The sequence below is a fragment of the Neofelis nebulosa genome, chromosome 16, assembly GCF_028018385.1.
Source record: "Neofelis nebulosa isolate mNeoNeb1 chromosome 16, mNeoNeb1.pri, whole genome shotgun sequence".
Taxonomy (NCBI): domain Eukaryota; kingdom Metazoa; phylum Chordata; class Mammalia; order Carnivora; family Felidae; genus Neofelis; species Neofelis nebulosa.
The window spans coordinates 4,710,052-4,970,235 of record NC_080797.1 but is presented as its reverse complement, the minus strand read 5'-3'; the positions used below and the strand labels follow the sequence as shown (position 1 = coordinate 4,970,235).

At 43.7% G+C, this 260,184-nt stretch overlaps 5 protein-coding genes and 2 long non-coding RNA genes across 8 annotated transcripts; 5 read left to right on the top strand and 2 right to left on the bottom strand.

Annotated features, from left to right (window-relative positions):
* The first annotated feature begins 13,428 nt into the window (after positions 1 to 13,428).
* On the top strand, positions 13,429 to 35,785 carry LOC131497290 (myosin-3). The gene is made up of 40 exons (XM_058703475.1): positions 13,429 to 13,513; positions 14,120 to 14,330; positions 15,402 to 15,545; positions 15,996 to 16,152; positions 16,591 to 16,618; positions 17,196 to 17,304; positions 18,427 to 18,519; positions 19,300 to 19,363; positions 19,442 to 19,540; positions 20,347 to 20,450; positions 20,537 to 20,675; positions 21,328 to 21,446; positions 21,530 to 21,679; positions 22,425 to 22,595; positions 22,698 to 23,004; positions 23,120 to 23,190; positions 23,792 to 23,879; positions 23,964 to 24,081; positions 24,481 to 24,604; positions 24,694 to 24,830; positions 24,927 to 25,182; positions 25,383 to 25,625; positions 25,717 to 25,893; positions 26,003 to 26,148; positions 26,229 to 26,319; positions 26,747 to 27,136; positions 27,239 to 27,365; positions 28,739 to 28,857; positions 29,016 to 29,212; positions 29,831 to 30,014; positions 30,690 to 30,855; positions 31,128 to 31,252; positions 32,454 to 32,762; positions 32,883 to 33,086; positions 33,169 to 33,294; positions 34,168 to 34,338; positions 34,426 to 34,530; positions 34,699 to 34,794; positions 34,905 to 35,042; positions 35,631 to 35,785. The coding sequence occupies exons 2-40, from the start codon at positions 14,127 to 14,129 to the stop codon at positions 35,655 to 35,657; spliced, it is 5,823 nt and encodes a 1,940-aa protein (XP_058559458.1). The 5' UTR covers positions 13,429 to 13,513; positions 14,120 to 14,126; the 3' UTR covers positions 35,658 to 35,785.
* Positions 35,786 to 110,291: 74,506 nt separating this feature from the next.
* On the top strand, positions 110,292 to 135,772 carry LOC131498440 (myosin-2). Its single transcript, XM_058705732.1, has 40 exons — positions 110,292 to 110,348; positions 110,497 to 110,537; positions 112,069 to 112,292; positions 112,384 to 112,527; positions 114,242 to 114,398; positions 115,452 to 115,479; positions 115,563 to 115,671; positions 115,755 to 115,847; positions 116,377 to 116,440; positions 116,567 to 116,665; positions 117,308 to 117,411; positions 117,907 to 118,045; positions 118,404 to 118,522; positions 118,611 to 118,760; positions 118,877 to 119,047; positions 119,150 to 119,459; positions 120,090 to 120,163; positions 121,004 to 121,091; positions 121,184 to 121,301; positions 122,235 to 122,358; positions 122,450 to 122,586; positions 124,292 to 124,547; positions 126,116 to 126,358; positions 126,452 to 126,628; positions 126,711 to 126,856; positions 126,940 to 127,030; positions 127,116 to 127,505; positions 128,436 to 128,562; positions 129,494 to 129,612; positions 129,755 to 129,951; positions 130,660 to 130,843; positions 130,921 to 131,086; positions 131,188 to 131,312; positions 131,485 to 131,793; positions 131,881 to 132,084; positions 132,407 to 132,532; positions 132,620 to 132,790; positions 132,874 to 132,978; positions 133,098 to 133,193; positions 135,486 to 135,772. The coding sequence occupies exons 3-40, from the start codon at positions 112,089 to 112,091 to the stop codon at positions 135,636 to 135,638; spliced, it is 5,817 nt and encodes a 1,938-aa protein (XP_058561715.1). The 5' UTR covers positions 110,292 to 110,348; positions 110,497 to 110,537; positions 112,069 to 112,088; the 3' UTR covers positions 135,639 to 135,772.
* LOC131498441 (uncharacterized) lies at positions 124,371 to 137,525 on the bottom strand. The gene is made up of 2 exons (XR_009255427.1): positions 137,323 to 137,525; positions 124,371 to 124,689 (listed from the first exon to the last, which is right to left on the bottom strand). It is a non-coding gene; the product is annotated as an uncharacterized LOC131498441 (long non-coding RNA).
* Positions 137,526 to 138,896: 1,371 nt separating this feature from the next.
* On the top strand, positions 138,897 to 163,704 carry LOC131498439 (myosin-1). 2 transcript variants are annotated; one of them, XM_058705731.1, is made up of 39 exons: positions 138,897 to 138,933; positions 140,483 to 140,726; positions 140,821 to 140,964; positions 141,083 to 141,239; positions 142,701 to 142,728; positions 143,456 to 143,570; positions 143,654 to 143,746; positions 143,881 to 143,944; positions 144,576 to 144,674; positions 144,766 to 144,869; positions 145,033 to 145,171; positions 145,352 to 145,470; positions 145,561 to 145,710; positions 145,827 to 145,997; positions 146,763 to 147,072; positions 147,170 to 147,240; positions 148,397 to 148,484; positions 148,567 to 148,684; positions 149,004 to 149,127; positions 149,227 to 149,363; positions 149,462 to 149,717; positions 151,804 to 152,046; positions 152,140 to 152,316; positions 153,144 to 153,289; positions 153,366 to 153,456; positions 153,543 to 153,932; positions 154,760 to 154,886; positions 156,461 to 156,579; positions 156,734 to 156,930; positions 158,447 to 158,630; positions 158,915 to 159,080; positions 159,170 to 159,294; positions 159,699 to 160,007; positions 160,095 to 160,298; positions 160,621 to 160,746; positions 160,834 to 161,004; positions 161,266 to 161,370; positions 161,493 to 161,588; positions 163,443 to 163,704. In XM_058705731.1, exons 2-39 carry the CDS (start codon positions 140,523 to 140,525, stop codon positions 163,593 to 163,595), a joined length of 5,820 nt encoding a protein of 1,939 aa, XP_058561714.1. In that variant the 5' UTR covers positions 138,897 to 138,933; positions 140,483 to 140,522; the 3' UTR covers positions 163,596 to 163,704. The 2 variants fall into 2 exon arrangements, with proteins under 2 accessions (XP_058561714.1, XP_058561713.1); XM_058705730.1 differs by having other exon boundaries at positions 145,352 to 145,710.
* A 12,988-nt stretch (positions 163,705 to 176,692) lies between these two features.
* On the bottom strand, positions 176,693 to 256,308 carry LOC131498415 (uncharacterized). The gene is made up of 3 exons (XR_009255421.1): positions 256,228 to 256,308; positions 232,244 to 232,345; positions 176,693 to 177,044 (listed from the first exon to the last, which is right to left on the bottom strand). It is a non-coding gene; the product is annotated as an uncharacterized LOC131498415 (long non-coding RNA).
* Positions 179,192 to 201,446, top strand: LOC131498414 (myosin-4). Its single transcript, XM_058705690.1, has 38 exons — positions 179,192 to 179,433; positions 179,519 to 179,662; positions 179,995 to 180,151; positions 180,900 to 180,927; positions 181,017 to 181,131; positions 181,550 to 181,642; positions 181,797 to 181,860; positions 182,003 to 182,101; positions 182,223 to 182,326; positions 183,992 to 184,130; positions 184,766 to 184,884; positions 184,975 to 185,124; positions 185,241 to 185,411; positions 187,173 to 187,482; positions 188,317 to 188,387; positions 188,786 to 188,873; positions 188,989 to 189,106; positions 189,640 to 189,763; positions 189,855 to 189,991; positions 190,107 to 190,362; positions 191,054 to 191,296; positions 191,599 to 191,775; positions 191,980 to 192,125; positions 192,401 to 192,491; positions 192,577 to 192,966; positions 193,439 to 193,565; positions 194,132 to 194,250; positions 194,378 to 194,574; positions 195,800 to 195,983; positions 196,063 to 196,228; positions 196,330 to 196,454; positions 197,105 to 197,413; positions 197,967 to 198,170; positions 199,530 to 199,655; positions 199,743 to 199,913; positions 200,000 to 200,104; positions 200,209 to 200,304; positions 201,279 to 201,446. The coding sequence occupies exons 1-38, from the start codon at positions 179,230 to 179,232 to the stop codon at positions 201,429 to 201,431; spliced, it is 5,820 nt and encodes a 1,939-aa protein (XP_058561673.1). The 5' UTR covers positions 179,192 to 179,229; the 3' UTR covers positions 201,432 to 201,446.
* MYH8 (myosin heavy chain 8) lies at positions 218,210 to 247,564 on the top strand. The gene is made up of 39 exons (XM_058705689.1): positions 218,210 to 218,235; positions 219,712 to 219,951; positions 221,166 to 221,309; positions 221,395 to 221,551; positions 224,520 to 224,547; positions 224,649 to 224,757; positions 224,841 to 224,933; positions 225,066 to 225,129; positions 225,784 to 225,882; positions 225,974 to 226,077; positions 226,266 to 226,404; positions 227,576 to 227,694; positions 227,785 to 227,934; positions 228,051 to 228,221; positions 229,108 to 229,417; positions 229,528 to 229,595; positions 231,429 to 231,516; positions 231,600 to 231,717; positions 232,097 to 232,220; positions 232,316 to 232,452; positions 234,364 to 234,619; positions 236,501 to 236,743; positions 236,837 to 237,013; positions 237,094 to 237,239; positions 237,323 to 237,413; positions 237,502 to 237,891; positions 238,546 to 238,672; positions 239,248 to 239,366; positions 239,494 to 239,690; positions 240,789 to 240,972; positions 241,057 to 241,222; positions 241,320 to 241,444; positions 242,764 to 243,072; positions 243,793 to 243,996; positions 245,056 to 245,181; positions 245,269 to 245,439; positions 245,622 to 245,726; positions 246,296 to 246,391; positions 247,284 to 247,564. The coding sequence occupies exons 2-39, from the start codon at positions 219,742 to 219,744 to the stop codon at positions 247,431 to 247,433; spliced, it is 5,814 nt and encodes a 1,937-aa protein (XP_058561672.1). The 5' UTR covers positions 218,210 to 218,235; positions 219,712 to 219,741; the 3' UTR covers positions 247,434 to 247,564.
* Positions 256,309 to 260,184: the final 3,876 nt, after the last annotated feature.

The window sequence follows — 260,184 nt, the reverse complement described above, 5'->3', positions numbered from 1 at the left end:
AAGACATGTTTACAAACCTGTTAGGCAATAGAAGATAAACACCCACCGAAAAGCTGAGCAAAGGATATAAAGAGGCAGCTCAGAAAAGCGGAATATCAAATAGTTAACAGCCATTTAAGAAAAGAAAAGCATCACTAGTGATCAAACAATGAAAATTTAACAAGAAGAATTTTTGACAGATTTGACAATTTTGACAAAATGCTAAAAAGAACGTTACTCACTGCGCGTGAGGGAGAAGTGGACTGTCTCATGGAACTGGTGGGTTATAAAAGTGTGGCAGTCTCTCCGGATGGCAATTTGTCATTCTGATAATATTTTTTAATGTTTATTTATTTTTGAGAGAGAAGGAGACAGAGTGCAAGCGGGGAAGGGGCAGAGAGAGAGAGAGAGAGAGAGGGAGACACAGAATCCCAAACAGGTTCCAGGCTCCGAGCTGTCAGCACAGAGCCAGAGGCGGGGCTTGAACTCACAAACCACAAGATGATGACCTGAGCCGAAGTAGGATGCTTAACCGACTGAGCCACCCAGGCGCCCCCAGCAATTTGTCATTCTAAAGCAAGCCTGCAATTTCATCTTTATGCATTTACCCACGAAAAGAACCATAGACATGTGCAAAGATCTGTTCATTGCAACATTTTTGTAACAGCAGATAATAGAAATTGTAAACCACAAAAAGCAACCTAGGTGACCCAGCCTAGGGGGAATCCGTAAGGTACCCAGCTACAGGGGATAAACCATCGTACATTCTTAAGGGGAGCACCATGGACCCTTGAAAGGGAATGGTTGACTAATGTTTAATGATATGAAAGATATCCAATATATACTTCACGCGGGTAAGTAAGGGGCAAAAGTTTGATCTCATTTTTTATATAAACCCCCCAAATACATACGAAAGTGATATTAACAATGATGATATGTTTATGGACTTTTTTTTAAATTTTCTTACTTTTGAGGATCTATTTCCTAAACCCACCTAAACGAACATGTTTTAATTTTGTGATGCCTAGGTGGCTCAGTCGGTTGAGTGACTTCAGCTCAAGTCATGATCTCACAGTCCATGGGTTTGAGCCCTGTGTCAGGCTCCAGGCTAACAGCTCAGATCCTGGAGCCTGCTTTGGATTCTGTGTCTCCCTCTCTCTCTGCCCCGCCCCCACCCCCCCACTCACACTCTGTCTCTCAAAAATAAACAAAAAAAAATTACAAAAAAAGAGAAAGAGATCTTTAGGAAAAACACCCTAGTATCAGGAAGACAACTAGTTCATCCCTGTGTCAATTTTAAGCAAATAGTTGCTGCTTCCTGTAAGACAATTCTAAGGATTACGAAGCTGTGACCTGGCTCAGATAGTGTGTGTTGATCCACTGATGATGTATGCTGGGATCATGAGAAGAGGAAGTAGCTACCTTGACCTAGTACCCTCCCGCCATGACACAGAAATGCTGGAGTTTATCAATGCTGTCGTCTGTTTTTGAATTGCTTTCGACTGGGGAGAGACAGGGCCAGAGTCACGTTCCCACTTCCAGCCCCGGGAAAGGTCCAGGAAGGAAACGCTCTTGGTAACACACCGTCACAGACACTCACCCTGCACTTCGTACGTGGAGAAAGACAACCCAGCTGCCTCCCACATGCCACACACGATTTGAGGATGCAGACAACGCCTTTCGTCCCAGTGGATCTCTCCTGTGCTCTGAATCACAGAACCGAAAGAGAGCAGAGCTAAAGGGAATGTAAGGGATCATTTGATCCAACTCCATGTTTTTCTTTTTACAGAAGAGGAAACTGAGGACCATATGTTTAAGACATTTTGACATGTCGAGGATAAACGTTACTTGCCATCAGGACCCTGTCGGAGCAGTAGGACAGCTGGGTGCACCACACTCCGAGCAAGGAAACCCAAACGTGGCCACCGACTCATAGTTTCCACGATTAAGTGGGGATAATTCCACCTGCTCTGGGATTACTGGGAGGCTCAGATGAGATAAGAAGCAAATGAGGAAGTTACTGGTAATATACACAAGAGATTACCAAAATCCTTGACATATGAAAGTTCTTAAAATAAAAGAATATTAGCATCTACAGAGAAAAAAGACACAGGGCATGAAAACTATTTATAGTAGAATTACAAATGACCAGAAGTAGAGGAGGTTCAGCCTCACTCATAACAGAGGAAAAACAAGGGAAAACCTCAGGAAGTTACATTTTTCACCTGTAAACCTGGCACAAACTGGGGGCACTTGGGAGGCTCAGTCAGTTGAAAGTCCGACTCTTGATTTCGGCTTAGGTCATGATCCCGGGGTCATGGGATCGAGCCCCAAGTCTGGCTCTGAGCTGAGCGTGGAGCTTGCTTAGGACTCTCCCTCCCCCCACCCCCACCTCCACTCTCTCTCTCTCTCTCTCCCTCCCTTTCTCTTTCTCTCTTTCTCTCCGTCTGCCCCTCTGCCACTCATTCTTTTAAAAAAATATTTTATATATATATAAACTGGCACAAATTAGAGTGATGATACCCAGAGTTGGCAAAATGTGGGGAAATAACCCTTACACAGGGAGGAAGGCAGGGGTGCATGTGGGGGCGGGGGTTGTGAATGGATGTCATCCTTTGGGAGACTTGTATAGTGGCATGGTTATATGAACCAAAAGCAATACATTTCAGTAATCCTACTTCTAGAAATGTATCCTACAGCAATCGATAAATGCTCAAAGATAAAGGATATTTGTCACTATATTTGTTAAAACGGGATTTACTACATTAACTATGGTACATCTACATAGTGGAATTGCATGGCACAATTAAAAATGATGATGCAAAGTTTCTGACATCGTGGGGTGCCTGGGTGGCTCAGCTGGTTAAGCATCCAACTTGCAATTTCAGCTCAGGTCATGATCTCACGGTTCATGGGTTTGAGTCCTGCGTTGGGTTTTGTGCTGACAGTGCAGAGCCTGCTTGGGATTCTTTCTCTCCCTCTCTCTCTGCCCCTCCCCTACTCACTCTTTCTCTCAAAATAAATAAATAAACTAAAAAAATATATATTATTATATATAATATTATACATATATATAATATTTAATGTATACATTAAAGTTTCTGACATTGGGGCGCCTGGGTGGCTCAGTTGGTTGAACATTGGACTCTTGATTTCGGCTCAGGTCATGATCTCACGGTTTGTGAGATTGAGCTCTGTGGTGGGCTCCATACTGAGGGTGCAGCCTGCATGGGATTCTGTCCCTCCCTCTCCCTCTGCCCCTCCCTCACGTTCATGTGCTGTCTCTCAAAAAATAAAAATAAATTTTAAAAAATTAAACTTCCTGACCTGGAAGGATGTCCACAATAACATCATGTAAATGCAAAGTTGATTACAAATACATTTTTGCACAGTATCATTTGATTTTTCAGTAAGTATGTGCTGCTTTAGTAGAAAATATGTACAATCTCCCCTTTTTATTTTGAAAAGACAAATATGGATAGGCATATAAAAATACTTGGAAGTAATATATAATACTAGCAGTTATTAGTCTCAGTGGGGGAAATTATGATTTATCTTCATTATCTTATATTTTCTTATAAAATAAAGATTTTTATATGAATGTTAATTTTATTATCAGAAAAAAAATATTGACGAAAGGAACATTTTCCCACAAGGTCTGGTTGCTACATCATTTCTAAATGTACTCTTCACTCATTATAACTCTGTTTCCTGAGAACCCCTGAATCTGCTTTTCTAGAATGAAGTATTTCACTGGAGAGATGGTCTGTATCCCAGAGGACTCATGTTTCTGGCTGGAGCCTTTTATAGAAGGACAATCCCATTTTTACACCTAAGAAAATTCACAATAATTCCTATCTAATAGCCAGTTGAGCTCAGATTTCCTCAGCTTGTCCCCAAATGCCATTTCAAATTGTTCCAGACTGTTCTTTCTTCCCTCTCTCCCCACCTTCATTTCTTTGTTTCAGTCTAGGATCCCACCAAGGTTCATGTATTGGATCTGGTTCTATCTCTGTGGTCTCTTTTAACCTCAAGCAGATTTTTTTTTATTATTTATTTATTTTTTTTAAATTTTTTTTTTCAACATTTTTTATTTATTTTTGGGACAGAGAGAGACAGAGCATGAACAGGGGAGGGGCAGAGAGAGAGGGAGACACAGAATCAGAAACAGGCTCCAGGCTCCGAGCCATCAGCCCAGAGCCTGACGCGGGGCTCGAACTCACAGACCGCGAGATCGTGACCTGGCTGAAGTCGGATGCTTAACCGACTGCGCCACCCAGGCGCCCCGCAGATTTTTTTTTTTAAATAACAATTATAGACTTGGGACGTGCCTGGGTGGCTCAGTTGGTTGAGTGCCAGACTCTTGATTTCAGCTCAGGTCATGATCCCAGGGTGGTGGGATTGAGGCCCATGTCAGGCTCCAAGCTGATTGTGCAGACCCTGCTGGGGATTCTCTCTCTCTGCCCCTCCCATGTTGGCTCTCTCTCTCTCTCTCTCTCTCTCTCTCAAAATGAATAAATAAACTTTTAAAAAAGTAATGACACATTTTGAAGTCTTGGCCAGTTTTTTTCTTGTGGAATGTCCCACATTCTGGATTTGACTGGTGATTTCTTCTTCATGGGGTCACTCCTCTGTTCCTCGCTCTACTTTCTGAAGGCATGACGCTGTGTCCAGAGGCCTGGTCAGGTTCAGGTTAGACATCCCGGCAGGGCTGTCTCAAGGAGGATATCCTGCACCACCCGTGGGAGGATGTCAGGTTGTGGTGCCCCGTTTCATCACCCAGTTAGGGTGGTAAATATCCTTCTCCCTAACGCTTTGACCCAGTGGTTTTAGTGTCATTAATGATCCCTGCTCTGACCAATTACAACGGAGGTAGCAAAATGATACTGCTCATTTTCTCATTCTGTCTGGTCTGCTAGTGGCATTCTTCTGGGAAGAAGAATCCCCTCACTCCTCAACCTGGTCTTATCTTACTTCAGGACTCACTGACTATCTCCTATACAATCTGTTGATATTCAAACGCAGTCAGTACTCTTCCAGACACTCCAACTGATTCACACTAACAGGTCCAATTCAAATGAACATTCCTGGGTTCTTCTCGCCTTCTTTTTATTTTACACTTGTACCATTTTTCTCATAGAGAGTGAAATCTTGGTTCCCCATGCAATGCTTGTTTTTTATGAAAATTTTGTTATTTGCATTATCCAAAAACATCTAAAATTGTTCCATATTCTAACCCGGTGTTACAACTTGCAATAAACCTATAGAGAAGCCTGTTGATTGTTTTTATGCTTTGAACACATCTCCCTAAGAATATCCAGAGTATTTTTCAGAATTGACAGGAATGAAGTCTTTTCTGTGTGTGGGTATATTACGAATTTGATATACTTTAGGTTTATTCGTTTTGTTCGTGTTCAATTTTGGGAATGGTTTTTTTTTCCTTCCTTTTTAAAAAAAATATTTTTTTCTGAATACATAAACCACTGACATGGTTCAAGAGTCAAAAACCACATTACAAGGCAAAGCTCTCATGACCCTATTCCCCCTCAAAAGTAGCCATTTTTATTGGTTCCTGGTGGATCCTCTTTTTTTTTTTTTTTTTTTTTTTTTTTTTTTTTTTTTTTTGCGTAATCAGCATCTTTGTGATGTTGAATCATCCTCCTCGATAACCATCCCATAGATAAATCCTTGGTCTACTTTCAATCTTTTACTGTTATCAACAGTTCACAATAAATAATCTGATGCTTACGATGGTTTGCTATTTGTGGACTCCTATCTTCGGGGTGGATTCTTAGCTGTGGTTCTGCTGGGCCAAAGAGAAACTGCATATTCAATGCAGTGAATGTGTAAAAATTCTCCTCCATAGCAAGTGCACGCTTTTTCACCCTCCAGAAAAGCACGAGAGTGCGTGTTTTATCACAGCTTCTCAAGAGACTCTGTTGTCCAGCATTTGGCTTTTCTCCACTCCCACTGATGAGAAAGTGAAATTTCAATATAGGCTTCTCTTAAAATAAGGATGGGCGTTTTTTTCCTATCTTTAAATGCCACCTGTGTATCTTTCTCTGTGCATTGTCCCCTTGTTTGTTTGTTATTTGTTTCTGAGGGTTTTGTTTTTCTTCTCAACCTGAAGAAATTTTTGATATATTAAGGAGGTTATAGCTCTTTGCCATTTAAATTGCAAATATTTTCTTACAGTTTGTCACTTTCTCCTTTTAAAAAAAATGTTCATTATTGAGAGAGAGAGAGAGAGAGACAGAGAGACAGAGAGACAGAGAGACAGAGCACGAGCTGTCAGCACAGAGCCCGACATTGGGCTTGAATCCATGAACTGTGAGGTCAAAACCTAAGCCAAAGTCAGATGCTGAACCAACTGAGCCACCCAGGCGCCCCTATTTTTCCTTTTTTTTTTTTTTTTATTGTTTATTTGTCATTTGTCTTTTGACTCTGCTAACTTTTTGTCTTTTGACTTGTGAGGTGTTTTGTTTTTTTGGTTTTTTTCAAGAAGGCCCCATGCCCAGCATGGAGCCCAATGTGGGGCTTAAACTTACGACCATAAGATCAAGACCTGAGCTTAGATCAAGAGTTAGACACTCAACTGACTGAGCCACCCAGATGCTCTTTGACTTGTGAAGTTTTAATTATTATGATGCTGAATTTCTGGTTGTTGGTTTGGTTTTTTTTTCTATTTTACCACTCTGAATTTTAAGGCATGGTAGGCCTTCCCCATTCCCAGAGTATAAAGGATTCCACTCATGTTTTCTTAGTGCTTGCTTCATTTCTTTACATGTGGATCTGATACATTTGTTATTTTATCTGGTGTGTGCTATGGGGTATGGATCCAAATTTATCTTTTCCCAAATGGCCATCCAGTTGTCCCTCCAACACTCATTAGAGAGACTCTATCTTTGCTCCACTGACTTGAAATGTCGCCTTCATCCGAAACCACATTTTCATATATATGTGGGCCTTTCTCTGGCCTTTCTACTATGTTTCTGTGGTCTGTCTGCCTCTTCAGGCACCAGGAAACAGTTTTCTATTTTTTTTTAAGTTTATTTTTATTTATTTTGAAAGAGAGAGAGCGTGAGCAGGGGAGGGGCAGAAAGAGAGGGAGACAGAATCCCAAGCAGGCTCCACAATGTAGGTACAGACAGAGCCTGCTGTGGGGCTCAAACCCACGAACCGCACCATCATGACCTGAGCCGAAATCAAGAGTCAGATGCTTAACCAGCTGAGCCACCCAGACACCACAGGAAGACACTTTTCTTTTTCTTTCTTTCTTTTTTTTTTAAGTTTATTTATTTTCAGACAGACAGAGACAGTGTGAGTGGGAGAGGGGCAGAGAGAGAGACAGAGAGAGAGAGAGAGAGAGAGAGAGAGAGAATCCCAAGAGGTTCCCCACTGCCAACACAGAGCCTGATGTGGGGCTTGAACTCACGAACGGTTAGATTATGACTTGAGCCCAAATCAAGAGTCAGATGTTTAACTGGCTGAGCCGCCCAGGCACCCCAGAATGACACTTTTCAATATGTAGACTTTATGGTGTCTGTTTTGGTTTCTGGGGGAATGTCCTGCCTGTGGCTTCTTTTCTCAGGGTTTTCTCTACTGTGCATATAAGGAATCTAGAATTAACTATCCTGCTCCAGAAAAGAAAAAAATGTTGCTATTTTTATTGGGATGGCAATGAACTTCTATAATAACTTGGCCATAATCAGCATCTTTGTGATGTTGCATCATCCTATCCGGTAGCAAGGAAAATCCATTTGTGTGTCTTTCACTACTATGGTGAGGCTTTGGCGCATATCGCATTAAGTTTACGCGTTAGCGTTTTCTTTTCTCTTTTGCCACAGAGCCTTTTCTGCAATATGAGGTCAGGTCTTCCAATTGCTTATGGCAAGGTTTTGTTTTTCTTTTTTTTTTTTTTTTTTTTTTTTTTTTTTAATTTTTTTTTTTCAACGTTTTTTATTTTTTATTTTTGGGACAGAGAGAGACAGAGCATGAACGGGGGAGGGGCAGAGAGAGAGGGAGACACAGAATCGGAAACAGGCTCCAGGCTCCGAGCCATCAGCCCAGAGCCTGACGCGGGGCTCGAACTCACGGACCGGACCGCGAGATCGTGACCTGGCTGAAGTCGGACGCTTAACCGACTGCGCCACCCAGGCGCCCCTCTTTTTTTTTTTTTTTAAACAGCTCCCCAGGTGACTCTAAGGTACGGCTAAACTTGAAAACCACAATTTAAAGTGAAAAAATTCAGTGTTATCCTTCGATTTAAAGGCTATGCCTTAAATCTTCACCAACTGCCGCTGCCCAAACCAGCCACCACTTTTTCTCCCTGGCATCCCATCGGTAGGCTCTGGGTGGTCTTTGAATTTTGCCTTCCACGCCTGACATGCAGCCCGTGGCCGAGTTGACTTGCTTCCCTCTCTACGGCATTGTTCTGACCCCTGCATTACTCTCTATTCCTATCCCCAAATCCCCTGGCAAGGCGCTGGGCCATGCCTGTGCCTTCCGCTGGAATGCCCATCTTCTCCCCATCAGCTCAAGACATTCTTCCCGGCTTCAGTCATGCTCCGTGCTCCCAACCACAAGGGCCCATCAATCACCTGAATCTAGAGCACGCTTGTGACAGCAGCACAGCAGGTATGGGGCTCATCATCCCCTCTTGGCCGGCCGGGCCACTTCCAATCCTGCCCTGGCTGGCTTGCTTGCTCATCTCTGTGCTCTGTGGGTTTTCCTTATGCTTTCCGGGGTGGGAGTTATCTCCTGATCTGCTCACATTTTAACACCTCCCGCCCTTCACTTATAGATTCAGGTTTGACCTTTTCAAGCAGTTTGCTCTGGTTCACTTCACAACCTCCTCCTGGCTCAGGTCCTAACTCCCCAACCATCCATGTCCCTGAACTCCTCCCACGTGCACAGTGAGGCAGTTCGGAGCGCGGATTTGGCTTCAAACCCAGCAGCATTATAGTCCCGGGTGTTCATTTACGAGGCTTTGAACTTGGCTGTACATTTGGAGATTTTCCTACCAGAAAGCTAGGAAGAGTGGGTGTTGGCCGAATTAGATTTAAGAACAGTTATGGGCCCCCCGCTCCCCCACTTGAATTTTAACTTGGGGCTCTGGGCATGGGCTCAGGACCCCCATCCTTCCCTCCAAGTGCCAGGACCGGCCTTGGCTCAGCATGACCGAGTGCCTTGCTTGAAGTGACACCTAATCCCCACCACAGCGGGACACGGAGAAAGCACTTGATCTAGGAGGCATCTGCTCTAAACGCTGACTTCATGCTCTGGCAGAGAGTGGCCTCGACGGCACTGCACCGTGAAGCTAGAGCCCCAGGTCCCCTTGCACGGCGGGCATCAAACAGCAGCAGAAGACAAGGGTTCGGGAGGAGACGGCCAGGCTCGGGGAAGGGGAGTCCAGCCGCCCTCATTACTGCCTCCCAAGCATTCTTGAGACACAATGCACTTGGTTTCTAACTCATCCAGGAATAAATGTGGCTCTCTGCCCTGGCTGAGGGGATTAGCTCTAGCCGAGTGAGTGCTGAAGGAACAAGGGTTCCTCCTGTTCCCAAAAAGCCGGCTAATAATATACTAATGAGTCATCTGATTCCCCCCTTCCCCGATCAGAGGAGAGACTCCATGCCTGCAGACCATTAGCTTAGCCCCTGAAAGCCGTTCCCTTCATGCGGGGAGAGGTTCTCCCCTTTAAGATTTCTCTCTCTTTGGATGGACATCTTTCAAGAGAATATTCATATTATATATGTCCTTTTCCCCCTCATCTCAATAAACAAATGTTCAATATGATCTACTCAGGGTCTTCAAGAAAACCAGCCTTGCTGTACTAACTACTTGGAAGCCTTCAGATACAGGGGAGAGTGTAAATGTCTACCATGTGCCAACACATGGCACGGCCTGCCTGATAGTTTGAGATCCTACTGAATGGACACACGTAGTCTGTGAGGCAGCTGCCTCATCCCCATTTTACAGATGAGGACACAGAGGCTCAGAGAAGTGAGGCCCAAGGCCTGCACTTTACAAGGTGACCTGTTACGACCGTAGCCTGCCGACGTCACATATGCACACACGTGGCTCTTCCCTCTCCTAAAGACGCTTTTCCAGAGTGCCAGATCTTTTAATTCTTAATGTCTAGAGTTTTTCATAATTTTTTTTATTTAAACAGATTTTATTTTCATTTTATTTATTTTTAGAGAAAGAGCACAAGTGGGAGAGAGGGGCAGAGGGAGAGAGAGAGAATCCCAAGCAGGCTCCATGCCTAGCATAGGCTGGGACCATGACCTGAGCCAAAATCAAGTCAGACGCTCAACCGACTGAGCCACCCGGGTGCCTCTCTAATGTCTAATTTTTAACCTGTTTTCTGCACTGGCACTGTTTTCTGTGCTGTCACTTCTGCCTTCCTGGGAGCTCCTCCTGGAGAGCTGAGTCCATCCTGGACTCGAGTCCTCTTCCTTATGGCCTTGGGCAAGCCCCCCACCCCCTCATTCCATGTCCTCACATGCAGAGGGGCTTGTTTAGCAAATGGTCTGTCCAGTCTTTCAGCTGACGCTTCAGATCCTATGACCACAAACGTGATGGGGAGAAGGGAGAAAGGCTGGGTGATTCTGGAAAAGCTGGGGTTGGCGGCCACTGACATTTCAGAGCGGGTGCTGAGCTTGGCCACGTGACAGGCACTCGAAGGAATCCTGCACAGAACATGGCCCCTCGGTTTCCAGAGGTGGGTACGGACATGGTCGGACAGAGAGATGAGTACATGGGTGGCTACAAAAAGGAAACCCTGAAGTCCCATGAAGTCCCTCCCAGGTACCGTGGGTGCTTGAGAAGGAATAGCATGGCCCACCCTGCCCGCCCACCACCCAGAGGCGCCAGGCCCCTGTCACAGGTGCTCAGCACCCCCGAGCTTCCTAACATCCCTGGTCTCACAGGGGATGGTCCTAATCCTAATCTGGCCTCCCGAGATGCCCAGCAGATATCAAAGGGTGTCACCGAATAGGCAGGATGAGCCCCAAGAAGACCACAGACCTTCGGGGCACGCCCAGAGACTGGGAGGCCAGTGTTCTCTCCCCGGAGGAAGTGGGGCTCTAGGGACGGGGGTCCCAGTCCAAACTGGAGGAGAAGGGGCAGTGAAACCCAGCTGTCCCAGCTGGCTGGTGCAGCAGGCAGGGGGGTTAGCAGCTCTCTGGTGTGGCAGCCATTTTCAAATGTATTGCTATGATCTGAAATTGCCCAAATCTTGAAAACAACGACTCACCATGTAGAATAGAAACCACTCAGCGTAAGCCTGCGTTTGCCATTTCCTCTGAATCTTCCTGATGTGACCCATACAGGGACCAGCATACAGTGGGTGTTTAATTATTGTCCCTTCATCACGGGGACTGTGGCCCAGCTCCCCCTTCCCTACTGCATGCCTCTCTGCACAGCCTCTTGTCTGGGCTCAGGATGGGAGGGTCGTTAGGTGGCAGTTCCTGTTCTCAAGTGGGAACACCCAGTTCTGGCCACAATTAACCACAGGATGCCCACCTGGCCACCCTCCCAAGGGTTTGGCCAGGGGGGAAAAAAGTGGGTGGGGTGAAGGAACAAACAAACAAAAATAGAAGGAGAATGGGTAAAAGTTTCAAATATACCCTTACTCTTTTTTTCTTTTAAAGTTTATTTATTTTGAGGTGGGGGGGGGGGGGGGACGGTCAGAGAGAGAATCCCAAGAAGGCTTCTTACTGTCAGCACAGAGCCCAACGTGGGGCTCAAACTCACAAACCATGAGATCAGGACCTGAGCCAAAGTCAAGAGTCGGACGCTCAACCAACTGAGCCATCCAGGTGCCCCAAATACACCCTTACTCTTGTCCCGAGGTTTTATTTTTCCAATCTCAATTTGGAAACACCCGCATGTGTCAGACAGCCCCCTGCGCCCCCCCTCTCTGCAGGCCCCACTGCTCCCCCATACCCCCACCCAGGCCAGCAGCTGGTCCTCCCCGATTAGTAATATATCTTAATAACAGCGGGTCCTTAAGCAGCTGTTGCTGAGAATACTGGGGCCAGAATAGCTCCCTGGAATTCATGTACTTGGTGGTCCTACTGGGGTTTCAAAAAGGATTAAGTTAAAAATGATCCTAATAAGGCAGAAAGCTACACGGTGAAAGCAGCAGGGGGGAGGTGACGGAGGAGTTACTATTATGGGTGTTGTTGTTGGTATTGTTCCCGGCACAAACTCTACCGTCGCACAGCCTTGTCCCAGCCCTGTGTTGTGACAAAAGTCTTGCTCACAATTCCCAGAGGATTTAAGTTTTCGTCCCCTTTGCCACACGGCGGGATGGGCTGCACTCTGGCCTCAGGGCCCGGCTCGCCCTGACCGCCAAGCGCCAGCCGCCTGTGGACTGGGCCCTCTGCAGCCAGACGGCCACTTACATCCCCACGGGTGAGGCCGTGCCAGCCCCAAGCTCAGAGAAAGGCATCTCAAACTTCCAACCTCCACAGCTGGAAAATGGTGACGGATCCCGCTCATTTCTATATATACCTGTCCCTTGGCAACGACCAAAAAAAACGTGAGGAAGGAGCTGGTTCTCGGCCTGTGGTGTCGGTCATTCTCTTTCCAAATATAGAGAAGGGCTGAGCCGTGGGCTTGGCGGGGGGCCTATAAAAGCCCAGGAGGCAGCAGCCCCTCTGTAGCTCCCTCTCTCCCCGGGCGGAGGTAAGTCACAGCGCCCCTCTTGGGGGCCCTTTTCAACTCTGCGTCCCCGGGGGACACCGACTCCGAGTGGCTGGGCGCTGGTGCGGGCCCTGCCTGGCTTTGGTAAGAAATCAGTTAGATGTGGAGCTGGATCTCTCTGGGCCAAGTGGCCATCCGCCTCTGCCTCCAGCAAGCCACCGAAGCAGGGGGCCTTCAGGCCCTCCTTCCACCTCCGCTCTCTCCCCTTGACCTCGTCGTCGAGCGCCCTCTTGGGCAGGAACCCGCTGCACACGCCGTGGACCGTGGCCTGTCCGTCATGGCTCGCTGTGCTCCCCTGGCGCCTCTGATCCGCGCAGACCGGATCCGGCGGGACGCAGCGCCTTCCCTGCCCTCACCTGGCCCACCTGGGCTGTGTGTCTGTCCGGTGCCCTGTCCCCTCAAGCCCACGCCGGCTGTGCGGCCGGGAGCCAATGTCAGGGAATCTTCTCTGCTCATCGAAGTCTAGGAGACCTGCCCCTGCGGGAACCAGAAGCTTCCTAACAGGGATTACGACCTTCCTGCCCAGTTCTGAATGGCAGGCCCTGCTGATAGCAGCCAGATTTGGGGGCAGCCTGGGTTTTTACTGCCTTAATGGCTTGCTTGTGGGTCACGTCCCACCTGCTCCTCCAGCTGCCTCTGGGCCAAGGCCCTTCCTAAGTCATTTGTCTGTTCGTCTTACTTAGTTATCCCACAGAGAGCCGTTTCAAAGCTGAACCGGATGCTCCCACGTGCCCTGACTTTGCCTTTTGCGTATTTATGGCAGGTCAGGTTTTCCACGGCTGCTGCTTCCTGCTGCCTTCCTGTGGGTGTGACTCTCCAGGTAAGAAAGGTCCAGTCCCTCTGCGGTTGGAAGGCTCCAGGTACTTCAAGGTTACCAGTTTCTCCTGCCTCCCAGTGGCCTTGAGGGCTCAGAGCCAAGACGGCTCAGACAAGCACAACTTAGGCTGGAGAGGAAACTTCCAGACGGATGCTGGCATCTGACGCCACTTGTAGTCTTAGCAACCGAAGGAAGCAGAGGCTTCCTTGTGTGAGGAGAGAGCACCTTGAATCCAAACGGCCCCCAAATTCCTTAGCGATCTGCCACTCAGCACCCTGCCTTTGAAGAATGGCGTTTATTTGTCAAGTTTCCCTCGGCACCACCTGGGCTTCGCAGAAGAGGAAAGTGAGGTGCAGAGAGAGCTGCACTCGGCCCTGGGGCCCCTTCCCATCCAAGCCTCAACGAGTCAGGAGCCCGGATTTCCTGTGCTCTGTGCATTTTGTGCAGAGAACCCACTGGGCAAATATGTGCACATTTGATTTTCGCAGCCCTGGGGTCCCGTGGGTGGAGCCCCGGGGAGTGAAGGGCGGCTCAGGTAGAGCCGCAGGGACTCGGGCCTGGAACGGGGTGGGGTCCCCTCCAGGGCTCACCTGCTGGTCCGCCTTCCAGTGACACCATGAGTAGTGACACTGAGATGGAAGTGTTCGGCATCGCCGCTCCTTTCCTCCGGAAGTCGGAAAAGGAGAGGATCGAGGCTCAGAACCAGCCCTTTGATGCCAAAACCTACTGCTTTGTGGTCGACTCAAAGGAGGAATACGCCAAGGGGAGAATTAAGAGTACTCAGGATGGGAAGGTCACGGTGGAAACCGAAGACAACCGGGTAAGCCTTGCGCACGCCCCCTGCAGGCCACTGGGCCCTCTGTCCCTCCCTGGGGTCCCAGCGTCTGTGCGTGCCCCTGCCCGCGCCCACACGGCTTCCCTGGTGTCCTCGGGGAAAGCCTAGTAACGCTGGCCTCAGACCGCAGGGTGGGCGAAGATCCCAGTTGTGGCTGGTTAAAGCGATTCGCGTTCAGGAGCCTTTGCTGATGTTCACAGCACTCTAGGGGCAACGCAGGGGTGTGGGGTTGGGAGTCCAACTGCGAGAAGATCTCCTTTAGTAAAACACTCTCGCTTGGTAGCCTGGGTTTCCCTATTTCCTTCTAGTGGTAGCCATCTGAGGAAGCATGGAAAGTATGAAGTATGGGAAACGGGTAGGGGGTCCTAGTGGACCACACAGGCGCCATGTGAAAAGGCAGCCTCCCTCTATGTGGCCTATTACATTCCGGCCCAGAACACTGTGGGGGTGCTTGGAGAAATTCTGGACTTCACTACTCTCTGGAATCGAGACCAGAAGAATCTGGAAATGTTCCGAGAAAAGTTTAAAAGAAAATTAAAAGAAGAACAAGAAAATCTGAAAGAGAAGAGGAAATGGTGTCAGTGGGTCGGGGTGAAGAAAACAGGCAGTGAGAATCGCCCTTCGATGCCACCATGCACCGGCGCTCCGGGAGGGTGGCTGTTGGGATGTGGCAGGTGGCGAAGCTGAGAGTGGGTCTGCGAGGCAGCAGGGAAGGGGAAAGCCAGACATAACCAAGATGGTCTGGACCTGTCCCAAGGAGGGCTAGTTGCATGGGGTTGTTTAAGTAGATCCCTGCTTGAGGCCAGGAGAAGGCAGGTTGCCCGCCCGCCAGCCTTGCCCAGAGATGGGACCATTGCAGAGAGCAAAAGGCACAATCCCGGAGTGACAGAAACAATCACGTGCTGTCACTGCCCCATCTTCTCCCGCTGTCAGAGGGGCCTTTTCCCCAGGACTTGCCCCTTGGGATCCAGGCTCTTTGTGGGATCCAGACAGATACCTGCAGGGGGAAACACACACAGCGGACCCCAGGTAGTCCTTGTACCTCTTCCCACGCAGACCCTGGTGGTCAAACCCGAGGACGTGTATGCAATGAACCCCCCCAAGTTCGACCGGATCGAGGACATGGCCATGCTGACGCACCTGAACGAGCCAGCCGTGCTGTACAACCTCAAGGACCGGTACACCTCCTGGATGATCTATGTGAGTGCCCACACTTCCTGGGGCATCTGATGGTGCTGGGGGGTGGGGGCAGGTGGGGACATTTGTGTGGGTAACAGCATCAGAAAGCCTAGTGTTCGACTCAGCTGTCCAACAAAAGAGGGGAAATGGGAGGAGAGGATGAGGGAAGGGGTTAGAGACAGACAGCAGGTGACAGAGGAAGAGGGGACTGGGAAGAGAGGCTGGAAGCAGGGAGGGAAGGCAGGGGCAGGAAAGCCAGGCTGAGCTCCAGGTCTGGGCAGGGTCATTTGCCGAAGGGCCAGCGGCTCCCCTCTGTCAGTCATCTGCCCCATTGCTGAAGAGAAATCAATCTCTCCTGTACAAGTTTAGCGTAAGGAAAGTGAGATAATAATAAAAGCAAAGGCTTTCACGCACACACGCACACACACACACACACGCACACACACACACCCCGTTTTTACACTCCCACAGACCTACTCGGGCCTCTTCTGCGTCACCGTCAACCCCTACAAGTGGCTGCCGGTGTACAACCCCGAGGTGGTGGAGGGCTACCGAGGCAAGAAGCGCCAGGAGGCCCCGCCCCACATCTTCTCCATCTCCGACAACGCCTATCAGTTCATGCTGACGGGTGCGTCTCCAGAGGGGGGGATGGGGGTGGCGCCGGAATGGAGGGCCAGCCTGTACCCTCCAGCACGAAGAGAGGAGGGTAGAGGGACTTAGGCTGAAAGGGTCCAGATCTTTTAGGGCCTTGCAGGGGCCCTGCTAGAGAGTTTGGGTTGAATGCAAGCATTGCGTAAAGCCTATGAAACCGACATGTTTACGGGGTGAAAATAAAGATTGCCAATGTCATGTGGTCCAGGCTGGTTAGATGAGAAGTCACTGGCTGGTTTGAAGCAGAGCCTTACCCTCTGAGTCTTACTGCCAAAGAGGAGGCTCTTGGAGCCACCCCTGGGGCCACACAGAATGCTACAGGCAAGAGGACCGGCGTAGTGAACCTGGACCGCCTGACAAAATGGGGAAGTTCTTTCTGCCGCCATCAACTCTATTTTATTTTCTCCTCCTGCAGACCGTGAAAACCAGTCCATTCTGATCACGTAAGTGTCATAGCTGTGGCTCTTTGTCTCCAATGCAGGAGGCAAAGGTGCTGTTTGCTCTGTGGATTAGAAAGGGGGCTCTTGGGTGGCTCAGTCGGTTAAGCGTCTGACTCTTGATTTCAGCTCAGGTCATGATCTCACGGTTCATGGGTTTGAGCCCTGCGTCGGGCTCTGCGCTGACAGTGCAGAGCCTGCTTGGGATTTTGTCTCTCCCTCTCCCTATGTCCCCTCCCTGCACATTCTGTCTCTCTCAAAATAAGTAAAGAAGCCTAAACAAATTTTTTTTAATAGAAAGTACCTAAAGCGGAGTCTGTGATAAAAAGATGGAGACGGTGATGGGCAAGAGGGTATGTGCAAGGTCTCAGGAAACTGGGATCGCCCACCTCTGGGGCAGCTCAGAAGTGATGAGGCTTCCCTGCGGCCTCTGCCTTTCTGAGTACTTTCTCACACTGGTCTAGTAGGGGTGTGTCCGCTGTGGCTCAGGGGTATGTCCAGGCCTCTGTGTGACATCTTGGGGAGGCAGTTTATACCTACAGGACGTGTTTCTTTCTCTCTCTCTTTCGGTCACAACAAATAGCGGAGAATCCGGGGCAGGGAAGACTGTGAACACCAAAAGGGTCATCCAGTACTTTGCAACAATCGCGGCTACTGGAGACCTGGCCAAGAAGAAGGACTCCAAGATGAAGGTACAGGGAAGGGGAGGGGTTTGCCCTGCTTCTGCTTGTGACCGTGGTCTCAGCCTCACAGCGAGGGGTGTGAGGAGGCCACACTCCGCTCTCTTCAAGGCAAGGAGGGCAGGCTCAGACTTGAAGTCCTCAGAGAGCCCGTGGCTGCAGACAACCCAGTGTGGGGTCCAGCTTACACGACCAGATCCTGTGATTTCCTACGAAACAGGGATGTAAGGCTAAGGAAGGTCATTTGGGGAGCAGCTCAGAGAGCTTTTTCTTTTTTTCTTTTTTGATCTTTTAAATGCTTATTTCTTTTTGAGAGAGAGAGAGAGAGAGAGAGAGAGAGCATAAGCGTGGGAGGACAGAGAGAGAGGGAGACACAGAATCCAAAGCAGGCTCCAGGCTCTGAGGTGTCAGCACAGAGCCCAACGAGGGGCTTGAATTCACAGACCGCGAACTCACAGACCGAGAGATCATGACCTGAGCCAAAGTAGGTTTAACTGACTGAGCCACCCAGGTGCCCGGAGAGCTTTTTTCTTTTTATGGCAGAATCACATGCACCAGTTTAGGAAAACCGTAGCCACATGTGCTTTTCCAAACAAACAGATGACAACAGTACAAAGTGAATACAGATGATCCAACTAACTGAAGAACCGAGGGACTGAATGAAGCATTATGGGAATTTTACATCAAGACACCTAAGTGTACCCAAGGACAGTAAAACCTTGGTTTGCGAGCAGAGTTCATTGGAGAAACAGGCTCGAAATCCAAAGCACTCATGTTCTCAAAGTGAGTTTCGAGAACCATTGGCTCAGTTGGGATCATGTGACATTGAGCATCATGTACTACTTGTATTGCAAGACACTGCTCATTTATCAAGTTAAAATGTATTAGAAGTGTTTGCTTGTCTTTTGGAACACTCACAAAACAAGTTAGTCACAATCCAAGGTTTCACTGTATTACAAAACAGCAAGACGGTGTGAAGTGGGCCATGTTGAGGATTTGTCGGTACTTGAACTGGAAAAGTCAAGGAGGGATGGGCTCTGCCCTGGACAGCAAGGGTGGGTGGGAGTGACAGGGCCAGGGAGTGGTTTCCCCTGTCCCTTGCGGCTTCTTCCTCCCCGCGATTCCTTGCATTAGGGGACGCTGGAAGACCAAATCATCAGCGCCAACCCATTGCTGGAGGCTTTTGGGAATGCCAAAACCGTGAGGAATGACAACTCATCTCGCTTTGTGAGTCTGAGTTCAGTTCAGCTGGGGTTTTCTCTGGGGCCCTCAGGACAGGCAATCTTCCTGTCCTCTCGGAGGCAACAGGCTGTGTGTGTGTGTGTGGGGGGGGGGGGTGGTGGAGACAGGCAACGATGGAATGGAACACAGCAACCAGACCATTTTAGATAATGATGCCTTCATGAAAAGCTCCACAAATGGGGTGTGTGATGGAGTGACTGGGGGCAGGATCTCCTTAAGACAGGAATGGTAGAAAAGGGATCTGGGGGGCGGGTACTGGCCCATGAACCCCAAGATCTGCAGGATGAGGAAGGACAAAGGGAAAAGCAAGCACACTCTGGGGCGGGGGGAGACCTTATGTAGTCAAGGGACCCGAGAGAGTTCTCATGGTGGCAGCAAGGTGGGCAGGAGGTAGGTCCCAAGAGGTGGGGGAAGAGGAAGACAGAGGTCTGGTCATGTGGAGGCCACAAGAAGGGGTTTGGATTTTATTCAGGAAGCTACTGAGGGATTCTGTAAGCAGGGAAGTGATATGGTTTGATTTGCATCTTGAAAAAAAAAAATCACTCTGTTACCTTATGACTGGATGGGGTGGGGGCCGTTTGGAGGAAATGTGGAGCAAAGGGCATGGAAGAAAGGGGGCCCTCAAAATGGACAGAGAAGGGCGAAGGAGACATACTTAATTTTAGGTAGGGAAATAAAGCTCCTGTTCACACTGCCCAAGAGACTAGCGGGAACATTTGCAACCGCTTAGACATTGGTGTCTCTTCCTCGCCCCACCTCCCATAGGGCAAGTTCATCCGAATCCATTTTGGAACCACCGGGAAGCTGGCCTCTGCAGATATTGAAACTTGTAAGTAGATTACGGACAGGATGGCGGCTCGGGGTGGTGGGGCCGGTTTGGAAAACAGTGCCATGTTTGTGTTCATAGATCTGCTGGAAAAATCAAGAGTGACCTTCCAGCTGAAGGCTGAGAGAAGCTACCACATCTTCTATCAGATTCTTTCAAACAAGAAGCCTGAGCTCATAGGTGAGGCGTCCGGGCTCTGGCGTCACCGGACCAAGGAAAGTTGCACCTGTATATAGGGGACTAGGTAGCCAACGGAAGAAGTTTGTTTTAGGCATAGATGAGGCTATTTTGACAGTGATGTGTCAATTTGGAAAAAAACAAAAAACGAAAAACCAGAATCCAGTGGACAGGAACAAGATGAAACCATGACTGGATTTAGCACTGGTTCCAAAAACACCTTCTCAACAACTAGGCATTTAATTGTCCTTCCGCGCCCCCTAGTGTCCTGACGTAGGACCCAACCTCTCCCCAAATACCGCGAGGCACCAGGACAGGATTTTCACCTGGCCCCTTTTTCCACACCCAACAGAGGCTTAGGTGAGCAGGGTCTTTGCTCATTGGCTGTACTTGGCCCGCCTTCTGGTCCCAAGCCTGGAAACACGCTGCAGCCTTTCAAGGGGTTTGGAAAACCACCTGTGCTTCCCCTCCATGGGGGCTCCTCTCCTGACCCCCACTAAGCCAGTTTTCTGTATTAAATTTTCCCAACCTACACTGATATGCACCATTCATGTGCAAGGCAAGAGAACTCTAATGCTCTCTCGGGCTCCTAATCTACATTGCCTGGGCAGGCTGCAAAGTCTTCCCTGGACTTTAAATGGTCAGCCACAGCCTGAGTAGTGGGAAGCTGTTGAAGAGATTTCTAACTCTAAGCTCAATTTGGGCTCCAGCAGTGAGAACCTCAGCCCAGAATCCAGGAGATCAAATCCACTGGGTGGATGTTTTCTTTGCACCTGGGGGACCTCTTGATTTTGAATCTGTCATTTCAGAGCTGCTCCTTATTACAACCAACCCTTATGACTACCCGTTCATCAGCCAGGGTGAAATCCTGGTGGCCAGCATTGATGACGCAGAGGAGCTGTTGGCTACCGACGTAAGTAAAACAGAGGCAATACGTGCGGGGTGCCCCTCCTCCATCACGAGGGTCCGCGGACTAACATGCTGTTCTTTGAATGCCAGAGCGCCATCGACATCCTGGGCTTCACCCCAGAAGAGAAGTCTGGACTCTACAAGCTGACGGGTGCCGTGATGCACTATGGGAACATGAAGTTCAAGCAAAAGCAGCGGGAAGAGCAGGCAGAGCCTGACGGCACCGAAGGTACAAAATCACCACAACAGGACATAAGCCCGAGCTGGGGGGGGGGGGGGGGGGGGGGGGTCCGTGGAGATCATTTGGTGCCTCGTTTGAAAGCAATTAATCCTTCTTCCACCTGGAGAGGTGGACCTCTCTGGGGCTCTGATGCCTAGTGTTACCATCCCCATTTGCTGAATCACTGGAATGGGCTTGTTTCCGAGGCAATGAGACATGACCGGGGCTTTCCGGAAGCCCAGTCCTACCTTTTCATAAAAGCTATCATATCCTCTGAGTGACTTGGCTTCCGTTGGCCACATACCAGCAGTTTAAAGATATGGAACATGGGTGCCTGGGTGGCTCAGTTGTTTGAGCATCCGACTTTGGCTCGGGTCATGATCTCATAGTATGTGGGTTTGAGCCCCATATCGGGCTCTGTGCTGACAGCTCAGAGCCTGGAGCCTGCTCGGATTCTGTGTGCATGTCTTTCTCTCTCTGCCCCTCCCCCACTCATGCTCTGTCTCTCAAAAATAAATAAACGTTTTTTAAAAATATAAAGATATGGAACATAAAACAAGACAACCTTCACCAAGCTTTGAAACATCTGGATGATTTTCAGAGTGGTTCCTCTACTTTGCCAAGCCTGACGGGTGTCCCTCTGTCTTTCTTTTCCTGGCAGTGGCCGACAAAACAGCCTATCTGATGGGCCTGAACTCTTCGGACCTCCTGAAGGCTTTGTGCTTCCCCAGAGTGAAAGTTGGGAATGAGTACGTTACCAAAGGTCAAACCGTGGATCAGGTAAGTGGCTGCTTAGAGGCTGGGAGAGACACAGGCACCCGACGGCCATCACCTTCCAACCCCAGTGACCTTTCCTCTAACAGGTCCACCATGCTGTGAATGCCCTTTCCAAGTCAGTTTATGAAAAGCTGTTCTTGTGGATGGTCACTCGCATCAACCAACAACTGGACACAAAGCTGCCAAGACAACACTTCATTGGTGTTTTGGACATTGCGGGCTTTGAGATCTTTGAGGTTTGTGTTCCCAGTGCTCATGTCTTCACATGGCTGTGTGTGGAGGGACTGGTCATGATGATCCTAGAGGGAACAGGTTGAGGTGAGCAACCTGTCAGAGCAGCACACCCTGTAGGGCACCGTAGGGTGGATCAGGTAGAAGAGAAGTACTTTGTGGGGTGGGGGGCTGTATAATTTCAAGAGAGGAGGAGATGTGTGGTAAGTGGAATTTTATAAAAGACATTGTGAAGTGGATAAAAGAAAGAACTCAAATGCAATTATTGGCATAGGAGGAGCCAGCCACATAGAGAAGTTGATAAGCCAGTCACGGGATTTTCACATAAATACCCTGCTGTTCTCGGTTCTCATATAGCCATCCGTGAGAGCATATATTTTGTGTCTACAAGAGACACAAGGCATGCTGGCGAATGAAAGATGAGCTTGTAGTTTGTAGAGGAAAACAGAAGGTATGTACTGTGCACCTAAGAGTAACTACAAAATAAGCAGACCGTGCTTGGTGCACAGGAGAGATCCCGACCATGGGGACTCGGGGGACAGAGAAACACCTTCTAGCTGGAAGTTAAGAGAAGTCTCCAAGGAGGAGATGTGATCTGGGCTAGACCCTGAAGAACATGCCCGTGTTGGGGGGGGGGGGGGGGAGGGAAATGAATGAGTTAGCAGAGCCTGAGGCAGTGAAGAGGGAGGCTGATGGGTCTTTGGTTTTCAACGTCTAACTCTGCATGTGAACTCTGTATTTTGGCATCAGTACAACAGCCTGGAGCAGCTGTGCATCAACTTCACCAACGAGAAGCTGCAACAGTTCTTCAACCACCACATGTTCGTGCTGGAGCAGGAGGAGTACAAGAAGGAAGGCATCGAGTGGACGTTCATCGACTTCGGGATGGACCTGGCTGCCTGCATCGAGCTCATCGAGAAGGTGTCCTGATCTGTCCACTCAGTAACCTCGTCTTGTCTACTCTGCGGCTCACTGCTGCAGCTCACGTGTACCTTACACGCATTTTGCTTTGCTTTAATCCAGCCTATGGGCATCTTCTCCATCCTGGAGGAGGAGTGCATGTTCCCCAAGGCCACAGACACCTCTTTCAAGAACAAGCTGTACGACCAGCACCTGGGCAAGTCCAGCAACTTCCAGAAGCCCAAGGTGGTCAAGGGCAGGGCTGAGGCGCACTTCTCGCTGATCCACTATGCAGGCACTGTGGACTACAGTGTCTCGGGCTGGCTGGAGAAGAACAAGGACCCGCTGAACGAGACCGTGGTCGGCTTATACCAGAAGTCCTCCAACAGGCTCCTGGCACACCTCTACGCCACCTTTGCTACGGCAGATGGTAAGAGACTCCACAGAGCGCCTTGTGTCCGTGCTGTCTCCTGTGCCTCAGTTCACAGGCCCAAAAGATCCCTGTAGATCTGATAAGAGTGTGCGCCATCTTTTATGTCTTTCAGCTGACAGTGGAAAGAAGAAAGTTGCCAAGAAGAAGGGTTCTTCTTTCCAAACTGTGTCTGCCCTCTTCAGGGTAAGAAAAATACAAGTTTATTTGCTTGCAGTTGGTTTAAGCGATTGCAAAATGAGCAATGGAGACAACCTTGGTTTATTCAAGAATAGTAGTAATGTGGTCTCTGATTGCTGTTACTCGGGGAGCTGAGTGGCAGTTTGATAAAATATGAACCTATAATAATATAATAATTATATAAATATACAAATATGTAAATGAGGTGTAACAAATGTGGGTCCAGAATTTCATTATCACTTTGTACAGCAAGGAGTTGGGCTAGATGGCCTAGGGGGTGAGTCCTCAGCACAAACCTTCCAAGTTGCCAAAAGGACACAGGCAATAGCATCCCAAGCTCCCTGTGGAGCCAGACGCATTTCTGGAATTGACTTCAGAGAGCATTTTGTACATGGTTAGTCTCCAGCTCACTGTGAAGCAAAAGGCTATTGTTATCGGTTACTTGCCTGCACCTCTAGCCATTGGGGTATTCAAAGAAAGAGTTAAAAGATTTCGTTCTTTACAATTCATGGTAAGTTCAAAATAGATGCCTCATTTTTCATTACGATATATCTCTGTCTCTGTAAAAGCCTACAGCAGCCTGTCAAATGTAGTCTTTTTCTTTTAGGAAAACCTCAACAAGTTGATGTCAAATTTAAGAACGACTCATCCTCACTTTGTGCGCTGTATAATTCCCAATGAAACCAAAACTCCAGGTAAGACACCTGCTGGTGCTGTACATGGTGCCCAGTTTCCAGGAGATCCTGCGTGAAGCTGATGTTTCTCACCTCTCTTCTCAGGGGCCATGGAACACAGCCTTGTCCTGCACCAGCTGCGGTGTAATGGTGTCCTGGAGGGCATCCGCATTTGCAGGAAGGGATTCCCAAATAGGATTCTGTATGGAGATTTTAAGCAAAGGTGTGTGATAAAATGTCATATACGCTTCTTGCTGAGGTGTGTAGAGGCTGGGATTTGAGAGGGAGAAATACTGGTATGAAAAGGCCCGTTTCAACAGAGCAGGTACAGAGTTTCAGGTAAAATGATTGACGTACCTCCTGGCCAAGTATGTATGCACTTCTTTCTTCCATGTTTTCTCAAGAGCTTGTCTGATATCCAATATGGCAGAAAAAGACCTTCCCTGAGAATCAGGAGGCTTGGATTAAAGGCCATCACCCAGCAGTGTGACTGTGTGCGAGTTTCTTTCCCTCTCTGGACCTTGGCCTTCTTGCCTATTAGGAGAGAGGCCCAAACTAGTTGGTCTCCAAGGTTTACGTCTTTGCTGATGGTCTATGATTGTCCCTGTATCTACAATGGCAGATACCGAGTGCTGAATGCCAGCGCAATCCCTGAGGGACAATTCATCGACAGCAAGAAGGCTTGTGAGAAGCTGCTGGCGTCCATCGATATTGACCACACTCAGTACAAATTTGGGCATACCAAGGTAATGCCTTGGTTCTGACAGATGCTGGCCCATAGTCCCTTTTAGACTTCTCCAGCACACAGACTCATATCATCCTTCTCCCCCGGAAGGTGTTCTTCAAGGCTGGCTTGCTGGGAACGCTGGAAGAAATGCGGGATGACCGCCTGGCCAAACTGATCACCCGGACACAAGCGGTGTGCAGGGGGTTTCTCATGCGTGTGGAATTCCAGAAGATGGTGCAGAGAAGGTCGAGGAGGGTCTCTGTTCAAGCATGAGCCCTTTGGGGAAGGCAGCGGTGGGCGGGGGGGCTCTCTCCTGGAAATAATCGATGTTTTCTTTTCAGGGAGTCCATCTTCTGTATCCAGTACAACGTCCGCGCCTTCATGAACGTCAAGCACTGGCCCTGGATGAAACTCTTCTTCAAGATCAAGCCCCTCCTCAAGAGCGCGGAGACCGAGAAGGAGATGGCCACCATGAAGGAGGAGTTTCAGAAAACCAAAGACGAACTCGCCAAGTCAGAGGCGAAGAGGAAGGAACTGGAGGAAAAATTGGTGACTCTAGTACAAGAGAAGAATGACCTACAGCTCCAAGTGCAAGCTGTGCGTGTCTAGAATTTTTTTTTTTTAACTTTTCTTGTAGATTTGATTATTTAGAAAAACTGGACTTGGGGTGGGATTTTTGATTTTTAGTTGGGGTGCTTCATAAAGGACTTCATGTATACCAAGGTGCTGGAAATGTCACAAACCTTATCTCATCAAAGGAAGTCATGATTCTTTTCTTTTTTTTTTTTTTTTTTAAGGAAAGTGAAAACTTGTTGGATGCAGAGGAAAGGTGTGACCAGCTGATCAAAGCCAAATTCCAGCTGGAGGCCAAGATCAAGGAGGTGACTGAGAGAGCTGAGGATGAGGAGGAGATCAATGCCGAGCTGACGGCCAAGAAGAGGAAACTGGAGGACGAGTGTTCAGAGCTCAAGAAAGACATCGATGACCTTGAGCTGACCCTGGCCAAGGTTGAAAAGGAGAAGCATGCCACAGAGAACAAGGTACTCTCTCTCCGTGGGTCTTTCCAGCTTCGTGTAGTCCTTGCGAACCAGACTTTATTTCTTCTTCTAATTGCTTGTGGCCTCTTCTTAGGTTAAAAACCTTACTGAAGAACTTGCTGGGTTGGATGAAACCATTGCAAAGCTGACCAGGGAGAAGAAGGCCCTCCAAGAGGCCCACCAGCAGACCCTGGATGACCTCCAAGCCGAAGAGGACAAAGTCAACTCTCTGAGCAAAATCAAGAGCAAATTGGAGCAGCAAGTCGATGATGTAAGGGAATAGTACTAATTGGGAGTCCCAGAATTTCAGGGTTGGAAGAACCCCCCAAATCCTCTGGTGCAGAGCATTTGTTTTCAAAAGGATATGGTGTCCTTTTCAGCTGGAAAGCTCCCTAGAACAAGAAAAGAAGCTCCGTGTAGATCTGGAAAGGAACAAAAGGAAGCTGGAGGGAGACTTGAAGCTTGCCCAAGAGTCCATATTAGATCTGGAGAGTGATAAGCAGCAGCTGGATGAAAGGCTCAAGAAGTAGGTCCTAAAACCACTGCTTTCAGTCTTCCAAGCCTCTGGCTGTTCTGTCTTCACGCATTCTACATTTCCCTCCACAGGAAGGATTTCGAATACAGTCAGCTGCAGAGCAAAATGGAAGATGAGCAGACTCTGGGCCTCCAGTTTCAGAAGAAGATCAAAGAGCTACAGGTAGGAGGAATCCTGGACTTTTCTTTCACATGAAGGTCGCCCACCGTAGGCTGGGTGCTGCCTGCTGTAAGCCATTGCGAGCAGGTGGGCAGGACCACGGGAATGCCCGCCTCATTGGTTGCCTTTCTGCTAGGCTGACCCAGCAGCGATGAGCAATTTTTCCACGGTTTAAAATAAAATACATAACAAAGGTGTTTGGGGTCAACATGTAGTTGAAGGGACAATATCCTGGGTTGGTCACTGCAGAGGTAATGACCACGCTGGGGCAGGAAAAACTTGTATTAAAGGAAATGAGCAACGTTTCCTCCTATAGGAGAAGCTTAAACTTTGGTTTATCTAATGAGAATGGAAACTAGCCCATGCTTGACATGCAGGGTGAGTCACTCTAGGGACCGACTGCCCATGGGTGAATGGCTGCCCTCCACAGGCTCGGATTGAGGAACTGGAAGAAGAGATTGAGGCAGAGCGGGCAACCCGTGCAAAGACAGAGAAGCAGCGCAGCGACTACGCCCGGGAACTGGAGGAGCTGAGCGAGAGGCTGGAGGAGGCGGGAGGCGTCACCTCCACCCAGATCGAGCTGAACAAGAAGCGGGAGGCCGAGTTCCAGAAGATGCGCAGGGACCTGGAGGAGGCCACCCTGCAGCACGAAGCCACGGCGGCCACCCTGAGGAAGAAGCACGCGGACAGCGTGGCCGAGCTGGGGGAGCAGATAGACAACCTACAGAGGGTCAAGCAGAAGCTGGAGAAGGAGAAGAGCGAGTTGAAGATGGAGATCGACGACCTGGCCAGCAATGTGGAGAGCGTGTCTAAATCGAAGGTGCTCTGGCAGGACGGGGCCCAGTGCTTTTGCGGAGAGCCGCCTCTGGGTCTTTGCGGTCTGAATACGGACTTGGTTCTCTCCCCCTTCTCAATCCTTTAGGCCAATCTAGATAAAATATGCCGAACTCTGGAGGATCAGTTAAGCGAGGCCAGGGGCAAGAACGAGGAAATTCAAAGGAGCATGAGCGAGCTGGCCACACAGAAGTCCCGTCTGCAGACGGAGGCTGGTGAGCGATGGGATGGGAGGGGCCATGCCTTCTGGTCGCCTATGGTGGGGGGGCGACTGGTTGACAGGAAAGGGCAGCACTGTGTGGGGAGAACCTCTAGGAAAGCATATTATCAGAGAAAATCCATTAGAATAACAAAAAAGGGATCATTCAAAATATCATGAAGGGGGGGCACCATTCAGAGTTCAGTAAAAACAGGGGTGAAGAGAAGCAGACCAGAATGAGAAGGGATCCAGAACATCACCTGGTTCAAGCTCTTTCAACACCAATAATACCTTGCATCAAGAAGGATCTAAATGTCAGAAACAGGACTAGAAATAAGGCTCTTGGCTCTTCCATATCTTGCCACGCACGAATTCAGATATGTGGTGTGGAGTCAAGTGTTTCAGACAATAGATCAAGAAACACGGCCGGTTTGGATAGGCTCCTGCTGGGTAGTAGTGGAAATACAGGGAAACATTATCTGGGGCTTTCACCTAGGAAATGTGCCCTGCCCCCAGCCCTGCTCTTCCAGCCCATCATCCCAGTGAATCAGTCAACCCTTTGCTAGCAGCCACGACCAACACAGGGAAGAAGAGAGGCTCAGTTGCCACATTCTATAATAACCTTGGGAATTTCTTGGGAATTCACCTCTGGAGTCATAAGGCCTCTCCCCGACCCCCCCCCCTCCCCTCTTCCCTCCGCAGAAGCATATAAACTTCAACCTACCACCTTTACCCAAGAGTCTAACCTCAAATTACTAGCTGTAAAGTCCTAAGAAAGCATTAGTTCTCTTTCATGGCAAACCAATAAACAGCTGGAAACACCAGCCACTGGAAGGTCTGATGGGCATTTTTAGGTGGTAATGGTTGTTTTTTTTTTTTAATGTTTTATTTATCTTTGAGAGAGAGAGAGAGGGAGAGAGTGCAAGTTGGGGCGGGGGGGGGGGGCGGGCAGAGAGAGAGGGAGACACAGAATTCTAAGCAGGCTCCAGACTCTGCTGTCAGCACAGAGCCTGATGTGGGGCTTGAACCCACGAACTGTGAGATCATGACCAGAGCCGAAGTTGGATGCTTAACTGACTGAGCCACACAGGTGCCCCTAGGTGGTAATGTTTAAATTTACAATCGTTCTCAATGGGTTTTATTGGCAAAAGTCACTCCAAGCTTCTAGGAGTTTATAACAATATCTTATCAGTTGTGTCTTTGGTTTCCTTTTCATGGACACCTCTCTTCTCCCCCAAGAAAGGACCACACCTGCTCATTTAGTCTCTCCCCAGATCTTAGCACAGTGCCTTACACATAGCAGGAACTTGATGAATGAATGAATGAATGAATGAATGAATGAATGAATGAAAAAGTGAATAAAATGAAAATATCTCCTTCTGGACACAGGTGAGCTGAGTCGTCAACTGGAAGAAAAGGAAAGCATAGTGTCCCAACTTTCCAGGAGCAAGCAAGCATTCACCCAGCAAATAGAGGAGCTCAAGAGGCAGTTAGAGGAAGAAAGTAAGGTAGGAAATCCAAAGGAGTGCTTCCTTGATCTCCTCTTCCATTACCACCTGTGGGAAAACACGGCAACTTGACTCAGGAGGCGATGGTAGCAGGGTCACGGTGCAAGACACCAAAATGCTAATCCACTGGGGGCTCTCCTCTTCCTTGACTCTTGCAGGCCAAGAACGCGCTGGCCCACGCCCTGCAGTCCTCCCGCCACGACTGTGACCTGCTGCGGGAACAGTACGAGGAGGAGCAGGAGGGCAAGGCCGAGCTGCAGAGGGCGCTGTCCAAGGCCAACAGCGAGGTGGCCCAGTGGAGGACCAAATACGAGACGGACGCCATCCAGCGCACAGAGGAGCTGGAGGAGGCCAAGTACGCAACTCCATTTGCCTTTAGAGGAATGAGAACTCTCAAATGATACTGACAGAGGGCACTGACTTTTGAACTATGTACTTGGGAATGGTTTTGTTGCATTACTAGGTGTTCCCTCACCTCTTTTTTCTTTTGTATGTTTATTTTTGAGAGAGAGAGAAACAGAATGCAAGCAGGGGAGGGGCAGAGAGAGAGAGGGAGGGAGACACAGAATCCGAAGCAGGCTCCAGGCTCTGGAGCTGTCAGCACGGAGCCCGTCGCGGGGCTCGAACTCCCAGCCCGCGAGATCATGAGCTGAGCCGAAGTCAGACGCTCAACCGACTGAGCTACCCAGGCGCCCCTTCCCTCACCTCTCTTAACATCTTTTAACGTGGCACTGCGTGTGCCATTGGAGGGACCTGGCAGCAGCACATTTCATGAAGACAAACAACGTTGATCTTGGTTAGACACAAGGCAGGTTACTGATCACTGTGCTTTAGCAGACAGGAAATTCTCCTGGGCTTATGAAAACAGGCGGCTGTTTCAGTCACACAGATGAGTGCTTCCGACTTGATGAATAGTGCTGTTCAGGAGGATTGAGATTTAAATAGCATCTGCTTCTCTTTCGTATTCTTTAAGGAAAAAACTTGCTCAGCGCCTTCAAGACTCTGAGGAACAGGTTGAGGCAGTGAATGCTAAGTGCGCCTCCTTGGAGAAGACCAAGCAGAGGCTGCAGGGAGAGGTCGAGGACCTGATGGTCGACGTTGAAAGGGCCAACTCCATGGCCGCCGCTCTGGACAAGAAGCAGAGGAACTTTGACAAGGTGTGGGGTCAGCGCCATGCAAGCTGCACGCTTGGTGTTGGGAACTCCCTTGCGGTCCTGGGAGGAGGAGGCTGGGTCCCAGTCCTGATCGGCCCGACCAACAGCGCGACCTTGGGCAAGTCCTGAACTTCACCGGGCTGGCTTTTCCTCCTGTGTAAAATGAAACGGGCATGGGTTGGGGGTGGAGGCCCCTCTCAAACATTGTCGGGGGAGACAAACCAGTTGCTACAGTGTTGTTCCGTTCCATACGTCTCCGCTCCCCACACTGCTGGTGTGTCTGGGGGGGCTGACACGAGGGAATCTAACTCGGGTCCCTTCGGGAGGCTCTCTGGAAGCCTCTCTTTTAGTAGGACACGAAGGTTGACTTGAACCGAAGTTTTAAGGAAATCTTTAGAAGTTCAGGGCCATTCTCATATTAAGAAAAGGGCAGAGAATTCCTTCTCAAAGGATGCATGGGCTTTTTAGACATGGCAACCGTTGCTGATATGTTACTGATCTCGGGTATATTTGTGGGAGGAAATCTCCATCAGTCAGATAATCAGGAACAAGGAACTAAGGCAAGGGATGGTATTGAGTGAAGCCGCACTTTTAGGCTTAGCTACCTGCACGCTTCTGTTTAGTTCGGGGCTTGGAGAAGAGCTGAGGAAGGGGACCCCTTCCATGCCTGCGTTCCAGGTGCTAGCCGAATGGAAAACCAAGTGCGAGGAGAGCCAGACAGAGCTGGAGGCATCTCTGAAGGAGTCCCGGTCCTTGAGCACCGAGCTCTTCAAACTGAAAAATGCCTACGAGGAAGCCTTGGATCAACTGGAAACCGTGAGGCGAGAGAACAAGAATTTGGAGCGTAAGCAGCTCTAGACAGCCTGCCGTCTGCCTTGGTGCTGTCACCGGGGCGGGCATGGCTTCGGGACGCAAATCCCTGCTCGCGCGTCCTTCTGAGCGTGTCCAGAAAGCGCTCGTCACCCGCTGGGGTGACTGAGGAGCTCCTGTCTGTCTGTCCGCTGTCTTGTCTCTGGGAAACAGCCACCTTAGAACCAGGACGGGCTGGTTACAGGGCCTCCCGCAGGTGCTTGTGGGGAGGCGCTCACGTGCAAACCCAAACTGATTTCTTTGCAGAGGAGATAGCAGATCTCACGGAGCAAATCGCTGAAAATGGGAAGACCATCCACGAACTGGAGAAATCAAGGAAGCAGATCGAACTGGAAAAGGCAGACATCCAGCTGGCTCTTGAGGAAGCGGAGGTGAGCAGACACCGGGCAGGCAGCCGTGGGGACAGCTCCCACCAGGGATGCCCGCTGGCCTCGCCCCGTGTCACCCTTCCCATCTCTGCCAAGCCACCTTCCTGATGCCGGCTCCTTTCCTGTCTGCCGGCATGAAACAACCCCTGTGGACTATCTTGGATTTATTGCGGAAAAATCATTACATTAAGATAGGTCTAAAAGTGAGATCTTGCAGAATCTTAGATGAATTTAAAGCATCCATAAGGCGCTTTATGCTCCTAAGGGATAGGCTGATTTAAATGCTATTACTGTTTGATCAGATAATAAAAAACAAACGGCAGTGAAACAGATATGATTTCTGCACTGAAGTTAAAAAGGAAATTTTTAATTTATTTTTAAATTTATTTTTAATATAATTTATGGTCAAATTGGCTAACATACCATGTGCTTTTGGTTTTGAGGGTAGATTCCTGTGGTTCATCACTTACATACAACACCCAGTGTTCATCTCAACGAGTGCCCTCCTCAATGCCCATCACCCCCTTTCCCCTCTCCCCCACCCTCCCATCAACGCCCAGTTTGTTCTCTGTATTTAAGAGTCTCTTAGGGTTTGCCTCCCTCCCTCTCTGTCTGTAACTATTTTCCCCCTCCCTTCCCCCATGGACTTCTGTTAAGTTTCTCAAGATCCACATATGCATGAAAACGTTCGATATCTGTCCTTGTCTGACTGACTTATTTCACTCAGCATAATACCCTCCAGTTCCATCCACGTTGTTGCAAACGGCAAGGTTTCATTCTTTCTCATTGCCAAGTAGTATTACATTGTATATAGAAACCACATCTTTTTCATCCATTCACCAGCTCTTTAAAAAGGGAATTTTTTTTTCAACGTTTTTTTTTTATTTTTGGGACAGAGAGAGACAGAGCATGAACGGGGGAGGGGCAGAGAGAGAGGGAGACACAGAATCAGAAACAGGCTCCAGGCTCCGAGCCGTCGGCCCAGAGCCCGACGCGGGGCTCGAACTCACGGACCGCGAGATCGTGACCTGGCTGAAGTCGGACGCTTAACCGACTGCACCACCCAGGCGCCCCTAAAAAGGGAATTTTTTAAAAGATAGTTTTGAATGCTGTTGAGTTACGGTTATGAAATGCCCCCACAAAGGGTGATGTAGCAGGCTCTGTTCCTTCACGGGCACTGTTCCTGTGTTTTTCTTCTCCCAAGGCCGCCCTCGAGCATGAAGAGGCCAAAATCCTCCGAATCCAGCTTGAACTGACACAGGTGAAATCAGAAATCGACAGAAAGATCGCCGAGAAAGACGAAGAGATTGAGCAGCTGAAGAGAAACTACCAGAGGACAGTGGAGACCATGCAGAGCGCCCTGGACGCCGAAGTGCGCAGCAGGAACGAGGCCATCAGGATCAAGAAGAAGATGGAGGGGGACCTGAATGAAATCGAGGTCCAGCTGAGCCACGCCAACCGCCAGGCTGCGGAGACCCTCAAGCACCTCCGGAGCGTCCAGGGGCAGCTGAAGGTTTGGGACGGCTCGTTGGCGGGAAAGCCTCTCCCGTCCGCAAGCGCTCAAAGACGTCGACTAGACTCGTGGCCCTCATGCCTCGACGCCAACGAGACCTTTCCTTGACTCTCCGCCTAGGACACCCAGCTGCACCTGGACGACGCGCTCCGGGGCCAGGAGGACCTGAAGGAGCAGCTGGCCATGGTGGAGCGCAGGGCCAACCTGCTGCAGGCTGAGGTCGAGGAGCTGCGGGCGACCCTGGAGCAGACGGAGAGGGCTCGGAAGCTGGCCGAGCAGGAGCTCCTGGACGCCAACGAGAGGGTGCAGCTGCTTCACACCCAGGTGAGGGCCGGGCGGGCCGGTGGAGGGGGAGAGACCCGGGCCTGACCCGCGCCGGGTGACACGGCCCTCCTCCCCGCCCTAGAATACCAGCCTCATCCACACCAAGAAGAAGCTGGAGACAGACCTCACGCAGCTCCAGAGCGAGGTTGAAGATGCCAGCAGGGACGCCAGGAATGCGGAAGAGAAGGCCAAGAAGGCCATCACAGACGTAAGGCTCTCCCGTGCTGTCCCTGTGTGGCGGCCAAATCTGCGTTTCCTTAAAGCCCCTCCTTCTCCCAAGCCTGAGACAGTTCCCACCAGACAGCTGGGGGCCCCTCTGGGGGGAACACGTGGGGTGCATTCTGCTCCCAAATTGCAATCTGCCTCCCCTCCATCCGACTCAGCACATCCCCTCCGCACATTTAAAAGGCCAATGCGATAAGTAATGGGGCAAAGAAAAGAAAAAAAAAAGACTGGAAAGGATTACAGTCTATTTCTAAGGCCCACAGACAGGTATGCTGTTCTCTCCTTCAACATCTCACTTGTTGCAGACATGAAAATGAAACTCTGAGATGTCACTATCTCACCAAATGTCACCTGGCCTGGCCTGAAGCCGCCTGGGCCTGAGCGGGCTTGTCCCCACCAGACACAGCTCTCATAGTGCCACCTGATGCTTGTGGGGACCACCGCAGCCCTTCTGCTCGCCCACGCCTCTATTCCCTACCCACCTTCCCTTCGGCTCGCTATCCCCAAACCTGCACTGTGGGTGCCGACCCGGTCTTCTGCAGGTCTCAGATTCCTTTGAAGACACACGCTGGTGATAATGAAGCAAAGAATTTCCTGGGGCTGTGAGGAAGGTCCCAGGGAGGCCAGTGTCAGAAAGGGAAGAGCCCATTTTCCATCCAGTCCCCGGAGGTTGTGTTAGTCGGGTTACTTTCTGTACTTGGTGTAGCTCTTCTCATGCTCCATTGTGGAAGAGTGGACTCAGGGACCGCCTTGTCCCTCGTCCTTTTTCCCTAGCACGACTCTGGTCCTTGGGTAGCTCCAGGGCACCTGACCTCTGTATGCATCTTGGTGGGTTTGTGGTGTGATGCAATTGCAGGCGGCCATGATGGCCGAGGAGCTGAAGAAGGAGCAGGACACCAGCGCCCACCTGGAGCGGATGAAGAAGAACCTGGAGCAGACGGTGAAGGACCTTCAGCACCGTCTGGATGAGGCTGAGCAGCTGGCCCTGAAGGGCGGGAAGAAGCAGATCCAGAAACTGGAGACGCGGGTACCTGTGGGAGGAAGCCCTGGTTGAGCCTCTGGCCTCAACCGCTCGTTCTCCAGCCCCAGACTAACTTCCCACCCGTTTCTGCAGATCCGGGAGCTGGAGTTTGAGCTCGAAGGGGAGCAGAAGAAGAACACAGAGTCCGTCAAGGGCCTGAGGAAATATGAGCGGCGGGTCAAAGAGTTAACCTACCAGGTAAGTGAAAGAAAGCATTTCTGCAAAGCGTTTTCTCTGCAAAGCGCAAACACCGCCCTGGGTTCCCGCTCCAGAATACAGGAAGCAACCCAGTGCCCCAGAGAAAGTGGCCAGACCTCGTGCAACTCTGCCCCCTCCTCTAGCCGCACGCTGTGTCCTTGCTTCTAGAGTGAAGAGGACAGGAAGAACGTGCTGAGGTTGCAGGATCTGGTGGATAAACTTCAAGTGAAAGTCAAATCCTACAAGAGGCAGGCCGAGGAGGCTGTAAGTCAGACACACACTGTGATTTTCCAACAGCAGCCTGGCCTGTCCCTCGCAGGGAGCTCTGAGACAGGCGCGCGCTCACCTTCCCTGCCTGGGCTCTTTGGTTTTAGGATGAACAAGCCAATGCGCATCTCACCAAATTCCGCAAAGCTCAGCACGAGCTCGAGGAGGCGGAGGAACGTGCTGATATTGCAGAATCTCAAGTCAACAAGCTTCGCGCCAAGACCCGCGACTTCACCTCCAGCAGGGTGAGTGGTCCCCATGGGCACTAGACGGAGAGCGGCAGGTGTGGGCGAGGGTTGTGGCTCCGGGGCACCTGGGAAGAACCCACAGTGATGGGTTCTTTGGAGCTGGAAGCACTTTGGACTCAGACACTTTGGAGCTGGAAGCAACCTTGGAGGAGCCTTTACTTTAGAACTGGTCAGTCTCAGGCACAGGAAAGCAAGGGGTCTGCTTGAAGTCATTTAGCTAAGAAGAGTCTCATTGGAACACAAGTTTGCACTAAAACACCATCCTGAAAAGGAAGGAGCGTTTTCCTGCTGAGATCTTTCAGACGCCCTCTGCTGGCGCTGGTCTTCATTCACTGCACCTGTAGGCAAATAACCACGGGCACCAGGTCCCTGAGGATGGGGCTTGTCCCCTGGGGGCCAGTTTCTCAGGCTATGGGGTGACTGCCTCCATGGATGCAGTCGTGTATTCTCCTGAGGTCCAAAAAATATCCTGTGTCCTCCTGAAAAACCCAAGCAAGCAACTCCCTGGTGCTTGTGGGGAGAGGGGTCAGGAGGAAATGTGTCTCTGCCGTCTGACGCAACTCAAAGTGCCCACTCTCTTTCCAGATGGTGGTCCATGAGAGTGAAGAGTGAGCAGCTCTCTTCTGGAACAGGGCAGAAAATATGCAAAATGTGTATTTTCATGGTTCCTGGCCATTACAGTTAATTCCCATGTGGCTGCTTCTTCTCATGCATTAAACTTTGCTTCCTTTTCAACTTAAGGCTGTAGCATTGTGTTTGTTTTCTCTTCCCTGTGTGGAAATGGTTCATTGCTTGGGGATTTCTATGCCTAATGTTGAAATCTCCGTAGGCAGATGGCTTGACAAACTCCTCTGGTGTGTGTATTTGGGAACAGAGGAAGATTGTTTTTTTAAAATAATTAATTAATTTATTTATTTATCTATCTATTAAAAAATTTTTTTTAATGTTTATTTTTGAGGGAGAGAGAGAAAGAGAGAGAGAGTACAAGCAGGGGAGAGGCAGAGGGGGCGGGGAGACCCAGAATCGGAAGCAGGCTCCAGGCTCCGAGCTGTCAGCACAGAGCCCCACGTGGGGCTCGAACCCACAAATCGCGACATCGTGACCTGAGCAGACGTCGGCCGCTTAACCAACTGAGCCACCCAGGTGCCCCAAGACTGCTTTTAAATATGAGATTGGATCATAAGGAAAAGATACTCCTAGATTAACCACTGCTTCGGCAGGGGGAGCAAAATGGGGGAGTTTGTTAAAAGAGTTGCCCCTCAATATGACATGAGGGAGACACAAAGGTTCAGGTTGGGGAAAATCCTGTCTCCTGTTGAATAGGGTTACAGGGCAAGGGGCAGAGTCCCCTGTCTACAGCCTACCAGGAAGACCCCCTGGAGTCTAGCAAAGCACTGTGCCAACTATCAGGGACACACAAATGAAGGAGCTGGTGTTGGGCCTGTCCAAGAGCTCAGTCTGAATCTACCACTGAGTCCCTGGCTCCGTCTGCACTATTTCAAAGCCTCACAACGGAAAATCTTACCCTTTACCCAGGGTGAACCTGCCTTTGCCTTAAGAGAGAGGAAAATGGCAGGAAGTCACTATTACTCTCTGGCTGAGCTGCTGCTGGCAATAGCTCCTTCCAACCCGGAATCATCTGTTTCTTGTCATAATGAAACTTATCAGAAAGAGTTGCCAAGTTCCCTTCTCTGTCCAATTCTAGAAGAGGAGAGACTCCGTGGGCATCAAAGGCCCAGCGGGGAGTTCCCTTCAGCACCCAGCATGGAGTTTAGCACCTCCTCGATCCGTCACTAGAAAGAAGGCCAATATCAATGTCAGACTTCACGTGTCAGTGGTTTCAGAGAATTTTGTCTCAAAGACCGTGTCTCTTTGACTTGCTTTCAATACTTTCTGGGAACACTGAGACTACAAAGTGACATGGCTCTCTGGGGCGGCGGCTGCTGGGAGGAAGTCACAGTGGGAACAAGTCCCATGGGGACCCAGGCCCGAGGCTGGCCCAAAAGGCTGGCGGTGGCTCAGAGCCGCTCAGAAGTGATAAGGACTGCTTACAGGTGGCCTTCCATGGGAGGTGGGTGCCCCGGGAAGCAGACAGTCTCTCGTTGTCAAACGGGTAAATACAGAAGTCGCAAAAACTGGAACGTCACAATTGTGATATGTATCATGAGCTCCTGATGGACTGTGGCTACTGGTGTCGCAAAAACACAGACAACCGGATATTACATTATGCACCTCCTGATGGAAGCGCACAGTAGGCGACAGGGACCCGAGATCCAATAAACTCCGGGATGTGGGGAACTCAACTGAAAAAAAAATCCAGTTTTCTCAATCAATAAATTACAAGGAAAAATACATAAAAGAAATGGAGGGAGAACTATAGATTAAAAGATATTTAACAGACCTGTCCACCGAGTGCTCAGCACGGCCTTGTGAGGGACATACACACAACACACACACATACACACACACACACACACACACACACACACGCGCCTCCCCATTGGTGAAATTTGAATATTGACTGGATATTTGATAGTGCCACGGGGTTCTTGTTCATTTTCAAGGTATAATGTGATGTTATGATTATGTTTTCTGAAATAGTCTTTGAAAAAATACATACTAAAATACAAGAAAGGAAGAGAGAAGGAAGGAATGAAGGAAGGGAGGAAGGAGGGAAGGAAAAGAGGGAGGGAGGAAGGGAAGGAATGAAGGAAGGGCCATGTTTGAAGTAAACTTATTCTGTAGAACTTCAGACTTCATAAATTGATAGACAAGGCCCCGATGCATTCTACACAGAACTGGGGCCACAAATTTCAAAACCTCTGGGGCTGTAGGACCCCATATGTCCTCTTATCAGCAAAGCACCGTATTTCCCACAAAGGAGAAGGTGATGAACAGTTGGTTCTGGAAGAGATCCATGACTATCTCTAGTAGGCTTTAATTTTGTGAAGGGTAAAACGGAAAAAGCAAATTTCCTAAGAGTTCCTGTTACGAACAACTTTGCCAGTGCATTTGCTCTGTAAAACAAGGGAACGTAAGTCATAATGTCATGATTGCAGAAAATACAGGCCTTGTTATTGCAGAGGGGAAATGAAACCACGATCCCCTTCCAAATAGGGACTCAGCAGGCCACACAGCAGGAGAGAGGAAGCCTTGCCTGGGAGCGGAGGGGAGGATGATGATCTCAGGCACTATTTATTGAACCCTTACTGTGGGCTCCCAGCACACACTGCCTCACGTCTTCCGTGGAACACTGAAATAGAATAACTTGCTCAAGGTCAAAATGGCAGAGCTGGGAATCTCTCTAGACCCCAAAACGCAAAGAGCAGCGGGCAAAACCGACTTGAGAAACACTGGGGAGATGGGGGCATCGGCACAGGTGTGTTAGGACGGGGCTGACAAAACCCAGAGTGTGAATTTTTTTCTAACTACTGACTCTCTGTGTTGATTTCCTCCAGGGATTCCACCGCAACCCTCTCTTGCCCACCCACTCAGCCCACCCCTTCTTCAGACAGTCTTCCCTCCTTTGGGCCAGATGACCGTTTGGTAGGAACGTGGGTGATCTTTCGCCCATTTGCAGTACCCACTGGTTCTGCTGCACGTGAGCCCCAAAACAGGATGACAAAAGAGGGTGCAGGGTCCCTCCGCTTCTGGCTAACTTCTTTAGGTAGAACCCCACTACCTCCAAATTAAGGGCCACTTCAGATTACTTTTCCTTTTTCTAAACAGCCTCCCTTTTCTCTTTTATTTTTTTTCCCCTGAGGTTTGAGCATGGAAGTTATTTATTTCCTCTCCCTGTGACTCTTATGCTGTCCAGAAACCTCTGACTTTCTGGATTCTTTATGGAGCCTCAAGTCTCTTAGCAGATTTCTATTTTTTATTACCTTTTATGATTTTTAATTACACAAGAAATACATGCTGGAGCACACGATTAAAAAAAAAATTCGTCAGCTATAAAGGGATTGCCGACTAAGATGGCCAACTTCTTCTGTATTTGGAACAGACGAGATCTTGATTTATGATTGGCAGATGGCTCCCTTCTTAAGGACATAAGAGGGACACAGCTTCTAATAAGAGTAACATGTCCTTATGGGGGCAAACTGGCTGGTTTGCAGCCCGCCAACAGCTGTTGAGGGCTGTCTCTCCTTTCTCCACGCTTGGATCACGGGGACAGCTGAGAGCTTTAATAAAGCAAAGTGTGCCTAGGAATGTGGGCTGAGGAAGCCACCAGGACACGGAGCTCTATTTCTGCCCCTACCAATAATCCCACTGTGAAAAACAGCTGAGGTTCAGAGGTTCTGAGGCCGCCTGCTGGAGCTGAGCAGTGATCTGGTTTACCCTGAGCAATGCCGAGACATTCCCGAGGCTCTCATGCGTCCGGAGGCAGGCCATTAGGGCACTGATTATTTTTAGCTAAGATGTTTCAGGCTTTCCATGGCAGTGAGGAGCCGGGAGCCCCCACCACCCGGGCATTTGTGGGCCTTCTGAGCATTTTATCAAAGTACACATGACCCTCGCTCAGGAGCCCTGAGGAGATTTAGGGGAGCAGGTGATATACACTCTTAGACCACCTTCATCAAGAAACCTGACACCAGCTTGCTGAGAGAAAGGGCAGCTTAGATTGGAAGAAAAAAAAAAGGGGGACAGTTATCATCAACACAGGGGTACCCAGTGACTCAAGCATAAAAAATCAAAGTAAGCCAGAACCTCGGACCTCCAGGACAGTAAGGGAAACACAAGCACTCAAGTAATAATGATGAAAAACAAAACACAGAGGTAATGGGAAACAGAGGAAGGTGACAGGGTGACACGCTTTTTTAAGAGCATAAGAAAGTCAATCCCTTTAGCAGTGATCCAGGTGCTCTGTGAACAGCAGGGGCTCAGTGCTTTAGGCCAAACGGAATTCCTGGCAAGAAAAGTACAGTGGTGGAGATTGTGTGCCCTTGGGGAAAACCCTGTGGTCTTCTTTGTTCTTTCTGTACTGACTGCCTCCTAGGATCCCGAGCAAAGTCACAATACCCCAGCAGGGGTCTCTACAAATCTGTGAGCCATCCTAACCCCCAACTTGATTTTCTTGGCTTTCTGAAACAATGGGTGTTTGCAATTCACACCAGCTCAGGAGCCTGAAGGGAGAATCAAGTGTCGGAGAGGAGGCCCGTGGGGGTGAGGTGTCAAGGCTGGAGGCTGGCAGCTCGTGAGCCCCAGGGCCAGAGCCTCCCCCAAGCTTGGCTGCTAGAAGATTCAGGCCTGTGTTTCTTTCGATGCTCCTTCATTCATCTGTCATTTACCCGCTGCTTACTAGGGGCCCAGGCACAGGGAATGAGAGAAGAGGTCCCCAAGAAAGCTAGAGCAGGACAGGGAGGGAGGACCCAGGTCTTGAGGCCTCAAAGCTCAGAGTGGGGAGGGCGGGGAAGGACGGGGGTGGGGGGACATACGTTTCCAAATACGGCTCGGCCTCAGCTCTGGGTGAGATGAGCCTCCGTAGCAGCTGCACCTATTTTGGGCCTGGGGTCTGTCCCATGGGCAACGGGTGTGAAGGCCTGAAGAACAAGGCATACCCCGTGAGCGCCCGTTTTGAGGGCATCTCGGTACCACTGCAGGGGCAAAAGCCAGCTTTTCTGAGAAGTCTCCTCAAGCTAGAAACTTAAGATCTCCTCCTGTTTTGTGTCCCTGGTTGCGCCCACCAGCTTATGGCCGTCTGAGCCGGTCACATCTCCACCTGCACCGCGGAAAGGCCTGCAGGTCTCTGGGAGGAGGGCGGGTTTGGGATGTGAGCCCCTCCCTGGGCTGCATAGGGTGGTGTACATGCTCTCCTCACATGCACAGCCCGTCCAGGCAGGAGGCAGAGAGAAGTCAGCGCCCCTCTGCCTACCAGCAACCCTCCCCCCCCCCCCCTCCCGCCAGGCCGAGGCCTGGCCGTGCTGATGCTGATGAGGGAATGACAAGGGCGGCCTTACAGGAGACCCTGACCTCGGCTGCCAGATGCAGGTTAGGCACTCTCCCCACATCCTCTATCAGGCTCATTCCCGCCACCGCCTGGGGACGCAGCACAGACAGTGACCCTTCAGACACGGTGACCACTTGTCCGAAGGTTAAAAGGACACGACTTTTTACCTTGTAAGTGACTTGCTTTCAGTCCTTACAGTAAATCCGGACCCTCACAGGGTCTTTGGTGTCAGGAGCGATCAATAAGTAAAGGTACCTGATAAAACCTGCAGCCGAAAATAATCTCCCCGCGGCCAAAAGGGCACAGCCCCGTGGGCCACGTTGTCACCTTCCGGGAGGCTCCGTGGGACAGGGCACAAGAAGGCCATTTCCCGTGGGAAGCGCAGCTCAGCTGCGACCTTAGCAGGTTGTTGGCGCTCGGAGGGAGCCTTAAATAGAGAGTCTCCTGCCGCCTCTCTCTTCCCCCTTCGTCTGAGCCTCCTTGGGGAGAGCTCAGAGTGGTGACACCAGCTGGGTTGCCCTCAAGCGGGAGTCAGTCCTGTCAGCCATGAGGGACCCCAGACAGCCCCCCAGGCGGGGATCCAAATTCCGCACTGTGATCTCTGGGCCGCTTCTGAGGCCTGAGGGGCCCGTTGCTGGGCACACGGTTCAGCGCCCACCGGGTCCGGGTCGCGCCCACCTTTCTCCCTCGCAGCTCTGAGCAATCCACTGCCTCTGATCCACTGCTTGAAATTCAGGGCTGAAGACACACACAGGCTTTTTTTTTTTTTTTTTTTTTTTTTTTTTGTGGCTCTAGCCATTTCTGTAAGGAACTACTAATAGTTCTGTGTTTTAAATCACTCTGAGCTCCGGAGATAAAGATGGTTTGACCATCAATCATTGCTCCACAGCAAAAGGAAGAAGCAAATTTGACAGTCTCCTCCTGCCTTCCACAGGTTGACTGAAACCACTTTTTGGACTTCAGCAGTTAGTGATTTGAAGACGTGGGGATCTGAGCTACACGTGGGTCACAAGCCATTTGGCCAAAAAGTGATCAGGGTTCGAGGCGACCAATGTCACAGACCAGTCCGTTCACACTGGCTCAGACGGCATGGTCCTCCTTAGTCAAGCCTGTTGGAAACACAGCTCTGAGCTGTCACTGCTCTGCCCAGACATCATCAAGGGCCCCCTCTGCCTATGAGCTGAGCACACAGGTCCCAGACTGACACCCACCCGACATTCCGCACGCCTGCGGGTACGGCCGCCCTTCCTCCTCCCGCCCGGTCACCTCCATCTGTTGAAATCCTAACACATCTGGAGTTCTCTCCGTCCCCCACATCCACCGATGGTCACCCCCTGATCCTTCGTACACATTTCTGGGGACATGTTTTTATTCCCTGGATCCTAAGTGGGATCTGTGACTTACTGCTTCACTTACCTTTGTACTACAGTTCCTACCCCAACACCCTGCGTTTTCAAATTTACACACACACACGTATGCACACGCATGTACACACACGCATGTGTGCACACGTGCATGCACACAGGTATGCACGTGTGCTCACATGCGCACACATACAATGCACACACGTATGCGCGTATGCACATGCACACACAATGCACACACATGCACGCATGCACATACACACATGCAGAGTTTAGTCACTCTAGACACCGACCCAGCGGTGAGCACATCTGAGTTCTGGTCTGAACTTTGCTTCCAGTTCTTTCATGGTCGTAGGCAGCCCCCTCTTCCACGTCCTTAGCTAAACAGTGAGGGTAAGTGACTGCTTCGAGGTTACCCCACTGGTTCTGGCCCTGCTGACTGTGTCACGGGAACTTTCTGCCCCGGGGGGGGGTGTACCCAGCCTGCAGGAACTACAGGAGTCCCAGCGACACTACCTCACGCTTCCCTATCTCCTGGCCCACCTGTGCACACAGGCCCTGCTGCCCTGCCTCAGCCCCCCCCCCCCCCCCCCCAACAAGGCCCCAGGTAGTGTCTACCAGGTGAGGTGCGGGACAAGCTGCCCCGGGATGGCTGCTGGGCATCTCCTTTCACACATAGAGGCTCCACTAGGTGGCAGCACTGCTCTGCCAGCCGCCCCTGTCCCCACGTTCTGTGGATGCCACTCAGCAGAGGGTGGCTCTGGCGAAGTGCGGGCAACAGAGGGGAGAAGACGCCCCTCTGTCCTTTGCCTGGATTTTTCTGGAGACGTCCAGAGCAGGGCTGTGCTGCATATCAAAGCCGAGGCAAAAGGAGGACACACAAATACCCGTCCAGCCTTAATTTAAACTGTCAATATTTGGGGCGCGCCTCAGTGGCGCAGTCGGTTGAGCGTCAGACTTGGCTCAGGTCATGATCTCACGGTCTGCGATCATGATCTCACAGCTCCTGAGTTCAAGCCCAGCATCAGGCTCTGTGCCGACAGCTCGGAGCCTGGAGCCTGCTTCAGATTCTGTGTCTCCCTCTCTCTCTGCCCCTCCCCTGCTCCTGCTGTGTCTCCCTCTGTTTCAAAAATAAACAAACATTGAAAAAAAATTTTAATAAAAAATAAAATGTTCATCATGGGTTCTTTTGCATTGATTTTGATTGGAAAAAAAAATCACATTGAAACATCATTAGTTCGGGGCGCCTGGGTGGCGCAGTCGGTTAAGCGTCCGACTTCAGCCAGGTCACGATCTCACGGTCCGTGAGTTCGAGCCCCGCGTCGGGCTCTGGGCTGATGGCTCGGAGCCTGGAGCCTGTTTCCGATTCTGTGTCTCCCTCTCTCTCTGCCCCTCCCCCGTTCATGCTCTGTCTCTCTCTGTCCCAAAAATAAATAAAAAATGTTGAAAAAAAAAATTAAAAAAAAAAAAAATCATTAGTTCTCATAATTACCAAGTGCTTCACTTGGCCTCACCCGGGTCCCAGCCCGCCACAGCAACGTGGTTTGTGCCCCAGTGTCACAGGCCTGTGGAAACAGCTGTTTCTGCTGTTATGAACAGCATCCCACTGTATCACCCTGCCTTCTAGAATATTCCTCTGCCGCCCTGCATGGCTTCGTGTAATTTGTTTCCCGAGGGAATCGACTGCCTACCACTGCTTCAAGTGCCCCGGGTGGGCTCTTGTTTCTTCTTTCCCTCTCGTTTTGGGAGGGCCCTATTTTCTTTCCTCTCCCCAAGTGAGCCGGTGATCTTTACAGCGCTGGGGGTGGGGGTGGGGGACGGAGGTGGGGAGGGGCATCCCCGGGTTCCCCCTGCAGGGTTCCGTGAAAGAAAAGAAAGCGAAACAGGCTGTCCACTAAGCCAACAGAAATGCCAGCGTCAGCCACTCCCTCTACAAGCACTTGGGAGCTCTAAAAATCCCAAGGCCCGGGCCACACCCAAGACCAGAGAAGTCAGGATCTCTGGGGGTGCACTCCTTCCCCCTCCCCTCGGCCATGGGCAGTCTGTTAAGTCCCCTCAGGTGGATAGAGAACTGAGACCCCTGGTCAACCGTGGGATCCCAGGCACGAAACTGAGCCGTGGCTGCCACCTGCAGGCGAGAGCGGGCACTGCCGTCCGCTGGTAGCGTCACAGACTGGGGAACAGAGGACTTAGCACACATCTTCCACCCAGCAATGGTTCTCCTGTACAGACTTCCCAGCGACCTCCAGTCTAAGCTCTTCCAAAGATGCCGCACGTCCACGTGCCACCATTTTCCATTTTCCCCGGTGGGGCAGCCCCTAGTGGCTAGCAAAAAGCTTCGACCTGGGGCGGAAATCGGCCTTGAGAAATGCGCTCTGCTGGCCCTGGGTCTGCGCGCGCAGAGGAACAGACAGAATAAAGCTGCTCTCCTGACTCTTCAGGGGGTCAAAAAAAGAGCGACCCTATTCCTATAAAACCACGTCTCCCAATACGCATCATTAAAATATACTTGTAAAACAGAAGATAAAATACAAGCGCCCCTGCCCCCTCCATTCCCGTCATTCCCACTGTCCGGGGTGGGGGCGGGGGCAGGATACCGCGGTTAACAGGTAGAGTGCACCGGAGGCAAACGTCCCGGTCTTGCAGCAGGAGTGAAACTTGCTCTCTGAGCCTGATGTTTCCTCTGTAACGTGAGTAATCACAGCACCTCTCCTGGAGATTAGTTCTAGGACGCGAGTAAAGGGCCGAGCACAATGCCGGTCCCATGCGGTGTTACTAATGGTAGTTTTTAAAGGCTAACTGAATTGTCTGGAACCAGAGGCGCGGAGTACATTTCTTCTCCCTGCTTATTGTACTCATATCACAGCAGGAGTGGGTTCATGTAGATTAGTTAAATTAGCCCCAAAGCCCAAATGCTGAGGGCATCTGCTAGGAAGCTGTAAACAAACGAGGCTCCCCCGGGAATCCTTCTAAGCCAGTGAGCAGCTCATGGGCTTGGCCACCAGAGGGCAGTGCTGGGCCACGTATGGAGAGTTGCTTCCTGGTGGGGCCAATGCGGGCCCAGGGCACAGCGGCTGTGCAGGCCGCCGGGATTCTGGCTACCTCCCCTGGGGCGAGCGTATCCTGTCTGCTAGTCTGCCCGGATCTGAGCTCAGCGAGCCCCCTGGTTACCAGGTCACCCAGAGCTGGATGTACCCAAACTCTTCTCTGGTGCCCAACTCCAAGGCCACCTTGGGGCCACCTCCACGTCTTCAAGCTCAGACTCTGTTCTCACCTCCCACGGTGACTCGCCGTACATTCTGCTTCTCTCCAGTCACTCCCCTGCACCTGCGGCAGATCGAGCCTAAGTCACGGCATCTCCCGCCAAGCCTACGGTGTGAAGATCTTCCTCAGCATCTGGTGTCAGTTCCTACCAACTGCTCAGACTCAACACGTGAGATCTGGTCACTTGGTAGGGAGTTACTAGAGTCTGCTGTGCGCCAGGCACTTTGCTACTCACCACCCTTCTCCGCCCAAGGCAGGCCAACAAGGGGTGGTTTCCCCGACACAGACTGAATTTTCTCGGGTCTCCAGATTCACGTCTCAGAGCCGCTCTCGGCAATGGGTGCCCCAAACTTCTGGGCTTATCCTGATACTGAGCATGAGAGAAGCCCTGGAATCTCAAATTCCCACGACACACTCCCGGTTAGACCCTGCCATGTCCTCCAGCTAAATTCAGAATGGCGACAATCCCCTCCCTGCCAGATGGACTCAAACTGCAAACAGCCCCTGTGAGAGTCGGACCCAGGCCCGCGGCTCTTCCCCACTTTGCTCCATTCCTACCAAAAGGTAAAGGGAGTACTTGCAGAGACTCTGCTTTTTAGGATAGTTCAGATGTCAGATAGCCTCTCTCTGAGCCAAACATTCAAATGCTCTTAGACTTGGCAAACACTTGCCCTGCCGATTTAGGGGCTGCCCGGCCCCACCCTGCCTGGAGGTTTGCATTCGAGAATGTTTTGATTATGCATGCTCTTCGAGGGAAATAAGGGAACCTGTTCTTTCACAATTATACAATTTTAGAGAAAGGGAAGTCAATGAAATCCTTGACACAAACTACAGACTATTTTAAGAAAGGGGAGAGGAAGGATATAAGGAATCAAAGGGTTTAGCGCTGCTTAAACCAGAGAGATCATAAAATACTTGTGCGGGATTTATCTCCAAGATGGAATTTAGCTGACTGAATGATACGAGTTGCTCAAGATAGCAACAAGAGAAGGGAAGGTTTCAGCTTTTTTAATCACTCCAGGAGGAGAAATGCATCAAAGAGGTTTACAGTTGAGTTACATTATGAGCCTAGGTCAAGACAAGACATGTGGACCTCCGGTCGGATCCAGTTTATGCACTAATGGAGAACTAATTTGCAAAAGTGGGACAATCAGAAAGGAAATGATTGTTAAAATGAGAGTCCAAGGTCATAAGACAAGGTATTCCAGAGGTCGCCTGACGGCCTGGGCAGCAGAGAGCTGACCGAGTCCCCTGCATGGTAATGGGCCATGGAATCAAGAGGCCAACAGCCTCCCTGCCTCCGTAGTCTTGAGGTTCTCGTGAGCACCGTGTCAATGATAAGAAGCTTATACTATCAAGAAATGGTAAAATACTATTTACTCTGTTTAAGAGGATAGAAACCAAAGACCACATGTGAGATGATTCCATCTGTGTGAAATATCCAGAATAGGCAAATCCATAAGGACATAAATAGTTTAGTGGGAGTGACAGATTAATGGGATGGAGTTTCTTTTGGGGGTGTTGAAATGTTCTAATATTAGAGCATGGTGATGTTTGTACATCCCTGTGGATATACTAAATGCCTCTGAACTTTGGATAGGTGAATGTTGTGATATGTGAACTATACGTACCTCAGTATAGCTGCAGAGAAACAGGGAAGATGGGAAGGTATGTCATACGATTTATAGATATTCCATCAGAAGTTATTCCAAAGTTCAGCAGTGTAAAGGGATTAGACTCATTTACCTAGAGAATTCACAGCATGGAAAATTTCATTCTCCGGCAATGGTGGGAAAAGGAGGTGTTTCTAAAATAATCAGCAGAGTTGAATTCCATTAAAAAGGTTGGAGAAAGAAATACAAAATGTACCCCTCCATTCAAGAGAATTACAGACTCTCAGAAAAGGGGCTCAGAAGACCATCTGATCCTTCAGATAGAATCTCTTATTTAATGGACGAGGAAGTGGTCTAAAACAGCACAAAAGGTTCTTAAATTAAAAAAATTAAGGCCTCTTTCCTACCCCAGTTCATCAAGTCACATTCCCTAAAATAATCACTGCTTCCAGTTTCTTGTATGTCCTTCCATAAATGTTGTATCGATGTGCAAGGACATACATATACCTCCCCTGGTGCAATTAGGCGAAATGGAGGGAAAATGTACATTAACTTTAAGGAAGAGTTTCCTTATATAAGAGCAAGTCCTCAGCGTTCCTCTAACATTTCTATACGGAAGAAGGACCTCCCTCGATTCGAGCACACTGGAAAGCAGGGCGGCAAGTGCTGGAGCCTAGCAGATGCACGCGTGGACTCGGACTGTTGGCAGCTGAATGACGCTGGGTGGCACTCACACAGCTCACTGGCATTGAAGGCGGGCAGAGGTGGAGGAACATACCCACCGTTCAGCGTGGAACCACAGCGGCACACTCCATGCTTTTCCTTAGACAAACACCAGCACACACACGACACCAGCACGCCTCTGTTCCTCTGGTCTTAGGTCTCCGTGGGAGTGCTCCGATTAGACCACCGGACCCGGAGATGGTGGTGGCACGTAGGGGATTATGGCTGCCACAGAAGGATGGAAGTTCACACGGGCCGGAGAAAAGTGAAGCATTGGCATGATGCATGGGGAAGGTGGCTAATTCTGTATGCTGAGGCTAAGTGGTCATAGTGCCATCAGGAAAATCACAGGCAACGTGGCTGTTGGGTGCGTTCGCAGGGAAAAGGCAACATAATCACAAGGCTCAGCATAAAGATCTGCTTCTAATCAACCATGACACAAAACACTGGTCTAGCAGGTAACATGCAGCTCAGTACAATGAAAAGGCTACCGCCTTGAAATATGGTAGCAAAATACAAGGAATACAGTCCTGGCTGCAAAGTCCCCTTGAAGTTTCTTCACCCTCCCAAGTATTTTTAGTTGTGGTAACTGTAGACGGTGGACAAACGCTACTGCCCTCAAAATAAGGTGGCTCCCAAAAAGAAAGGTCAGCAGATGCCGTCTCTGTAAGTCAAGCCCTCAAGAAGGATGGGATTAGCTGTCTACAGGACAGCTTTCCAGAAGTAACCCATCTTGCAGAGTGCTTTGGAGTGACCTTACCGAGATTAAAGTGCCTGCCTTGAGTATGTCATTAACAAGCAGCCAAACTCCACGTGAACCTGTCCAGCACTTAAGAAACTGTTGTGGTAACGACTGTGCACGGCAGGGTGGTGGTCTGCATGAATATTTGAAAAGGGAAAGTGGGACGATGAGCATCTGTCATTCATCATCTGGCTCTGCATGATTGATCCTGACCCTGTACGTTAAAATAGCCTTGAAGAAATGGAGACCGGGCCATCCGATCACCAGAACTTGATAACAATAGCACATAAGAAGATCCAACTTCTGCTCTGTGCTCTCCAAGTAACCTTTGGATCCCCTTCGCCAGGAAGAGACTGCATTGGGACAAAGACTGGTTCCACTTCCTGAACCCTGAGAGCTCCTTTTAGGAACAAATAACCTGGAAATTAGGCATAAAAACCAGTCTCTTGTGAGTTTGGTTACAAATTTCTGATGATTAATCCTACATATCCTAATAAAACATGTTCATCCAACATTTATTAAGCACCTACTCTATACCATGCACCATGGTACCAACAGGTAAGATCCACATAAAGGACATAGTCCCTGCCCTCAGGAGGATTATAGACCTGTGCTGACCGGGCTTGCCCAGTGGTTAAATATCACGCTGGTTATGGCCAAGCCTGAAGAGGGTGATGACCCTCCCCCACTGTTACTGAAACAGTATTTTATAGTCTACCCAAGGGGCCAGAAAATTAGTTTATCCTAGGAAGTTCAGATATCATTATATCCACTGGTTCTCAATCCTGCCTGTATGTAATCACCTGAAGAAGCTTTTAAAATCTACTGATGTCTGGGGGAGTCTGGGTGGCTCAGTTGACTGGGTGTCTGACTCTTGATTTCGGCTCAGGTTGTGATCTCATGGTTCGTGAGATTAAGGCCCACATTGGGCTCTGCACTGGCAGCATAAAGACTGCTTGGAATTCTCTCTCCCTCTCTCTCTGCCCCTCCCCTGCTCACATGTGCACATGTTCTCTCTCTCTCAAAAAATAAATAAATAAACAAATAAACAAACAAACATTAAAAAAAAATATTGATGTTTGGCCGAACCCCAGAGATGATCATGGAGTTGGTCTGCAGAGAATGACAGGCATCAGTATTTTAAAATTTTTCCCAGGTGATTCAAAGGTGAGGGCAGGGCCGAGAACCACTGACCTACTCCAACCCTTGTATTTTCCAGGTGGGTAAGCTCAGACTCAACTGAACTGAAGAGATGTACCCAAAGCAACACTCACTAGGTGTAATGCTCAGATGAGCTGTGACTTCTCGCACACTGAGCCAGACTATGTTTTGGCTCAGGCAACGTCTCCTCAATGTAGCCATTTGCACAATACCTTCATGATGTTTGCCATAGACACATGCGTCTTCATGTTTTTAATATTTTTCTTTAAAACCAATGACTTAATGATTGAACTTCAATGCAATACAAGTTGTGAAAGACTCCTAAAAATCAACAACCGTTAAAATGCAACAGATTTAGCGGCAGGCCACCTTAGTTCACAATGCGTATCATGCCTGGTGCCTGTGGCACACTTTGGAACCCAAAGGGCTGGGGGGTCCTCCTGATGGCAGCGGGAAGCTTGGGAAGGTCTGGGGCACATGTTGCACACCTCTGGAGCAGGTGCTCACATGTGGGGCTGAGGAATCCTCAGGTGACCACAGGTACCAGGCAGCACAGGCATCATCTGATCCTCACAGGGTCTGTCAGTCCTGAGAAGCACTCAGGTTGGGAGGACTGATTTATGACAAGGCTGGCATGAGGCAGGAGGGGGCAACATCAGGAGGATTTATTTTACCTCTCCTGGAAAGGCCACAGGTCACCACTGTGACCAACAGACTCTTAAAATGAAGCTGCCTATCCATCACCTGGGAATTTGCTGATGGGAACACGCTGAAATTGATCTAGAAGGAGGGGAAAAATACCATTCCAGCATTCTGTCAAGTAACAGCCCAGGGACATCCTTCAGTCCAGCTCATAGCCATTCAGGGTCTTGAATTTACCCTCCCAGTTAGCAAGACATTTTCTTTCTTGAATAAGCTCATTGGCCTTGATATTTTATTTAACGTGTTCTGAATCACCATGCAATAGAAACAGAAAAGAAAGGAAAAAATAACAACTTTCATGAGTTCTGCTTCAGGATGAGTTAGTTCTTTGAGTTCAGACCAACAAATTCTCTGCAACCTGGATTCTAAGGAGGAAGGCTCCCAGGTTTCCAATGTGAGAGAAAAGTAATGAAAAGAAGTGGGGAATTCACCCTTGGGGGCAATGAAATGACCCAGAGTCCTTACTAAACCTGCTTCCTGAAGAAGACCAAGACTTTGGGTGTGTGTCTCCCTCTCTCTTAAATGTTAGAAGATGTTTCAGTGACCCAGTGGTTTCCCTGCAAGGACCATCCCTAGGATGGGCTCTTGAATGTTAGAAGATGTTTCAGTGACCCAGTGGTTTCCCTGCAAGGACCATCCCTAGGATGGGCTCCGGTTCAAGTGCACAAGACCACAGAGACAAAGATGTTCAATGCAGCCGTTATTATAATGGGGAAAACCCAGAGATGTCTTGCGTGTCTATGAGTAAGAGAATGGATAAAAAAATTGCAGATGACCTATACAACGAGATGTGTACAGACGAACTGGGGCTACATGTATCAATCTGGATAAACCTCAAGAAAAAAAGTTGATGAAAATAGCAAAAATTAATTACATAGGCAGCACCATACTACTTTGGTTTAGTATGGTAAAATATAAAATAATGGTGCATATCGTTTATGGATGCACCCACAAAATGAAAGCGTAAAACACTGGACAGTAAGATGCATACCAGCTTCGGGGACACATTTACTACTGGAATAAAGGCAGGAGATAAATACCTAGTATGTTTATTATTATTATTATTATTATTATTATTATTATTATTAAATTGCAATGGTTTTTAAAGATCTAAAGCAAGTATGGGAAAATGACATTCGTTAAACCAAGACGGTGAGTCATGGATATTTGTTAAATGATTTCCCAGACTTTTTTTGTCAGCTCAAACAAAACTTCAGAGTTGAAAAAATGTCATTTGACTACCGAAGCTCTGAATTAAAGGCGCATGTTGAATCCATTTGGTGGAAACAGTTGCTTGTGACAGAAAGGCCCGTGTGGTCCATATTGAGGGACAAATGCAAAACTTTTGCCAGGTGGGCTGAAACATGTAAAATTGGCAGAAAGGATCTGCTAAAGAGTGAAGAAAATAACATTCAGTTCACAACATTTTGTACAATTTCAAAAAGTGAATTAAAAGTTTCACTTAATGAAACAGATTTGCTTTTGAAAAACACATGGCAAAAAACATTTTTTTAAATTTTCCTTTCTTTCCTGAATTTCCTTAAAAAATGGCAAAAGGAACATACACTCATTTGAATGATGTAAGCGATATAGAGACAGTTTAAGGCTGACAAGGCCCTACCCCCACCTCTTGTTCCAGCTCCATCCCACAGGTTAAACAAGGCCGACAATATGTATCCCTTTATCCTATCCTCTGTAAAACTAAAAAAAAAAAAAAAAAAAATTGTTTTGTAATTTTTTTTCAAACTGATTCAATTTTGACAGCTGGAAATAATTTATCTTTATCATCGCCAGCACAACTCATCCGTATTTTAGAAAAATACAGGACATGCAAATGAACAAAAACAAGGTAAAATGAAAACATTTAAATGGGTGTGCATTTTAATTTTCTGTTTGAAAAAAAACTTAACACACATGCAAATCCTGAATCGAAGGTCTAGGACAGACTCCATTTGCCAGCTTGCAGGCAGCTAACTTCGTTTGCCACAGTCACTCGCCACGAGAGGACATTCACGACCCCGGGAGTCACCCAGAATGGTTTCCACCTCAGGCAGGGCGTATTCGGGGTTGGTAAATCACTGATCACACCCTGAGGTTCAAGGTGGGAGGCATCCCTGTCCCCCAAAGTATGGCAAGGGGTATGGTCAGCGACAGGACTCTGCTCCCTCCCCCAGGCTGCTTGACTGTGGCCCACTGTGTCCTGCTTCACTCCCCCCACAACCTTGTCCTTCCTTTCTCCTCTGTCCTTCCCTCCAGCACCTCCCTCGCCCCACTCCTTTCCTGTCTACAACTGGCAAAGTGTCCACGTCACTCACCTCTTGGGTAACTGGAGCCCTTCAGCTGTTTGGGTCCCTGTTTGGAAGGACGTCTCAGCACTGCCCAGGGCTCCCGGAGCAGCCAACTTCACACAAGCATATTCACCCGTCAGAGCAAGATGCTGACTCAGATTTCCTTACAAGAACTTTGCCAGAGCAGTTAAAATAAGTTGTCTTAGGGGCTGAAAGAAATCTCTCCAGAATTGCCCCCGTCCCTTTCTGAGACATCTGGTTCAAAACACTTTCCCCTATCACAGTTTGGAGGGGCCCATCATGTAGCCCTGGAAAATATGTGTGTGGGGGGGAAAGGCTGCAAGGAAAAGCCTCAAAGGCAGGAGTTATCTCCACAGGAAGAGGAAGGCCCAGAGACAGGTGCAGGACAGTAGAAGCAGAGTCCAGAAACAGGAGAAGAATATGGACATTTTAGGCAAGAACTATCACTAACCTTTACTAAGAGCTTCAGAGATTGGGGATGAGACTTGTCTGGGTGAGCAGATGGCCCTTTGTCTCCTCTCCTTCCTTTCTTCATGCCTTTCTTACTTTTTTGTTTGTTTGTTTGTTTTTGTAGTTCAACGCAATCTTAAACGTTGCTGGCATAAAAAGTTAACAACTCCCACAGAAGGTACAGCACCAAGACTGAACGCTCATGTAAATTATGGAATTGGGGTGAAGATGACGTGTCCACATAGGTTCATCGAATGTAATAGATGTGCCATTTCTCTGGGGGTGCTGATGTTTGGGGAGGGTGTGGGTGGCTGGGCAGGGAGGCAGGGAACATGGAAGCTCTATTACTTTCTGTTCAGTGTTGCTGTGAACCTAATACTGCTCTTAAAAAATCAAGTCTAGTAAAAAAAATCTCTTTTCAAGGCAACAACCACTCCCAGGAAGTAGAAACACACCCTGTATCCACCTGTACAAGGCAGCTGTTAAACACACAAAAGACAAAAGGGGAAAGAAACAAGGACTTTACAGATAGTCCCTAGGGTCTAATATCAGCAGGCACCTAGTAATCATGTGGGGACAAGGAGCCTTGGATGGGGGACATATTCCTGTGCTTGGGGCCAGGAACCTTTGGCATTATCATTTTACACAGGGAGCTGCAAGAATGTCTTCATAATCCAAGGCTTGGGCTCCCTCTCCTTGATCCCTGGCAGGGGGGATGGGGGTAAGAAATCTGAGGACAGATGAGCCTGCTGGGCATGTCCTCCCCACACTATAAATCTGGCTGAGACATGGGGCCCAAGCTGTAAATCCCACCAGGGCTGTTCTCAGAAACCGAGTGATGGGGTTATCTGACCTCACTTGATCTACCTGACCCTGGGCTTCTCTACTGACCCTGACCAAGGAAACGTCATTATCAATCATATGTTATTCGCCGGATATTATGAATCGTGTTATTATGAACTCAGAATTTGTTGAGCACCTCCTGGATATGAGCCAACATTTGTTGAGCACCTCCTGTGTACCGGCCAACATTTGTTGAGCACCTCCTGTGTACCGGCCAGTCATGTACATTCTCTCACTTGTTCCTCATGTTCATAGTTAAGAAGGATGGACTACTCCTAGCCCTATTTTACTGGTAATATGGCTGAGGTTTAGGAGGAGCTAATAATTTTCCAAACCCACAATTACAGCAAGATCTGTGGCCAAGAAACATACTCAAGTCTGTTGCACAACAGAGCACACGCTCTTGCCTCCTAAGTCCTGCTCCTTGGGCCTCAGTAATATCACAGCATGAACAAAGGAGCCCTTTGGGTTTTGTTAGTGGTTGCAGCTGATTCATGGTGCCCGGACCTGAACTGACTGAAGCCCCATTGTGTTTCACCGCTACAGGGCTCTCCAGGTTCTTCTGTGTTCGTGTGTGCCCTGCCACACCTCAGACAGTAGCTGCCTGGACAGTTACTTTTCTCAGACGTATCAGGCTCCCCTACGTCTCCATGTGGGGTGTGCTGCTAATGTGGTTCCACCCGCTGGGAATGCGCTTCCTCTATTCTCTGTCTGGCAAAGCCTCCTTTCAACAGTGAATGCCAGTGTTGTCCCCTCCTCAGCGAAAACAAATTCCTGGTCTTGCAAGAACTCCTTGTCCTCTCCCCACTGTGCTCTCCACGTTGTGTCACCCTCAAATCCAGCTTCCCACAGATGGCTCTTCACCATTGGTGTGCGTCACTGTCTTTTCCACTAGACTCTGTGCAAAAGGCAAAAGCTGTTCATCTCCTGCCTCGTCTTCCTCATCTTTATAGTGACTTAGTACTAGTAATGGGCCAAAGGCATGCTGGGTGTCTCTTAGAGTGAGTCAGCTGGGTGCCTGAAATACCTGTAGTGCAAGTGAATGCATCAAGTGAGTTAAACTGGGTGGAGAAAGCTAGTGTAATTGGAAAACACAATTAGGACTTTGGAAACCGCTGTTTTTTTCCATTTGCATGCCGAGGCTCACAGTTATTGAGTCGAAGTCATATTACCCAGATCACCAAAGAATTGAAGGCAGAAGCTAAATCAGAAGCAGTGTCAGTCCACTGAGCAGACCCTCAGTCTCGGCTGATAGCCTCCTAGTTGTAAATGTGGGGTTTTGGTTTTTTTCTTTTGTAAATTTTCTTTTTATGAAAAGTGGTCCAAGATGGAAAGTATGTTCTGAAAACTGGGCTTACTTGATGACACATAAGGATCTAATGGGAAGATTTTTCCTGAGAACGAGTCAAGATTTTCCTCATCTATTGAGTTCTAAGAGTCAAGCATCCTTGAGAACTCCCCAGAAAGAAGGGAAATTGCTTCTTCTGGAAATAAGTAGACACCAGTTAGAAAACAAGTTTTATTGTAACTGTGTGGCAAATAATAATCCTTCATGATGTGCCCCCATGCTGTTCAGAAGGACTTTCCAGTTCATTCCAACCTGGGTTCAACATCAGTCAGAGAGACCACGAGTGTGCTTACACCAGGCCATATTGGTTGCCTTCTAGTGAGGCCCTCTAATGTTGCAGGCTGGACAATGCTTTGGAGATATAACGGTGCAGCAGGAAATACTTAGGGAGTACAGCTGCCGAACTGGTCCCCAACTTAATTAATTCAATCAATCAATTAATCAGCCAGTCAAGTGATTAGCACCAGCACTAACATTTGTCGGTGTCTAAGCTCAAACTGCATCACAGGCATTGCTCTTTCAGAGAGTAACTGTGAAGTGGTCAAAAGGGGGCTAAACCAGGAGTATGGACACTACCACTTCATCCTCTGTCTCTTCTTCCCACCCTCATCAGCTACACATTATTACTACATACACGATAGTAAACTCTGGCCACTACACCGGGTCACTGGTGAACTTGACATTTTAAGTTGAGTGGTGAAAACAACTAGGTAGTGTGCTAAGAAATACTCAGTCCATTATCAAACTCAACACCCAAAAAACAAATACTCCAGTGAAGAAATGGGCAAAAGACATGAACAGACGCCTCTCCAAAGAAGACATCCAGATGGCCAACCGACACATGAAAAAATGCTCAACTTCACTCATCATCAGGGAAATACGAATCAAAACCACAGTGAGATACCACCTCACACCTGTCAGAATGGCTAGCATTAACAACTCAGGCAACAACAGATGTTGGCAAGGATGCGGAGAAAGAGACTCTCTTTTGCACTGCTGGTGGGAATGCAAACTGGTGTGGCCACTCTGGAAAACAGTATGGAGGTTCCTCAAAAAATTAAAAATAGAAATACCCTAAGACCCAGCAATTGCACTACTAGGTATTTATCCAAGGGATACAGGTGTTCTCTTTCAAAGGGGCACATGCACCCCAATGTTTATAGCAGCACTGTCAACAATAGCCAAAGTATGGAAAGAGTCCAAATATCCATTGATGGATGAGTGGATAAAGAAGATGTGGTCTATATATACAATGGAGTATTCCTTGTCAATCTAAAAGAAGCAAATCTTGCCATTTGCAACTACGTGGATGGAACCGGAGGGTATTATGCTAAGTGAAATTAGTCAGAAAAAGACAAATATCATATGACTTCACTCATAGGAGGACTTTAAGACACAGAAAAGATGAGCACAAGGGAAGGGAAGCAAAAATAATATAAAAACAGGGAGAGGGGCAAAAATAAGAGACTCTTAAATATGGAGAAAAGCAGAGGGTTACTGGAGGGGTTGTGGGAGGGGGGATGGGCTAAATGGGGAAGGGGCATTAAGGAATCTACTCCTGAAATCATTGTTGCACTAACTAACTTGGATGTCAATTAAAAAAAATAAAATTTTTAAAAAAGAAGAAAAAAAAAGAAATACTCAGCCCAGGTTCTCTGTTGCTGTGCAACACTAAAGCTTAGCTATGAGGTCAGCTTGGCTCAGGAGTCGCACGAGAGATTGTTAGCATATGGGTGTTCTCTGCACCTGTGCTCAGGTCCGGCCTGCCGTCAGCAGTGGTAATAGCAGCAGCGTGGGTTTGGAAGTAGGTGTGGGCTGAGAATTCTTTCTAGGAAATATCACTGCGAAAGCACTTGCTTTTTGTTGTTTAGGGAAAAAATGGACCCCTTGATGGAGTGAACTGGGGTGTCTCTTAGCTTCACGGGAGGAAGGGCATCAAAGTGTTTCATCCACTTCCCCGTCTGAGCCAGTAGCCACTGTCTCTACCGTTTTGTAATCCTAACTAGGAATACTGGACAGAGGTGGGACACGGAAAGAGTAAATTATTCTCAGCCATTTCAAAGATGTTCACAGTCATTTATGCTGCTTCTACTTCCACTGAAAGCCGCAGTGAGTCTGGTTTCAACTAGTGCTGTGTGAAGGTTCATTATTGAATGCAAGTTCATTATTTTAACAGAGCTCTTGATTACATTCTTTACTGGACCTGATGCTCCTGAAAACTGATCTTACTACATTATTGCTTCTACTGTGAATGGACAGGCTCCTCGATTCGCTAAAGACACCACTCCACTAGGGATCACTTTTGAATGACTGTAGCACAGCCTTCTCCATGAGAGAATGCAAGAGGAGGGCCAGACGGGTGCCCTGGGATTACTACAACAATCAGCTCAGCAGCGGGGAAGGTAAAATAGTGTCCTGCTAACATGATGGAATGCTTTATCCACATTCCGAAAGCTTAAAAGCGGTGCCAGCTTTGGAATCCTACAGCAGTAAGGGCAGGGACTGGTCACACTGCACTCCTACTGCTGCTTGAGTAAAATTTAATATACAGTGACTTCTGGCTTCCCACCTGCTAAGCCATGCTGTAGGAATTGCCTGAATTCATTGAGCAGCTTCCAAAAGTTCCAAACATTTCATATATGAGATCTCTCATGAGTACAGTGTTCCTCTGAAAAGGGAGTTCAGTGCCTTGTCTGACTTCACTGAGTGAATAGTAAGGGAGATTTGAAGAGAGCTGGCTAAGCAAGGACTAACATTTAGGAAAAGAAGGAGTTCTTTTGTCCATTCTGGCTCTGCTGCAAAGTTTCTGTCAGACCAGATGGAAGGCATTCAGTTACTCAATGAGCATTCATCCTTCATTCATTCATCAATTTGAATGTCTAGTATGTGACAGTCACTGTGCTACTAGTCATGGGAAGTGGGATAGACATGGAATCTACCTTCATGGAGAGAACAGTCTAGGAGCTGATTGCCTTATTATGGGCTAGATGCTGCAAAGGAAATACAGTCATCTTATAAAATCTCTTTATTTCAAGGAAACCCATGGCCACCCACATGCCAAGCTCCTTCCTGCCTCAGGGCCTTTGTATGTGCCCTTTCTGTCTGCCTAATGCTCTTTTTCTGACCGTAGAGATTTCAACTCAAATGCTTTCTCCTCACAGAAACCTTTCCTAAGCATCTTATCTAATGTTATCTTTCTTGTTCACTTTATTATATCATTGCTTTCTTTTCTTCACTCTGAAATTAGTGCATTTATCTGTGTGCCTGTTCATTCTATTTCACACACTTGAACATAGCTCCATGGGAACAGAATCTCATTTGTATCCCCAGAACCCGAAGAGCGCCCAGAATACAGTGAGTGTTCAACCACATTTGTTGAGGTAAAGGTGAGGAGTACCTTATGAGTAGAAGAGATAAAGTTTTGTAAACACTCAAAGCAAAATGAGTATGGTCAACTGCGTTGATCAGCAAATGCTATCTGAAAATTTTATACTGGAATCTAGATCATGATGAACAAAGAAAATATGAATGTGGCTGGGGCCATGACAGGGTGGGCCAGAAGGGCATGGGCAAAGGACTTGGAAGCAGGAAGGGGTCTTTAGAGTGGCTGAAACCAAGAGTTCACGGATGCAAGCAGCGAGCCTGAAAAAGCAGGCTGGACCGGCCCACAGACAGGCTTCAATGCCCAGGGCAGAAAATATTCTCCAAGAGGAGAAAGGACTCAGGAATACTCATTTTCATCCTTACTGAATAAAGGCCAGAGTTTGTTGTTGTTTTGAAGGTATGACCATCCACATTTCTTAGAAAATGCCATACGGTGTTTCTTTCAAGTTTTTATTTTAATTCCTGTTAGTCAACGGACAGTGTTACAGGAGTTTCAGGTGTGCAGCCTAGTGATTCAACACTTCCATACATCATCCTATTCTCAAATCCACAAGTGCACCCCTTCATCCCCATCCCTCCACCCCCTCCCCTCTGGTAACCATCAGTTTTGTCTTATAATTAAGAGTCTGTGTCTTGCTTTGTCTGTCTATTTTTTTCCCTTTACTTCTTTATTTCTTAAATTCCACAAGAGTGAAATCACATGGAATTTGTCTTTCTCTGACTTATCTCAGCATAATACCCCCTAGCTCCATCCATCCTGCTGCAAATGATAAGATTTTCTTCTTTTTTTTGTGGCTGAATGATATTCCATTATATTTGCAACTTCATCATCCATTCATCAGCTGATGTACACTTGGGCTGCTTCATATCTCGGCTCTTGTAGATAAAGCTGCAATAAACATTGGGGTGCATGTATCCCTTTAGAATTAGTATTCTTGTATCCTTTGGGTAAATACCCAGCAGTGTGATTGCTGGGTCATAAGGTAGTTCTATTTTTAACCTTTTTGAGGAGCCTCCATACTGTTTTCCACAGTGGCTGCACCAGTTTGATCCCATCCAGTACTCTGACCTCTCGTCTCCTACTCAGAATGTAACCAAGTCAAGGAGAAGCCAGAAGAAGGATAAATAGATCCATTCATAACCAACCTCTCCAGGTCTCTCCCAAACCTGCCATGGTGTGAAAAGCAACGAGGAACTGAGGTGGGCACAGTAAGAGGGTTGAAAGTGCTTCCCCGGGAGACTGGATGGAAGGCATTCACGCACACTGAAGATGAGACTCAGTGCTTGAGGGCCATAAATCCACCGGCAGCTCAGGAACTTAGTAAGAAGTAGGTTACCAACGAGCTTCACTTTTATGAGGACCAACTTTGCCCTTCAAGACGGTTTAAAGTAGACTCAAAAAGAACACATAAAAGCCTTCATTTCATAAGACCATTTGGGGATAGCAAAAGGGAAATTGATTAAAATTTTTACAAGTGAAAAGATACTGTTTTCCTGCCCCCTTTCTTCTTTGAAAACATAAAAGAAAAGACCCTTTGGCTCTTCTTATAGCCAAAGGGTCTGGAAAGGGGTCCGTGCGCATGTGAAGGCAGAATGACACTGCAAAACTTAAAAAAAGAACCTGATGATGTCTCAAAGCAAATGCATAACACTTGGAGCTTCCTTGACACAGATCAGCTTCTGTTTGCGGCTCGGCAAACCATATGCTATATTCACTCACTCCTCAAGGATCATCCGCTCCTTTCCAAGTATTAAGATGTCAGCGAAAATCTACCTTCTGGGGAAATTTAATCTGCTGGAGAAGAGCTGCTGACGCTCATAAAAATAGCTGTCAGACATTATGACTCCTCCGGGACACATACGGTGAAGACGGGGTCATAGAACCCAAGGTGGAAAAGCAAAGCTGTTCAGGATCCTCAAAGATCAGGCAGGCCAGCAACTCTCGACCCAGGACACAGAAGCCCTAAGAGGCATCAGGGTATCTAGAAACTCCCTGAAATTAAACAAAAAGTTTCATGCCTTTGTGGAATTTGGGGCTGAGGGAGGGTGTGTGTGTGTGTGTGTGGAATTTTCATCAAATTCCCAGAAGTCATGACCAAAAAATGATTAAGAATCATCAAGTTAGTAGAACATTTCCATGGGTGTTTTTTGTGTTCTCAAAAATTGTTTTTCATTGCTCAAGAAATACTTCATTACATAAACGTTACAAGAAACTTAAAAATTATAGGTAAGTCTGAAGTCTCTTTCACACCTGCATTCTATCTGTTCCCCTTACTGTTGTCCCCTACAGAGGTGAGAGCTGGTCTATGCATTTTCATAAGCTTGCACTCACAGAGAACATTTAGAGCACTTGCATGTGATTTTCCTAGCTTAAATGGTGCCATATTTTATATCTATTTCTGCAACCTGCCTCTGCATGCCACATTGTCTCAGGGAGAGTTCCACACTTAGAGCCACATCTTCCTTTTTCCCCTGCTGCCTAGTATCCCATAGGAAGGCTGTGCTCTCAGGCTATCTAGCCGTCTGTCTATCCGTGAGTATTTAGGTTGTTTCCAGTTTCCCCTCATCGCCAACGACAGCACGATGAATATCTTCGTATGCGTGTGTTTATGCGCTGGGGCAAGGGTTTCTGTAGCAGAGAGGCTAAGAAAGGAAACGGCCTGGTCATGAGATAAGCTTATTTAAATTTTTAAATTAATCTGCCAAACTCTGCTCCAGAGATGTTGCATTGGTTTCCCTGCCACTAGTCCTATCTGAGAGTATGTGTTTCCTGTATCCGACTGCCACACTACATACTATCAATCCTTCACATTTTTACCAATCTGAAAGACTAAAAGTGTACTTCCTTGTTATTGTCATTTGTATTTTCCTGGACATTTTTCCATATGTTTACTGACTATCTGTATTCCCTTTTCAGTGAATTGCCTGCTTGAAGAGCTGGGCTTCTTACATGTTACCACACATCAGAATCATCCTAAAATGATTCTAAAACCTAAAATACGATTGCAGCCCCCCCAACCCCCCACCCCAGAGTTTCTGATTCAGTGATTGAATGTGAAAGTCCATTTCTGACATGGTCTCAGGTGATGCAAATGCTGCTGGTCTGGGGACCAGATTTTAAAGCCGCTACGCTAGAGAAATGCCTTGGTCCTTGCACCTCTCTATTGTTCCATCCCGGTGGTTCTCAATCCTGGCTGCACAGTGGAATCCTCTGGAGAGAGCTTTATGAAATAACTGGGGCCTGAGTCCCTCCCCCAAAAATTAGGTCAGAATGCCTTCCCTATCTGTACTTCATATTTTTATTTTTTTCTTACTTGTATTTTTTAAAGTCCCCAGGTGTGTCTATTGTAGTTCATCCAGGATCGAGAACTTTTGCCGGCTGATAGCAGCACTTTGAAGGAGGGCAAAGCCCCTCATTCTATTTCCTCGCTTAGAGCACATATCATAGTTATCCAGTGCCTTGCCTGGGACCATCTCAAATGTTCTTGCCCTGTGTTTTACCCAAAGGCACAAGACTGTGAATTTACAGCCAAAATGGTACTTTCACTCCTATCTGTTCAAAATGCTTATTGTTTGTTCTGTATGGGGGCAAGCCAGCGTGGTAGACTTTCAGACCCGAGTTCTTAGCTCAGTTCTGGTTTCTCAGCTACATTATGCTTAGATTACTAGTGAAGCTTCCGTTTGTTCATTGATGAAACAGGCTTCGTTATAGCTACCTGACAGGCTTTCGTAGATCAGTGAGTTACATTAGGTGCCAGAGACAGTGGTCAGCACTATAACAACTCAGCAAAACTAAGCTCAGATCCCTTCCCACTTTGTGACTTATTTGAGATAAAAATCTGGTTTCTAGATTCTCTGCTCACAGATGGAATAACCTACTTCCATCTCGTAGAATAGTTACAAGTCATTCCCAGAGCTCCAAACAAAATCCTCATGCTACTCTTAAAGCATAATCACCTAGGCTTCAGTTTTACACAACTGGATAGGAATTTACTTAGAAATAAAGGCTTCAATAAAAATGCTTTTGGTACTGAATGATAAAGGACAATCAATCAATCAATCAATCAATCAATATTACTGTCTGTTACATGCCAGGCACTGAAGGAGTTCAAAGGGGAGGAAGACCCCCATCTCATCCTCAAGAACTGGTAACACGTTTGGAGAGACTTGAAACTTAAAGCCAACCGACAACATCAGGAGGGGATGTTGAGTGACAGTGAGCTGTAAGTAGTTCCAACAGAGAAAGGAAAAAGTGGTCAGGAAACCTTTCCAGGACTTTGATGGAAAAGTAGACTGTAGGGATAGAGGATAGCAGTGTTTCTCATGAGGAAGGGATACCCGAATCATTCACAAAGGGGTGGGGAGAAGCAGGGCTGAGAAGGCAGAGAGAGCATGGGGGAGCTGGTGTAGGACATTAAAGATCAGGGAGCAAGTCAAGTGTCACCTGATAGACCAGATGTTTAGCAGTAGTTGCTTTGTTTCCCTGACACTGAAGAGAAATAACGCTAAATGGTGTTTTTTCACTTTATGATTTGCTTTTAAATGACTACATTTAATTTTTTGATGGGTATGTTTGCATGGCACAAAATACAAAAGGCAGTATCATAAAAAGTCTCTTCCCACCCCGTCGCTCAGCCACCTAGTTTTGCTCTCTGGAGCAATCAGTGTCATCAGCTTTTTGTAGACCCTTCAAGGGAGCACCTGCATATGTAATCATATATAATTAATTATAAATTAGTGCACATTGAGTGATTGCTACTAGGGGAGACACAGGGTTCAGTTCCTGTGAGCCTCTGGTCACAACAATCGCACCAGGGGATCAACACATAGTCTTGTGTTATGTGTCATCCCGTTTAAAAGCACCTTATTTAATATATATTGTTGGTCCATTAGCGTTGAATGTCCCACCAAAAGCACACCTCCTGCCTGAACGAAACTTACGGAACACGAGTTTCTTCTCCGTAAGGCACACCATTGGCCTTCTTGCACTTTGGAACACTGAACAATGGCTAGCACCACACTTGGGTTTGCAACAATGAAATCACCAACGAAAGGCACAAAAATGCAAAAAAAAAAAAAAAAAAGTGGCAGCTAATGGGAGGAAAAGGGCGTTGTTGACAGTACGAGCGCTGAAACAAAGGGCAGTTGTGTCACCTTCTTGTCCCTCAGCCAGGAACACAAGTGTTTCATCATATGTTGAGCATGTCCATGATGAGCACCCAAGTTCACGAGGACTGATTTGGGGGTTACAAGTCAATTTTAGCAACTAGGCAAGTTAGCAAATATGGAACCTCTAAATAACGAGGATCGACTGTACACCCCAGACATTGGAAGATACAGTGTCCCCCTATTTCCACACAAATGATGAAAGCCATGATGGGTAAGATGGGTAAGTGCTGTGGGGGTGCAGAGATTCAGTGAGGAGCAGGCCCCACCCCCACCCTTGAGGCGCAGAACTCCGGAAAGGGGGTCAACGACATCAGTGTCCATAGCTGCACCATCAGGATGGGAGGACAGGGCAGTGGCGGTCATAGTGTCTCCTTCCACCCAGGGAGCTTGGGAAGGAGTAGGACTGAGATGGAAACAGGTGAGCAGTCTGGCAAATGAAGACCAGGACTGCCCTTGGGCAGATGGTGGGCCAGGAGCAGAAGCAGCAGCCGGGAAGTACAGTGGGGGGAACTGTGAACTCGGAAGGACTGGAAGGGTCTATGGTGCAGCAAAGGGATTAGAGGGATGATCTTAGTGATCCAACTAGTGTCTTTAAAGAAACTTGAAGCTTAGACATTATCTCTCATGCAAAAGCCCAGACCGGTAAGAGGACAACGGGAGAAACTATCTCTGAGCTGATGCCCCTGAGTTCTGAGGGCCACGGGAGCCATGTTTTAAGAAGGGCAAACTTCCTAGAGGTCACTTTAGGGGCTGTTGCTATTTTCAGTCATCCCTAGCTCTGTAGAGGAGAGGACATTTGGATTGGAAGTAAACTCTTAGAGCCAGGAGCATTATAGAATAATGCCTGGATCTAATCGAATACAATCCTCTTCCTGGAGCCCGTGATAGGAAGGCTTTGCTTAAACACAGCTGGGAGGAGTTAGCTCTCTGACTCTCTCTCCCTGCTACACACAAAATGTGTAGGTCTCCTGAGATTCTCATGTTGAAACCCACCCACAACATGATGGTATTTGGAGAAGGAGCCTTCGAATAGTGAGTAGGTCATGAGGGTGGAGTCCTCGCAAATGAGATCAGTGTCCTTACAGAAGAACTCCCACAGAGGTTCCTTGCCTCTTCCACCGTGAGGGCACAGCGAAAAGATGGCTGTCTATGACATAGGAAGCAGGCTCTCCCCAGACACTGAACCTACCAATGCCTTAATCTTGGACTTCCCAGCTGCCAGAACTGTGAGAAATTTCTGTTTTCTGCCTGTCTACGGTATTTTGTTATGGCAGCCTGAACTGACGATCCTTTAAGGGTCCCTGGGAGTCCAGGGCTATGGTCAAGGAGAATAAGGAGTCACCATGAGTGTAAAACTCTGAAAAAGTCATCTTCTTGTTCTTGAGAACTGGTTGCTCTGCGTATCCAAACAGTGCTCTGTCCTGGTTCATGACTGCATTTCACAGGATTTCCTAATTCCAAAGGCAGGAGAAGCTACCACAGTCCTTCTGCAAGAAACCGCTATATCAGCCATAACTGAATGTCAGTGGTAGACTGCTGACATTAGAAGACACCAAGCTTATTAACTAAGTGACCTCATCCTCACAATTCAACCTTCTAGATATTTCCAGCCACTGTGCAGAAACTTCATTGTCTGATACACTGTGGCTATGATCTCAGCATATTGCCAAGGAACACACATTTTTCTGGGTGTGAATGTTGGCATAGGACAGTGGTTCTCAACCAGGGGCTATTTTGCCCCTCAGGGCAACATTTGGCAATGTCTAAGGGTACTTTTTTAAAAGTTTATTTATTTATTTTGAGAGAGAGAGAGAAAGAGAGAGAGCACAGGGGGCGGGAGTGGACTTAGAAAGGGAGAGAGAGAATCCCAAGCAGGCTCCGCACAGGCAGCAGGGAGCCCCATTTGGGGCTCGAACCCCCAAACCAGGAGATCATGACCTGAGTGGAAACCAAGAGTTGGACAATTAGCCGACTCAGCCCCAGGCACCCCAGGACATTTTTGATTATCACATCTCAGGGGAGGGAACATGCTACTGGCCTCTATTGGGAAAAGGCCAAGGATGCTGCTAAACACCACACAATGGAGATGCTTACTTCCACCACAAGGAATTACCCTGTCAGTGCGGGACACGGAGATCAAAGCTGTTTGTTTATCCTGCTGTGGCATCTTGTTCAAAATATATTTAAAATATATTGAAATGTATTTCAATTGTTACTTCAAGCCAATCTGCCGACAGGCCATTATCCATCAAATTAGCAATTTACAGCTCAGGGTTTGACATATAACTGGCAATCAAAAACCCAGACATAGGGATTAATTTGAGACCCATACTTTGTTACACTACAGCATTTCATTTTTGAGACTTGCATTGCTGACTCAATAGATTTCCATATGTTATCACTGCGTCTCAAAACTGTCATTTAACAATGACACCGAATGAAGTTGACTTGAGCTCATTTGGGGTATCTGCAATTTCATAGGCTACTGATCCCTCCTGATCCTACAGAGGTGAGAGACAGGACCGGATCCTGTTCTTAGGCATTTAGCTTAGGACAGCTCCCTGTGGTAAATAAAAGGTTGTTAAGGGTATACAGACAGATATCTTGACTGTTTGTTTTCAGGGATACGTTAATTGTGTGTATATGAGAAATAGTATGTTAGGAGATAAAGACAGTCTAGAAAACTCTATTTTTCCTTCCTTATGGGACTCTAGAATTTGGAAAATGATTTTCTGTGTTCTAAATGTGAGCTGTGTGAACATTTAACTATGTATGCATCCTGGAGCCCAGACTAGGAAGTACGCACATGAATGACCTGGGAATCTCAGTAAATGCAGATTCTGATTCAGCATCTTGTGGCAGAACCAGTGACTCTGGATTTCTAACAAGCTCCTAGGTGATGTGGATGCTGCTGGCCTGTGGACCACTTTGAGTAGCACCAGGATGTAAGGGATACTAAGTATCCCTTTGTTAGAATCTGTCCCTATTTTAAAAGCCATAATATCTAGTATTTAGAAATCACTGCTATTCCCTCACTTCCTTCATTATATAATGAGATAGAAATCTTTGGGCCTTTCCTCCACTGAAGGTCTAGAGAAAAATAACGTTTGTATCAATCAAAAAGTAATAGAGAATGGAGGTAACAATCATTAGGCATCTAGTTTGACTTAAAAGATGATCCGTGTTCAAAATGAATATCAAGTATTTGATTTTAAAGATATGGTAGCATTTTATAACTGAACAATGAAAAGTCCACTAGATCAAGGATCAGTAGAACCAGTTACCAGAACCAGTGACCCTGCCACTGCGTCACCTTGGACAGCCAGGAAGCCTCTGTAGCCCCAGTGTGAACTGTATGAGGTCCCTTTACATTCTGAAAGATCATGACTGTAAGATAGGAAAATTTTTACTATTTTTTTAAAACCATACATACATCTTAGATATGCCGTTTTGTAGGTATATTTCACAATACTAACATTTATTTATTTATTTATTTATTTATTTATTCATTCATTCATTCATTTATTGCAAGCAGGGGAGGGGCAGAGGGAGAGGGAGAGAGACAGAATCTTAAGCAGACTCCGTGCCCGGCACCGAGCCCCACACAGGGCTGCATCTCACAACTGTGAGATCATGACCTGAGCCAAAAATCAAGAGTCAGACACTTAACCGACTGAGGCGCCCCATTAATTATTATTTAAAAAGTTAAATGGTGTCATTGTCAGGAAGTTAGAGACTGATGTTCTGTTTTTAGGCTAATTTATTTGTAGAGAAGTGGTAGCATGAATGGGTAACGCACAGGAGATTTTGAGGCCAGTAAAACCATTCTGTATGATATTCCAACGGTTAGATAAATGACATTATGCCTTTGTAAAAATCCATAGAGCAAAGGGTGAACTTTAATGTATGAAAATTTTAAAAAACTAAATGATTAATTCAATCCAATGATTAGATTAAAAAAATCTAAATGGAGGCCAGGGGATCCCGATAAGGAATGCAGACCATGAGAAGGGAATATAACTATATTACAAAGGTATGAAACAGTAATGATGAAGGGGGGAGGGGAGGGAGAAAAGGTGGTGACCTAATAACTTTAGGGGTGAATAGAGTCTGTAACATTAAAAACAAAAGGGCCTAGCATATGCTCTGTACTCTAGTTGATGAAGTTGTTTCCCGTGGGGGTATAGGGTAGTAAGTCTGATGCTGCTATACATATGCACTGATATTGAACAATTAAGCGCATGGCCAATGTTGGGATCCAGGTTCCTCACTCTTGGGAGTGGGAGTTTACAGATAAGCAAAGGAAGGAGGCTAGAATGATCCATGTGGAACAGACCAAGGTTCACCAGGATTAACTCCTGTTTAGCTTAATAGACAGATGGTTATATGTTGCTATGTACATATACACAGGTTAGGATTCACACCTATGTTTCTTTGCTCTGTCAGCTGGAAAGGCCTAAAAGTAATGACCCCATTAGCAGCAAGCACACTTCAAGCTTAGATATTGGTTTCTAATACCATTCCCCAGTAAAAGGAAGCGGAGTTCCTTGAAGAAATAGCTGAAGGAAGGATTAGAGAGGGAAGTATAGAAGATGAGCCCAGAGCATCTTATAGTGCCAGGCACTGCTGACCCAAAACAAACAAAATCCTACCTCCCCCCACCGCTCCCCCCCCTCAAGAAACACACATGGGAGTAGGTCAAAGGGACACAGGAGCCAATCGAAACAGCTCCCAATGGCCAAAACTGGAACAATTTGAGACAAAAGGAAATAAAGCAGTATTGGATTATAACTCAAAGTATAAAATAAATATCCATACTGACACCAATAGTTGGTTAAATGAATAAATGGGGGATGGGGCGCCTGGGTGGCTCAGTCGGTTAAGCGTCCGACTTCGGCTTAGGTCACGATCTCACGGTCCGTGAGCTCGAGCCCCGCGTCGGGCTCTGGGCTGATGGCTCAGAGCCTGGAGCCTGTTTCCGATTCTGTGTCTCCCTCTCTCTCTGCCCCTCCCCCGTTCACGCTCTGTCTCTCTCTGTCCCAAAAATAAATAAACGTTAAAAAAAAATTAAATGAATAAATGGGGAAGAAGAGGTGAATTACTCATGCAGAAGAATTCCAAGTAATTGATGTAGACACTCTGCTCTCGAGGAGGGAGGACACAACTCCCCACTCCTTGCGTGTAATACCATGGTCCTGAAAGCCATATAGCTGTCCATCAGAAGCTATACTAAGTTTCTGACGGTCCGAGAGTCATACAAGTTTCAGTGCCTACAAACAGGCTGCCAAGACCTGGCTTATCTACCACAAACGCGGGTGCCGAGAGAGTGGAGTTGTAAATCCAGCACCCAGCATCTCAGCAACTTTTACGATGATGTCGAGTTTCCATATTTTCAGCAGAGTTCTTTTGAAACAAATCTTTAAATAATCTTGTAAACACGAAAAGGAAAACGAGCAGCAGTTTTATTTTCTGTAACGTGTATCACTAACCAACAGGTGTGGTTATATTTATTAGGCTTTATGATCTCTTCTATAAAAGACTGGGGATGCGAAGACTAGGACGTGTTCCTTTAAGAGCACATCCCCAAGTGTTTTACTGAAATGGACAGAATGGAAAACAAACAAACAAACAAACAAACATGAGGTAAAGAAATAAAATAGCTAAGGAGAACTGAAATCCCAGCCTATCAAAACAGCGGTAACCATTAGGTTAACGTTAGGATTTTTGTCTCTTACATTATCATTTCAGGAAAAGAACATTTTAAAAATTACTCTCGTCTCACTAAGTATATATCTTCAAACTCCTTCATATGAAAAAGTCTAACTCCATCACACTCATTGCAAACATACATTCTTTTGAAATATTTCGTCTCATTTAAGGAGTAAACTTTGCTGAGCTAAAGAATTTGTGGTAAAAACTAACAAGGAATCACGGAAAATGTTTTCAGATGGAGCAGCTGGCAATTTCTTTCCTATTCAGGTTTCAAGCACAGTTGGAGCTGCCTGCAGCCATGAGCTTGGTTTGTGCAGTGCTCTGACTGGGGGACAGTGCTTGTGGCGTTTTCCCCACCTCCACCCCTAAAACCCAGGAATGTCACCTGGATTTGGGATAAAGCCTTATCACTTCTAAACAAACTATCTACCCTTTAAGGGCAGAGTGGTACAAAATATTCATATCTCCTGCAAATGCAACTGGGAATGGCCAAGGATCCAATTATGAAATGCCCTGGGTAATACACAGTGCTTTGGGGACATTTATAATAGGCATCTTTAAACTCACTTTTAAGACTCATTCATCATGAATCTTTGCTCACTTAAAAGATTTATTCGCACCTATTATGTTCCAGGTACTGTTTTAAGTGCTGGAGGGGAAAAAAAAAAGACAAATATATATGTCCTCAGGGAGATAAGAATACACATATATGAGCACATACAGCTTTATCTCATATTTTTAGATGCTGACTAGTATTTCATTGAATGAGTAATCATAATGTATTCATTTGTCTCCCACTGATGGGTATGTAGGGTTTTTATCCTACTTTTTTCCTTACAAACATTGCTATGGTGAATTTTGTGTGTATATACATTGGTGCACCTGTGGAACTTAGCATAAAAGTTAAATTTCTAGAAGTAGAACTGTTTGGCCAACAGATTTGTGACTTTCAGTTATTGATACATAATTCCCTGACTGCCCTCTGAAAGATAACTCTTCGGGTTATACTACCACTGAGATGAATTGAAAATCCCTCACCACAGGTGTATTGAAAAGGCAGCGAACAGGCCACAGAGGACTAGAGCTGTACCAGACCAGAAAGATTATCTGATCCAACCCCCTCAGCAAATAAAACTCCTATTTCTGGGGGAGCAGCCACCTTGTTTATTTCAAGGTTGCTATGTGACAAATGTGTCCCCAGCTCAAATTTACAAGCTCCAGATGAAGGTGGTTTGTCTTTCAACACAAGCCATCTTTCACCAGGTTGATTGTGAGACTTCCAAGGGCAACACTGTGCTTAACACTTCTGTGCTCAAGACGTTCCTGGGCACTGGGGAGCCCCAGAAGAAATAAGCACATTTTCCTTTCATTATTAACAGATATACTTCATTTCTTAAACCAAGGTATTTCTCCTTCATATCAATCTATTTCATTCTTTCAGGAAGGTTAACAGTGAGGACATTTCAGCTAGGATGTATGAAGTCTTTGGCTAAGACCCTTGTATTCTGGTGAATTGATTAATAGAAAAAAAAATCTCTGTACAAGACATATTACTCTATTAAGGCAACTGTCTAATATAATTATTACTAATAGTTGGCAAAATACACAATACCAATATCCTTATGTACTACTTCTGGAACACTTGACAAGTAAAAATATTCCCTTAAGCTGATCAAAAAAAATGGACTCACTTTGCTTTGAAGCAGGACCATGCCTTCAGTTCTCTGACTTAGACTTAAGTGGAGGAGATGGAATCCCTTAATTTTTCTTAGTAGAGTAAATGTTTATTCACAAGTTAGGAGATCAAGCTCTTGTCTTTCGGAGGCTCAGTAAACTGACAGATGCTCTGTATCCAATTACTTTTCTAGACGTGCTAGCTTTCCATGGGTGCTATTTCAAGGCCAGAATTCTACAGGCAGGTAGAACGCTGGTGGGTTTGCTGGGAACAGATGTCACTGCCCCCCCCCGCCAACCCTCCCATCTTGGCCTCAGCCCCCCTTCAGTCCCTGCATGCTACAGGATCATGAGGTCCTCTCTCTCATATTCCAGGGGCCACCTCTCAACCTATTTCACTCTGTTTTCTTCCTGCCTCCTCTTCCCCCCTTGCACTCTCCAAGCCCTGTGCTCCCACCACCGGTATCCTTGCTCCTCAAATCCACTCTGGTCCCCTCCCTCTACCTTCTGGGTCTGCTGCCTTAGACTCCTCCCTCCATGTGTGACTTGCTCTCCAATCACCAGTCACCTTCACACTTTTCCATCGATGGAAACACATGTGCAACTTTCTTGATGTCTACATGTCAGTAACCTACAATTCTGAGTTTCCAAACCACTGTCTCCATTTCACAGAGTGCTGACACAAGCCTGCCCTTACAGTGGGCATAAACTTTCCCCCCTGAAAGGGTGTATTTGCAACTGTTCATTTTGATAGAGAGTGGTAGGGTGTTAAAGACCATCCATCACATTTCAATTACCTTGAATGAAAATTTAAATGAAGGCACAACATAATGAATCTAAAGTCTTAAATTGAAAACCCACTGGGAAGAAAGGAAAAAGCAAAAGGCAGATTTAAACTATCTTTGACAGATAAAAGTCACTATTTTAAAAAAATATTCATTTATTTAGAGAGAGAGAGAGCGTGCACACATGTGTGTGCATGAGTGGGGTTGGGGCAGAGAGAGAGGGAGACAGAATCCTAAGCAGGCTGCAGGCTGTCAGTGCAGAGCCCAATGTGGGGCTCAAACTCACGAACTGTGAGATTATGACCTGAGCCGAAGTCAGAGGCTCAATTGGCTGAGCCAGCCAGGCACACCGTCCCCCGACAAAAGTCACTTTTTGAGAATCAAAGAGTAAGATCTTCCCAATATTCAAGTTCCTTTCTTATCAAAAGCTAAAAGCTTAAAATGGCACAACTACTGGTGTGGGCATTTCTCAAGAAGTAGAAATTGTACCCACGACCATATTGCAATGAGAGTATTACCTAAAAAACTTATGTAAACATATCACATACTCACAAATGGTGCAGCCACTGTGGAAAACAGTCTGGTGGTTCCTCAAAAAAATTAAAAATAGAACTACCATATGATCCAGCAATCCCACTTCTGGTGTCCATCCAAAAGAATCAAAATACCTCTCCCAAGAGGTATCTGCACTTCTATGTTCATTACACCCTTATTCACAATAGCCAAGATGTGGAAACAACCTAAATGTCCACTGATGGATAAATGGATAAAGAAAACGTGGTCTATGTACAATGGAATATTATCCAGCCGTTAAAATGAAGGCAATCCTGCCATATGTGACCTGGATGAGCCTCAAAGACATCATGCTAAGTGAAATAAGCCAGTCACACAAGGACAAATAAGGCATGATTGCACTTACACAAAAAATCTAAAATGCAGAAGCAGAGAGGAAAAGGGTGGTTGCCAGGGGCTGGGGAGAGGGGGAAACTGGGAGTTGCTATTCAATAGGTATAAAGTTTCAGTTTCGAAAATGCGTAAGTTCTAGAGATCTGCTGTACGACACCATGCCTCGAAGTTGAGAGAGCTGACATTCGCCAGACTTCTTTGGCTACTGTTGATATTCAGCCTAACAAATGTCAATGTTTGCTATTTTCGCACTAAACAGTGTGTGATAGGACAAGGGTGTGCACATACAAACAGGTGCACGTATGTAAACACATGGCCTGGCCCAGGAGCTGCTGTATGGAAGGAGGCAAGGAAACAGGGAAATGCTGAATCACCTGGGAGGAGGTGAGCCAACGGCAACCCCTCTCCCAGGACTCAGTGCCAACAGCACCCGGAGGTTAAGGGAGCCAGGGACACTGCAGGCATGTCCCCTCCACCGCCACTTGGCCATCTGGGCCCCTCGTTTGACAATCAACTTCAGCAGAGTAACGCCCATGACCTCTAGGCCTCTTATCTTTCCCATTCCCATCCTCAACTGCTTCCTCTACCCTACCCCAGCAGGGGGAAGAAATTACTATAAACCTGTAGCTAACCACTGATGTTTTAAAACACAGGTACAGGGCGCCTGGGTGGCTCAGTAGGTTAAGCATCTGACTTTGATCTCAAGGTCTGTGAGTTTGAGCCCCATGTTGGGCTCTGTGCTGACAGCTCAGAGCCTGGAGCCTGCTTTGGATTCTGTATTTTTCTCTCTCTCTGCCCTTCCCCCACTCATGCTCTCTCTCCCTCTCTCAAAAATAAAAAAGAAAACATTAAGAACAAAATTTTTAAATAAAAATAAAACACAGGTACAATGTCCAACACTCCATTTACATAAACACGCCTCTGTGGATTGAATGTAGATAGAGAGACAGATACCAGATCTGCATCGATATACAAATAAGAAGAAATATGAAAAATTAAAATGATTATGTTAATGCTCTATAAAAATATAAAGCAGGATACTAATTGATATTATTACTGGTATAAAATGAAGTAAAAGCACAAGTTTTTTTCTCTAACAATAACCACCTTTACAAAGCAAAACACCTTTAACGAGCCATTAACAGATTCATGACACTCATAAAGCGTGTTTATAAAGCAGTATCCTGAGTCCAATTAATAAGAGACAGTTACCACTGTTTTGCAACCTAGTATTTTGCTTCTTGGCTCATTCATCACTGCTTCATAAAGACCCCTATCTTCTCACCAATTTACCATTTCATTTGACAGATTCTGCTGATGCACCAAAAGAGAACAATTATCGCTGTGAGCAATTCAGATTTTTGCTTGAAGATGTGGTTTTTAAGAGCAAAATATTCCTGAAACCATTTTCCAGTAGTGAAATACTCATATAACCAAGTTAACAGTTTACTCTAAAACTGCCATCATAGTATTTCAAAGGAAGACTACATTTTTTCTTTTTCTTTTTTTTTTGTAGCCTCAGGCCTAAACTGGACTAAATTTAAACGTTAGCAGAATATCCCGTAGAAGGTGGTTGCTGCTTTTGACCTGGAACCTGACGACCTGGTGTGTTCAGTTTGTAAAAATTCATCAAGCTGTAATCTCATGATATGTTTACTTTGTGAAAAAAAAAGAAATAACAGGCCCCAAATGGAGTCACTTGTGCTCAGCCCTATGTCAGCAAATTGGGACTTAACACCTTAACCTAACCGCAGTTTCAGCCTCTCCCCAAAGTGGAAAATTAAACCAATCAGTCTGGAATTTCCTGGTCAACACTAGAGAGGATAGAGCCCTGCCCCCCTCCCCCACAGTAAGGTAACCCTGCCTGAAATAATTCTTTCTTTTGTTTATGATGTCCTGTCCCTGTCCCTTTCTGACTATGAAAGCCTTCTACTTTGTACAGCTCCTCAGAGCTCCTTCCTATTTGTTCAATGGGATGCTGTCCTATTCATGATCCCAGCACCGCCCCCTCTCCCCCCATTCTTGGCCCTTTTTTTTTTTTTCTTTTGAGAGAGAGAGAGAAAATGTGAGTGCAAGTGGTGGAGAGGGGCAAAGGGAGAGAAATAATCTGAAGCAGACTCCATGCTCAGCATGGACCCTGACACAGAGCTCAATCCCATGAACCATGAGATCATGACCTGAGCCAAAATCAAGAGTTGGGCATTCAACTGAGTGAACCACCTGGGCGCCCCTATTAATGAGTCTTTGAATAAACCAATTAAATCCTCAGATTTACTTCAAATGTATGTGTTCATACAAGGTGAATTGTTTTTTAACAGATTTGGTGGCAGAGGTGGGATCCAAAGCAAAATGCTAACAGTATCTGGGAACAATGAGAAACACAGGCAGGGAAGCTATGAACTCCTCTTGAGTTCTTCTCCTCACTTTCTGTGGACTGTGGATAAATTCCTCTCTGTTGTGAGCTCTGATCTCTGCGTCGAGCTCCTGATCTAATCGGCTTTCCAACACAGGGCAGGTCAGCTGGAGACGGCAGAAGGTTCTCTTCAGAGCCCAACCTGAGCTTGCAGACAGTTTTGCCTGGACCCACGTGTCTTTCAGACCGCAGTTCCCAGGTTTATGAGTGGAAAACCCCCAGCCCATAATTGTGTCCCAAGACCCATGTGGGATCTGTCAGTGGCAGTGTGCAGTTCCCCATCTGTGTGGAGCCTCCAGTTGTCACCTGCCAGTTCAGTCCTCTCCCCCATCCAAGGCTCCCGGGGAATTTGTGGTGGTGCACAGCCCACTCTCTTGGCCAGGACGCGGTGATATCTCTTGATGACTGCTGGTATATTACACTGCATATGTTTATCCTTGGTGTAGCTAAAGGCTCATTGCTTGTGGGAATCTCAGAAATAAGAAAAGCCACAGAAATTTGTGGGCATGGAACAAGCATTTAAAGCTATGTTAGGGTGCTCCCCGCCTGACCCAAAGACTCCCAAGTTCCGGGTAAATTGGTCCCAGAACAGGTTAGATTGACACTAGGTCATGTAGAGGCCGCTTATAGACAACAGGCCTAAGCAATGGAAACCTGAGTAAGCTAAAAGGGCCCACAGTGACCACCGCGCTGAGTGCAAACAGGCTCATTAAGTGACCCAACTCAAAGTAACCATAGGCTAGAACTGACCAGTTGTAGCCAGGCACAGTTCCTACGATTGCCAGAAAAGGGAAAATTCCACCTGTTCCCATACTCCCTCACATTGCCTGGTAACTGTGACCTCTCACCACTGCCTCATGACAGACATTCTCTCCTCTGCTATCTTACCATCACTCCCTTACAGTGTATTCAGTAAATTTCTATCTCTTCTGTTCTGCCTCCAGTGAATCCTTCCACTGCCTGGGCCACTGGCTCCCATCTGATCAGGTCACCCACATTTTGGAGCTCCCATCCAACAGGGAGAGACTACATTTGGTGGCCCTATATGTGGAGACTTTGTGTCTAATGTAGTGTCTCTCCCGATCAGATGGGGGCACCCAAATGTGGAGACCTGACTGGGTGGAAGCTGGTGGTGTGGGCTGTGAAAGAATTTACCCAAGGGAGAACAGAGGAGCTAGAAGTTTACGGACTACACCACAAGGGAGTGGCAGGCAGGACCGCCAAGGAGAGACTGCAAGGAGGCAGTGGGTGGGGGTTGTATTTAAATGGGGAAGGTGAGGAGGCGTGGGGATGTATGGAATTTAACTGTGCCTGGTTGTAAGTAGCCCATTGGTTAGTTAGGGCCTAAGGATATTCTGAGGTGGGTCACCTGATGGGCCTGTCTGTATTCAACCAGGTGGCCGCTATGGGCCCTTTCTACCTTTCGTTGCTCAAGCCTGTTGCCTAACAGCAGCCTTTACACTTACTTTCCAAATCCAGGCCATGGGTCAGGATACTTGGGAGTGAACCTAGATCTTGTGAAGATAATGCCTTCTGCACCCTCCTGCGGACACCTCTTGGATCCATGGGGTGGTTTAAGATGTTAGAAGTATTTGCTATTTGTTCCATCTGAAAACTGACATGATATTTATAAGAATTTTTTAAGTAGCTCTATGGTGGAGGTGGCCAGGAGGGAGGCCAATATTCAGAGCCTGGTAAGAACTTTGTTTTCGGCCTTTTCCCCTGAGCTAAACGTACCCGGGGAGAAAGAAAAGCATTCCAACATTGGTGAATGGATGTATCAGTCCTCTGATATCCTTTAGCAACAACCCAGTTCTTTGAGGAATTAAAAACAGCTATTTCTATTGTACAAATTTAGTCTTCACAGGACCCAAGGTATGGGCTCCAGAGAGAATTCAAAGCCCACCAATCTTTTTTACCAATCCTAAAACCTCCCCCAGGTGCCCCTAGGTCATCTCTTTAAAATATCAACTTAAGGGAGGTAATTCTTATCAGGAGAAAAACAAAAGAGGGAAAGGTCATTTGAAACTTAAGCAGGAAAAAACCCTTGAGTGCCTTCTCCACCAAAACCCATATCATGACTAAAATTTTATTTATTTATTTTTTAAGTTTATTTTGAGAGAGACAGAGACAGTGCCAGTGGGTGAGGGGCAGAGAAAGGGAGAGAGAGAGAGAGAGAGAGAGAGAATCCCAAGCAGGCTCTGCTTTGTCAGCACAGAGCCTGATGCAGGGCTCAAACCCACAAACCGTGAGATCATGACTTGAGCTGAAACCAAGAGTCAAGGGCTTAACCACCCGGGCACCCCTCATGGCTAAAATTTTAGAATGGAACCCAGGAAGCCCATGTGTATGTTCAAATGTGTCTATATACAGGGGTCATAAATGTGTGATATTTGCCACCTGGGATGATATTGCAAAAATTAATTTGTAAAACAGCTCTATCTAATTGGTAAAAGAAAATTGCATGCTTATATAAATTCAATTCTCAGAAATAAAACAGATATTTAATCCAAAGAAATTACAGGTTCATGTGATCTGGAAAAATATTTGGTATTAAAGCTAGTTTATCAGTTTAATTAAAAACAGGCATGACTTTAGAGTTATAAGCATAAAATGTAATGTCTTCATTCTACCTGGATTTCCTAAAGGTCAAATAAGTTCATGTTTCCTCTTACAAAATCTGTCAGCAACGAAACAGCTGAAACAGTGGCCGACTCTATCTAATGTCTAAATGTATTCATAAATTTGCTAGAATAGCAGTTCACAAAGGTTTGCTTCTTTATTTTCCCTAGAATTAAGATTGTTAAGGTCCAAAACTTCAATCTACATGTAAGCTACTAGAAACAATAAGGGAAATACCTCTGTGTGCAAGGAAAGTAGGATGCTCGTTTTCAGCAAGAGAAGGGATGAGGAGGAATGGAGATGTGTTTTTGACTGAGAAAAAAAAGAAGACAACTTTGTCCTAAAGTGAGGCTGGTTGCTTCAAAAGGAAAAACATAAGACAAAACCTAAAAAAAAAAAAAACAAAAAAAGAACAAAAAAACCCCACTAAATATAAAAGAGAAGGTTGTAGAAGTTTCATGGGAAGGTATCTTGGGAAAGGAATTTTACATCTGGTCAAGCTATATGAATTAAAAAAAATTTTAATAAGCTTTAATATCTATTAAATATATGTAACTAAACATTCACTGTCTTTTTTTTTTAAATTTTTTTTTTTTTAACATTTATTTATTTTTGAGATAGAGAGAGACAGAGCATGAACGGGGGAGGGTCAGAGAGAGAGGGAGACACAGAATCTGAAACAGGCTCCAGGCTCTGAGCAGTCAGCACAGAGCCCGACGCGGGGCTCGAACTCACATACCGCGAGATCGTGACCTGAGCCGAAGTCGGACGCTTAACCAACTGAGCCACCCAGGCGCCCCTCACTGTCTTTCATCTACTGAAAGGACAAGTTTTCTTGAGTTGATTGGTCCATTAGGTTTTCTCTACCTTTTTCTTTTTTTAATATGAAATTTATTGTCAAATTGGTTTCCATACAACACCCAGTGCTTATCCCAAAAGGTGCCCTCCTCAATATCCATCACCCACCCTCCTCTCCCTCCCACCCCCCATCAACCCTCAGTTTGTTCTCAGTTTTTAAGAGTCTCTTATGGTTTGGCTCCCTCCCTCTCTAACGTTTTTTTAATTTTCTTCCCCTCCCCCATAGACTTCTGTTAAGTTTCTCAGGATCCACATAAGAGTGAAAACATATGGTATCTGTCTTTCTCTGTATGGCTTATTTCACTTAGCATCACACTCTCCAGTTCTATCCACATTGCTACAAAAGGCCATATTTCATTCTTTCTCATTGCCAAGTAGTATACCATTGTGTATATAAGCCACAATTTCTTTATCCATTTGTCATTTGATGGACACTTAGGCTCTTTCCATAATTTGGCTATTGTTGAGAGAGCTGCTATAAACATTGGGGTACAAGTGCCCCTATGCATCAGCACTCCTGTATCCCTTGGGTAAATTCCTAGCAGTGCTATTGCTGGGTCATAGGATATATCTAGTTTTAATTTTTTGAGGAACCTCCACACTGTTTTCCAGAATGGCTGCACCAGTTTGCATTCCCACCAACAGTACAAGAGGGTTCCCCTTTCTCCACCTCCTCTCCAGCATCTATAGTCTCCTGATTTGTTCATTTTGGCCACTCTGACTGGCATGAGGTGATATCTGAGTGTGGTTTTGATTTGTATTTCCCTGATGAGGAGGGACGTTGAGCATCTTTTCATGTGCCTGTTGGCCATCCGGATGTCTTCTTTAGAGAAGTGTCTATTCATGTCTTCTGCCCATTTCTTCACTGGATTGTTTTTTGGGTGTGAAGTTTGGTGAGCTCTTTATAGATTTTGGATACTAGCCCTTTGACCGATATGTTATTTGCAAATACCTTTTCCCATTCCATTGGTTGCCTTTTAGTTTTGTTGGTTGTTTCCTTTGCAGTGCAGAAGCTTTTTATCTTCATGAGGTCCCAATAGTTCATTTTTGCTTTTAATTCCCTTGCCTTTGGGGATGTGTCAAGTAAGAAATTGCTGCGACTGAGGTCAGAGAGGTTTTTTCCTGCTTTCTCCTCTAGGGTTTTGATGGTTTCCTGTCTCACATTCAGGTCCTTTACCCATTTTGAGTTTATTTCTGTGAATGGTGAAGAAAGTGGTCTCGTTTCATTCTTCTGCATGTTGCTGTCCAGTTCTCACAGCACCATTTGTTAAAGAGACTGTCTTTTTTCCATTGGATATTCTTTCCTTCTTTGTCAAAGATTAGTTGGCCAAACTTTTGTGGGTCTAATTCTGGGGTTTCTATTCTATTCCATTGGTCTATGTGTCTGTTTTTGTGCCAATACCATGCTGTCTTGATGATAACAGCTTTGTAGTAGAGGCTAAAGTCTGGGATTGTGATGCCTCCTGCTTTGGTCTTCTTCTTCAAAACTACTTAGGCTATTTGGGGCCTTTTGTGGTTCCATACAAATTTTAGGATTACTTGTTCTAGCTTCGAGTAGAATGCTGGATGTCCACTCTCACCGCTGTTGTTTAACATAGTGTTGGAAGTTCCAGCATCAGCAATCAGACAACAAAAGGAAATCAAAGGCATCAAAATTTGCAAAGATGAAGTTAAGCTCTCACTTTCTGCAGATGACATGACATTATACATGGAAAACCCGACAGACTCCACCAAAAGAATGCTAGAACTGGTACGTGAATTCGCAAAGTCGCAGGACACAAAATCAATGTACAGAAATCAGTTGCATTCTTATACACTAATAATGAAGCAACAGAAAGACAAATAAAGAAACTGATCCCATTCACAGTTGCACCAAGAAGCATAAAATACCTAGGAATAAACCTAACCAGAGATGTAAAAGGTCTGTATGCTGAAAACTATAGAAAGCTTATGAAGGAAACTGAAGAAGATATAAAGAAATGGAAAACCATTCCATGCTCATGGATTCTCTACCTTTTAAATGATCTTTTTATCAATCACTTTCTGTGTTTACTATCTTCAGAGGGTCTTTGATTACTTAAATCTAGTATTCTGAGTATTAAAAGAGTTAAGCTTTTCTCAGAACTATGTAACCTTCTATAATTGCCTGTGGTCTTTGTCACTTTGGTTAAACAGAGAACTAACTACTGTGTCACAGTGACCTGTGATCCTAGCTGACCAAGTGCTTTAAAACCTTTTGATACTTTTTTTACAGACTTCCCCCCAAATCAAATTCTAAGTGAATTCTTGTTGACAACAAATATATGTGAGATTTTTCATAGGGTACGTGGAACATCTCTCCTTATTTGTTCTCTCTCCTTATAAAAAGAAAGATGTTTTACTATTATGTTAATTGGATATGTTAAAGCACACTGGAAGCATTATCAAATAAGAAGTAATACTAAGCCTTTTTTATGTTGTGTTTGTATAGGTATATTTCCTGGTATAATGTTATTACCATAATTCCAGTTATCATTTTAAAATATTGTATTTCACAGAAATAACCAAATTTCCTTGTCCATTTTATTATAATTATAATAAACTCTCAACGGATCTTTAATGATGGACATTTTTAAGTCTGTCATTTACAGAGTTATTATTTTACTTCGATGCTTTACAGAAGTGCTTCAGCAAAAGTGTTCTGTCTTCAAGAAGACCCATGACAAGTACTCTAGAATACAGGTTTCTGACAACTTTAAGATCATTAAACTGAACTGGGTAAGACATCCCAAAACTAATGGGAAAACTGGATTCAAGCAGAACAAGGATTCGTAACATGGGAGCTGTTGGGATGGAGCTGATGGGATGGCTGTCATCTTTATGACACACCTCTGTGTTGGACTGGATCCTGAATTCTGGTTTCTGCAAATACCCGACTAGGACTTGCTGATGTTTCTAATCGTTCCTCCCCTTCTGGTTTGGAATCACTGAGAACAAAGACTGACCTTAAATCCCTTCAGAAGGGACTATACCAGCTCCTCCTCACTACCCACATGACAGCCAAACCTCAGAAGCCTGGACCTTGGACACACATCTCACAGCAGAAAAGGTGTCCACCTGGCTTCCAGTTCTCTACAAATGCTGGAGACCTCCAAACCCAACTGACTAGGAGGAGAAGTAGCAGACATTGATGTAGACTGTTTCCACCCAAGATGCCAGATCAAGGCTTCACACTTTAACTAAATATGAAACCCTGTCTTCTTTTCTTTCTCTCCTTCACACTGGCATTGGCCCGGAAGGATAACACCATCATTCGTAACTCCCAGGCTATTGCAAGGTAACTGATGGATTTGTCATCAAAACTCTCATCTGCCCATGATGCTAGAGAAACGCTAGTCCATTTACCTGTCTCCAGCCAACACCCCCAAATTTGGGGAATTCTCCGTCCAGGCTGTATGCAAAGAAAGGGGCACAAGGCAAGAGTTAAGAATAAAACTGCATGTTTGCTTTACAGACCTTTAAATTTTTACTGGCCTCCATGGCTGTCACTTTTCCAGTCCTGAGCCACAGATTCAAATGTGAATTACCGGGAAGCATTCATGATTCAGGCTATGCTCCCTTGGGCAGGGCCCAGCTTCCCTGGTTTGGAATAAATGTACATTAGATTACAATCAGGAGCCTCTCCTCAACTCTTGGAAGTATTGCAGAATCTGTGGCTAAAGCAATACTGCCCCCAAAAATCCTTAGACTCTCTGGCCAAAGTCGTTCTGAACAAGAGGATAGCCCTTGATGATCTTTTAGCTGAGCAGGGAGGCTCTGTGGCCTACATCACATACTGCACAAGTAACACTTCTGGGGAAGTTGAAACTCAGTTACGTAAGATCACCAAGCAAGTCACTTGGCTTAAAAAGGTGACTCCTTTAGTGGCATCTCTTACTTATTTGATTTTGATTGGTTTGGGTCTTGGGAACTATGGCTCCAGAGTATAACTACAGATGTTGGGAACTATCCTGTTTATAATACTCATAGTAATCTCCCTGGTGCATTCTACTCTCTCAAAGGCTTTACATGCATCTTGCAATTTCTAACCACTAAGCAAATGATCTCTCTAAGACTGGAACATTAGAAAGAAAAAAGAAAATGACCAGCCAAAAAGTTGTGAGTCTGAAGTCATGACCTGTGACTACCACAGAGATTCAGCAAAAGCAAAACAAAATAGAAACACAAAAAGAAAACATCATGACCCATGAATGTCACCCAGAGTATCAGTAAAAGCTGTGAGAACTATAGAAGAGTAACTGAGAACAGTGCTAATGCCTTAAATTTTGATCACATTTTTCAGTTAGGCTGAGAGTTTGGTCAAAAAGCGGGGAATTGTTGGAAGGAAGGAAGGGAGGGAGGGAGGAAAGGAAGGGAGGGAGGGAGGAAAGGGAGGGAGGGAGGAAAGGAAGGAGGGAGGGAGGAAGGAAGGAGGGAGGAAGGAGGAGGAAGGGAGGGAGGAAAGGAAGGAGGGAGAGAGGAAGGAAGGAAGGGGGGAAGAGAGGAGGGAAAGAAGGAAGGAAGGAAGGAAAGAAAGGAGGAAGGGAGGAAGGAAGGAAGGGAGGAAGGAGGAAAGGAAGGAGGGAGGGAGGAAAGAAGGAAGGAAGGAAGGGGGGGAAGAAAGGAGAGAAGGAAGGAAGGAAGGAAGGAAGGAAGGAAGGAAGGAAGGAAGGAAGGAACAACAGGCCTAGAATGGAGTCATTTGTGCTAAGTTGTAGGTTAGCAAACCAGGACTTAATACCTAAATTGCAGTTTCAGCCTCTCCCTGAAGTGGAATTTTAAACAAATCAGCAGAACATTAGGGAGGTGATCTGTAGGATAGAGCCCTGCCCCTCCCCCACAGTAAGGCAGCCCTGCCTGAAGTAATGCTTTCTTTGGTTTGTGACACCCCTGTCCCAGCTCCCTTCTGTCCAAGAAAGCCTTCCACTTTGGAAAGCCTTCCACTCGGAGCTCCTTTCTACTTGCTTAATCGGATGCATCCCCATTGATGATTCCTTGATAAAGCCAAATAGATCTTCAAATTTACTCAGTTGAATTTTGTTTTTTGGTGACTTATTTTGTATTTATATTGTGAATTAATAAATAGTTAAAACAACAATCATGCTATGTTCATGGCTATCTCCAGGGACTTACCAATAGTCTGTTATAACGGTTACAACTGTTATAATGGTTGCTGCTTGGAACCAAGGTGGGTAAGTTCCGGGACCCAATCTTATGTCCTGGAAGCATGTTTTTTCATTGTAGGGGCATGTCCAACAGCAATTCCCTTTTTTCACCTCCAGCTTTATTGAGATACAATTAGTATAACACTGTGTAAGTTCAAAGCATACAATGTGCTGACTTGATACACCATGTATCTCAGTATGGCTACCCACTACAGCATTAGCCAATACCTCCATCTTGTCACAGAATTACCATTTCTTCTTTGTGGTGAGCACATATAAGATTTATTCTCTTAGCAACTTCCAAATATGTAATTCAGTATTAACTATAACCACCATGCTGTACACTCGATCTCCAGAATTTATTCTTCTTAAAACTGGAAGTTGCACCCTCTGACCAATAATAATTATTTCAATAATTATTAAACAGATGGGTTTTGGTCTCAGGTAGCTTGGGGTTAAGGCTGTGGCTGCAGAAAAACACTGCTCTGTGACCACAACAATCCCCACGAGACTCTGCTCTCAGCAGTAACCAGCTGTGCCTGTCCATCTCTCAGGCCATTCAAGTTCAGGGATGTCAGAGCCAGTTGCCACAACCTATTTACAAAGCCACACTCCCACTGCCTCTCTAAATCCTCTTTCTTCCCTTCCTCCCCCAGGACTTCTTCACTGGACGACGTCTAGACCCCATTTCACCACTGGATCCTCCTTTCTGCCTTCAAACAAGCACATACACACCATATTGACAAAGAAAAAAACTTATCTTGACTTTATTGACCTTTGAATGGTTTCCCCCCCCTTTTATTTGCCTTCTGCATCAGCCAGTCTCCTTTGCCCCTTCTTAATATTCTCCAGTTTGGGTTTGGGTATCTAGAAAGTTCTAGGGAAGGGGATCTCCAGGGATGGATGGAGCACATGGCTTAAGCCACCTTGATCAATGTTTTTTTGTTTTTTGTTTTTTTGGTTTTTTTGGTTGTTTTTTTTTTTTTAACTGTTGATGTACAGCTGAAAGATTTTTGAAAAACTATGTGACCCTTACACATTTTTCTGTTGACATCCAAAATCTTTCATTATCAGTTTTAGATGCAAAAGAAGTAATCCTGTATATGTAACTCCTGACATTTTAAAATAAAACCATCAATTCATTTTTTATAGGTATACAACAAACTCCAAATACTGTGGCAATTGGTTCCCAACATCTAAAATACACCCGAATGAGTTCTTCTATAACAGACCGAATTTCCCACTGTTATTTTTTTTTTTATTACTTAAAAATTGGGTTTCTATTCTATTTCTTCCTCAGAGTCTGACCATAATGTAACATTCCTTTTGCAAGCTATTATTTCTCTGGGCAATAAAAAATGTCCATTATTTGAGATTAACTTATTTATTGTGACCATAAGGTTCTACAAGTTAGCTTTTTCCTCATGAAGTTATTATTACAATTATTGCTAGTAAATTTTGATAAAAATCTAAATATAGGACAGACTTTGATTAAATAATGCCCAAACACTAATAGTAAAATTGTATCAGAAAGGCATTTTTTAATGAGATAAATGGGACCACTTTTATATTTTAGTTATTAGTTCATAAATCCATGAATAAATATTACTCATTTTGAGAAATTTTCAGAAATAGGATTAATTCTATTGTTATATTTTCTTTCTATAAATGTATGTGCAGAGACCTCATTCATATAAATAAATAGAAGCAAGAGAAGGAATTTTATCCCAGAAATTAATGTTTTATTATTATGCACACAAGTTATATGCCAGAACCACACAGTGGTTTATGAAAAAAACTCTTCTTAATAATCAGCTGGTAAGTCAGTTAGGGTTTGTCTTTAATTGTGTTGGGAACAAAGACTTGGAAGTCACATGTCTTGCTAATGGACTTGTTTCCCTGTTAGAGTCATTCATTCTCTCAATTTGGGGGAATTATATCAAAGGGTTTACCTATCTAGCAAATGACCATTAACTATACTTGTCATTCTCTTACTAAGAGACACTTTATTTCACCCAATATACCCAGAAAGGGTGTGGAAAATAAAAGTATTGCCAATGTCGATAAAGCATTCCGATACATTTTAATAAAATAAAATGTGCACTGCATGCTTTAAATGTATTTCACAGAAACCGTGCCACAGCAGATTTCACTCGCTGTGTTTACACAGAAAATGTCCGTCATCTATTCATGTTGGCAAATGCGGCCCTCACGGCCAAACCTGCAGCCAAACAGACTTACTTTCTGTCAGGTGAAGCTTCTCTTCGCTTTTCAATCCAAATACAAATGTCATGCATGGCAATCATGTCACCTCTGATGCCCAGGCGTCTGGTTGAGGGGACACCAGGAGATCAGCCACCAGCACTTTTCCCCTCACCTAGTCCCCTTTGCTGTGTTCTCATGAATTTCTTAGAATGTGTTCTAAGCACAGCTGGGGCTTCCAATGGAAACTGTCCTAACACTCCATCTATTAAATCCGGGTTCAGAATGCACCAGGGTGGTCTAATGCTGGCTTTCTAAGTCATGCTTCACCCCAACCAAATCCATGGGTAAGACAGGGAATGTCATAAAGCCTTGATTAAAGGAGCTTGTTCAACAGCAACATTGCAAAACTGTCCTTTTGGAGTGTACCCCAGAGACTTTTATGGCCTGGGTCAACACACCATGGTAATGGCTGGGATGGCTGAGACATGCCCCCTGTTCTGGTGGAGCAAGAGAAGGGTGATCATGAAAAACGGAATGAAAAGAACCAACTGAGGCCTCACCTGCAGACAGGTTCTCAGGTAGATCAATTTTAGGCAAGAGTGAGTATGAAAAATGAATATATAGAAATTGATTGCCTTAAAACTATCTAAGCCTATGTACCATTTTGAAAAAGTCTTCATTTACCTTTAAGGATATGCATAGCCAGTTTGAGGCTGATAACCTAGGCTAAATCAATCGTGGTATTTCCCGACTCCTGGCAACAGACATGGGCATGTGACTTCAGCTTGTCCAAGAGAGAGATGCTTTCTCTTTCCTCTGGGCCTGAGTGGGGAAGCGTGGAGATCTGCAAGCTGCTGGCAGCCATCTTGGAACCATGAGGAGAGCCAACCTGAGAGCAAACAACTCTCAGGGGAAAGCAGAAAGACCAGTCTGAATCCTTGATAATATCACTTGTTTCAGGTTCCTTGAATTGGAATTTACTTTTAATAAAAACTTTGATATACTTTAAGAAGCTTCTTATACAAATAGTCAATACCCACCCACTCCATTCCTGTATCACTTCTTTTCTGAAATCAGCTTCAGCTAAGGGCTACAGACATAAGACAACTGTATGTCCACACTCCCTTCTATATTGGCGTTTGTTCCACTTTGCCATGCATTGTCTAGGTCAACCATCCCTCATCTGAAATTGTGAAATCCACATGCTTTGAAAAGACAGAAACTTCTTTTGAAGTTAGAGTTAAAAAGAAAATCATAGGCCCAAGATGGAGTCACTTATCCATCTTGGCTAGGCCAAGACACCAAACAAAGGCTTAATGCCTATCCTAACTACAATTTCAACCTCCCCTAAAAATGTAGTCTAAACCAATCAGTCAGGAATTTTCTGGTCAGCACCAGTGAGGTCATCTGTCACATGGGCCCTCTCTATCCTTCAAAGGATGATGAGGTAATCTGCATGATAAGACTCTCTGTCCTTCCCAGTAGGGGCAGTGGGGGGAAGGGGACCTTGCCTGAAATAATCCTTTATTTTCTTTTGTTAATAACTTACTGGCCCATCCTGCTTCCTATAAAAACCTTCCATTTTGTACAACTCCTCAGAGGTCGCCCCACTTGCTAGATAGGATGCTACCCAATTCATGAATCACTTAATAAAGCCAGCTGGATCTTCAAATTTACTTGGCTGAATTTTGTTTTTCAACCATAGATACATTTGCACCTTGGCAGCAAGATTTGCTTTAAACTGACGTAGAGATATTTATCTGTACTTTTCCCACTTTGTGTGAATATGTGCAGAGATCATTTCTCTGCAGAAACAAGTATTTGATTCTCTGGTGCTGCTGCTGACCCTGCCGGGGATGCTAAGCAACACAGGCCTATGACTCCGAACCCAAAACCTTTGGGGCCAGGTGTGTTTGGAACCCAGTGTCTTTGTGACTTCAGGAAATCTTTCCAGTGCACATGACTCATATTACCCTACTGGGAGTATATATTACATATATACATATATAGTTCTTTGGGGATGCCAGGAGAAACCACCTGCAAAGCAGGAAGGACATTCAAAGCTCCTTGCCATAACAGTAGGGACCCACTGACTTCCATCAGGGACAGACGCCTTGGTGGTCAAGGACAGTTCTTTCATCAATACAGTACCAAGCTACAGTGTCCCTGAAAGAGAAATTAATGTCCGTATGACACTGGAATGGCGAATGCATGAGATTATTTACTTGTCAAAACCCCTAGCCTATGCAACACAAAAAGTATAATGTAAACTACTGACCTGTTAGTATTATGTATTAATATTGGCTCCTCAATTGTAAACAATATACTGCACTAAGACAAATAGGGGAAATTGTGAGGGTAGAGGGAGAGAGGAGATTAGGCAACTCTAAACCTTCTGCTCAATTCTTCTGTTAATATAAAACTGCTTTAAAAATAAAGTCTATCAAGGGGTGCCTGGGTGGCTCAGTCAATTGAGCATCCGGACTTCGGCTCAGGTGATGATCTCACAGTTTCTGTCTCCCTCTCTCTCTGCCCCTCCCCCACTTGCACGCTGTCTCTGTCTCTGTCTCAAAAATAAACATTAAAAAAAAAAAAGATTAAACAAAGCATGCACGTACAGCTCTTGGAACCACTGGCAGCATAGAGCAAGCTCGCAGTGAAGGTTAGCTCTCATCAGCTTTTTACTCTCCAGCATTATAATTCTCTTGTCTAACTCTTGAAGAAAGAAATTTCATAGACCATAGTCAGTGTGTCCATTCTGAGATTAGAGGAACAGAGTGGCAAAAGGCTGAGTGAAGAAGGAGCAGTTTCCACCCCGTGTCACCCAATAGAGAGGGGCAGCAGGCCTTATAAGGGGTTTCTAGCTCCAGGCTTTAGGTAGGGATGGTGGCCTGTGAGAGAGCTAGCATAAAGTCTCATACTGTCACGGGCACATTCTGGAGAAGACACATGCAAACAGAGGCAATGAAGTAAGTCCCACAGCCTAGGGCATGCTGTCTTTCTAAAAGAGTAGCTGGAGAACCCAGTTAACCCCTTGATATACCAGTACAAGGAACCATTTCAGAACATGTTTGCTGAAGCCAGACGCATCATTGTACTGGGCAGCACACTGGACCAGATAACCTGAAGGACACCATCTAGCTTGTCCATGGTTCCTCCTTGTAAGCCCCCACCTGTTCTCTCAGAGTGTCTCCGTAGCTCTGCCCACACATGCAGTCAGAAATCTCATCTGATCCCCAACTCCCACTCTCCATCCCAGTCTGTGCTCCAGTCCATATCTGCTTCGCCAATCTATTATTGCCTTCTGCAATTTCCTTTTCCTTTCTGGACCTCCAGTGGCTTCTACTGCTTCCAGACCCAAGGTCATGAGTTCTCCCAGGCACCGAAGTTTGTAGTGCATTCAACAGATTCCCCTTTACCCAGGCAAACTCTTAGGTCAGTCTTCCTCCACAAAGGCCCTCCACTGAAAGAAAATACCCCATTGAATATCTGTAAAAGGGGTCTGCCCCCTTTTCTTTCCAGACCATCTCCACCATTTACCACTGACTGATCTGAAATGAGTCCTTTGAAATTCCTTGCCATTGGCAGTCAGTCATTCCTCCTGGGGTAATCTCCTAGCCCCTGTGAACTATTCTACCCTTTTTAAAACTGTTTTTTTCTAATCTAACATCTCTCCATGATCACTGTATTTACCTGATTAGAGCTCTCTGAGCTTTATTTATATAGCTAAAATTTAGAGGACTAACATTTCTAGTGTTGGTGAGGATGTGAGGACACTGGGGCTCTCATACCTCGTAAGTGGGAGCATAAAATGGTAAAACCACTTTGAAAAACTGTTTGACAGTTTATTCTAAAGTTAAACATACACCACCCTAGACTTAGTAATTCCACTCTAGTTATTTACCCAGAAGAAATAAAAATACAAGCCCACACAGACTTTTACGTGTATGGTCATGGAACCTCTGTCAACAATAGTAAAAAAAAAAAAAAAAAAAAAACAACCAACCAACTAGAAATGATCCAAATATCCATCAACAGGAGAATGGATAAACACACTATTACATTTTTACATAGTTAGATAAATCTCAAAAACATTAGGCTGAATAAAGAAGCCAGACACAAAAGGGTACACACTGAAGGTTCAATTTATATGAAGTCCCAGAACAAACAGAACTAATTTATGTGAAAAACAATCAGAAAGTGGCCACATTTGTGGTTGGGATTGACTGGGAAGAGATGTAGGAAACATTCTGAGATGGTGAAAACGTTGTGTATCTTTAATCTAAATGATGGTTACAGAGGTAGATACACAGGTGAAATCTCACTGATCTGTATATACCTCAATTTTTAGAGAGTTTACATTCTGTGACACAGAATCCAAAACTTACTTGTGTAATATAATTAAAATGCATTTCATCAACACTAAGACACATTCCCCCACATTTCAACATTTCTGAAGTCAGGATGTGCCTTAGAATAAATGAGATGTCACAGTTTATTGGCAGCATATTTTCTTTCCTAGAAGTACATAAAATAATGGTATCTCCTAGATTCACCAAAAATTGGTAGCTTCTATTTTTTTTGTATTTTGCAAAATTCCTGCTAAACTCATAAAAATTAAACTTTCTCGCAGTACTCCTACCTTGGTAGCTTATCCATTCTCCCATTGGTAGTTCTCCAAGCACATACTTAGCCTATTCACCCTAGGAATGCCCTGACTTTATGTCCTATTGCATAACATTCTTTAAATCCACATCTTCAAGTTGTTTGAAGACGAAGTAAAATGGCAGACTGGTTCCAGCCCCACACGGTTCCAGCACCCACAGCTGAGGCTTCAGCCTCCACTACTAGGTGTAGCCATGTCCGAGCCGACGTCCTTGTGAAGCCAATGGCAGGGCGAACATGAGCACAACTATGGCTCAGCAGCTCAGCTGTTCTTGTTGCCAATCCCGCTCTGTCCTTGTCTGGTCCTAATGACTAGTCTCACAGAATGGAGAAGGGTCCAAGTGAAACCTTTCTCTTCCCAAAATTAGTGTAAAAAAGACTACAGTTTGGCTCACTAAGCATCTATTCCCAGCTTCATTATTCCATGCCATGCTCCATTATAGAAAGGCTGGGAAGCCAAATGCTAGCTTTTCCAACCTCCCTTGTAACTTACGGGAGCCACGTGACACAGTTCTGGCCCATGAAACATATTTTGAAATCTGTTGGTGTGGGTGAGGGGAGAAGGGACCTGGGAAAGCTTCTGATTTCTTGTTACTCTGCCTCCCAGTGATTTGTCTTGAACTTAGATGTGACGGTTGAAGCCAGAGAGGCTCTCTTGCAACCGTTAAACAGCAAGGATAGAGAACCACATGCCCTCCACGAGAAAACAGAAACAGTTTTGAAATCACAGTTACATTTTTTATGAATGTTAATGATCTTGTGGCTATGTTTCTAGGAGTCCTTATCTTTTGAAAGATCCATACTGAAATATTTATAGATTAAATGTGATGTCTAGAACTTGCTTCAAAATAGCCTAGTGGAGGCTGATGGGAAAGTGGATAGAGGTACAGATGAAACAAGATTGATAGATAAATAGATAGATAACAGCTAAGCTAGATACAGACCCACATTCTCTCTACTGTTATGGATATTTTGAATTCTCCATAATAAATAGACTAAAAGATCTGGCAGAAAATACCTCTGTCATCAAGCTCAACATTATCAGTTGACTCTCACAAGGTTAACCTCACCAGTGATAAGTAAGTCATGTTGATAGCACATACCCCTACCCCCCCAACTGAGGTGATGAGAAGGGCACTCCAGCCCTGTGGTATTCTTCCCCAAAACCCATAACCCCAAACTAAGTACGAGGAAGCATTAGACAAAATCAAACCGAGGAACATTCTACGAAGACACCAGACCAGTCCACTTCAAAAAGTGTCAAGGTCATGAAAAATAAGCAAAGACAGAGAAACTGTCACAGCCAAGGAGGAGCCTGGGGAGATATGAGGGCATGAATGCAATGAAGTACCCTGGATTGGATTCTGGAACAGGACAAGAACATTAGTGGGAAAACTGATGAAATTTCAATGACATCTGTAGTTTAGTTAATCATAATGAACCCACACGAATGGCTTTCTCTTGACAAATGTACTATAGTTATAGGAGATGGTCACACCCAGAAGACTAGGTGAAGAATGTAGGAGAACTCTTTGTATTTTCTTTGCAATTTCCCTGTGAATCTAAAATAATTCCAAACCAAAAGTTTATTTTGAAAAAAAGTCTAAAAGGGAAGAATTTGTATTCCCAACGTTATTATTGAACCAATGGCATACTTTCAGATTTCCTGTAAAATAAAACACGTTTTTAAAAGTAAATGCCACTTAATTAGTCTGTTGCTTGCAGCTGAATGAATTTGAACTGACGAAATGTGTTTATTGTTTGAGGTAATTAGCTTCTGAAACCCTCTGCTGACAACAATGCACTTGGCACCCTGCAGCAATGGGGCTGGCGGCTCCTGTGAGCAACCTTGGACCCCACTCTCTGCCTCTAGTTCACACAGGGAGAGCTGGGAAGTGAGGGGAAGAAGTCATCTCCTTGGGAACCTGCCTAAAGCAGACAAGTAGCAGAACCCATTAGGAAGTATCTGTGACACTAGATCATCCAAAAAGCAACAGCTTTCTTTTCCGCTCTATTCATCAACTATAAAGAATTAGCGAACAAGATGGAAAAGAAGTCTCATATCAAGTAGCAACAAAAACTACAACATATCTGGGAATAAGTAATAAAATAGGTGTGTGTATGTGTAGACCAAGATGTGTCTGAATAAAAGCACGAAGCTTTGCGGACATGGAAGCAGACCTGACTAAATGAAGGACACATTATCATGTCCCTGGATATAAAGAAGCTATGTTGTAAAGATGTCAGTTCTTCCTAAATTAATCTGTAAGTTAAATATATTGCCAATCAAAATTCTGATGTAAAACCTAAATCTCATCTACTATAAAAAAATTTAACACAAAGCGGATCATATATCTTAAGACGTAAAACTGTAACACATTTACAAGATAATGGAAGAAAAAAATCTTTGTGATCAAAGAGTTCTTGGACATGGCACCAAACACACAATCTGTCACAGAAAACTATAGGTAAACTGGACTTTATCAAAATTTAAAACTTTTGCTCTGGGAAAGGCACTGCTAAGAGAATGAGAGGGAAAACAAACAGTGGGCTGGGAAAAAGTATTTGCACATCACACACCCCACACACAGGACTAGCTACATGATGCCCAGGGCCCAGCACAGGCTGGAAGTACTGGGTCCTTTGTTGAAAGTTATTAAGAGTTTCAAGACCATGAGTGCAGAGCGTCACATGAAGTGGGGGGCCCTTCTGAACGTAGGGTCTGTGTGACTGCAACGATCACACTCCCAACAACAGATCTGTGTTCAGAATACACAAAGAACTCTCAAAACTCAATGGTTAAGGAAACAAATAACACATCTTAAAAATGGGCAAAAGATTTGAACAGGCACTTCACCAATGAGGAGAATAGGATGGCAAACAGGCACACGAAGAGATGTTCAACATCATTGACCATGAGGGAAACACGGGCTAGAGCCGTGATGAGGTAACATTGCATTGGTCAGAATGACTACAGTAGAGAGCTGATACCACCAAGTGCTGGCAAGGACATGGAGGAGCTGGAGCTCTCAGGCCTCGCTGGTGGCAGGGCCAAACAGCATGCCATCCTGGCAAAGAGTCTGGCAGGTTTTTGTTTTTGTTTTTTTTTCACCAAGTTATACTTACCATACAGCCCAGCCATCTCATTTTTTGGCATGTACCCAAGAAGAATGAAGAGTTATGTTCACAGAAAAATCTGTACATGAGTGTCTAAGATAGTTCTGTTCATAATGGCCCCAAACTGAAAACAACCTAAATGTCCTTCAGCAGGGGAGAGCAGATAAGCTGTGGTTACTTCCACACAATGGAGTGCTACTTAACAATACACTCAAGAACTTGGATGAATCTCAAATACATTGTGCCGAGTGAGCCTCAGAAAGCAACACACTGTAGTATTCCACTTATATAACATTCTCAAACAGATAAAACTTTAGGGACAGAGAATTGATGGGTTGGAGGAAGATGTGACAACCAAGGGATGGCAGGAAGGAGTTCTGGGGCTACGAAACCATTCTGTATCCTGATTGTGATGGTACCAACACGTATCTATGCTTGTGTCAAACTCACAGAACCATGCATCCCCCTGAAAGCCAATTTTATTATATACAAATTCTTAATTCCAGTGTAATTTTGAAATCGAACTTGACAAGCTAATACTAAAGGTCAGACAGAAGAGACAAAGAATGAGAATAACAGAAACATTTTGAAGCAGAACAATGTTTGAAGATTTGATCTCTCAGATTTGAAAATATCCTATAAGATTATCATAACTGGCTGGTACAGAGACACAGATCTGTAGAAAGATAAATAAATCAATCAAAGAATCCGCAGCAGGCATACATACAAATTTGGTTTATGATAAAATTAACATTTCAGACCAACAGGAATAAGATGGACTATTCAATAAATGGTTGATAACAAATTAGTGTCTATTTCTTTTAAAGTATAGTTATATCACATTATGTATAAAACAAACATTATATGCATTAAAGACCTAATTATATGAAACAAGATTATAAAAGTCTGTGTGTGTGTGTTTACAAGAATGTTTGCTGAAGCATTGTTTGTACCAGCAAAGAGAAAGAGAGAAAGAAGACGAAACAGAAAGGAAGGAAGGAAGGAAGGAAGGAAGGAAGGTCGGTCCATCAGAAGTTAAATAACATATATTCATACTAAGGAATAGGTATACCAATGTATGTTCTGACATGAAAAGATTTTTTTTTTCAGTGTAGAGCTAATGTTTAATTGCTTCAGTGTAGAGCTAACAGAATAATTGCTTTATTAAAAAGATCTTTGGGGGGCACCTGGGCAGCTCAGTCAGTTAAGTGTTTGACTCTTGACATCAGCTCAGGTGGAGATCTCATGCTTGTGAGATAGAGCCCCATGTCAGGTCCCACGCTGGGCATGTGGCCTTTTTAGGATTCTCTCTCTTCCTCTGTCTCTGCCTCTCTCCCCTGCTCAAGCACTAGCTCTCTCTCTCTCTCTCTCTCTCTCTCTCTCTCTCTCTCTCTCAAAAAAAAAAATAAATAAATAAACATAAATAAAAGATCTTTGGGTGTGCATATTAAAACCTCACACAACGTTGGGACACCTGGGTGGCTCAGTCAGTTGAGCATCTGACTCTTGATTTCGGCTCAGGTCATGATCTTATGGCTCGTGAGTTCAAGGCCCACATCGGGCTCTGTGATGGCGCACATCCTGGTTGGGATTCTCTCCCTCTGCCCTTCCCTCCCCCCTCTCTCTCAAAATAAGTAAATAAACTTAAAAAAAAACCACATACAACATGGTTTTGAGAGCCATGCTCTGAACTGCTAATAGTGGGACAGAAGGCAAAGAGAGGAGGGACAGCCTTCACTTCTCACTCTACGTACCTCATTTTTAAAACCTATTCACTGCATACAGCGAGGTATTACATACTATTAAACACCGACTTACTTGGTGACTATGTAACCAACGCGAGGAGCCATGGGAGTCTGAGAGGCTGTCACGGGAGAAGGAACACTGTGCCAGGTGCCTGCCAGACCCTCTTGGTCAGCAGGGCTTTTCGTCCAGGCCTGGCCTGTCCCTTTGCCATACAGACGCCTAGTTCCCCAGTAAGAAGTAGTTGTCGAGGAATAAAAAGAGTCTTCTGGCTAAGACCCAAGGTTTGTGAGTTTAGAAACTTGCCTTTTCTAATAGTTTTCAAAAGACAAATAAAAACGAGAAGAGAAAGCCAACACGGGGTTAAACTGTGGAAAGAATGTCCTGTGTTTTTAAAAATGACGGCCAGGGGCGCCTGGGTGGCACAGTCGGTTAAGCGTCCGACTTCAGCCAGGTCACGATCTCGCGGTCCGTGAGTTCGAGCCCCGCGTCAGGCTCTGGGCTGACGGCTCAGAGCCTGGAGCCTGTTTCCGATTCTGTGTCTCCCTCTCTCTCTGCCCCTCCCCCGTTCATGCTCTGTCTCTCTCTGTCCCAAAAATAAATAAAAAACATTGAAAAAAAAATTAAAAAAAAAAAAAATGACGGCCAGTCATAGGCAGTGTTACTAAGTGAGGTTCAGAGAGTGAATAGCTAATGACTAGAGCCACTGAAATCCCTTGAGAAGCATTTCCTGTGAGATTTGTAAAAGCAGGCCACTAAGGAACATCAGCAGTGACAGCTTACACGTACATGTGTAATCGTTTACACATAGACACACACATGTGTACACATAAGCATTATATGTAGTGTTTTGCGTTTATAAAACCCTGTACACACAGCTTTGTATGTGATCCTTACAGCATCGCTATTACTATGACTCTGAAGTTATAGATAAGAAACCCATGGGGGAGGGGAAGGGAAAAAAAAAAAAAAAAGAGGTTAGAGTGGGAGAGAGCCAAAGCATAAGAGACTGTTAAAAACTGAGAACAAACTGAGGGTTGATGGGGGGTGGGAGGGAGGGCAGGGTGGGTGATGGGTATTGAGGAGGGCACCTTTTGGGATGAGCACTGGGTGTTGTATGGAAACCAATTTGACAGTAAATTTCATATATTAAAAAATAAATAAATAAATAAATAAATAAATAAATAAATAAATAAAAGAAACTAGAGGGGCACCTGGGTGGCTCAGTCAGTTAAGCGGTTGAATCTTGATTTTGGCTCAGGTCATGATCTCATGGCTGGTGAGGCACTGCACGTACATCGTGAAGACTGCTTGGATTCTCTCTCTCCCTCTCTCACTACCCCTCTCCTGTGCTCATGCTCTCTCTCTCTCTCTCAAAATAAATAAACATTAAGGAAAAAAAGAAGTATGTTCTGCAGAAGACACAAGAGGAAACACTGCAGCTTCTTTAGAAAAACACATAGATCAATCTCATTTCAGAAATGGAAAGACACAGTGTGAAAAACATGGTTCCAAAAAATATTTAGTGATTATATAAATACAGCACATATATTTATACACACACATAAAAACACCTTTGCTGGAATTATTGATGTCTCAAATAATAGAAATGCAATTCAAAATTACTTCAACAGAATAAACAATACTACTCCAAAGGTGAATCCCGTCTTGTATCCTAAAGTCAGTCACTTTAATTTTACTTATATAATTTTACTCACTGCTACCAGGGAATTTCTTTGGCTATGCTCTTAATCTTATAGTTATTTTGCTTCAGTAAATCGGAGCTCTATTTGGAGGTCACAGCTAATTATCACAAGGCCATTGAGTAAAATTACCCTCTTATGACACAGTTTACCACTTTAAAGGAACTGACATAGCTTTCTACAAACAATAACAAGAAAAAAAATTTTAAGTGTAACGTATACAGTTTTTTATAAAAAAACATTTGTTTTTGGTTGCAAGTCAGCAGTCTTTGGAACTGTAAAACACATTTTGTAATGTAATATAATTTGTGGGTTTGAGCCCCAATTTCTCTGCTCATCTTAACCAAGAGACTTAGCAACTGAGCTTGAGGACGAGCAGTACAGAGTAACGATGGGCTTACTGAAAATCTGAGGTAACTATGTGCTGGTCTTTTTCTTCCCACAAGATGGGACAGCGGGCTGAGTGCCCACCTTCGCACTGCACCTGGATCAACAGTCCCCCAACCCCTCAAGGCTTCTTTTACAACTGCCACCAGGCGCCTATAGTTTCCATTTTCAGCTATAGTTTCCATTTTCAGCTATAGTTTCCAACTAGGCGTGAGGCTTCTCGCTAGACCTTACCTTCTCCACAGATACAAAGGAGAGTGTAGACGGGGGCATCCCTAACCTTTCTAATGCCTCCCAATCCAACAGTGTTTGTTGAGCAAATACCCACCAGACACTGGGGTAGGGATTGTGGACACTCTCTGTCTCCACAGGGCTCTCATTTGAGCAGTTGAGTGGACATGAGGCTCAAAATCAAAATAATGAGCTTCACTTGTCAAACCAGTTCACTGGCTCCAGCGAGAGTACATAACAGAGTACCTGCCTAGTCTGGGGGGGTATCCTGTAAAGCTCTCCCAAGGAGGGGACTTTTATGCTGAGGCCTCAAAGCTGAGCAGGTGTCAACAGTACCAAGAATGGTGTTTGAGGTGGGGCGCCTGGGGGGCTCAGTTGGTTGAGCATCCAACTTCAGCCTAGGTCCTGATCTCACAGTTTGTGGGTTTGAGCCCCAAGTCGGTCTCTCTGCTGTCAGCTCAGAGCCTGCTTGGGATTCTCTCTCTCTCTCTTTCTCTCTCTCAAAACAAACAAACAAACAAACAAACTTGGGGCACCTGGGTGCCTCAGTCAGTTAAGTGTCTGACTTCGGCTCAGGTCGTGATCTCAAGGTTCGTGAGTTTGAGCCCCACATCCAGCTCTGTGCTGACAGCTCAGAGCCTGGAGCTTGCTTCTGATTCTGTGTCTCCCTCTCTCTCTCTGCCCTTACCTGCTGGTGCTCTGTCTCTCTCTCTCTCTCTCAAAAATAAATCAAACATTAAAAAATGTTTTAATAAAAAATTATAGGTATTTTCATATCGTCTTTCAGCATTGTAGGTATTTCAAAATATGGTTTAGAAAGCATCACCACTCTGGAGGTATAACAGTTACAGATCTGCCTCCGGATCTTACGTGACAAATTCAAATATATTTATTCCTTTTATTAACACAGATTTTAAAATATTTTGATAACCGTATTTCAGAATAACGGTTTATTTTGAAATCTTGAAATAATGTTTCATTGTATTCATTTAAAAACATTATTCTGGGGGGCACCTGGGTGGCTCAGTCAGTTGAGCATCCAACTTCGGCTCAGGTCATGATCTCACAGCTGGTGAGTTCCAAGCCCCGCATCAGGCTCTGTGCTGACAGTTCAGAGCCGGGAGCCCGCTTCGGATTCTGTGTCTCTCTCTCTCTCTCTGCCCCTAACCCACTTGCATTATGTCTCTGTCTGTCTCAAAAATAAGTAAACATTAAAAACATTATTCTGGGAGCACCTGGTTGGCTCAGGTGGTTAAGTGTCTGACTATTGATTTTGGCTCAGGTCACGATTCCACGGTTTGTGAGATCAAGTACTGTGTCAGGCTCCATGCTGATAGTCCGGAGTCTGCTTGGGATTCTCTCTCTGCCCCTCCCCCCTCAAAATAAATAAACTAAAAAATCTTTAAAAAATAACAACATTATTCTGGGGTGTCTGTGGCACAAAAACAGGCAGAGACAGCATCGGCAAGGCAGTGGCCACGTGGAGTAGAGTACATAGTAATCAGGGTGTGGAGTTGGAGACAAAGGTAGATGAAGTTTGGATTGGTTGGGTGCGTGGGGTCTTAAAAGCCAAGGAGAGAATTCATAAGGCCTGGTGGATTGTTATCATCTAAGAAATGTGATAGTTGACTGAACAGCTATATCAGGGCTTCTCAAACTTTAATATGATAAAAAATCACATGGAGAGCTTTTGAAAACACAGATTCCCCGGGCCCCGTCTGCATACTGGGATTCAGTAGGTCTCAGGCAGGGTCCCAAGACCTGCATTGCTAATAACCTCCCAAGTGATGCTGACATGGCCTGTCCACACAGAAACGCACACAGGAAACCAAAACTCAGAGATGTTGTGGTAAAGTTCTATGTTGTGTTAATGCTTTCTTGCATTTGGCAGTAAGGTGCAAGTACAAAACCAAAAAGAACAAAGGCCCGTGGCTGAACAAATATGTGAACAACTTAGAATGATAAAGGCAGACTTGTGCTAAGACCTTTTATAATTCCAGCATGCATGGTCACTCTTCAGAAGGACATAGCATGTGGTGTGTCTTAAGCTTTTATGACCACAAAGTCCCTTTATTGTCAGTGGTGCTGGACTAATTATCCAGAGGACACATGGTGAGGAAAGCTGGTCTCTGGTACCTCTGGAAGAAGTCTCCCCAGCAGGCAAATACCAGAGACAGTTAAAAGCAGTCTATAGATAAAGACATGTTAAAGCCTTTGCCCACGGGTCCTGAGTAGCTCAACCAACATCCCAAGATTCAATTGAAGACATTTTCCAGAAGTTCAATTTTCTCATTTCACTTAAATTATTGATTTTCCTGAATGCCAGCTTAGAATCACTGTTGAATTTAGAATCCCCTCAGGGAGGAGGGCCTATCTAAACATCCGGCTACCCCAACCAGGCCCCATGGTTTCTGAAGCATCGAACAAATACAGGTAGCTCTGTGTTTCCTGCCTTTCTCCTATCTGTACAGGGAATTTTTTTTTTAAGTTTACTTATTTTGAGAGAGAGAGAGAGAGAGAGAGAGAGAGAGAGAGAGAGAGAGAGAATCCCAAGCAGGCTTCATGCTGTCAACACAGAGCCCAACACAGGGCTGGAACTGATGAACTGTGAGATCATGACCTGAGCCGAAGTTGGAAGCTTAACCAACTGAGCCACCCAGGCACCCCAAGTTTATTTACATATTGAGAGAGAGAGAGAGAGAGAGAGAGAAAGAGAGAGAGAGGCAGTCAGAGGGGGAGGGAGGGAGGGAGGGAGAGAAAATCTCTAGCAGGCTTCATGCTGTCAACACAGAGCCCAACACAGGGCTCAAACCCACGAACCGTGAGATCATGACCTGAGCTGAAATCAAGAGTTGGACACTTAACCGACTAAGCCATCCGGGTGCCCCTGCACAGGGCACTTTAGATTAAGCACAGGTGTGTGTGCTAGGCATACATAAACACCACCACACCCATGGGTACGTATACACGTAGGCATCTAATCCTCAATCCATTTCTTCACCTAATTTTTACTTGCAGGACTGTTGAAGATTGACCAGCTAACACTTTCCCATGAGGTTATGACATATCTTAGGAGTTTCAGGGGTTATTTTTGTTCTTATTGCTCAAAGGGGAAAGAGTACAGGCTTGAGCCTCCCACAAGGCAGTTGAAAAGAGCAAACACCCGTGTTCACTGACAGTTCGTAAAAGGGACAAAGTATGAGAAAATCCACTCGAACTTCCACCGTTAAGTTTCTCGGACGACCAGAAGAACTGGGTTTCCACAGCATATGGTTTCTCAAAGCTTGGCCTTTGGCCGCATTCCTTTTGAAGTATGCTTTTCGGGTCTTGCCAAGTCCCAGCTTCCACACAGGACTTTGGATGACATTACCATCCTTTCCTTCAAATAAAAAAACCTTCTTCCTCAAGACCTAAAAATACTCCTCAGCCTTGGAGTACAGCCTTGTTTTTATCAACGCCTGTCCTCTGGACCAGTTGTTAGACTGGGACAAGCCAAAAGCACAAAGAAAAAGCAGCAGTTTTGAGGACGCTGATCCACACTACTGGGGTCTCCTTGAAATGTCCAGATCACAGAAACAGCAAAAATCTTTCCTTGTTCAGTCATGAGAATGCCATTCCTACCCCCAACTCATACTTTTTCTCTTTCCTATTTTTTTTTTTTTTTTAGGAGAGGGGATGATCTTAGCAAGATGGAATATTTTTTTTTTAATTAAAAAATTTTTTTTAACGTTTATTTATTTTTGAGAGATAGAGCATGAGTGGGGGAGGAGCAGAGAGAGAGGGAGATACAGAATTGGAAGCAGGCTCCAGGCTCTGAGCCGTCAGCACAGAGCCTGACACAGGGCTCGAACCCACAAACTGTGAGATCATGACATGAGCCGAAGTCGGATGCTCAACCAACTGAGCCACCCAGGCGCCCCTTGAGTTTTTATTCTTGCTTCTAAGATAAACAGATCAGGATTTGGTTAACTGAATTATTTTTCTCATTCCTAAAAATTGACTTTAAATCTCATTTAAATTGAGTAAAATAAAATTTTCTCAGAAAGCATTAGATACATTTCACTTTAAGTCGCATATGTGATGATTTTAGTGCTCAATGGTATAGTATTCTATAGCAACTCATGGCCGTGTTGTCCTGATTAATAGCCCCAAATTTAGGGGGTTAAATATTTATTCACATCAAGTCAAACTCATGTGCCCAGCATTTGAGGCCCGTTGCTGTCACATGCTGTGGGCAGGCTTGGGCAGGAAGCATATTTGCTGGTGGAAGTCATAGCTGTTTCCAGTCTCAATAGGGGTCAGTGGGAGGGAGGACTGTGGTCAAGGAAGAGGGTGGAGGGTTGGGTGCCCTGACAGTATGATCAAGTGAGGTCAAGGGAGGGAGAGATCAAGGGCAGAGGAGGAGCCCAGCAGTGGGGAGGCCACTGCAGATACAGGGGATGGGAAACCAATCAGAGTGCAAAACTGACTGGAAAATAAGGAAACTGGGGGAGTTGGGAGGTGGCAAATGGTCTGAGAAAAGGCAAAAAGCTCATACAGCAGGTGCTCTAGTCAGCCTGGTTTGCAGTTTGGGGACAGGATGTTTTGTTCCTAATGAGTTGTAGAATCAGCTTCTGATCATGTGGCCCAGTCTCTCTTGAGACTCATCCCTCACACACGGGGTCCACTCCAGTCAGACGAGACAACTCTCACCTCCTCAAACAGACTTCAAATTACCCCTCTTTCTCCCTCTATCCCTTCTGTCTCCATTCTTGCCCCTCACCTAGAACTCCTTTCTTCCTGGATTGCCTCCTGTCAAATCCAGGGTGTTCCCTCACAAGCCATCGGAGATGTCATTATTGTGAAGTCATCTCTGATCCCTCACTGACGACATCTGCGTGTACTGTCACAGCCAGTGCACTAATTTCGAGGTGACTGAGAGAACAGGGTAGCAAAGTGGTGGTGGGGGGGAGGGCAGAGAAGCTATCCCACCCCTACACTGTATTTTAAGCTCTAAACTTAAAATTCTCCTGCATTCTGGAATAACTATTGTTAGCTTCATATCAGTACATCATCTTACCTTCCGCAGGATATTGCACGATGCCAGGTTGAGGCTGGCAGTTGGTTTACTAACTTACATCCTAACAGTCAACCTGAAGGAGTCAGAGCCATTCTGGGATGAGTAGCATTCAGAGTTATATATATTCAGCATTATAAACAAGGGAGAGTGGAGAAGAAAATCTTTATTTGGGGTCCACTCTGTTTAGGCAAGCCATTCCACACCCCTCTGGATCACAGTTTGTACAAATATGAAAAGAGAAGAGTTCATCTGCCTTATCCATATCCCAGAGCTTTGAAAGGAAAAAGTTGAGATAATGCCTATAATATGTTTACAGGCTACAAAATGCCATGTACATAGTGACATTGGCAAAATGTTCATTTATTCCCTATTCAACTAATATGCACTGATGCTTATTACTTGATAAGCAGGAGGAAAACAGAGACCATGTACATACTGACTATACCTCTTAATTGGATAATTAACTGGATACAACTTGGTAAATGAGTGCTGAGATGTGCATTTTTCTCTACATCCACCATTAAGAAATCATTTCTCTTGACTTTCATTCTTTTGTTGTTCTTTTTCCAAATTTCTAGACAACCCATATACCTATGTTATTTTTGTAATTAGAAAAACAAACACTGGTTTTAGTCTCAAGGGAGTTTGTATTGCTTCTCCCAAATGTCACCATGAAAGGTCACCCAACTCCCTTATCTACCTATAGATCATGTGCCTTGTGTAGAATTGCTGGATGTTAGGCACCAAGTATGGTCCACACTTCCTCTCTCCTAAGTGCTAAACAGGATGCTTTACATACCACAGGCCTTTGGATTTTTTTTTTTAATGTTTATTTATTTTGAGACAGAGAGAGAGAGAGAGAGAGAAAGAGAGAGAGAGAGAATCCCAAGCAAGCTCCACACTGTCAGCACAAAGTCCACTGTGAAGCTCGAAATCACAAACTATGAGATTGTGAGCTTGATTTCTTAGCTGAAGTCAAGAGTTGGGCGCTTAACTGACTAAGCTACCCAGGCACCCCAAGCATTTGGATTCTTACATTTTAGTACAGCATGTTTCCAGAAACTTCCTGAACAGTTCCACCCATGAGTGTTCACAGATACAAGCTTTCCCTCTCCCACACCTATTTCAAATAAGGAGCAAAAAATGTATTATTTGAAAGCTCAAGGGGCACCTATGGCTCAGTCAGTTAACTGTCCGACTTTGACTCAGGTCATGATCTCACAGCTCGTGAGTTCCAGCCCTGAGTCAGGCTCTGTGCTGACAGTTCAGAGTCTGGAGCCTGCTTTGGATTCTGTCTCCCTCTCTCTCTGCCCCTTTCCCGCTCATGCTCTTTCTCTCTCTCCTTCAAAAATAAACATTAAAAATTTTTTTGAAAGTTCAGTCTGAAACTACTAAAGAGAACCATGTAATATATGACAAAATCAAATTATAAATGGCTTTTGAATGATCCTCACCATTTCTCTTGAAAACTTTAAATTATGAGTGCTCCCATAGGCCATTTTGCTATTTTCTTATAAAGTAGATTCTCAGAAAATTCTATGACTGGACATTTGGAAAAGTGTAGATTCCTATTGATGGGACCTTAAACATGGGGGCTGCTGGTGCAAAGGCATCAAGATTGGACCAGAGGACCAACACTTCTGGAAAACAACATCAGCACCCAAGCTGATGGGTCTGGGATCCAGTCTACAGAAATGAGAGAGAAGTAGCCACTGGAAAACTTACCTCTTAGATTCTGACTCCTGTGGAACTCAGTCTCTCATCTCTTTAATTCTGTGGTCAGACGTCTTTCAATTCCATCCTTGCTTTTGTTTCATACTTTGGAGGAATCCTCTTTTGATAAATCACCACTTTTTGTTTTTAAACAGTAATACGTGCACTTGGCATGACATTCAAAAGGTACAAAGGGTATAGGTATGAAACATCAGTCTCCCCTCCACATTCAGTTCCTCTCCCTGGAGATGACCAGCTAACCAATTTTTAGAGCATTCCTTTCTTCTTCATTTCCACAACCAACTCCCTAGACCAGGCTCTCAAGTCTCCACTCTTATCTTAATATAACAGCTTACACCAGCTTGTCTCTTTCTAAGCCAGACTACCCTTCTTCTATCAGGTAGAAGAACCATGAAAAATGTCTGGGAAAGACTGATCTGGATTTTAATATACATAAGACATAGAAGTGCTACAAAAAGGGAGGAGAGCATTCCATGGCAGTGGGGAGCCTGGCATGTGCTCTGCAAATGTTTCTCAGGTAATTGAAATGATCAATGAAACAAGCAGGTCTTGTTAGAGGAATCAGAAAGGAAACTACTTTACTGCAACAGAATACAGAGTAAGACTGAACAAAAGATGGGGGCCATAGTAATCACAATAATTAACATCTATTGAATTCGTATTAGGTGCCATACACTTTTCTAAGCTTCTAAGCATTCGATTATCTTACTTACTCCTCAAATCCCCTTATGGTGTATTACTTCATCATCCAGCTTATAGATCAGGAAACAGAGCCTTGGGAAGGTTTAGTAAATTTCTAAGGATATCGAATTGATGTGTAGCCAAAAGTCAAATCCAAGATCCAATTTCAGTTGACAGGGACAAGAGTGATTAGGATAGAGAAACATGGACCATCTGAAATTTGTAAACTAGAATTTGGGGGATATTTTCCATATGTTCCCACCATTCTCAGTATTGAGAAAGATCAAACAGATGCATAAAACTTGGCTCCTTCCCTGCAGAGAACTTGTACTGAGTTTTTTAATGTTTTTTTTTGTTTTTTTTTTTTTGAGAGAGAGAGAGAGAGCGCACGTGTGAGAGTGGGGGAGGGGCAGAAAAGAGTGGGACAGAGGATCCAAAGTGGGTCTGTGCATCTGATAGCAGAGAGCCCGATGCGGGGCTCATGAATGGTGAGATCATGACCTGAGCCAAAGTCAGACACTTAACCAACTGAGCCACCCAGGTGCCCCTACACTGTATTTTTTTTAAAGCTACTATCACATTGTTCTGCAGGTGACCTGAGCCACTTCCCTAGTGATCTTCTTGGTGTCTCAGAGTACAAGCTCCTGAAGACAGGGTCAATGGCCACTGTTTCCTTTGAACTTCCTCCCTCTGCACAGACCAGCATTCACTCTTGAATTCCTTCTGTTACTGAGTTGTTACTAGGTCTAAATGTGACAGATATCCCAAAGGTAAGGAATTGAAGGTAGAAAACCCCTGACTCATTAGACCAGTGGCCAAAACATTGGTGAAGTCAAGAAAAATGCTCTAAATAAATGTACATCTTTGGCTTATTTGCAGAGTGGAAAAGCAGATTATCATGACTGACATATTCCTAGGCCCTAGTTCTCAGAGAACATCTACCAGTCATAAATCATGAGCCAAGTGGCACAAGGAACAATTAAGGAATATTTCTCAACCACTGGAAATGAGGCTTCTCCTTTTCTTTTTTACAGCAAAAAATAACAGACAGCTTCTACCTGTAACTATGGTATTCACCAAAGGATTTTACCACCTGAAGAAGCAGAATATATAATCATGAGATGACTAAAAATGAAGGAAATTTTACAAAGAACACAAAATAATGAATTTCTTTTTATATATAGATTTTAATTTAAATACAAATTAGTTAGCATATTTATAATGTTAATCATAATATAATAATGATTTCAGGAATAGAATTTAGTGATTCATCACTTATATAAACACCCAGTTCTCATCCCAACAAGTGTCTTCCTTAATGCCCATCACCCATTTAGCCCATCCCCCCACAGAATACCCCACCAGGAACCCTCAATTTGCTCTCTGTATTTAAAAGTCTCTTATGGTTTGTCTCCCTCTCTGTTTTTATCTTATTTTTCCTTCCCTTCCCCTATGTTCATCTGTTTTGTTTCTAAAATTTCACATGTGAGTGAAATCATATGATTATTTGTCTTTCCCTGACTGACTTATTTCACTTAGCAGAATATACTCTAGTTCCATCCACATTGTTTCAAACGGCAAGATTTCATTCTTTTTGATTGCCAAGCAGTATTCCATTGTATATATACACACCACATCTTTATCCATTCATCAGTTGATGGGCATTTGGGCTCTTTCCATACTTCAGCTATTGTCGATAACACTGCTATAAACATTGGGGTGCATATGCCCCTTCGAATCAGCACTCCTGTATCCCTTGGATAAATACCTAGTAATGCAATTGCTGGGTTGTAGGGTAATTCTACTTTTAATTCTTTGAGGAACCTCCATACTGTTTTCCAGAGTGGCTGCACCAGTTTGCATTCCCACCAAGAGTGCAACAAGGTTCCTCTTTCTCCGCATCATTGCCAACATGTTGTTGCTTGAGTTGTTAATTTTAGCCATTCTGACAGGTATGAAGTGGTATCTCATTGTGGTTTTGATTTATATTTCCCTGATGATGAGTGATGTTGAACATTTTTTCATGTGTCTGTTAGCTGACTGGATATCATCTTTGGAGAAGTGTCTATTCATGTCTTTTGCCCATTTCTTCACTGGATTATTTGTTCTTTGGGTATTAGTTTGATAAGTTCTTTATAGATTTTGGGTACTAACCCTTTCTCTGATATGTCATTTGCAAATATCTTCTCCCATTCTGTCAGTTGCCTTTTAGTTTTGCTGATGTTTCCTTCGCTGTGCAAGAAGATTTTATCTTGATGAGGTCCCAACAGTTCATTTTTGCTTTTGTTTCCCTTGCCTCCAGAGACATGTCAAGTAAGAAGTTGCTGTGGCCAATAATAAAAATTTAATAAAGTGTAAAGATAATGCACATGGGCAGCAGGAATGGAATAAGAAAATATCAAAATATCGGTTTGGCACTAAAAATGGCTGCTTACTATCAGGAGACAGAACCACAGCTCATCTTAAGGCAGAGCTGCCCACCCAGTGTGTCCTGGCATCAGAAAGGTTACAGATGTGCCACGAAAACATTGATCCCTTCAGTCTTGAGACGGCTGGATGCGCTGGGAGGCCAGAGCATTGGGAAGTGGTCTCTAGCTGTGAGAAGCCTACTTAAGGGCTCCTCAAAGGGTAGCCTGGCTGAGTCAGAGTCTGACAGTGTACCCTACAATCCCCAAAGGAGGCAAGTACAATGGTGGTGTTTACCATGGGCTGAGTGGAAGCAAGGAGGACATTTACTTCTGCAGCCAGCTGGGAGTGTGAGGCTGCCAGCTGCAGGCAAGGGACCCCTGGAGATGCCGGGAGGGTTGGCATTCCAGGATGCCCGGGACAGGGCATGCAGCCCAGAGTGCGGCCAGCCAGAGTAGGCATGCTGGAAGGCCAAGTAGGTTTTCCAGGTGGAGGCAGCTCCAGAACTTGCACTTTGAATGCATCAGGCACTTCTGTGTATTTGTGGCTGATGTGCCCTTTTAATGGTGGCCAACCAAGCAGCAGGGCGACTTCTTTAACACGTAGGCTTTTTGAAGATTAGAGCTTCAACATCTTCGGAAATATTTGATATTGAAAGAATTCAAGTGGATTCAAAATTTATTCTCATTAATCTAGAAATTTCAACATTATATTTGTCGGTAAAGAAAAAAGAAGAGCTGGTGAATTTTTAAGATATAATTTCAGTAGTTGTAAAAAAAAATATGGCTTTACATTTTGATTGCTTTCTTGTACAAACTTTGTGCAAACTTTATAATTACTTGATAGTAATTATCAAGAATGCAAATACTGTATGTCATCGTTTTAAAAGATTTGATCAGGAAATGTATGTCATTTTTTCAAGTATAAAGCCACATATAAACAAGTTTTGTTTAGGGATGCCTGGGTGGCTCAGTCAGTTAAGCGTCGGCTCAGGTCATGATCTCATGGTTCGAGCCCTGGTTCGAGCCCTGAATCTGGCTCTCTGTGCCCAGAGCCCGCTTCGTATCCTCTGTCGCCCTCTCTCTCTGCCCCTCCTCTGCTCACACACTCTCTCCCTCTCTCAAAACTAAATAAGCATTAAGAAAAAAAAAAAAAAGTTTTGTTCATGGAATCTAGCTGAAATTTCTCCTGAAAAGTTTAAGATCTTCTTTGGAAGTTTCAGGCACAGTCAGTATTTAGTATTTTTCTTAAAGTAAATATATCATATTTACATCACATAAATAAATGTAAAGAAATATAAGAACTATAAAGCAATGTTCTTACCAAGCCCTTTACAGATAGAGCTAAGTCACGTCCATGTTACTCTAGTGTAACTACACTAATATATCATCATTTTCTGGCTGTGCTGACATGGAAAATGTTGGGAAGTAGTCCCCAAAACACCTTTTACTACTAAAAAACATTCAACCATTTTTACTGCAGGCAAGTCCAATGAGTATGTGGGCAGGAAACAATGTGCTGTAGGGAGGATGAGTTTGGGCAAAAAGAAAACAGTGAAAGAACAAGGGTATTCCCGCAAACTACAAGGACACCAGCACTAGGACAGGACCTTCCTTCTTTTTAAATTGTCGAAGACACACAACTTGATTTTGCCAGGCTGGGAAGGAAAGACCAACAGGTGAAAATTAACCGTCGCAAAGTCAAAATAAACATTTGTACTTTATTTCTATCATCGAATATGCGGAATATGAAAACTGGCGCAAGCAAACCTGAGTGTCATGCCCAGCAAGGCCAGGAGGAATTTATGAGAGAGGCCAGTTATTCTGGCTGCCTGGTCACTGCCTTTATCCACCAGCCTGAACCTTCCTTTCAGATCATCTTCTCAAATTATCCATAGGAGATTTATCCACATACTCAATAAGAAAAATATTTCTAATTATATCCAACCATTCTTAATATGAATGAGAATTATGCAGGGGCGCAAGATTGCCAAGACTTTTCTGCCAAACAATTCCTTTTGACTTAAGAAAGAACAGGCAGCTGCATTGTTTCCATAGCTCTCCATATAAAAGAGCCCTTGGAATGAGGCTGACTGGCCTGCTTTAAAAAGCTCAAGGTAAGTGGGAACAGGGAACGGGCTTTCAAGAGGGACACTGGCCACGCTGCCTGCTGCCCTGTGTCGGCTGCAGCTGCTAGCTCGGTACTGCTCCTTCGGATACTACATGCTTCACATCCATGGCTTTGTTGCCTGCTGTTTACAATAGAAAGCAATACTGCAGATAGGATTGTGTGTGTGCATGTTAACTAATGAAGTGTTTCTTTCCTTTTTTTTTTTTTTTTTTTTACAGAACTGTCTTGCTTCCAGGCTACATCTCCACTTGCTAACAAGGTAAGATTCAGACTAACCAGTCCCTAGAGGGGAATGTGAGAGCCTCTGGGATGGATCTGTGTCACTTAGCAACCTTTGAGAAAGTGCTGGTCTCAGTAAATACCTTAACAAGTGTACTTCAGGAAAGGTGCTGGAGAAAGAGGGAAGGAGCGGACAATGCACATATAGTCATTTGGGATGCAAGCAATCATTGGTGGGGTGACATTTTGGCAAGAAAATTGCTAATGGAATTGCTAGTTTGCTAATAGAATATTCCGTAGGGGGGAAAATCTCCACTAAGATTCTCTTGCTAAAAATCTCAAATTTAATAAAAATGTATCCTGCTATTAGAGTTCATTAAGTAAACATGATCTCTAACATATAAGAAAGAAGGAACCTAGGAAAATGCTTCCTTTAAACTTCATGAAAACTTTTAAGAAGTTACCGTGCCCAGTGCTGAGTGTTGCATGAAATTAAGATACTGTGAATCTTTTGTTACACACATGAAGGTATTTCTGTGCCCTTTCTACTACTACTGTCCACCGCATTTCTGAAGGAAGACCCTGGTGGATAGCTGATCAAAATGAGTTTCGAGTAACCTGATCCTGTAATGACTGCAGTAACATTCTTTGCCAAACCGTTCATTCTACTGATGCGGCTGGCAATCGGCAGGTAACAGAATAGAGCAGTCCAAGCCTGCATTCTCCAGAAGGAGATCTGAAAGGGCCAAGGGAGTCCTTCAGTGTAGAAGAATGAGGACAATAATAACATCGAGGGTCAACTAAACTTCAGTGAAATAAATTAAAAATAATTTTTAAAAATGAGGATAACATTTGCTATGGCTTTTATCCTCAGTTAGGTTAATGGATTAACTGGATTTAATACGCAAAGAAATTATGTTAGACAAACTCTAATAAGCACACAACTAGAGAAAAAGAGGTAAACAAAATTATCATCCCCCAAACCACTGACCTTGAGCGCTTCTGGCTGAAAATCTAAAGGAGGAAGTAAAGTTCTCTTACATTACAGGACAAGAAATGGAATTGTATTACATTGCAATAAATGACATTTTACATCTAAATGGTAGCCTGCGCTATTTCAAACTGCTTTCTGAGTCATCACTTGACCTTTTTCCCCAAGGTGTCTGTAGTGTATCTCACAGGCTGTGAATTAAGAAAGGCAGATGTAATCCCTGTTCTAAAGAGGGAGACACTGAGGCTCAGAAAGATCAAGTGCCTTCCCCGAGGTCACAAGCCCCTCAGCAGCATGCAGAGACTACACTCAGCTCCCTGATTAGAATGCTAGTGTTGGAGGATGGGAGAAAATAACGCGTGTAAAGCCCTGGGTACCGTGATGGTTACACAGTGACCCTCGATACATCTGAGACCTTGTGATTATGTTTGTTCCAGTAACTATAGTATGGTGCACAGTGGACCTGCCTGGTGAAATTTCCAAACAGTGGATTCTCCATGAAATATCATCAGTGCATAGAGATCTACTGACACACATGGCAGTCCAGAATCTCTAATGTGAAATGCCCCGTCTCCTTTAGGATCTCTGAGCTCAGCAGCCATGAGTTCAGACCAGGAAATGGCCATTTTTGGGGAGGCAGCTCCGTACCTCCGAAAGTCTGAAAAGGAGCGCATTGAGGCCCAGAATAGGCCCTTCGATGCCAAGACATCTGTGTTTGTGGCGGAGCCCAAGGAATCCTTTGTCAAAGGGACTATCCAGAGCAGAGAAGCAGGGAAGGTGACGGTGAAGACTGAAGCGGGAGCGGTAAGTAGAGTCCATGGAGCTGGCCACACGTGATTGATGATTTTTGGTTTGGTCACTCAATTGACAAAAAGTTATCCGTCCTACCTACCAGACTCTGACAGTGAAAGATGATCAAGTCTACCCCATGAACCCTCCCAAATACGACAAGATCGAGGACATGGCCATGATGACGCACCTGCACGAGCCCGCCGTGCTGTACAACCTCAAAGAGCGTTACGCAGCCTGGATGATCTACGTGAGCACCCCCTGCCCCAGCCCCAAGTGGTCTTTATCGCCATCACCACCGACCTGCCAGTCTACTGCTTCCACTCTAGTATAAATGGGTCAAAAGTAGTGACCCGTTTCGTTTTCACTAGTAGCGTAACTAGTTCGCACACAAGTTAACTCGTTAGTACATCAGTTAGTTAACTAATTAAAAGGCTCACTATTGCTATCGTAAGGCACAACCCAACAACCAGACTTCATTCTCCGTCTTCCCATCCAAAGCCAGGCAAGGCCACCATCCATGTGCACTGGGTTTGCCACATGTCCCTTGAACAACAATGCAGCAGCTACTGTTTATGGCTCAGCCATGTGCCTACATTTCTACCACTCCCCCCCACCCTAGTTGTAGAATCATCCAGAGGGAAATGATAAACTTATGTCTCAACACATAAAAATGTTTTAAGGACCAAATTTCACGCAGTTACACTCCTCCAAAATAACAGCAACCAGTATCCGTGTGTTCTGGTCCCTTCTACATGAATGCCACCTCCTCGAGTTAACCTCTCCACCTTCCCCCGGCAGAGCAGGACATTCTGTCCTATGGTCTCTGCCCCAGCCACAGCACTGACCTTGGGTTTCCACCGCCATCCATTCACATGTCTGTCCCCTATGTGGACTGGAAACCCAGAGCTCCCCAAGGAATGGCATCTCATTCAGGTTTTGCTCCTGTGCCCTGCAGAGGTCTGGCACATGATACATGCCCAGTAAACATTGCAGAACTGAACTTACTATATCACACTGACATTTTTGTGTGCTTCAGCCAGTGCTGCTATGCAGCTGGATGACACCTGCACAGGTGCACCTGCTGCTCAGGGCCAGTGTCCATGCTGACTGGCCAGTGCCTGTCTTACACCACCTGTCCAAGTTTTTGAAAAATCTCCCTGTTTGGTCATAATGTATTCACACCATTCTGTGTCCTGTTTCTTTAGAGCTTCATAGAAATTTGCAAATGTTTCCCCCATATTGCTAAACACGTTCATGCATTTTTTAATTTTTTTTTAATGTTCTTTACCTTTGAGACAGAGAGAGAGAATGCAAGTGGGGGAGGGGGAGAGGGGGGGAGGGACACAGAACCTGAAGCAGGCTCCAGGCTCTGAGCTGTCAGCACAGAGACTGACGCGGGGCTCGAACTCACAAACCGTGAGATCATGACCTGAGCTGAAGTCAGCTGCCCAACCAACTGAGCCACCCAGGTGCCCCCATTCATGCATTTTTAAATGCCTTTTTAAATGCCTGCATCCCACTGTCTTTAGAAGATTTCCTGTAGTTCACCTAACTGCTTCCATAGTGTTGGGCACTTCGGGTGTGTCCAAACTTCCTTTTTCATGAATTTGAACTATCTTAATGCTGCAAAGGAAATCTATGCATATTTCCTAAAACAGAGTAAAAAATGTCTCATCCTACACATGAAGAAACAAAACAAAACCAACCTTTGGAGCTCCTGCTATGTGAAAGTCTTGTGATAAGTCCCAAAAGGAATAGTAAAAATTCTAAATTGGGATCCCTCCCCTCATGGATTTTACTATCTCATTATTGAAACTTCCAACTAGTTTTCATGCCAATGCCTTTGAGAAATGTAGGGTACTTACTTAAAGTGCTCCTTTGGGTCAGATTTCTTCTAAGTGAAATGCACACCTAGCAGGAGAAGCCTTTGGACAGCTGCTCTTTTTTATTCCCTTGAATAGACCTACTCGGGCCTCTTCTGTGTCACCGTCAACCCCTACAAGTGGCTGCCGGTATACAACCCCGAGGTGGTGACCGCCTACCGAGGCAAGAAGCGCCAGGAGGCCCCACCCCACATCTTCTCCATCTCCGACAACGCCTATCAGTTCATGCTGACAGGTGAGTTGAATGCTTTGTATGTTCATAATCTTTTCAGAGCAGAACAATAAGAGAAAGAGACTCTAACCATCTCAACACAGTCTCTGAGCCCTTTGGTTGAGCTGGAGACAGTCCGGAAAAGAGAAGGTGTAAAAGACAACTTGCAATCCCTAACATTACATAATAGATAATGATCTCTTAAACTTTTAAAAGTCAACAGAGGTTGGCCATAGTTAGAGAACTGACTTTTGAGTGACTCAGAAACTAGAAAAACTTGAGCAAAAATTATAAAACACTGTTTACATGTATGTACACACACACACACACACACACAATCACATACACAGACTGTGTTTCCATTACCAAGAGCCAAAAACCAGAAGAGTAAAATCTGCCACTGTGGCCTTATCCTCAACATCAGAAACTATGACCAATGAATACCCTCTCTACATCACAGGAGGCGTAAATTCTCTTGCCCTTTGCCCAGAACCAATCTGAACACAGTGTGTTTGGTATTAAAACAGCTACACCATGAATCTTCTTCCTAGAATACTGTCTCGGCTAGCCCAATCTAAGATACTTGGGGAAAGGGTTTAGAGAATTCATCTTGGGAGAGTAAAACAGTAGAACAAACCTTTCCCCCCAAATATGACTAAAGCCATGATTACTTCCAAAGCTATACTTCTGCGCTATATTTACCCCATCCCACATACTGTTTCTTGCACCTACAATAAATACGTTGCTGCTGGAGTTGTCATCTGAACCCAAGTGAAGACTCAAGTCCACTTTTAATATTTCCTTAGTGGTCGAATATGAAAAAGACAAGATCTGGTGCTTGTTTGCAGTGTTCTGTTTAAATGGTTGCACATATGCTAAAGTCAGTGGTGGGGTGCAGGGAGGGACTGGGGTACACGAAAGGGATACCGGAGGCCTCAGGCTCATGAAGCCCCAGGGATCGCAGAGGCCAGTCTGAAAAACACTAAGTGTGTTCCATTTTACTTACTGCTTACAAATATACAAAACCAAGAAACAAAAAAACCCCAGTATTAAATGTCTATAATTTCTCTTTTATAGACCGAGAGAATCAATCAATCCTGATCACGTAAGCAAATTTTATGCTCTCTTCTCATGGCTGTGACAGTTGCCACGTTTGGAACCTCCTCTGACTTAGCTTTTATTTGGCAGCGGAGAATCCGGGGCAGGGAAGACCGTGAACACCAAGCGTGTCATCCAGTACTTTGCAACAATTGCGGTCACTGGAGAGAAGAAGAAGGAGGAAGCTGGCAAAATGCAGGTGGGTCTGGGGTCAGACTCAAGATGTCAGGGCTCTCAGGAAGTCTGGAGCCCCGGAGGTGAGGACCGTGCTTGCCTTTGCAGGGGACTCTGGAAGATCAAATCATCAGCGCCAACCCCCTACTGGAGGCCTTTGGCAACGCCAAGACCGTGAGGAACGACAACTCCTCTCGCTTTGTGAGTCTCTTGGTCACTAGTATGGTCAACATTCATGGGATGCTTGTGAAGACATTCTCTGAATCTTTTCCATTCACATTATATTGCAGCACGAATCTTTCCTTTCCCTCTGAGCACATAACATGGATCCAAGTCCCATCTAAAAAGATGTGACCACCATATATCTGAGTTCTTTCTTCTCTGGTCATTACCTCCAATTATTCACAATTTTACAATGAAAGATAGGGGCACCTGGGTGGCTCAGTTGGTTAAGCATCCAACTTCAGCTCAGGTCACGATTTCACAGCTCATGGATTCAACCCCTCATTGGGCTCTGTGCTGACAGCTCAGAGCCTGGAGCCTGCTTTGGATTCTGTGTCTCCCTCCCTCTCTGCCCCTCCCCCACTTGCTTGCACACACTCTCTCTTTCAAAAATAAACACTAAAAAAAGTTTCTAAATATTAACACATTAGCATTCCAAGTGTTTTGAGTTTCTTGAAGATTTGATATGATTGAAAAACAAAGTAGTAATATTAGTTTTCCTTTCAAGGGTAAATTCATTAGAATCCACTTTGGCACTACGGGAAAACTGGCTTCTGCTGATATTGAAACATGTAAGTGCCTGGATCTCCTTTGCGGTCATTTCTGTTGCTTATAACCTATATAAGGTGAACCCAAAGTAAAATTCGCATCTCGCGTGAAGTTTTGCACTGCTCCGCTTGTCATTTGTTTACTTCCAGATCTGTTAGAGAAGTCCAGAGTTACTTTCCAGCTTAAGGCTGAAAGGAGCTATCACATTTTTTATCAGATCACATCAAACAAGAAACCAGAACTAATTGGTAAGAAATGTCATGATCCCTTTCGAGAATGATTACACCAGCACCCTCCATGCGTGGTCCAACCTCGTATTCCATGACTGAATTTTGTCAGGTTTATCATCTGGAGTTTGAAAATAGCTTTGTAATTTTACGTGTGCTTATGATAAAAATCCAAAAGAAAAACTGAGGATAACACCCTCAAATCCTATCACTATGAAATAACCACTGTGAACACTTGGGTGGACACTGTTCTAGTAATTTTCTGTATATGCACCTTGAATACAGAAACACATACATACAATAACTGGAATCACAGTTTCATACTCTCCTGTGATGTACTTTTTTCATTGAATAATAACGTATCATGGTTTTTTCCACATCACCAACCGCAGCTGCACATTATTATTTCTAATGGTTGCATAGTGTTATATGGTAGAGATAAGCATTATTTACTTAACCATACCCTTTTAAGGATATTTAGGTTGTTTCCAGTTCTGGATTTTAAAGAGTCAGTGCTGTGCTGACCATTCTTACAGATATAACTTTTCCCAGTATGGGATAATCTTCTTTGGCTTTATACAGTGTCTTAGAATTTATCTAGACATCTCTTGTTTTAGTGAAGGGGATAATTCTGCTTACCTTTTCTCTGTTTCACATACACAGAAATGCTTCTGATCACCACCAACCCATATGATTACCCATTTGTCAGTCAAGGGGAGATCAGTGTGGCTAGCATTGATGATCAGGAAGAACTGATGGCAACCGATGTAAGTGGAACGCAAGAAAATCAGAATGATGTTGGGTTAGAAGCTATGGTCCCTCCAGATAAATATTCAGATTCTTGTAGAAATAGCAAAAGAGGGTTCAAAGACAAGCATGGATATGCCACCCAGAGCCAACCAAAAGGATTAAGATGTGTCCCACAACATTTTACTTTGCCTTTTAAAAACCTGTCATTTCTGAATTTACCTAAACCACTTTTTTTGAAATCCACTTAATGAGATCCATACCACTTCTCAAAATAACAAGTCCTTTAAATTTACTATTTTGTTCTTTCCCTTAAGTTTACTTTTTGAATCTTAGAGGCTATGTTCAGTGCTGGCCTTTGGTTGACCAACTCCCCATACACCCACTCTAAAGAGTTCCTTGCACCCCCATTAGCACTGAGAGTTTGACCAACGAGTCAGGAATCAGAATGTGAACAATGCATAGTAAGTGTGTAGATCATAACCTAACAGTTATCTTATTGGTTATGTCGGCAGAGTGCTATTGATATTTTGGGCTTTACTAATGAAGAGAAAGTCTCCATCTACAAGCTCACGGGTGCCGTGATGCATTATGGGAACATGAAGTTCAAGCAGAAGCAGCGTGAGGAGCAGGCCGAGCCAGATGGCACCGAAGGTATCAACCAAGTCAACCACCTGATTTTATTTTTGTTTGAAAATCACATTCTTAAACTTGTTACCCTTGCATTTGTCTAGGAAGACAAATTCATTTTTAAGAATTGAGTTTTAAAGCATACCCAGATAATATACTATGTGAAGCCTCATATTAGATAGATGTTTCCTAACATTAATGAAGTTTTTTAGGGCACACTACCCATAAAGTCTTGAACTCAGTGGGAAAAAAATGGGCAAGAATGCTCAAAAAGATATTCTGAAAACACTGCATAAAATGTCTATAGATTAAAAAAACTTTTTTTGAGCAAGTAGGTCGCTTTGGGCCATAATAACATTGTTCTACCCTTTCTTGCTTTCAGTTGCTGACAAGGCAGCCTATCTCCAGAGTCTGAACTCTGCTGACCTGCTCAAAGCCCTCTGTTACCCTAGGGTCAAGGTCGGCAATGAGTTCGTCACCAAAGGCCAGACTGTAGAGCAGGTAGGTGCATAATTCAAATTCGTCAACAGGAATTGAGCATTTTTACAGTCCTCTGATAACCTCAAGAGACATATTTTTGTTTTTCAAGGTGTACAATGCAGTGGGTGCCCTGGCCAAGGCCGTCTACGAGAAGATGTTCCTGTGGATGGTCACCCGCATCAACCAGCAGCTGGACACCAAGCAGCCCAGACAGTACTTCATCGGGGTCCTGGACATCGCCGGCTTTGAGATCTTTGATGTGAGTTGTTGGAGTAAGCGGCCCTGTTAAGGCCCCTCCGCTTCGTGTCTGCTCTGCCGAATTCCCCCTGGGTTTCCCAAATTCACTTGAGCTCTTTGGTGTTTGCAACGCCCTAGTTCAACAGCCTGGAGCAGCTGTGCATCAACTTCACCAACGAGAAACTGCAACAGTTCTTCAACCACCACATGTTCGTGCTGGAGCAGGAGGAGTACAAGAAGGAGGGCATCGAGTGGACGTTCATCGACTTCGGGATGGACCTGGCTGCCTGCATCGAGCTCATCGAGAAGGTGTCCTGATCTGTCCACTCAGTAACCTCGTCTTGTCTACTCTGCGGCTCACTGCTGCAGCTCACGTGTACCTTACACGCATTTTGCTTTGCTTTAATCCAGCCTATGGGCATTTTCTCCATCCTGGAGGAAGAGTGCATGTTCCCCAAGGCCACAGACACCTCCTTCAAGAACAAGCTGTACGAGCAGCATATTGGAAAGTCCGCCAACTTCCAGAAGCCCAAGGTGGTCAAAGGCAAGGCCGAGGCCCACTTCTCTCTGATACACTACGCTGGCACCGTGGACTACAACATAACTGGCTGGCTGGACAAGAACAAGGACCCACTGAATGAGACTGTGGTCGGTCTGTACCAGAAGTCTTCAATGAAAACTCTAGCTTACCTCTTCTCTGGAGCTCAAACGGCTGACGCAGGTAATGCTCAAAAACTGTAACACTTTCTCTAGGTATTACAAAAAGCGATGTTAGCTCAAGGCCAGTTTCAGGATGGCAGGGCCAGACCCATTGCTCTTCCACATTTTGAGTAAATAGGCTGCATTGCAGTCATACATGTGTGTCTCACTCCAGCACTGACAGAGGCCTTACTGCAAATGGTCAGAGAGGAACTATTAGGATCTCAACCAATGAAAAGCCTCAGTTTCTTGGATTCTCTCCTGCTTCTTCCTTCACATCTACTGGATATTGAGTATCTAGGAATATTTAAGACAATGGAGTGACAGAGCTCTCCCTGTCTAGACTAGCTTCCACTGATGATTTTTGAAGTTACTGTGTCCCCCAAGTGTCCTAACATTAAGGATCCATCTTTATGATACAGTGAAGTGAATCCCTTCATTTCACCTTAAAATGTAGAAAAAAAAAATCACAGAAGAGTGGATGCAAGCTTAGTTGACAGGTAAGAGTCACTCAGTCTCCAACAGAGAGGCCAGCAGTGTCCCCCAAAGTGTTCCCCTTGATGTGTGCAGAAGTCGGCAATAAATAAGCACGAAACAGCCCTGCCAATTCAAAAGTACACTTGAGTGACACCTTCCCTTATTTTCTCTCCAGAGGCGAGTGGCGGAGCCAAGAAAGGTGGCAAGAAGAAGGGCTCCTCTTTCCAGACAGTGTCTGCCCTTTTCCGAGTAAGGACAAAACTGGGTCTCACACTCCCCAGTTGCTTTAGGAAAATCTGTTTTTTCAAGGCACAGACTCTTCTTTCCACAAGTCACTTAGGAAAAGACTGACACTGATTAATGGCTTCTGTTCATCGATCTTTGGAGAGAAGAGGTTCAAATTACTGAGAAATCATTAGCTCGTCTTTCATGACAAGCCAAGTAAAGCCGAATATTTGACAGGAAATTTTGTAAAACGGAATACTCTACCATTCATAATCTAGTCAAGTCGTGAAACTAAGCAATGACATGTACTCAGAGAGACTAAATCATCAGTGAAACTAAGGAAAATCTAGCAGCTAGCTTAGAAGGAACTTAATATGGCATCCTTGTTCTTAGTCCAGTCAATCCTCGATTACTACTGGTAGATTGTTCCCCTTTAGCTAATCTTTCTGCCCTGAAAGGGCAGATATATTTATGAGAAAAAGCCCCATCATGATGTAGGCATGCATGTACTCACTGGAGAATATGGAGAGTTTGGGAGGAGAAAGTGAAACCAGTATGGGAAGGCTAGTATGGGAAGGCAATGGCCTTATAAATGTTTATGGAAAGCCATGGACCAGGGAGGAAGTAGGACTTTGCTTGAAAAAGATCATGTGTCAGGCTGTGTAACTCCTGCTAACTCAAGTGGAGAAAGAGGGACTAAGGAGAAACCTGCATGTCAGGAGAAGCATGGCAAGGTGTTACCTTACATGAAAATGATTCCTGCTGGTCATTCAACTCAGCCATAGGCATTGATTTTATAGACACCGCCAAATACTCATAACCATATTAAAGTTGGAGATAACAGGATTTTTCCCGATTTCACAGGAGAATTTGAACAAGCTGATGACCAACCTCAGGAGCACACATCCTCATTTTGTGCGGTGTATCATCCCTAATGAAACCAAAACTCCTGGTAAGAAGCTCTAGAATGAAAGCAAAAAGCATGACTGCCACACCTCCCTTCAAAAAAGATCTCCACAGTGGAATAAATATGTATATTTGTAGGGGCCATGGAGCATGAACTTGTCCTGCACCAGCTGAGGTGTAACGGAGTGCTGGAAGGCATCCGCATCTGCAGGAAGGGATTCCCCAGCAGAATCCTTTATGCAGACTTCAAACAGAGGTCAGGCTCTCCTAATTACGGTGTATCTTAAAGTTTAATATAAATATACTTATGCAAGCAAAACAATTTAGTGAAAAATATGTCTCTATTTGTTATTTTTGATTTGCCACAAAAAAAGAGTGAAAAGTGATAAGCCTCAAAACACCTTTATAATCTAGACCACATATTTTATACTCCAGACTTTTCATGGGCTTTACCAAGCTCCTGGCTTAGCCCACAGATATATACACTAACTTCAATAATTATGAGAACTATCATTTTTTAATGTGTAAATCTGTTTGGGTCATCTCATTTAATCTTTACAAAACGTCGGTAGAGGTAAGTCCTATCAACACCTCCTTTTATAGATGAATGAACTTGAGCCTTAAGGAGATTAAGCTACTTGCTCAAAGTCACATGGTTATTGGTGTCTGAGTTAGGAACTCCCCCATGCAGGTATATATCTCCCAGTGGGTCCTTTTCTGTCACTTCCTATCTTCATCTTTCTGTCTCACACACCAGTTTCACAAGGTTTCCCAGAACATTCACCATACCAGCTCCTCAGCAACTTTCTCGTCCCTAGAGAAGTCCATCTTGGGAGTCAAACAAGAGGCCAAGGGGATAATGGGCTGGCAGCAGCTCCAGGGAGCTGGTTACATGTTACATTTTATTGGTCATCTACATCTTGGTGTGAATAAGATCACAGAATCCTTTCCTGAGAACAAGGTCTGATGAGGCAGAAAGGAAAGCTACAGCTGTGCAGGAAGGCGAAATGGGGTAAAAAGAGACAGTTGATGCTAGTTTGACCAACTACGTATAGGAAGTCCTTCCTGTGAACAAAGGAGAATACTTTTTTTTAAAGCTCCAATTTTCTAAATAGGTCATTTAATGTTTATCTGCTATTAGTGTCATCATAAACCACCTTAAAAAAAACCCTATTATTTACTTAAACAGATACAAGGTATTAAATGCAAGTGCAATCCCTGAAGGGCAGTTCATTGACAGCAAGAAGGCTTCTGAGAAGCTCCTTGCATCCATCGACATTGACCACACCCAGTATAAATTTGGTCACACCAAGGTAATGGTCTCTAAAGCCCACCCGATGCTATCCGTGTCCCTTTGAAGTTTATGTACAGTTTCTGATCTGCATATCCTCCTCCCCCCCACAGGTCTTTTTCAAAGCTGGTCTTCTGGGGCTTCTAGAGGAGATGCGAGATGACAAGCTGGCCCAGCTGATTACCCGAACCCAGGCCAGGTGCAGAGGCTTCTTGGCCAGAGTGGAGTACCAGAGGATGGTGGAGAGAAGGTATAAATATAAATTATTTATTTATTCACATCTTTCTGCTTCAGAAACACATTTGAGGTGGCTTAAGACTCAGATATGATAAGGCCACTGATGTCAGCAAGAATGAGTAAGAGTCCTATACTGACTCTTCAGGTAGGGGTCATCACCATGAAACATATTCTGAGTGTTCAGGGTAAAAGGGGGGGCATAAAGTGTGGATAGCTCTCACCTAACAAGAGAAAATACAGCAGTGTAAAAATAAACCAGTGTGAATTTAGTGGGTAGATCATTAAATTAGACACATTGAACTGAACAGCAGACAGTATTTTCAACAGTGATTTTTTTTTTTTTTTTTTTTTTTTTTTTTTGCACCCGAGTTTAGGGCTTTCAATTTGTCCCAAAGTTGCTGAAGCAAAAATCAACAGCGATTTTTAAAAAATATTTATTTTTGAGAGAGAGAGAAAGAGCATGGAGGAGGGGCTGGGGGGGGTGGGGATAGAGGATCTGAAGTGGGCTCCGAACTGATAGCACAGAGCCCGACTTGGAGCTTGAACTCATGAACCGTGAGTTTATGACCTGAGCTGAAGTCGGATGTTTAACCGACTGAGACACCCAGGTGCCCCTCCACAGTGATTTTTATGCAAGATGTAGAAACCACTTCTTCCATCTGATTATTTCTATTATCAAGCTGTTATGATTTAAAACATTAAGGACATTTATCTGTGAAAGATTTTTTTCAGTAAGTTAATACAATGTCACCAAGATACATAGCTTTCTGGTGATCTGATTTGATGCAGGGTCAGAATTCTAAGTGCAAAGAACCAGGTGTCTCAAACTGCAGAATGCGTGTGAACAGGGCCCATGTTGAGAAATGCATTTATACTGGCACATGCACATTCATACACGTGTGTGTAAATATATATGTAATTTACATGAAACAAATTTTATTTCTATCACCTGTAGTTATGTTAATACCTTATACTGTATTCTATTTTATTAAAAATAATAGGTTTGCTTATAAACCACTATATATATATATATATATATATATATATATATATATATATATATATATACATACACACATACACACACATATGTATGTATTTGGGAAGTTAATTGCTTATATATAAAGGTAATTCATTTTTTAAATAATTTAGGATTTTTTAAATGTGAGAATATTACAGAGTAGAGTGCAAAATTCACACAACATTAAAATACATAAAACCAGAGATTTTCACAGAAATTCTTCTTTAATGAAGCCCTTTGTTCCACACCCACATCCCTCAGGGGTCTAGCTCCCCTTCACTGCTCTTCGTGGTGTTCCAGTGGCAAAGCCTGAGAAGCACTGGTATACAGCAGTTCTTAAAGGGTGGTCCTTAGACCTGAATCATCGGTGTCTTTTGCAAACTTATTAAAAATGCAAATTTTCAGACCCCCATCTCAGATCCTCTGACTCTGAATCTCTGGGGATAAGGCTCAGGAACTAGTATTTTACAAGTCCTTCAGATGATTCTTAGGTACACCAAAAGTTGGAGAGGCCCTGATGAAGAGAGGTGAGTGATTAACACGTCCTTGACCATCATCCCAAAGTAGAATTTCTTCCATCTGTGCTTCTGAAGGTAGGCAAGGAACAGGGTGGGACAGAACCTCCAGCTCTCACTGCCAAGACTTCATCTCATTTCTTCATCCACACAGTATCTAACTTGCACCAATTACATTTCAGAGAAGCCCTCTTCTGCATCCAGTACAACATCCGCGCCTTCATGAACGTCAAGCACTGGCCCTGGATGAAACTCTTCTTCAAGATCAAGCCCCTCCTCAAGAGCGCGGAGACCGAGAAGGAGATGGCCACCATGAAGGAGGAGTTTCAGAAAACCAAAGACGAACTCGCCAAGTCAGAGGCGAAGAGGAAGGAACTAGAGGAAAAGATGGTGTCACTGTTGAAAGAAAAAAATGACCTGCAGCTCCAAGTTCAGGCTGTAAGTGGTGGTGACACGCTATAGGTGCTGCAATCGGGATGCGAGTGGCCGCAAGTGGCAAGAGTTGGGTAGTCGGTGTGGGGACACTCACTGGGGGAAGAAGGTCAGTGCACTCTGATGGTTCCAGTAAAGTCCATACATCCTTTCATCATCCCAAACCAGGAGCAAGAAGGTAAAACAGACCACTGTCACCCATCCTCCACAATTTCATCAAACTACAGGATTTATTACTTCTTTTCTAAAAATTTTGAAGACAGTCCTTGGAAGTGATTTTAACATAAAACTATCACAAATGAAATATTAAGGGGAGGATAGCATGTACAGAGTTGATTTTTTTTTTTTTTTAATCTCTGAAACTTCCTTAAACTCATGGATGTCCATGAGTCTTAAATCACAATACATACAGCTGGCAAATGTCAGGAATTCTATAACACATTTTAGGGAATTCTTGTTTGTCACTGATCTCCACAACTCGGGTCCATTCTTTCCAATCCATCTGCACAGGCTGTGTCTCATCACGTCACACCTGGATTGCTGTGTCAGCACCCAAGATGCTCTGCCCACCCCCCCACCCCCCCACCACAGCCCTCTCCTCCCTCCAGCCTACTCGCTGTTCACTCCCGCACCAGTCATTTCAGAACAGCCTCCATCAACTCTGAAATGTAATTTATGAGACTGCCTTTCATTTCGGAGTGAACTGAATTGGTCTGGTATAATTTACTCATCACGAAATCATATATTTCTCCTGTTGATTAAAATTGGTTTCTTCTGTCAAGTGTAGGCAGTGTAATAACTCTTTCTTCTTGATCACAGAAGGAAAAAGAGCTGTCTTCTGTGCCCACCCCCTTCAGATCTATCCGGAATGCTCTTCTGTTGTCCCTAGAGATTTACTAAGAATTTGTCCTACACACGACATTCACTACATGGTACATGCAGCACATTTTACTCTTTTGTGGATTCAAAGGCTGATATGGAGTCTCCTGATGAATGTGTATATCAATTTGTCACTCATATCCTGTTCACTCCCAACCCTCTTAATTGGAGACATAGCAGGTTGCCAAGAATTCCTTGATTACTTTATGCCCTAACTTGAATGTAGAACATCATAACCAAGATCATCTTCCAGTTCTACAAAGGGAACCAGTTAATTAGCAGCTGCCTCCTGAAACGCTCACTGGAATGCTTTCTCTCCTCCTGCTCCATCCCCCAATGACTTGATTTCTACAAAATCAAATCCTACCCACTTCTCAAGGCTCAACTCAAATGCCACTTCATTCAAGGAAACCACCTCTAATAGAACTTCTTGGATCTCTTCTGTCACTAACTGCTTTCTAAATTCATGGTAGCTTTTTGGGGGTAGGCTTTCTAATCTACCAGAGAATACACTCTTCTGAAGGAACAGGATAAAATCTGATTCATTTTGGTTTTCCCGCAATGTATCCTGGATTGCATACAGGAGGTGGTTCATATTTTTTAAAGCCAAAGATCCAACAGCAGAGATTAACATTGTTATCGCTGTGAAATATTTCATTCTTTCTTTCCAATTTTGATTTTGTTTCCAACTCTAGGAAGCTGAAGGCTTAGCTGATGCAGAGGAAAGGTGCGATCAGCTGATCAAAACGAAAATCCAGCTGGAGGCCAAGATCAAGGAGGTGACTGAGAGAGCTGAGGATGAGGAGGAGATCAACGCCGAGCTGACGGCCAAGAAGAGGAAACTGGAGGACGAGTGTTCAGAGCTCAAGAAAGACATTGACGACCTTGAGCTGACCCTGGCCAAGGTTGAAAAGGAGAAGCATGCCACAGAGAACAAGGTATGAATCACATTCTGTTCTACCATATCAAGGTTCCACCAGCCTAGTAAACCTGCTTTAGAGCAGATACCATTTCTTCTTTAATTTTTCAAGGTGAAAAACCTCACGGAAGAGATGGCAGGCCTGGACGAAACCATCGCTAAGCTGACCAAGGAGAAGAAGGCCCTCCAGGAGGCCCACCAGCAGACCCTGGATGACCTACAGGCAGAAGAGGACAAGGTCAATACGTTGACCAAAGCTAAGACCAAGCTCGAGCAGCAAGTAGATGACGTAAGTCCAGGATTATTGAAGAAATTATTTTCTTCGAAAGGAAGCTAAGCATTCCTTTACACTAAACATGATTTATATTTAGCTTGAAGGGTCCTTGGAGCAAGAAAAGAAACTCCGCATGGACCTGGAAAGGGCCAAGAGGAAACTGGAAGGTGACCTCAAGTTGGCCCAGGAGTCCATAATGGACATTGAGAATGAAAAACAACAACTTGATGAGAAGCTCAAAAAGTAAGCGTGGAAGAACTGTTTATGAACTTGCTTTTGGTGGTGGGTATACACTCAATTGTTATTTTTTGCAACTTTCCAAAAAGGAAAGAGTTTGAAATCAGCAATCTGCAAAGCAAGATTGAAGATGAGCAGGCCCTGGGCATTCAGCTGCAGAAGAAGATCAAGGAGCTGCAAGTAAGTTGGTATTTCTAAAAGTCTGGCTCAAAGAGGCACAGTTACCACACAGAGAAGCTAAGTGCATGCTTTTCACCACCCCCAGGCCCGCATCGAGGAGCTAGAGGAGGAAATCGAGGCAGAGAGGGCCTCCCGGGCCAAAGCAGAGAAGCAGCGCTCGGACCTCTCCCGGGAACTGGAGGAGATCAGCGAGCGGCTGGAAGAAGCCGGCGGGGCCACTTCCGCCCAGATCGAGATGAACAAGAAGCGGGAGGCCGAGTTCCAGAAGATGCGCAGGGACCTGGAGGAGGCCACCCTGCAGCACGAAGCCACGGCGGCCACCCTGAGGAAGAAGCACGCGGACAGCATGGCCGAGCTGGGGGAGCAGATAGACAACCTACAGAGGGTCAAGCAGAAGCTGGAGAAGGAGAAGAGCGAGTTGAAGATGGAGATCGACGACCTGGCCAGTAACATGGAGACTGTCTCCAAGGCCAAGGTATTAGAACCTGGCAATTTGTCATCAATGAAATAATCCTTTATGTATGCAGCATAGTTTGCACATGGTACTTTACACACATTATGTCCTTTGTTTTTTACAGTAATCTAGGAGGTAAGCAAGAAAGAAACTAGTATCTCTATTATTTGCAATTAACATATGAAGAAACTGAAATTCGAAGAAGTTAAGCACATTGGCCCCATTACACCATTAATAAATGACAGGACCAGCTTTTGAACGTAGGTCACCTATGTTCTCACAGGGTCCAGCTGGAGAACACAGGTCTCCAATATTCTCAAGCACCCAATAAGCCAAGTTTCATTGTACATAAAGGCAGTCAAGTATTTGAATACATGCTTTTAGAAGAATACACCATACAGTTCTTACAAGAATCTTACATTTAAAGCATATTATTTATTATATTAATTTACTTATTCAAATTTATTATATTAATAGTGCATGGAGCTTCACAGTTAGCTCTTTAAAAATCCCAATGTAGGGGGCGCCTGGGCGGCTCAGTCGGTTAAGCATCCGACTTCAGCTCAGGTCATGATCTCACAGCTGGTGGGTTCCAGCCCCGCATCGGGCTCTGTGCCGACAGCTCGGAGCCTGGAGCCTGCTTCAGATTCTGTGTCTCCCTTTCTCTCTGCCCCTCCCCCGCTCACACTCTGTCTCTCTCTGTCTCATAAATAAATAAACTTTAAAAAATTCATAATAAAATAAAAATAAATAAATAAAAATCCCAAAGTATTTTCTCAACTTCACAGAGCAATCATAACATAACAAAAAGAATTCTTACGCATCACATTGGACATACAAGAATTTGACTGATTTTACGTCAAAATAGGTACTTTTCTGTCTTATAAGAAATTTTAGCAACAGCAAAATGATATTAAAATGTTCGTTTCCTGCTTTTACTTCTTCTCACAGGGCAACCTAGAGAAAATGTGCCGCACGCTGGAGGATCAAGTGAGTGAGCTGAAGTCAAAGGAGGAAGAGCAGCAGCGGCTGATCAATGACCTGACGACCCAGAGGGGACGCCTGCAGACCGAATCCGGTAATTCTCTCCTCTTCTGGGCACTGAGAATGGAGATGGTGCGGTTGGAACAACCGATTTGGTAACGTGAGAGCCTAATAAAAACTGCGAACATGTGTGGTTCACGGAATGGTTCAGACTCTCGACCTACTTGCAAGGTCACTCGGGGACAACGCTAGAGACAAAGACTTCAATAGGAGCGGATCAAGCTCTGCTCCAGACAAGCATAGGGTGGCTGGCCGCACGGAGGGGCTGCCTGGGATTAGGAGTCACTGTCGCCTGGGGCCTGGGACTCCTGTTACAGGCTGAGCTTCTGTTTCTATACATCAAAGTGAACCAAATTCCTTTATTTAAAACAAAGGTTTTTTATGTTTATTTATTTTTGAGAGAGAGAGAGAAAAGCATGAGTGGGGAAGGGGCAGAGAGAGAGGGAGACACAGAATCCGAAGCGGGCTCCGGGCTCTGAGTTGTCGGCGCAGAGCCCGATGCGGGGCTGGGACCCACGAACCGTGAGATCGTGACCTGAGCTAAAGTCCAATGCTAAATTGACTGAGCCATCCAGGCGCCCCAAAGTGAACCAAATTCCTGAATGGGGAATGCATAATAAGCCCGTGTCTCAAAAGTCTGATGAAACAGCGATCATGTAGAATTCAGTACCCTGGCTCCCATAACCAGACTTGGCACAATATTATATACCCAGAGAGATTTAGTTATGGTAGAGAACAAAAAGAATTTCAGCTGTATTTATACATTCAGATCAATATGTAAGTTTCCTCATAAAAATCAGAAATTTGACATTAAGCATGAAGATGCCAGCAGAAAATTCAATCATTTGAGCACTCAATGCAGGGGGTGGGGGGAGGGGAGTTAAGGGTTAAAATTCACTTCTAATATGGGCTTGTAAAATTGTTTCTTCACTTTTAAAAATGGTGCCATTTCTTTTGTGGATCAGGTGAATTTTCTCGACAGCTGGATGAGAAAGAGGCTCTGGTGTCTCAGCTATCCCGAGGCAAACAAGCATTCACACAACAGATTGAGGAGTTAAAGAGGCAGCTGGAAGAGGAGATAAAGGTAAATAATAATACTGTCAGACTCATTTTTGTCGTATGACCTAACCCTAACTGGAGTCCGTTACACCAACTTTTAAAGGGTTTGAAACTCAAGAATTAAACATTAAATATCCAATAAAAGGAAGCTGTAACTATCTCCACAGGCCAAGAACGCGCTGGCCCACGCCCTGCAGTCCTCCCGCCACGACTGTGACCTGCTGCGGGAACAGTACGAGGAGGAGCAGGAGTCCAAGGCCGAGCTGCAGAGGGCGCTGTCCAAGGCCAACACCGAGGTGGCCCAGTGGAGGACCAAATACGAGACGGACGCCATCCAGCGCACAGAGGAGCTGGAGGAGGCCAAGTACGTGTGCAGATATGAGAGAATGTGCAGAAAGCTTTGCACATTGACCCCGAAAGATCCAACCCTCCGTGAAGTCGCCCATAAACGTTCATTAATTAGCTCCTGTTTGCCGGGTGCTATCAGGCCCTGAGAATGAGACACGAGTAAAGCAAACATGATACCTGCCCTCCTGTGCTTGAGGAATGAGTAACAAATAATTATACAGATAACTAGGCCTTATTACTGTCTGTCAAGCACACCAAGTTCGTTGCGGCTTCGAGGCTCTATACTTGCTGGTCCCTCTGCTGGAATGCTCTCCCCCCAGATCTCCCTCCAGCTCACTCTGACTTTTGAGATCTTGACTCAAATGCTACCTCCTCAGAGAGGTCTTCCCTGAATATCTAGAATAACTGCCCAACCCTTACTCTATTTTACTTTTCTTCATCGCACTTATATCTGCAAGATGTTATTGTGCATACTCTCGCTCCCTTATCCTTTCTGTCTTGCACTCATTTGGAAGCTTCATGAGGCAGGGACCTTCTTTTTTGTTCTTTTGTCTTGCTCACTGCTACGTATCCAGTGTCTGGTTCATAGAAGGAGCTCATCAATATTTGTTGAATGAATACATGCATATTGTTAATATGAAGTTTCCATCACTCTTCAGTGTGGTAACAGTTCCTGTCTCTTGCTTTGGTTCACTCCTCCCTACAAACATATATAATCTTCAAGGAAGAAGCTGGCCCAGCGGCTGCAGGCGGCCGAGGAGCACGTAGAAGCGGTGAACGCCAAATGTGCCTCCCTGGAGAAGACGAAGCAGCGGCTCCAGAACGAAGTGGAGGACCTCATGCTCGACGTGGAGAGAACAAACGCGGCCTGCGCGGCCCTGGACAAGAAGCAGAGGAACTTCGACAAGGTACCTTGTGCTGCAGCCTCTGCTCTCCGCTGTCTTCCTTGGTACTTGACAGCAGATAACCACTCCCGGTTTCTCAGATCCTGGCAGAGTGGAAACAGAAGTATGAGGAGACCCACGCTGAGCTCGAGGCCTCCCAGAAGGAGGCCCGCTCTCTCGGCACTGAGCTGTTCAAGATGAAGAATGCCTACGAGGAATCCCTGGATCAGCTAGAAACTTTGAAACGGGAGAACAAAAACTTGCAGCGTGAGTCCCTTTCACTTTCAGCAACATCCATGCCTGGAGGAACCTCTCTCTTATGTCCTCTGTCTGATTAAATCTCTACCTGTCTTTAACCCAAACAACAGAGGAGATTTCTGACCTTACGGAGCAGATTGCAGAAGGAGGGAAACGTATCCATGAACTGGAGAAGATAAAGAAGCAAGTGGAACAAGAGAAGTGTGAACTCCAGGCTGCTTTAGAGGAAGCAGAGGTATAGGTCAAATGGTGCATTACAAACAAATAAGGTCAGAAAATACTTAGGCACGTCCACATAGGTTGAATTAAAAAAATAAGCAGCACAAAATTCATGGAAGGAAAGGTGTGCAGATCAACTTTCAGATGCTTCCATTCCCTGCTAACGTCACCACTTGCTGTCATTAAAGGCATCTCTTGAACACGAAGAGGGAAAGATCCTGCGCATCCAGCTGGAGTTGAACCAAGTCAAGTCTGAAGTAGACAGGAAAATCGCTGAAAAGGATGAGGAAATTGACCAGCTGAAGAGAAACCACATCAGAGTCGTGGAGTCGATGCAGACCATGCTGGATGCTGAGATCAGGAGCAGGAATGACGCCATCAGGCTCAAGAAGAAGATGGAGGGAGACCTCAATGAAATGGAAATCCAGCTGAACCACGCCAACCGCATGGCTGCAGAGGCCCTGAGGAACTACAGGAACACCCAGGGCATCCTCAAAGTAAGTGGGTTCGAAAAAGGGCCCCAAGGGGCTTGGGGAGACTGCAGCCCTGAGAACGAGGTGTCTCAACAATCGTTCATTCCACAGGACACCCAGCTGCACCTGGACGACGCGCTCCGGGGCCAGGAGGACCTGAAGGAGCAGCTGGCCATGGTGGAGCGCAGGGCCAACCTGCTGCAGGCTGAGATCGAGGAGCTGCGGGCGACCCTGGAGCAGACGGAGAGGAGCAGGAAAATCGCAGAACAGGAGCTCCTGGACGCCAGTGAGCGCGTCCAGCTCCTCCACACCCAAGTGAGTATAACAGAAGAGTGAAAAATACAAAGGAATGAAAATGAAATTCTTGCTCATATCGTAGCTTTATCTAAGAATGTACTCACAGTGTTTTATGGAGGATAACGTTTAAAACATTTAATATTTGTGGGTTAGTAATATTTATCTGTACTGTGACATCCGAAGTTGATTGTCGTTCAAAAATATATTGTCATCTCAGATAACTTATTGAACAAGGAGGGATACTAATTACTTAATTAACTAGCCTGTGAGTTCATTAGAAGTCTGGCATCCCAACTTTGCTCTCATATACTAAATATTTCTAAATTTGTTATTTTAACAGAACACCAGCCTGATCAACACCAAGAAGAAGCTGGAGACAGACATCTCCCAGATCCAGGGAGAGATGGAAGACATTGTCCAGGAAGCCCGCAACGCAGAAGAGAAGGCCAAGAAGGCCATCACGGATGTGAGCAGAGGGCAACACGGTGGTGCTCGAACTCGAACCCTGATGCGCCAGCCCAGCTCTCAACCGGTTTTGTTTCACTGCTAACAGGCGGCCATGATGGCCGAGGAGCTGAAGAAGGAGCAGGACACCAGCGCCCACCTGGAGCGGATGAAGAAGAACCTGGAGCAGACGGTGAAGGACCTTCAGCACCGTCTGGACGAGGCTGAGCAGCTGGCCCTGAAGGGCGGGAAGAAGCAGATCCAGAAACTGGAGGCCAGGGTAGGTCTCTCAATCTCTGTCTACTTCCATTTACTCCTGGTGCCTTATTAGTTCAAAGTTCTTAAGAGCCTACTTATTTGTAGGTGCGTGAGCTGGAAGGAGAGGTTGAGAGTGAACAAAAGCGCAACGCTGATGCCGTGAAAGGTCTGCGCAAACATGAGAGGAGAGTGAAGGAACTCACTTACCAGGTACACCAGAAGTTTTTATCAGCTAAGTGCTTCCCATACATACGTGAAACATTCATATACAACGATACAATGGTCAAGTGGTTTTGAAGTAAGGCCCTGTGGTTTTTATAATCTTTCAGACGGAAGAAGATCGGAAAAATATTCTCAGGCTTCAGGATTTGGTAGACAAACTTCAGGCCAAAGTGAAATCTTACAAGAGACAAGCTGAAGAGGCTGTAAGTATCCTTAAGATGGTAGGGAAGAGAGAGGTCCCTTATTAAGAAAAGCTAATAATTAAGGTTTACTATTCCCAGTAGTAAATAAGCCATTTGCTTTTTAGAAGACTTGTACTCCTTAAAAACATTTGTGAATTTTGTAATGTTAATGGCTTGATTTTAAAAGTAAATTTTCTATGGGGCGCCTGGGTGGCGCAGTCGGTTAAGCGTCCGACTTCAGCCAGGTCACGATCTCGCGGTCCGTGAGTTCGAGCCCCGCGTCAGGATCTGGGCTGATGGCTCGGAGCCTGGAGCCTGTTTCCGATTCTGTGTCTCCCTCTCTCTCTGCCCCTCCCCCGTTCATGCTCTGTCTCTCTCTGTCCCAAAAATAAATTTAAAAAAAGGTTGAAAAAAAAATTTATAAAAAAAAAAAAGTAAATTTTCTGGGTGCTCAGTCGGGTGGCTCAGTTGGTTAAGCATCCGACTTCTGCTCAGGTCATGATCTCATGGCTCATGAGTCCCGCATCGGAATCTGTGCTGACAGCTCAGAGCCTAGAGCCTGTTTCAAATACTGTCTCCCTCTTTTTCTCTGCCCTTCCACTGCTTGCACTGTCTCTCTCTCTCAAATATAAATAAACATTAAAACATTTAAATTAAATAAAATAAATTTTCTATACACAAAGAAACCTCAAAAAATTTCAAAGTAGAAATAACGCAGCTCACATTCTCTAGCCATAGTGTGATAAAATTGTAAAGTGACAGGAAAATATAAACACAAATTCCCAAATGCTTAAATGCTTAAAACACTAACTTTCCTAAATAATCTTGGGTTAAATTGGAAAGAAAAAACATAATTACTGAATACTTATTAATCATAAATAAAACTTCAAAGAGGATGCTACTTTTACAAACCTAAAGAATGTAGTCAAAGTTGTCTTTGGAGGACAATTCATTGCTTTATGAATCAAAAGAAAAACAAATAAATAAACTGAAAGTCCAATAAAGAAATTACAAATAATAATGAAAGAAATATTGTTAAAGATAAAGGTAGACATTGATAAATTAGAGTATGCTATTTTCTAATTTGATAGTTTCAGTAATATCTGATCATTTCTGGGGAGTTAATAAAATAAATACACTTATAACTAGCTTAATCAAGGAAAAAGAGAAAGAAAATACAAACACATTAGAAATGAGAAAGGGGGGGCATGCCTGGCAGGCTCAGTCAGAAGAGCATGAGACTCTTGATCTCAAGAGTAATGAGTTTGAGCCCCATGTTAGATGAAAAGATTACTGAAAAATAAAGAAATAAATGAGAAAAGAGACAAACCACACAATCAGAAAATTATTTTTTACGTAAAATATAAATCTGTCAACAAAGTTGAAATCTTACAGAAATTGATGATTTTTTTAAAAATTGATGATTTTTATAGGAGGCTATAAAAGTCCATTTACTTCTGAAAATGGACTCAGGTCCAGATAGGTCTTTCAAAATTTCAAGTAACAGATAATCCCTGAGCTATGTAAGCCATTCCAGAGCATGGGAAAAGATGGAAAGCTTTCCAGATCATTTTAAGAAGCTCACATAACCCTCATACCAAAACCTGTCCAAGAGAGAAGGCGGGGGGGTGGGGGGGGGGAGGGCAGCATGGAACTAAAGGCAGTTTTACTCATGAATGTAGTTACAGCAAAGATAAATAACTAACTCGCCGAAACCTTATTTTATTAAGGGGATTGTCCATCATGATTAAATAGGCTTAATTCCTTCAGTGTAAGGATTACTTAATATTAGCGAATCTGTCAGTAGAATCATTACATCCAAAACAGGACAAAAAAATGATTGTTTTGAAATGTTCCAAAATGATATATAAAATTCAACATTTATTTCAATTTAAAGACACTATTAAGAAATTCATCCTTTATATGGTAAAGAATATCTATCTTTATATCTATATAAAGAATATCTATCTAGAGCCTACAGTCACCTTATAGAAAGCATTGACAAGAAGCAGGACTTCAGTATTCTTGCCTGCTCTGCTCTTATATATTTTTTCTGCTTTACTTGTGGTGCACATCTTTTAATATGTTTTCATTGCAAAAATAGGGTTGCAATTATTTGTGGGACACCAAGCCCCAAATAAATCATAATGTTCACTTCAATAATAACCAAAATCCAGGAGGCAGTAAGACAACAAGGTTCCCTGCTGAGTATTTTAAGTTCTCCATACATGCCAAGTCCTTTCTTCCCTTAGATCTACAGGGTCTAGAAAGATGCACAGTGGGGATTCCTTACAATTCCATTTTCATTCTCAGGAGGAACAATCCAACACAAATCTATCTAAATTCCGCAAGCTCCAGCACGAGCTGGAGGAGGCCGAGGAACGCGCTGACATTGCTGAGTCCCAGGTCAACAAGCTGCGGGTAAAGAGCCGGGAGGTCCACACGAAAATCATAAGTGAAGAGTGATCATGTCCTGATGCTACGGAACGACTGAAGAGAGGCACAAAATGTGAAGTCTTTGGTCATTTCCTTCTGTAATTATTGTCTATCCTACCCTACTGCAAAGGAAATAAAGAGCACAGGGTACTTTGCAAACAGCATTCTTAGACTGGTCTTTCCTCTTTCTCCTAAAGCGGTGTCAAAGCTAGAATAATCACAAGGCTATCAAACAATTACACTCAACCTGCCATTAAGAAGTAGCATTCACTTTTAAGTCTATAAAAATACTTTAAGACTACAAAGTTGTTGCCTATCAGGGAAGTCTGTTTTGGAAGAAATCTGAGGGTCACCTTCCTTTCTTTCTAACCTTTCCCTAATGCCAGGTCATAGAAGGATCTTAGAAAGCTCCTGATCCACCTAACATAAACCTACTTTTCCAGGTCTATGCAAAGAATGACAGTGGCTATACTCCCAAATAGACTACACTATATCATTACTTCTCCTTGATGTTATCAAGAATACAAATCCAAAGTATTAGTATCATTAGCCCACAAGGATTTTTTTCAGCACTAATGCCGATATACCATATATTCACAGAACACACATCGGGTAATGGGTATGCCATGCAAGAGTGAGATATACCCTTCTCCCTAGGAAAACTACAGGGTGCCTATCAAGTCTGGAGACAAAGAGAATATTATTCTATATACTCCAATGTAATATCAATAAGCTATTAGCCTATGTTTCCAGATGTGATGGCTGCCTGTATAATCATGTGAAGAGCCAAAATAAATAAATGATCAAAAGTGTCAATAAAATATGAGTCCCTAGATAACTTAGGTGCATATTCAACACACATAATAATGAGTATCACTGTGGTGCAAAAACCCAGATATGGTAGCAATCTGGATTACTCAGAGAAGTTTTTCTAGATGACCAAGATTTTTTTTAAGTTTATTTATTTACTTTGAGAGAAAGAGGGAGACAGCATACGTAGGGAAGGGGCAGAGAGAGAGAGAGAGAGAGAGAGAGAGAGAGAGAGAGAGAATCCCAAGCAGGCTCTGTGCCATCAGCACAGAGGCCAATGCGGGGCTCAAACTCATGAACCATGAGATCATGATCTGAGCTGAAAATCAAGAGTTGGACGCTTAACCGGCTGAGCCACATAGGTACCCTGATGATCAAAATTTTCAAAAATGAATTCAGTTGAGATGCAGAGCCAAAAGTATGACCTTCCTAGACAGCATAAAGGAAAAGACAAGTGGTCGCTATCCATGTGAATTGAAAGCAAGAGTATATTGGTTTAAATGTACTACAGGAGAGTGACTTAAATCAGACACAAGGAAGCAGCTTAGCAGGTAACTAGGATTCCCACTGTCATTCTGGCCTTAGGAAGGCTGTGGGATCACCCTTCTCACTGCTTTGGCCCCGCTTTCACTTTGTTCCCACACCACCTATAAATGCTTCAGTGCCTGGTAACTTGGCAGTAATGACCAAAACCAATGTCTTACAACAAACTTACTGCAAAATCTGTCCAGAGTGGGTCAAAGGACTACCTTAAAATTCATATCAAATCCTACTGAGAACATTATTAAAATGTTCTGTCTTCCTGAAAATCACTGCCCACATTTCTCGGAGGTCTGCTAAAGAAAATGAATGTGAAAAAAAAAAAAAAACCCAGTTATGAAAGAAAGTAAAATTCTATCTATACCTGTGGTAACCAAGCAGGTTAGGAGTTGGCTAGGAAGGCTCCCATCAGACGCATGACTCCTGTAAGACCCTTCCTGATGGCTTTAATCTACTCCAGACACAAGAGTGATACCAGCAAGCACGCTGGGCTGCCATACCAATCAGGTGACCAGGGTCAAGGCTGCTGAGTAATTTGTGGTCACTCCTTTCTATTCTCTGGACCTCCGCTATTTCCTTAGTAAAATGAGGAATATGGGTCTGATGGTCCCTTACAGTAATAGATCCCATGACCACTACAACCGGTATCTCTAGACACCTGCTTTCAGAAGGTGACCCATTTCATTAAACTGATTGAAATGTAAGTGCAAGAATACAGGAACTGTTGTCAAACAGACTATATGCAGCAAATTGGGTCTCAGCCGCTGACAGACAATGCAGACACAGAGAGACACAAGACAGACACAATAACAAACATCTCTTAAAAAATCAGAATAGAAAACAATGTTCAGGTATTGTTTGTAAGCAAAATGTGAAATATATACCATGGGTAGCTGGTGGAGAAGTCACAGGTGCTGCCTCTAGACAGAGAAATGCCCTGCTTTCTAATATTTTCCTATGTTGAGTTTCATAGAGGAAACAGGATTTCACAAGCAACTTGCATTTTCAAAAAATGAGAGAAGTGGACACCTCAGCTTGGCGAGGCAAAGAAGTCTGGAGCCAGCTTGAAGTGGGAGTGGTCTGATCTGACAATGAATCAGAGGGAGCCGACTGGACGCAACAAAAGAAGCTGTCCTTGGCTGCTCTTCACGAAGCAAGTTTCAAAATTACGTTTCCAAGCACCCTCAGGAAAGCACAATAAGTTGCAAAGAAAACAAACAAAACTCATGCCTTCCTGGGGGCGACTAACCACCTCTTCCTACCACTCTGGTCAAGAGCTGCAACCTCCCTTCCTACTCTAATATCTGCAATTGTTCAGCCAGTGGAAGAGACTTCACACAGGCAGCTCAGCGAAACAGAATGACGGCAGCAACAAAGTCCAGGGATGGCAGAACATAGCTGTCTCTGAAACAACACCTTACATTATTCCAAAGGCAGATCACTTTCAGATTGCCAACCTCTCAAATTATTTATAGGAGATTGATTCATATACTTAACCCAATGTGAGAGGAAATACTTCTAATTATATCCAAACATCTTTAATATGAGGGGAATTATGCTTGGAGACCTTCATTGCCAAAAACATGTTTTGCCAAATATGTTTTAAGAAAGAGGAGGAGGCTACGTGTTTTCCATATTTGACCCTATAAAAGTACCCTTGGAATGAGTTGGCTCGTCTTTCCTCATAAAGCTTCAAGGTAAGTGTGTGTGAGGACAGGGCTCTGTCTGGAGACGGTAAGGGATACTTGGCTGCCCTCATACACGCCACACATCCCGGTTTCCCTGCCCCTGGCAGCCCTTCCAGTAAGGCACCTACTTACTCCGTGGCAATTTTAATTAGATGTTTCAGTGTCCCCAGTCATTTCCTGATTCTCGCCTAACAATTATGCTATTATTGGGAACCGTTAGAATTTAATCAGAAGAAATTTGCTCTTTCTCTTACAGTTCTGACCCACTTCAAGGTTGCATCTCTAAGGTAAGATACTGATTTTTTTTTTTTTCTTATTCCTCACAGGAGGCAAGAAATCTTCTGAAGGTGGTTGGAGAGTGCTCGGGGGTTATAAATTGAAAGCATTTTCATTTCATGGCTGATCATGCTTCCCTTGAAAAAATCCTGAAGGGGACTTTAGAAACTGGTTCTCATTAATTTATAGCCTCTGCAATATATGAAAATGCTTTCTTAGAGTCTTGAGAAGTTTTATACACAATTTTTTTCTATTACCAGCACTGCAGTCTATCTTTTAAATAACCGAGTTACAACATGTAATACAACATTTTGGTGTTATTATTCATTTATTGAGAAAATGTAAATTTCCTATACTACAGCTTTGCCTCAACATCATATAATATAAAAAAAACCATGAGAGGCTATCTGAATGAACTGAATCCTTGCCTTGGAAAAGTGGCTTAAACGTGTATGTTGTTTCACAGTCCATAAAATGGAAATTAAAAAAGAAAGATATGTAAATGACTGAGCATTTTCAGCAAGACAAAGCATTTTGTGTTACCCAAATCCCGGCAGCTTGAATGGAAAAGCATGGGAAACCTTACACAAGTGCTTTGAGTCTTTCTGGAAAAATATCTTTATGATTATAAAATAAATTACCTATGATCACTATCATTATCTATCACTATTATCTATCACTACCTACTATCACTATCATTAAGCACAGGATTAATGAATGTTAGTTAAAGTGGCAAAAGACAGATCTTGGAAAGGAAATTTTGTGAAATTTTTCTGAGATTATCAATAATAAAGCAAGAAAACAGATAATAATATTTTAGAATTAGTCTTTCAGAAATACTACAGACAGGTGAAGAAGCCAAATTTGTCAAAATTACGGTATGGGAACAAGAAAACATTGATGTAAAATAGAATTTTTTTTTAACAAAACAACGCAAAGCAAACGCAACGCAAACGCCCCCGTTTCTGCTTTCCTTGATTTAGGTAGTCTTTGTGAGTCTATAATGAATCCAAATCTGTAATGAAAAGGTTTTCAGTATGTACAAAATAGTTCCTAGAATTTTAGCAACAGAAATCCATTGTGCTGCAAATTCACAAAGCCAGCTTTGAGCCCTTGCATGTATCCCACATGTGTTGTAAGAGGCATGAAGGATGCTGTAGAAGGAAAAGTACTCCCTGCCTGCAAGGTGCTTATAATCCACTTGGAAGAGTGTTCTCAGCGAAAGAGCTGGAGGAAACCCTGTCAGAGCCTAGCTCTGTGCCCTGTATACACCAGTCACAGGCAACTTAACAGAAATGAATGTGTATACAGATGAAACAGAAAGCAGCTACCATGTCATACAGCAGGTGAGCCAGAGCCAGAAACCACAGTCTCTTTCCAAATGCTTGACTAAGTTACGTACCTATCAGTGCTGGCCCAAAACACAAACACCCATATTTCGTCTCTAGCCAAACGTGGTCACACTCTACGCAATGCTAAGTGAATACAGAATGTTTTCTTTTTCTAAACGTGAAATATGTAATATCTGAATGTCTGTAATACTTTTCCTTCCTTTCCTAGGCAGGGTCTTGGACTGGGCTGCTGCCAATAACCCGCAGCCATGAGTTCCGACGCCGAGATGGCCATCTTTGGGGAGGCAGCTCCGTACCTCCGAAAGTCTGAAAAGGAGCGCATTGAGGCCCAGAATAAGCCTTTTGATGCCAAGACATCAGTCTTTGTGGCGGACCCTAAAGAGTCCTTCGTGAAAGCAACAGTGCAAAGCAGGGAAGGGGGGAAGGTGACAGCCAAGACTGAAGGAGGGGCGGTGAGTAAAGTGTCTGAGACGATGAGACGGTGCGGCACCTGGCGCAAGGTGAGCTGACACTTTTTGACCTGGCCTCTCTTATTTGACTTGCCAGACTGTAACCGTGAAAGAGGACCAAGTCTACCCCATGAACCCTCCCAAATACGACAAGATCGAGGACATGGCCATGATGACGCACCTGCACGAGCCGGCCGTGCTGTACAACCTCAAAGAGCGTTACGCAGCCTGGATGATCTACGTGAGTTCATTCTCATGGCCTTTCTGCTTGTGCAGGCAGTTAATATTTTTGAAAAACAGCAGTTTATTAAGGTCCCCATGAAATGACTATATTCCTTCTTTCCCCCTTTTTGGTACAGACCTACTCAGGCCTGTTCTGTGTCACCGTCAACCCCTATAAGTGGTTGCCAGTGTACAATGCAGAGGTGGTGACGGCCTACCGAGGCAAGAAGCGCCAGGAGGCCCCGCCCCACATCTTCTCCATCTCCGACAACGCCTATCAGTTCATGCTGACGGGTGAGTGGCTCAAGTGTTTCTCATACAAATTACTTTACCCCCTAGAGTCACAACGTGTTAAAGCTAAAAAGATCTTTGGAAATAATCTAATCCACCCCCCTGGTTGTACAGAAGAGGTAATTAATACACAGAGAATTACAAGCCGTCAAAGCTGGAACTAAAACCTAGCTCTCCAGACTCCCACTCCGTGATTTTACCAGGCCACACTACCGCTCCACCTTGATTCAGCTGCATTTGCTTGCAGTCTCCTTCTTGGGAATACATAATTTATTGTATAGATGTAAATAATAAGAGTTAAGATTCAGTAACAACTGAATCACACTGTCTGAATAGAAATGAAAAATACACGTTCGTTCAGTCCTTTTGTGCTTAAGTTTCTTGCTGACCACAAACCTGATGCTTTTAGGAGTATTGTTATCTCTCAAGTCATCAGACACCATCTCAGAGAAGATGCCCTCTCTTTGAATGAAGATGGTGTTTGGGGGCTACACACACATGAACAGATGCTGTGTCCCCCACTTTAACAGGATTTTGTGCTCCTCATCTGATCTTTCTTCGACCCGATGCCATACTTTGGGGAAGGTTGATGAGAATTTGGGGTGCAGTCTGTGGCCATAAGGCAAAAAATTTTTTTTTCTTTGTGAGGCCAATTGATTCATTTAGAAACAACACCTCAACCTTGGCTTGATGAACTATTTATACCGAACAATAGTCCAAACCCTTAGTAGATTACCCACTTTTCAGAAAGTTTCATGCACTGACCAGCAGACAGCATGCTACCGGAATCCACAGCTGACAACTAGACAGTGTCTGGCTTTGGAAAGTATCGCTCTTTGTCTTTTTTTTTTTTTTAATTTTTTTTAAATTTTTTTAATGTTTATTTTATTATTTTTGAGACAGAGAGAGACAGAGCATGAACGGGGGAGGGCCAGAGAGAGAGGGAGACACAGAATCGGAAGCAGGCTCCAGGCTCTGAGCCATCAGCCCAGAGCCCGACGCAGGGCTCGAACTCACGGACCGTGAGATCGTGACCTGAGCCGAAGTCAGACGCTTAACCAACTGAGCCACCCAGGCGCCCCTTTTTTTAAATTTTTTTTTAATGTTTATTTTATTATTTTTGAGACAGAGAGAGACAGAGCATGAACGGGGGAGGGGCAGAGAGAGAGGGAGACACAGAATCGGAAGCAGGCTCCAGGCTCTGAGCCATCAGCCCAGAGCCCCCGCTCTTTGTCTTAAACCAGGACATGCTTATTGTCACAGCTTAAGGAATTCAAGATATAACAGCATTCTGTGTTTCTCCTCAACTTAAGAGGTTTAAGAATAATGTCATACATAACTTGACAATAATGTATTTAAAAACTCCATTTAAAGTGAGACACTCAACATCACAGGTCCGTCCCCACAGAAAGTTCTGTTTGTGTAACTTGTATATATGCTGATTGCCTGCTGTTTTTCTTCTAGATCGGGAGAATCAGTCTATCTTAATCACGTATGTATTACTATCCTGGGACTCACCGGCAGTTTATTTGCACTGGGAAAAAGACACCAAAAAAGAAAAACAAAATAGTTAATGTTCCCATACTGAGGCAATGGCTGATCAGCCTGGAAATAGATAGTGTTTATAGCTTGTTGGAGGGCTTAGACTACCTCAGAATATAAAATAACAATGCCCCAAATTTTGTCATTTGCTAGTCCAGTCTTAAAGGCTACACAGAACTTTCCTGAGAGTAGATGGTATAAAATCCCGTCTCTGTGCATGGAAGGGAATAACATACCACCTCCTGAACATCTGAGCCGTTTGGGAATGTTACCAGTAGCTCATTTTTAAGGCCTCCTTGAGAGATGTCCAGTCCTTCAAAGACTTAACCTAAGCCATGTCTTTAATCTAAGGAGACTGAAGAACACATAATTGTTTCATAGAGTTTTTTTTACTAACGGTTTCACTTCCCACATAGTTGTGGGTGGTTGCCCTTTGGCCCCCTCAACCCCAGGCCACCTAGAAGAGAGCCTGGCACATTTTAAGCTCTCAAGAAGTATGTGTTAGGTGATTAATGGATGGATTTCTCTACTTCTTATCAGTGGAGAGCAACAGAAATAATATGAACTGACAAAGACATATAAAGATCGACGCATAAGGTAGTAAATGCTGCTAGTGGAAGCACTTTCGTTCGTCACAGAGGTTGATTCCTCACGGATGTTTGGTCTCTGTTTGGCAGCGGAGAATCCGGGGCGGGGAAGACCGTGAACACCAAGCGTGTCATCCAGTACTTTGCAACAATTGCAGTCACTGGGGAGAAGAAGAAGGAGGAAGTTACTTCGGGCAAAATTCAGGTGGGTCTGGGGTCAGACTCAAGATGTCAGGGCTCTCAGGAAGTCTGGAGCCCCGGAGGTGAGGACCGTGCTTGCCTTTGCAGGGGACTCTGGAAGATCAAATCATCAGCGCCAACCCCCTACTGGAGGCCTTTGGCAACGCCAAGACCGTGAGGAACGACAACTCCTCTCGCTTTGTGAGTCTCTTGGTCACAGAAGGCTCTTCTCAGCCCTTAAGTGCCCGAGAAAGCATGCCTGAACTATCGTTGCAGTCTCTTCTTTCTCGTGCGCTTCAAGTCTGGTATATAACATCATCATTTTTACTTGCAAGGGTAAATTCATCAGGATCCACTTCGGTACCACGGGAAAACTGGCTTCTGCTGATATTGAAACATGTGAGTAACAGGACCTCCTCAACAGAATCCAAGAATGACAACTGATGGTTTGGAGGAACATTTTGCAGCTCCTGCTGAGCCTGGAGCCTGTGAAACACCAGTCTGCTGCCAAACATGCCCATGGTTAATGCCAGTCTTACCCATAGCCCACAGTGTGCTTTATCCTCAGTCATGAGCTAATGATTCCGTAAGAACTGCCGGGAGCCGTTGGGCTTGTCTGAAATAATCCAGCCTCAGAATGAATTTCAACTTTTTCTAGGAAAACACTAACATGAGGGTAAATGAGTTGCCTACTGAGCCTTGATAAACGTTGCTCTTAATGGTCTATTTTAAAGTGAGAAGAGACCCTGGGGAGACAGGGGTTCTTGAGAATCAATTATACTCTAAATGTCAAGGATCTTCTGCATGAGAAATGTCTATGTCCTGGGCCAGGCAGGCTTTAGTTTCTTTCCAGAGGTGCTAAGAATAACTGCAATGGTGTTTGCAGAGGCACAATATGTGGTACCTCGGGGGGACATTCCGTGGAAATCTCAAGGGGCCAGTGAGAAGCAGCTAATGACCCCAAGTTCCAAAATCACTCCAGGAACTTTATAATTTTTCTGCCCTGACCAGTGTCTACTTTCCACTGCAGATCTTCTGGAGAAGTCTAGAGTTACTTTCCAGCTGAAGGCAGAAAGAAGCTACCACATTTTTTATCAGATCATGTCTAACAAGAAGCCAGACCTAATTGGTAAGAAAGAGCTTAAGTTTATACGCTAGACGTTAATCATTTATTAACAACCTCTAATGTAAAATGTATACCCTGACTTCTGTGTACCCAGAAATGCTCCTGATCACCACCAACCCTTATGACTATGCCTTCGTCAGTCAAGGGGAGATCACAGTCCCCAGCATTGATGACCAAGAGGAGCTGATGGCCACAGATGTAAGTTACATATGCAGGGGTGTTTTTTTGTTTTTTTTTTTTAATCCATTATGTATGGGAATGAAAATAACACCCCTCTCTGGGTGTGGTTAAAGATAAGGTATAAATTCTCCTCAATAAGTTAGTGTCTTCTGTCCTTTTGTCTTCTCATTTTTCCTGGTAGAGTGCCATCGAAATCCTGGGCTTCACCTCTGATGAAAGAGTCTCCATCTACAAGCTCACGGGGGCTGTGATGCATTATGGGAACATGAAGTTCAAGCAGAAGCAGCGTGAGGAGCAGGCCGAGCCAGATGGCACCGAAGGTAACAGAGCCAAAAAGCCCACTCCATATTCATGTTTCCTTTACAGCTGAGCTTCTGATGGATGTATGCAAATTTACCCCCATACAGACTTTCTATAAAATGATTCACTCATCACTCTGCTCCTATGAATTGTGGGGCCCACAGTAGGTCACACAGGATGCCTGAATTGTGTCTTTACAGTTGCTGACAAGGCAGCCTACCTCCAGAGTCTGAACTCTGCTGACCTGCTCAAAGCCCTCTGCTACCCCAGGGTCAAGGTCGGCAACGAGTACGTCACCAAAGGCCAGACTGTGCAGCAGGTAAGTGAACGGCCTCAATCAATCACACACATCCCCAGCCTTCTCAACACGTCTTTGGTAACGGCAACAATCATTACTCTGTCCACGAAGGTATACAACGCAGTGGGCGCCCTGGCCAAGGCCGTCTACGAGAAGATGTTCCTGTGGATGGTCACCCGCATCAACCAGCAGCTGGACACCAAGCAGCCCAGACAGTACTTCATCGGGGTCCTGGACATCGCCGGCTTTGAGATCTTTGATGTGAGTTGTTGGAGTAAGCGGCCCTGTTAAGGCCCCTCCGCTTCGTGTCTGCTCTGCCGAATTCCCCCTGGGTTTCCCAAACTCACTTGAGCTCTTTGGTGTTTGCAACGCCCTAGTTCAACAGCCTGGAGCAGCTGTGCATCAACTTCACCAACGAGAAGCTGCAACAGTTCTTCAACCACCACATGTTCGTGCTGGAGCAGGAGGAGTACAAGAAGGAGGGCATCGAGTGGACGTTCATCGACTTCGGGATGGACCTGGCTGCCTGCATCGAGCTCATCGAGAAGGTTCGTAGGACTATTCAGGTCACAGAGTATACTGCTGAATAGTATTTAAGTGAGAATCTTAAAATATTTCCACTGGTAAACAAAATCAGGAAAACTCCTTCTTCTGCTAACTCCAAGGTAGATATCCTGGTAAAAGGAGAGTGAATATTTTCTTTAACGTACAGAACTCTACATTTCCCAATGGTTTGCAATGATGGCCTCATATTTAAAGCCATCTTTCCTTATAAAAGAGCACTAGATAGAGTATTTTGTACTTATTATCACTTCGTCATCCTTAGATTCATTATTACTGGTAACTGAAATGCCAATTTCTAGTACTTAAAAGCAGAGGCTCTCAAAGTTCGGTTTAAGACTCACCACAAGTACTTAATAAAATTGCACATTACCCTTGGAAAAACTTTTTGGTCAGTGTGGATGGGGGCCTTGGAACCTGAATTTTCATCAAGTGATTCTGATGCAACCAGTTTTTGAGTCACAATGGGAGAAATACGGCTGTAAAGCCTTGGGGCGAGACACAAACTCCACAAGAGCATGCCCTTCGATCATCTCCCTCACCATCACATCCCAGAGCCCAGCACAGCATCTGGATCTCTAGAGGCACTTGATACATATTTGCTAACTTAACGACTTCTGGCCCAAGGAATAAGTCTTCATTAGTTGCAAGAAATTAAAAGATGAATTTACTCAAATAGGATCATGATGTTACATATTATTTCTATAAGCAGACAAAATTCAAACGGCATCTGTTTCTTTTTCTACTCTCAGCCTATGGGAATCTTCTCCATCCTAGAGGAGGAGTGCATGTTCCCCAAGGCTACAGACACCTCCTTCAAAAACAAGCTGTATGAGCAGCATATTGGAAAGTCCGCCAACTTCCAGAAGCCCAAGGTGGTCAAAGGCAAGGCCGAGGCCCACTTCTCGCTGATCCACTACGCTGGCACTGTGGACTACAACATTGCCGGCTGGCTGGACAAGAACAAGGACCCCCTGAATGAGACCGTGGTTGGGCTGTACCAGAAGTCCGCAATGAAGACTCTGGCTTTCCTCTTCACTGGGGGAGCAGCTGCTGAAGCAGGTAACTTGCAACAGAAGTCATCTTTCATTTAATGTATAAAACATATACTGAGAAAGCCTGTCTTATGATTTGCTTGTGCTCTCTCTACCCCCCTTAGAGGCTGGTGGTGGGAAGAAAGGCGGCAAGAAGAAGGGTTCTTCTTTCCAGACTGTGTCTGCTCTCTTCAGGGTACAAACATCCTTTGCTCTCTCTTATTTGATTTAAGAACTTCAATTTTATTGTATCTGTGGGGCAAGGGGAGTAATCTTGCAAGGATTCCAGAACTGAATGTGACTCAAAGATCTAGGTCAGTTGGTGGTGGTAGAATGGAGTCTCAGAGGGTCTGGGGTAGTTTGGAAGAGACACTTCAGTGTATAGGAGACAAGGTGTCAGGAGGGATGACAGTGAATTGCAGAAGTCAGTATCAGATAACAAAATTAAATCTGAATGCCAGGAAATAAAGTCATTTGACATTTAAAAGGTCCTATTGGGATAGGACTAAGCAAAACGAGATTTTTTGGAGTATGTGGGAGTCTCCAAATGATGCACGTGCCTAGGTATATATTGGCACAGAACCGAATAGAGTGGATTTTGAAAGCCAAAGACAGAAGAACAGTGTTGGGAATTGGAGGCTGATTCTAAACGAAGGGTATAAAACAGATGTGATAAAAAAATAGCTCTTGAAGGAAAATTTGCTTTTCTTTGGACAATCCCATCTGTAACAATGAAAGCTTTAGTTATTCTGGAAAAACAAACAAACAAACAAACAAACAAACAGGATTTCCACAAATTGGAACCCTTCTCACAGTTGGTAACATGGCTGTTGGTTTTCTGCCAATTCCCAGAGTGAAGCACTAAAAGGCCACTTTCTGTGGAATGAGCAGGAGGACACAGCTCTGTAATTAGGAAAAGGAATAGGAATGTGATAGAGAAGCAGATACAATTGAAAGTAGGGTAAATAAAGAAATGACAGATTTGGAATAAGACACTGAATTACTTGTAACGTCAGATCACATATCCAGGTGAAACAGTATGGGTGGGGTGTTTCCCTACATTTAGAATATCATATTAAGTCTACAACACATGCTAGGAGATTCAAAAGCAATGAACAACCACCTCAACAACTTGTAGACAAATATGTTTATAATGCACAAAAACAGGAAAGGAAAGGACTTTTTGAGAATGTGGAAATTCCAGAAAGAACTCTTTGCAAATTCAAATTAGGATACCATTCGTTAGAATTGAAGCAATGTCACGGTTGTCACAGTGATTATGTGATTATGTCTGTAAATATGAATGTATGAAAAGAGCACACTTTCAAACCAAATATTCATTAATTCCACAGGAGAATCTGAATAAGCTGATGACTAACCTGAGGAGCACTCACCCCCACTTTGTACGCTGCATCATCCCCAATGAAACCAAAACCCCCGGTAAGACACTTCTGACATCCAGACAAGTGCCAGTGTGTTTGCTTTAGACCATGAAATAAGGCATGTGTATCCTTCCCTTTAGGGGCCATGGAGCATGAACTTGTCCTGCACCAGCTGAGGTGTAACGGAGTGCTGGAAGGCATCCGCATCTGCAGGAAGGGGTTCCCCAGCAGAATCCTTTATGCAGACTTCAAACAGAGGTCAGACTTTCTCACTTCAAATTATTTTAAGAGGTTCTTTTATTTATTTCAACTTTTTTGATTGAAATAAAAATCCTTTATACGTTCTATTATAATTGAGGAGAAGAGAAACACACTTAACAGACTCTGTATTGATCATTTGGTATGCTGATATGCCAAAAGTTTGACACCCTTTGAATATGCAGAGAATAAAGACGTAGATATGATTTCTTGTTTATGTTTGTTAGACTACCCAAAAGTTACATCATTTCTAAAATAAGGCAAGAAGATTTCTTACTGGTGACAATAGCTGTATCATTTATTTGTTTGGCCTAAACAGATACAAGGTATTAAATGCAAGTGCAATCCCTGAAGGGCAGTTCATTGACAGCAAGAAGGCTTCTGAGAAGCTCCTTGGGTCCATCGACGTTGACCACACCCAGTATAAATTTGGTCACACCAAGGTAATGGTCTCTAAAGCCCACCCGATGCTATCCGTGTCCCTTTGAAGTTTATGTACAGTTTCTGATCTGCAAATCCTCCCTCCCCCCACCCCCACACAGGTCTTTTTCAAAGCTGGTCTTCTGGGGCTTCTAGAGGAGATGCGAGACGAGAAGCTGGCCCAGCTGATTACCCGAACCCAGGCCAGGTGCAGAGGCTTCTTGGCCAGAGTGGAGTACCAGAGGATGGTGGAGAGAAGGTATTGACAGAGATATTTTACTGAGCCCCAGCAGCCAAGGCCTTTTCACTCTGCTTCCTGTGAGAACCTGACTTGGGACGTTTCTGCTTCTGTCACAGAGAGTCCATCTTCTGCATCCAGTACAACATCCGCGCCTTCATGAACGTCAAGCACTGGCCCTGGATGAAGCTGTATTTCAAGATCAAGCCCCTCCTCAAGAGCGCCGAGACCGAGAAGGAGATGGCCAACATGAAGGAAGAATTTGAGAAGACCAAGGAAGAGCTGGCGAAGTCAGAGGCAAAAAGGAAAGAACTTGAGGAGAAGATGGTTGCTCTGATGCAAGAGAAAAATGACCTGCAACTCCAGGTCCAAGCTGTGAGTATCAGAACCCATTTGTTTAGCACCCAATCTGATGCGAAAATTTCAGCTCAGCAATTGCTAGAGAAAGGTCTAGATTCCACCTCACTAAGGGACGATCAATCTTTCCTAACTCACAACTCCACAGAAGATCCACACAATCCCATACACAACATTACCACAAAGCACTGCAGTAGGATTCTTTGCTGTTTAAAAGGAAAAACAAAAGCATTTTCCCTTTCCCCCTAGTGTTTTTCCTAGCAGAATGTGGTCAAAAAATGAGGTGATCTTTGCTCCCCAAGATTCTCCCTACTGAGAAGAGCAAATTAGACCAGTGAAAAGAACAATATTCACAGTGAAGAGGGAGGACACATCATGATGAAAATACATTCACTTGAAACCAGTATTCTGGCAACTTCCCTGACAGTTCTATCTTTAGAAACTCTCCAGTACCTGAAAGAGTAGGATCATGACAAGGATAATGGGAACACTTTCTATAGACAGTGTCAGTTTTTATCCAAAGCATGAGAGACAGGGTTGACATTCTTGCTTGATGTCCCAATAAACACCCAGAAGACCTGGAAGAAATGTTTGATCAAACACCACTGCTTAACCCACTTTTGTGACGCAAATGACCAGAGACTTTCAGTTTGCTACTGAGACCCACTACCTGAGTACTGAGAGTTGTCCTACAGTCCTCTGAGCTCAGAAGAACATCTACTTTGGTCCAGTTGGACGTACAGGTTTAGGGCCTTTCACTAGAAGATGTAAAGAAAGATGAACTGTCTGTACCTACCTGGGTTGGCACTGTGACTTTGAACAGTTTTTCCAAAATGACAAGAGGCTCATCACACCTTCGAGAACCAGGTGCTAACTGCAAGGTATACCTCAGTTTCCAATCATACTCCTCTCCTCTGAGAATAGTATGACCTCTTTCCAACATCATTCTGTCAAGTCTCCACATTTAATAAATACGGAATAATGTTCCAAGCACCAGGGATACAACTTGAAGTAAGAGGCATGGCCCCTGCTCCCACAGAGTTTCTATTCTAACTTATGAGAAACCCACCTGGTACTTCTTTAAGCACCACCTCTGAACATTTTTAGTGCCTCTTATTTCTTCCATGTCTTTCCTGTGATTCCCAGCTACTCTGTCACTGTAAGACATCTTCCCTTTAAGTTACTTTCCTGATATTACCCTTCCCTCTAGCAACCTGCTGGATACCTGACCATTTTTTCTGTTTTTTACACACTAAACTTTTCTGGAAATAAATACTAAAGAAAGAAAGGAGACTTATCTGAAATTATATACCAACACATTAAATATAGGTCATCATTAGGGGAACAAGAAGTTTTCCTGGACCCTCTTAAAGTCCCTGGCTGGGTCTGAAAATTAAAGCAACCAACATCAACTAACAGGAGAAAAGCATGCACATTTACTGAATTTTTACATGTACATGGGAGCCTTTGCAAGAGACTGAAGACCCAAAGAAATAAGCAGAGCAGGAAGCTTATATATCTTTTAGACAGGCAATAAATTTGTAAAGATTTGACAGGACAAAGGGGTTTGAGTTAAGAGTAATAAATGGTGAAAAAGTAACTAAAAAGATAAGGGTTAGTTTAACAAGGTTTGTTTATACAGCCTTCTTGGCCCCCAATTCTCATCTCTGGTGATAAGAATGTCTTCTTTCCTACTAGTACAGGAAGGGCACTTTCTACACGGGAGTTTAATGACCTGTTTTAGGGTGAGGGAAGGAGGTCAGAGTGGGTTTCCTGCATCTTCCATTTTCTCAAACTCCTTCAGTTTATGGTACACAATATGCCATGGTGCCATATTTTGGCATAGTATGTCCTGAACTGCATCATTATCAAATAAAACTGTATCATAATTTCATCAGGAACCATGACTTAAATTCCTTAAATTAAAAAAAAATTCTCCAGTGTCATAATAAGTGTCCAATAAATATTTCCTAGATGATGGGAAGTTTACAAAAAGTAACCTAAAGCTTTAAAACACAATTCACTTATATGGTTTTGAAATATTAATAAAATCTGAAAATGTCCAAAGAACTACAATCTAAAAATGCCTATTATCCCTTCTCAGGAAGCAGACAGCTTGGCTGATGCAGAGGAAAGGTGCGATCAGCTGATTAAAACGAAAATCCAGCTGGAGGCCAAGATCAAGGAGGTGACTGAGAGAGCTGAGGATGAGGAGGAGATCAATGCCGAGCTGACGGCCAAGAAGAGGAAACTGGAGGATGAGTGTTCAGAGCTCAAGAAAGACATCGATGACCTTGAGCTGACCCTGGCCAAGGTTGAAAAGGAGAAGCATGCCACAGAGAACAAGGTATGAATCACATTCTGTTCTACCATATCGAGGTTCCGCCAGCCTAGTAAACCTGCTTTAAAGCAGATACCATTTCTTCTTTAATTTTTCAAGGTGAAAAACCTCACGGAAGAGATGGCAGGCCTGGACGAAACCATCGCTAAGCTGACCAAGGAGAAGAAGGCCCTCCAGGAGGCCCACCAGCAGACCCTGGATGACCTACAGGCAGAAGAGGACAAGGTCAACACGCTGACCAAAGCTAAAATCAAGCTTGAACAACAAGTGGATGACGTAAGCCTAAAATCATGTAAAAAAAATTTTTTTTTTAATTTTGTAACAAACTAAGTAAACATGAGTTTGCATTCTTATGATGTAATGAGGACTTTTCAAGAGCTTCCAATGGATATGTGTATAGGACATTATCTTTGCTACAAGGTCTAAGATGGACACCCAAGAAGTCAAAAAAAATCAATAAAGAAAGTTGTTGGTTAACAGACAATATACATAAAAAGACTCAGGGAAAAGGAAAGCTTGTGTTTACCAAAGAAATCTGTACAAACAAAATGGGTCTGGCCTGGGCTTGAAAAGCAAGAGGCCATGCAAAGAAATTGAGAGATGCTCCAAGTGGGGAGCATAGCAATAGCAAAGAAGTAGTAAACATCCGTAAGATTCTCTCTCACAGGAAGAAAGGTTTCCAAATAAAGAATGTGGAAGATGAATTCGGCTTTAAACGTAGTCTGATACCAAATAGAGAACCCGCTATAAATGTGTGCATCAGGGAGGAAGTGACAAAAGTCATGGTTAGAAACACAGCTGTGGGGTCTGTGGGTGTGGTGAAGCACAGTCACAGTGGATTCCGGTGGGGAGATAGGGAAGGCATGCTGTCTCCTGGCAGTTTACTGTAATCATATGGTAATGAGGTACACTTCACCTTTCAAATGATGATTCCTGGGACTAAGAATAGTTATGAGAATGGAATAGGTGGGACAAATTTGCCTAATTCATGGAAAAATCAAAATAAGCTGCTGATTAGATAGGAGTTAAATGTCTACAAGTCAAACCTGGGATAAAAGATGGTAACGTTTCAGGAACTATATTCATGCATTATTAACTTATAGCTTGAAGGATCCCTGGAACAAGAAAAGAAAATCCGCATGGACCTAGAAAGAGCCAAGAGGAAACTGGAGGGAGACCTAAAATTGGCCCAAGAATCCACAATGGATGTTGAAAATGACAAGCAGCAACTCGATGAGAAACTCAAAAAGTAAGCAATGAGAACACGTCTATGGGGAAAGTCCTACTACTGTTTCTGTGACTGACATAAAGTGCCCCTTTGACAGGAAAGAGTTTGAAATGAGCAATCTGCAAAGCAAGATTGAAGACGAGCAGGCCCTTGCCATGCAGCTACAGAAGAAGATCAAGGAGTTACAGGTGAGTCACAACCTCCACCTCGTCCACATTATCACAGGAATCAAAACTGCCACGAGTTGCCATTAATGTTGGTGTGTCACCCTCAGGCCCGCATCGAGGAGCTGGAGGAGGAAATCGAGGCAGAGAGGGCCTCCCGGGCCAAAGCAGAGAAGCAGCGTTCGGACCTCTCCCGGGAACTGGAGGAGATCAGCGAGCGGCTGGAAGAAGCCGGCGGGGCCACTTCCGCCCAGATCGAGATGAACAAGAAGCGGGAGGCCGAGTTCCAGAAGATGCGCAGGGACCTGGAGGAGGCCACCCTGCAGCACGAAGCCACGGCGGCCACCCTGAGGAAGAAGCACGCGGACAGCATGGCCGAGCTGGGGGAGCAGATAGACAACCTACAGAGGGTCAAGCAGAAGCTGGAGAAGGAGAAGAGCGAGTTGAAGATGGAGATCGACGACCTGGCCAGTAACATGGAGACCGTCTCCAAGGCCAAGGTACAACCATGGTTTAAGTCTTAAAGAGATTTCTGTGAGACAGGTGTGAGTGAGCCGGTCAAGAGTTCTTAGTAACTGGCAGCACAAGCAGGTGACTGGCGGGAGCGAGGGACACCCAGGGTGTGATGGCAAAGCGTCCACTCTCTGCTGTGAGAACAGCCACACCCAAAGAACATGTAGGGCGGAAAGTTCAGCTCTTCCAAATGAGAGCAAGTCAACTATGCATTTGGGGTTTTTATTTTTTTATTTTTTTTTTTTTTAAAAATTTTTTTTCAACGTTTTTTATTTATTTTTGGGACAGAGAGAGACAGAGCATGAACGGGGGAGGGGCAGAGAGAGAGGGAGACACAGAATCGGAAACAGGCTCCAGGCTCCGAGCCATCAGCCCAGAGCCTGACGCGGGGCTCGAACTCACGGACCGTGAGATCGTGACCTGGCTGAAGTCGGACGCTTAACCGACTGCGCCACCCAGGCGCCCCAATGGGGTTTTTAAAAACACCTCACCTTGATTAGGCTTTTGTTTTTCCCCTTAAGCACAAATACATAAACTTGCTGCTCAAAAAAATCAAGTGTCATTATTCTCATCTCAGAGATAAGCCACCTGATTTAAGACTTAAATTCCCAAAGCCATTTGCTGGTAGCCCGTTTAGACTCTGTCATTCGTTACTCTTTCCACCACAACCCAAGGCCTCTGTAGTCTTTGTTTGCTTGTAAAGATATTTAATTCTCCAAATAAGGAAGTACCACCGTATGGAATGTGTGGATTATTGCAATTTTCTGTGGTCCAAATACTTGCTTGAGATGCCTTCTACCACTTTTTGATGCAGGGGAACCTGGAAAAGATGTGCCGCACTCTAGAAGACCAGGTGAGTGAACTTAAGACCAAGGAAGAGGAGCAGCAGCGGCTGATCAATGACCTGACGGCTCAGAGAGCGCGTCTGCAGACAGAATCAGGTGGGCCATTGACCAGTGTTGACCTTGAATGACAAATTTAGCTTGGATGCTTAATTTGCTGAAAACCTCTGCAATGACTTAATTGAGATCACATACTATCTGCCTGGGGGCCACCCACCACCACTCGTAGGAACACGTTACTGACCCCTGGCACGGACTGCTTTCTTTTTTGTTGTAATTGTTGATTTCACTAAAGAGATCCAGGCTCTTTTGCTCGTTCACATTTTAAAGCAGATTTGACTTTAATCAAGTTATCAGATTTAAAGTGTATCTTCACAATATTTATTTTCATCTTTCAAAATGCTTGCCCAAGTTATTTATTACTCTATTACCCTCAACGGCCTGTGTAATGTAATCCACATTTTAAAAATGACAGACTATGGCAATGATGAGGTGGCTGTCCAAGAACGCTTACTCCACTCTTTTTCCTGAAGTCTGGCCAACTGCTGCTAGCTAGCACCATCATGCAGAGAAATAGTACTACAAACCCCCCCTTGGAGCCTTCAAGGGATGTTTGTAGAGTTCTGACTTCCCAAATTGGAGAGTCTGTGCATTAACCCCTTCCCCTAATTAACTTTTTACCAAAGTTTTACCAACTATTTTACCAAAGTTCTACCTCCTCAAGCAAGAGGTTAACAAGATGGTAATTATTTTATGGGTTGTCTGGACTATTAAAGTGATAGGCAGATCAAAGTGTTGGAGAACCACTTTTTCATATCCATTCAAATATTGTTCTTTCTAGAACAAAGTTCAAAGTAAGGCTTGTGTTATTGTCATGCAGATAGTTAGTATACTTCATGCAGGAAGAAGAAAACCTGTATTCTCAAAGAATCTTAAGAATCTTTTCTAAGTTCCTTCTAGAATTTAGTGGTATGGAAAAAAGAGAAAGTTGTCATTCTTATTAAAGAGATAAAGCTTCCAGGTAACCAGTTCAAAAATGGAGCTGAAAGTCTTTCCTCCCTTTTTAATACAGCACAGCATGTTTTCTGAATTATGGTGCCTGAAGAGTTGGATTGGATTTAAATGCCATTTAGTCTAGGAACTTCTCAGGCCCCCTAAACCAATGAATTCTGGGGTGGAAGGGTATTTGATCATTTCTTAACATAAAAATGCTTCCAGGATTTTCTTCTGAACATCACTTCTACTGATGGAGGGAATCGGTCAAAGTCTCCTATTTTCCATACAATAAATTCTTTGTTTCAATCAACTTTCAGTGTAAGGTACACTAGTACAACACTATTGCCTTAGACAGGAAGCACTGGGATGTTTTGTTGGTTTGATTTACATTTCTTGTTGCATGTTTCTTGACCAATTTCTACTGTGATCAAATAATCTTAAATACCTTGCAAAATGTTTTGTGTTGCCTGTAAGTATGTAATCTGCCTCAAAGCTTTCCATACTTCTCATTCTCATATAGATTTTCTCATCAGAACTGAAGTGGACGTTGGTGGCTTGCTGTAATCCATACTCTCCAAAGTGTTTCAAACTCAGCTCCCTTGCCCTGCTCCAGCTTTTAATTCAGAGCTCTGATTTCCAAAAGTAAGGCTGAGTTTTATCCATCTTGGTCTTAATAGGTGAATTCTCACGCCAGCTAGATGAAAAGGACTCGTTAGTTTCTCAGCTCTCAAGGGGCAAACAAGCATTCACACAACAGATTGAGGAACTAAAAAGGCAGCTTGAAGAGGAGATAAAGGTAAGCCCTACTTGTTGTTGTCACTATCCTTATTTTTGAGGTTATTTGTGGTTTTCTTACTTCCATAGATTTTCTTCTGGTGACCTCTAGGAGCCTAGAGACTAAATATCACTTTAAAGATATAAAATTAAGTCACTGATCTCTACGTTCTTAGGCCAAGAGTGCACTGGCCCACGCCCTGCAATCAGCCCGCCATGACTGTGACCTGCTGCGTGAACAGTATGAGGAGGAGCAGGAGGGCAAGGCTGAGCTGCAGAGGGCAATGTCCAAGGCCAACAGCGAGGTGGCCCAGTGGAGGACCAAATACGAGACGGATGCTATCCAGCGCACAGAGGAGCTGGAGGAGGCCAAGTATGTTCTAGACTTAGTTAAAATGGAAATATCCCTGTTAACCAAGTGCATCTGCTATAAGCGCTATATGGGAAAATGTCCATTGCTCCAAAAACAAAATTTAAAAACAATGGAAAAAACACGCATGAACGCAAACCAAAGCAAGACAGACAATCTGGCAGTGCAGGAAAAGAATTAAGCTAGAGGGCAAAAAGAGAAAGCAGGTAAGGCAAGAGGAAGCTGAACGACTATTTTCAAAAGGGGGTATTTTGGGCATCATTCTATCTATAAAGGTGTAGACAGAGTAAGAGTTAACTGTATTGCCCTGTGCCTCTCCTTCCTCTCAGCCACTAATGGAAAAATTGTTGGGGCGCCTGGGTGGCGCAGTCGGTTAAGCGTCCGACTTCAGCCAGGTCACGATCTCACGGTCCGTGAGTTCGAGCCCCGCGTCAGGCTCTGGGCCGATGGCTCGGAGCCTGGAGCCTGTTTCCGATTCTGTGTCTCCCTCTCTCTCTGCCCCTCCCCCGTTCATGCTTTGTCTCTCTCTGTCCCAAAAATAAATAATAAAAAAAAAAAAAAAAAAAAAAAAAAAAAAACGTTGAAAAATTGTTCGAAGATGTTAGGTATGTAAGGGAAAAATAACCGAGATTTCAAAGCATAGCTCATCCTTCTGAGATGTAAAAACATGGCTATTTGTAGGGGAACAAAGACATATACTATTAAAGACTAAAAAGAAAACATAAATTCTGCAATAAGAAAGGAAACACATGGTTTCAAAAAGGACCAAATATTCAATGCAATCAACAGTTCGAGATGCAACTGTGAAGAGGGAGAATCTTGACAAGAAGAAACCTACTCATTCAAAAGGTTTCAGGAGGGAGCTAGTCGTTTATCCCGTGACAAGTGTACAACCATGTGGTTGGAATCATGTTTGGGTGGATGCCTTAGAGGAGATTTTCAGTGGAGCTCACAAAGCAAAATTGACATTGATTTGGAAAAGTTTATTTTTATTAAAGGATTAATGGAAAGCCAGGAAAAATAAGGGAGGGACACAATTAGCCAAAATCAAGCATATTTGGTAATGAATTTGAATTTATTTGAATTCAATTCATCCAACATTTGAGTACTTAACATGTGTGACAGTCTTGCAAAGATTAGCAAGATACACACTCTACCTTCTGGAGATGAAAATTCAGTGGAGGCAAGACTTGGGGAGACTTCAGTAATTCAAGACAGATATTAATATTTTACAGAGAAGGAATAAACCAGTGACCTTAATGGGTAAAATGTTGGCTTGGGCTGATCACAGATGGCCTTAAAACCAGACTATGAAGTGTGGTGATGTTGAAATTAGGACTGTTGTCAGCATTTAGTTTGCAGGAGTGGGAATGAGTCAACACAGAACTAGGCCTACAAAACAAGCTTGAAGAGCAGACTGTTAGGAGTCTGGTTGTGGAAAGCACCCTTTTGTACATACCTGGAAACTTCCAATTCTGCTGATGGCCTTCACTTCTATTGTCCTTATTTCACCTTTCAGGAAGAAGCTGGCCCAGCGTCTGCAGGACGCCGAGGAGCACGTAGAAGCGGTGAACGCCAAATGTGCCTCCCTGGAGAAGACGAAGCAGCGGCTCCAGAACGAAGTGGAGGACCTCATGCTCGACGTGGAGAGAACAAACGCGGCCTGCGCGGCCCTGGACAAGAAGCAGAGGAACTTCGACAAGGTACCTTGTGCTGCAGCCTCTGCCTTGGCATTCAACACGGGACCAAAGCCTGCTGCCTTCAGTGGCCTTATTCCAACTATCTGAAAGAGCTGTTCTCGGGAGCTCCTGCTCCATGGCAGGTGGCAGTGGGGGAGGACAAGTCCTGTGGTTTCTACTTTTTTCATTCATAACTACTTGTCAGTCTCAGGTCATCCCAACTCTGCCTGTCAGCTGCCAGAATAGATGGTTCTCATATCGCATCAAACTCTCTCCATTAAATTTCTTGACTGCCCTTTGCCCTGCAGATCCTGGCAGAATGGAAACAGAAGTATGAAGAAACTCATGCTGAACTTGAAGCTTCCCAAAAGGAGTCCCGCTCCCTTAGCACAGAGCTGTTCAAGATTAAGAATGCTTATGAGGAATCCTTAGACCAACTTGAAACCCTGAAGCGGGAAAATAAGAATTTGCAACGTGAGTACATTTTAATCTCCTTTAACCAAAGATTTGAAAAAATGTTTTCCTTCACTGAACAAATTTTTTATATCTCTGTTCACCAACAGAGGAGATTTCTGACCTTACTGAGCAGATTGCAGAAGGAGGGAAACGTATCCATGAACTAGAAAAAGTAAAGAAGCAAATTGAACATGAAAAGTCTGAACTTCAGGCTGCTCTAGAGGAGGCAGAGGTAGACATTTTATCATACATTCTAAAAACAATTACAAGGGGAATTAGAGTCTATTACATGTAAAATTGATGAAATTCTTGAATCAAAAGAAAAGAAAAGTAATTCTCACTCTGTGTACTACATATGAGGATGGAGACTTGACTATGCATGCAACTAACACACAGGTGTTAGTCAGAACTGTGTTAGACACCAAAGGAACAAAAACAAGTAAGTTAAGGTCCCTGCCCTCAAGGGAATGATCGAGCTGGGGAGACAGAAATATATAAAACCAACAACACATTGTAGAAATTTCTGTAACGAGGGAACAAAGATGTCTTATGGTAGCAAAAAAGTAAGAACTGATTCCTATTTCTAGAATACCATAAACTTCCATTCCCTAACGTCACCCCTTGCTGTCATTAAAGGCATCTCTTGAACACGAAGAGGGAAAGATCCTGCGCATCCAGCTGGAGTTGAACCAAGTCAAGTCTGAAATCGACAGGAAAATCGCTGAAAAGGATGAGGAAATTGACCAGCTGAAGAGAAACCACATCAGAGTCGTGGAGTCGATGCAGAGCACCCTGGATGCTGAGATCAGGAGCAGGAATGATGCTATCAGGCTCAAGAAGAAGATGGAGGGAGACCTCAATGAAATGGAAATCCAGCTGAACCACGCCAACCGCATGGCTGCAGAGGCCCTGAGGAACTACAGGAACACCCAGGCCATCCTCAAAGTAAGTGGGTTCGAAAAAGGGCCCCAAGGGGCTTGGGGAGACTGCAGCCCTGAGAACGAGGTGTCTCAACGATCGTTCATTCCACAGGACACCCAGCTGCACCTGGACGACGCGCTCCGGGGCCAGGAGGACCTGAAGGAGCAGCTGGCCATGGTGGAGCGCAGGGCCAACCTACTGCAGGCTGAGATCGAGGAGCTGCGGGCGACCCTGGAGCAGACGGAGAGGAGCAGGAAAATCGCAGAACAGGAGCTCCTGGACGCCAGTGAGCGCGTCCAGCTCCTCCACACCCAAGTGAGTATAACAGAAGAGTGAAAAATACAAAGGAATGAAAATGAAATTCTTGCTCATATCGTAGCTTTATCTAAGAATGTACTCACAGTGTTTTATGGAGGATAACGTTTAAAACATTTAATATTTGTGGGTTAGTAATATTTATCTGTACTGTGACATCCGAAGTTGATTGTCGTTCAAAAATATATTGTCATCTCAGATAACTTATTGAACAAGGAGGGATACTAATTACTTAATTAACTAGCCTGTGAGTTCATTAGAAGTCTGGCATCCCAACTTTGCTCTCATATACTAAATATTTCTAAATTTGTTATTTTAACAGAACACCAGCCTGATCAACACCAAGAAGAAGCTGGAGACAGACATCTCCCAGATCCAGGGAGAGATGGAAGACATTGTCCAGGAAGCCCGCAACGCAGAAGAGAAGGCCAAGAAGGCCATCACGGATGTGAGCAGAGGGCAACACGGTGGTGCTCGAACTCGAACCCTGATGCGCCAGCCCAGCTCTCAACCGGTTTTGTTTCACTGCTAACAGGCGGCCATGATGGCCGAGGAGCTGAAGAAGGAGCAGGACACCAGCGCCCACCTGGAGCGGATGAAGAAGAACCTGGAGCAGACGGTGAAGGACCTTCAGCACCGTCTGGACGAGGCTGAGCAGCTGGCCCTGAAGGGCGGGAAGAAGCAGATCCAGAAACTGGAGGCCAGGGTGGGTCTTCTGATGGCACATTTCCTCATTCCAGTCCAGGGCCTTTTGAGGACCTAGTGCTGCTGGATGAGTGGGGCATACAGAGATGGAATGAGACACATTCCTTGCTGCCAAAGAGCTTTTAAGGGGACAATTAGACTAGGGCATGAAACCTAGATATAAAACAGAGTGAAAGAAGCACCACAGGTCGTTTGAAGAAGCAGAAATCCGTTGAGTGAATGGATCACAGTAAATGTCTTTAAAATGCCCACGTTTTTGCAGGTACGCGAACTTGAAGGAGAAGTTGAAAGTGAACAGAAGCGCAATGTTGAAACTGTCAAGAGTCTACGCAAACACGAGAGAAGAGTAAAGGAACTCACTTACCAGGTAAGGAAAATGGCCTGTCTAGGTTCTCACCCTAGTTTGCAAGGGATCAAAAAGCAAATGTACAACAAAATGTGATGGTGTTTGTACTCTCAAGAGACTCACTCTTAAAAATATTATTTCAGACTGAGGAAGACCGCAAGAATGTGCTCAGGCTCCAAGATCTCGTGGACAAACTGCAAGCGAAGGTGAAAGCTTATAAGAGACAAGCTGAGGAAGCGGTGAGTTCCAAACCCCTTGGAGTGACTGAGCAGCCTCTGGTCTCAGATATGGCAGAACCAACTTCATTTAAGGGATGAAAGAAAAGGAGGGTATGGTGAGGAAGGATCAAAGGAAAATGGTCAATGACATTCTAAAGAATGAGAAGAAACCAACCACTCAAGGAGCCAGGGAAAATGGTTCCAGGGAAGGGCAAGAGCAACAAAATGCTTTTGAGTGGAAAAGAGTCTGGTTCAAGGAACAGAAAGAACCACGGACAGAGCAGTAGAGAAGAGGCAGTAGAGTGAGGTAGGAAGCAGATCGCAGGGTCTTCTAGGCCCTGGTAGGAAGTCTGGATTGTATTCCAAGTACAGTGGGACCCTGGGAAGCCACAGGAGGGTTCTGAACTGCTCAGTCATGCCTGGGCTTATACTCTTTAAAGTATATTTTGGCTACTTTGTGGAGAATGGACTGTTGGGTAACACAGGCAGTACAAGGAGACATTTTATGAGGCTTTCCAGGCGGTCCCATGGCTTGTGTTACAATGGTGGTGGAGCAGACAGAGTGGAGAGACTCAAGACACATTCTGGAGGGAGAAACTACTGGATATGCTAAAAGGTCACCCTTGGGAGGCGAGAGAGAAAGGAAATCAAAGGCAATTCATCAAGTCTGTGATTTGAATAACCGGGTGGATGGCACAGCAAGGACTAAAATGCGGAACTAAGAGAGGAACAGATTCACAGGGCAAGAAAGAAACAGGAATTCTGTTTTGGAAACAATGAAATACCACTGTATACATAAGTGAAGGTGACAAGTAAGCAGTTAAATATTAAGCCTGGAGCTCAGAAGGTCCCGCTTATGTTCAAACCACTGAGCTCAGAAGATCTTGGTTATGTTCAAATCAGCAGATTCTTGGCACTCCACCTTATCTCACTTCTCTAGCCTATGATTTATCTTAAATAATAAATAATGCTGATTTCCTAAGTATTTAAGTATGGGTATATATATATGTATGTATATATATATACACCTACTTATCACAAATTAGTTCCTTTGTCCATGAATGTTTTTCATTTTTCTGCTGACCTCTAAGGTCTGGGGCAGGGAGTGGGCGCGGGTTGGGGGGGGGGGGTGGTGACAGAGAGACTTAACATGTCTCTCTGGCTCTTACTTTCCTCATCTATAAGAGGAAGATCTGAGGTTTTTTTCAAGCTCTGTTATTTAGTGATTCTAAGTTTTATTCACTTCAAAATTTGAATGTCACATTATGGACAGCTGTCAATGAGCCTTTTAAAAAAGGACAATTACTAAAGACTAAACCCGAACTGGCCTTCCCAAACTCACTGATTATCTGTTCAAACATAATCAGAGACTACTCAAAACTATTTTAAGAAACAAGTTTTCTTTAATTTGTAAACTGCATTAAGTTGCAATAATTTATATTCAACAAGCAATAATTTATACTCCAGGCTATTAGCTCAGTATAACACAGGTGGTGTACCTGCATTTTTAGAAGGTTTGGTTTCATTCACCAGACTCAGGGGGACAAAAAGTTTGGAAAACTGACATATTTAGTAATGGCTCTAAGATGTTTACATGTTAAAAAGGAGAACTTTTAGAAATCCTGATGGCAGATGTCACCTGTCCCTCCTTGTTATCCATGAGTTCAAGAAGCATGCAAGGAAAATTAAAAATAAAAAATAAAATAAAAAAATAAAAACAAATTCAAGAGCATTTCTCTAGGTTTTTTTTTAAAAAAAAAAAGGTTTACTAGAGTGAAGTCTTTTCAAGTAAAAAGAAATTTGAGACCCATTGACCTAAGAAACTAGAAATCCTGACCTTTTTTCCCTCCTAAATGCATTTCCATTCATTCTCAGGAGGAACAATCCAATGTCAACCTCTCCAAATTCCGCAAGCTCCAGCACGAGCTGGAGGAGGCCGAGGAACGGGCTGACATTGCCGAGTCCCAGGTCAACAAGCTGCGGGTGAAGAGCCGGGAGGTCCACACGAAAATCATAAGTGAAGAGTAATTCAACCAAATGCTGAAAAGTGACCAAAGAAATGCACAAAATGTGAACATCTTTGTCACTCTGTTTTCTACTCCGGATTTTTGCAGATAAAAAATTTATCCGCAAATAACTTGTGAGTCTCTCTTTCCACACCCCCCTCCACCGCCCCCATGTCAATTAATCTTTTTCTGCATCAAGAAGAGAAGGAAAGAGATTTTGCTTACATCTTATGGAGAAGGATTTAGTCACCAAGAATAAAATAGGATAGGAACAGCCAGGCCAATCCGTGCTGGTCAATGCCCTAAACCCCCCTTGTCCCTGGGGAGGGGGGAGCAGGTGAAACTAGAGGTGGGCGTTAGGTATACACAACATGGAACATCTGGTAAGTCTCACTTGGTAAAACATCAGCTAGCTATCAGAGAGGCTGATTTCTATTAAGGAAGTAACTTATTTTCTTCATAAGATGGTAGGAAATTCTTGATCCCAAGATTGAGTAGAAATAAATTAAAACACTAATTAGCTACATAAAATAAGTGAAAATATAAAACGTTTGGATTAGACCCTCAACAATATTAATAATGCAAACTCTCCACTATAACTACGTGGGATTAATTTGGGATTAGGGATTCCTTGAGAGAGAAATATTCTGTAGATTTTCTAGTCCTTTTTAAATATAAGAGATTTTTTTTGTTTTTTGCCACTGCGATGTGTTTAGTTATTTGTTTTCCTGAGTTCCTCCCTCGTTGTGAAACGAGAGTTAAGAATGAATATATTTGCAGTATTTGTGCTCATTCTGGAAAGCTCGGCATCTCTTACAAGGCGTTCTCCCAGTACTTCTGACAGCAGTGGAAGGCCAATTAATCTTTTTTTCAGTCAGTTCCCCCTTCTCATTATTTTCTCTCTGGCTTGCGACGCTGTGCCTTTCTACCATGCTGCAGCAATTGTCCTCATCATGATTAGAATTGGTATCACTACCAGGGAGCTACATGTGCTGGAGGTGGCATGGGCCTCCTCACCTCATTTTTAATAGACAAGGAGCAAGTAAAATAGCAAGTATCTTGTCGACCAGGAATGTAACAAAAGAACATACAAGAACCATACACCTCTTAAAAAAAATTTTTTTTAATGTTTATTATTTTTGAGAGAGAGAGACAGAGAGCAATCAGGGAAGGGGCAGAGAGAGGAGACACAGAATCCGCAGCAGGCTCCAGGCTCCGAGCTGTCAGCACAGAGCCCGATGTGGGGCTCGAACTCACAGACCGTGAGATCATGACCTGAGCTGTAGTCGGCCACCCAACCGACTGAGCCACCCAGGTGCCCCGAGAACCATACACCTATTTAAAAAGAACAATACCAGATTACTTTTTTTTTTTTTTTTTTAACTATCTAGTCAGTTAAATTATCCGGCTGCACTCCTCTGGACCTCAGCTCCTGGGGGAAATCTCTCTGGGTTGATATGCACCTTCACTTTTTTTTTCTACTGAGCCTTAGAGACAAGTGTTCATCCTAATGCTGCATCCTGAGCTGTACTATAAATTAAAATCTACCCTTCCCTGATAGCAATGGTCCCCTGGAAGCTCTCCTAACAGGTGACCTTTACTCTCTCAGGCTCTGAGAACTTAAGTTCTTAAGGAGCCCTGAGCTACAAGCAATATCCTGCCTCCATCCCCGGTGCTGCTCATCCTCTTGTAGAGAGTTCTTCCTTCTTTGAGATTCCTGCTGTTCCGCTTATCCCCCACACCTGCTGTGGTCCTTGACTGACTTCCTTCAGTACGATTTTGGCCCTTCTTCTCTGATCACCCAATTTTTCCCACATTCCTGGGAGATTTCCTCATCCATATGGATGATGGCTCTAGTCCAGTGACTCCCATCCTCCACTGCCTTCTCCTCCCCTGCACCTCGTCCACAGTCCCACTCTGGAAAAGGCCCCAGCATCACACTCACCAAATCAAGCACCACCTTTCTGATCTTCCAGCTTGCATGTTGCCCTATCCCTAATCTAACATTCTTATTTAACCACACTGTACCTCCAATAACCTCTGACCTTTTATTTCTTCCATATTCATCAGCCCCTTTTGCTCTTCCAAGCAAGCAAAAATTCATAATCTTTTGTCCACTCTCTTCACAAAACCCCAAACTTGCTTGCCATCTCCTATCCCCTGCCACACTCAAGTGGAAAGAAACCAAACCTGAATGAATGCAACAGTTCACTACTCCACATTTCCAAGGAGATGGTACCAGTATAAATTCCCAATCACGGACCCCGCTGGGCCTTCGGTGCTGGAGTTATGCAGTCAACTTGCTCAGTCCCTCTAGTTCTATTTCAGATCTCTGCTCTCCTCAAATCTCCATTCCCTGCCTTTGGCCCCATGAGGTGACATCACATCCTGCTTAAAAGAAAAACTAGGTGTTCTCAGATGCCAATGGCCTCCCATTTCTGCTGCCAAGCCATATTCATCCTTCGAATGTGGAGGTCGCTCCTCCAATTTAAATTCAGGGCCGCCTCATCTGCCTACTCTAAATCTCGTCCCCTCCCCCCTTCTCAGAATATACAGTGGACACTCCTTTTCTTCCACCTTCTTCTCAATATCTTCCACTCTACTGCATCCTATCTTAAAACTCTCACTTGACCCAATTCTTCACTCTAGTTCCTTTCTCATGTCTCTACTTTCTGACAAAATCTCTCAAAACTGTTACATATACACATTGCTGCCTTTCCTCACCTCCTCCTCAACTCACTCCAGGCTGGTGTTTGTTCCCTCCACTCCACCTAAATGGATCTCACTATGATCCTCAGTGACGTCTTTATTGCTAAATCGAATGGACACTTCTCAATCTTTAATCACCTCAACCTCTCAATTGCATGTTACACATCTGACCATTCTCTTTTATGGAAATGTATTCTTCCCTTCATTTCCAAAACTCTGACCTGCTTTGGTGTCCTTCATAGCTCCAGCTCTCCAGCCTCTCTCATTCTCCTTCATCATCTCATCTGCCTCTGTCTAACCATCAGAAGTTTTTCTTCTGAAGTTCTTCTGAAGAAGAAGGAAGTTTTCTTTTGTGAACTCAATGTGACGTGACCCAAGTTTCCATCCTAGGCCCCCTTCTCCTCTCAGTCTACATTTCTCCTTGGATGATCTCACCTGCTCCCTTGGTTTCTATTACCATCCATAACGTATGGATTTCAAATTTACACCCCAACTCTAGTTCCGTACTCTGAACTCCAGGCTTAATGTCTCTGCTAATAGAAACTTTAAACTCAACGTGGCCAAAATTAATTCATGACCATAGCCTCCAATCCTTTAGCCTCTCTTGTATTCCTGCACTGTTCCTTATCACAGCACATGGCAACGGTGATCATTCAGTTCCTCAATCTAACTATTTAGGAACCAGCATTGAGACCGACCAACCTGTCCTTTACTCACCCATATCCAATCGGTCATCATGTTTTTTTCTTCACTGCCCTTAAATATCTTTCAAGACCATCAACTCTGTCTTTTCCACCATGTTCCCCATCCAAACTGCCATCATCTACTGCCCGGTCTCCCACACATCTACTCTTCTTTCCTGAGTCTAAACCATTCTGACAGAATCTAAACTGCAGCCAGTGAGAGCTTTCTAAAAACAATACACTGGCCACATCACTGTCCCGCTTAAAGTCACCCCTCTTTTCTCGTAGCATAAAGATTAAAACCCTGAGGATGGCCCTCGCCTACCCTGTAAGCTCCACCTTGTGATACACTCTGCCTTCCTCTTGTGTGTCTCAGCCTCACTGATCTCCTTTTTAGTTCTAGGGACATACTCTGAGCCTTCTCACCTGCCCTGGCTTCAAGGACCCTCTCACTTCTTACCTCTATACTTCGACTAGCTAGGGCCTATTCATCCTCTAAATCTGAGCTTAAATTTCACTATGTTAAGAAAAAGACCTAGACCCTCCCGAATAGGTCTGATTTCCCTGTTGTATGCTCTCTTTACTTATCACTTAACTAAACTGCAAATAAGTAATGTCATTCTCCCTCATTAAAATGGATGCTACACGAAGCATATATAGGTTTGGGGTCTTTCTCATTCACCCGTATATCCCTCCACTTGACATTGAGCCTTGACCAGAGTATCTGCTCAATAATGACGTTTTGGAAGTATGAATGAATGAAAGTTTCCATACCTTTGAGTTTGCTGCCTGCATGCCCTCCCCTTCTTATCCATCTGACAAATGTTTACCCATTCCTTAAGTCTCAGCTTCGACATGGTTCCCTTTAAAGCCTTATTTAAGGGGCACCTGGGTGGCGCAGTCGGTTAAGCGTCCGACTTCAGCCAGGTCACGATCTCGCGGTCCGTGAGTTCGAGCCCCGCGTCAGGCTCTGGGCTGATGGCTCAGAGCCTGGAGCCTGTTTCCGCTTCTGTGTCTCCCTCTCTCTCTGCCCCTCCCCCGTTCATGCTCTGTCTCTCTCTGTCCCAAAAATAAAAATAAAAAACATTGAAAAAAAAATTAAAAAAAAAAAAAAAAAAAAAAAGCCTTATTTAAGAGTCAAAGCATCCCCTGATAAGTGTTCTAGGACCTGCAGGTGGACGGAAATGTTCCTTTCCTGTACTTTCATCTCACTGTCCTATTCTCCTCACTTCTGCTGCTGCCTCTGACCATCATACTCTCGCCTCCTCTTTTGTAAGTGCACCCTACTTATCCTTCAAGGGCACTGGCTCCAAGCAACCATCCCTAATAGGAAGAAGAATCTCTCTAGAGCAATTACCTATACCTTCTCCTTTTCAATTATCCCTTCCTGTCTTCTCTTTCCCACCGAGATATTCTACCCCGTCTTATCTCTTATGTTCAGTTACTGCACCCTGGCCATGTGTCCTTCACAGTCACAGTATTTTGTCTTAACTCTCTCGTCCAGTTATTTCATCCTTTCTTATCTCTCAGCTCATTTATTGCATCCTGTCTGATCTCTTCTGCCCAGTTATTCCATTCTGCCTTATCTTTCCCGCCTAGGTATTGCATCCTGTCTGATCTCTCCCATTCATTTTTGCACCCTGTATTATCTCGCCTGCTCATTTATTGCATCCTGTCTTCTCTTCCCCTCATTTATCGCATGTTTTCTTATCTCTCCTCTTCCATTACTGTATCCTACCTTGTCCTTCCCATTCAGTTATTGCATCCTGTCCTTTCTCTCTCTTTCCCTCTCATTTATTGCATGCTTTCTTGTCTCTCCCCTTCAATTACTGCATCTTGTCTTATCTCTTCTGCTCAGATGTTCTATCCTGCCTCATGGCTCCTGTTCAGTTAATGCACCCTGTCTCTCTCTCCTCTTCAATTCTTGCAATCTGTCTGATCTCTCCTGTTACCCAAGGAAATTCCAGAATTTAGATTGATTAGTCTGGTTTACTCATTTAAAAAAAAAAGTTGTATTTATTCACATTTTACTTCTGAATTTTGCCCAACTACAATATATATTTAGGGAAAAAATAGTTTCTTAAAACTTTTCTCTTACTTTCAACACCTTCAAAACCAATGGGCAACTGTTTACACAGTGACATTTATAGAAATGCAAAACATCCACAAACAACCAGCACAGGACTACTAAAAGATTTACTTCATTTCCCCTACACAACTGCCTCTTACTTCTTTACAATTCTCTCTTGTTGATATCCTGCCACTTGGGAATATAATATATTCTCCTCCTACCAGTACTTCCAATTGTGTAGAAGATACCAGCTATCAGCACGGACGGCAACACTTTATTGGTACTTGTTTTCTGGAATAGGAAACTTAGCACCATACGTAAGACTTGAACAGAAAAACGATCCTAGACGTGTGTCTTGCTGTCTAACTGGAACTAAGAAGGACAGAGAATTTGAAAAGATTTAAGTTAAAATTATATTTGTCCCACTGATTTATTTTTATTATAGTTCACCAATACATGGGAAAATAGATTGTCAAATATTAATTATTAATGTTGCCTGCATGGTGGGGACAGCACAAGACTTCTTACACATAAGAGTAGGAATGTCAGCTAATACCTGGCGGGGAGCAAGAGTGAGCCAAACAAGTACATACCAAGCCCTGGGAATCAGGGAGTCCCTAAAGAATGAAAGAGAATAATTAGAAAGAGCTGAATGATTCTGTCTCCCCATTCTTTTCCCATCTAGACTTGCTTCCCCAGGAATCTGTGTGCATCTGAGTTAATTTTAACACCTAGTAGGTGCTCCTGTATTCACTCTATTCAAGGAAGTGGAAAGGTGTAGACGGCTAGAAGGGGTGGGTGATAAGTGAGCAAAACTTACGTGTCGTGTAGGGACAAATTATTGATGTGCTCCCAAGACAGAATTTCTGAAAAACATCTTCAAGGCTCTCCCTACATGCTGTGGCACAGAAAACACAAGTCTCTACATTTCTCTATCTCTTTAGCATCATGTACTTTGCATAGATTTGTGTATCATGGGGTAGTTTGCATATGGCATCCTGGTTTTGGATATGCTGGCTTGGTGGGCAAGGTTATGGCATGTTCAACAACAGGACAACATAACACCACATGCAGTTCTCATAAAATGCAGCTTTCACAAAATGTAAATCAGTAATTTGACGGGAGGTCTCTCATTTATCATTCTGTTAGCTGTTTACTTCTGGCATAGCTTTCATTGTGTCAGTGAAATCACTAAAAAAACATGGAATCTCGGAGTTGGAAAGGACACTAGAGGCTGTAGAGCTGGTGACTATGTGATAGTCTCGGGGGCGGCCCTGCCTGGGCCGAGTCTCCGCTCCACCACACACACTAGCTATGTGATCCTGGGCAATTTATTGAACCAGACTGCAGCTCAGTCCCTTTTCAGTAGACAGCATAATGGCATTTTCTACTCTTGAAGTTTGCATGAGGATCAAATGAGGCAAATCAAATACTGAGAATATACACGTGGCTCTTGGTAGACACTGAAGATACGGACCTATTTTTCCTTCACTCACTTCCCCACAATTGTCCCTGCTTGGAATGCTCTTCATTCAGATCTCTTCAGAGGTAATTCTTTCGCATGATTCAAGTCTTGGTTCAAAGAAGTCTATCTTGCTTGCCACACCAATGTGGCCCCCTGCCTACAGTAATCTCTACCTTGTTACTCTAACTTACACTTCTCATAGCACGTCACATAGAATAAAAAATACATCTTTAACTTTTTTTTGAATGAATTCATTGTATCCACCACCCTCTTCCATCAAAATGTCAATTCCAAGAGAGCACGGACTTCTTTTTTTAAACTCTTGTATGTCTGCCCAATAAATACCAATTAAATGAATAAATACCACTATGGAAAGCATTTCTATACATGATAATGAGTAAAAAACCAAGTTGAAGACCATCAGTATATATAATCCCATTTGTATAAATAAATATATATATACACCCTATACATTTATATACAAATATGATATATTTGTATATAATACACTATATATTTGCATGTGTAGAAAATTAGCTCTGGGGAATAGTTTGAGGTAGCTGAGTATATAGTCATCACTGCCCTTGTCATGATCAAGATCTGTACATTCACAAAAATCTCAACCTCAAGCATCCCATTCAGTCTCTGCACAAATTACCAAAGCATACAAGGAGAAATAAATAATCTGAATAGATGCACATCTATTAAAGAAATTGAATCAATAATTAATAAGCTTCTAAAACAGAAATCATCAGGTTCAGATAATTTCACTGGTGAATTCTACCTAAGATTTAAGGAAAAATAATATCAATTCTCCACAATGTCTTCAAGAAAAAAGCAGAGGGAGCATTTTCTAACTCATTCTATGGGGCCAGAATGACCTTACTATCAAAACCAGATAAAGATATTACAAGAAAGAAAAACTAGTTCAGTGTCTCTTATGAACATCGATGCAAAATTCCCCAACAAAATATTAGCAAATCAAATCCAACCACATATGAAATAATCACACATCACCACCAAGCGGGATTCATTCCATTCAATCTCTAACACCGCCTCTTCTTCCAGCTCACCTACTCCAGATATCCCATCATCTCCATTGACCCCTACCACTTTTTCATTGTTCTGATATGTTCTTTCACCTCCTTCTTTAACCAGGCCTAAATTTCATGGCCCAACATTATAATAACTCACTCGAAAAGATTCTTAACTCCGTTGGCCTTCTCTCTAAATTTCACTTGGCTGACAAAATCTCACCTTGGTTAAACCCAGATTCTCTATGGCTACATCCAAGCATCTGAACTTGCTGGAGAAAAACAGATCCGCTAAGCTGGTCTCACTTTAACTGCAAGATTATAACTCAGTACTCCTGGGCGAGCCTCTCCCTCTTCAAAGAGAACACGTCACACCTTCTCTCTGTATACCCACTACATCTCCTTCAACTGCCCTCACTCTCAGCCAGTGACCTTGCCTCATACTTCACTGAGAAAACAGAAGCAAGCAAATAGGAACCCCCTCATCTTCCCACCATCAAATCTATCAGCTAACCTGCATCTCGCTCTCACTCTCCGTCTTCTTTCCTAACCCTAACCCTTGTCCATGTTCCCATCAGAGCCTCTGGACTCCAGTCCCCCTTGCCTTGCCGCTCACAATAATTCCCTCTTCTCCTGTGTCATCAGTTTGTATTAACTCTACAGGATCCTCATCATCAACACAAATATGCTTAGTCTCTCCCCTTTTTTAACAAACTTTCCCTGGACCCCATGTCTGCCCCCAGGCATCACTGTATTTATTAGCTACCCTTCTCAACAATCCTTTTGTTCTCTGGCTTTTGTTATGGGACATAATACTTGCCCCTAGCTGTTGAATCACCCCCAGGTTTTGTTCTCAGAGAACACAGGTACTATAAAACAAAGGATGCTGTGTCCCTTCCAGATTCTAAATTCCTGACCCTCAAAATCCATAGGCATGATAAAATGTTTGTTTTAGGCCATCATCTGGGGCAGTATGGTAAGTCAGCCACACTAACAGGAACACGGCCCAAGCCACCATTATGATCCATCTACACTGTGGCAGTGAGTAGCCTGCTGCCTCTCCTTGGCCTCCCCTTGCTGCCCTGCAATCTACATTCAACACAGGCACCAGAGTGGTTCTTTTAAATCTTCAGTCAGACTACACTGTCCCCCTTCCTAAAATTCTCCTCTGGCTCTCCATCTCATTCAGATTAAAAACCAAGTCCTGACATGGTCTCACAAGCTCCTACGTTAACTGACCCTTCCCACTCCGTCTGCTGCCACGCTACCCCCTTGTCCCCTGACAGTGTGCTTCTGTTTCAGGCTTCTTCACTGATCCTTCAACACTTTAGGGTACTCCAGCTTCAGGACCTTTACATTTTCTGTTCTCTCTGTCTGAAATATTCTTCTTCTAGATACCCACATTGCTTGTTTCTTAACTTCCCTCAAGCTTCTATTCAAATGTCTGTCACCTTCCATGAAAAGCCTTCCAAGATCGCCCACCTTGGTACAGTTCTCCCTTTCTCCCTTACTCAGTTTTATTGTTCCTTTTAGCATGTAGTGTCATCTGGCGTACTACATACTGACTTCTTTGTCTGTGTATGTCCACCCCTATTGACTGAAGCATGAGCTTGGCCAGTTTGGGTAATTTATTGGTACACAGTGGACATTTAGTAAGTATGTGTAGAGTAGAAAAGCAAGTGACTGACTCTACCCACACCCTGGAATGAGAATTCTGCACAGTGTTATAAACAACTGACTTAAAATGAATATGCAACTTCTCTTCAACAGTGATGACCCATTGGGAGTCCCAGACAAATTTTTAAAAAGACAAACAACAAATGTGACTTGCCGAATCTCAAGGGGTTTCGTTGAGGCTGTGCTGCTATGCCAGATACCACAGAAGCTAGGACTGGGTGCCAACTATAATTTTTGGACAAAATTCATCTAATAAAACCATAAAACAACAATAATAATCTTGTTCGCTGACATTTCCTAGCCACCATCTCTCTGCGGTCCTTTACTACCATCTGGACTCCCATGGTACATTCAGGAGTGTCAGCATGTCATTGTGACCTTTACTTGGAATTACAAAATGTCTGCTTCAGCAGCCCCTGGTGACACTGTTCTAAGCATCTTACATATGTGTAGGTATGTGTGTGTGGGTGTATGTCTGTGGGTGTGTATATTTAAGAATTAAGTGATTATATATAACCTCCAATAATAATCATCTGTAATGCCTTTATTACTCATAAAGGCAGTTTATACTATAGATTGTTTACATAGCCTAATTTAATTCATACAACTCTATAGGATAAAGGGAATCTCAGGTTTTCACTAAATTTATGCTTTTAGTAGATGAAGGAGTCCAAGATCACAGAATCCTATAACATTTCCAAATCTGCAAGGATAATGGGGGGACACGCAGGGGAGAAGCTCTTATCCAAACTGCTTAAACACAGCTTCCAAATCACAAAGAACCACACAGATACAAGAAGGCTTAGCACTGTTTTCCTGTATTTCCTGTTCACACAGTCCTTAGAGAAGCAGGTATAAGGGAAAGGCCTCTCCCTCATTCAGCGCTGCTACTCTTCTGTCCTTGTCCAAGCTCTGCAAGGTTCTCTGACCCATTCCTGGTGGTCTATGCCAGTCTCCACAAGACCCCTGCCCTGTTTCAGAGCTTTCAAGATCTGGATGATCAGTCGGTCTCTGCAGTTTGTCAAAGCTCTGTGTTTTAGGTACAGTCCTCACTAGCTATAGTTGCATGACTCAGCCTGTGTCTTGGTCCCATCCACAGTGTCTTCTTCTATCTTTTAGTTCTAAAAGTGGTGGGTGTGCTTGATAATATAGTTATTATGTCTAGAATTTAGGTACCAAGTTCCAAAAGAAGTAAAAATAAATGAGTTGTGAAAATCTTAACATAGAAAAAAATCAGAAGACATTTCCTCTTTCTTAGACCCCCAACATTTTGTGTACATTGCTGAACTTCTGAGAGTCATTTCCACAGAGATTTTTTAGAAAATAAAAATAATGTCTGCCTTCCACAGGATTGTATCAAAAGAAATTTTAGAAAAAGTATAAAAGATTCAGTCTGTTAATGTGTTAAAGAGAAAATTCTAACTCAATAGGATGCATAAAAATAGTGATCACATTAATCAGTAATTTAAGCTAGCAGATGATAGTAAAAAATGTCACATCGGATCTCAGGGACACACTTAGAGTAGATAGATTTCCCGTCATATTCGGCAACAGCTGTGTATGTGGCAAAACCACCAAAACCCAATTTACAAGTATCATGGGCATATGGCATACTCCCACTCATCTTCTCAATCCACAAGAGTTTTGTGGATACCACGTCTTTCCTCCCACCTTAAATCAAAGTATGTAGTGCCCACCTCATTAGGGCTACAGCTAGTCATGAGGATTTGCCCGTGAACTAGGGACGCATGTCTGTGTCTCCTTCCATTATGCAGGGGAAACACGCGTGATCACCACACGGCATCCTGGTGTCCCCTCAGTGAAAACAAATGAGCTGGACGTAGCCATGGCAAGTTCTTCAGAAAAGGAACAGAAGTGTTTATATCTGTTCTAAATCCCTTACGAGGCCTGCACTGGTCTACCGCCACTGCCTAACCTGACAATTCGTTTTCTCCATCATGTTTAGCTTTTCAGACTTTAAAAGCATCTATCGCCAGTGTTTCTAAAATCGGGACCCTGGCTAGGAATTTTCTGCCTTAATATCTATCACTCACTGCTTCCAAAGACAGTGTCAGATCTAAAATTCATCCCAGCTCCTTAATGGCTTTAAGTGCTAAAAACCAATTAGTCCTAAGTTCCTCACGTCCAGCTCATTCTGTTGGACCAACTTTAGAGGCAGGAGAGTAAGTGGGGGCCTGGCTTTGAACTCCATGGTGAATGATGTAACAGCAAAGCTGGAGAAACAGCCTTAGAAGCCCTGAATCCCTGTCCCCTATCAAATGCCTATAAAGAACTCTAGGTTATCCTCTGTCAAATTATTTATAGGTGACAAGAAATATTTCTAATTATATCCATTCACAGCCACAGTCAGTGAATATTGTGCAAAGAGATTTGCAAAAACGGTTTTGCCAAGTAGGTTCCAGTTCGGACAGCTGAGGCGGCAGCTTGTGCTTGCAGAACAGTCTCTATAAAAGTGGAGCCCACATGCCTTGGTCCCGTCCTTCTTCAAAATTCCTCAAGGTATGTATACGTGGAGGGCATCTGGCTGGTTCTACAGTCCTGGTGGTGAGGACCATTCACTTAAGGGAGATGGCTACTCTTTCCAAATTTTAATTTTTCTTTCCACCATTCCTAAGAATGACACGGTACACAATATAGTTACTTGTATTTTGTGATTAAGTGGAAAAAAGAAGAATCTACATTCTCTTAGTTTTTTTTTTTCTTTCAACAGTAGTTGTCTGCTTTGAGCCTGCCACTGTCTTCATCTGGTAACACACGAGGTAAGAGTGATTTATTACTGCACTCTAAACAACAAAGGGATCTCTACTGCTAAGTCCTAAAGAGCTACCATTTTATTTCCTGGTTTAGTGATGGGAATAGGGTAATACAAGGAGCAGCTGTTCTTTAAAAATGGCTTCGCGTAAAATATTGACTTTTCAGACCACTTACCCACGCGAAATTTAATGACTAGTCTCCTTCATGTGCTGTTAGCACTTCAGAAAGAATGCCAACAATCACGTGTAATATTCTAATGTGGACTGCTAGTCCAACTTAACCAGGAAAGCTGTATTATAGAGACCATTTGGTAAAATCAACAACACGTTGGTCGCGGAGTCAAAATTTCCAGGTGCCAATCCAGGCTTTTCACGGGCTCTGGCTGCCCGAGGGAAGCCAGTTGGTTTTATGGGTCTTTAAATACAGTGTACCGCGGTGGAATTAGCACTGGCCCTGGATGTAGGGGAACAGGGCTCGTGCCCCAGCCCCGCCGTCACACCTCTGTGGTGCTGCATGACCCCTTCACCTTTCTGGGTCTTACTTTCCTTATCAGTAAAATGAGGACACCACATTCTAGGTGACTGCTAAGCTACTTCCCAGCTCTTGCCATCTATAACCTAAACCAGTCGTTTCCAAGTTCTCCTCCACAGAATCAAAACATTCAATGGACCTCCCCCCGACCAACTCCACATGTTGGGACCTGTACTTTTAGTATTATGTTAGAAAGATACATAATGATGAAAAACAGCTACACATTTAATACATTTTTAATTAGTTTATATTTAATGGGAAGCTATAGTCACTTAGACTTTCTAACAGAAAACACTGTTTGTTTGATGATGTTGCTTGCTCAAACTGGAGGCAATTATCGCTGTGCAGATGGATTCAAGAGTCCCCTGCAACAACCCTGAGGATCCTTGCGGGCTTGTGACCCCACAGGTCGGGAAACCACTGATCTCAGACATGAGACAGCAAGGGTGACTTCCTTTCTGTGTTCAGTGAATACACTGCATTACAGTAATCTCTACGTGGTAGTGTGCTGTTAATCCAAAATGGCCTTGTTTTAAAAACACAGAAACAAAAAATAACATTAACAGGATAACATTTTTCCTTCGAAGAAAAAAACTGTTAAATATTTAATATTTGTCCCCTGGAAATATGTTGAAATTTCACTGGATCATCAAGAGGTTTTCATAGGTGTGAACGGGACTGATTTTAGAGCTAGAATATGTGGCAAATTCCACATCTAACATCTCAATCGCGAGGATGTTTAATGCAGATGACAAAATACCAAGACCCCTTCTGAAAAGCCCACCTGAGGTGAAGGCTGCTGTTCTCACTGTCGTTGACAACCAAGACACTGTTTTCCAGAAGCCAGCCCCTCTTCCTCTCCACAGAAGTCACCTTCTGTCACTGGTCGCTTGTCTCATCCTTGCCATCAAGGCAAGAGGATTTATTTTCTCATAATTAATTTGTCAGTGGGAAAAAAATTTTAAGTTCATTTTGGCTTGAAATTTTATACTGGCTATCCACTTCAGAAGAGATATTCCAAGAACTGGTTTTTGGGTTTTGTTTCGTATTTTGTTTTGTTTTGTTTTTAAAGGAAGAAGAAAGAGAGATCTGAAATAATAAGAATCAGATAAAAATAACTAGTATGCTGAAATCCAGCTAAAAACAAAGAGAATATAGACTAAAAATACACAAACGCTATGAAAAAATTTTTTTTTAATTTTTTTTTCAACGTTTTTTATTTATTTTTGGGACAGAGAGAGACAGAGCATGAACGGGGGAGGGGCAGAGAGAGAGGGAGACACAGAATCGGAAACAGGCTCCAGGCTCCGAGCCATCAGCCCAGAGCCTGACGCGGGGCTCGAACTCACGGACCGCGAGATCGTGACCTGGCTGAAGTCAGACGCTTAACCGACTGCGCCACCCAGGCGCCCCGAAAATTTTTTAAAAATTTTTTTTTTCAACGTTTTTTATTTATTTTTGGGACAGAGAGAGACAGAGCATGAACAGGGGAGGTGCAGAGAGAGGGAGACACAGAATCGGAAACAGGCTCCAGGCTCCGAGCCATCAGCCCAGAGCCTGACGCGGGGCTCGAACTCACGGACCGCGAGATCGTGACCTGGCTGAAGTCAGACGCTTAACCGACTGCGCCACCCAGGTGCCCCAAAATTTTTTTAATTAAAACGGTTTTCTGGGGCGCCTGGGTGGCGCAGTCGGTTAAGCGTCCGACTTCAGCCAGGTCACGATCTCGCGGTCCGTGAGTTCGAGCCCCGCGTCAGGCTCTGGGCTGATGGCTCGGAGCCTGGAGCCTGTTTCCGATTCTGTGTCTCCCTCTCTCTCTGCCCCTCCCCCGTTCATGCTCTGTCTCTCTCTGTCCCAAAAATAAATTAAAAACGTTGAAAAAAAAAAAATTTAAAACGGTTTTCTAAAGTTATCTTCTGTTTTAATAACACTGCTTTCACATAATTTAAGAAGTGATCAAGGAGACTTAATTTTGGCTTAGGGAAAAATCATTTGTTGGATTTTCAACTTTCATTGCATTTACTTTTCGCTTTATTTACCTGATACCTAAATAATGCACTCCTAAACTGGGAGTTTATTTGTGCTTATTAACTATTTTCATTTTGGACCGTGTCCTGAATGAACAGATTTACCTTTTAATCAATCTAATTTTAAAAATATGACATCCAATGTATGTATCTGATTTTAAAAATTTGGGCCAGGAGAAAAATTGGACAAAATATGTGAGTTTTTACATTAGGTTCAGATTGTAAAGCCATTGAAAAGAGTTATTTTCCATGGTTTTGTATCATTGCAATGTCAAAAAAAAAAAGTGGGAAGGGGGAATGGAAAAAGGAAACAAAGCTAAGCAAGCAGAAAAAGAGAATATTCTGAACACACTTGGGACATCACAAACATTGCTGACTGAAATATGAATTCTTCCACATTTCTCTGCAAAGCCTTACAACACAGAGGATGCAATGGAGGCCTCAAATGTCACAAACATGAAGCTGCCAACATTAGGCTTTCCAACCTGTGATCTGATCCCTCAGCACCTTTGTACAGGACACGAGAGTGATCCCGACAGGCGGCAGTGAGGAAACGGGCGAGGCCAATGAGGCACAGGAACGTGAAACCAAGAGGACAACGTCCACGCTCCCCCAGCCTCACTGTCAGGCTCTCTCTGCCCTCTAGGTACACCTGTGCTGTGTTGCCGCCAATAACCCCCAGCCATGAGTTCCGACGCTGAGATGGCCGTTTTTGGGGAGGCAGCTCCGTACCTCCGAAAGTCTGAAAAGGAGCGCATTGAGGCCCAGAATAGGCCCTTCGATGCCAAGAATTCTGTCTTTGTGGTGGATGCTAAGGAATCCTACGTGAAAAGCACAGTCCAGAGCAGAGAAGGGGGGAAGGTGACAGTGAAGACTGACGCTGGGGCTGTAAGTAACACAAAGGGAGGTGGGCAAACATAACTGATGCTTTTCTGTTCCTCAGCTGATAAGCACCAGCTCCTTCTCTTAACAGACTGTCACAGTTAAGGAAGATCAAATCTTCTCCATGAACCCTCCCAAATACGACAAGATCGAGGACATGGCCATGATGACGCACCTGCACGAGCCCGCCGTGCTGTACAACCTCAAAGAGCGTTACGCAGCCTGGATGATCTACGTGAGCACCCCCTTCTTTTTCTTTTCACTTTCCACTAACTTCATGAACTATGTTAGCTAAACCCTATTAAAGACTTTATTTTTTGATTCGGTTATTATAATATTAAGACTAATCATCTGGTTACTGTTGTGAATTCTAATGTATTTGAAAATGTGCATGGGAAAAGCTACTTAATGCTGAATTAATTGGCAAACTGAAGCATCTTGTGTAGGGTGTGTGTGGGTGGGAGGCAGCCTTAGGAGAACCATCCTGGTGCTCTGGTCCCTCTCCCTTTGCACATCAAGCAGTATTTCCAAGGTGATTGCTAACTGAGCAAGCTTGTCATTTCCCAGACCTACTCGGGCCTCTTCTGTGTCACCGTCAACCCCTACAAGTGGCTGCCAGTGTACAACCCCGAGGTGGTGACCGCCTACCGAGGCAAGAAGCGCCAGGAGGCCCCGCCCCACATCTTCTCCATCTCCGACAACGCCTATCAGTTCATGCTGACAGGTGAGTCCATAATTACAATTTACGGAGTCATTTATAAAGCAAGTATATACTGATAACACAAAAGACGCAGAGGCAGTACTTTGAGAATAAAACGTTCAGCACAAACATAATAATAATGATAGTATGCTAATATGGCAAGTAGTATACTATAATAATAAAATTAGGAAATATACTTAGAATAAAATGGACCAGTTCCAAAAACATAGAGAATTTTGCTTATATTTCCATGGTAAAATCCATACTAATTAATGCTAATTTCAGCTCAAAATTAACCAAATGTAGGTACCATCTATGCATTTTAATCACAGCTAATGTGTCCTCTCTCCTAGAGAGTGAGCTTTGAAAGCTCATAGTGACAGGTCACCACAATCACGACACAAAACTTTGGATGGGACATTAAATAGCATGATGAGATTTTGCACTATGGACCAAGTGGCTAAATGGATAATGGAGCCAGTACTCATTGGATATTGATACATGACTCTCACAGACGTTTTGTTGAAATAGTGCATCACACGTTCTATGTCACACTAAAGGTCGCAGGAGTGCAACACACTGGCTAATTAACACATCTTTTTGCTACTTATTTTAAAAAGAATCTTGTGAAAAAAGCAAAGCACCAATCCATATAGTTATTTTTGCGTGTGTGAGTGGGGGGTTTTAAAAGGCAATTTTGAGTTTGCAAGCACTGTGTTAATCTATGTGCTAAGTGTATTTTTCAGCATTATCTCCTGTTTCTCTTTCACAGATCGTGAGAACCAGTCGATCCTGATTACGTATGTAGATTTCAGTGCCTTTCTTTCTGTTGGATTTTGGTCGCGGTAGTGGTTAGACTCTGACTTGTCCCTCCGTGTGGACTTGGCAGCGGCGAATCCGGGGCGGGCAAGACCGTGAACACCAAGCGTGTCATCCAGTACTTCGCAACCATCGCAATCACTGGAGAGAAGAAAAAAGAAGAACCTACTCCTGGCAAAATGCAGGTGGGTATGATACTCTTCCCAGGATGCAAGACATCAGAGGCTCTGAAAAATCTGACCAAGTCCTTTAGAGCCACGGCCACCAGTGTAGGTGACGCCCAAATGCGGAAAATAACTCTTGGGTGGGCTGTAAGAATGAGATGATTGATTGTTGCTGGGTGCGCCAGGTAGTAGTTCTCACAACCATTTATGAGGAGGAAAAACCAGGCATTGCGGAATACAGAAATCAAGGCCATGTCACTGGAGTACCTCCCTCCCCCACTTTGTCTTCCTTCTACTTGCTGCAGAAAGCCTCCCCAAAGTTACAGAGGTCTGCGAAGGGAGAAGGGGGCAGGACAGGAAGTCAATGGGAGGCTACCTCAGCAGACTGCAACTCATCTTCTCCGGGGTCTTTTTGTCCATCTTCCTCATTTCTCTTCAGGGAACCCTTGAAGATCAAATCATCAGCGCCAACCCCCTACTGGAGGCCTTTGGCAACGCCAAGACCGTGAGGAACGACAACTCCTCTCGCTTTGTGAGTCTCTTGCTCTTCCTTTTCACGTTAACATCAGCACTGACACTTCTGGACGTGTGGTGTCGACATCTTTACTGTCTGTTCGGTCCGTAGCTAAAGAAAACATTTGTCTGCCTTTGAATGTGTACAAAAAGTCTTCCTTTGCCTTTTTAAGGGAAAATTCATCAGGATCCATTTTGGTGCAACAGGCAAACTGGCTTCTGCAGATATTGAAACATGTAAGTTAATAAATATTAGGGATTAAAAATCTTTTTCTTTCAGGGAATATATTGAAAATCTTATTTGTGTTGGGTGAACTTTTCAAATGCTTAATTTTCCATTGTGTCTTTTCTTTTAAACGTGCTCGATCTGCTTTTCTAGATCTGCTAGAGAAGTCCCGAGTTACTTTCCAGCTAAAGGCTGAAAGAAGCTACCACATATTTTATCAAATCATGTCCAACAAGAAACCAGAGCTTATCGGTAAGAAGTATCTGTGATTTATTTCCACCGAGGAAGAATAAAAGCCCTTCTTCCTAATAGTCCCTCTAAAAAGTTTCTCATGACCAAAGTAATTCTGGCTTGTTCTTTTCCACGTGCACAGAAATGCTCCTGATCACCACCAACCCATACGACTTTGCCTTTGTCAGTCAAGGTGAAATCACAGTGCCCAGCATTGATGATCAGGAAGAGTTGATGGCCACAGATGTAAGTAATAGGTACAAAACAGGAAAAAGCAAATTCATCTTGCAGTATACGACACTCTCCTCTATAGAGTGAACAGCATTAGCAGAAAGACATTAGGGGCAATATTACCTTTCAGGCTTCCTTACCCTTGGAACAAAGTTATAGGATGTTTCAATGACCTCTACCATGTATCAGAAAACTTTAAAAGTCTGGAATAAACACCGAGCGTTAGGCATTTCTCAGCTGGTTTGCTCCTTTTTTCTTTTTTTCTCATTGGTCATTGGGGTCCATTTTTGTACTCCAATAGTGACATTTCTCCTATGTCACACCCTACAGCCAAGAGTCTTGGAAAAGGAGCTAAAAGATTTTTAACAGAACATGATATTTCCACAGTTCTTCTGTAACTGGATGTAAATACGAACTTTGTTTCAAATGTAACTCTGTGGGCCAATGGTATTCCCTTCTCCCCCCCAACTCCACCCCATGTAGCATTTGAAGAAATGGATTCTCTACCTCAAAAATTCGTTTTGGGACTCCATGAACGTTTAGTTTTGGGAACTATAGATTCTCTCTCCCTTCTCTTCTTTTTTTAAGGATCATTGCTCTTTTATTTTCTTTATACATATACTTCATACATATTTCAAGTTTTCTTTTGAATTTCTGAATAGTCAACCTTCAATTATTCTCAACTTTAAGACCAGTGGGAACACCCCAATATTCCCAAGACAAGATTGAGAGTTGCTTACAAGAATACTTTTTCTCTTAAAATATTACTTTCAAAAACTCAATGAACTATTTGTGTGCCTTTATCTGATAAATAACAGCTTTCACAAGCTTTAACCCATTATTATTCCTATGTCCAAAAGTGTTAGGAGTTGAGAGGTTAAAAAAAAAACAAAACTTAGTAGTCTTGCCCCAAGACTTCTGTAATATTAAGGTCGGGTCAGTGAGCTGGAAGTAAATTATCTGGAGAGTCTTAGGAGACACGAGTGTTATATAACCAAGCTCTCCCTGCTTTCTCAAAGCCTAACATGGGCAACTAAGAAGGTGATCAAAATCTGATAGAGAAAAAAGATACAACAATATTTCAATGAAAGCAGTTCTGTTCAGAAATGTGTCTTCCCTGCATGAGGAACAACCAGGTGAAGTTCCCTGCCAGGCATCTCACGGGACCTGATATCATAGAAGAACATGGGGAAAAACACAGGGCATGTGCTGTCCTCCTCATACCCTCTTTCCAACTTCACCTACCCTGTCCAGGAAGGCAGGCTAGGATTACATATTTGGCTGGGACAACACAGGAGGAAAAGGAGCAAACAGACTTGTGAGGCAAAGGGAACCCACAAGATAAGAAACACACGGGGCAAGGCTGGGGTCATGTGGAGAAATGGGAAGAGCGTTGGCCTTGGCATCCAAAGCCAAGGCTCTGAGTCCTGGCTAGGTGAGTGTGGACAAGTCGCGTAAGATCTTCCCTGTTCACCTGACTCCATGGGAAACTGATGCATACCTCTTGGTGCTGCTTTGTGGAACTAAGTGCTAAAGAACAGGAGTGCCTTTAGACAGCAAAGTGCTAGTCAAATGCAAAGGCAAGACAGGGTGAGAAGGTGGGGAGGCAGGCCCCTGTGTACTGAGGGCATCTGCCATGGTGATCATTGCGAGCCAAGTCAAATCCAACTCTTTCCACAGAGTGCTGTGGACATTCTGGGTTTCAGCACTGACGAAAAGGCTGCCATCTACAAGCTCACGGGCGCCGTGATGCATTACGGGAACATGAAGTTCAAGCAGAAGCAGCGTGAGGAGCAGGCCGAGCCTGATGGCACCGAAGGTACCTACAATCCCTGCTTGCTCACGTCGTTCAATTGAGATTATAGCTGACACCATCAGTTCCTCAAGGGCAAGGGCCCTGGGTTCACTTTCTTGACTTATCCGACAGTGGGGAAAACTAGAAGGGAACAGAAATGACACACACTGCATGTTTTACACAACTGAGATTTGTGGAGACGTGATTTCTGCCGATTCCATTTTTCACTGCCTTACTGTACACTAGTATTTACGATCTGATTAAAGCATTTTTCATCCCAGTCAATAATTTGTGTGCCCACATGCACTGGAGGAAAAAAAAAAAAACTGATCGGAATTTTCCTGTCACTACTCCTCTAGGTTAGAATTTCACAAATTATTTTTATCTGTGGTCTACTTTAGCTATGTTTTAAATATCACACAGAGCATCAATTCCCCAAGTTCCAAATTATCATCTCAAAAAAAATGACTAAAGTTAGTGTGAAAGTTGGCAATGCTTTTGAAGCAATATGAACAAATGGTTTTGCCACATTTGCACATATTACTCTTTGAGCAGAACTTTTTCTCTTTGTCGTTGTCCTTCACACCTTAAGCTGTGCACACTGTGGTTTTTTTGTTTTGTTTTGTTTTGTTTTTACCGTCCTCACCTGGTTCATGCAGTTGCTGACAAGGCAGCCTACCTCCAGAGTCTGAACTCTGCTGACCTGCTCAAAGCCCTCTGCTACCCCAGGGTCAAGGTTGGCAACGAGTATGTCACCAAAGGCCAGACTGTGCAGCAGGTAAGTGAACGGCCTCAATGAATCACACACATCCCCAGCCTTCTCAACATGTCTTTGGTAACGACAACAATCATTACTCTGTCCACGAAGGTATACAACGCAGTGGGCGCCCTGGCCAAGGCCATCTACGAGAAGATGTTCCTGTGGATGGTCACCCGCATCAACCAGCAGCTGGACACCAAGCAGCCCAGACAGTACTTCATCGGGGTCCTGGACATCGCCGGCTTTGAGATCTTTGATGTGAGTTGTTGGAGTAAGCGGCCCTGTTAAGGCCCCTCCGCTTCGTGTCTGCTCTGCCGAATTCCCCCTGGGTTTCCCAAACTCACTTGAGCTCTTTGGTGTTTGCAACGCCCTAGTTCAACAGCCTGGAGCAGCTGTGCATCAACTTCACCAACGAGAAGCTGCAACAGTTCTTCAACCACCACATGTTCGTGCTGGAGCAGGAGGAGTACAAGAAGGAGGGCATCGAGTGGACGTTCATCGACTTCGGGATGGACCTGGCTGCCTGCATCGAGCTCATCGAGAAGGTTCGTAGGACTTTTCAAGCCTTCGGTATGTGAAAAACAAACTGTCCACCTCCTCATGCTGAATGAACTGCAATCCCAATTCTCAAAGAACCAGCAGAGGTGTTTTATGACATTCCTGGGCACAGTGACCAGGTGTATGGTGCATCACAAGCGACATATTAAGGAGTAGTTTTTCACAGAAAAATGATTGCAATACATACACATCCACAGACACAAGGATTCACATTTCTCCCTCTTTTCACTTCCTTCTCCCTCACTTTTGTTCCTACATGATCTCTTGGGGATGGGTGACAGGAATGAAATCACAGCTAGTCCTATGAGTACGGTCATTGATCCTGGCTGTCCCATGATGGTGTGCCATGCATGAATCATCCTTCACGGGTATCAAGGCAGGATATGTCAAGGTGTCTTATAGGCTGGGAGGGCAGCTTTTCAGTTGTTGTAGTCAGTAAGACCATGTGGACTGCTGAATAAACAGCCTTACCTGGAAGGGGAGCCCTAAATTCCCCTTTATCAAAGAGGTGGGGGGGCGCCTGGGTGGCGCAGTCGGTTAAGCGTCCGACTTCAGCCAGGTCACGATCTCGCGGTCTGTGAGTTCGAGCCCCGCGTCAGGCTCTGGGCTGATGGCTCGGAGCCTGGAGCCTGTTTCCGGTTCTGTGTCTCCCTCTCTCTCTGCCCCTCCCCCGTTCATGCTATGTCTCTCTCTGTCCCAAAAATAAATAAAAAACGTTGAAAAAAAAAAAAAATTTAAAAAAAAAAAAAAAAAGAGGTGGGGCAATGATTCTATCGGTTGTGTGTATACTAAAACCCAACAAGCAATCATTAAGCACTTTCGAATGTGCACTGGGCACTCACCACATGCCTAGGGAAGCCCACACAGTACATGGTTACATGTGAACACTAGCCTGAGCAGACGAAAGGGAAAAGTAAGTACAACCGCCATCTATGACAACTTCACACACTCATGTCAAAATTCATCAAAATATGAAAGAGGAGGGGGTAATATCAGCCTGGGTCTACCCAATTAGAGGAAAATAACTTTAATTTGGTGATACAGTATCTCTGCTATTCACAAAAACTGTGTGGTACTCAGTTCATGGAACATCAAAATAGGTTTGGGGAGACAATTTGTGACTGAACATCATCAACATTGAGTTTTCTATCAGTCATTCATATCAAACTTGCCACTGAAAGGAGTCGATCTGCTTACAAAGCAAAACCTAATTATCGTCACTCAACTCCACAGAGTGCGGAACATAGCACAGAGTACAGAGAGTTCTAATGATACAACGTGAGATGCACTTTTCTCCTGGGAACAGACCATTTTTAATCATTAGCTTCAATTTCTCTTCTCTTCATACTTTTGTCATGTCTAGAGTTGAGGTGAAGGAAATTACACTGTCAGTAGGGAAAAAAGTATTTAGATAGATACATATATGGGATAAAGAATTCAGCTTTGAAATGGTAGTTACGGAATTTAATTTTATACTCTGAACATAAAGTTTGCCAAATGGCACAGATGGGCTTTTTTTTTTTTAATTGAGTCTTTCTAGCAAATATATTTCCCATATGTCCTTGATACAGGACTGTTTCACATTTCAGTAGCAGAGGAGAGGCAGCAAAGTAGAACCATGCCTACTGAATTTCTTATCACCCGAACTCTTATTCTGGAACATGTTCAGGTTTCCACCAAGTACATAAACTATTAGAGCACACTTTTCTGAGGGACTCATATTATCATCCCTTTTTTCCTACTCTCAGCCTATGGGTATCTTCTCCATCCTGGAGGAGGAGTGCATGTTCCCCAAGGCCACGGACACCTCCTTCAAGAACAAGCTGTACGAACAGCATCTTGGCAAGTCCAACAACTTCCAGAAGCCCAAGCCTGCCAAAGGCAAGGCCGAGGCCCACTTCTCACTGGTGCACTATGCCGGCACCGTGGACTACAACATTGCCGGCTGGCTGGACAAGAACAAGGACCCGCTGAACGAGACCGTGGTTGGGCTGTACCAGAAATCCGCAATGAAGACTCTGGCTCTCCTCTTTGCCGGGGGACAAAGTGCTGAAGCAGGTTGTTAATACCACTAATATGTTCCTAGAGTCACAAAACAAAAATATACTTTTTATCAGAGACTGATATAGTTATCTCAAAACCTAACATGAAAAGACTGGCCAATATGGACTTAATGATAGGAAGTATATTTAGTGAGTCTTATGATCATAGGCTTTCAGAGCTAAAATTGACACTATGGATCATTTTGTCCATGGCCTCATTTCACCCATGAGGAAACAGAGACTCAAAGGTTAAGTGACGTGCTCAAGATCATACAGCTTATTTCAATTATTTTGATAGTATCGGTTCCTTAAAGGATCCAGCTAAGCTGGAGATGAAGAAATCCTTTGTCAAGGCACTAGTGCTTAAGGAATGCAAGTTGTGTTCTCCTAAGTCCCCTAAGACCAGATGTGCAAGCAGAGGTAGAGAAACACAAGCAAACAGGAAGCAGGACTTGCCTGCAGGTTAGCAGAGGCTCACCTCCCTGGCACCATGCATGCAACTTTGCCTCTTCTCTGGGGGGTGTGCGCACTAAGGTGGCATTACTCCTCTGTCTTCTGGCACTCCCCCTCTGCTGATTTGGAGGAGAGGGGTCCTACCTCTTCCCCACATCTACCCTTTTCATCCACAGTTCTTTTATTGTTGCTGTTGTTGTTTTCCTGAATACCTATAATGTGAGCCAATGCATCTATTTCCCTAATCCAGAGCAGAAGGAGGAAAGATACAGAGGGAAGATGAGGGATGATACAAGTGAATGAGTGCACATTTAAATTCCAGAGGGAATCTTGGGAGTCCTTATACCTATGGATAGTACAAATTAAATAGTTTTAATTCTTCTATATTATTTTTCAGAAAGTGGCGGTGGAAAAAAAAGTGGCAAAAAGAAGGGTTCTTCTTTCCAGACAGTGTCAGCGCTTTTTAGGGTACAGTATATTCTTGAATGCCAAAAAAACTACTTCTGTGACAAATTATCGTAACTTAAAAAAACTTTTTTAAAAGAGATCTATAGTGAAACATAAAAAAGGTAATGTTGTACAAAGGAAAATGAAAAATGTGTTAGGAAAAATTGAACAAAAATAAAACCTGCAGTGTGAATTCAAACCTTACAATATATGAAACATCTCCCCTCAAAGCTCCAAATCTAAAAGATCTAGCGTTGAACAAATTTCACATGAAATCAAACCCTCTCTGGAAGCAACTACTGTAGTCAGTTACATTGACTTTATTCATGAAATGGAGCCCATTAACTACAGATCCTTGATAGGGAGTCTCACGTAAATGCAACAAAAAACGATTTTAAAACTTTCCCTATGGTTCTCAGGAGAATTTGAACAAGCTGATGACCAACCTGAGGAGCACTCACCCCCACTTTGTACGCTGCATCATCCCCAATGAAACCAAAACTCCCGGTAAGACTCTTCTGACATCCAAGTAAGACTCCAGTGTGACTTCACTATTCTATAGACATACAGACAACACATTTGTTTGCTTGTTTGTTTGTTTGTTTGTTTGTTTGTTTGTAAGGGGCCATGGAGCATGAACTTGTCCTGCACCAGCTGAGGTGTAACGGAGTGCTGGAAGGCATCCGCATCTGCAGGAAGGGATTCCCCAGCAGAATCCTTTATGCAGACTTCAAACAGAGGTTTGTGTCTCATTTTTTTCTCCCTTTCAATGTGCTAGTCCAGATCATTATTGCCATGCAATTCAAACATCTTTTAACTTTTCCCCGAAAACCGAAATTCTGGGGCGCCTGGGTGGCTCAGTCGGTTATGCATCTGACTCTTGGTTTTGGCTCAGGTCATGATCTCATAGTTTGTGGGATCAACCCCTGTGTCAGGGTCCATGCTGACAGTGCAGAGCCTGCTTGGGATTCTCTCTCCCCATCTCTCTCTGCCCCTCCCCTGCTCATGCTCGCTCTCTCTCTCTCTCTCTCTCTCAAAAGAAATAAATAAGCATTTTTTTAAAAAGAAAACTGAAATGCAATTATCAGAAAGAATGAAGCCTTGGTTTATATTATACTGTTTTTAAACATATTTTCCCAAGGTTTATCTAAAGCACTGCTTGATTATTTTAATGGATTTTTTTCCTCAAAACTCAGTCTATTATTTTTTCAGTGATAGTTACTATGAGTTTTGGTAAGAAAAACAAACTTTCATATTCTTTAAATTCTGATAGATACAAGGTTCTAAATGCAAGTGCTATCCCAGAGGGTCAGTTCATTGATAGTAAGAAGGCTTCTGAGAAACTTCTGGGGTCTATTGATATCGACCACACCCAGTACAAATTCGGTCATACCAAGGTACCAATCTACCTAAATCTCTATCATAATTTCATCACCTTGGGACTTTCTCTTGAGTGGAAATGACATATCTCGCTTGTTCTTTGGCCAGGTTTTCTTTAAAGCTGGCCTGTTGGGAACTCTAGAGGAGATGCGAGATGAAAAGCTGGCCCAACTCATCACACGCACCCAGGCTGTGTGCAGAGGGTACCTGATGAGAGTAGAATTCAAGAAGATGATGGAGAGGAGGTGAGGGACCTCGTTCTCCACATTTTCATAGTTGAATCCAATGCAGTCATTACTTCTGTTGAGTGCCAGTCACTGCCCACATTCTTCTTCATTTCCATATTTGTTCTTCCTACAGAGAGTCCATCTTCTGCATCCAGTACAACGTCCGCGCCTTCATGAACGTCAAGCACTGGCCCTGGATGAAGCTGTATTTCAAGATCAAGCCCCTCCTCAAGAGCGCCGAGACCGAGAAGGAGATGGCCACCATGAAGGAAGAATTTGAGAAGACCAAGGAAGAGCTGGCGAAGTCAGAGGCAAAAAGGAAAGAACTTGAGGAGAAGATGGTTGCTCTGATGCAAGAGAAAAATGACTTACAGCTTCAAGTTCAATCTGTGAGCATTAGTCCCTGCACAGCTCAGCCACTTCTTATCCTCCAAACGCTGTATAAGTAGATATGAAACATTTTTAGTTTAAGGTTTATAAATCAATGGTTTCCACTAAAATATGTGTTGTCACTGTTCATCTTTCAAAAATACTCAGACTCAGACCTGAAGAAGCAATAGACATGAAGTCACAAATTATGCTGCATATGTTCATATGCACATCCATACGTAGTATGGGAATCAGAGAGCAAAGTCATAAAGTTATCCAAAGATGTTTTCCTTCCTTTATAGAACCTTCTCTTAGATGAGACTGTTGTTTCCTTAGGGAATACATTGTGCATAAAATAGAAGTTATGCTGTTCTTACCAGGGTGAGGAAAAGGTTAAATTAATGAACCCCTCAAACCTGAGAAAACCAAGTCCAAGAATTAACAACTGCCTTCCAAAGCAGCACAAGTGCAGATTTGGCCAAAGGGCTAGTTTTCCCGATTTGGTCTTCCACACATGGATATCTGGAGGAAATTGTTACTATACTTAATCAGTGGATTAAAATTACTAACATTTTGTCTACTGGACTCTTAAAAGTTGGCATATGTATTGACCAAACTGGTTGAGTCACTAAAGTATCCACCTTTTAATAAATTATTGTGTCTTTGCAGATATAGCTTATACAAATGGAAGTGTTTAATTTCCCCCATTAGGAAGCAGATGGCTTGGCTGATGCAGAGGAAAGATGCGACCAGCTGATTAAAACCAAAATCCAGCTGGAGGCCAAGATCAAAGAGCTGACTGAGAGAGCTGAGGATGAGGAGGAGATCAACGCCGAGCTGACGGCCAAAAAGAGGAAACTGGAGGACGAGTGTTCAGAGCTCAAGAAAGACATCGATGACCTTGAGCTGACCCTGGCCAAGGTTGAAAAGGAGAAACATGCCACAGAGAACAAGGTACAATCATGATCCATTTTAGAGTGTTTAAAAGTGCTAGCTTATTACGGAAATACTTTAACTAAAAGTTTAATCTTAAAATCAATGAATATGAAAGAAAAGTACCATCATATATATGTCATCTTCACCATTTCTATCTAATTACCTTGACCCTTACCTCCCATATTTTTCAGCTATGGAGGCCTGGGTTAGCTTCTCGTCTCCATTTTCCATCTTAGGCTGACACTGTCCTAAGCTATTACCATGTTTTTTGTCAAGATGATGGGATGTCATTAACATTCTATAATCTGTTCAAATCTAAGGTGAAAAACCTCACAGAAGAGATGGCAGGCCTGGACGAAACCATCGCTAAGCTGACCAAGGAGAAGAAGGCCCTCCAGGAGGCCCACCAGCAGACCCTGGATGACCTACAGGCAGAAGAGGACAAGGTCAACACGCTGACCAAAGCTAAAACCAAGCTCGAGCAGCAAGTGGATGATGTAAGTGTGAAAAACACAGTATTTCCTCTTAAGATAAAACAAACAGTTGTGACATATGCCTTTCTCTGCGGGTTTGAAAATAATCATTAAAATTCCCATGCTATTTGGTGCATCTTTTAAAATTCTCCTGTGCATCTTTGGTGGCCAGTAACATATGGTTCAGTGCCTCAGGACTGAAATAAATAAAATACACTATAAATTTAGCTTGAAGGGTCTCTGGAACAAGAAAAGAAACTCCGCATGGACGTAGAAAGAGCCAAGAGGAAACTGGAGGGAGACCTAAAACTGGCCCAGGAGTCCACAATGGACGTCGAAAATGACAAACAGCAACTCGATGAAAAACTTAAAAAGTGAGCATGATATAGTTAAATTGTAATCTGCTTGTTGTCTGTCAATTCATGCCAAATATATGTTTTAAAGATCTCCAAAATATTACTTTGGAGTACACATAAAAAAACAAATAATGGCATCTTTGACTTTTTATTGAATGAAAATGGTACAGTATTGACTTGTAAAACGTGCACTACTCATGTCCTCAACACAGCAGCATAAAGATATTCTACCATATGTGGCAGAGAGGACTGGTAAGAGAACTGACAGAGCTTATTTGTTGCTCCTCTGACAGGAAAGAGTTTGAAATGAGCAATCTGCAAAGCAAGATTGAAGATGAGCAGGCCCTCGCCATGCAGCTACAGAAGAAGATCAAGGAGTTACAGGTGAGTCACAACCTCCACCTCGTCCGTGTATCACAGGAATCAAAACTGCCACGAGTTGCCATTAATGTTGGTGTGTCACCCTCAGGCCCGCATCGAGGAGCTGGAGGAGGAAATCGAGGCAGAGAGGGCCTCCCGGGCCAAAGCAGAGAAGCAGCGCTCAGACCTCTCCCGGGAACTGGAGGAGATCAGCGAGCGGCTGGAAGAAGCCGGCGGGGCCACTTCCGCCCAGATCGAGATGAACAAGAAGCGGGAGACCGAGTTCCAGAAGATGCGCAGGGACCTGGAGGAGGCCACCCTGCAGCACGAAGCCACGGCGGCCACCCTGAGGAAGAAGCACGCGGACAGCGTGGCCGAGCTGGGGGAGCAGATAGACAACCTACAGAGGGTCAAGCAGAAGCTGGAGAAGGAGAAGAGCGAGTTGAAGATGGAGATCGACGACCTGGCCAGTAACATGGAGACCGTCTCCAAGGCCAAGGTTTTTATCAACTTGTCTCCTTTTCATTTTATAGAGTTTACATATGACTATATCCAATCTAACTGTACGAACTTTCAATGTTATCTCATTTTACGTCTGTTAGGCATCACTCTATTGAAATGAATCACTTCAGTGTTCCTATCTTATTTGTAGAAACCACTTTAAATATTGTCACTATGACCACGAAAGAATGTAATTACAGGAAAAAAATTTTTCTCTAAAAACTATACTCTACAGGATACAGAATTTAAGTGATGCTCATATTTTCCAAAAGGAAATGACCTAATTTTCATAATCATATGTGTATTCATTTAGCCCAAATTATGTGCCTCTACATCCAAGGCACCAGGCAGGGCTTTGGAGTAGATAGAAAAGTACATAAAACTCAGCTCCTTTCCACAAGTAGTTCTTTCCAAATCCAGACTCACAAATAAAAGTATCTGCTCTTCCCGTTGCCTACTTCCCACCACAGGGAAACCTCGAGAAAATGTGCCACACACTGGAGGACCAGCTCAGTGAAGTGAAAACGAAGGAAGAAGAGCAACAGCGCCTCATCAACGAGCTGTCGGCCCAGAAGGCGCGCCTACACACAGAGTCAGGTCAGCAGGTGCACGGCCGATGCGCACAGAGGCCAAGAATGGAAGGCGGGCCTCCACTTGTGAGCGCCCACCGGATGCCCATCACTTCTCAGGCCACATGTGTCCAGTATCACTGATTTGTCATTCCTTCTCCTTTTTACTGGGAGATTGTAAAAAGTATGGTTCTAAGCTATAACTGGAAGAAAATTAAGCCCTGGACTGAGATATTTGCTGTCGTGGCATTACTAAAAAAAAATAATAATCTATTCATATATACATATATACATATATACATATATATACACACATATATACACATATATATACACATATATATGTGTGTATATATATATGTGTGTATATATATATGTGTGTGTGTGTGTGTGTATATATATATATATATATATCTCCATCCTGAAATATCAAAGAAAGCTCACATTTAAAAAAAAGAAATAACACCTCAACCATATCAAAGTTCTTGAGTTATTCTTTTCATCATGGAATAAGAGTTCTGATGTTACAGCAGTCTGTAAACTAGTTGGCACCTAGAAAACAGAACTAAAGCTCTCATGTTTTGTCTTTCCCAGGTGAATTTTCACGACAGCTGGATGAGAAAGAGGCTCTGGTGTCTCAGCTATCACGAGGCAAACAAGCATTTACACAACAGATTGAGGAGTTAAGGAGGCAGCTGGAAGAGGAGTCTAAGGTGAGAATTTTCCAGCTGAGATTTCCAATCCCTCGAACTTTGCAGCATGACATACAACTGAGCTTCACTTAGAGAATATCAATGATCAGAACATAAACTTACAATGCACATTTTCTGGTTGGTTCAGGCCAAGAATGCGCTGGCCCACGCCCTGCAATCAGCCCGCCATGACTGTGACCTGCTGCGGGAACAGTATGAGGAGGAGCAGGAAGCCAAGGCTGAACTGCAGAGGTCAATGTCCAAGGCCAACAGCGAGGTGGCCCAGTGGAGGACCAAATACGAGACAGACGCCATCCAGCGCACAGAGGAGCTGGAGGAGGCCAAGTACGGGGTCTTAGTGATGGGGACAGAAAGAGAAGTTTAAAAACAGTGAAGATAAAATAATGAAAGAAACAATATTCCAGACATGAAGATAGGTGAAAAATACCAGCCTATCTGATTACAGAGTGGTGGAAACCACCATTTTCTCTTTATAAACTGGTACATGTCCATTGAAGAAAGGGCCAAGACCACAGCCTTCCCCACAATCTCGTTTACTACAAAAATATCTTAAATTTCTTTCTAACAAAATGAACCAAAAATTATCAGCATATCCTTTACGAACTGAGTAGAATTTCCTTCAAATAAGAAAAAATGGAGACACTGAGGCTGTCTGATACATTATTATGAATATTATAATTAGCAATAATCAGTTTATCCCTACCTGGAGTATTTAGAAGTTCAGAATGAGACTATCATACTCTGTCATTATTTAACAACCAGTATCAATAAACTTATTCATTAATTATGTACAGTTTTAATGGAATAAAACTCATGGGAGTTACACATGGAAAGGCAATAATCATTATGTTCCCAGTGAAGGAAACTTCTCTATATTGGATATAGCTTGGTAGTTGTTAGAATTAAGCAGAATGAAGGGGTTTGGCAAGCATTTCCAGAGGGAGCACTCCAGATAAGAGCATGGGCTGGGGGAGGTTGTGAGTTAAGGGGGCTGGTGAAGGAAGGTATTTGGGGAAAATGTGATTATGGAATAATATTTATTGTCTGGGGCTTCAGACCCAGAACATTAGTCATTAATCATATGCCCTCAGACATGTCACTTTGGGCCCCAGTTTCATCCATAAAGAGGACCATGTTAACACATGTTTTACGATGCTATTCAGCACTAGCATCTTTGAAGACATGCCTCCTGTTCACGGCCGTCACTTCGTCACCCTCTCACACCCTCACCTTGCTCACTCAGCTGAAGCGCTTACTCATTCTTCATCTCTCTCCCACACGCACACACACATTACCATCACCATGCACACAAAAAGGCCTGGCTCAGGAGTATGTTTGGCAACCCCAGAGATAAAGAGCAGACTTCACTAGGGAGAATTAAAGAGACAAAATGGGTACTGAGAAGACATTTTAGGAAACCTTAACAATTTGTGGACACAGGAGCAAAAAATTCTTGGGGAAAACATGCTTTCCTAGTCAGCAGCTTTATTAAGTTCACTGTGGTGGCTTCAACTCTGCTCTTGGTCACCCGCACTGACCAACGTTTCAGGAAGAAGCTGGCCCAGCGGCTGCAGGATGCGGAGGAACAGGTGGAGGCCGTGAATTCCAAATGTGCCTCTCTGGAAAAGACAAAGCAGCGGCTCCAGAACGAAGTGGAGGACCTCATGATCGACGTGGAGAGAACAAACGCGGCCTGTGCGGCCCTGGACAAGAAGCAGAGGAACTTCGACAAGGTAGCCCACAATGACCAGCTTCTTGGGGGAAAGTGGCCTGACTCTTGATTACAGAGGCTTAGTTCTGATGTACTTCCAGGTCCTGGCAGAGTGGAAACAGAAGTATGAGGAGACTCAGGCTGAACTTGAGGCCTCCCAGAAGGAGTCCCGCTCTCTCAGCACTGAGCTGTTCAAGGTCAAGAATGCCTACGAGGAATCCCTGGATCACCTGGAAACCCTGAGGCGAGAGAACAAGAACTTGCAGCGTGAGTCTTTGTAGTAATTCTCCTTCCAAAATGGCAGGGAGGCATCTTTTCAAGTTTTCATTTTTCTCAACTGAATTTGGTGTTTTACTATGAACCTACAGAGGAGATTTCTGACCTGACGGAGCAGATTGCAGAGGGGGGGAAGCATATCCATGAATTGGAGAAAGTAAAGAAACAAATAGATCAAGAGAAGAGTGAACTACAGGCTGCCCTGGAAGAAGCAGAGGTACATGTTTCGTTTGCTCACTTATGCCTTATAAATAAATGGAAAAATTAATAGCAACTGAGATCTGTCATGTGGTAAAGCTGCAGGGGATAACTCCTTAATTCAGTGAGAAATACTGAATTTCCTTGGGAATGCAGAACAGGCTAAATTAAGATGTATGAAAGTTTGTGCATTTTTTAACGCCTTCAAGAAATCATCATAATGTGCAGAACAAACAACAACAAGCTCTTCAGGTATCAATTGGGAAACATCATCAAAAAGACGTGACACCCACTGACCTCCCCTGTCCTTGGAATGTGGGTTCTGCTTGCCTTTCCTGCTCCCAGGGGCTGCTCCACAAACAGCCTTGAGACAGTGGTGTGGTGTTGAGAACACCTAGACAGTACACGTGACTAAATCCACTGATGGCCTCTTTGTAAACTTTTAAAATTTTGTGGGCAGAAGCACGATTCATTCTGCTTCCTGCCATTCAAGACAAGCCTCTTACCCAAGTCACTTTGCTATTATTAAATAGCCACTACCAAGCTGGAGTGGCCTGCCTCTTTCTTTGGTCTCTCCCTGCCCTCCTAAGGGCCAGTTGCAGATTATACCTGGGAAGATCCTGAGGGGGTTGAGAACCAAGAGTAACCTAGATGTTGCTTTTTAAAAAGGGATCTCTTGAGCACGAAGAAGGCAAAATCCTTCGCATCCAGCTAGAGTTAAACCAGGTGAAATCTGAGATTGATCGGAAAATTGCTGAGAAAGATGAAGAAATCGATCAGCTAAAGAGGAACCATCTCAGAGTGGTGGAGTCAATGCAGAGCACCCTGGATGCTGAGATCAGGAGCAGGAACGATGCCCTGCGGATCAAGAAGAAGATGGAGGGAGACCTCAATGAAATGGAAATCCAGCTGAACCACGCCAACCGCCAGACTGCAGACGCAATAAAGAATCTTAGAAACACACAAGGAATACTGAAGGTACACTGGGATAAACACACATGGTGTCATGCAGTCAAGGTGTAACTGTGCAATTTATATGCCGTAAACCTAAATAATATGGTAATCAGTTGAAAATTTACACTGCTGAAAAATACACAGCTGAAAAATAGCTTGTTTCTGGAAAAGTCAAAGAAAAGTTCACTTTGTCAGCTGAAGACACTGCACAAATCACTTTATAGGAACCTCATTTGTATAATGTATATAAGTATATACACATATTTTTAAAATACATATATCTACACTTGTTTAATATATGTAAAACAACATCATTAGACTAGCTCATCTCTGAGGATGCTTTCTTGATCCAAAATTTTGTAGCTTTGGCCATGGTATTTTTTTATGATTCACAATCTAAAATATAACATCATGTTCTTTTGAGTAGATCTGCTACCCTAGGCTACAGAGAATGTCATTAAAGGGACTTTCTCATTTTTTCTCTCTAAGTTATTGAGAACAAGATGTGTCGATGACCCGAAATTTGTATTCACTTTCATTGGAACATGAGTAAGAGTCTTTGCCTCTTTCTGTGCAGGACACTCAGCTACATCTGGATGATGCCGTCAGAGGCCAGGAGGACCTGAAGGAGCAGCTGGCCATGGTGGAGCGCAGGGCCAACCTGCTGCAGGCTGAGATCGAGGAGCTGCGGGCATCCCTGGAGCAGACGGAGAGGAGCAGGAGGGTGGCCGAGCAGGAGCTCCTGGATGCCAGTGAGCGTGTGCAACTCCTGCACACCCAGGTGAGGTTCAGGACTATGGCTGAGCAAAGGCACTTCCTGAAGTTGAAGACAATCTGAGGGGATAAGCTTGTTTTTAAGTAAGGAGTAACCCTGGCCAGGGTCCTTCGTGAAGTTCTGGAGAATGCACATTACTAAGACATACTGGGAAGGGGGGGGGCGGGCCTAGCCAGCTCACAAGTGTATTTGTAGGCTGCCATAATCATGCTGATTAGAAAAAATTTAGGGTTCTAGAAACTTTCGTAAGGAAAGCACAAAAGGCGACCTGCTAATAACCATACATATGACATTAGTGGCCATCTTGTCTTTTGCAACTCTAAGCTGCAAATAGATAAGCAAATAAAATAGAGGAGAAAGAATAAGCCACCAAGTAATTTTGTGTGTCCCGGACACACATAAAAGCTAACTACATGAAATATAAAAAGAAGCTCTTAAGTTCAAATTCACAGAGGCCATCATTACTGCTAGTCAGCATTTGTTGTTTATAATGGATGTGCTAAATAAATGGTGGTAGAGCCTCATGATGGCTAATAAGGAGCCATTACAGTATGCATTTACTGCTATGGAAAGATGTTCACAATATACTAAGTGAAAACAGCAACTTAAACATAATATATAAAGCATGATCATTTTTGTAAAAAATATATAGGATAAACAAAAGTATTATCAATGCTTATCTCTGGGTAGGGAGAGTATAACAATTATTCTTTACCTCTTATTTTGCTAATTTATATGTTCTTTTTTGTAATAAACATATATTACTACATACTTTTTAAAAACTGCAATATAAGTAAATAGCCATCATGGAAACGTTAAAATCACGTAGGACAAATAATTTTAAATTCAAATTAAAATGCAGTGTTTTTCATACTCATGCTTAGTATCCTTGAGTTGATTAAATACGTTTAAATACCATCAAGTTTTCCAAAACATAACAGATCCTTTGTTCATTTTTGTACCAATAATGATGCTATTTATGTACTTTAAATATGAAGCCAACCACATGTGAATAAACAACTAAAAATCAATAATCCATTTTCCATGAGCCACAGCACTTTACATTTTTTTTCCTGGCTCACAGTTGTGCTTCATGCTTACAGGCAGCCAATGGTAATTGTTGAACATCTTTGGCATCAAAAATCAAATTTTACCTTAGAATTTAAGAAAATATTCATTAACAGAAGTATGGGTGAATAAGAAGAGAAGGCATAACTTAGAGTCAACTTTTCATTTGATTTTTATGCTGAAATTTTCTTGGATCACTAATTTTTGCCTGTATACACTAATAAAAATGATAGTATAAACAGAATATAATTAAATGTGCTTCCCCCCCCCCTCCTTTTTCTTATTCATTTGAAACAGAACACCAGCCTGATCAACACCAAGAAGAAGCTGGAGACAGACATCTCCCAGATCCAGGGAGAGATGGAAGACATTGTCCAGGAAGCCCGCAACGCAGAAGAGAAGGCCAAGAAGGCCATCACGGATGTGAGCAGAGGGCAACACGGTGGTGCTCAAACTTGAATCCTGATGCGCCAGCCCAGCTCTCAACCGGTTTTGTTTCACTGCTAACAGGCGGCCATGATGGCCGAGGAGCTGAAGAAGGAGCAGGACACCAGCGCCCACCTGGAGCGGATGAAGAAGAACCTGGAGCAGACGGTGAAGGACCTTCAGCACCGTCTGGACGAGGCTGAGCAGCTGGCCCTGAAGGGCGGGAAGAAGCAGATCCAGAAACTGGAGGCCAGGGTGGGTGTCCATCAGTTCATTCAGTTCCTGACCTGTTCGTGCAGCCAGTTACAGCCAAATTGCTAAACACCTTTTTTCTCTTCCAGGTGAGGGAGCTTGAAAATGAAGTAGAAACTGAACAGAAGCGCAATGTGGAGGCTGTCAAGGGTCTCCGCAAACATGAGAGAAGAGTAAAGGAACTCACTTACCAGGTGACCTGCCTTTCCATATTTCTCAGGCCCACTTGCTTTCAAGAAAGTGAAAATAATGCGTTGTTTTCAAATAACAACACTATTTGCTGCCTCTTACATTTCAGACGGAGGAGGACCGCAAGAATGTTCTCAGGCTGCAGGACTTGGTGGACAAATTACAAACCAAAGTTAAAGCTTACAAGAGACAAGCTGAAGAGGCCGTGAGTATCTGCGTAATGAGACAGAAAAGTCCAGAGCAGGTCCAGGTTTTGGGGAGTCTGAAGTTTATAGAATTTAAGAGTCTTTCTTTAAGGCAAAGAATATAAAATCAGGTCTGAAAATGAGTATTTGGAATGAAAATAAATTTACCACTAATTACTGGAGCCTTAGATTCAGGTTCATTTCTTCTGAGACCTCTTTAAGCAATTTTCCAGACATGTTAGTATAGAAATGCTTCTTGGTTACAACCTACTTCCCTATCTAGAACACTCTGCCACTCCCAGAAATCTCCAGCACTCACAGGGTCTGTGCAAATGAGGGCTCTGAAGTCTAAGCTCTGCTGAACAAACTTCACAATAAATCCATCAGAACATTTCCTTTTCATTTGGCTGCTTTCTCATCTTGTTATCTTTCTCCTCTTGTTAAATTCAGAAACTTCCCTTAAGATTCTCTGCACCCAATAGTACCACTGTGTCTACTTTTTTTTTTAATTTATTTATTTATTATGAGAAAGAGAGCACAAGCAGCAGAGGGGGCAGAGAGAGAGAGAATCCCAAGCACACAGGGCTCAATCCCACCAACTGTGAGATCATGACCTGAGCCAATATCAAGAGTCGGATGTTTAACAGATTGAGCTGCCCAGATGCCCCGACTGTGCCTACTTTTTCAAGTTTGTCTCATAGAATCAGATTCCCGCTACTTTCATCTCCTTGTTGACATTATAGCATCTTAAGTTTTCCAGGACACTCTTTCCAGTGAAAAAGCCCAAGCAGGGGGTTTGTTAAGCCCACTCATTCACAGAGGCGAGCATGTGGGATGCCCTACCCCCAGATAAGTACATGACCAAACAATAGAACCTTTTGTTTTCTCACTTATGAAGCAAATCCATCAGTAGCTGCTTCTAGAAGTAAAGAAGGCAATGAGAATCCGAAAATGTCAAACTTTCTTGTTCTCTCAAATGCATTTCTTTTCTCAGGAGGAACAATCCAATGTCAACCTCTCCAAATTCCGCAAGCTCCAGCACGAGCTGGAGGAGGCCGAGGAACGCGCTGACATTGCAGAGTCCCAGGTCAACAAGCTGCGGGTGAAGAGCCGAGAGGTCCACACAAAAATCATAAGTGAAGAGTAATTCATTCTTACGCTGGAAGGTGACCAAAGAAATGCGCAAAATGTGAAGTTCTTTGTCACTGTAGCATTAAGGCAATAAAATCTGCAGAGAATTTTGCAATCTAAAAATATATGTCTCTGTTAATCACAAGTTCTGTAGAACTATCAGAACTAATTCATTTATTCTACATTTGTTAAGCGCGTACTGGGCAATCAAAGATGATGACAAAAATGAGTGTGGTCAGTGAACCAACTTGAATAGAAGGCAAATGAAATGCAGTTCCCCGAAAGGATACAAAGGTGCTCAGTGCACCCTCAAAACCATTCACCCAATTTTACTAACTACCAAGTATGTGTCTGTACAGAAATGGGCACCACGGATATCACAAATGTCCCCCCCCCCCCTTGCAGGAGATCAAGCCAGTAGGACAACAACAATTAACACAGCTCTTAAAAGATGAGTAGATGGTTATCGGGTGAAAGAGAAATGGAGCTGGTCATTCTAAGAAGAGAAAATGAGCATGACATTTCAGAGTGGTTTAAGCATAGGCTCCATGAGCAAGGCCCTCAGTCAGCAAGGCCTGACTATGAAGGGACCTGACTCGTGTGGTGCTGACGAATCAGGATATGCATCAACCTGGAGAAGTTTCATGAGGAGGAGAGTTGACACATTTCCGGTGAGGATGGAGTAGGAGAGGAAAGACCAGAGCCTGGAGAGACTGTTGAGGCTGCTGAAATGGTCCAGATTAGAGATGACAGGGATGGAAATGAACAAAAATGCAGAGTGCAAGCAGGCCTCCAATACTGGTCTAAAGAAAGGGCCGGAAGAGCAGTGAAGAAGTAACACAGTTTCATGGCATTCAAAACTCCCAGCTACTCTGTGATTACAGATTCTATTTCTTTTTAGGGGAGATTCTCTTCCTCTGAACCCCTCCAAGAAAACGGACAGAACTTCTTAGATAAATCCTCCTATTGACCTAATTTCTACATACAATTCTGCTTACCAAACCCAAAGAGCCTGATTTTTCTCAGTACCATGCATATCTTAAGGAAGAATCAGAAAGGGAATTTCCTATTAATATCAAAAAGAATGTGACTGAAATATACCATAGCCATTGCCAGAGTGGTCTTTTCTTTGATACTTTTTTAAAGCTCGCAATTTGGCTTCACTGTAGAGCTATTTTAAAAAATAAGACAGTAGTGCTCACTTCGGCAGCACATATACTAAAAAATAAGATAGTAGAATCCCAATTTATTCATTTACAGTGGTGGATATCCCTTTCTAATGAGGCGGCTGCTTCAAGGAATCTCCTTCCCCAGTGTGGGAATCCTAATTAGTAATGAAAAGACTGCTTGCTTCATAAGAAGAGGATTTAAGAGCGGTGAAAAATAATTAATAAGGAATATTTGACTTAGGCCATGATGAAGACTAATGAAATAACCTGCCTAAGGTAGGCAGACATTTATTAGCAAATTTTAATTAAACTCTGTAGAGTTAACCTATTGACCTCAAAAGCCCAGGGCAATTGCTTTATTATTCTGTCTCCTAACTATTTAAATAATTGCTCATGTAGAGAATTGGGAGTGGATTTCATTATATATGGGTCAATTATCCTGGGGTCTCTGATTAAAACAGCAAGGATTTAAGAGTCACAGATACTCTGGTTAATATTCTTCCTCATCTTCCTCACAGATTAGATATTTACAGGCTAATTTCCTTATCTCTCACAACAAAAGCACACATGAAAATCCAGAAATGCTTATAACACCCTTGTCTTTCCTTTAAATGAAATGAGGGACCATTGAGACTTGGGAACTGTTCATAACCTACTGATGTCGGATTTGAGGACCCAAATGGGATGCATGCAGTGGGGAGGCAGGAGACCATCTCCGAGAACAACTCTGAATTAGGAACAAGGGAGGTAGTTTACGTCAACTCCTCCCTGATGGCAACACTAAGACTTCCTGTGATGGGGAGAAACAGACTGGAAGAAGATTATGGACTGCCACACGGGGCAACTGTCAGGTAACCTAACGGGTTAGATAAACCCACTTCAAGCGCATAAGCGGTTAACTAGACAGACATAGCCATGCCCTAGCATTTTTGGTATCCAGCCAGGAATCATTACACTAAAAAAATCTCAGAATCTATAACAAGGCCAGATTCTTTCCTTCTCTATCTTCCGAGGACTTAAAGACCATGGTTACTTAAAGCAAATACTGGTACCACTGACATACTGATACTCGAAAATACCATGAAACCTTTTTTCCAACTCCATTCATAACCACACAGATAGCAAGAACAGAAGAAATCTCATGATCCCTCTCCATTACCTCCCCTTCTCTTTCATATCTAAATCTCCCACTGTGAGACTGAAATCTTCAGCATCCCAAAAGATATGGACTTTTCTAACCTCCTATTACATTGGAAATGCACTAATCTCCACTAACACCTCAGCTGGAATTACTGGCTAATCAACTAAGAAAGCATCTAGAGAAAAAAGTGTCTTGAAACGTGCCTGAAGGGAGAGAAAGGGGGAGACTTTAAAAATGTCTCTACAAAAACCATTTGCCCAAAACTTAGGGCTGCCCCTGGGGATCAGGATGCCTGGCACCCTCCTCGTGCGTCTATGGATTATGTGAACCCCCCCCCCCACATCAGGACTCTGGTATAGCCTGAATCAGAACCATCTGGAGGGCACCCTAAACACCCAGATTAAGGATCCCCACCTCCTGAGCTTCTAACTCATTAGGTCAAAGGTGGGGCCCAATAATTTGCATTTTTACCAAGTTTCCAGGTGATGCTGATGTGGCTAGTCCAGGATAATAGTCTGAAAACCACAGCTCTACATTATCACCAAAATTTTCCAAAAAGGAAATTATACATGATATCTATAGTCCTGCATTTATACCTATAAATTCAGTCAAACCTCTCTGAGCCTCAGTTTCTTCATCTGTAAAATGAAAACACTGAGCTAAATAATCACTAAAATCCAATCGAAATGCCTTAGAGTCAAAGCTGGACAGCACCGTCAGTAATAATGGTACAATCATGGAGTGCCTAGGTGGCTCAGTCGGTTAAGCGTCTGACTTCGGCGCAGGCCATGATCTCACAGTTCGTGAATTCGAGCCCCGCATCTATATCCGTACTGACAGCTCAGAGCCTGGGGCCTGCTTCAGATTCTGTGTGTGTGTCTCTCTCTCTGCCCCTCCCCTGCTCATGCTCTGTCTCCCAAAAATAAACATTGAGATTTTTTCTAAAAAATCATGATATAATCACAGTACATTTGTGGGACTCTGATTTATTTGCAAAATGCTTCCACATACACTTTGTCAGTTACTGGATACTCACGACTATGTGAGACAGACTCCTTTTGGAGACGGAGGTACAAAGAGAATCATGGTTTGTCAAAAGTTGTATAACTAATATATGATAAAGCCAGACTGAGATCTTCTAGCTCTTCATCCTGGGAAGTAATGCACGGCCCCGGACTTTCACCCTAGCTGATCAAGGGAAGATTCTGAGGACCGTCTCTGCCTAGAAACAAGGTCAGTAATCCGTCATTTCACTGGAGGAGAGAAGGCTCTCTGCTCTTTACCTGGACATCCACATAGCTTGCTCCTTCACAGCTTCAGGATTCTGGATTATTACACCTTAATCCAGAGGCCTTCCTTGGCTACTCAGTATCAAAAGGCAACCCTTTTTCCCCTCTCCTGCCAATTACACCTCTTATCCCCTTGATTTACTTTAAATCTGTCCATGCAACCACTTGACTATCTGACCACTTGACTCTACTAAAATATAAGCTCCACATGGGCAGGATGTTTGTTCACTGTTCAGTGTCCAATGAGTAGAATACTGCCTGCCATGTAACAAGTGCTCAAGAAATATTTGTGGGACACATAATAATTTAATAAGAACTTAATCTGTGACACACACTGGGCTAGGTATTTTATATATACCATCCAAAAAAAAAAAAAATCCTAAAGCAAAGGATACTTTAATGCCTTTTTCTCAGTAATTGATTTTTTAAAAATCAGTAAGGATTTCCAGGATTTCTGTTTCCAGGAAAATGGAGTTGACCTAATTTCCCTATTCCTCCCACTAAGTACAACTAAAACCCCTGGACATTATATATCAAACTAACATAAAAGATTCTGAGTGGTGGAGAGAAGATGGACCAGGTAAGTTCCCTGCTTCATATGCCCGGGACTCGGAGTTGAAAAAGAAGACAACACAAACACCGATGGGTGCAGACAAAAAGCCCCATAAAAAGCCTACTCTCTCCAGCCAAAGGACAAAATATGGACAGCCTACTAGCAAGGCTGGTTTAACATTCGAAGCCCATCATACTCACAGAATAAAAGTGAACATTATCTGATCATCTCAATGCATCACAGATGTGGTACAAGAATTTCATAATATCCAGCACATATTCATGATTAAAAATAGAAAAACTCTCAGAAAACTAGCAATAAAAGAGGACTTTTTCAACCTACATAACAGGCACCTATCAAAAAAAAAAAAAAAAAAACAGCATAGCTAAAATATTATGTTTCATGATGAAACAGTGAAGACTCCCTACCTAAGACTGGTCTAGCTAACCCTGTGGAGGTCCTAGTCAATGAAGTAAGACAAGAAAATACAAGACACAGATATTGAAAAAAGAAAAAAAGGAGTAAAACTGTCCTTATTTGCAGATGACAAAATCATATGAATAATTAAATAAGTCTATAATAACAACTTAATCCAAGAAGTAAATTGAGCATGTGTCAAATTGTAAGGTCAGTATATAAAAATAACCTTTATTTTTATATTAACAGCAAACAATTGGAAAGTGAAATACTAAAAATGAATAGCATTTACAATAGCATCAAATAAATCACATAATATTTTAGGAATAAACTTAATTAAAAACTTGGGGGGAGTGGTGGCACCTGAGTGGCCACCTGGTTAAGCATCCCACTTTGGCTCAGGTCATGATCTCACAGTTCATGAGTTGAAGCCCCGCACTGGGCTCTGTGCTGACAGCTCAGAGCCTGAAGCCTGCTTCGGATTCTGTGTCTCCCTCTCTCTCTGCCCCTTCCTCACTTACTCTCTGTCTCTCCCTCTCTCTCTCAAAAATAAACATTAAAAAATTTTTTAATTTTTTAACCTCTATACTATAAACTATAAATCATTGCTGAAAGTAAAGATCTAAATAAATTATATACTTGTGTGTGTGTGTGTGTGTGTGTGTGTGTGTGTGTGTATACATGGAAAGAGAAGAATAGAGATCTTGAAAAGAAATCCACCATATATATACATATGTATATGTATATATAGACAAGTATAGACTATAGATACATAAATCTATCTATATATATATATATACTATACACACACACACACACACAATCAAATGACTTTTTACTAAGATGCAAATGCAATTTAATATAGAAAGGAAAGTCTTTTCAAGAAATGATACTGGATCAATTAGATATCTGTATAAAAAAAGTATCTCATACAATATGCAATAATTAACTCAACATGGAAAACAAATCTACATGCAAATCCTAAAATTATAAATCTTCTAAAAGAAAATGTAGGAAAATATCTTTGTGATCTTGAGCAAAAATTCTTAAGCAGAACATAAGAAGTACTAAATAAAGAGAAAAAAAGATAAACTGTCCTCTTCAAAATCAAAAGTACTGCTCACTAAGATACTGTTGAGAACGCAAAACGGTAAATCACAGGCTGGGAGAAAATATATGCAATACATATCTGCAACAAACAACTTTATTATATCTGTTCTATAAGAACACCTACAGGGGCACCTGGGTGGCTCAGTCAGTTGAGGTCATGATCCCAGGGTAGTGGGATTAAGCGCCACATTGGGCTCTGTGCTGAGCGTGGAGCCTGCTTAGAATTCTCTCTCTCTCTCTCTCTCTCTCTCTCTCTCTCTCTCTCTCTCTCTCTGTCCCTCTCCCCCACCACTCGCTCTCTCTCAAAAAAAAAAAGAACACATACAAAACAATGAGGAAAAGAACACAATCCAGTAAAAATAAACATAAGAATTTGACACTTTCAAAAAGAAGACATGTCAAGGCCCAATAACCACATTAAAAGATGCTCAGTATCACTGGTCTGGAGGATACAGTTAAAAACCACAAGGAAATTCCACTGGATATCTATAGACATCCATAAGAATGGCTAAAATTATAAAGACAGACAATGACAAATGCTGACAAGGACGCTGGGCAACATCTCTCATATGTGAATACTGGGAATGTAAAATGGTCCAACTATTTTTGAAAACTTGTTTGGCTGTTTCTTATAAGTTGAATACACACCTATATACCTTTTGATCTGGCAATTCAACTCTGGAATTTAACCAAAAGCAATGAAAGACACATTCACAAAAAGATGAGAATATCCATCAGCACGAGGACAGATGAACAAAATATGCTATACCCTCCCAATGAAATGCTACTCACCAATAACAACAATAACTGACCTACATGCACGAACACAGAGGAATCTACATAACATTCCTCTCTGGCATGAATCTTATGAAAGGTGAGTTGTTCCCTTTGTCTGAAGATGAGATAATTACAGAATTTTATGTAAAAAGGTAATGATGGCTTCAGTTGCTGTAATCCCTCTGCTTTTCCTCACTGGAGGGAGAGAACATACAAATCCTCACAGCAAAGGGAATCTTAGGAATTATAAGCTAACTTCTGACATGCACTCGCAGAACAGAAGGATCATCAGACAGAGTAATTTAATGCTGCCCCTGGGCTTAATTGTAAGCAGATACTAGCAAGAAAAGTAAGGACAAGGAATAAGAGCCAGACCTTGGAAGGGCTTTTACCCTAAGTTAAATAGTTGTCATACAACAATTGTGTAAGAGATATCTGCACATCGGAGAAGGGTTGAAATATACCAATAAATAGACTTCAGCAAAACTATACCTCACAATTCAGTTTCTTATTTATATTGCCCATTAAAACTCTTCATTGTTTCATGTTATTTTAAACAAGATTTTCCATTTCCAGGGTTACAACTCAAAGAAAAGCAGTGGAAAATGTATCATGCTTATCCTATTCTCAGATTCAAGTGAGTGTCAGGTATCAACCACTGACCACGGAGCACCACCATTTAACAGGTGGCCACTTAAATTACAGACGAAGTAACTGAATGCATATTTAAGTCGTTTCCAAAGTTTCGTTATTAGAAGAAATGTTAAATATACAACCCTGACCTATCTTCTGTTCCCTCTGCTTCTGTAGAAAAAAGAGTAAGGGGAAATTACGGCAATTTTAAATTTCAAAAGAAGCAACAGATTGCCCTGGAATTTTACACCCTTACCTGAACCAGAGGAGGGCGTCCCCTCTCCAGCACCACCATTTGCTACTAGGAAATTGTTCTGTCAAGCTGATGGGTGAGATATGCTGGCTGTTATCTGAGCTTGTGCCTCCTGAGGCTGAGCGTGTTAATCAAGTTCACTGGCCATTTGTCCTGCCTCTTCCGTGAACTGTCCTCATTTATATCTTCCGGCTTTTTTTTCCATTTGCTTGTATCTCCCTTTCTTCTTGATGTGAAGGATATGTACACATCTTCTACTACATTTATAACTGTGCTTTGTTTTAATGCTTAAGACTTCAGCTCATCTAGAACTAAATTTTTATCAGTGGTGTCAGGCAAGGACCTACTTTAATTGTTTTTTGAATGCTAAATCTCAACCCCATTCACTGCCTAGTCCTTCCTTTCCCCCTTTGCGACTTAAAATGCCACCTTTATCATATTCTAAATTGCTATACATTCAAGAACCCATTTTGAACGATATTATGTTCTACTGATCTACTTCTCTTCACCTACACTAATTTTATACTATTTTAACCACCATATTCCTAAAATAATGTTTGATGTTAGTTAGGGTGGCTTGTTACCTCATTGTCTGGTAAAAGCTCATTCATTATCCCTAGAAATACATTCTTTTACTGCAAACTCTGGAATTGTAATGTTCCATCAAAGTTATACCTCTATCTTTTATCTAGTATTTCCAAGTGTGTTCCCTTGCCATGAGAAGTATTACCCCCCAAGCTCAGGAAATTCTGTTTATTTTTAGTTGTCTTCAGGTAGAATAAATTTAAGTGATTCCTGAACATCTAAAATTATTTGTTTCACCAGCGGCAAACAGAGTCAAGTCTACAACCTAAGTACCTCTTGCTCACACCCTCTTCGTTTTCTTTTCCAAGAGCTGCTGGCTTACAGCAGGTTCTCAGCTCTCCTAAAATAGTACAACAACTGTTTAAGTGGGTTCTTTCTCTCTGCCTCACTCCTCCAATCCACCTTCCGTGCTGCTACCATAACTGTGCTTAAAACACAAATCTTATGACATCAGCTTCTTGGTTAAGACTCCAGTGATATTCCATGACTCACAGCCGCAGAGCCCTATTTTTCATACTATTTTAAACAGAGTGATGGGAGTCAATATTTATTAAATACTTTCTATGTTGCCAGATGCTCTCTATATATTTCTCATTGAATACTCACATAAATCCAGTGAGATAGTAGGAAATAATTGTTATTGCTTTCCTTGAACAGATGAACAAACTGAGGCTTACAGGGGTTAAGTGACTTGCCTAAAATCATACAAAATAACATCTGATTCAGTTGCTATTTAAAGCATTGTGCACATTGCTGCCCTTAATTTAAGACTTACCTGTTAAAAAAAGGCTCTCACACTGGATTTTCAAAGTAGCTACTACTTGTTTTTTTTTTTAAACGTCAGATGTAAACTAAAAAAACTCAGAAGAGTTGAAAAATAAAGGTATGGGAAAAGATGGCCCATCTATATGCTACCAAAAAAGTAAAAGCAAATATAGCAAAATATTAGCAAAAATAGAATTCAAGGCAAAAAAATACTAAATGAAGGAGGGACAGTTCCTATTTTATTTTAAAAGATTCAGTTTACCAGAAAGATCAACTGATCACAAATTTCTATGAAGTTAACAACTATCTTTGAATTACACAAACGAAATCTGAAACATCTGAGAACAATCGTAGTCGATGAATTTAACTTCCATCTACTAGAGAAACTATAGGCCAAGTAAACAAAAGTAAAAAACATAGATGACTGAATAACACAAAAACCAAGCTGAATTGTAAAGACAAATGTTAAAATTTGTACACTTCATTAAAAAAAACCAAAAAACTTAGGGGCACCTGGGTGGCTTAGTCAGTTAAGCATCTGACTTCGGCTCAGGACATGATCTCACGGTCTGTGATTTTAAGCCCCGCATCGGGCTCTGTGCTGACAGCCTGGAGCCTGCTTCAGATTCTGTGTCTCCCTCTTTGCCCCTCTCCCACTCACACTCTGTCTCTGTCTCTGTCTCTCTCTCTTTCAAAAATAAATAAACATTAAAAACAACTAACTTGAAACAGAATATAGACCCACATGTAAGAACTATAAATATAAAATGTATAGAAGAAAGCATAAAAGTATTGCTGACTTTGCATTAGGAAATATTTGTAAAATATCATATAAAAAGCATGACCCATAAAAGAAAATATTGACTTCATCAAAAAATTGGACTTCATCAAAATTTAAAACCAACTCTTCAAAGGAAACCATTAAGAAAATGAAAAGACAAGTCACAGACTGCAAGAAAATATTTGTTCATCATACATCTGATAAATAACTTCTAACAAGTAATTAGTAAGAAAATGATCCAATTTTTTAAATGGGCTAAAGATTTAGATTGACACTTCACTTAAAGAAAATACATAAATGGCAAGCACACGAACACATAACCAAAATCATTATTCGTTAAGGAAATGAAAATTAAAACCACAAGGAGATGCTACTTTACACTCACTCGGATGGCTATCAGTGAAAAGAAGGACAACACGAGTGTAGGTCAGAATGGAAAGAAGCTGGAACCCTCACGTGATTAGTGGAAGTGCAAAATAGTACCACGACTATGGAAAAGAACTTAGCAGTTTCTTAAAAAGTTACACAACCTAGTGGACTGACTATTCAACCCCTAGTTATCGACCCAAGAGAAATGAAAACAAACTTCCACACAACGCCTTGTACGGAGTATTATTAACAGCATTATTCATAATAGCCCCAAACTGGAAACAATTCAAATGGCCATAAGCTGGTAAATGTATAAACACAATGTGACGCATCCACACAATGGACTCATACTCAGCAAAAGAAATGATCACACTCCGGATACAAGTGACAACATGCATGAACTCCAAAACTAAGGGAAAGGAGCCCTACAAAACAGAATGCACACTGTAGGACTCCATTATAGGAAATTTCTAGAAAAGGCAAGATGATAGAGACAGAAAACGGTGTTTGTCTATGGTTTGGGGTTGGGATGGGAACTGAATGCACAAGGGCACAAAGGAGCATTTTAATTCAATGTAAGTGTTTATAAAATTGGATCGCGGTGATGGTTGCACAACTGCATAAATCCACTAAAAATCATTGAATTATATATACACTTAAAATTGATGAAGGTATATAAACTTCTACCTGAATAAAGCTGCTAAAAGAGGAGGAAGAAGAGATGGAATAACAACTACCCAGGTACAAAACCACAAAAGAACCACCAACTATTTCTAGAACAAGATACCACAGAAGTGACAGTCACTCTTCATCTTGAAATAAATAAATAAATAAATAAATACATACATACATACATACATACATACATACAGCAAAAAACTGGGAACAACCCCAAATTCTGTATACAACAGAATATCATCATACGATGTAATATTGCACAATAATGAAAATAAAATCCAGCTACATGTAACTTCATGGGGGAAAAAAAAAATCCCACAATATTGTTGTGCCAAAAAAAGTGAACTACTAGAGAATAAGTAAAGTTCTATCTATTCATATGAAACTCAAGATTAGGCAAAAAAAAAAAAAAAAAAGTATATGTATTGTTTACAGCTGCATACACAAAGAGTGAAACTATACAGAAAAGCAGAGAAATGACTGTCATAAAGGTAAAAATTGTAGTTGCCTTTAGGTGAGGGAAATCTGAGTTCTAATGAGAAGGATCATGAGAGGTTTTGGGGCGCTGATAATCTTATTGCTTACAAACACGCACACACACACACACACACACACACACACACACACACACGAACAACGTCCCTCACTCCTATCAAGTCTACCAGGAACCAAACTAAATTTGCACACTCACATGCACGTGATGAAAAGAATTAACAACTAAAAGAGAACCCTCCCCCCAATGCCCAAATGTATTCATTTGAAAATCTAAAAAACAAATATGCTTTAGATAATTTGGGAGTTGAGACGGAAATGGAAATTTTAAAATGTAAATTATAAGTGAAGGATAAGCAGAGTACTACATATAAACCTCTGGAATTTAGCCACAGTGGTTACCAAAGAAAAATTGATAACCACAAATAAATCCATGAGATCATAGGAAAGAATGAAAATAAATGAAGCTTTCAATTTAAGATGTTGAATACAGACCAATAAAATAAACGTACAGAAATAAAAGAAAGAAATGAATGAGATTAAAAACAGAATACAAAATAGAAAATAGGAAAAAAAGTTATTTCGTAAAACTAAATTTAAAAGACTGATACAAAAGACAAAACTTTAGCAAATATGGTTTAAAATAAAAAGAATAAAATTAAACTATATAAAAGGCAAATGAAAAGGAATAAAGAATAAAAGAGAATCGATCAGGAGGTTTTTATTATAAACAGATATGCACAAAAAAAAGTCAAAATATCTGAAACCTCACATGAAATGGGCAATTTGCTAGGAAAACAAAACATTTCTAAATGGGCAAAATAAAATTAAAAAAAAATAGAAACTCTGAACAAACTAATCAATAGTCATAAAAAAACTAATAAAAGTAAATAAAAGATTCCTCCACCAAGAGCCTACAGACTAAAAGAGTTCCTTGAAGGAACTCTACAAATCTTCCTGGAACAGATTATTCACATTCTAAACACAATATTGCAGAAAATAGAAACAGGAAGCTATTTATTTTACAAGACTAGCACAATGTTGGTATCAAAACCAGAAGAGGACAGCATAAGAAAAGAAAACTATATGCTAGGCCCATAATGAACTCAGATGTAGAAATCCCACATTACCAAAAAAAAAAAAAAAAAAAATGTAAACTTAAATCAATCAGCAGGAAATTAAACAATATTATCTCAATGGCTTTTATTTCATGAATTTTAGTGGTAAAAGTGAAAAAAATCTGCCATATCATTCACTATATTAATAAATTTGAGGAGAAAAAATAATTTCAATAAATGCAAAATACACTGATAAAATCCAATGCATTTTTAAAAATTTAATTCACATACCATCAATTCACCATTTAAATGTACAATTCAGTCATTTTAGTAGATTCACAAAGTTATGCAGTCATGACCACTATTTAATTTCAGAACGTTTTCATCGCCTCGAAAAGAAATCCCATTAGTAGTCATTTCCCGATCTCCCCTCTCCAGACCATCCTTCGGAAACCACTCAACTGCTTTCTGTCTCTATGCACTTGCCTATTCAACATTTTATACAAATGGAATCATCAAACCTAAGTGCATTACGTCTGTCACTCAAGCATAGTGTCTCTGAGCCTCATCCATGCCGTGGCCTGTGTGAGTACTTCATTCCTTTTTATGGCTGAATAATATTCCACCATATGAATATACCACATTTTGTGTATCCATTTGTCTGTTGGTGAACATTTGGGTTGTTTCCACTTTTTTTTGGCTACTGTGGATAATGCTGCTATGAATATTTGTGTATAAGTTTTTGTATATGTTTTCAATTCTCTTCATCGTATCATATACCTAAGGATGAAGCAGTTCATTTTTGTGATTAAAATTATTGGCAAACTAAAGTACACAGCAAATATACTTGAGGAAACATTAGCAGCAATCCCATTAAAGTCAGGATCTAAATAAGGATCACTCATCTCGTACATGAAGTATCCTAGTATTCGACGTTGTCCTAAATGTCTCAGACAATGCAATAAGAGAAAGATAACACATAAATTACAAAAAAAACAAAAAAAAGAAGACACAAAACTGTGATTATTTGTGCATGATACATCAGAAGCCCAATGGAATCAAATAAACTATCAGGAGGGATAAGGAAGTTCAGCAAGTGAGTTAGATGAAAGATACCAGTAAAACTAACTTTCTGAAACACTGCGTGTCTGTCAGAGATTGTGTTTGTACGGAACAGAAAATCTGAGTGAATAGTGCCTTATTAATATGACTGGTTAGTTTTTTTATTTATGTAATAAAATTCAACTCACACATGTCAACACTGTCTCTGAACTTCTCTTGATCTCTCCTTCAAGGCTGGAGCTCCGCCACCAAAAAGCAGTAAGAAGGGAAAGGAAAAAGTGGTACCAGTGGAGTCTACTTTCTTTTCTGGAAGTCCCACCCAGCAACTCCTGCTTGCGTTTCATTAGCCAAAACAGGGTCATGTGGTTGCCCCGGTGCTGTGAAATGAAGGGTGGTGGGTACCTGCTGCCACAGACAAAACAGAGGTTCTGGGCACACAATCTTGGCTGCCACATGCCAGTGCTAACCCAAGTGGAAAGAAAAATCCCATTCACTAGAGCAACAAAAAAACTAAAATTGCTAGGAACAAACATAACAAGAAATATTTTAAGATATTTCTGGGAGAAAAAAACTAGAGAAAAAATGACTGAAAAACACTTTAAAAAACAGAATAAACAGGAAAATATATCGTACTTGTAGATTGAGAGGCTCACTGTTAAAAAGACACCAACTCTCATTAAATTACCTATTAATTCAATTTAACCTAAATCAAAATCACAACAGGATTTTCCATATAATCTGAAACACAGAGTCTAAAATTAATACAACAGAATGCAAGAACTGTCAAGACAACTTTAAAATAAATGAATAATTAGGGATAATCTACCCTACTACATATCAAAGCATATGTGCTATTGCCACAGAAACATGGTACAAAATATGGAATTCAGAAACATTACATTCACATACACATTCACATACACACACAAATCTCTAGATTACAAATCTCTCTATGTATTTTTTTTTAGTTTTTTGTAATATTTACTCATCTTTGAGAGAGAGAGAGAGAAACAGAGTGTGAGAGAGGGAGGGGCAGAAAGAGAGGGAGACACAGAATCCAAAGCAGGCTTCGGGCTCTGAGCTGTCAGCACAGAGCCTGCTGTGGGGCTCAAACTCACAAACCGTTGAGATAGTTACCTGAGCCAAAGTTGGAAGTTCAACCGACTGAGCCATCCAGGCACCCATTAGTATATTTTTTTAAGCATTAGATTGAAAATATAGGACATATTTATGACCCTGAGTCCTTGATTTAGAAAAGGCCTTCTTTTACGATACACACAAAAAAGCAAAAATACAAATGAAAAGTGTTTGTAACTTTGACTACATACAAATTTAAAACGTCCATAAGACCGAGATGCCACAGCAAAGTTAAGATCACTATTAGACCAGGAGAAACCTTCTGCAACTTACCTAACAAAGAAATCATATAATCACAGAGAATTCTACACAGACATTTTTAAATGAGTGATATCAAGTCAGTCCTCTGGGTATAGGGCAGTGGGTTGGGCTGAATTAGGGCGCCTGGGTAGCTCAGTCGGTTAAGTGTCTGGCTTGGGCTCGGGTCATGATATCCCAGCTCGTGGGTTCAAGCCCCACGTCACTCTCTCTGCTGTCAGTGCAGAGCCTGCTTTGGATCCTCTGTCTGCCTCTCTCTCTCTCTCTCATTCTCTCAAAAATAAACGTTAAAAAAAAAAAAAAAAGACTGACCATGAACTGATCATTACTAATGCTGGATGAATATAATGGGTTCCTATACCATTTTCTTTCTTTTTGTATATGTTTTAAATTGTTGCATATTTTAATTTATGTACTAATATGGAAAATGATCCAAGAGTACAGAACAACAACTCAACAACAAAAAACAAGTTGGTAAATGTAAAGTATGATACTACCTCAAACATACTTTAAACATCTAATTATATATTTTCAATGAGCCAATTTTCTTAGACCAGTTTTACCAATGTATATTTTCCCAACTATAACTTAGTAAGTGCATAGAAAAGGTCTGGATTATACACCAAACTGGTAATAGGTGGTTACCTCTGGAGAGAAGGGAGCTACCTCCATTGTGAGTTCATCAAAGGAGAATTTTAGCCTCATCTTCAAGGCTTTAATTTTTCATGTAATTTGTATGTAAGAGGTCACACAATTACACACATGTCAGAACTCACATAAATGGAATTGTTCTGTGTCCTGTCTGTGGCAGCGTCTATAAGAATCTGTGCATGTGTAAAAGGCCTTAGAGCTATACAACAGAGAAAGGGAATTTACTGTCACAGTTAAAAATGTTTTAAATGGCAGAAAAAAAAAAAAATCTCATACAACTGTCAGCCAAATAGTGAATTCTGCTGTACATAAATTATATCTCAATATACCTGACCTTTTAAAAATGAAAAATATTAATTTAAAAAGAATGATCATAGGGGTGCCTGGGTGGCTCAGTCAGTTAAGCGTGTGACTTCAGCTTGAGTTATAATCCTGCGATTCATGGGTTCAAGCCTCGTGTTGGGCTCTGTGTCGTCAGCATGGAGCCCGCTTCGGATCCTCTGTCCCTATCTCTCTCTATCCCTCCCCAGCACACGCTCTCACTCTCTCTCTCAAAAATAAACTTTAAAAAATAAACAAAATAAAAAATAAAAAGAATGATCACAATATAATCTGTTTAAAGAATAAGGGTGTAAATTATATAAAATTACCTATAATTCTTAAAGTAGATTATAAGACCTCTATGTACGATATGCACGTATAGAGTATGAATCCACTTATACCTCTCTACCTTATTTTATCTCTGCATAGTAGGATTATAGATACTTTTTATTTTCTCTTTGCTTATCTGTATTTTTTCCCTACAATGAATACATATTATGATCTACTGAAATAATCTTTTCAGTGTGGAGTGGGTGGGCACGGGGCCAACGGTGGAGACTCGGTGCAGATTCTCCTCTCACCTTGGCACAGCTGCCCAAGCCCAGACTCCAAGGGTAAGCCTTGGCAGGGACCCAAGGGAATGGAGTGAGGGTTCCTATGGTAACAAATAAGGACAAGTGGTTAAGGCCCTGACAGCAATGTGTCGCTGAGAACCACAGGTATGTGTGAAAGAGTTTGCCAAATTGAACACAGCTCACAGGAACAGACTCCGGGGCCCCACCAGGCACGGTCAGAGATCACCTTCCTAGCATACTAGAAAGCATTCTCTGCTGGCAGATTGGTCCCTGTCAAATTATTTATAGGCGATCGGTTCACATACTCAAAATGATATGAATACTTCTAATTATATCCAAACATGCCAAATGTCAGTACAAATTATGCTGAGGGTCATGTTGCCAAATGTCCTGCCCTAACAAAGAGGAGAGAGCCACAGCGTCAGCACACGGGTGCCTATATAAGCACGGGGACCCCGCCTGCCTTATCGCCACCAAGAACCCAGAGGTGAGTGACAGGGGGGCCTTGGGGCTTCAGGGATCCCCAGGGACCCCGGGACAGGGAGAGTTGACCCCATGGCCCACCTCTGAGCATGAAACTGTCCCTCCCAACTCTGACTTTTATTTTCTCAGAGTCAAGATTTAGACCAGGACAGTTTTAATTCTGTAACTATTTTACTGGGATTCCACAGCTTTGCTAATAAGAAATCTGCTGTTTCACAGTGTCAGCCACTTCTGAACCTGCGTTTTCATCTGGAACTCCGGAGGTAAGCCTCAGCTTTATTGATGTGTTGATGACAGAGGGCATTTAGGCTAACAAAGCTGGGAACAACTCTTAATTGTACACTATTTCCACATTTCTGCAGTTATCTAAGTAGCTGGTACTTCCACGACTGCTTATAAACGCTGAGAAAACACTATTCCAGAGAGCCTTATTCTCTGACGCTATCCTCACCTGAGTTCAGGGTTAAAGGACTATACTTAGGACAGAAAGAATTTTGACAATGAGTTTTCAGCTACATGTAGACCGGTCGAGGGGCAAGAGACTCCTCTGTGCGTGTCGACCTCCCTCTATCGCAAAGCATTGATACTTAGCCATTTTACAGATATTTTTGAAACTTCTTGGAAAGATCCTTATCAAAAAACGAAAACACAAACATCTTGTGAAAACCACAATGTTTTAGCTACTTTTTGATGATTCATTGTTATTTGTTTTTAGAAAGATTTATTATTGTTCATCTAGAAAGTCCCCAGTGGTACACCCACAGAGTGCTAAATACGGAACCTAATTTAAGAGAGACCCTGGCCCTTCCCCAAGTAATTTACAAACGAAAGGAAAGGAACAACTCAATCCGTGTAACAGGCCAACACTGCAGAGGCCCATCTATCAATCAGCGGAATGGTTTCCCTGTGATGAACCCTTTCATTTTTGTCAGTTTTCTTGTTATTGGTGGAAAGAAAAGAAGCCTGTGGAATGCATGTAGGAAGAAGGACCTTCTTCATGCTCTCATTTCTCTGTGGTTAAATCTGTTAACTGACTGTTGAAATCCCTCATGCCAAAAACAAAGTGTCAGAAGAGATTCTGGAATTAAGGCAATGCTAAGTCTCTTTGGTAGCAAGCCAAATGACAAAAATACACAGTATTAAGAATTTATTAGGAGGTTCTTTTAACAACCCACCAAGAGATTTAACACCAAATATTAACGTAAAGTAGATGTTAAAAATAGTATGTGCCTTATGAGAAGAAAATGGCCACCTAGAAAGTAAAAACGTAAAGCAAGTTTTTGAACGCTTTGAAAATATCACCCTTCCTTCCCACAAGACAAACCTTCCACCCTAAGTGCATGATGGTCCCAGTGTGTGGCAGACCCAATCACCCAGAAGGAAAAGTTGGGACTGAAGAAGCTGCCTTAAAACAATCCATCTGCAGTTCCAGCTGTAGATGCTGTTAGTGTAGAGATTCAAACATGCAAAGACTCCCAGGTAGGCACCCTAGCCCTGAGGACTAAGAAATGTGATCTGGGAAAGAAAATCTGCAAGGTACCAAAAATGAAGCCTCCAGTTACAACCTCGCTCCAGACCAGTCCTGGGGCCTGTGTGAGGACACTGGCAGATGACAACCTGCGGGAGCATCGACAGCCCCAGCGATGGGGGCTCAACACTTCCTTCCTTCACACCAAATCCTAGCTCCCAGGTGTAACTTCTGGTTTCTATTTCTCCCTCTCCCCCACGTCTTCCCCAAGGCAGAATCCTCTGCTAAGTAAACCGCAGCCATGAGCGCGAGTTCAGATGCTGAGATGGCGGTTTTTGGCGAAGCAGCTCCCTACCTCCGAAAATCGGAAAAGGAGCGGATTGAGGCCCAGAACAAGCCCTTCGATGCTAAAACATCAGTCTTTGTCGCGGAGCCCAAGGAGTCCTATGTAAAGAGCACCATCCAGAGCAAAGAAGGAGGGAAAGTAACGGTCAAGACTGAAGGTGGAGCAGTGAGTATAAACACGGGGAGAGAACAGTCCCTGTTGTATTTCTGGGTCTCCTCACCTCAAAGTGAAGCTCTAATGGCTTAGAATCTCTAAGCCTATAGCCAACACAAACATCCTTCCAGTACGTTCCCGACACCCGATTTGGACTGCAGAGGAAGGTCCCAGCAGCTATCTCCTTTCCTCCACTTCCCATCCACCCACAGGACTTCAACACACTAGAATCAGCCGCCACCACATCCCCTCAAACCCTACTTCCCAATCTAAATCCCCAAACTTGATCTTGGGTGGGGGGAATAGAAGCTAGCTTCTCCTGTCAGAAAACTATTATTTACTTAGCTAAATAATGTATTAATAACCCCATTACTCCGCCCACCCCCAGATTGAAGTTTCTTGTAATGAATGGCCAGGAAAAATTAAAAATTTAACCTCTTAAAATAAGAGTAAAAAGACACAAATTGATGGAGCACCTGGGTGGCTCAGTCGGTTAGGCATCTGACTTTGGCCCAGGTCATGATCTCATGGTTCGTGAGTTTGAGCCCCACATCCGGCTCTGTGCTGACAGCTCAGAGCCTGAAGCCTGCTTCAGATTCTGTGTCTCCCTCTCTCTCTCTCTGCCCCTCCCCCCACTCTCCCTCTCCCTCTCTCTCTCTCTCTCTCTCTCTCTCTCAAAACTAAATAAACGTTAAAAAAAGTTTTTTAAAAAAGATACGAACTGGGGCGCCTGGGTGGCTCAGTCGGTTAAGCGGCCGACTTCGGCTCAGGTCATGATCTCGCGGTCCGTGAGTTCAAGCCCCGCGTCGGGCTCTGTGCTGACAGCTCAGAGCCTGGAGCCTGTTTCAGATTCTGTGTCTCCCTCTCTCCGACCCTCCCCCGTTCATGCTCTGTCTCTCTCTGTCTCAAAAATAAATAAACGTTAAAAAAAAATTTTTTTAAAACTCAAAAAAAAAAAAAAAGATACGAACTGATAAATAAACGTGGGACGGGGGATTGTGGGAAGAAAAAAAATCTTTAAAAAAAGGTGGTACCCTAGCTCATCAGAGGAGACAGATTTACTGTGTCAAACTCTGAAACAAATATAATTTCATGCCTTTATTTAAAGAATACTGAATAATATAATGAAAAGTATCTGTAATTATAGTTTTGCAAGCAAACCAAACAGACAAACCAATCCTACATCAAGCTGTCAATACCAAGTCATCTCTCACTTTCCTTGCCAGACTCTAACTGTCAGGGAGGACCAGGTCTTCCCTATGAACCCTCCGAAATATGACAAGATTGAGGACATGGCCATGATGACGCACCTGCACGAGCCTGGAGTGCTGTACAACCTCAAAGAGCGTTACGCAGCCTGGATGATCTACGTGAGTGCCCTTTGGCATCTCCTTATTCTGTCCCCCTTTCCGAGTAAAGACAAGATCCACATGCTGCATTTTCTGGTTTTCTCAGACCTACTCGGGCCTCTTCTGCGTCACCGTCAACCCCTACAAGTGGCTGCCGGTGTACAACCCGGAGGTGGTGGCCGCCTACCGAGGCAAGAAGCGCCAGGAGGCCCCGCCCCACATCTTCTCCATCTCCGACAACGCCTATCAGTTCATGCTGACGGGTGAGTGATGCAGCCATTTGCAGAAATGTGGAAACGGAATCTTTAATGAGCAAACAGACTCTGACTGGAACTTGATTATCACACATTGCAGCCACACGGGTCTCACTGTTTTCAAGGAACTTCCAGAGTATAATGTCATACGCCTTCCCAGCAGCCACCCCCATTTCATAGAGTAGAGAAGCTAGCTGAGTTCATTCACTGACCTGCCCATACTAACTCAGCTATTAGTGGAAGCCTAGCCAAAACAATTAGCAGACCTCTGCAAAGATGTCGTCCACTATATTTTTTAATTCCTGAAAAAAAAGTTCAAATTGATTATTTTAAAATAAGCACATCCAGGGGTGCCTGGGTGGCTCAGTTGGTTAAGTGTCCGACTCTTGATTTCGGCTCAGGTCATGATCTCACAGTTTGTGAGTTCAAGCCCCATGTCAGGCTCTGTGCTGACAGCTCAGAGTCTGGAGCCTGCTTCCGGTTCTGTGTCTCCCCCTCTCTCTCTGCCCCTCCCCTGCTCGTATTCTGTCTCTTTCTCTCTCAAAAATAAATGTTAAAATAAATAAATAAATAAATAAATAAATAAATAAATAAATAAATAAAATAAACACATCCACAGCCATCAAGAAAAGTAGTTACCAGCTATAGCTGGAAAGCTTTGCAAATTCTTGTCTTTATCTTTAAATGACACAGCTAATATTGCCAGCCTTGGGGGTAAGACACGTGTAAAGAAAGAGCTACCACTTTCTTCCTGATGATTTTTTTTTTTAATTTTTTTTTCAACGTTTTTTATTTATTTTTGGGACAGAGAGAGACAGAGCATGAACGGGGGAGGGGCAGAGAGAGAGGGAGACACAGAATCGGAAACAGGCTCCAGGCTCCGAGCCATCAGCCCAGAGCCCGACGCGGGGCTCGAACTCACAGACCGCGAGATCGTGACCTGGCCGAAGTCGGACGCTTAACCGACTGCGCCACCCAGGCGCCCCTCTTCCTGATGATTTTGAAGCATTTCCTATTAGAATGGAAGAAAATAAAAATACCTCTTCCTCTGACAATATTCTTGAAATCATATCAAAGTGTGTTATTTCTGTCTTATCAAAGCATAAACAAACAGCTTTGATACACAGTATAGGCCCAAGTACAGCATTAAAACCTTTTATCTTCACACACCAAATGTATTGTCTTTGGAAATATTCAAAATTCCTGAGTTTCCTGTTGTTCCAAAGGATTTTGGAAACTGAGAGGGTTTTATTCTCTTTTGGTTTTTATTTGTTTGTTTGTTTTTGCTGCACTTGTTGTTAAGCTGTCTATTAAAGGAGACAAGAGAGGAGAAAGGAATAAAATAGGAATCTTCCATGACAAATTGGCCAGCAATTCTACAAGGATTTCATGCCAGGAAACTGTTCTTTGGTTGTCAACAGAAGTTAACTACCTTCCAGAAATGATCCAAAGGCTGGCTCATTTTGGAGGTTTTAATACTCAGCAGCTGCACTGACCCTGCTATGTACACCCCCACCCCCACCAAGGTCTCCACTCCCCAAACTTTGGAGCTGCTCCAAATCCAAGATTACTCATGGCTCCCAAACGTGATTCACATATAAAACCATGCAAAACCATGGCATTTGACCTGGTTAATGTTATTTTAGCATTGCCAAGACAGCCTCGAACTTTGTTTTCTTATCTGTGCTCCCATGAGATGTGATATGATCTTTTATAATTTTTCTGCTATTGGGAAAAAAATCAATTTGAGTATGTTCTAAAATCCGTATCTACATCTCTGAGTAGAACTCTGAAGATCCCTAAAGTCTACATCCACATCTAAATAACAGGCAGATTTGTATCTGTTTCCCCAATAGGTTTTTTGAGAAATCACTCAAATCTGTAATCCATGAGTACAAAATTCGATATTTAACAAATCAGAAAATTGGTATAGATCCAACATATCAGCATATAACTAGTGACAATTTCTGTTTTTATTATTTTGAAATGTACGTAAAATTAAAGGGAACGTAAGACTAAATGAACACATTTATAATTCCAGATCCCTTCCCGATAGTGTTACCAGCAGTCAAATGAGTCCTATCAAGAGTTGGGAGGAGGCTAGGTAGTAGAAAAATATATACACTGCAAGACAGAAGACCTGAATATCTTTGAGCTTAACAAGCTATGTAATTGTTATTAGAAAAGTCATTTATTCCTCTCTGGGTCTCAGCTGTTTTATCTGTTAAATAAAAGAGTTGGCCTAAGTAATTTCTAAGATCCATTATGACTTCAAAATTCTATAATCCGTACTAAAATATTTATCAATAAAATTACATGATGCCTGGGATTTTCTTTAAAACAATCCAGGGAGGATGGAATGGGAGTACAGAGGATATAAAATTGGCTAAGTGACAATAATTGTCGAAGCTGTATGATGGGAACCCAGGGGGCTCTTTATATTATTGTCTCTACTTGGTATCTGAAATTTCTAATCACAAAGGTTTTTAAATTAATAAAATACAAAAAAAAGGGAAACTGGGTGGCTCAGTGGATTAAGTGTCCGACTCTTGATTTCGGCTCAGGTCACCATCTCACGGTTTGTGAGTTCGAGCCCTGCACTGGGCTCTGCACTGACATCATGAATCCGGCTTAGGATTTTGTGTCTCTGTCTCTCTCTGCCCCTCCCCAGCTCATGCACATGTGTACATGTGCTCTCTCTCTCAAAAATAAACATTAAAAAATAAATAAATAAAATAAAATACAAAAGGAAACAGATGATAGCTTGCCTCTTATTTTCACAAATTTTCACAAATTTTACACCAAGAGCCAAGAGCTATTTGAGGGCTAACTAGAAAACTACATTCATAGGTGACATCTTCAACATGTTAAAAAGAATAAGCTGTGTTTGATCTAAATGGATTCAATAATCTTTATATTGAATGTTCTTGTTCTTGTTTTCGTTTTTTAACTGATGGTCTTGATTTCTCTTTCACAGATCGTGAGAACCAGTCCATCCTGATCACGTACGTGACTTTTTCCTCCTCTGGTCTGTGGTGATTGTCTTAGATATAGACAACGTGAGTTGTAGTAGTTCTGTTCTCATCTCTGGTCACTGTGTTGGCAGCGGCGAATCCGGGGCGGGGAAGACCGTGAACACCAAGCGTGTCATCCAGTACTTTGCAACAATTGCGGTCACAGGGGAGAAGAAGAAGGAGGAAGCTGGCAAAATGCAGGTGGGTCTGGGGTCAGACTCAAGATGTCAGGGCCCTCAGGAAGTCTGGAGCCCTGGAGGTGAGGACTGTGCTTGCCTTTGCAGGGGACTCTGGAAGATCAAATCATCAGCGCCAACCCCCTACTGGAGGCCTTTGGCAACGCCAAGACCGTGAGGAACGACAACTCCTCTCGCTTTGTGAGTCTCTTGGTCACAGAAGGCTCTTCTCAGCCCTTAGGTGCCCGAGAAAGCATGTGTGAATTATCATTTCGATTGCATCATTCTGTGCCCTTCAACTTTTTAATACTAAGTAATCTTTCTCTTTTCAAGGGTAAATTCATTAGAATTCATTTTGGTACTACAGGGAAGCTGGCTTCTGCAGATATTGAAACATGTGAGTAATAGGACCACTGAAAATCAAAACAGAGGGAGAGGTGACTTCCTTCGCAGGCATATTCAGCAACACCTGGTGTGCACTGAGCCTGCTGCCAGTGTTGCCCATGAGCTAATGGCCAGACTTAGACATAATCCACCGCATGCCCCATCTACCTCGATGCAGACTGATGGTTCCGGAGAACCATTCTGAAATTCCTGCCACAGAGCAACTCGGACATTTTTTCTAGGACAAACACTAGGACTACTTACAGGTTCCTATGAGTTACCTATAGGTTTACAACGCTTCTCTGTGATTTGCTCTTGATCTGAGCTTTGGTAGGTGTTTTTAAGGAGCCACTCACCACAAAGTCTCCCTGAGAAAGGAGGGGAATATTACAGATCAATTATAATACAGAAGTCATGGGTCTCCCATATTAAAAGTTTACTTTTACTAGAGCAGACATGCTTCAGTGTCTGCTCTTAAATGGTGAGAAACTTGGGCAGTTGCCATATGTATTTGGAATTCTTATATGTAACACCAAAAGGATTGACCATCAGGTAGAAATCTCAATGGAGCCAAATACAATGTTCCCAATTTTAGTAAAGACACCAAGGTTCATTTAATATTTCAGCAGCATTGATTTTTTTTCTAAATATCTACTTCTATTTCCAGATCTTCTAGAAAAGTCTAGAGTTACTTTCCAGCTTAAGGCAGAAAGAAGCTACCATATTTTTTATCAGATCACTTCCAATAAGAAGCCAGATCTGATTGGTAAGAAATAACTTAAATTCACAGATGAACATTAGTATTTTTATTAACAACTTCTAGTGTAAAATGTATACCCTGACTTCTGTGTACCCAGAAATGCTCTTGATCACCACCAACCCTTATGACTATGCCTTCGTCAGTCAAGGGGAGATCACAGTCCCCAGCATTGATGACCAAGAGGAGCTGATGGCCACAGATGTAAGTCACTCACACACTCACACTCATACTCATTCATTCATACACACACACACACACACACACACTGTAAAAAAATGCATTATGTGTGTGAACAGCCCACTATAGGTGTGGTTACCTTAGGACACAGTATAAATTCTCCAAAATAAGTTAGTTTCTTCTGCCCTCACCTCTGTCCTTTCTCCTGCCAGAGTGCCATTGACATCCTGGGCTTTACTCCTGAAGAGAAAGTTTCCATCTACAAGCTCACAGGGGCCGTGATGCATTATGGGAACATGAAGTTCAAGCAAAAGCAGCGTGAGGAGCAGGCCGAGCCAGATGGCACGGAAGGTACCAGATGAATCTCCTTCTGGGCCTGAATTAAAGAATATGGTGGGGGGGGAGGGGGGCTATTCTAAACTCACAACTTCATCACAACTGGACTTCTGACGGGCACATATGTATTTACACACACGGCATGCTTTCCTTGCCCCCATTCCTTCCTCATGTCTCTGTATCGCCATCATTTCTAAGCAGCCCAAACAAGTGAAAATGAACCCTTATAGGCACTTATCAAGAGATATCTGAGAGCACAACCTGGGGCCAGATCATGAGAGAATGAGACGGCGCAGTGCTTCTGCTCTGCCTTGGCAATGGTGGCTTATCAGCTTATTTCAGCACTAGCTGGGTAAACTGGTGGCTGGCTATACGGGATCTGCCCAAACATGGGGCTGGGGCTGAAGGATGTCCCTAGACATCTGTATGCATGTGTGTGCTGTCTGCATATAAACCCATACACAGTCTAGGCAGTAAGATTAAAATAAAAAAAACTGAGAAAGAAAAAAATCATATATTCCACGTGTGGAACATACAGGACCTACCAAGGAAGCTGAAGTTATTTGTCCCCTGAAGCCTTTCCTGACCACTTCAGCTTGACATATTTTCTCCCTCCTCCTAAACTTTTCAGCAGTTACTCTGCACCTGACATATGGCATTTACATGATAGTCACTGACACAATTTTAGAAAGAGACCTTGTAGGGGGTCACATGGTGAAATTTAATACCCTCATATTCAGAGAGTGAAACTGAACAAGTGAATTTAAGTTGGGAGGAGCAAAACTGAAATGAGGATCCAAATATTCACACTTTTATCCCTCTCTAACGGTAAATATTAAGATGGATTTATCTTCTCCTTCCAACTACACCTGATGTGTCTGCCTTAAGGGCAGAGACAACGGCTTTTGCCTTATATAAAGTGTCACAATAAACACTGGACATATGTTCACTGTTAATGAACTTCTCAAAAGCTACTTGCAATAAATCACCAAAGTCCAGTATAGCCGACTATTTATTAGCGAGTACATGCTCTAAGGTACAGAAAGCCTCATCTGACCCTCTACATAATTACTTAAAGCTTTTTTTTTTTATAAAGAGTAAAGAAAATTAATTAGATGAAAATAGAAAATTAGCTTAAAGAGGATATCTGCTATTAAACAACATTTCTTGAATTGTGTCTCTGCAGTTGCTGACAAGGCAGCCTACCTCCAGAGTCTGAACTCTGCTGACCTGCTCAAAGCCCTCTGCTACCCCAGGGTCAAGGTCGGCAACGAGTATGTCACCAAAGGCCAGACTGTGCAGCAGGTAAGTGAACGGCCTCAATGAATCACACACATCCCCAGCCTTCTCAACATGTCTTTGGTAACGGCAACAATCATTACTCTGTCCACGAAGGTATACAACGCAGTGGGCGCCCTGGCCAAGGCCGTCTACGAGAAGATGTTCCTGTGGATGGTCACCCGCATCAACCAGCAGCTGGACACCAAGCAGCCCAGACAGTACTTCATCGGGGTCCTGGACATCGCCGGCTTTGAGATCTTTGATGTGAGTTGTTGGAGTAAGCGGCCCTGTTAAGGCCCCTCCGCTTCATGTCTGCTCTGCCGAATTCCCCCTGGGTTTCCCAAACTCACTTGAGCTCTTTGGTGTTTGCAACGCCCTAGTTCAACAGCCTGGAGCAGCTGTGCATCAACTTCACCAACGAGAAGCTGCAACAGTTCTTCAACCACCACATGTTCGTGCTGGAGCAGGAGGAGTACAAGAAGGAGGGCATCGAGTGGACGTTCATCGACTTCGGGATGGACCTGGCTGCCTGCATTGAGCTCATCGAGAAGGTTCGCTTGACTTGTAAAGAAAGGCTGACTGCAAGGACAACCCTCCCAAGTGTCTGAAGCAATTCTAGAAAGTATCACTGTCATCTAAATAGATGGATATCAGAATTCCTCTTTAGAACGAACTCCCTCTTTTCAACTTTTACATGAGAAGGATCAGTGTTTAGTTTTGTTGTGTTCTGAACAGTTTGGTTCTAACAGCAACGCAACCCGGTTTTTAAGCAGCTCTGAGAACTCAACTGAGGTGATGTGCTCTGCTACCAGAAGTACGTCATTAGTCCTCAATCTATCCCTGCTACGATCCCAGGTGTCAGCAGCAAAAATAAGTCTTTTTTCTAGATAAAAATTAGTACACATGTAACCCAGCTAAGGCCTGTATGAAAGGTAATCTGTTCACAAGTCAAGAAGTCCAATTACTTATGCTTTTCCATAATCTATCTTTAAGGAGATTAAATACAGAAAATGTCTTAAATAAGGTTTGGGTTATTTACACTATTCAATTACTGCACCTAAAGGAAACATCACTCTAAGTCAGTAAGTCCTTTTCGTAGCAAAATAAAACAATGACAGCAGATTAATTCACTCAATAGGCAAAAAGTGTGATGATACAGAAGATTTTAACAAACTGCCCAGATATGCTCTGCTGACATTTGGAGTCTGAATTCAGCTATTCTTTTAACTGAAAATGTTGCTTTGGATTGAATATGGCAAGGAATGGTGGAAACATCATTCTAGTGATAACAAAAGGACTTCTTTGTGAGCTATGACCCTATTTTATTTTACATATTTTTTAATTGGCAGTTCTAATAATTTAATCAAATAAAGTCACCATGTCTGTATCTTTTGAGAGAAGGCAGGTTGACACTAATATCCACCTTTCTGAATCCAGCCACTGGGCATCTTCTCCATCCTGGAGGAGGAGTGCATGTTCCCCAAGGCCACAGACACCTCCTTCAAGAACAAGCTGTATGACCAGCACCTGGGCAAGTCCGCCAACTTCCAAAAGCCCAAGGTGGTCAAGGGCAGGGCCGAGGCACACTTCTCGCTGATCCACTACGCCGGCACCGTGGACTACAACATTGCCGGCTGGCTGGACAAGAACAAGGACCCCCTGAATGACACCGTGGTTGGGCTGTACCAAAAGTCCGCAATGAAGACTCTGGCCAGTCTCTTTTCCACATATGCTAGTGCTGAAGCAGGTACTTTCTGTGCCTTCCATCTATATTAAACCTATTCCCCCAGAATGTCCATACAACATTCCAGCCTGTAGGATTCTACTTTAATTGATGGGTTTTTCTTTCTACCTCAGACAGTGGTACAAAGAAAGGTGCTAAGAAGAAGGGCTCCTCTTTCCAGACTGTGTCAGCCCTCTTCAGGGTAAAGTACAAAGTCCATCCCAAAATCCTATTTTCTTTTTTTTAATGGTTTTTTTTTTTTTTTTGAGAGAAAGAGAGAAAGAAAGAGAGAGAGAGAGAGAGCAAGTGGAGGAGGGGCAGAGAGAGAGAGAGACACAGAATCCAAATCCAAAGCAGGCGCCAGACTCTGAGCTGTCAGCACAGAGCTCAATGCGGGGCTTGAACTCACCAACTGTGAAATCATGACCTGAGCTGAAGTCGGACCTTAACCGACTGAGCCACCCAGGTGCTCCTCAAAATCCTATTAAGTTTCTATGAATTATCATAATTACAGGGTTTGAAATAAATTAGAACAGAATAGAATGTTCTAATATTCTCTTATCATGGTAGAACCAAAGCAAAACCACTCTTACAGGGTCAGATGCTTTACCCATTATCCCTTATTATGATCATCTGATGTATTGAGGAATGCCAAAACATCCTTAGAAGCTTACTTATTACATAATCAGGCTGATTTCTAAAGAAGCATAGCTGAACTTCAAGGCTGTCCCTAGGGAAGCCGTATCTTTATTCTACTAATGTTGCCCTTTGAGATGCTCCCGAGTTCCTGTTTGAGAAGGAACCAGAGATACACTCTTTAGGACATCCCTCCACCAAAACACATCTTCATCCTCTGAGGTGGATTGAATTTTTTGTAATGGCTGGAAATCATTTAAAGCCAAGCCTAGTGATATATGGATGATTAAGCTTAGAAAATATATCTTGAGATTAAAATAACAACAATTTTACTACAAATAATGTGATTTTGTTAGGTAGCTTAAAAACTGTCGCCTCCAAAGGGACATGTGTGAAATGTCTGGATTAATGGCTGCTTTGTCAGAATCTGTATGGCTAAGTCTCATTCCTTTTAAAACTAAAATGAGGATATAATCCATGACTGAAACAGTAAAACCAGCCTGTCCTTTTTCTATCAAATTGCATTATCTCATGGAGGCTCTTGCTTCATCAACTCATCCTTGTATGTATCTTCAAGATTAGAAGCTCACAGTAATTATTTTATTTCTGAATAGTTAAATGAGACATGAAAGAAAAAAAAAAAGCCACTCTGCCTTCTCAGAGTATACCTAAGAAATATTTACATATGAGTTTCCTATAGTTGAGTAAAACATCATCATCGGTCATAAACAGTTATTCAACTTCTGGAATAAGTCCTTCCAGATGCTTCAGACTGTGGATCATTCTTCCTATGCACCCGAAATCCACCTAAACAAGGTTATATAGTCTCAGGATTTTAGACTCTTCAAAAAAACGACAAAACAATACAAAACAAGAAGTCACAGGTCCCAGGGAATAATAAACTTGAGGAAGGAATGGCTAACCTAGGTTACCAATGTAAACTACTACTGTGAAAATTACCAGCACTGAGACAGACGGAAGAGGCCTTAGAGGTAATCTCAACTCTTCAGATTAATGCCCAGAGAGTCGAAAGGGATTTTACAGAAGTCAAGCAGCTCATTAGCTGGCAGAACGAGACCGCAGTCTTTTGTCTTCTGATTCCCAGTTGAGAACAATTCCTATGCATCAAGGCTACTGGATTTGCAGCTTGTTTATAAAGCAGACCCTAGATGTTATAAATGAATACCTTTACAGAGCTGCATTCTTCCCAGCACTTTGACCTGGTGGTTATTTGGCAGGCTAGAGCTCTTGAGACGTTTAAAATACAGAGCAATCGAAGCCTCATAGGCTAATACCTAACAGTTAAGAGAGTGTCTAGGTTTAGTCCAAATAATTACCAAAAAAAGCAATCTGAAATAAAACTTCCTCATCAAGAACTTCCTTCTGTCTGGTTTTCTAGGAAAATTTAAATAAACTGATGACCAATCTGAGGAGCACACACCCTCATTTTGTACGGTGTATCATTCCCAATGAAACCAAAACTCCTGGTAAGATATAAGAGCATGAAATAATCAAACAGGCACAAGTTTGAAAATGGACTACCCAAAACTAAGTACTCTTCTATTTGTAGGGGCCATGGAGCATGAACTTGTCCTGCACCAGCTGAGGTGTAACGGAGTGCTGGAAGGCATCCGCATCTGCAGGAAGGGATTCCCCAGCAGAATCTTATATGGGGATTTTAAACAAAGGCCTGTCTCTCTTTGTTTGTATTTCACTGCATGCTGCAGACCATTCTGTCACCTTAACTGTTGTCCTCTGTGTCTCATGTATCCTGTGTCTCATGTACCCTACTCAGTGAATACTGTAAAATTAAGAAGTCAAATAATATAGTCCCGTGGTAGCAGGGCAGGAGAACAGTTCAAAGGGGTGGTATTTCTTACAAACAGGAAGGAGGCATGCATTAGGCAAAAGAAAAATCACATTGTTTTACTGTTGGAACTTAAAACGACATGTGGATTTTCTACTTTTACTTTTTCTCTGATTTTTGTTAATGCTTCTTTTTGGTGTCTCAGTTTCCACATATAATCACACCTCCCTAATAATTCTTTTCTTTGTTTCACTGAACAGATACAAAGTTTTAAACGCAAGTGCTATTCCAGAAGGACAGTTCATCGACAGCAAGAAGGCTTCTGAGAAACTTCTCGCCTCTATTGATATTGATCACACCCAATATAAATTTGGGCATACCAAGGTATAGCTGTTATCTATGCATACCTGACCCATTCCCTTCACCATTTCTGCATCTTCTGTACTATAGGGATGACATGGGATTCACTTTTCCTCCAGGTGTTCTTCAAAGCTGGCCTTCTGGGTCTTCTGGAAGAAATGAGAGACGAAAAGTTGGCCCAGATTATAACAAGAACTCAAGCTGTCTGCAGAGGATTCCTAATGAGGGTAGAATATCAGAAGATGTTGCAAAGGAGGTAAAAGTTGTGCAGATTATCAGAACTGTAAGATCCCTTGGGGACTATTACTCAGTGTTCTTTCTTCATTAACTTTCATTTTGTGGCTGATATGTGCTTCTCACACAGTTCAGAACTCACTCCTACAACACATCAGCCTTTGCTTCACCCCTCACATTTGGGACTCCTTCCAATTTCTCCTTTTCCATCCACCTCACATAGACCTGGCAGAATACTCGGCAATAAGCACCATTTTCATCAGGCCGTATCTCAGTCTGTGGCTCCCATTTCACGTCAAATCCAAGTTTCCCTGCGTGGCCATCAAGGCTGTCTCTATTCCCCACTGCATCCGTCATCCCCAGCCACACAGCCTTTTCCAGCCAGGCTAGACAATTCACTTGTCTGTTTTCATGTTTGCCCCAGCCTTTTCCCCTCATCCTAATTTCCCTACTTACCAATTCAGAACATGCACTTCTTTCTCCAATAAACCTCGTCCAGCTTGCTCTACCCAGCACTACTGTGCTCCCTACGACCCCCCCCCCCACACACACACACACAATTTTGCTCATCTGTGCTTATTTGGATTTGCACTGTAAGTGTTCCCAAGCCTTTCCCATGTGTCTACATTATGGCTTCTGCATGGTATTTGCCTTCTCAGAGTCATGGTTCTTGTAATTTGCACCTATACAGAAACAGAATTTACATTTTAATAATAAAGAGGCCTACACATTGCTACAAGGTAGTCAAACCTTGTTTTGTCTATTGCTACAGTCTGCAGAAGGGGTGTCTTTTATTACTATTTAAAATTTTATTTAAATAAAACAAATTTGAGTGCTCAATGCATACTAAATCCCCTGCAGAAATTAACAATTTAAACAACTAAGAATGAGAGGCATTTAAAAGAATTTGAGAAACATCAGTACATTGTCTGAAGAAGCTAACAAAAGTTGATGAGTGGATAATTCAGTGGTAATCAAAATAAGAGGAAAGGCTTCAAGAAAGACAGGCTACATCAGAAGTTCACACAGCGGGGAGACACAGAAAGCACCCTATGCCATCTTACAGCTCACATCTGTGTGCCAGCAGCCGAGCAGCACACTCAGCTTACAACTGCCACGCCCACTCCCAAATCACTAAGACTGTATATCCAAATGATCTTAAATTGGTATGTGCTGCTCATACCTGCAAATTATTCCCACTTTAAGGTCAGCTCCTTTGCTAGCGTGGTCAGGTCTTAAAAACACAGAATTAGGGGTGCCTGGGTGGCTCAGTTGGTTAAGCGTCCAACTTCCCTCAAGTCATGATCTCACAGTTTGTGAGTTCGAGCCCCACGTCGGGCTCTGTGCTGACAGCTCAGAGACTGCAGCCTGCTTCGGATTCTGTGTCTCCCTATCTCTCTGCTCCTCCCCTGCTCACACTCTGTCTCTCATGCTCTCAAAAATAAACATTAAAAAATTGCTTTTAAAAAGAACACAGGATTGGGGCGCCTGGGTGGCGCAGTCGGTTAAGCGTCCGACTTCAGCCAGGTCACGATCTCGCGGTCCGTAGTTCGAGCCCCGCGTCAGGCTCTGGGCTGATGGCTCAGAGCCTGGAGCCTGTTTCCGATTCTGTGTCTCCCTCTCTCTCTGACCCTCCCCCGTTCATGCTCTGTCTCTCTCTGTCCCAAAAATAAAAATAAAAAACGTTGAAAAAAAAAAATTAAAAAAAAAAAAAAAAAAAAGAACACAGGATTATTTGGTATGAGCAGTATACATTAGCAAAGTGGTTAGACGGGGAACCAGCAGGAGTGTGTGTGTGTATATAAAGCCTGCGTATAAATCATCTCTACATACGGGATCATTACAAGGGGTATTTGTGTGGAAAATACAAAATAACAACAGTGACGCTGCCTCTGACGGATCAATCTACACTGATATTTTCACGTCATTTCAGAGAAGCCCTCTTCTGCATCCAGTACAACGTCCGCGCCTTCATGAACGTCAAGCACTGGCCCTGGATGAAACTCTTCTTCAAGATCAAGCCCCTTCTCAAGAGCGCGGAGACCGAGAAGGAGATGGCCACCATGAAGGAGGAGTTTCAGAAAACCAAAGACGAACTCGCCAAGTCAGAGGCAAAGAGGAAGGAACTGGAGGAAAAGATGGTCACTCTCTTGAAAGAGAAAAATGACCTGCAGCTTCAGGTTCAATCCGTGAGTACTGTGTATTTGGGATACACCACGTTATGGAAGCGTTTCTGGAAGGCATAGATATTTTGGATTTACAAATAGCTTCATCTTTTTTTTTTAATGTTTTTATTTATTTTTGAGAGACAGAGACAGAGACGGAGTGTGAGAAGGCGAGGGACAGAGAAAGGGAGACAGAGAATCTGAAGCAGGCCCCAGAATCTGAGCTGTCAGCACAGAGCCCACAAGCCATGAGATCATGACCTGAGCTGAAGTCAGACGCTTAACCTACTGACCCACCCAGGCGCCCCACAAATAACCTCATCTTGAAACAGAAAATCTCAAGTTACTTTTTTTAAGCATTTCGCTTACCTTTCAATAGTCCTGTGAGGAAGACACAGCACAATGACTTCCAAATTACAAATGGAAAAGGGAAGACTAAAGCACGTATTCAATAACATCACAATTTTAACAGCCACAAAGGAAGCAGTTTAAAGCGAAAACTCAGTCAATATTTTACCCACTTGCCCTGCAGGCTTCATCCCAGCCTCACAAGGATCATCCTATTTTCCGAACGCAGTGTAGGATATTGTATTGAAATGAAAGAAAAATCATTACTCTTATTTCTCTCCATCCCTACTGAGATTTAGTTCAATAAACCTGTTTGCAGTTACCTGAACTGAGTAACCGTAGTCTAAAGTAGAGCCAAGTACCCTCTGCGATTCTTCCTTTGATAGAGACCCCGAGTCTTTAGACTTCCGTTTATTATCTCAGGAAAGAGTTGTAATCAGGGTGGGGGACAGTTCTGGGCTCTGACCAAATGTAACTTCCCATTTCCTTGGACCTAAAGCCCACCAATGTCATGAAGAAAACTAAAATCGTTAAGCTATTTTCAGCTTTTCTGATAACTTCACTTACATGAAGGTTACCTTTTCCCAAAAGCACAAGATCAAAATCCTCTCCATCTTAACCTCTCTTCACAGTTATTATCATCAGTGAATAAATATTTATCGAGTGCATCACTATTAAAAATAACAGCAAAGGAACGTTGGGAAGTCCCCATTATCATCCACTTAGGTGTTTAAACTAAAAAACGTAAGATATGAACAAAACCAGCACTGAGTGAGAAGTTAAAGAAATTCCCCGGGCTAGAGTAATCTAATAAGGCTGAGCTGATTTTTGAGACCCTTAGTCACTCATAAAAAAATGTGTGGAGCTATATAGTGCCTCAAAATTGCATGTTCTTGTATATTCTAAAATTCACATTGAGACTAATAGGTGTTCCGTACAATGGAAATGAAAATTGTGGACAATTACAGCACTGTTAGGGACTATCAGGAAGGTTGGGAGTGTGTGACAAATGGTGCATGGAAAGGTATTCATAGGCATAAAACTGTTTAAGTTCTTTTTCTTTTCCTTTCTAAATCCAGTCCAGCAACTAGCTGTTTGAGGTGAGCAGAGAATAATCAAAACCAAATTTAACCAATCTAAGTCACAATCTTTGAATATTATAGCTAAAGTGTTCCTAGTGGTCATTTATTCCCACTCCCTCAACTCCCTATGAGAAAAGTGAGAACAATAGAACTAAAGCAATTTGCCTGAGTTCATCCATACGGAGGCAATACTGAGACAAGAGCTCAGGCTTCCATTGGCCTATCACTCTTCTAGACACTACTGTGTAGTCAATGCTTCAATACAATCATTTTTCAGGTTAATTTGCTTCTAAATCTGTAGTCTCACTTTTAATTAGCTGCATCTCTCTAAGCCATGTAATAATGCTCAATTAAGTTTAATTTACATTCATACTGAAAGAGTCACCAGAATTCAACAAACACTACTACTTTGTGCAAAGAACAAGTTCAAAATCAGTAACAAGTTCTCTAAATATCTTAATGAATCCCTCTACAGGAAGCTGATGCCTTGGCTGATGCAGAGGAAAGGTGTGAGCAACTCATTAAGAACAAAATCCAGCTGGAGGCCAAGATCAAGGAGGTGACTGAGAGAGCTGAGGATGAGGAGGAGATCAACGCCGAGCTGACGGCCAAGAAGAGGAAACTGGAGGACGAGTGTTCAGAGCTCAAGAAAGACATCGATGACCTTGAGCTGACCCTGGCCAAGGTTGAAAAGGAGAAGCATGCCACAGAGAACAAGGTACGAATCACACTCTGTTCTACCATATCGAGGTTCCACCAGCCTAGTAAACCTGCTTTAGAGCAGATACTATTTCTTCTTTAATTTTTCAAGGTGAAAAACCTCACGGAAGAGATGGCAGGCCTGGACGAAACCATCGCTAAGCTGACCAAGGAGAGGAAGGCCCTCCAGGAGGCCCACCAGCAGACCCTGGATGACCTACAGGCAGAAGAGGACAAAGTCAACACGCTGAGCAAAGCTAAAACCAAGCTCGAGCAGCAAGTAGATGACGTAAGTGTGGTTCTGATATCCATGTGAAGGATATTTTTAAATACACTTTCAATGTTTAACATACTTTCCTTTCTCATTAGCTTGAAGGGTCATTAGAGCAAGAAAAGAAACTCCGCATGGATCTAGAAAGAGCAAAGAGGAAACTGGAGGGAGACCTAAAATTAGCCCAAGAATCCACAATGGATGTAGAAAATGAGAAACAGCAACTTGATGAGAGACTCAAAAAGTAGGAACTCCAGAAAAACATCCTGTGTGGTATCATCTTTCAATTCCTAGGAGTACTAATATGTCTCATTCTTTTGTCTGAAGGAAAGAATTTGAAATCAGTAATTTGCTAAGTAAAATTGAAGATGAGCAGGCAGTAGAAATTCAACTACAAAAGAAAATCAAAGAGCTGCAGGTGAATCATCTAGCCTCCATTTGTTTCTGTACCCCCAAAACCCCTGAGATTGAGATGAGTTTATGTTAATGTGTGTGTGTCACCCCAGGCCCGCATCGAGGAGCTGGAGGAGGAAATCGAGGCAGAGAGGGCCTCCCGGGCCAAAGCAGAGAAGCAGCGCTCGGACCTCTCCCGGGAACTGGAGGAGATCAGCGAGCGGCTGGAAGAAGCCGGCGGGGCCACTTCCGCCCAGATCGAGATGAACAAAAAGCGGGAGGCCGAGTTCCAGAAGATGCGCAGGGACTTGGAGGAGGCCACCCTGCAGCACGAAGCCACGGCGGCCACCCTGAGGAAGAAGCACGCGGACAGCGTGGCCGAGCTGGGGGAGCAGATAGACAACCTACAGAGGGTCAAGCAGAAGCTGGAGAAGGAGAAGAGCGAGTTGAAGATGGAGATCGACGACCTGGCCAGTAACATGGAGACCGTCTCCAAGGCCAAGGTACCAAATACCATCTACAAATGATGGTAATTAATAACCTGTAACAACACTCATTGTTCTGTCATTAAACATTGTTTGCTGGCAGCTTACAACACTAATATTTCCTAACATTCTAATATATTCCCTTCTACTTCATTTTTGTCAGTACTTAGTTATGACCCTTTAAGACTATTGCAAAATCCACGTTAAGCAAGCATCAGTATCAGTGGGATAAATGAACAGGCTCCAACGATGACCACTTCAAGGACATTTCCACACTCATCATATTTGAATCCTAGCCTGTCCCATAAAGTTGGTGCCATAACTTCCTACTCACACTTGACTTGAATTTATTCACTCTAAAAATATTTTAAGAATCAAGTTTTAGGGGCACCTGGATGGCTCAGTCGGTTAAGCATCTGACTTTGGCTCAGGTCAAGATCTCACAGTTCATGAGTTCAAGACCTACGTCAGGCCCTGTGCTGACAGCTCAGAGCCTGGATCCTGCTTTGGAGTCTGTGTCTCCCTCTATCTATGGCCTTCCCCTGTCCACACTCTGTCTCTCTCTCTCTCAAAATAATAAACATTAAAAAAACCTTTGTTTGAAGAATCTTTTTTTTTTTTTTTTTTTTACTGCATTCAATGTCTCACCTTTCACTGACACATGTCCTATAGGGGAACCTGGAAAAGATGTGCCGCACTCTAGAAGACCAGGTGAGTGAACTTAAGACCAAGGAAGAGGAGCAGCAGCGGCTGATCAATGACCTCACGGCTCAGAGAGCGCGTCTGCAGACAGAAGCAGGTGGGGGACTTTTCCTGAGCCCTGAAACTATGTACTAAATAAGTGATCCCAGAGGTGGGGCGCCTGGGTGGCTCAGTCAGTTAAGCGTCCGACACTTGATTTCAACTCAGGTCATGATCTCCTGGTTCATGAGTTCCAGCGCCGTGTCAGGCTCTACGCTGGCAGTGTAGAGCTTTCTTGGGATTCTTTCTCTCCCTCTCTCTCTCTCTGGCCCTCCCCTGCTAGCACTCTCTCTCTCTCTCAAAATAAATAAACATTAAAAAAAATTTTTTTAAGTGATTCCAGGGGTTCTGAATAAACAGCATTACTCTCTCCCATTTTAGAGGGGAATAAACGAACTGTTGGAATCTGCTGAGCAGGTCAGAAAGAATACAAAGGAAGAATGAGCAGAGTAGTTTGTTACACTCCTGTGGCATTTCTGCTGCTTAACTCCAGTTCTAACCAGTGCTATACTCATAGTTAGAAGCAGATAAAGTATATACTTGATACACATATATAAATATATACAGATACATAAGAAAGCTTGAGCTTATTTTTATGCCATTAACAAATTCATCTACTTCTCTTGTTCTTAGGTGAATATTCCCGACAATTAGATGAGAAAGAGGCTTTGGTCTCTCAGCTTTCAAGGAACAAACAAGCATCTACACAACAGATTGAGGAGCTGAAACATCAGCTGGAGGAAGAAACAAAAGTGAGTTTTACCAAAGGTCTTCTCAGCTAAGCAAATCTAAACACGTCAAGTTAGGTTCTCCTCTGGGTATGTGAACTATGTAGCACTGAATAAACGATTTTAAGTCACTGAAATGGTACTTCCACAGGCCAAGAACGCGCTGGCCCACGCCCTGCAGTCCTCCCGCCACGACTGTGACCTGCTGCGGGAACAGTACGAGGAGGAGCAGGAGTCCAAGGCCGAGCTGCAGAGGGCGCTGTCCAAGGCCAACAGCGAGGTGGCCCAGTGGAGGACCAAATACGAGACGGACGCCATCCAGCGCACAGAGGAGCTGGAGGAGGCCAAGTATGTGCTGTGAACGCTGGGGGAAGAAAACGACATGGTTTCCTAGCTGCACAACTCAACAACTCCCAGCAACACTATGATGATGTTGATGATGATAACATGAGGGTAACAGCAGATGTGAAATTTACTGACTGCACACTATGTGTCAAGTACTATACATATGTCAGCTCATTTAGTATCCATGGCAACATCATGTTTTATCCCTATTTTACAGACAAGGAAACTGAGGCTACGAGAGGTGAACCAACTAACCCAAGAGCACACAATTAATAAATGGTACAGCTAGGATTAGAACCAGATATTCTGATTCCAGAGCCCACCTTTTTAAGTATTGTAATAAGAAGACATAGCTGGAGGCCACCAAATTGTACATAATGTCCACAGTTAGTCTAAATAAAATAAAGCTTTAGTCTGTGTACAGACCAAAGGGGACCTTCAAATAGATCTTCTTGGACTTCAGGGCTAAAGGCTTTTCTGTACCTTAAGTATGTAGAGCTGGCAACACTATGGGGAATGAAGCAAGAATGTAGGCAATTCAGAAGGAAAAATTAAACCTGCCTTTGCTTAAACAGCATGAATTATTCTGATTTATCCACCAATTTCTTTCTCTGGTGAGAATTCCAAATATGTATTAGAAGAAACTAGCTATTTTTCTCTGGGGATAAAGTACATAAAATGAAACGGAAAGGCTGAGAAAGCAAATGAATATGCTCAGTACATTTCTGCCCGGTAAAACACCTAGTTAGCCTGAAATCCTTTTTGGAAAGAGATGAGATATATAAATCAATCAACAAAATTGTCCTGGATAATCATTTTCTGCAACCATACTCAATCAGAAGTCCTTAAAGTCTTGAATCACTTACACAGTAAGACCCATATAATAGAGTGCTAACAGCAGCCTCTAAGAACTGAATTCCGTTGTTCACCATTTTGGACCTTTTCATACAGCAACAATCTAGAAAGCAGTTCTGGCTGCCACAGTTCGGATGACCATACGTAATGCACCATTACAGAAGCAGGACTGAGAAGGGGACCAAGGAAGTGATCTCCTGCTCCTGTTCTTGACCGCTCTCCTTAATTGCTTGGCTAACTTTTCAGGAAGAAGCTGGCCCAACGTCTGCAGGACGCCGAGGAGCACGTAGAAGCGGTGAACGCCAAATGTGCCTCCCTGGAGAAGACGAAGCAGCGGCTCCAGAACGAAGTGGAGGACCTCATGCTCGACGTGGAGAGAACAAACGCGGCCTGCGCGGCCCTGGACAAGAAGCAGAGGAACTTCGACAAGGTGGCCCAGCCTGCTGAAACTTCATCAGAGTTTTACTTGGCCTCCCTGTCTCGTTGCAGAGGCTGACAATTTGCTGCTTTTCAGGTCCTGGCAGAGTGGAAACAGAAGTATGAGGAGACTCAGGCTGAACTTGAGGCCTCCCAGAAGGAGTCCCGCTCTCTCGGCACTGAGCTGTTCAAGGTCAAGAATGCCTACGAGGAATCCCTGGATCACCTGGAAACCCTGAGGCGAGAGAACAAGAACTTGCAGCGTGAGTGCTCTTGAACTTCTGTACTTCCGACAGCCGTGGTAAGACCCTTCCATGCCACACCAGTCTGACCACCTCTCCCTGGTCTATTCACCCACAGAGGAGATTTCTGACCTCACGGAGCAGATTGCTGAGGGAGGGAAGCAAATCCATGAACTGGAGAAGATAAAGAAGCAAGTGGAACAAGAGAAATGCGATATTCAGGCTGCCTTAGAGGAAGCAGAGGTACATATTATGATGTTTGGGGGGGGTTGGGAAATCAAAGACATGGGTGAATACACCCAAAGCAGGCAGTGGATCCATTATTATGCACACAATCTTTATGAAGGACAATTTGGTGATAGTTAGCAAAAGCTTAAAAATGTAATACTATGGGGGCGCCTAGGTGGCTCAGCTGGTTGAGCGTCCGACTTTGGCTTAGGTCATGACCTTGCGGTTTGTGAGTTCGAGCCCCGCGTCAGGCTCTGTGCTGACAGTTCAGAGCCTGGAGCCTGCTTCAGATTCTGTGTCTCCCTGTCTCTCTGCCCCTTCCCCATTCATGCTCTGTCTCTCTCTGTCTCTCAAAAATGAATAAACGTTAAAAAAAAATGTTTTTTAATGTAATACTATGACCCATCAATTCTATATCTGAGACTCTATCTCAATAAAATTATCTTAAAAACACAAAAATGTGCAATCCAAGAACAAAGACGAAGCAACCAAGGAACATCCATATGATGTAATTCTATGCAACCCTAAACATAATTAACATGGGGAAATATTTATGGTAGACAATTTTTAAAGCAACACACATCTGAATATACACTATAATGTCATCATGCAGAAATATATAGAAGTAGGAAAAAAGACTAGAAAAAAATGTACCACAATAAGATGGTTATGTCTGGGTGGTGGGCACAATAGGAGGTTTTTCTTTGTTTTATATATTGCCCCATTTTCTGCAGTGAACATGTACTTTGCAATCAGAAAAACATATGTTTTAAAACTGAGAATTTCTACAAGAATTCATATAGCACACATAAACATTTTAATGTTTAATGTTTATGACTGAGAGGCGCCTGGGTGGCTCTGTCAGCTGAGCATCCGAGTCTGGATTTCGGCTCAGGTCATGATCCCAGAGTCATGTGATCGAATCCTATGTCAAGCTCCATGCTGAGCATGGAGCCTGCTTAAGATTCTCTCTCTCCCTCAGCCCCTCTCCCCCACATGCTCTCTCTCTCTCTCTCTCTCTCTCTGAATAAGATAACACATGGAGAGTTTATGTTTATTCCATGAGTTTAATCATATAGGTTTTGTTATTACTCCTATGAATATTATGTATATACCACTTTACACTTTACAAAGCACCTTTATTACAGAGCTACCCTATATAATCTATGGCTGAATAAACAAAAAAAAATGATGTACTTAGCAGTCTCCTGGAACTGCTGTATTATACTTTGTAAACTCAGGCAACTGACATTAATAAGAGTTTGGCTCACAAGGAAATATACTCCAAATATTCAAGTTACTTTCCATTATTAATTGATCACTGTTTTGTTAAGGCATCTCTTGAACATGAAGAGGGAAAGATCCTACGCATTCAGTTGGAGTTGAACCAAGTCAAGTCTGAAGTCGACAGGAAAATCACTGAAAAGGATGAGGAGATCGATCAACTAAAGAGAAACCACATCAGAGTTGTGGAGTCGATGCAGAGCACCTTGGATGCTGAGATCAGGAGCAGAAACGATGCTCTGAGAGTCAAGAAGAAGATGGAGGGAGACCTCAATGAAATGGAAATCCAGCTGAACCACGCCAACCGCCAGGCTGCAGAGGCCCTGAGGAACTACAGGAACACCCAGGCCATCCTGAAGGTAAATGGGTCCACATTAACAGCTAAGTCAGGGAAGTTATCTGTCTTCCATTCGGCAAAACATCTTTGTGCTAAACAATCCAGTTTTTTCTTTTAACAATTTATGTAGCTCACAGTATGCTGGTAAAACCAAATATAAATTAAATATTATATGTACATATACAGAGAATATATTTTTACAGGAACATTATGTAAAAGAACAAACAGAAGCCCAGAGATAAGCTTTGATATGAGAGAAAATGCAAGACTTTGGTACCAATAAGCCTGAGGTTGAAGCTTTTTGTTACTTACTGGCTGCCTGACTTTAGGCAAATTATTTAACCTCTCAGAACGTCTGCTGCTTCTTCTACAATATAAGAATGAAAATACTCATATCTCATAGAGTTCCTCTGAGAATCAAATGAGATAACAGATGTCAAGTACTGGGTAGAACATATGGAAAATGCTCTGTAAATGATAGACATTAGTTACTCGCACATGAAAAAATAACCAGTCAATGGCATAAATAGAATGAGAATCTGTCTCCTGATAATTCTCTCTCACCTAAGCCGGTGACATCACCATTTGCACGCTCAAATGACAGAACTGTCATCTCCTGCTCCTGGCACCAGTAAGTTCTTCCAATTCATCTCCTGGAATGTTCATGTCCTCTTCAGAGTGTCTAAGGTTTTCTTTTTCTTTTTGTTTTGTTGTGTTTTTTTTGTTTTGTTCTACTTAACAGGACACCCAGCTGCACCTGGACGACGCGCTCCGGGGCCAGGAGGACCTGAAGGAGCAGCTGGCCATGGTGGAGCGCAGGGCCAACCTGCTGCAGGCTGAGATCGAGGAGCTGCGGGCGACCCTGGAGCAGACGGAGAGGAGCAGGAAAATCGCAGAACAGGAGCTCCTGGACGCCAGTGAGCGCGTCCAGCTCCTCCACACCCAGGTAAGGCCTGCAGAGCAAACAGATGCTGGTGTATTGTTAGGTGATGGATAAGAATTAAAGTATGGAAACACTCCATTACTGTAAATATGTGTATATGTATATTAAAAAAAAAAAAAAAAAGGGATGCAGGATGTGCTCTAAAATGTTAACTGCAAGTTATCTTGGAATGAAGGGACTGTAGGTGACTTTTTGGTGTGTGTTCCTGTCTTCTTTTTTTAGGTTTTCTACCAAAAAAGGGAGAGAGTTTTTATAAAAGCAAAATTGACTCTTTAGACTATTTTGAAAACCGTGATGCAGAATAAACTTGAATAAAGATATCTGCTAACTCCCAAATCCAAAAATGTTCTATGTAGTGTTTCTCATCAGGAGTACTTCTAAACTTAACATTATTGTGTTTACTGGCCTTGTGTCTTGCAAGACATTGCTGACTTGCCTGGACATCAAATGCAGTATCACCTTGTAGTGATTTTGACAAGCAAAATTGTCAAAATTGACAAGCAGGCCAAGAAGGCCATCACTGATGTAAGCAGAGGGCAACACAGTGGTGCTCAAGCAAAATTATCTACCCCCAAATGTTCCCATATGCCTGTTGAGGCAGTACTGATTCCCTCCAAGAACCACTGGGTTAAAATTTTAATATTTTCATAAAACTAATTGAGTATTCCCCCAGGGAGCAAACCATGAAAGTTAACAGAGATCCTAACTGAAAAGCTCCCAATGCCAGGCACTCACAAAAAGAATCTATTATTTTCTAATATTTCCAACCTTTTAAGGATAGAATACTAGTAATGTCTGTTCGAAATATAATTGAAAGATAATTATAGGAATTCTTAAATCTCAAAAGTCCTTATGCATAAATTAGAAAGCTACTGGGACAGTAGTGGGGGAGGGGAGTGTTCCAACCTTTCAAATGATTAATACTTTCCACTGAACAAATATTTAAAGTTTAGTAAACTGTTGCCATCAGGTCCCCTGCACAAGCCAACAAGGAAAACATATGTAAAATCCCATGATGGCAAACAGCAAGTCTTGGAAACTTCCACTGACTATTTTTAACAGAACACCAGCCTGATCAACACCAAGAAGAAGCTGGAGACAGACATCTCCCAGATCCAGGGAGAGATGGAAGACATTGTCCAGGAAGCCCGCAACGCAGAAGAGAAGGCCAAGAAGGCCATCACGGATGTGAGCAGAGGGCAACACGGTGGTGCTCGAACTCGAACCCTGATGCGCCAGCCCAGCTCTCAACCGGTTTTGTTTCACTGCTAACAGGCGGCCATGATGGCCGAGGAGCTGAAGAAGGAACAGGACACCAGCGCCCACCTGGAGCGGATGAAGAAGAACCTGGAGCAGACGGTGAAGGACCTTCAGCACCGTCTGGACGAGGCTGAGCAGCTGGCCCTGAAGGGCGGGAAGAAGCAGATCCAGAAACTGGAGGCCAGGGTGGGTCTCTCACTCTCTCTGAATATGCGAAGGGGAAAGGGCCCTCCATCTACCCTTTCTCCCTACATAGTGATACCCATCTTTGTCCTCACCCTGAGGACATCCATCCAGTATCTTCAGCAGGTCCTGAGCTAATTAATATCCTTCAAGATTGGCTGCATTCATATCTTTCTTGGTTGTAGGTACGTGAACTTGAAGGAGAGGTTGAAAATGAGCAGAAACGTAATGCAGAGGCTGTTAAAGGCTTGCGGAAACACGAGAGAAGAGTAAAGGAACTTACCTACCAGGTAAGGGGAATAACTTTCTAGAATATCCAGACTTCCTGCTCAAAGGAAAACTGACAACTGGCAACTATTAAAGTGGTATTCACAAATAGATACACATTAACCTGATACATAAATTAAGGGGTAAATGCTACAACTGCTTATCACAGACCCTTTCCTAAGCCAGGAAAATCATGGAGGCCTTTAGAAAATGGCATACAAGAGAAAAGAACACAGGTTTTAAAGCCAGATAAACTGGGTATTCACCCTAATTTGGCCTCACTTAATTTTTTAACTTGGGTAGGTTACTTAACACTCTAAACTTTAGTTTCATTACCTATAAAACAGAGTAACAGCATCTACTCTCCAGAGTAGGGAGGTAAAGATTAAAGAACATGTGACTAATTCCCTAATACAGTGCCTGCACAGAGTGGACACTTAACAAGAATGGCTACTGTTAACAGTATGGAAGCCTCAACATGGACCAAGTTTACCCCAGGCCCACCTGCCATCATACCAAAGTGATTTACTTTACCACCTGTAGTAGGCTCATTTCATTGTGCTGAGTGCAGATTGTTTTTTCAAACTCCCAGACCGAAGAAGACCGCAAGAATGTTCTCAGGCTGCAGGACCTGGTAGATAAACTACAGGCAAAGGTGAAATCGTACAAGAGACAAGCTGAGGAGGCTGTGAGTATCCTTAAGCCCTTGAGGGAAGAAGAAAACTTATTCTGAGGTAGAAAATGAATAAGACTTCAAAAGAAAAGGTTTTTATCATTAAGCAATTTGTAAGGGTTGGGGGAGGGGGAAGAAAGTTCCAAATAACCCACCTTACTTGATAGCTGCAAAAAATATACCATCACAACTCTGTTCCATGATAAATACTCCTCTTCCTCTAGAAATGCACAAAACTAAGTGTTCTCAAGAGCCAAACATAAATCTTGTACCCCAACCGACTTGTTCATGCACTACCACTATCATCAGGGCCCACCTCTCCACTGCACCGTGACAAATAAAGGCAAGCGGGAAGACCCTCCAGCTTCACTTTTCCTGGTTGTTCCCCATTCTTCTAGACACAGTGCAGTAGGTAGGAAGCGGGCAGGAAGTTAGGAGGGGGAGGAAGGAAGGAAGAGGCTCAAATGGTAATAAGCAAAACCAATAGATGCATGCTTCTTCCCAGACCCACTTTTTCCCTTTCTCTGTATACCAGAGTCAAAATGAATGGCCAAATTTGTTAAGTGAGGTTGTCCCAAAGTTAAAATTTGACCTTGCATTTACTTACTACACCGTCAGGGTACGTGGCTCTCCTCCTCCCTTCTACCCAACTCATGCATCACAAACAGACTTCACATACACCTGGGTTTGCCATACCAAGGTTGTCCCTTCCACTTCAAACTTCTTTCATTCTTTAGAGTGAAAAGAAAAATGTAATTGAAGTTACAAGTTCTGTCCAGATTTTAAGTCAGACGTGGCAAACAGACCATAAGAAGGAAATATCTGGGTTGAGTAGATAATCTGGTTTGGTGACAAGTGCAATGAGGACCACAAAGTCTCATTCTCACAAGTTTCTCTTTCTTCTCAGGAGGAACAATCCAATGTCAACCTCTCCAAATTCCGCAAGCTCCAGCACGAGCTGGAGGAGGCCGAGGAACGCGCTGACATTGCCGAGTCCCAGGTCAACAAGCTGCGGGCAAAGAGCCGGGAGGTCCACACGAAAATCAGTGCGGAGTGAACACAGCTGCCTGATCCTGCCAAGGGGCTGAAGAAATGCACAAAATGTGCTATTCTGGGCCACTTGGCTATGATGTTTATTTTTCTTTTAATATTGAGTAAATAAAAACTCTAGTAAACTTATAAATTAAACCATACTGTCATTATTTTTCATTTGCAAAATTATTTACTCTCAAATACAGTTCTCACCTAGCTATTTTTTTAATATGATATATGGCTTTGCAGAGCATTCAATTTTTTATACCTCCATCAGCACTCACCTGCACCCCACCCCCACAAGTATCTTTTGCGGGACTTGGTTTTATTAAGACTCTCTAGATTGTTACAAACTACTAAGGAAAATACTCCCCAGGGCTGCCTCTACAGACAGGATCCATTCACTGATCTACTGCACAAGTAGTTACTGAGCATCTATTCTGTGCCAGGCACTGTTCTTTCCTGTGTAGGTACAACAGTGAGCAAAGAGAGTTCCTGCCCTCTGGGAACTTACATTCTACGAGGATAAAAAGGCAACCAACAAATAAGAAGGCATGTAACATGTCAGACAATAAGTACTAGTGGGAAATAAAGAAGTAGAGGGAGGCACTACTTTGTAGAGAATAGGCTTCTCTACAAAATTAGACACCGGAGGGGCTCCTGGGTGGCTTAGTTGGTTAAACCTCCGACTTTGGCTCAGGTCATGATCTCAGAGTTCGTGAGTTCGAGCCCTGCATTGGGCTCTGTGCTGACAGTGAGGAGCCTGCTTGGGATTCTCTGTCTCCCTCTCTCTGTCCCTTGTGCATGCTGCTCTCTCTCTCTCTCCTCTCTCTCTCTGTCAAAATAAATAAACTTTAAAAAAAAAAGACATTTGGGAAGAGACCTGCAGGAACCAAGGTAGTAAGCCAAGCTAAGTATGTGAGGTCAGAGTATTTCCAGGCAGAGGGAAAAACAGAAAAGGCACAGGCCCTGTGGCAGGGGCAGGTTAGCATGTCACAGGGGCTGGAGGAAAATGAGCAAAATAAAGAGTTATGACATAAGAGAGGAACCAGGGGCCAGATCATGTAGGGCCTGAGGGCCTGAGAACTTGTGTCTTTATTCAGAGTGAGATGTCAAAGCTTTGGAGGATTTAAGTAGAGAAGACATATTAACAGACATTTTTAAGAAATAACTCTGGCTGCTGCATTGAGAAATAGACTGAAGAATGCAAAGGCAGAAGCTGGGAGACTAGTGAGGGGCCTACAGTAAAATAAAAGATAACAAATGACCATGGCTTAGACTGGAGAAACAGCATTGGGAAAATATTAGGGTGGGGGATTCTGGATGTATTACGAAGGTGATGCACAAGGATTTTCTGACCAACTGGATGAGTGAGTCAGAGAGAAAGCGAGGAAGAAAAAAAAACTAAGAAGAGAAAACAGGGACAAAGGATACAAGAAAAAAGTGGTGCAGTGTAAACAGTAGGAGTCTGGTCGTCAGAAAGAGGGAAGGCAGCAGAGCAAAACTGGTGATCAGGACCATGATCTATTTTATGTCCTCCTGTCCCTCCTGCAGCATCTACTTGCCCCCAGCTCCCAACCCTGTCATCTTCAAACCTTTACAGCATAAACTGTACAGCCTATGATCTCAAATATGTCTCAAATTACTAAAAAAGTTTAAAATTAAAAAAAAATCCAAATAAATTTTCTTCAAGAAAATTTTGGATCAAGGAGAAACCCAACACTACAATCACAAAAACTTCCAGAAGTAAACATAACAGTAAAGCTTTGTGACCCTGGCTTAGGCAAACAATTCTTAGTTACAACACCAAAAGTACAAGCCATGAAAAAAAAAGTGTACTTCATCAAAATGTAGTTTTTGCTCTTTGAAAACATGTTTTAAAGAGAATGAAGGGGTGTCTGCGTAGTTCAGTCGGTTAAGTGTCCAACTTCGGCTCAGGTCATGATCTCACGGTCTGTGAGTTCGAGCCCCGCGTCGGGCTCTGTGCTGACAGCTTGGAGCCTGGTGCCTGCTTCGGGTTCTGTGTCTCCCCCTCTCTCTGCCCCTCCCCTGCTCGTACTCTGTCTCTGTCTCTCTCTCTCTCAAAAAATAAAATAAAATAACAAAATAAAAATAAAATCATAAATAAAGAGAAAAAAAAGATAAGCCACAGACTGGAAAGTATTTGCAAATTATATCTCTGATAAATGACTTGTATCCAGAAGTTTAAAAAAGTCTAAAAATTCAATAAAAAGAAAACAGATCACCCAATTTCTAAAGAGGCAATAGATTTAATAAACATTCTATTAATATTTACCTGTCAGAATGACAGGCAAGAAACAAGGGCTGGAGAGAATGTGGAAAAAAGGGAACCCTCGTGCACTGGTAGTGGGAATGTAAATTGGTGCAGCCACCATGGAAACAATATGGAGGTTCCTCAAAATTTTTTAAATAGAACTATACCATATGATCCAGCAATTCCACTTCTGGGTTTTTACCGAAAAAAAAAAAAAAAAATGAAAGCACTAAAGTTATAAGACATATGCATCCCCTATGTTCAGTACACCATTATTTACAATAGCCAAAACATGGAAGCAACCTAAGTGTCCTCTCGTAGATGAATAAAAAAGATGTGATACACACACACACACAAATATGTATATATGTATATATACGTGTGTGGATATATATATTATATACAATGGACCATTACTCAGGCACAAAAAAGAATGAAATCTTGCCATCTACAACATGGATAGACCTACAAGGTCATTATGCTAAGTTAAATTAGTGAGACAGAGGAAGACAAATACCAAATGATTTCATTTATTTGTGGAATCCAAAAAAACAAAATAAATGAACAAACAAAACAGAAACAGACTCCTAAATACAGAAAACAAACGGTGGCTGCAAAGGGGAAGGGAGGAGAGGGGAGATGGGTGAAACAGCTGAAGGGGATTAGGGGTACAAACTTGCAGTTATTAAGTTAAACACACAAGGATGTAAAGTATGGCACAGGGAATAAAGTCAATAATATTGTAATAACTTTGTATGGTTACAGATGGTGACTATACTTACCATCATGAGCATTTAGTAACATATATAAATGTTGGAACAGTATGTTGTACACCTGAAGCTAATATAATACTATATACCAACTATACGTCAATTAACAAATAAATAAATTTATTTCATCAAAGATGATATACAGATGACAAAAAGGCACATGAAAAAAAATTTAAACACACTGAGTCATTGGGTAAATAACAATGAAAACATAATGAGATACCACTACACACCTATTACAATGGCTAAAAGTTCAAGTGTTAGCCAAGAACTGGACCTTTCACATCCATTAGTGATAATGTTAAATGACAATCACTTCAGAAAATAGTTTGGCCCTAAGAAGAGAGCCCAAATGTCCATCAACTGATGAACGGATAAAGAAGATGTGGTATATGGTTCATGAGTTCGAGCCCTGTGTCAGGCTCTCTGCTGTCAATGAGGAGCCCTCTTCGGATCCTGTGTCTCCCCACCCTTCTCTGTCCTCCCCTACCCATATGATTTCACCCATATGTGGAATTTAATAAACAAAACAGATGAACATATGGGGAGGGGGAGGAGGAGAGAAGAGAGGGAAACAAACCACAGAGACCTTTAATGTCACAGAAAAAAACTGAGGGTTGATGGAGGGAGGTGGATGAGGGGTGGGTGGCTGAATGGGGGATGGGCATTAAGGAGGGCACTTGTTAGGATGAGCACTGGGTACTATATGTAAGTGATAAATCACTAAATTCTACTCCTAAAACCAAGACTGCTACATGTTAACTAACCTAAATTTAATTAAAAAAAAAAATAGTTTGGCAACGGTGCCTGGGTGGCTCAGTCAGTTGAACATCGACTCTTGATTTTGGCTCACATCATGATACCCACGTCACAGAATCAAGCCCTGAGTTGGGCTCCGCACTGAGAGTGGACCCTCCTTAGGGTTCTCTCTCTCTCTCTCTCTCTCTCTCTCTCTCTCTCTTTCTGTCTCTCTCTCTCTCTCCCACTCTGCCCCTCTCCCCTACTTGCACTCTCTCCCTCTTAAAAAATAAATAAAAATTAAAAAAAAATAGTTTGGCAGCTTCTTCAAAAGTTTAGAAATAATCCATTTGTTCTACTCATTCCAAACCTAGTTATTTACCCAAAAGAAATATCCATAATATATTTGTAATAACCCCAAAATGGAAACAACCCAAAAGTCCATGAACAAGTGAATGGAGAAATGAACTGGGGTAAATCCATACAATGGAACGTTACTCAGCAATGAAAAGAAATAAATTGTTAACATACGAAAAAGTGGATGATTCTTCAACTAATTATGCTTAGTAAAGAAGACAACCCCCCAAAAAATTATAAACTCTATTATTCCATTTATATAAAATTCTAGAAAATAAAAATTAATCTGTAGTTATTGAAAGCTGACCAGTGGTCACCAGGGGGAATTACAAAGGAGCAGAAGTAAACTTTTCAGGATGACAGACATGTTCATTGTCTTGACTCAGATGATGGCATCAGAGCATAGGCACATGTCAATACACTCTAAATATGTGCTGTATGTAATATGTCATTATACCTCCATAAAGCTGTTTATAATTTTTCACTGAGGGACATACTACAATTACAGTGCTTTGGTAAGATAATTAGAATACTGTATGTCAAACTTTAAAGCCACAGTTAGAATTTTTGATAGCAAATGTATTAAATCTGTTTATCACTTTGGGGAGAATTAACATACTCTGTTGATTCTTCCAATTCATGAAGTTAGTATATCTCTCCATTTATCTAGATCCATGATTTCTTTCATCAGTGGTTTTGTAGTTTTGGGCATATAGAGTTCTATACATGTTTTGTTAGATTCACACCTAAATTTTTCTTTTCCTTAATTTTTCTCTTCTTTTTAAAAAAATTTTTTAATCTTTATTTATTTTTGAGAGAGAGAGAGAGAGAGAACAGGGGAGGGGCAGAGAGAGAGGGGGAGACACAAAATCCAAAGCAGACTCCAGGCTCTGAGCGGTCGGCACAGAGCCCAACACAGGGTTCAAACCCATGAAACTGTGAGATCATGACCTGAGTGAAGTCAGATGCTTAACTAACTGAGCCACCCAGGAGGCCCTCCTTTCTTTTTACTTTTAAGCAATTGTAAATGGTATTATATTTTTAATTTTGATATCCATATGTTCGTTACTAGCACATAGCATATAGAAATACAACTGATTTTTGTATGAAACCCTACTGAGCTCACTTAGTAGTCTGGAAGTTTTTTATAAATTCCTTGCAATTTTCTATATAGACAAACATGTCATCTGGGAAAACAACCCTTTTAAAGTGAATCTAAATTAAAATGAAGTCCAAAACTGCATAGTAAATTCTGGGGAAAGAATCTGATTGGGATTTTGCCGTAAAAATAAAACCAAACTTGGGGCACCTGGGTGGCTCAGTTGGTTAAGTGTCTGACTTCAGCTCAGGTCATGAGCTCAGGGTTTGTGAGTTTGAGCCCCGCATCCAGCTTTGTGCTGACACCTCAGAGCCTGGAGCCTGCTTCAGATTCTGTGTCTCCCTCTCTGACCTTCCCCCTACTTGTGTGCACTCCCTCCCTCTCTCTTTCTCTCTCAAAAATAAATAAAAATTTAAAAAATAAAATAAAACAAAAATTACTGAAATAAGTTTATTTTCTATTATATTTCACAAGGTTTAGCTTGTAATTGCAACTCTCTGCTAATTCTTAGAATAAAGAAGGAATCAACAAAGGAGTTGGGAGAAAAGGGAAAGTTCCCAGTCTTACACACTATGTATGGCATCCATTAGGTTGAAGTTTTGCAATGCAATCATAAAGAATGTCTCATTTTTTGCAAACAATGTGTAATGGCTTCATTATTTTTAAGGGCCTTCCTAATCCTTTGATTCTGAACTCAGTTCTCGTGAAACACTGGATCAGCTTCACTATTTTCAGTTCTTCACTTGTTAACTAGTTCACTGCTGCTGCATCCATACTTTCCAAAATTCAAGCAGATTTCTAATACTACTTCGATCAATTTCATTAAATTCTACAATTTTGGCAAGATCTGTCATCTTTTTTTGCAATCAGGTTGTTGCCTTAATTATTGCATATTTACAACATTTGATGATCAGCACAATCATTAAGGAATACTTTTTGTTTTCCTACAAAATATCATTGCTATGGAGACTGCAATACCAGGGACTCCACTATTGCAAACCTTAAAACATCTATAGCCTTTGACCACAAAGTCTATTTTCTAAATTTCATAATTAAAGATATGCATAAAAACATTTATGTGTACATACGCTTACTAGGATATTTCAAGGCACAAAAAATTAGAGCACCTAAATTGTCAATAGAAAACTGGGTAAGTTATGGTACGTTCACAGGATGGAATGCTAAGTAATCATGATGGGGGGGGTGGGGGCGCCTGGGTGGCTCAGTCAAATAAGTGTTCAACTCTTGATTTCTGCTCAGGTCATGATCTCATGTTCCTGAGTCCAAGCCCTGCATCTGGCTCTGCACTGATAGCAAGGAGCCTGCTTGGGATTCTCTCTCTGCCCGTCCCCTGCTCACGGGTGCTCTCCTTCTCTCAAAATAAATAAATTAACTTTTTAAAAAAATCATGATGTGGAAGAAGAGTTAGCACCATGAGAAGTTTTTCATCATCTCTTAAATTTTAAAGGCAGGACACAGAATCATGCTTTCAGGATCATATCCCAGTTGTGCATGTGCTTAAAAATATTGTGTATGCGGCATGCCTGGGTGGATAAGCCTCAGACTCACGATCTCAGCTCAGGTCTTGACCTCAGGGTGGTGAGTTCAAGCTCCACATTGGGCCCCTGCACTGGGCAGAAACCTACTTAAAAAAAAAAAAAAAAAAAAATTGTAGATGTTTACAAACACGGGGGGAAAGTGCAAAAGGATTTAGCCCAAATTTTAGATAAACCAGCCCTATGCTAAAATTTTAATTTTTTTTGGATGCGAATTCATTTTTGAGAGAGAGAGAAAGACAGAGACAGAGCATGAGTGGGGGAGGGGGAGAGAGAGAGAGACAGAGAGGGAAACACGGAATCCGAAGCAGCCTCCAGGCTCTGAGCCGTCAGCACAGAGCCCGACACGGGGGCTCGAACCCACCGACTGTGAGATCGTGACCTGAGCCGAAGTCGGACGCTTAACCGACTGAGCCACCCAGGCGCCCCCAGAATTTTAGGAGTGATTTAAAATTCCCCTTCCGGGGGCGCCTGGGTGGCTCGGTCGGTTGAGCGCCGACTTCGGCTCAGGTCACGATCTCGCGGTCCGTGAGTTCGAGCCCTGCGTCGGGCTCTGGGCTGACCGCTCAGAGCCTGGAGCCTGTTTCCGATTCTGTGTCTCCCTCTCTCTCTGCCCCTCCCCCGTTCATGCTCTGTCTCTCTCTGTCTCAAAAATAAATAAACGTTAAAAAAAAAAAAATTTAGGGCGCCTGGGTGGCGCAGTCGGTTAAGCGTCCGACTTCAGCCAGGTCACGATCTCGCAGTCTGTGAGTTCGAGCCCCGTGTCAGGCTCTGGGCTGACGGCTCAGAGCCTGGAGCTTGCTTCCGATTCTGTGTCTCCCTCTCTCTCTGCCCCTCCCCCGTTCATGCTCTGTCTCTCTCTGTCCCAAAATAAATAAAAAATGTTGAAAAAAAAAAAATTTTTTTTTTTTAAATTTTTAAAGAAAAAATAAAATTCCCCTTCCGTGTTTGATTATATTTGTCAGTCTTTCTAGAATGCAAACGCTACTTTTGGAATTTTTTTTTTTTTAAAGGCTCACATTTTTTAAATAAGTGAGTAAATAACACCTGCTCCTTAAGGAGATTTCCGACCCACTTCTCAGCCAAGACGAGGCTACAACGGACAACAGCAAGGTGAAGAGGACGGGGTCATGTGACGGAGGAGACCGTTAGCACAGCTGCTCAGAGCTGCTCCCTGTCACACAAGCTGTCGGGCCGGATTAACATTCCGGGGCTGACACCGCAGCTGTCAGGGAGCAAACGGTAAACTCGGCCTCCCGGCCGTGGCAGAGGTCCGGGCACATGTCACACATACCAGTGTCCCCGGCCACCTTCACGGCGGACCTCATGGGTCACATTTTTTCCTAAGTGGGAAGCCGAGGACTCGGCTGTGGGCAGATGGAAAGAACCTTTGCTTAAGGGATGGGATTTACCAGCCTGATTCCTCCCTCCTGCCCCCGAGGGCCACCAAGAGGCCGCTTCCGGAGCCCACGAGGGAAAACAGAGCCCGTGCGGTGTCCAAGGAGAAAAAACAGTCCCCGTGGGGACAGCGCCCAACGCAGGGCTCCTCTCGGCCCACGGCGGCCTGACCTTCACGGGTTCACCCAGAAACCGGGGTTCACGGCTCGCTCCGGGGAAACGGAGCTACTGGAGTCAGAGGTTCAAAGGACAAGGGCTCACAGCTTGACACACCCGCGTGACGAGCGTGGGCGGGAAAGGTGGTGCCTTTTGGGCAACACAGTCCTCCTCCTCGGGATACGGGAAAACAATGCCGCTGAATCCCACGGCGCGCAACGCAAACCGGAGGGGGCATGACGTGCATGACAGGTATATTCGACTGAACCCCGCGCCCTGTGCAATGTGCGGGACTCAAGAATTTTCCAGAAGGTTCTAACGGCCCCGCCTTCAAGTTCGCGCCCCAAGCCCAGTTTCATCCCCGCGCCACCACCCGGCCTCGTGCGGTTATTCTCTGTCATCGCCAGCGCGAATAGGTCCTGAGGACGCGCGAGGCGCTCTTCCCTCACAAACCCCACACGCGCACTCACCAGCAACGCCGCGCCCTCGCCTCAGCCAGGTCCGAACAATGGCGGCGGGCCACTTCCGGCCTTTTCTTCCCTCCACCCGACTCCTCCCATGATGCCCTGGGGCGCACCGGAAGTGGCCCCTCCCCTCTCTGGGAAATTCAAACTGTTTAGCTCCAGGAGTTTCACGGCGCGTCCCCCGAAGCCCACGCAGGGCAGGTGAGTTTTCCCGCATTTTCAGAGCTGTGACCCACTTCTCCCTCTCCAAACCCCAACTGGAGTATAAACGGAGAACCAGCTTTTTATCGTCAATGGCCGGAACAGTATCTTCAGGAGCCAAATTCTTTCCGTTGGACTGAATGAGGCAGAGCTGCTGCTAGGGCCCATACTCAGCATGCAATAAAAAAGAACAAAGCTGCCATTATAATAACAGCTGACATTTGAAACCCGAAGCCCTTACCTTAGTTTGCAAGGCTCCAAACCATTTGGCCCCTGGCCACCTGTGCCACTTCATTCCCTGCTACTATTTCCCTGGCTCCCTTGGCCCCTGCCCTACTGGCCTTTTTTCCCTTCCTGTGCAGGCACACTCACCTCCCAGGGCCTTCTTATGGCTTGCTCCTTCACTTCGTGTCTATTCAAAGATCACCTCTTCAGAGAAACTTTCCCTGATTTATCAGTTTAGACACCACACAACCGCTATTTCCTGATCCTGCTTTGCCTTTCCTTCGGAGCATTTATCGCTAATTGACATCAGGTGTTTGTTTATTGTCTGTCCCTAGACAACAATGCATATACACTGGAATAGAATTTCCAGGAAGGCAGAGACTTTGTCTATTTAAAAAAATTTTTTTTAATGTTTATTTATTTTTGAGAGACACAGAGAGAGAGAGAGAGAGAGAGCACGAGCTAGAGAGGGACAGAGAAAGAGGGAGACACAATCCCAGGCAGGCTCTAGGCTTTGAGCTGTCGGCACAGAGCCTGATGCAGGGCTGGAACTCACAAACTGTGAGATCGTGACCTGAGCTGAAGTTGGACACTTAACCGACTGAGCCATGCAAGCATCCCGAGACTTTGCCTATTTTGTTCTCCAGCACTTAAAATCCAGCGCATAGTAGGTGCTCAATGAATGTTTGTTGAATAAACGATTGAATGAGTGTATGCTATGTTGCTGGTTCTGTGCATGACAGCCTCAAAATTAGCAATTCCAGGTATGAATTCCGTCACCATCTTGGCATGGTGGGAGATCGCAAGCTGGTTCTAGGTAGCCCCATCTCAGCCAGGTTCGAGGGCGTTGCCATCATACCCTCCCCCCCAACAGCCTTTCAGGTAGGGTGATGAACTTATCTGGATTTACCCAGGACTGTACTGACCTTAAAACTGAAAGTCTCAGGAACTTCTTCAATCCCACACAAACTAGGAGAGTTGGTCATGCTGCTTTCCAGTATCCAGGCTCCATCTTGCATGTTTTGTCTTACTGTTGTGTGTATGAGTGTGTGTTTGGAGGGGTGCTATTGACTTAAGAGTGTTCTTCGCCATCTGAACAGGAAATTGGCTAAATGCATCCGGTAGGATGGGAGGACTGGATGGACAATGGTCAGGGTGTGGTCATCTGGTGAGCTTCACCAAACAGCAACATAAGAGACAGGAAATAACAAGAAAGATGGCATTGTCCTGGCTTCCAGAGCCCCCTGGCACTGACAGAGAAAGCTCTAGAGAAAGCTCCTGGTTTCTAAATCTCAGGCTGTCCTGCTGACATGGCCCTGCCTACTCTTCCCTTTCCCAAACTATGGAATCACTTCCAAATAATACCCTGCCGTGCATTCATTAACGTAATCATCATAAGAACCCCATGAGTTAGGTTTTGTTATTATCCCCATTTTACAGATAAAGAAACAAGCTCAGAAAAGTTAAATAACTTGCCCCAAATTCAGTTTAAATTATGAAATCAGGATCTGAACCTCCGCATTGTGACTCTCAAGGTCCATCCTTTTTTTTTTTTTTTTTTTTTTTTTTTTTAAAGTTTATTTTTATTTTTGAGACAGAGAGAGACACAGCATGAACGGGGGAGGGGCCGAGAGAGAGGGAGACACAGAATCAGAAGCAGGCTCCAGGCTCTGAGCCGTCAGCCCAGAGCCCGACGCGGGGCTCGAACTCGCGGACCGCGAGATCGTGACCTGAGCTGAAGTCGGACGCTTAACCGACTGAGCCACCCAGGCGCCCCTCAAGGTCCATTCTTAATTACTACATTGCATGCAGATCTTAGCAACATAAATATACATTTTGGCTATGTCTGGCAAAGAATACACGTATTTTAGAATACATCATTTAAGATCCCAACAGTAGTAATTAAAAAAAATTTTTTTAATGTGCATTTACTTTTGACACAGAGAGAGACAGAGACAGAGACCGAGCACAAGCAGGGAGTGGGGGGCAGAGAGAGACAGAGACACAGAATCCGAAGCAGGCTCCAAGCTCTGAGCTATCAGCACAGAGCCTGATGTGGGGCTCAAACTCACGAACCATGAGATCATGATCTGAGCCAAAGTCGGACACTCAACTGACTGAGCCACCCAGGCGCCCCCCAACAGTAGTAATTAAAAGTAATCGGTCATACTGTTCCTAGTTCTAATGGGGCTTTAAGCAACCAAAGTAACCAAAACAAAACTAACAGACAAAAATGACACGCAAATGACAGGAGACCCTACTGCTGGCAGGGTATCAGTCCGGATTATGAGGCCAAGCAGGGAAGTCTCCAGTTTACAGAGCAGACCTTGCCAGTAGGATTTCTTCTTTGAACACAGTGTTCCCAGACCATCCACACAATCTCTCCCATGTTGTTTCAGAGAGGGTTGCCTGGTTTGTGTGTAATTCTGAGAAGCGTGTATAATTCTGAGAGCATTAGTGTCTAACAGGATCTTGCAAAGCCAAAAGCAGCTGCCTTGAGCAAAAACACAAACCAGACTTGGAGTCAAAGATGCTTGTTCTCGTGCCCCTCTGCCACTTACTAGCTGTATGACTAGCCGCTCAACCTTGCCAGGCCTCAGTTTTCCCACGTGTAAAGCTGATCGATCTACCTCCTCATTGAGATTTAAGGAGAATCTATTTAAACGATTCTTTTGATAATCCCTTATCAACTGTGCTTTGCAAAATTCCTATGTATGAATGCCAGCAGTGAAGAAGGGTATACGTTGCATTTGAACAAGTTCTGAATTCGGTCTCTTGGGTTTGAAAGTAGAACAGGAAGGGAGTTTGTTTCCACCTGTAGCATTAATTAGGTAATTTGTCTGGAACCTCAATTTCTGATTCTGTACGGTCAGAATTAGATTAGATAAAATTCCAGCGCCCCCCCCCCCCCAACTCTGGTTCTGGGATCTAATATTCTCACCCAAATCTTTAATTAGGCAATGCAAATATGAAATATGAATTAGTGTCACTCAGTGATGTACCTGTCCTATGACTTTCACCCAGAAATTTCTGTCCCTGGCTAGGGAACTTCCTGCTGCTTGCTGAAATTTCAACTGTTACATAAGCTCTTACATGGCTGTGAGGGGTAAGGTATGATCCCGCTACCAGCACAATTAATTGCCCTTTCTTCTCAAGTAGCCCTCTGAGGAATGACCTTGGTCACACTTATTTCCTAGTCCTCTCTATTTGGCCCTGCTACTGCCTCTCTCTTTCTTGCACCATCCAAATCTATGCTTCCTCTGAATGCATCTTGCATACTGATTGGTGGAGAGATTTGCTCCTAGGAAAATCAGGAAAACGTTTCCCTCCTCCTTGACACCTGCTCACTCCTTAATCCTTTGCCATCAAAGCTTCCACCCCCACCATCCTGCTGACATTAATGTCAAGATCACCTCCCTGACCAAAGCAATGCCCTTTTCAGTCTTCTTTTTCTCTGGCTTCTCTATAGTGGTCTCCATTAGACCCTCTCTCTTGAAAATATCACCGCCCTTGACTTGTTCTGACTCTAATAATAAA

Coding starts and splice junctions, on each gene's coding strand:
- LOC131497290 (XM_058703475.1), top strand. CDS start 14,127: ATGAGTAGTGACACTGAGATGGAAGTGTTCGGCATCGCCGCTCCTTTC. Junction 17,305..18,426: donor AGAAGGACTCCAAGATGAAG/GTACAGGGAAGG, acceptor TCCTTGCATTAG/GGGACGCTGGAAGACCAAAT. Junction 20,451..20,536: donor AGGAGCTGTTGGCTACCGAC/GTAAGTAAAACA, acceptor TTTGAATGCCAG/AGCGCCATCGACATCCTGGG.
- LOC131498440 (XM_058705732.1), top strand. CDS start 112,089: ATGAGTTCAGACCAGGAAATGGCCATTTTTGGGGAGGCAGCTCCGTAC. Junction 115,480..115,562: donor AATCAATCAATCCTGATCAC/GTAAGCAAATTT, acceptor TTTATTTGGCAG/CGGAGAATCCGGGGCAGGGA. Junction 121,302..122,234: donor TATGCAGACTTCAAACAGAG/GTCAGGCTCTCC, acceptor TTACTTAAACAG/ATACAAGGTATTAAATGCAA.
- LOC131498439 (XM_058705730.1), top strand. CDS start 140,523: ATGAGTTCCGACGCCGAGATGGCCATCTTTGGGGAGGCAGCTCCGTAC. Junction 147,241..148,396: donor CTGTGTCTGCTCTCTTCAGG/GTACAAACATCC, acceptor TTAATTCCACAG/GAGAATCTGAATAAGCTGAT. Junction 159,081..159,169: donor GGAAAATAAGAATTTGCAAC/GTGAGTACATTT, acceptor GTTCACCAACAG/AGGAGATTTCTGACCTTACT.
- LOC131498414 (XM_058705690.1), top strand. CDS start 179,230: ATGAGTTCCGACGCTGAGATGGCCGTTTTTGGGGAGGCAGCTCCGTAC. Junction 190,363..191,053: donor TACAGCTTCAAGTTCAATCT/GTGAGCATTAGT, acceptor TTCCCCCATTAG/GAAGCAGATGGCTTGGCTGA. Junction 197,414..197,966: donor ACACACAAGGAATACTGAAG/GTACACTGGGAT, acceptor CTTTCTGTGCAG/GACACTCAGCTACATCTGGA.
- MYH8 (XM_058705689.1), top strand. CDS start 219,742: ATGAGCGCGAGTTCAGATGCTGAGATGGCGGTTTTTGGCGAAGCAGCT. Junction 221,552..224,519: donor CTATCAGTTCATGCTGACGG/GTGAGTGATGCA, acceptor TCTCTTTCACAG/ATCGTGAGAACCAGTCCATC. Junction 237,892..238,545: donor AGACCGTCTCCAAGGCCAAG/GTACCAAATACC, acceptor CATGTCCTATAG/GGGAACCTGGAAAAGATGTG.